At 42.9% G+C, this 273,042-nt stretch overlaps 4 protein-coding genes, 1 long non-coding RNA gene and 1 pseudogene across 11 annotated transcripts; 4 read left to right on the forward strand and 2 right to left on the reverse strand.

Moving 5' to 3' along the window:
• On the forward strand, positions 18,168–34,246 carry CCL28 (C-C motif chemokine ligand 28). The gene is made up of 3 exons (XM_005694738.3): positions 18,168–18,318; positions 30,241–30,367; positions 33,523–34,246. The coding sequence occupies exons 1-3, from the start codon at positions 18,249–18,251 to the stop codon at positions 33,713–33,715; spliced, it is 390 nt and encodes a 129-aa protein (XP_005694795.1). The 5' UTR covers positions 18,168–18,248; the 3' UTR covers positions 33,716–34,246.
• Positions 82,018–104,759, forward strand: HMGCS1 (3-hydroxy-3-methylglutaryl-CoA synthase 1). 2 transcript variants are annotated; one of them, XM_005694739.3, is made up of 11 exons: positions 82,018–82,160; positions 87,128–87,188; positions 95,406–95,863; positions 96,646–96,771; positions 97,280–97,444; positions 98,782–98,947; positions 99,758–99,928; positions 100,397–100,503; positions 101,598–101,723; positions 101,836–101,999; positions 102,966–104,759. In XM_005694739.3, the coding sequence occupies exons 3-11, from the start codon at positions 95,416–95,418 to the stop codon at positions 103,053–103,055; spliced, it is 1,563 nt and encodes a 520-aa protein (XP_005694796.1). In that variant the 5' UTR covers positions 82,018–82,160; positions 87,128–87,188; positions 95,406–95,415; the 3' UTR covers positions 103,056–104,759. The 2 variants fall into 2 exon arrangements, with proteins under 2 accessions (XP_005694796.1, XP_005694797.1); XM_005694740.3 differs by lacking the exon at positions 87,128–87,188 and having other exon boundaries at positions 102,966–103,485.
• Positions 113,670–190,061, reverse strand: NIM1K (NIM1 serine/threonine protein kinase). Its single transcript, XM_018065764.1, has 4 exons — positions 189,854–190,061; positions 139,148–140,156; positions 117,674–117,942; positions 113,670–114,534 (listed from the first exon to the last, which is right to left on the reverse strand). The coding sequence occupies exons 2-4, from the start codon at positions 139,437–139,439 to the stop codon at positions 113,785–113,787; spliced, it is 1,311 nt and encodes a 436-aa protein (XP_017921253.1). The 5' UTR covers positions 139,440–140,156; positions 189,854–190,061; the 3' UTR covers positions 113,670–113,784.
• LOC108638409 lies at positions 190,352–203,051 on the forward strand. The gene is made up of 3 exons (XR_001919799.1): positions 190,352–190,437; positions 194,924–194,999; positions 201,619–203,051. It is a non-coding gene; the product is annotated as an uncharacterized LOC108638409 (long non-coding RNA).
• On the reverse strand, positions 198,903–226,719 carry ZNF131 (zinc finger protein 131). 6 transcript variants are annotated; one of them, XM_018065715.1, is made up of 8 exons: positions 225,919–225,993; positions 225,299–225,437; positions 224,222–224,323; positions 217,097–217,241; positions 206,261–206,621; positions 205,936–206,158; positions 201,418–201,548; positions 198,903–200,763 (listed from the first exon to the last, which is right to left on the reverse strand). In XM_018065715.1, exons 2-8 carry the CDS (start codon positions 225,420–225,422, stop codon positions 200,077–200,079), a joined length of 1,773 nt encoding a protein of 590 aa, XP_017921204.1. In that variant the 5' UTR covers positions 225,423–225,437; positions 225,919–225,993; the 3' UTR covers positions 198,903–200,076. The 6 variants fall into 6 exon arrangements, with proteins under 6 accessions (XP_017921204.1, XP_017921197.1, XP_017921202.1 ...); XM_018065714.1 differs by lacking the exon at positions 225,919–225,993 and adding an exon at positions 225,659–225,895 and having other exon boundaries at positions 198,978–200,763; XM_018065708.1 differs by lacking the exon at positions 225,919–225,993 and adding an exon at positions 226,350–226,719 and having other exon boundaries at positions 205,936–206,621.
• LOC102187532 lies at positions 257,433–261,582 on the forward strand (annotated as a pseudogene).

Consider the following 273,042-nt stretch of genomic DNA (forward strand, 5'->3'; position numbering starts at 1 on the left):
ATTGTCCTCTAAGTGGTCTCTGAAAGCAGTTGGTTGTAACGTGTAGAGATAGAGCGACCAAGTTCCCATGCCACCGTTTTGTTCCTTCTCTTAGCAGAAGAGCTTGTGGCAGTACAGTTTATGCTGTATCGTCCTTGTACGTGTGTGTTTTCTCTGTTCTCTAGACATTCTCCTTTCTTCTAATGTTGCTCTCTGGCTGTATCACTGATCTGACCTCCCAGCCTACTGTTCTCTTGAGCCACTTCTGTTATACTGGCTACTCAGGAGAACTTCTACCAATAAACTGTTTTTTACTCATCCCAAGCCTACTTTCTTTTAGCAGTAGATTAAGAACCCCTGCCACCTCTTCTTAATATCTTCTGCTTCTGTTAGGTCTATACGATTTCAGTCCTTTATCGAGCCCATCTTTGCATGAAATGTTCCCTTGGTATCTCTAATTTTCTTGAAGCGATCTCTAGTCGTTCCCATTCTGTTGTTTGCCTCTATTTCTTTTCATTGATCACTGAGAAAGGCTTTCTTATCTCTTCTTGCTATTCTTTGGAACTCTGCATTCAGATGCTTATATCTTTCCTTTTCTCCTTTGCTTTTCTCTTCTCTTCTTTTCACAGCTATTTGTAAGGCCTCCCCAGACAGCCATTTTGCTTTTTTGCGTTTCTTTTCCATGGGGATGCTCTTGATCCCTGTCTCCTATACAGTGTTATGAACCTCCATCCATAGTTCATCAAGCACTCTATCTATCAGATCTAGTCCAAGAAATGTCAATAACCTCAGATATGCAGACGACAACACCCTTATGGCAGAAAGTGAAGAGGAACTAAAAAGCCTTTTGATGAAAGTGAAAGAGGAGAGTAAAAAAGTTGGCTTAAAGCTCAACGTTCAGAAAACTAAGATCATGGCATCCGGTCCCATCACTTCATGGCAAATAGATGGGGAAACAGTGGAAACAGTGTCAGACTTTATTTTTCTGGGCTCCAGAGTCACTGCAGATGATGATTGGAGCCATGAAATTAAAAGATGCTTACTCCTTGGAAGAAAAGTTATGACCAACCTAGAGAGCATATTGAAAAGCAGAGACATTACTTTGCCAACAAAGGTCCGTCTAGTCAAGGCTATGGTTTTTCCAGTGGTCATGTATGGATGTGACAGTTGGACTGTGAAGAAAGCTGAGCGCCAAAGAATTGATGCTTTTGAACTGTGGTGTTGGAGAAGACTCTTGAGAGTCCCTTGGACTGTAAGGAGATCCAACTAGTCCATTCTGGAGGAGATCAGTCCTGGGTTTTCTTTGGAAGGAATGATGCTAAAGCTGAAAGTCCAGTACTTTGGCCACCTCATGCGAAGGGTTGACTCATTGGAAAAGACTCTGATGCTGGGAGGGATTGGGGGCATGAGGAGAAGGGGATGACAGAGGATGAGATGACTGGATGGCATCAGCGACTTGATGGATATGAGTCTGAGTGAACTCTGGGAGTTGGTGATGGACAGGGAGGCCTGGCGTGCTGCAATTCATGGGGTCACAAAGAGTCAGACACGACTGAGCAATTGAACTGAACTGAAGAACCCCTGTAGTGTATAGGTTAAAACTCCCATTATCCTCACTTCCCTTCTTTAACTTACACCCCTCTTCTCCCAGGCAGCCTCTTCTTCCCAGTCAGGCACATACTTCTTGGTTCCTTTCTCTTTTGGCTGGTGGAACAGTTACTTAGTTTTTTTCCCAACTGAAGGGGAGAGGAATAGGGGCTGTTCTGGTACATGCTCACTACTGTCACAGCTAAACTTTTTATCCATCACAATTCTCAGTCTGCTTCATTTGATATCTCATTATATTATTTGCTCCAAATCCTCCTCACCCACTCAAACTACCTTTTTAAGACTCAGCTTCACCTTCTTTGATGATATGAACAACTGGATCACTTTTTATCTCCTTCTGTGCCACTGACTCTCATCACCACATCACATCAGCCATCTGCCAGGACAACAGGCTCTGTGCCTCTTTTTCAGGTGACACTGGGCATCTCTGAGATCTCCAACTTTGTTTCCTTTTTCTAGACTAGTTGTTCTCTAACATATAACAGGATCACCTATGAAACTTATTAAAATAGGGACTGCTTGAGACCCACCCCAGAATTTGCATTTCCAGAAAGTTCCCAGCAGCTCTTGCTGCTGTTCAGGAACCATCCTTTAAGAGCCACTACTCCAGACCCAGCCTGTTTCTTTAACTTCATTTTCCTCCCCTCCCTTCTCTTCAGTGATACCTTTAATTTTTTCTTAACTTTCCTTTATCAGCAGGTCCACTAGCCTGCTCCTGAAAGTGAAATGAAAGTCACTCAGTCGCGTCCGACTCTTTGTGACCCCATGAACTCTACAGTCCATGAATTCTCCAGACCAGAACACTCTGGGGTGGGTAGCTGCTGGGTACATTTAATTCTGTCCTGGCCCCTACCTGTGCAATGCTGTAAGTCACTATTTCAACACCCTGATACTCCAGACTTCCTTGTGTAGCATCCAGTTAGTCAACCCAGAATAATCCTTAGTCTGCTTTCCCCAGTTTTTTCTCCTTAAGATCACATGTCTTTAAAGTAGTTATGGAACCATGCTACTTGGCCTACTATAGTTCATGTCAGCTAACTTCACCTGGGTACTTAGAACTTTGCTCACTGCCAAACAATTTTTCTCCCAAAATGTACTGGACAAGCCAAGGCTCAGAATATCTGTCCATGTTAGATGCAACCACAAGTCAGGCTCAAAGCATTCCACTGATCTGAGAAACTCTTGTTAATAATCAATCTCCACAGTTATTTTTCACTTTGCATATATCTAAGGTATTGCCACATGTCTCCCTTGGCATTTTTTTTACTTCCCAGAAATCATGGTAATAACCAAAGGGTTTCTGAGACATTTTACCCTTTTGAGTGACCTTGCAAGGAGTTATTTAGCTTTGATACCCAGCAGCACCAATTGCTGCTTCAAGGTCTGGGTAGCATTCAAATCCCATCAGCCCCAAGGCTGAACAGGAAGGGAATGTCAGATAAGGCCTCTAACACTCCAGTCTTCTTTAGACATCTGTGTGAGCTCACCAAGAAAACACCCATCTGAATTTATACATCCTTACTCATTCAGTATTCATTTGACTTAATTTAAGCACTGTCCAGGTTCTCAGATCAGCAGTTTTGATACCATACTCATGAAGTGGAAGTCAGAGGATATTTCCATAAATATCTCGGTGATGTTAAAGTATAAAGTGTGGTATAAAGGTTATATAACAGACCACACATAGGGTTGATATAAAGCATTCATAAGAAACCCTGTCAGGACCACAATGCACGCTGCAGAGGCCCTGCTCTTGGAAAGCCCTGTGCAAATACCACAGTTCCCTCTTCCTGGACCTCCATGGCTGTTTGCCCAGTCGATAACAATAGTCTCTCAGTGTTAGGCCTGTCCCATGGCCAGCAAAGACTATGTTGTTTCTCTAGATTCTAAACTGATTGGCACAGGGCTGCTCTTGGTCGATCTGGCCTCACAAAGTGTTGCATAAGCTCCAGGCCAATTCTTCCGGGAAGGGCTCTGCCACATTTCTTTTTTTTTTAATGTATTTTAATTAATTAATTCAGCTATGCCATGTCTTTTTTTTAAAGTTGTGGCATGCAAACTCTCAGCTGTAGCATGCGGAATCTAGTTCTCTGACCAGGGATTGAACCCAGGCCCCTTCCATTGGGAGCTTGGAGTCTTAACCACTTACTGGATCCCCAGGTGAGTCATGGCTCTGCCATTTCTAGCATGCGAAACAGCAAACCACTCTGCAAACCGTATGTTCCTATCTGGACAGATCAACCCAAGTGAGACGGGATTAAATAACCCCCAAAGATCTCTGAAAGGGTAATAATATTACAGAAGAGTGAGAAGAGATGAGAAGCCTGCCTATCTGGCCTGCTTATGATATGTGTAGCCTCTATTACTTTTCTCTTGCTGCTATAACAAATTACCATTAACTCAGTGGCTTAAAACAGACAAATGTATTACTTTACAATTGTGTATGTCAGAAACCCCATATGGTCTCTCTGGGCTGCAATCCAGACATTGGCTTGGATGCCTTCACCTGGAGGCTCCAGGGGAGGAGCAGCTCACTTGCCTCTTTCAGCTTCTAGATGCCACCTGCACTCCTTGGCTCATGGCGCCACCCGTCTTCAAAGCCAGCAATAGCAGGTCAGGTTCCTTTTCACTTTGCTCCCCTCTGCTCCTCTGTCCATAGTCATGTCTCTCTCTGACCACAGCTGGGGAAGATTCTCTGATCTAAGGGCCCAAAGGATTAGATTGCATCCATCTAAATAAGCCAGGCTAAGCTCCTCATCAAGGTTCTTCATCACATTATGAAGTCTCTTTTGCTGTGTAAGGTAACACTCACAGGTTCCAGGGATTAGGACGTAGAGATCTTCGGGGCCATTATCCTGCTTGCCCTTTGAACCGAGCCCTGGTGTCTATGAACAAGTCATTCGTCCTTTTTAAAAATCAGCGACAGGCCAGGTGTTTTCCAAGGCCCCCTTTCTGCTCTTCTTTTTTATGAATTCCTGATCTCATTATTTATTATGTTTTGGCTGTGCTGGGTCTTTCTCTGGTTGCAGCGATTGGGGGCTACTCTCTAGTTGCAGTACGCAGGCTTCGCGTTGCAGTGGCTTCTCTTGTGGAGCACAGGTTCGAGGCACTAAGGCTTTAGTAGCTGTGGCTCCTGGGCTCTAGAGCACAGGCTTGAGAGTTGTGGCACATAAGCTTAGCTGCTCCGTGGCATTTGGGATCTTCCTGGACCACATTCATACCTGTGTTTCCTGCACTGGCAGATGGATTCTTTACTCTGAGCCACCAGGGAAACCCTGCTCTTACTTTCCAGACTCCTCATCTCCTGTCCTAGTCATGGGTATCCTCACTTTCTGGGGGAAATGACCTCCAACTTGCCTTGTCTGAGTTAAGTTTAACCTTGGGATAATAATGTCCTTTTTTCCCCCAGCTAGTAACACCTCTGATTGCTATTTCTCTTTATTTTTTCCATGTAGAACTACTGAATCTTCATACAAATGCTTTCTCTATTCTCCGTGAAAAAACTGTTTAATTCAGAAATGTCTTGGCCAGTTAAACATTCATCGTTCCTCTGGGTGAAAATGAACACTGTACCAGCCCTCACATAACACTGGTTTAGTCAGCCGTGGAACAAATGTTTAATGTGTTCCTGCTGTATTGCAGGCCTTGCATTAAAAACTAATCTAATGGTGAAAATGACACTATCTCTATATTAAAAGAACAGCAAGGCTAGTAGTGGGGCATGCAGGAGACAGGACATTTCAGAGCAGCATGGTAAGTGCTGCTGTAAGCAAGCTCAGGGCCTCTAATGTCCCACTAAGGAAGAAAGGGGAGTTCCCTGAAACTAAAAAAAAAAAAGCAGGAGGGCCCCAGTGAAGGTGAGAGTGAGGTGATGAGAGAAGGGTGGGAGATCCCCAAAGCCTGAGGAAACAGTGTTCACAAAAGCCTAGAGAGACTGCAAAAAAAAAAAACTAGAGAGACTGCAGATTGTAGATAATTTCAGCATTGCTGGAGCAGGGTGTTTGAGGTGGGAAGGTGGTGAGGGTTGATGGCAGTCAGCTGAAAACCTTGTTTACCTGTTAAGGAGCTGGAATTTATCCTGAGGGCAACGTGGAAGCATTGAAATGTTTAAGCCTGAAGTTGGCATAATCAGCTTTGCCTTTTTTTCTTGGAGACTCTTAACTGGGAGCTTGATCCAAGAGCACCTGTGTTTTAGCGGCAGTCACATAATCACGTGGGCTTTCCATGAAGAACTTCGGAGGTAGAGGCACAGCAGCAGGAAGAAGCCTGTGTACTCAGTGCCACTTGCCTCTGAATCTGGCTGCTCATAATCTAAGAATAAAGCACTAGAAATACTATGTAAGCAAAATGAGCCCTCCCTTAAGCAGAGCAGGGATGTGGTCCCTCTCCAGTTGACTGCAGCCCTTTGGATCAGGTCTGAGCTCTCTGCATGGACCACTGGATTCTCTGCAGTGCCTAGAATGAACCGTGCTCCAGTCACCTTTGGGCACTGGACTAGCAGCCTCTTCCTTCCCCACTTAAGTGTCAGAGTAGCTCTTACTCTTCCTTCAAGACTCACCTCCATTGTGTCCTGTAGGTGTGAGTAGCTGCCTGCATGTGTGTGCTCAGTCGTGTCCAACTCTGTGCCACTCCTTGGACTATAGCCCGCCAGGCTCCTCTGTCCATGGGATTCTCCAAGCAAGAATACTGGAGTGGGTTGCCATACCCTCCTCCAGGGGACCTTCCTGACCCAGGGATCAGAACCCACGTCATCTTGCATCATCCTGCATGGGCAGGCAAATTCTTTACCACTGTGTCACCTGGGAAGCCCTGTGTCCTGTCGGTAAACCATTTCAAATCCTCTCAATCCAGCCTCCAAGATCGAGCAAGGGCTCCACTTCAGTGAAGTGTTCTGCATTCTTCTGTTTTGTGGTTATCACACTATGCTCTCCTATCCGTATTCAGGTGCTTCAGCCCTCCCCCACCCACCACCACTACAAAAGCTAGAGGAGAAGCCTTGTAATTACACAGATCTGGGGACTTCCTGGTGGTACAGTGGTTAAGACTCTGCCTTGCACACTTAGCCAATACAGGGAGTGCAGGTTCAATCCCTGGTCGGGGAACTAAGATTCCACATGCCATAGGGTGCGGCTAAAAAGAACAAAAAACAAACTAGATCTGGATATGCACCATTTATAACCAATGCAGGATACTGAGCAAGGTGAACACTACCTTAGCATAGTGAAAGTGAAAAGAAAGTGAAGTCGCTCAGTCGTGTCCGACTCTGCGTCCCCATGGAGTGTAGCCTACAAGGCTTCTCTGCCCGTGGGATTCTCCAGGCAAGTATACAGGAGTGGGTTGCCATTTCCTCTTCCAGCGGATCTTCCTGACCCAAGGATCCAGCCCGGCTCTCCCACAATGCAGGTGGCCACTTTACCATCTGAGCCACCAGGGAAGCCCTTCTATAGCAGTCCCCAGATATCAATTAACAAGAAACCAGTTCAAAGATATGTCGGTGAAAGGGACAGGACTTCCTCATCTCACCAGAGGTGCACATGGGAATTAATGGTTCTGGACCTACCGTAACCCTGCACAGCTTCTCCCTCACACTTACCTTTTGCTGGGCAGCAGTAACTGGGCAGAGGAGGAAACGACACGCATGCAAACTTTGCAAGTCGCAAGGCACTGGTGAGAGAGTTGATTATTTCCATCCGGAGGCGCCATCACCTGGGTGGAGGACACTGAAATGGCAGAGCACTGAGGGGAGAAGGCTGCTGGGGTGGGTGGTTCCGAGATGGGAAACGATGCCCACCTGAGGACGCCCTCCCAAGGTCCAGGGAAAAGTCCTTGCTTGCCCCTGAAAAAGAATGGCTCAAAGGATATGTGTTCACTGTGCAGAAAAATATCAGGAAGTGTCAGAAAAATTTGACAGATGAGGTACTCAGGGTCCCCAAACTTTCTTACAGTTGATGTTCTTAATGTTGCAGTAATTTTTTAAACATAACCACTAGGCCAAAAGAAACACCAAACAGTTCCTATTATTTGGTTAGATCCAAATGACTTAATAGTAGTAGTTGTGTGATGTCTGAGAGTTATCCTTGTGTATCTCTTAATGATTCAGAATATCCCACACCATCCCATAGAGTTAGCTTCAGCATCTGGGTGGGCCTTGGCACACACTTTGGGGACTACATTACCAAGGCAACAGCAGCCTTCTTTTTGAGGACCAGGGTTCTCTGAAGCATCCATTCCAGACAGGACAAAGATTCATCAAAGGGGTTTTGATTTCCCCCACTTCAGAGTAACCAAGGGCTTTCCCTGAGGAACAGAATAGGATGGAGCCTATCCTGGGAATTAACATTGAAATTGCTGGTTTTCTTTCTCTCTCCCTCTACCAGCAAGGACTCCTTGAGGGCAAAGATATGGTCTGCATCTCCTACTCTTTCCCTAGAACTGTGACCAGTGTAACATGGGGACTCAGTACAGACACACCTGCCTTTCTCTCACTTTGCAGATGCGTATTGTGTATTTTTACAACTGGAAGGTTCATGGCAGCCCTGCATTGAGCAAGCCACTTGGTGACATTTTCCTACCAGCATTGCTCACTCTGTGTCTTCATGTCACATTTTGGTAATTCTTGCAATATTTCAAACTTTTTCATCATTATATGTTATGGTGGCCTGTGATCCGTGATCGTTATTGTTACTACAACTCCCTGAATGCTCAGATGATGGTTAGCATTTTTTAGCAACAAAGCATTTTAAAATTAATGTATGTACATTGTTTTTCTAGATATAATGCTATTGCACACTTAGCAAACTGTAGTATAGTTTAAACATAACCTTTATATGCACCAGGAAACCAAAGAATTCGCTTGACTCACTTTATTGTTGTATTTGCTCTATCGTAGAGTCTGGAACCAAATCCTCAGTATCTCCAAGGTACGCCTGTACATTTTTGTTGATTGAATGGTTATACCTGTTTCACCTTCCACTGTTTTCTTAGAAGATAAGCATTGACATGTCTTAGCTGTAACTCAAGGTTCTTTCCTGAAATGTCATCCAAAAAAAAAAAAAGGAAAATATAATTAAAAGTTTCAAAGCCAGCACCAAAGACCTGATGGGAGCTTAAAATTCCATCTGTTCTCCACCCTAAGCAAGACATAAGGGGAAAGGTGATCGAGGAGTCCAAACACAGGAAAAAGAAAGATGGACATTACTTTGATGTTTTTATTATTTAAAATTGTGGGGTCTTTTTTGATGCTTTTAAATAATTGCTAAATTACTGGGGTGATTTGGGTACTAGCTATGAGACAGAGGAATACATTAATCTCCCTTTGAGAGGCAGCTGACGGCAATATCTCAGGTTTTCATGCTCTTCCGGAACCTTCCTACTTTCCATTGAGAGGGACAGTCTGTTTCTCCTTCTTTCGTTCTGTGTAGAACTTCATGGCTGCCCCAACTAATGGAATGCAGTGAAAACAAACCTGCATACATTTCTAAGACAAGTTGTAAAAGGCTATACAGCTTCCATCTGGTTCAGTCTCTCACTCGTGGGATACTTGCCTTGGAAGCCAGCCCCAGGCTGTGGGAAAGACAAGACAGTCATGTGGAGAGGCCCATGCAGACAGCAACCGGGTCCCCAGCTGACAGCCAGCCTCAACTGCCACATAACGGGAGTGAGCCCTCCGGAGCACGCAGGCTCCCAGCCTCCAAATTTCTCCAGATTATGCTGAGTGGAGCAGATGTCAGTCATCCTCTTCCTCAAATGCAGATTCAGGAGCAAACAAAATGCTGGGATGGGCTTTTGTTTGTTTTGCAGCTCCATACTGCCTATAGGAATCTTAGTTCCCCAACCAGGAATCCGACCCGTGCCCCTTGCAGCTGGAAGCATGAATTCCACCAGGGAATTCCCCAAAACTGTGGTTGTTTAAGCCGCCAGTGTTGGCATATTTATTATGCAGCCTCAACCCAAAAATATTTTTTACCACTGTATTTGAAAAATGTAGGACTTCCCGGGTGGCTCAGTGGTAAAGAACCTGTCTACTAATGCAGTAGACTCAGGTTCGATCCCTGAGTTGAAAATGGCAGCTCACTCCAGTATTCTTGCCTGGAAAATCCCATGGACAGAAGAGCCTGGTGGGCTACAGTTGATGGGGTTGCAAAGAGTTGGACACGATTGAGTGACTAAATAACGACATTTGAAAAGTGTATACATGGTGTAGTAAGGAAAACAGAACTCTGAACATAGAATGCCTGGGTTCCAATGCTAGCTCCAATATTTACTACTCTCAACCTTGGGTAAATTACTTAACCTCATGCCTCTTTCCTTATCTGTAAAATGGAGGTAATAAGAGTCCCTGCTTCATAGGGATGACGCTAATTATTTAGGGGACTTAAGATGTGCAAAGTGTTTGGAACTGTGCCCACTATGAAATAAGCTCTAAATAAGGATTAGATTAGCAGCAGCCGCAGGACTAGAAAAGGTCAGTTTTCATTCCAATCCCAAAGAAAGGCAATGCCAAAGAATGTTCAAACTACTGCACAATTTCACTCATTTCACATGCTAGCAAGATAAGGCTCCAAATTTTTCAAGCTAAGCTTCACCAGTACATGAACTGAGAACTTCCAGATGTACAAGCTGGATTTAGAAAAGGCAAATTTGCAACACCTGTTCCATCATGGAAAAGGCAAGGGAATTCCAGAAAAACATCTATTTCTGCTTCATTGACTACGCTAAAGCCTTTGACTGTGTGGATCACAACAAACTATAGAAAATTCTTAAACAGATGGGAATACTAGACTACCTTACCTGCTTCCTGAGAAATCTGTATTCAGGTCAAGAAACAATCATTAGAACTGGACATGGAAGAACAGACTGGTTCAAAATTGGGAAAGAAATACGTCAAGTCTGTATATTGTCATCCTGCTTATTTAATGTATATGCAGAGTACATCATGCAAAATGCCAGACTGCATGAATCCCAAGCTCATATCGTGATTGTCAGGAGAAATATCAACAACCTCAGATATACAGATGATACCACTCTAATGGTAGAAAGTGAAGAGAAAATAAAGAGCCTCTTGATGAAAGTGAAAGAGGAGAGTGCAAAAGCTGCCTTAAAACTCAACATTCATAAAACTAAGATCATGCCATCCAGTCCCATCACTTCATGGCAAATAGATGGGCAAAAAAGTGGAAACACTGGCAGATTTTATTTTCTTGGGTTCCAAAATCACTGCAAGCAGTGACTTAAGCCATGAAATTAAAAGACAGTTGCTCCTTGGAAGGAAAGCTATGACAAACTTAGACAGCATAATAAAAAGCAGAGCTACCACTTTGCCAACAAAGATTCGTGTAGTCAAAGCTATGGTTTTTTTCCAGTAGTTATGTACGAATGTGAGAGTTGGACCATAAAGAAGGCTGAGCACCAAAAAATTGATGCTTCGATTTGTGGTGCTGGAGAAGACTCTTCAGAGTCCCTTGGACAGCAAAGAGATCCAACCAGTCCATCTTAAAGGAAGTCAACCCTGAATGTTCATTGAAAGGACTGATGCTGAAGCTGAAGCTCCAATCCTCTGGCCACCTGATGCAAAGAGCCAACTCATTGGAAAAGACCCTGATTCTGGGAAAGATTGAAGGCAAAAGGAGAAGAATGACAGAGGATGAGATGGTTGGATGGCATCACCGACTTGATGGACATGAGTTTGAGCAAGCTCTGGGAGATAGTGAAGGACTGGGAAGCCTGGAGTGCTGCAGTCCATGGGGTCGCAAAGAGACAGACATGACTTAGCAATTGAACAAGGATTAGATATTGCTGTGGTAGTGATAATGGTTTTATAGTTGGTAATCTTGGTGTGTTCAACAGAATTCTTAGACCCCAGTGACTCTGGCTTCCTGGAATCCTGTCATTTGCTTTTAGTCAACTATGGCAAAGACAAAGAAATTTTGCAGGTGTGCAGTCCCTAAAACCAACTTTAAGTGAATCAAAAGGGAGATTCTTCTAGATGGACCTCACCTAATGAGGTGAGCTCTTTAAAAGAGAATCTAGAGATCAGACCCTCTTGCTAGCCTTGAAGAAGCCAGCCACAAGGAGTGCAACAACCGTGAGGAAATGAGTTAACCACCACGTGAGTGTGGAAAGTGCAGCCTCAGGAGAAAGTGCAGCCCCTGCTGACATATTGATGGGAGTCAGAAGCCTAGCAGAAGATCCAGGTAGGAAATCATACATGACTCCCGACCCATGGAAACTGTGAGCCAATAAACAGATGTTGTCTTAAGCAAACTAAGTTTGTGCTAATGTTGCTCAGCAATTAAAATAAATAAATAAATATAACTATATATATATATATAGTTAAGGACCTCCCTGCCGGTCCAGTGTTTAAGACTCTATGTTTCAACTGCAAAGGGTATGGGTTTGACCCCTGGTTGGAAAGCTAAGATCCCACGTGCTGTGGCTCAGATGGTAAAGCGTCTGTCTACAATGCGGGAGACCTGGGTTCGATCTCTGGATCGGGAAGATCCCCTGGAGAAGGAAATGGCAATCCACTCCAGTACTATTGCCTGGAAAATCCCATGGACAGAGGAGCCAGGTAGGCTACAGTCCATGGGGTCGCTAAGAGTCGGACACAACTGAGCAACTTCACTTTAACTTTCACATGCTGTGCAGCACGGCCAAAAATAAGTAAGATTTATGACCCAGAGAGATGTCATGGGGAGGGAGGTGGGAGGGGGGTTCATGTTTGGGAACGCATGTACACCCGTGGTGGATTCATGTCAATGTATGGCAAAACCAATACAGTATTGTAAAGTAAAATAAAGTAAAAATTAAATTAAAAAATAAATAAATAAAATAAATATTTGCACTTAAAAAAATAAATAAATAATAAAATAAATTAAAAATAAAAAATAAAATAAAATAAATTAAAAAAACAAATATAATTAGTAAAAATTCAAACCATAAAAAAGTACATACAATGAAAAGTAGATTTTTCTACCATTGTAGACATTCACCTTCCTCGGAGGCAACCACTAGGAAGAACTTGGCCCTCCTCATTCCAGAAATTTTCTATGCATGTGAAAATGTCTGCATGCATCTGTATTTCATTCGTACACGTACAAGATATTATAGATGTAGATATATAATATTCTTGAAGCCTAGGCCAAGGCCAGTGAGTGAATGTGTTATCTCAGAAATCTGCATTCTTTAGAATCAGTATAAAACATCTTGCAGCTAAAATGGCTTTTAGGAGAGCCAGGCTAAGTCTTCTTAAGTGCTTAAGTGGCTTCATGATTTACACTCTGTAATTAAATGTGCAATAGGGTTGAGCATCAGTTTGCCAAAGCAAACAGAGAGGAAAGAGAAAGACTATTTTCCACGGCTTTGCAGTTCTTTTCCCTTTCACTTACAGATCCGGAGTCTTTTCTTACAATACATTATCTTTGCTGTTGCAGTAGTCCATTGTGTGGTGTGCCATAATTTATTTTTCTAATACCCTATTGATATGAGTGATAGGTGTGCAGGTTGTCTTTAATATTTTGCTATTAAAAATGCTAATGAGATTCTTATGTGTCCATCTTTGAGTACTTGTGGTCTGTATCGTCGAATAAACTCTGATAGTGAAAATCTTATGTCAAAGAATATCTTCATATTAAATTGATAAGTATTACCAAATTAATGTCCTAAGACTTTGCCCCAAATTACACTCCTAACCACTGGTGATAAATACGAGCTAACACACTTTGATCTTTGCCACTTTCATAGGTGAAAAAATGTATCTCACTTTACTTTCTTTTTGCTCAAGTAGTTTTGAATGTTGAATAATGCTGAGTAATGTTTATAAGCCTTACTTCTTTGAACTACCTGTTCATATGCATAGCCAAATTTTCCATTAAGTCACTGGCCTCTTCCTTATTGATACGCGAGATTTCTTTACATAATAGCCCTTTTTCTGTTGTCTTACAAATGTCACGCTCCCCACCCCTGCCACATGCACCTTTATGCCATTTGTCTTTTACAGAGTTTTATTTTTCTGTGAAAGAATTTCACTTTTTATACAGCAAAATTTTTCATTCTTCTTATTTTTGAGTCTTATTTTATGCTTAGGAAGTCATTTGCTGCTCCATTCTTTTAAAGTTCACATTTCCGTTGGATACCTTTATGTTTTAACTATTTACATTAAATACATAGTACATCTGGAATCTAAAGCTTCGGCTTTATCTTTGCCACATAGTTAACCAGTTGCTGTAAACATTTCATTGAATAATTCAGTTTTTCCTAAAGTAAAATGCTAACTTTGCTATGTATTAAATTCATACATTATATTTTCTGGATGTATACACTGGTGTTTGGTGTCTACTATGACTCTTTACAATCTCTTGTTTTCTTTATTTACTTCTGGCTGTGCTGGGTCTTCGTTGCTGCATGGACTTTTCTCTATGCAGAACAGAGAGCGGGGGCTGCTCTCTATTGTGGTGCAGGGGCTTCTCATCGTGGTGCCTTCTCCTGTGGAGCGCAGGCTCTAGGCAGGTGTGTTTCAGTAGCCGCGGCACATGGGCTCAGGAGTTTTGGCTCCCAGGCTCTAGAGCACAGGCTCAATAGTTGTGGTTCACGGGCTTGGTTGACCCACAGCATGTGGAATTGTCCTGGACCAGGGATGGAACCTGTGTCTTCTGCGTTGGCAGGTGGATTCTTTACCGCTGAGCCATAAGGGAAGCCCCTGCTATAACTCTTTTAATGATAGTCGATTTACATTATATTTCAACACCCAGAGAGACTAGTCATCACTCACAGTTCTTTTTCAGGTTTTCTGGAGGACATTCTGTTTTTATTAGAGTTACTATTCTGCTCTGATTCCCAATTTTTTGACTGATCTTAGGCAAGTGACTATATTTCTATATGTCAACATCATAAAAAACTGATGATATTGGACTGAATCTGGATTATTTATATATATGGAAACCATGAATGCTAAAAAAGAAAAGTTATAAGTTTCAGTCTGGAACAGAAGCTACAGTGTTAACCAGGAATAAGAATTCAGTGGGAGGGAAATTCCCTACTGACGCTCTCCGGTCATACTGTTTCCAATTAGTCCCTCATTCACATTCTCTGGTCTGTTTACTTTGGCATACCTGACGCCCAACCCCGGCACACTTAGAGCACAAGTCAGAAACTGCAGCACTGAAAGAGACCCAGCCTGGCACTCCTAAAAGCCATCTCAGCTGAAAGATGTTCTATCTGATTTCTAAAGAATACAGATTTCTGAAATATCACATGCTCACTCTCTCACTCAATCACCCATCCTTGACCCTTATCTCAAGTCTACAAATTCCCTGGTGGGTGAAATAAATAAATAAATAAATAAATATATGTATATTTGAACAGGCTTCCCTTGTGGCTCAGTCAGTAAAGAATCTGTCTGCAGTGTGGGAGACACATTCAATCCCTGGGTCAGGAAGGATGTAGGGAACAAAGTATAAGGAAGGTTATTTTAAGACTCTCAATCTTCCTTATACTTTGTTCCCTACAAAGATCCCCTGGAGAAGGGAAAGGTTACCCACTCCAGTATTCTTGCCTGGAGAATTCCATGGACAGAGGAACCTGGTAGGCTACAGTCCATGGGGTTGCAAAGAGCCAGATACCACTGAGTGACTAACACACACACACGCATATATAGATTTCTTTGTTTATTTCTGACTGTTTGCCCTCCTGCTGGGGGCTTTCTCCAGTTGCAGTGCACGGCCTCATGTTGCGGCGGCTTCTCATGTTGGGGACATGGCTCTAGGCATGCGGCCTTCTGTAGTTGTGGCACATGGGCTCGGTAGTTGTGTTGCATTAGGCTGAGTTGCCCTGAGGCACGTGGAAACTTCTTGGACCAGGGATTGATCCCATGTCCCTTTCATTGGCAGCTGGATTCCTAAACCACTGGACCACCAGAGAAGTCCTCAAATGTATTTTAATAACTAACCATCCTCCATGCTTTAAGGAAAACTCAATGCATAATTTTCCTTTTCTGTATGGTATAGAAAAACTATTCCTTCTGAGAAATGACCATTTGAAATATTATTACTAGTTGGACTATAGATATTCAGAAGAGGCCATCAGTACTAACAGTGGACTTCTGTGCCGCATTGGCAAGATTTTGCCCATGTAATGAAGCCTTATTCGAATAATCCAATTTCTTATTTGTTCAACACAAAGCCTCTAGTATTTGCTGCACACTGAGTGAGGCATGAGGGGTATAATGATGAATAGGATACAGGCCCGGTCCTCACTGAGTCCCAGTCTACTGGAGGACAGAGGCACACACATACAATAGTGTGAGATTCAGTTCAGTTCAGTCGCTCAGTCGTGTCTGACTCTTTGCAACCCCATGAATGGCAGCACACCAGGCCTCCCTCTCTATCACCAACTCCTGGAGTTCTCTCAAACTCATGTCCATTGAGTCGGTGATGCCATCCAGCCATCTCATCCTCTGTCATCCCCTTCTCCTCATGCCCCCATCCCTCCCAGCATCAGGGTCTTTTCCAATGAGTCAACTCTTCGCATGAGGTGGCCAAAGTACTGGAGTTTCAGCTTTAGCATCATTCCTTCCAAAGAACACCCAGGGCTGATCTTTAGAATGGACTGGTTGGATCTCCCTGCAGTCCAAGGGACTCTCAAGAGTCTTGTCCAACACCACAGTTCAAACGCATCAATTCTTCTGCATTCAGCTGTCTTTAGAGTCCAGCTCTTACATCCATACATGATCACTGGAAAAACCATAGCCTTGACTGGACAGACATTTGCTGGCAAAGTAATATCTCTGCTTTTCAATATGCTATCTAGGTTGGTCATAACTTTTCTTCCAAGGAGTAAGCGTCTTTTAATTTCACGGCTGCAATCACCATCTGCAGTGATTTTGGAGCCCCCAAAAATAAAGTCTGACACTGTTTCCCCTGTTTCCCCAACTATTTCAAGCCGGCAATATATATTTAAAATGTGCATACTCTTTGAGAAGTTCTGTTTCTAAGAATGTAAGAAAATTTTGAGATGAGTAAACAAAGAACATAGAACTGATGATCGCAGCATTTCCATAACAGGAATAAACACCAGAAAATGACCACAACCATAAGTTTGTTTCTTACATGTGTGTCTGAACCCGCTCTTGAAGCTCCTTCCCAGTGAGTTCTGGCCCATGTCTGCCTGGTAAATACCCTTTGACACAGAGACACAGGCACCTAATAATCACACCATATTCTCTCCAGACAGAAATGCCATCAGTTTTGCCCTCACTCCAGTCAAACTGATCTGCTGGTAGATGTCAGGTTTGCTTTATAACACCAGGCTCAATATATCCAAATACCATTTTGGCATATAATCAACACTAAGTTATTGACAACATATTTTATGTTTCTTTGTACCAAATCTTTGAAATCTAGTGGGTATTTTATAGGAGTTCCCTGGTGGCTCAGATTGTAAAGAATCTGCCTGGATTACCAAAGACCTGGTTCAATCCCTGGGTCTGGAAGATCCTCTGGAGAAGGGAATGGAAACCCGCTCCAGTAATCTTACCTGGAGAATCCCATGGACAGAGGAACCTGGTGGGCTATAGTCCATAGGGTCATGAAGAGTCAGACACAACTGAGCCACTAACACTTTGTGTGTGTATTTTACACTTGTAGCTGTGTGAATTTGGACTAGCGTATTTCAAATTCAGGGGGCCCAGGTTCGATCCCTAATCAGGGACCTAGATCTCATTTGCTACAACTAAGACCCAGCACAGCCAAATAAATAAATATTTTTAATTAAAAAAGGGTGCCTACTGCATGACACAGTACAGTCAGAGGAAGCATGACAGGACTTCAGAGATCATCCAGGGGATTTCTTACTTACACAAAGGTTAAGAACATTTGCTAAAGTTATCCAACCAGTTAGTAGACAAGGCGAGAGTAGAACCCAAAACTCTCAGTTTACCCTATCGTTTTATTCACAAAACTGATTGATGACAAAGCTGGACTAGAACCCGTCCCATACCGCCTCCTGGCTGCTCACACCTGTGCTGGGGCTCTTTTTTTTTTTTAACCAAGCATAGCCCCTCTACTTGTCATATTACCTTTCTCCTAAATAAGCTAACAGCCTCACTGGAAACACTTTGGCTGCCAACCAAGACCAAAGTGGAGTTGAATTTTCCCATCTTTCCACCAGATAATGCTTTTTATGACTTTCCACCTTTGTCCCTAGAAGCTCAGTTTCAACAAGCTACTTAAAAACCCTGATTCCTTTATGCAGCGGTTCTCAATAAAGGTGTCCTTCAGAATCACCTGTGAGCATTTCTTAAGACTCAAATTACTGGGCCTCTGCTCCAAAATTCTGATTTATAACTCTGTGCAGGAATTCATGTAGGCAGGTATTTTTTAATTGTCCCTGAATTCTAGCACACGCCTCCAAACTCACAAGAACCTCACCAGATGGCAGATCACCACTGACATCGCCTGACCCCTAGGTGGTTGCAAACAGCTCTGGTCCTGAGAAAGAGCCCAGTTTCAAGGAAAGAAACATGAGAAAGAGGTACCCTGGCACCTCCCAGGGCGGGGCTTTCTGGTTTGCTTTCCTCCACGCTCTTTCTCTGCACCCAAGGACACTTTTAGCCTCATTTCCTGATCTTACAGCCTCGCCTCCGCTGCTGTTGTGCTCTGGGACAGATGGGAATGCAGCAGACAGGACTCGCCCTCCTGGCTTTGGCTGCCTGTGTGGCTTTTCGCCCCTCAGAAGGTGAGTGGGGGGTCCGGCTATCTCAGCCTCCAATGGAAGGAGGGGGCTGCCTTCCAAGACGGAGCTGGAAGGAGTGAGGTACCGCCAGCAGTTAAGGGCAGGAATTTCCAGTTATCTACATGAGAATGGCATACATTTAAATCCCTCACCTCCAAGAGGCAATTCCAGAAAGGAACCTCATTTGAACAGGAATGTCAGTAATTATCCACCTGTGCAATTTGGAGCAGTGCTTCCTTTTTTGATGACACTATCTTAGAAAATCCCCCAATAGAGGCTGAAGGAGAGCCTATTAAAGGCTGCCTTCAGCTTTTGCCCCCTCACTCTGCCTACTAGACAGAATACAAGTGTGCACATTCCTGGAAGAAAGATAGGCTTGACCTCTGGTTTAGGGTTTGGCAAGTTGCAAGCTTTCAGACCAAAGTCAGCCCTGTGGATACTGAAAACCAAAACTTCAGTCTGATCTTACAAAAGGAACTCAGGATAAAGGAGACTGAACAATACAAATTATATCAGAGAGAACTCCTATTTTGAGTTGCTGGCATCTATATGAAGATTCTGGGCTTCACTGGTGGCTCAGAGGCTAAAGCGTCTGCCAGCAATGCGGGAGACCTGGGTTCGATCCCTGGGTTGGGAAGATCCCCTGGAGAAGGAAATGGCAACCCACTCCAGTACTCTTGCCTGGAGAATCCAATGGATGGAGGAGCCTGCTGGGCTACAGTCTTCAGGGTCGCAAAGAGTCAGACACGACTGAGTGACTTCACTCACTCACTCATATGAAGATTATAACTGCGTTTGGACTGGAGTTAATCTTTTCTACTATATTTAGGAACCCTAAATATAGGTATTTAACACTCGACTGATTTGACTCTTTTCCACTGTCTTCTTTTCTGAAACTTTACCCTGAACAGATTCTCTAAATTCGGAACAGAGGTAAAATGTAAATTTTGTTTGGTCTGCTTTTTGAAAACTCCAGGCAACATTTTAAATTGACAGGTTTCACATACACATAGCTGTGTGTACACACATACAAACTGGATTTTAGGGCTTCTCCTGAAAAATCAAGTCTGGCAACACTGGTTCCCTGGCAAGAATGAATAGAGCATACTAGCCCTTTGCCATTCACCTGAAACTATCACAACATTGCTTGTTAATCAGCTATACCCCAATACAATATAAAAAGCTAAAAAAAAACAACTGCTAAAGCAGACTAGCCTCTGTCCTTCTCCGGACAGAGAGAAGGACATCCTATTAACTGCTTGGCTATTAACATCCTATTAACTGCTTGGCTCCTGTAGGCATTTGCTTAGGGACTCCCAATATAGCACCTCAATGTGCAGAGCTTTACTAATGAGCACAGTTCTTCATCTATGTCCTTCCATTTTATCAAGGCAAAAAGTTTTTCATTTTATGTTCCTGTAAATTTTTCAGAAAATTTCACCATTGAGATTTTAGGACTCAGATCCATTGTTTCCCAAAAGTCTACCAGCTAAGGCTTAATTCCTAGTATTGGCAATATGTTTGTTTGGTTTTTTTTTTCACATGAAGCTTTGAAATAAAAGTATATATGTCTCCCCCATCAGCTTCTTGGCCTGTTTCTAGCCTTCTCTGTGGCGGAGGCAGCAGCAGCATTCCTCCAGGAGAGGAGGGAGGGACGGGCAGGTGGAGGAGGCAGGGTGATGAGGAAAGCCCTGCCAGACCCAAGGCCAAGGTCTGCTTGGGAATGAGTTCTGGCAAAGAGGGTGGGACAACAAACCACCGAGGTGTTTGAAAAGGAGCAGTTGATGATGATAAGAAAGAGCTGAGGAGATGTGACTGTAATGCTCTGAGTTAGTCTCAGGGCTTCTCCTAAGGTGATTTGTGTGTTAGTCACTCAGTTGTGTCCGACTCTTTGCTACCCCATGGACTGTACCCCACCAGGTTTCTCCATCCATGGGATTTTCCAGGCAAGAATACTGGAGTTGGTCGCCATTTCCTTCTCCAGGGGATCTTCCTGACTCAGGGATTGAACCTGAGTCTCCCACATTGCAGGCAGGCTCTTTACCATCTGAGCTACCAGGGAAGCCCACAGCAGTTTGGGTCACAGGAAAATTACATTGTCTGAGAAGCTCCAAGTTTCTGCCATTTAGAAATAAGTGATGCACCTTCCTTTTTTTGGTGGGACATGTATTAATATTAAGTTAACCTTAAAAGTGCATCCCAATATATATTGTTGTTCAGTTGCTAAGTTGTGTCTGACTCTGCAACCCCATGAACTGCAGCATGCCTGGTTTCCCTGTCCTTCACCATCTCCTGGAACTTGCTCAAACTCATGTCCATAGAGTGGATGATGCCATTCCACCATCTCATCCTCTGTCATCCCCTTCTCCTCCCACCTTCAGTCTTTCCCATCATCAGGGTCTTTTCCAATGAGTCAGTTCTTCGTATCACATGGCCAAAGTATTAGAGCTTCAGCTTCAGCATCAGTCCTTCTGGTGAATATTCAGGATTGATTTTCTGTAGGATTGACTGGTTAGATTTCCTTGCAGTCCAAAGGACTCTCAAAAGTCTTCTCCAACACCAAAGTTCAAAAGCATCAATTCTTCGGCACTCAGCCTTCTTTATGGTCCAACTCTCTCATCCATACATGACTACTAGAAAAATCGTAGCTTTGATTAGACGTACCTTTGTCAGCAAAAAGATCTCTGCTTTTTAATACACTGTCTAGTTTTTTCATAGCCTTTCTTCCAAGGAGCAAGCATCTTTTAATTTCATGACTGCAGTCACTGTCCAGTACTTTCTGTAGAAAGCTTCCATTCAAGGGTCTGTGTGTCTCAAGTGCCCTGTGGAGGTTGTAAGGAATGCAGGCTGGGAGGAAGGTCAGGATGGGAGGGAGGGAGGTGAACACTGTCTATGGCCATTGTCTCGGGCTCAGGGAAATAAGGAAGTGGCCTGTGCCAGTCTGAGACTTGAAAAATGTGTTTTGTTTTGTAAGACATTAAATGTTCCATTATCTTAATGGTGCCTACAGTGGCCATCTTGATGTGATGGCTTAGTAACTGGCATTCCCCAAATGTTCTGTATAAATCAGGAAGCAGTTGACTTACCCATAATTAAAAGCCTTGGATTCTACCCAAAGATAGGGCAATACTCCACCCCCAACGACATGGCTGCCAATTCCCAGAAATCAATTCTGACTCCATAAAAATGTCTATTATTCAGTGGCCAAAAGCCAGATTCTTTAAAGCCACAATCCAGGGTTTGTGGGTCTTTCTGTTTTTATTTTACATTAAAGACTAAACGTCCACTTTGTCCAGCAGATACAAGTTGGGGGATTTTGCTTCATTGAGTCCCAAATTGGCTTTCTTCAAGTTTCTTCTGATAATCAGCCTTCTCAGAGTAGGATGGCTCCTGATTAGAGATACATGCTAGGGACTTGCTGCTTGAATCCTGAAAGAAAGCTTTATCTTTTGTTTGTTTCAGTTATAGCAGACTCACTACAGATGGTTGCCAAGAATATACATCTGTGCTTGTAAACTGGGGCTCTCCATTTCACCAGGAGTGGTCCCCAAGAGGCCAGACATAACATGCCCAGTAACCTTTGGTTTCTCTTCAAGTTTGCCCTTTAGTGTGTTTTGTTCTGTTTTTAATTTAATTTAATTTTTAGTTGAAGGATAATTACTTTACAATGTTGTGATGATTTCTGCCATACATCAGCGTAAATCAGCCATAGGCATACATATGTCTCCTCCCTCTTAAACTTTCCTCATATTTGTTTTTTTTTAATGTTCTTTTCTATGTCTAGAGAAGCAGAGTGACTTCTTATAATACAGTAGCAACTGTCTCAAATTTCAGTCATATATGGACTCCTTTAAGGGAAAAATCCTCTTTATTCTTAATGATGACATTTAAATTATTTTACTACATCACTTGATGAATAAACATAAACCAGGCATAGACCCCATATATATATATTTGTTGTTGTTCAGTCACCAAGTCGTGTCCTGTTACACAAACATTATCTCAGGGCTCCAAGAAGTATCTGGGAGGACTTTATTTGGACACAGCAGTTTCATGCATCATGGCTTAGTGAGTCCTTCTTGCCTATGTGGTGTGCAGTGGACACCTTTGTTTGTAGGTATTCGAAGTATGATATGGCTCCATTAAAGCATGAAGTTCACTAGAAGAGGAAGTGTGTCCACAACCAACTATAATTGGAACATTTAACTGTTGTCATTCTGTTTTGTTTTTTTTTCACTGTAAAAAATTTTATACCTATTGCCATTTTTAAATTGTACTTGTAGACTTGAGATACTGACAGAAACCAAGTGAATCTTTCTTATCATTTTCAGCTTTATCCGGAGAATATTTCTCTAACAATGGCATGTACCTTTGCTCTATTTCCATTCTACTGTGTTCTCTAAAGTGTTATTTGTATTGGTGTTTTCCAAACTGCATTTCTAATAAGCCCCCAAGGGATACCATACCACAGCTCTGAGAACCACACTTTGAGTAGCCATACATCTAAGTAAGAGAGGAAGCTGGGTCACCTCTCTACAGTAACAGAATCCTTAAAGCTCAGAATCTAATTGTTATATCACGAATCTGCAGTGTTTTACTGTTGGTCTTAAAAAGTCTTGAGTAAGGAAATATTTAAAGCCTTCTCTTAGTGACCAAAATTGGATCACAGACATAAAGTCAAATCAGAGACAGGCATTTGTAGCAAACTAACCATTCAACTCTCTGACACTTAATACTGGAAACAACGATGACAACCCCAAATCAACAGGAACATTGGCAATAACACTATAATAAAAGATAATGCTTTTAATGAGATACTAATAACATCATCTTTAAAATATTAAATAGAATACAAGTGATTTATCATATTGAATTAACCCCTAATTACTTGAGTGTGGGAGGACGGTATGTTTTTGAAAAAGCACTGTGCAGTTTTAGGACACTTGGGACATAAGACCTTGACCAAAAAGGAAAAGCACTAACGCTAGGCACTGTGCTATGTTGTGCAGGCATAAAGATATGCTGAGGGAGTTCATAGTCAAAAGGCATAGTCATATAAACCCCAAATTGTATACATATATAAAATATATAAAGCCAGAAAAGCACATGGTACCATAAGACCTCAGATCCATGGGGGGAAAGGGCAAGACTGGGAGCAAGGAGGCAACTGGGATCCTCAGTAGTTCAAACTGATGAGGTCTGGAACTTGGGCAGTGATAACAGGGACGAAAAGCAGGGAGACAAATCTGAGAAATGTCCAGGGAGTAAAATTTACAGGTGTTTGTGACTGGCTGTGGATTGCAGGAAGAGGGAATGACACACACGTTTCTGGCTTGGGTAATGGTAAATGATGGTTAAGTGAGATGCGACCCGACGAGGAGAGGATTCGTTTGCATTTGAACCCAAGCGATGTTTTGTAAAAAGAGACTGTAGAAACAAACAAAAAACCCCAAACCTGACACAATCTCAACAACAGTTTAAGATTTTTTTTTTTTTAAACTACGTGCATCAGAAACGAGTAGATCAAGCAACCAAAAAAACTAACGGAGGTGGGAAAGATATGCCAACACATCTGCTTTCCCCTCCAGCTCCAGGAGGGGCTGCCCGGGACGCCGAAACGCGTCACCTGGAGCAGCGGGGCAGAGGCGGCGAAGTCCCGGCGGACGGCGCAGGTGCTTGAGGTTCCCGGGGTTGGCGGCGGAGGAGCAGGCTCGCGCTGCCGGGAGTCTGGGGGCCTGTGAGTAGCCTCGCCGGTCGCAGGAAGCCACGCTCCTCCAGGCTCAGTCCTTGTTACCCTTGGCCAGGGCTCCGCTCCCAGTGCTCTCCCTGTGCCCGGGCACCAAACGCGGGCTGAGATAGAAAGCCGCCCAGGAGGTTGCGCGCTTGCAGAGGCCGGAAAAGCGGCCAGACGTGGGCCAGACAAGCTGCGAGCACCACCCGCGGCCCAGGGCTGTCGCGCCGCACTCCTCCCCTTCCCTGAGCTGGGGCCTCCGCTCCAGCACCAAGTCTCCCCACCCGTGGCGCCCTCGCCTACAGATACGTGTGCTGGGACAGCCGTCAAGGCTGGGACACCGTTCTGCTTGTGTCTTTTCCCCATTTTTGTTTTAGTTTTTCCTCTGATTTTCCTTTTCTAGGGACATGAGTGGAACACTTGTCAACTAAAGAAAATGCACAACGTGAGAGTTACCAGTTAAGTTTTATGTGGGACAATATGAGGATTGTACCCTGGGAGACAGCACCTCAGATGGCTCTGAGAAACTGTTCCAAAGAGGTAGGGGGAAAGAGAGTATGTATGTGATTCTGGTAAAGGTGGACTGCTGCTGCTGCTAAGTCACTTCAGTCGTGTCCGACTCTGTGCGACCCCAGAGACGGCAGCCCACCAGGCTCCCCCGTCCCTGGGATTCTCCAGGCAAGAACACTGGAGTGGGTTGCCATTTCCTTCTCCAATGCATGAAAGTGAAAAGTGAAAGTGAAGTCGCCCAGTCGTGTCCGACTCTTCGCGACCCCATGGACTGCAGCCTACCAGGCTCCTCCATCCATGGGGTTTTCCAGGCAAGAGTACTGGAGTGGGGTGCCATTGCCTTCTCCTACATGCAATCAAGTACGTGGCTTTTGTAGAAAGTTTCTGCTGGGCTCCTGCAACTTCTGCTAGACATTAGAAACAATCGTCACCGTGAAGAATTTTAGTGCTTTACAAGATACGAGGATCTACAAGAATTGCACTCATAAAATCAGCTCCTGAGAATATTTATCTGAAGACCAGTCCTGCCAATTTCCTTGAGCAAAGTGCCTCATTACTGCTCTCCACCCCGAACTCCTTCAGGGGGTGTTGGAGGTCAGCAGCTGCAGCCCAACAGGATTTAATCCTTGTAGAGATAGATGGCAAGCAGCCATGGCAGGTGCCAATTTATGGTTGACACCCAATTATTTTATCCTGTTTGTGTTTTAAATAAATGCACTTATGTTAGACTTAGCTCTGTCCCACCCATGATAATAAATACCATTTCCATTATTTTCCAGAATTAATATTTTGTGATTCGCATTTAGCCTGAGTTGAATGTATTTTTCTTTTAGTTTCTAAGCAAATCGTATTTGTAAATTTACAAATAAATTATCTTTATTATTTAGATCAAAGTTTTTAAGCAGTTACTTTGCGCTGCTGCTGCTGCTGCTGCTAAGTCGCTTCAGTTGTATCCGACTCTGTGAGACCCCATAGACAGCAGCCCACCAGGCTCTGCCATCCCTGGGATTCTCCAGGCAAGAACACTGGAGTGGGTTGCCATTTCCTTCTCCAATGCATGAAAGTGAAAAGTGAAAGTGAGGTCGCTCAGTCGTGTCCAACTCTTCCCGATCCCATGGACTATAGCCTACCAGGCTTTTCCGTCCATGGGATTTTCCAGGCAAGAAAACTGGAATGGGATGCCATCGCCTTCTTTGCACAGGACCTGCCTTTTCAAAACAGTATATAATGGAAAGAGAACTCTTAACTACAGATAATGGTGTAATGTAGGGGAGAGGAAGAAACAACTTTCCTTGCATCCTTCTAGGTTCTTTACTAGGACTCCTATAACAAAAGACAGATTAATAAGAAAAAAGCATACAAGTTTACTTAATGGGTGCCTTCACAAGGAAATGAAGACTCAAAGAAGCAGTTTGAGTTATGGCTTTCACATAAAGTTGGACGAAGTGGTAATTTGTGAAAATGTGAGAAAACAAAGGAACTTGAACTAAGGCAGTTAAGCATGGGAAAGCGATGAAGAAGATAAGGGTTAGTTTAATAAAGTTTGTACAGATTCTCCTTGGCTGCAACTTCATGTCTCATGGAGACACCATCTCATTTCACCCAGAAGGTTGTAAAATGCTAAAAATTTCTTTCTTCCCCAGGTGCAGGGAGAGTACCTTTTACTTGGAAGTTTTGTATCTTGCTTTTAGGAAGGTCAGAGTGCCCTTTTTGCATCTGCTGTTTTTCTGACTTTAACTTAAAATAATCAACATGCCAGAATGGAATACTTTGGGGTCATGTGTTCTGAATTCTTTCAGGGACAAAATATTAAAAATTGTAGATGAAATGGACAATTTCCTAGAAAGCTATCAAAATTGAGGTTATAGAAAATCTAAATAAGCACGTAACTCTTAAGGAAACTGAGTCAGAGTTAAACATCTTTTCTTCAGATAGACACTAGGCCTAGCTGGTTTTAGAGGTTTTACCAAACAGTGAAAGAAGAGGCAATTCTTGTCTTACACAAACTTTTCCAAATAATAGAAAAATAGAGAAAGTTGACTGATACATTGTTGGTGATTAATGTAATGTTAACACTTAAAACATTCAAGGATGACTTCAGGGGATTAAAATATAGACTAATTTATGAGCATAGATGCAAAAATATAAAAATGCAAAAATAAAAATGTTTTTATAATTATATTAGTTATTGAAATCAGAGGACATTCCTGATGGTTCTTTTTTGGGGGCTGCGCTGGGTCTTCATTGCTATGTGCAGGCAATTCTGATGAGCCAGGGCTACTCTCTAGCTGTGCTGTGCTGGCCTTTTGTTGTGGAGCATGGCTCCAAGGCTCTGGAGTACTGATTCAGTAGTTGTGGCTCTTGGGCTTAGATACTCTATGGCACCATGGGATTTTCCCATAACCAGGGATCAAACCAAACCAGTGTCCCCTGCATTGCAAGGCAGATTCTTAATCACTGGACCACTAGGGAAGCACGGATTGTTCTTTAAAAATGGAAATACTCTGACAGGAAGATGCATGAGAAAACCTCTGGGGGCGTGATGTTATCTACAAGAATCTTACCTTAGCCCTAGTCCTAATCATCCCACAAGCTTCATTGCCTACCTTGTGTACTCTTCAAAGGATTCTTTCTTGGCCTATTGTATTTCCAGGTGCCTCACTAGGGCACCAGTCACATCTGTGAACACCAGATATGCTTGCTTGCCTCTTGTCTTTTGATAGTTAATCTGATAGGTTAAGTGATCTCCAGGTGAGCCCATCTTTTATATCTGAGAAATGTCATCCAGTTTATTAAGTACATATAGGTCCCGGGTGCTTTTCTGGGTTAAAACTGTGCTTTTATTTGATGTCAGCATTCAGATAACTCGAATTCTTTAAACACATAATTTCACTTATGATTCTTAATTCCCACATAGCTTTTGAAAGTCCATTTCAGATTTTATAGTTGCCTGGGTCATAGCGGGGCTGCCCTGGTGGCTCAGTGCTAAAGAATCTGCCTACAGTGTGGGAGGCCCAGGTTCAATCCCTGGGTTAGGAAGATTCCTTGGAGAAGGGAATGGCTACCCACTCCAGTATTCTTACCTGGAGAATCCCATGGATAGAGGAGCCTGGTGGGCTATATCCATGGGGTCACAAAGAGTCAGTGACAACTAATAGAGGATTCTGTGTAAAAGTAACTGTTCATTTTTCTACTCCCAGGGTCTAATATAGTGATTCAATATAAAAGAACTTGTAGACATAGCTATAGATAGTATTTCATTTATAAGAATTCACATAATAATTTTTATATAGTAAGATGGGTGAACGAATGGATAGTTACATGAATAAGCCCAAAACCTTATTTGGGGTATTAAAACAACTTTAGTTGGAGAATAGCAGCAAACTGTAGCTAAAGAAAGGAACTATTAGTTCCAGGAGATCAATACATTAATAAATGTGAGGAGAACCAGTGTTCTGTTCTTCCATTGCCCTTAAAAAAAATTTGAAATAGGGAATTCCTTGGCAGTCCAGTGGTTAGGATTCAGTGCTTTACTGTCATTGGCCTTGCTTCACAGTTCAGAGTGGCCAAGAAAAAATGGCATTTAATGTAGAGAGTTCACCAGTGGCCTAGTGGTTAGGATTCAGGGCCCCTGCCTTGGTCTGGGTTCAGTTCCTGGTGGGAGAACTGAGATCCTGCAAGCTGTAAGGCACAGCCAAAACAAAAACAAAAATGAACAAAGAAGGTGTACAATTCAGTGATTTTTAGTATATTCACAGAATTGTACAACTATTACTGCTATCCAATTTCAGCCTGTTTCATCACCCCTTAAAGAGACCTTGTATCTGTTAGTAGTCATTGCCCATCCTCTCCTACCCCCACCCCTGGCAAACACTAATCTGCTTTATGTCTTTATGGATTTGTCTATGGACATTTCATATACATGGGATCATACCATATATGGCTTTTTAAACCTGGTTTCTTTCACTAATAATCTCTTCTTGTCCCAGGATCAGAAACTTCTGTGGCTTAGAGCTGACACCACTGAGGGGTTTTAATCATTTCTTTTAATCCTAATTTAGGCTCTAACTTCTGTCTCTTACTATAAGACTGCCACCTGCAGCCACCGTTGACCATAATTTCTAACTTTTGAAGAAATGCATTACCCACTTGGAGGAATGCAGAGCATAGACTACTGTGTGCAGGTAGCATGGAGGAATTTGCAGATACACATTTTAGTAGGGGACTAGTTTCCTTTCATTATTTGTGTTGCCCTTTTCTCCTTTTATCTGGGTCACATAAGCTTCTCCTAACTTGACTTCCTGCCCTAATCACACTGTACTTATTCCTACTTGCTTATCACTGCAAGACAAATTTTTCTAAAACCCTTCTCTTTTCTCGATCTTTAATGGTCTCTATTTCAAAAAAGATAAACCTCCTTAGACTAACATTCAAGGTGTCAATGATGTGATGTCAGTCCATCTTTTGAATCATATCGCTCATCAATCAGCTTCCCAGCAGCTTAGTGCAGGCAAAGAGGTCTATTTTTCTGTATTCCCTTAGTATGCCCTATGCTTTCCTATCTCAGAACTCTTGACCATGCACTTCCTTTAGCCTGGACAAGCCTTCTCCATTTTTGCCATCCCTCCAAATCCTCAAAGATTCAGTTAAGTCCTTCCTGGGCAGTTAATTTCAAACCTGCTTCAGGGGCCCATGTGGTTGGTCCCCTCTGAGTTTTGGGGACACTCTATCAATCTTGCTTCTTTAATCAAGTCTGGTCACAGCTCCACTGCCCACATCTTCCCTTGCTGTATGTCTTTGCTTGTGCTTAGTTTTATCTCCCCAAAATACAGTGTGAGTTCTGGAAGGTAGAGACATGTCCTGCTCTGTGGTCTGCATACACAAAGCCCCCAGTAAATGATTGCCCCTCATTTAAGCAGGTTAACATTCTGTTTCACTGGAGTCTCCAAGATAAAGCCAGGCCAGTGTTCTATAGGTGGGGAAAAAGCGGAAACAGTGGCAGATTTTATTTTCTTTGGCTCCAAAATCACTGCAGATGGTTACTGCAGCCACAAAATTAAAAGATGCTTGCTCCTTAGAAGAGCTATGACAAACCTAGATAGCATATGAAAAAGTAGAGACACTACTTTGCTAACAAAGGTCCATATAGTCAAAACTATGGTTTTTCCTATGGTAAAACCATAGGAAAAGCTATGGTAGTGATGAACAGATGTGAGAGCTGGACCATAAAGAAGGCTGAGCACCGAAGAACTGATGCTTTCAAATTGTGGTGCTGGAGAAGAGTCTTGAGAGTTCCTTGGACCTCAAGGAGATCCAACCAATCAATCCTAAAGGAAATAAGTCCTGACTATTCATTGGAAGGACTGATGTTGAAGCTGAAACTCCACTACTTTGGCCACCTGATGCGAAGAACTGACTCATTGGAAAAGACCCTGATGCTGGGAAAGATTGAAGGCAGGAGGAGAAGGGGACGACAGAGGATGAGATGGTTGGATGGCATCACCGTCTCAATGGACGTGAGTTTGAGCAAACTCCGAGAGATGGTGAAGGACAGGGAAGGTTGGCATGCTGCAGTCCATGGTGGTCGCAAAGAGTTGGACCTGAGAGTTGGACCTGAGTTAGTGACTAAACAACATGTATTCTATAAACCACAGGATTCACATTTCTTTCTTTTCTTCTTTTAGCCATACTTCCCATTGCCTCCAGCTGCTGCACTGAGGTTTCACATCATGTTTCCAGAAGACTTCTGGAAAGAGTGACGACGTGTCGCATCCAGAGAGCTGACGGGGATTGTGACTTGGCTGCTGTCATGTGAGTGCTCTTTGGCAGGAGGGCTAAACTTGCAGAATGACCATTTCTCCACCAGTGAGCCACAGGCTGGGGAGACTCTGCCTGCTACCCAACATACAGATCGTTATTTGAACAAGAGAGGGGAGAGTGGTGTTAATGCACACTCTCTCAGTACCAGGATGTCCAGAGCCTCACGTTAGCCCTCCACACCCTGCACTGCAGCGACACAGCGAAGGTGAAATGCTTTCAGTCACCAGACAATGTGCATGCCTTTCCTCGGCCAAACGAGGGACGTTCTGAGTGGGGGGAAAGTTACAATGAAAGAAACAGATGAGAATCTGACACCTCTGTGCTGACAAGACAGCTGAAAGATATAGAGTGGTTACGACTTGGTCTCAAGTAAGATGAAATTGGACTGTGTCTTATTTTGTAATCATAAGTTACATGATTACATGATAGGTCATCTCTCTTGTGTTTCCTTACAGTCGACATATAAAGTTAAATGTTCTCTGTTTCCAAACTGTTTTACTACAGAACGTGTTTTTACTTATCCAAAATGTAGTCCCTTAACTATGTTGTTTTTTTAAACGTTTTCCAATTTTTGGTGCCCCAGTCTTTCTAATTTTAGTTTAGTGTGTTTAGTGGTATCTCATCTCAATTTTAACTTGCTCTTCTTGAACATTAGTTCCCTTAACTTTGAATATGTATAAAGACTTTAAGGTTTGAGATAAGTGTTTTAGATGCAGAAAACATTGCAAGCATTGAAATTGCAACTCTGAAATAATATGCATTATTAATCTCAATTAACTAATACAACTTAACTCACAGTGAACACACCAAATTTATTTCATTGTCCTTTTCTGCCTAGAAATAGGTCCTTTCTTTTCACACCTGTAACACAATCACTTGTAATATCTGATGTCTGAGACAGCAGTTTGCTTGTTTAAAATTTCTCTATAGTGACTTCATTAAAGAGTTTCTAACTCTTTCTACACATAAACAAAACAAAGCTGTATATCTTGGGAAGGGGGCTGAGTCTTCTTGAATCATATAGACATTATCTGTTAGGAAGAAAATTTAGGATTATTAAATAAAGTTGTTTGGGAGGCTTGAGTATTTTTTCAAAAATGGTTGTTGAAAGGCTGTTGGGCTTAGAGAAATGAGCAAAGAAATAAATTTTAGGGATCAATTATAGTTATAATCTATGGCAGGGCCTTCCTTCAAAATTCACTGGACCGTCACAGGCTACTCTTATGTGTAAAAAAAAAAAAAAAAAAATCGAGCGATCAGCCTAATGGTTTCTTAGCATCAAACTCTTCACCTAGAAATTCACAACTGAGTGGCTCAGTGCCCACCAGAATAGTATGGAGTTGGAGGAAGGCAGGGAGTGTGAAAAAGGCTACCTCCTTATCCTGATGGAGACACATGTGATGCAAGTGTAGGTTTAAGCAGTCTTTAAACTTAAGGGTTTTAAAACATCAGCACATCTCGGGTTAGGGCACTATGTTCTGGCAGCTGATTTTTCTGCTTCTATTATATTGAGGGTTTGAGGCCCCACTGAGCAGGCCTTTGAAATCCCACATGGCAGGTGTTGCTTGTGTTCCTGTGCTTTCCTCCTCCCTGGATCCTCTGTCTGCATTCCCCCATCTAGGTCTCTCCTGTAGCCCCAGAGCCAATGCCCCTGCCTGGGGCTCCTCACTCCCCAAGCAATGCTGGCTTTGAGTCCTCGTTCTCTCCCTTGCAGCCAATGGGCGTATCTGGCTGTCAGTGGGGGTCCTTCTCCCCTGAGCGTCTGCTCGGATTCTTGCTGACACCGCAGGGTAAGGAGAGAATTTATTGCTTTGGAAAGGGTAGGAACTTCAGCTCTTTCTTGTTGATTTGTGTGTTCTCCATATTGGTGCTATAGCCCAGTTTTCTTCTGTAATAGCTTAAGGCAAGCCAATGGGCCACAGGGAGAATTAGCTTTTCTTTTGAAGACCTCTCAATCTAATACACTTAGAGAATGTGTTATCCTCCTATTAAGACGCCTCACTTCTTTTAAGTTAATAATCCCACATGCTGGCTTTATTATGCTCAAGTGCATTCAAGCCTTTCCCAACTTTTCCTCCCATTTCAGAAGTCCCCACATTAGCTGATGCTTCCTCTTGGGTCATCTGAAGGAACGGCAGCCTCATCTCTATCCCCACCTGGCATTTATATTTATATATATATATTATATATCCCCACCTCCCGAAGAGAAGGGTGAGGGGTTCCCATTTATCCAGATACAGAAATATTGTATGTGTATAGCCAGCAGGATTTTCAACAATTAATAAGACCTGGATGGCATCTGATGGGGAATTAAAAGCCATGTCTTTTGTAATCAGAAATTATTCGAGTTACCAGAAATTGTGAATGGTGTTCTAGGATTCTGCTACGCCATTGTCAACATTTCATAATAGAAAAATGGACACGAGAACAAATTCTGAGACATGGTATAAATCTATATTACAGTAAGATTGTTTTGTTGAAACAAAACCAGATTGTCCTTATTTTTGAACAATTTTCACTTCATATCTACAAGTAATTACTGAATTCCTGCTGTGAACAAGGCCTTTTCAAGATACTTCCAGACTATTCTTCCTTCGAGGAGCATAACACCACAGAAAAAGAACAGAGTCTGAACCAACTACTTAGATAAAAGATGGAGAAAACTAAGTGCCAGAAGACAGGTAACCGGGGGCCACAGAGACTGAAAGGAAAAAAGAGGCGTTTAGCTGAGAGGATCTAGAAAAACCTCATGGAGGAGGATGTGTTTAAGGTGGGCAATGAGGAAGTCACTGGTTTTTTGGTTGGGTGCTTGCAGTCAGGACGGAGAATTGTTTTCCCGTGGTTTCTCTCCCTCCATCTCTCCCTTCTTCCGCTTTCCTCCTCTTCCTTCCCCCTCCTCCTACCTCTCCCCATCTACCTCCTCCTCCTCCATTTCCTTCTCCTGCTCCTTTAAATATTTTCTTTGGATGTCTGAGGAACCACAGGCAGTGCTGTAGTAAAGATTCATCCTTGTGGTCCTCAGCTTTAGGATTCAGTCTGTGTCCAGACATACACTGTCCCAAAGTGGGAACTGCCTACAAGGTCACTAAGTTTTTACTTATTTGTACCGTCTATCAGTGATTTTTTTTTTCTTCCCTTCTTGGCAGCCTTCATGTCAAGCGCAGAAGAGTCTGTGTCAGCCCACACAATCACATTATTAAGCAGTGGATGAAAGAACAAGCAGCCAAGAAAGAGGCTCAAGGCAACGTTTGCCATAAGAAGAGACACCACGCGAGGAGGAACAGTAAAGGGCCGCATCGGGAAAGACAGGAAGCGCATGGCCATAAAACGCCCTATTAGAGAAGGCACGATGAAGCTACACAGAGGAGTCCCGAGTGAACTTGGCCGTGGCTGGTTATAAAAATATCATGTGAATCTTCCTTATTGGGAGCCAACAGGGCAAAACAAAATATATTTTTCAAGGGGATAATCACACAGATGCAAACGTAGCCAATAATATACTCAACTGAAAAAATGAAGTGAAAAGAGAATACTTATCTTCACATAATATTTGAGGAGCAGCATACAGATCTAATTTCTCCAACTTTTTTTACTATGACGTTTTCCAGATCTGCAAAGAAGTTGAAAGAGTGGTACTGTGAACATCTGCATGCCTTTACCCAGATTAATCCTTGTTAATATTCTGCCATATTTGTTTTTTCTCTCTCTTCTCTCCTTGTACATGTATATATAAAACATTATATATACAAAGTTATAAGTTTTTTCTGAACCATTTTGAAAACAAGTACAAACATCTTGACACTTCACTCCTAAATATTTTTTAGTGTTTCAACTTGACATCCATCAAGAATAAAGACATTTTCTATAAAATCGTGCCATCAGCTTTATGCCTAAAAGGCAGCAGTTTAATCATCTATATGATATAATATATATGTTCATATTCCACAATCATATATATGTTTATATTCTAATATATGAATGTATATATGAAATATGAACATATATATTCGACCCAGGGATTGAACCCAGGTTTCCTGCATTGCAGACAGATTCTTTGCCATCTTGGGAAGATCCCCTGGAGGAGGCCATCACAATCCACTCCAGTATTCTTGCCTGGAGAATCCCATGGACAGAGAAGCCTGGCAGGTTACAGTCCATGGGGTCGCAAAGATTCTATTGAGTAACTAAATACTTTTCAGGATCACATTCAGATTTAGCATTTTTGGTAAGAATTCTTCCTATGTGAATTTGCATATTTCCTAGTGCACTATTTAGAGTTTGTGAACAGTGAAGTTCATTTTTTACGCAGAAGACTTTGGATTGACAAATTCAGATGCTAAAAAAAAAAGCCTGGTTTGTTATGGGAGCCACCTGCCTCCTACAGTCAATTGTTGGAGCAGACTAGTCAGGGGTCTAGAGATGGGTCCTGTGTGAGATGATTTCACAGTTTCCTAAACAAGGAGCCTACATCCTTTCATTCCTAACACACCTTTACCATGCCTTGTGGGTCCATCCCCAAGGCTCTGCTAATCTTTTGGCTTCCTTGCTCACAGAGGCTGTAGAATAGGAGATGGTTTTCATAAACAGCCACCAGATGGCAGGAGCAGAGCGTGCACTCAGCCAAGTGTCAGGCGTCTAGCTCTCCCAGTGGGCCACCCCCAGGTAATGGCATTGCCCGGAGGTGCTGAACCTGATGTAGGCTAAAACTATCACCAAACGACAGTCCGTCTAATATTCCTCATGAACACTAATTTAGCATCAGTGAGCTTTGTGTTGATATTTCTAATTTTTGAATGAGGAAACCAGAGGCTTATGGGGTAAAATGACTTCCCCAAAGGCACATGGTAAGTGGCAGGGATAAGCCTTAGCCCCAGGTCTCCAGGTCTCCCATCAGCCCCAGCAGTGGACCCTAGAAGGTATGCACCTACCTGGAGGTGGGCAGAGGAGGAGGAATGCAGGGAAAGATCTGTGCAGGAGCTCCAAAAGGGCCAGGGATGCCTGCGGACAGTTTTACCTCGCTCTAGAATGAAGACATGTTGCTCCTGGGCTTGGTGGCCCTGATCCTGGCAAAAACCATTTTCATAAATTAGAAAGTGCCTCAACCTGATTTTATTGAGTTAAGCACAGTGAAGGAAATTTTACTGAGTTAAGGCAGTGAAGGACATTGCACACTGTTCATGGCCTTGATTTTGCAAAATCCCCCTCACTAGTGTCTTCTTTTCAACTTAAAGACAGATTTTGTCCAAAAATACAGGCTTTTTCCCACTCAATTCCATCATGCTTTTTAATATGATAATATGATAAAATGGGTAATCCTGAGGAAAATGATTCCTAAATAGCTTAGTCTGTTCCACCGGCTTTAATAAAATACCACAGACTGAGGGACTTATAGTCAGCAAACATTTATTTCTCACAGTTCTGGAGGCGGGGAAGTCCAGGATGGTGGTGTGGCAGATACAGTGTCTCGGTGGGTGGGCTGTCTTCTGAGCTGAAGACTGCTGACTCCTGCCTCTCCGTGTCCTCACGTGGTAGAGAGGACTGGGAGCTCTCTGGACCCACTGTTACAGGGCAGGAATCCCAAAGACACCACCTACTAATATCATCCTCTTTGGGGATTAAGATTTCAACATACGAGGTGTTTTTTATGTAAGTCGCTCAGTCGTGTCCAACTCTTTGTCACCCCAGACTGTAGCCCGCCAGGCTCCTCTGTCCATGGGATTCTCCAGGCAGAAATACTGGAGTGGGTTCCCATTCCCTTCTCCACAGGATCTTCCCAACCCAGGGATCGAACCCAAGTCGGGAGACACAAACATTCAGACCATAGCACTAAATACTCTTTTTTGATCCCATAGTCCTATCATCCAAGCATCTTCAAGTTTCAGGTTCTAAAAACTTCAAAATTTTTACATTAAAATTTTAATGTAAATACAATATTAATTAATGTACTGTAAATTAAAAATTAAATGTAATGTAATTTACATTACATTAAATCTCAGTTCAGTTCAGTCACACAGTCATGTCTGACTCGCTGTGACCCCATGAACTGCAGCATGCCAGGCCTTCCTGTCCATCACCAACTCCTGGAGTTTACTCAAACTCATGTCCATTGAGTCGGTGATGCCATCCAACCATCTCATCCTCTGTCGTCCCCTTCTCCTCCTGCCCTCAATCTTTCCCAACTTCAGGTCTTTTCCAGTGAGTCAGTTCTTCACATCAGGTGGCCAAAGTAGTGGAGTTTCAGCTTCAGCATCAGTCCTTCCAATGAATACTCAGGACTGATTTCCTTTTGGATTGACTGGTTTGATCTCCTTGTAGTCCAAGGGACTCGCAAGAGTCTTCTCCAACACCATAGTTCAAAAGCATCAATTCTTTGGCACTCAGCTTTCTTTATAGTCCAACTCTCACATCCATACATGACCACTGGCAAAACCATAGCTTTGACTAAGATGGACCTTTGTTGGCAAAGTAACGTGTGTTTTTTAATATGCTGTCTAGGTTACATTAAATTAAAAAAAATAATAATAACTTGAGAGCAAATTAAAAGTCAATTAATTGATCTAATTAATCATAACAGGGAATAATACTATTAATAAATAATGAACAACATTAATGAAAAGCTAAAATGAAAACATTGGTGTCTAATCCTCTCAGTCAAACTTGAACTATTTTCAGTTTTGTTTCCCTTCCAGTCCAGGTCCAGAATTCTACATACTTTTTTGTAGCTATAAAGACAGTAAGTTTTATGCTATATTTTAAAATTTTTATTTTACTGCAGTGCAAATAAATGAAACTTTCTGTAATGGAAAACAGCTTCCTAAAGAAATTCCATTCGACAGAGTATCATATGTACTTATTAAAACACTACTGTGTCACCAATACTGCACTATGAGTAGATCACCTATGTTAACCCTCTAAGGTCTTTTTAGATTACATTTTTATTAAAGCAGTTCAAGCGTGTAGTAAAAAATTTAAAAAAGTGCAGCAGAATTTATCATGAACAATAACATCCTCTTTGTCCTCCCTCTTCCCAGACCTGCTTCTTTGATGCAACTTCTTTTAAACTGTTTTTTTTTAAATTTATATTTATTTATTTTCATTGGAGGCTATTTACTTTACAATATTGTATTGGTTTTGCCATACATCAACATGAATCTGCCGCGGGTATACATGTGTTCCCCATCCTGAACCCCCCTCCTTCCTCCCTCCCCATACCATCCCTCTGGGTCGTCCCAGTGCAACAGCCCCGAGCATCCTGTATCCTCCATCGAACCTGGACTGGCGATTCATTTCTTATATGATACTATCCATGTTTCAATGCCATTCTCCCAAATCATCCCACCCTCTCCCTCTCCCATAGAGTCCAAAAGACTGTTCTATATATCTGTGTCTCTTTTGCTCTGTGTCTCTTTTCGCATACAAGGTTATCGTTCAGTTCAGTTCAGTCGCTCAGTCGTGTCCGACTATTTGCGACCCCATGAGTCGCAGCACGCCAGGCCTCCCTGTCCATCACCAACTCCCGGAGTTCACTCAGACTCACGTCCATCGAGTCCATGATGCCATCCAGCCATCTCATCCTCTGTCATCCCCTTCTTCTCCTGCCCCCAATCCCTCCCAGCATCAGAATCTTTTCCAATGAGTCAACTCTTCACGAGGTGGCCAAAGTACTGGACTTTCAGCTTTAGCATCATTCCTTCCAAGGAAATCCCAGCGCTGATCTCCTTCAGAATGGACTAGCTGGATCTCCTTGCAGTCCAAGGGACTCTCAAGAGTCTTCTCCAACACCACAGTTCAAAAGCATCAATTCTTTAGCGCTCAGCCTTCTTCACAGTCCAACTCTCTCATCCATACATGACCACAGGAAAAACCATAGCCTTGACTAGATGGATCTTAGTCGGCAAAGTAATGTCTCTGCTCTTGAATATGCTATCTAGATTGGTCATAACTTTTCTTCCAAGGAGTAAGCGTCTTTTAATTTCATGGCTGCAGTCACCATCTGCAGTGATTTTTGAGCCCCCAAAATAAAGTCTGACACTGTTTGCACTGTTTCCCCATCTATTTCCCATGAAGTGATGGGACCAGATGCCATGATCTTCGTTTTCTGAATGTTGAGCTTTAAACCAACTTTTTCACTCTCCTCTTTCACTTTCATCAAGAGGCTTTTGAGTTCCTCTTCACTTTCTGCCATAAGGGTGGTGTCATCTGCATATCTGAGGTGTTTGATATTTCTCCTGGCAATCTTGATTCCAGCTTGTGTTTCTTCCAGTCCAGCGTTTCTCATGATGTACTCTGCATAGAAGTTAAATAAGCAGGGTGACAATATACAGTCTTGATGCAATCCTTTTCCTATTTGGAACCAGTCTGTTGTTCCATGTCCAGTTCTAACTGTGGCTTCCTGACCTGCATACAGATTTCTCAAGAGGCAGGTCAGGTGGTCTGGTACTCCCATCTCTCTCAGAATTTTCCACAGTTTATTGTGATCCACACAGTCAAAGGCTTTGACATAGTCAATAAAGCAGAAATAGATGTTTTTCTGGAACTCTCTTGCTTTTTCCATGATCTAGCAGATGTTGGCAATTTGATCTCTGGTTCCTCTGCCTTTTCTAAAACCAGCTTGAACATCTCGAAGTTCACAGTTGATGTATTGCTGAAGCCTGGCTTGGAGAATTTTGAGCATTACTTTACTAGAGTGTGAGATGAGTGCAATTGTCGGGTAGTTTGAGCATTCTTTGGCATTGCCTTTCATTGGGATTGGAATGAACACTGACCTTTTCCAGTCCTGTGGCCACTGCTGAGTTTTGCAAATTTGCTGGCATATTGAGTGCAGCACTTTCACAGCATCATCTTTCAGGATTTGAAACAGCTCAACTGGAATTCCATCACCTCCACTAGCTTTGTTAGTAGTGATGCTTTCTAAGGCCCACTTGACTTCACATTCCAGGATGTCTGGCTCTAGATGAATGATCACACCATCGTGATTATCCAGGACATGAAGATCTTTTTTGTACAGTTCTTCTGTGTATTCTTGCCACCTCTTCTTAATATCTTCTGCTTCTGTCCATACCATTTCTGTCCTTTATTGAGCCCATCTTTGCATGAAATGTTCCCTTGGTATCTCTAACTTTCTTGAAGAGATCTGTAGTCTTTCCCATTCTGTTGTTTTCCTCTATTTCTTTGCATTGATCGCGGGAGAAGGCTTTCTTATCTCTTCTTGCTATTCTTTGGAACTCTATGTTCAGATGCTTATATCTTTCCTTTTCTCCTTTGCTTTTCACTTCTCTTCTTTTCACAGCTATTTGTAAGGCCTCCCCAGACAGCCATTTTGCTTTTCTGCATTTCTTTTCCATGGGGATGGTCTTGATCCCTGTCTCCTGTACAATGTCACGAACCTCCATCCATAGTTCATCAGGCACTCTATCTATCAGATCTAGGCCCTTAAATCAATTTCTCATTTCCACTGTATTATCATAAGGGATTTGATTTAGGTCATACCTGAATGGTCTAGCAGTTTTCCCTACCTTCTTCAATTTAAGTCTGAATTTGGGAATAAGGAGTTCATCATCTGAGCCACAGTCAGCTCCCGGTCTTGTTTTTGTTGACTGTATAGAGCTTCTCCATCTTTGGCTGCAAAGAATATAATCAATCTGATTTCGGTGTTGACCATCTGCTGATGTCCATGTGTAGAGTCTTCTCTTGTGTTGTTGGAAGAGGGTGTTTGCTATGACCAGTGCATTTTCTTGGCAAAACTCTATTAGTCTTTGCCCTGCTTCATTCCGCATTCCAAGGACAAATGTGCCTGTTACTCCAGGTGTTTCTTGACTTCCTACTTTTGCATTCCAGTCCCCTATAATGAAAAGGACATCTTTTTTGGGTGTTAGTTCTACAAGGTCTTGTAGGTCTTCATAAAACCGTTCAACTTCAGCTTCTTCAGCATTACTGGTTGGGGCATAGACTTGGATTACTGTGATATTGAATGGTTTGCCTTGGAAAGGAACAGAGATCATTCTGTCTGTTTTGAGATTGCATCCAAGTACTGCATTTCGGACTCTTTTCTTGACCACGATGGCTACTCCATTTCTTCTGAGGGATTCCTGCCCACAGTAGTAGATATAATGGTCATCTGAGTTAAATTCACCCATTCCAGTCCATTTTAGTTCACTGATTCCTAGAATGTCGACGTTCACTCTTGCCATCTCTTGTTTGACCACTTCCAATTTGCCTTGATTCATGTACCTGACATTCCAGGTTCCTATGCAATATTGCTCTTTACAGCATTGGACTTTGTTTCTATCACCAGTCACATCCACAGCTGGGTATTGTTTTTGCTTTGACTCCATCCCTTCTTTCTTTCTGGAATTATTTTTCCACTGATCTCCAGTAGCATATTGGACACCTACTGACCTAGGGAGTTCTTCATTCAGTATCTTATCATTTTGCCTTTTCATACTGTTCATGGGGTTCTCAAGGCAAGAATACTGAAGTGGTTTGCCATTCCCTTCTCCAGTGCACCACATTCTGTCCGACCTCTCCACCATGACCCACCCGCCTTGGGTTGCCCCGCAGGCATGGCTTGGTTTCATTGAGTTAGACAAGGCTGTGGTCCTAGTGTGATTAGATTGACTAGTTTTCTGTGAGTATGGTTTCAGTGTGTCTGCCCTCTGATGCCCTCTTGCAACACCTACCATCTTAGTTGGGTTTCTCTTCCCTTGGTCATGGTGTATCTCTTCACGGCTGCTCCAGCAAAGCGCAGCTGCTTCTCCTTACCTTAAGGGTATCTCCTCACCGCCGCCCTTTCTGACCTTCAACGTGGGATAGCTCCTCTAGGCCCTCCTGCGCCAGCGCAGCCACTGCTCCTTGGAGGTGGGTTGATCTTCCCGGCTGCCGCCCCTGGCCTCAGACGCGGGGTCGTTATCGTTACCATCTTTCTAAATTCCATATATATATTCATTAGTATACTGTATTGGTGTTTTCTTTCTGGCTTACTTCACTCTGTATGATAGGCTCCAGTTTCATCCACCTCATTAGAACTGATTCAAATGTATTCTTTTTAATGGCTGAGTAATACTCCATTGTATATATGTACCACAGCTTTCTTATCCATTCGTCTGCTGATGGATATCTAGGTTACTTCCATGACCTGGCTATTACAAACAGTGCTGCGATGAACATTGGGGTACATGTGTCTCTTTCAATTCTGGTTTCCTCAGCGTGTATGCCCAGCAGTGGGATTGCTGGGTCATAAGGCAGTTCTATTTCTAGTTTTTTAAGGAATCTCCACACTGTACTCCATAGTGGCTGTACTAGTTTGCATTCCCACCAACAGTACTGGCACAAAGACAGAAATATAGATCAATGGAACAAAATAGAAAGCCCAGAGATAAATCCACGCACCTATGGACACCTTATCTTTGACAAAGGAAGCAAGAATATGCAATGGAGGAAAGACAATCTCTTTAACAAGTGGTGCTGGGAAAACTGGTTAACCACTTGTAAAAGAATGAAACTAGAACACTTTCTTACACCATACACAAAAATAAAGTCAAAATGGATTAAAGATCTAAGCCTAAGACCAGAAACTATAAAACTCCTAAAGGAGAACATAGGCAAAACACTCTCCGACATAAATCACAGCAGGATCCTCTATGACCCACCTCCCAGAATATTGGAAATAAAAACAAAAATAAACAAATGGGACCTAATTAAAATTAAAAGCTTCTGCACAACAAAGGAAATTATAAGCAAGGTGAAAAGACAGCCTTCAGAATGGGAGAAAATAATAGCAAATGAAGCAACTGGCAAACAGCTAATCTCAAAAATATACAAGCAACACCTGCAGCTCAATTCCAGAAAAATAAAGGACCCAATCAAAAAATGAGCCAAAGGACTAAATAGACATTTCTCCAAAGAAGACATACAGATGGCTAACAAGCACATGAAAAGATGCTCAACATCACTCATTATCAGAGAAATGCAAATCAAGACCACAATGAGGTACCATTTCATGCCAGTCAGAATGGCTGCAATCCAAAAGTCTACAAGCAATAAATGCTGGGGAGGGTGTGGAGAAAAGGGAACCCTCTTACACTGATGGTGAGACTGCAAACTAGTACAGCCACTATGGAGAACAGTGTGGAGATTTCTTTTAAACTTTTCAAGTTTTGTTCTTCTGGTGGTGTATGGGAGGAAAACCTTTTCTTCCACCTTCTTATTTTTCCTGACTGTGTCTGGAAATTCAACTGACAAACACAGATTAAAGGGAGAAAAGCCTATACCTTTATTTAATATATATTTTGTGTGACATGGGAACCTTCAAAAGGAAATAAAAAAACCCAAAAAAGCAAACCTGAGTAGTTTTATGCCGAGTTTGATGGCAAATGGGTAGTCATTCATTGGAATAAATGTGATAGATCAAAGAACATGAATGCAGTGTAGCCAACTTGGGGAAAGTTAGCAAAACCTGTTTGTTGAGAGTGAGTGAAGTCGCTTAGTCATGTCCGACTCTTTGTGACCACATGGACTGTAGCCTACCAGGCTCTTCTGTCCATGGGATTTTCCAGACAAGGGTACTGGAGTGAGTTGTCATTTCCTTCTCCAGGGGGTCTTCCCAACCCAGGGGTCAAACCCGGGTCTCCCGCATTGGAGGCAGACGCTTTCCGATCTGAGCCACCAGGAAGACCTGTTTGTTACGTCCCTTTACCTTCAGAGATAAGGCTGCTCATCTCTTGCCCATATAGGGAGGACTTTATGACCTGTTTCAGGGAGGAAAGATGGGGGAAGGTCAGAAAGATCATGTCTCTGCTATTTTCTTGAAGTCCTTCAGCTTAAAATATTTAATATTTAAGGTGCCATGTTTTGAGGTAGTGTGTTCTGAACCCCATCAGCGGTTACTTCCATAATTCCAAGTGAAAGCTTAAAATATTACTTATATATCAATTTTAGGCAGTTTCTATTGTTTCCTCATTGCATCCTATTTCCCTTTCTTTCTCCCTCCTCATCTTGATAGTTTTATCACTGTGATTTTTCCTTATCTTTATAGTTTAAATAGTATACCCACCTTCCTTCATTAGTCCATTAATTCTAGAATTTCAGTCTCCTCTTTACGTAAAATGTAAATACCCTATTCTTTTCTTTTTCTCCTATCCTTCCATCTTGTGCCACATCACCTATATTTTTATATTTAATGTTACTATAACTCTGTACTGAAATAATAATCATCTTTCATACTTTAAGGAAGAGTCTCTCAACCCTAGCACTACTGACATCTTTGGCTGCTAATTCTTTACTGTGTGACTCTCCCATACTTTATAGATGAATTATCAGTATCTCTGACCTCTGTAGTGGATACTACATGACATTCAAAGCTGTCTCCAGATATTGCCAAATATGTTCTAGGAGAGGAGAGTAAATTTACTCTCAACTCCAGTTGGGAATCACTAGCCTAGAATCTAAGATAGGTTCTAAAATTGAAAACTCTGTAGCTGGAAATTTTCTAAAATGACCCCCATAATTCCCTGCCCTGGTATACACACACCTTCCAAACAGTAATCTAGGTGTTACACTTTTTAAGGTAGCAAATCAGTTGATTGTAAGATAGGGAGATTATCTGGTGGGAATGACTTAATCACAGGAGTCCTGTAAGAATGAGTCTAGAGGTCACAGACAGGGTTGCTGCTAAGTCACTTCAGTCATGTCTGACTCTGTGTGACCCCATAGATGGCAGCCCACCAGGTTCCCCCATCCCTGGGACTCTCCAGGCAAGAACACTGGAGTGGGTTGCCATTTCCTTCTCTAAGAGACAGGGTAGTCAGTTTCAAAACATGAGAAGGATTCAATATGCCATGATTGGCTTTAAAGACAGGAGAAAGCCCAAGTCCCAAGGAATGTGGGTGGCCTGCAGTTACTAAAAGGGGGCCCCAGCTGACAGATAGCAAAGAAATAGAGACCTCAGTCCTATAACTACAGAAGCTTCTCTGGTGACTCAGATGGTAAAGAATCCTCCTGCAATGCAGGAGATCCAGGTTCAATGCCAGGGTCGAGAAGATCCCCTGGGGAAGAGAATGGCAACCCATCCTGGCCTGGGAAACCCCATGGAGAGGAGCCTTACTGAGCCCACGTGACAGTCCATGGGGTTACAAGAGTCGGACATGACTTGGTGACTGAACCATCACTACCACCACCCTCCAGGAGCCTCATTCAGCCAGGAGCAAGAATGAGCTTGCAGCAGATTCTCCCACAGAGCCTCCAGAGGGAATGCAATCCAGTCCGTATCTTGATTTCAGCCTTCTGCGACCCTAAGCAGAGAACCCAGTCACACCACCCGTCTGGACTTCAGGTTTACAGACTGTGAGCTACTAAATGGGTATGGCTTAAGTGGGCTTCCCTGGTAACTCAGCTGGTAAAGAATCCGCCTGCAATGCAGGAGACCCCAGTTCAATTCCTGGGTTGGAAGACCCCCTGGAGAAGGGATAGTATACCCCCTCCACTATTCTTGCTTGGAGAATCCCATAAACAGAGGAGCGTGGCAGGCTACAGTCTGTAGTGTTGCAAAGAGTCCGACACGACTGAGCTACTTTCACTTCACTTCTTTTAAGTGGTTAAGTTCATAGGACTTTCTTAATGCAACAATAAGAAGCTAGCACAATGAATGAGTGGCTCTTTTACCCTCCTGACTACGTAAGTATTGTTTGCTTGCCAGGTCAAGCTGTGTGCTAGAGTTTAATATCCTTCTCAGAAAATGAACCCTGCCTAATTCACTATTCAGGCAACTTGAGCCTGATAAAACACAACTACTTTCTACATTATTTGTGTACTTTAGATATTTGACTTCTTTCTCAGGTTCAGCCAGGCCTCCCTGTGAGCTCTGGATTTTTATAATATCCATGAACAAATAGAACTCTGACACATTTCATAATTTATATAACCGATCTGATGCTCTTTTGACAATTGTAGCAATTTTCTTCTTCTTCTTTTTTTTTATTTTTGTAAAATCAGGTTTTCCCTGTCGTAAATGCAAGAGAATTCCAAGTTCATCCTAGTCTCTCCCCAATACTATGACTATGCTCTATCTTTTAATTCACAACAGATAATTGGATCAATTGACATATTGTAGTCTCTCCATCTTGTTGCTATTCTACTACTGCAGAAACTACCAGAACAATAAACATCCCCTTCCTTCATTCAGGGCTCAGCACATAGTAGGCACTCAATAAATATATACTAAAAAAACATATGTAGGCAACTGACCTCTTGTTTGGCTAATTCAGTGAAAATAAGATGCCACGACAGTCCTGCATTCCTGTAATGACCAGCCTCTACTGAAGAGTGAGAGGGATACTAAGGGTTACATGCTGCAAGGTCGTAGCCTGGGAGATAACAATAACTAAACCCAGTGTGCTGGGCTCCATTGTTCTCAAGATTTTCTACAGAATTTGTAGAATTTTCAGAATTTGTATGTCTTTTACCCCTTCTCTATAGCTCTGACATCAGCCTGTCCATAAAATGAACTTTATCTCCATTTCTGTTTATCTTTCTCCCGGGTAATAATTATCTGTATCAGTGAATTACAGAACCTTCTCTGCAGAAAGAAGTAGGGCAGAAGAAACGGCTTCTGATTTTGCTGAACCCAGACCACACTGAAGGCAAACTGTACAATAACCAGGTTTAGGAGGAAGTGGGGAATTTGGGGATTATAAAAGGTGAAGAAAAGAGGTGACTTCCTATTTGAGGCTCAGCTTTCAGAGATACTCTGGCCTCACCAAAATGGCTAAAATTAAAATGAAGAAGATGCAAAATGTTGGGACTCATGTGTGCTCGTGGGGATGTAAATTAATAACATCACTTTGGAAAACTGTTGAAAGGTTGTTGTTGAATTATGATGCCGGGATTCTTGGCCCCAGAGGAGAAGAATTCAATCCGAGGCCAGAGACAAGGCTTGATCACTCAGAGCTTTTGTGTAATAAAGCTTTATTAAAGTATAAAGGAGATAGAGAAAGCTTCTGACATAGGCATCAGAAGGGGGCAGAAAAAGTACCCCCCTGCTAGTCTTCAGCTGGATGTTACATAGTCACCAGCAGTTTGTTAATGAAAGAAAGGAATGTCTTAAAACTCAGAATGGCACCAGGCCCCTCACCCATAAGATGCATTTTGTGATAATCTTGGCACCAAATGGTTCATCTTGGGCCAGAAGATGATTAACTTGAATCTTGAAGAAGGGCAGATCACCATACAAATAGTTTCATTTACATAGATTAGAGGAACAATATCTGAGTATAACATACTGGTTTGTCAAGTAGGTTCTGAGCCAAAAGGTAGAACCGACTTGAGACAGAGTTTGGGTAAATGTATAGTACTGACCCAGGTCAGTAGGTGCCCAATATGCTACTGGAGATGAGTGGAAAAATAACTCCAGAAAGAAAGAAGGGATGGAGACAAAGCAAAAACAATACCCAGCTGTGGATGTGACTGGTGATAGAAGCAAGATCCGATGATGTAAAGAGCAATATTGCATAGGAACCTGGAATGTCAGGTCCATGAATCAAGGCAAATTGGAAGTGGTCAAACAAGAGATGGCAAGAGTGAACGTCGACATTCTAGGAATCAGTGAACTAAAATGGACTGGAATGGGTGAATTTAACTCAGATGACCATTATATCTACTACTGTGGGCAGGAATCCCTCAGAAGAAATGGAGTAGCCATCGTGGTCAAGAAAAGAGTCCGAAATGCAGTACTTGGATGCAATCTCAAAACAGACGGAATGATCTCTGTTCCTTTCCAAGGCAAACCATTCAATATCACAGTAATCCAAGTCTATGCCCCAACCAGTAACGCTGAAGAAGCTGAAGTTGAACGGCTTTATGAAGACCTACAAGACCTTTTAGCACTAACACCCAAAAAAGATGTCCTTTTCATTATAGGGGACTGGAATGCAAAAGTAGGAAGTCAAGAAACTCCTGGAGTAACAGGCACATTTGGCCTTGGAATGCAGAATGAAGCAGGGCAAAGACTAACAGAGTTTTGCCAAGACAATGCACTGGTCATAGCAAACACCCTCTTCCAACAACACAAGAGAAGACTCTACACATGGACATCACCAGATGGTCAACACCGAAATCAGACTGATTATATTCTTTGCAGCCAAAGATGGAGAAGCTCTATACAGTCAACAAAAACAAGACCGGGAGCTGACTGTGGCTCAGATGATGAACTCCTTATTCCCAAATTCAGACTCAAATTGAAGAAAGTAGGGAAAACCACTAGACCATTCAGGTATGACCTAAATCAAATCCCTTATGATAATACAGTGGAAGTGAGAAATAGATTTAAGGGCCTAGATCTGATAGATGGAGTGCCTGATGAACTATGGATGGAGGTCATGACATTGTACAGGAGAAAGGGATCAAGACCATCCCCATGGAAAAGAAATGCAAAAAAAGTAAAATGGCTGTCTGGGGAGGCCTTACAAATAGCTGTGAAAAGAAGAGAAGTGAAAAGCAAAGGAGAAAAGTAAAGATATAAGCATCTGAATGCAGAGTTCCAAAGAATAGCAAGAAGAGATAAGAAAGACTTCAGCGATCAATGCAAAGAAATAGAGGAAAACAACAGAATGGGAAACACTAGAGATCTCTTCAAGAAAATTAGAGATACCAAAGAACATTTCATGCAAAGATGGACTCGATAAAGGACAGAAATGGTATGGACCTAACAGAAGCAGAAGATATTAAGAAGAGGTGGCAAGAATACACAGAAGAACTGTACAAAAAAGATCTTCATGACCCAGATAATCATGATGGTGTGATCGCTAATCTACAGCCAGACATCCTGGAATGCAAAGTCAAGTGGGCCTTAGAAAGCATCACTATGAACAAAGCTAGTGGAGGTGATGGAATTCCAGTTGAGCTGTTTCAAATCCTGAAGGATGATACTGTGAAAGTGCTGCACTCAGTATGCCAACAAATTTGGGAAACTCAGCAGTGGCCACAGGACTGGAAAAGGTTAGTTTTCATTCCAATCCCAATGAAAGGCAATGCCAAAGAATGCTCAAACTACCACGCAATTGCACTCATCTCACATGCTAGTAAAGAAATGCTCAAAATTCTCCAAGCCAGGCTTCAGCAATACATCAACTGTGAACTTCCTGATGTTCAAGCTGGTTTTACAAAAGGCAGAGGAACCAGAGATCAAATTGCCAACATCCGCTGGATCATGGAAAAAGCAAGAGAGTTCCAGAAAAACATCTATTTCTGCTTTATTGACTATGTCAAAGCCTTTGACTGTGTGGATCACAATAAACTGTGGATAATTCTGAAAGAGATGGGAAGACCAGACCACCTGACCTGCCTCTTGAGAAATCTGTATGCAGATCAGGAAGCAACAGTTAGAACTGGACATTGAACAACAGACTGGTTCCAAATAGGAAAAGGAGTACGTCAAGGCTGTATATTGTCACCCTGTTTATTTAACTTCTATGCAGAGTACATCATGAGAAACGCTGGACTGGAAGAAACACAAGCCGGAATCAAGATTGCCAGAAGAAATATCAAACACCTCAGATATGCAGATGACACTACCCTTATGGCAGAAAGTGAAGAGGAGCTAAAAAGCCTCTTGATGAAAGTGAAAGAGGAGAGTGAAAAAGTTGGCTTAAAGCTCAACATTCAGAAAACAAAGATCATGGCATCTGGTCCCATCACTTCATGGGAAATAGATGGGGAAACAGTGGAAACAGTGTCAAACATTTTTATGGGCTCCAAAATCACTGCAGATGGTGATTGCAGCCATGAAATTAAAAGACGCTTACTCCTTGGAAGAAAAGTTATAACCAACCTAGATAGTATATTCAAAAGCAGAGACATTACTTTGCCAACTAAGGTCCATCTAGTCAAGGCTATGGTTTTTCCTGTGGTCATGTATGGATGTGAGACTTGGACTGTGAAGAAGGCTGAGCGCCGAAGAATTGATGCTTTTGAACTGTGGTGTTGGAGAAGACTCTTGAGAGTCCCTTGGACTGCAAGGAGATCCAACTAGTCCATTCTGAAAATCAACCCTGGGATTTCCTTGGAAGGAATGATGCTAAAGCTGAAACTCCAGTACTTTGGCCACCTCATGCAAAGAGTTGACTCATTGGAAAAGACTCTGATGCTGGGAGGGATTAGGGGCAGGAGGAGAAAGGGACGACAGAGGATGAGATTGCTCGATGGCATCACTGACTTGATGGACACGACTGAGCGACTGAACTGAACTGAACTGATAGTACATTAGCATAGCTTAAGATAAACATTTCCATAGAAAAAAGCATTGGTTAACTTCAGGTGAAACCAGGTGTCACTATGGCAACACAGAATTTTAAGAGAAACCTCCTTTCAAATTTGTATAGAGCAGGAAAAATTACCGCTAGTTTGTTTCCTCCTGCCGCTTAAGAGAGATGAAAATGTCTGACACTTGCAGGCTATTTCCTCTGTTTGGAGACCCGTGGCCTTCCTGCCTGTTATCCTCTCACCGTCTAGCAATATCTACTAAAGCTAGATACCTACCCTATGACTCAGAAATTCTATGCTTAGGCAATATCCAGTTAAATAAATATGTTCACCAAAACACATACATAAGATTATTCGTAGCAACAAATGAGAACTAAGTGCTCCTCTGAAGTAGAATGGATAGATTTAAAATGTCAGTTCAGTTCAGTTCAGTTCAGTCGCTCAGTCGTGTCCGACTCTTTGCGACCCCATGAATCGCAGCACGCCAAGCCTCCCTGTTCATCACCAACTCCTGGAGTTCACTCAGATTCACATCCATCGAGTCAGTGATGCCATCCAGCCATCTCATCCTCTGTTGTCCCCTTCTCCTCCTGCCCTCAATCCCTCCCAGTATCAGAGTCTTTTCCAATGAGTCAACTCTTTGCATGAGGTGGCCAGAGTACTGGAGTTTCAGCTTTAGCATCATTCCTTCCAAAGAAATCCCAGTGCTGATCTTCAGAATGGACTAGTTGGATCTCCTTGCAGTCCAAGGGATTCTCAAGAGTCTTCTCCAACATCACAGTTCAAAAGCATCAATTCTTTGGCGCTTAGCCTTCTTCACAGTCCAACTCTCACATCCATACATGACCACAGGAAAAACCATAGCCTTGACTAGATGGACCTTAGTTGGCAAAGTAATGTCTCTGCTTTTGAATATGCTGTCTCGGTTGGTCATAACTTTTCTTCCAAGGAGTAAGCATCTTTTAATTTCATGGCTGCAATCACCATCTGCAGTGATTTTGGAGCCCCCCCCCAAAAAAAGCCTGACACTGTTTCTACTGTTTCCCCATCTATTTCCCATGAAGTGGTGGGACCAGATGCCATGATCTTCGTTTTCTGAACGTTGAGCTTTAAGCCAACTTTTTCACTCTCTTCTTTCACTTTCATCAAGAGGCTTTTTAGTTCCTCTTCACTTTCTGCCATAAGGGTGGTGTCATCTGCCTATCTGAGGTTATTGATATTTCTCCCAGCAATCTTGATTCCGTCTTGTGTTTCTTCCAGTCCAGTGTTTCTCATGATGTACTCTGCATAGAAGTTAAATAAGCAGGGTGACAATATACAGCCTTGACGTACTCCTTTTCCTATTTGGAGGCAGTATGTTGTTACATTCATTAATGGAGAGGATATGGAGAAAAAGGAACCCCCTACACTGTTGTTGAAAATGTAAATTGCTGCAGCCATTGTAGAAAACAGAATGGAGGTTCCTTAAAAAATTAAAAGAGAAGGAAATGTCAACACACTCCAGTATTCCTGCCTGGAAAATTCCATAGATAGAGGAGTCTGGCCAGCTACAGTCCATGGGTTTGCAAGATCTGGACGTGACTCAGTGATTAAACAACAATGGAGGTTCCTTTAAGAGTTAAAAATTACAATTAAAAATCCCAAGATTTACCGTATGATCTAGCCACAGGCTTCCGTGGTACCACAGTGGTAAAGAATCTGCCTGCCAATGGAGGAGATGCAGGAGATGCGGTTCAATCTCTGTGTTGGGAAGATCCCCTGGAGGAAGAACTAGAACCCCACTCCAGTGTTCTTCCCTGAAAGATTCCCTGGATAGAAGGACACACTCCCCAGACAGACGTAGGTCATCTCAGAACACCCTTGTCTAAGTCTGTTGAGAGAGTCTGAAGCACAAGACCAAGCTCAGCTATATCTCGATTACTGACCCACAGATGCTGTAAGATAATGGAGGTGTGTTGTGTCAAGCCATAAATTCTGAGGCAATTGGTTATGCAGCAGTAGATAATGAATATAAAAGAAATGATGTAGTCAGAGAAAATGGTAACAAATCCTAAAGTATTTTTTAAATGTTTATTTACTCTTTTACTTATTTTGTTGCATCCTGAGTCTTGGTTGCAGCATGCAGGATCTCTAGTTGCAGCACGCAGGATCTCTAGTTGCAGCTTTCGGATTCTCAGGTGCAGCATGTGGGATCTAATTCTCTGACCAGGGATCAAACCCAGGCCCCCTGCATTGGGAGCATGGGATCTTAGCCACTGGACCACCAGGGAAGTCTCATTCTTCTTTTTTGGTTTTTCTTTAATTTTTGGCCACACCCTGCTGCATGTGGCACCTTAGTTCCTCAACCAGGGATCAAACCAGGGCTGCCAGGGAAGTCCAGCAAATTCTCCAATTAAAGAACACACACTGAGGATTGGGAATCAGGTGAGGTAGCTTCTTTTAAACGCTATAGTAGAAAACATGGTCGACAGTGGGAGCTATTGCTATAAAAGGCTGAGAGAAATTGAGGAAAAGGGAATTGCTTAATTTCACACACAGGTGTTCGAAGCCTGGCAGAAACCTGAGTGACAGGATCTCTGAAGCCAAATGGAATGAAGATTAATGGAATGTTTAGATTTGAAAAATTGCTATTACCTTGAGATATCAGGAAGGACACTGGGGAATAAGAGGAATTGTTTCTTATTTAGTAATTTGAGAAGATCTCATTTCTGACTATATAAAAGCCAAATCCTCAAATCAAATATCTTTTATTGACATTGACATGGCATCATACATCTGAACATAAAAATACCAATAAATATTTGATTTTTTTTTATCAGACTCAGCCTAAATTCTGCTGATTTAGGATTCTGATCAAGAAGCCTTATCCATGGCAGTTTCCCAGGAAGTTCAAAGCCCAAACCAGAGGGTAAAATGTTTTATTAAAAAAATACACTTACAAGAAAGAAAGGTCTAATGGGAAGGAGGATAATAGTTAGTAAACACAATAATAATAGTAGTTAGTACAGGAATTCATTTGAGTGGTGTGAGAACAAGTTATTTGAAGAAAACTTCTAAACCACGAAATCACATGAGACCAGCTCACAGAATTTTGACTTCGTGCCTTTAAATAGTTGTTTTGTGGTTGTTTGTTGTTTGGTTTTGGCCACACTGCACGGCGTGTGGGATCTCAGCTTCTCCACCAGGGATTGAACCCACATCCCCTGTATTGTAAGCACAGTGTCTTAACTGCTAGATGACCAGGGAAGTCCCTGAATGGCTGTATTCAGTTCACAGGAGTGAGTGTGCCCATATTCTCCCCTCCTCCAACCCGAAATGATAAATATCTTCCATCCAAAATAGAACATTCCCCTTAGCTAAGAGTTACAGTAAACAGGCTGTTTAGGAATCATTGTTAGTTGGCATTCTGGTTCAGATGCTGAAACAAAAGTAGTCCAAACTAGACAGAAGTTTATTTCTCTCTCCTTGCGTAGCACTCCAGGTGTAAAACAAGCCTTCGTTCCGAGGTTGAAATGGTGGCTCCGTGGTGTCATTTGCCTTGTTTCTCAGTTGTCCTCTCGTCCACAGGTGAGCCTGTCCTATGGTTCACCACTATGAGTTGGGGCCACCCCCAGGCTGCAGTAATTTTGCTAGATCTGTCATAAGAAAGTAGTATAAACAGGATGACCTAAATAACAGGAATTTATTTTCTCACTGTTCTGGAGGTTAGAAGTCCGCAATCAAGGCGTCGGTATTCTTGGGTCTTTCTGAGGTCTACGGGGGCAGCGAGTGGCTCCGGCAACCTCCTTGGCTTGCAGATGGTCCTCTTCTCCCTATTTTTTCCCATCATCTTTTCTCTGCATGTACCTGTTTCTGTGCCCAAATTTCCCATTTATAAGGACACCAGTTATACTGCATGAGGGCCCACCCCAATGGCCTTAATTCATTACATCTACAACAACCCTATTTTTAAATAAGGTCACATTCTTGAGTACTGAGGAAGAGGGGCTAGGACTTGAATATAAGAATTTGGCAGTGGGGAGGACAATCAACCCAGAAGAGTGAGAATGAGTGAGGTGGGAGTGAGGGAGGAAATGCTCTTTTCATTTAAGGGCATGACCGGGAGGTTAAATACCATATTCCCTCGAATCCATTGCCGGGAGTTCACCACACAAACACCCAACTTCAAAAAAAAAAAAAAGGAAGGGATTCTCTGGTGGCTCAGTGGTAAAGAATCCAGCTGCCAATGCAAGAGACCTAAGTTTGATCCCTGAACTGGGAAGAAGCCCCATGCTATGGAGCAACAAAGCCTGTGCCCCACAACCACTGAGCCTGTGCTCTAGAACCTGGGACCACAACTCCTGAGCCCATGTGCCACAGCTACTGAGCCCCTGTGCCCTGTACAGCCTGTGCCCCACAAGAGAAGCCGCCACAATGAGAAGCCTGTGTACCGCAATTAGAGAGTAGCCCCTGCTCACCTCAACTAGAGAAAAGCCTGCGTTAGCAACAAAGACCCAGCACAACCAAAAATAAATAAATACAATTAGTTTTTTAAAAAGAAAAAGGACATACATTCCTCACTGGTGGTCATATGCCCCACTAAAACTATTATTAGGGGAAGAATGAAAAGATGGATGTTAGGTGACCAGGAGCTTTAGATACATCATAGTTCACAAGAATCTTAGGAAGCAGAGAGCTAACTTAGGCCTCCAAACTGCACTGATAATTAGTCTTTATTTTGAATACTACCTATCATACCAAAAATGTTATATTTAGTTCTCACAGTAACTCTGAAAATTTGATATCCCCCCCAACCATGTATTTCAAAAGAGGAAATCCAGGCTCAGAGAGATTAAGCAACTTGCCCAAAGCTGAACCTATTAAATGCTGAAGCTGGGTATCTAGCTGAGGAGTCTGTCTAGTGCTAAAGCCTGAGGTATTTCACCACACCCGCTGTATCCCAAACCCTGGCCAGCAGATCTCAGCATGCCAGCCTCACTGATAACCACTCAACTTCAGCTCATTTCAGCCTTGGTTCTGAATGGGGACTTGAAGATTTGTATGGAAGACATCAGAAATGCCTATTTCTAAAGTTTATGGGTTATCAAAGTGATGGGCAACCAAAATTTCATATAGAGAACACAATGGCATAAATATATTATATATATATATATATAAAACACCCTACACAATACAATAGCTAAAGAGCATACCCACAGGGTGCCGTGACCGTTCCAAGGTTGACCATAAAAGGCCAAAAAGTGGGCTGGGCCTAGTTCTCAGAAATCCCCACCCCATTCCCCAAAATAGCTTGAATACTCCTCCAACTCAGTAGCCTATAAAATTATCCAGCCCAGTTAAAACTGACAAGCCTGTACCTGGAGTTTCTTGCCTTCTGGGATCACCCACACCCTGTCTATGGAGTGTGTATCTCCCTGAATAAACCTTCTTTCTCTTTACTATGGCTCAATCTTGAGTCCTTTCCTGCACGAAATCAAGAACCCACGCTTGGCGGCCATCCCAGGGACTCACCTGAGGCATGGGAGTAAGCCTCCTGTTGTGCCCCACTTTCTTTCCCGCAACACCATCCTTTATTTCCTGACTCCTCACCTCTACCCACAAGGCATCACTTTGCTAAGTTGTTGCTCAAGTTAAAAAATAATCAAATATGATCTCTTAGATATGGAACCTAAAAAAATCTCCTAAAAAATTTGTAGAAACAGAACAAATTGCTGGTTGCCAGAGGCAGAAGAGGGGCAGTGGGCAAAATGGGTGAAGGTGATCAAAAGCTGCTGCTGCTGCTAAGTCGCTTCAGTCGTGTTCGACTCTGTGTGACCCCATAGACGGCAGCCTACTGGGCTCCCCCGTCCCTGGGATTCTCCAGGCAAAAACACTGGAGTGGGTTGCCATTTCCTTCTCCAATGCATGAAAGTGAAAAGTGAAAGGGAAGTCGCTCAGTCGTGTCCGACACTTAGCGACCCCATGGACTGCAGCCTACCAGGCTCCTCCATCTATGGGATTTTCCAGGCAAGAGTACTGAAGTGGGGTGTCATTGCCTTCTCCGTATCTACAAGCTTCTAATTATAAGATAAATAAGTCCTGAGGATGTACTATATAGCATGATGACTATAGTGAGCAATAGTTTATTGTCTATTTGAAATTTGCTGAGAAAGTATATCCTGAAAGTTCTCCTCACAAGAAAAAAGAGATTGTAACTATGTGTGATGATGCCTGTTAATCACTTGCAATATATATGTAGGTCAAACTGTCGTCTTTGTACACCTAAAACTAATATAACGTTTTTTGTTGATTATATCTTAGTTAAAAAAAAAAACCCACAATGCTTATTAAAAAATGAAGCCTATAAGTAAGAATTCTCTAGAGCTGAGCAAAGAAACTTTCATCTCTCTCCCTCTCCCCAAAGATGAAGACAGATAAAACAGTGCTGTTATGGTTTCAGTGATCTCAGCCCGTTTCTTTTTAGGCAGACAGAAAGTCACCTTGGGATGATGATATGCTAATCTCAGTGGTACTGCAGAGGGTTTCCTGAGTGGCTTTCATTTGCTGCATGAATGTAAGATCAGTGGGCGTAGGCAAAGGTCACAATAAGGGCTCTCTCTCCCCTTTATTGGGCTTCCCAGATGGCGCTAGTGGTAAAGAACCTGCCTGCCAATGCAGGAGACATAAAAGACACAACTTTGATTCCTGGGTGGGGAAGATCCCCTAGAGGAGGGTCACTGCAACCCACTCCAGTATTCTTGCCTGGAGAATCCCATGGACAGAGGAGTCTGATGGGTTACAGTACATGGGGTTGCACAGAATGGGACATGACTGAAGGGACTTAGCAGGCATGCACTTTCCTTTATGGCTTAGCAGCAGTTTCTTCCACTGATCTATGTAAAATTCTGCAGAATGAGTGTACAGTTTGCAGAAGGAGACCAGAGGAAACCTACACTCTAATAAATGCTAGAATGAGATCTAATGTCAAGGTAATTTCTCAAGGTCTGCTGGCAGACAAATCACCAGTTGCCACTAAGGGAACCTCATCTGAGCCACAAGATTCTTCTCAGCTGATGACTCAGGCTTGATACCGAGGGCTCCATGTTTGGGTGCAAAGTATATCCTTTTTACATCAGTGTGTAGTTGACAATCAAAGCTCTCAAGGCCTGGCCAGTTTGGCACACTATCTGAGCCCATGTGTGATCTAGGAGAGCTGCAACTGTGGAGCCAAGCATACAGCATCTCCCTACACTGGTCTGTGGTTTGGTTCAGTAAGGCTGTCATCCTCTGGACCGTAGTGTTGAGAAAGTCTCATGAGAATGGAAGCCAGGTCTAGTGTATTTCCAGTTATGTCCTTGGTGTCCGGTGCAGCGACTGGTATATAGCAGATGCTTGGTGAGTAGTTGAGCATAAAATATACTAATAAAGGACCCAGAATCCATTGACAACACCCTAGCAGCCACACCAACTGTAGATGCTAGTCTCTCTACCCAGTGTTTGGAAAGCAGGCGTGCCTTGTTTGAATTGAATTTTTAGACTATCCAAGTAGAAGAGATAGAGTGGCCTTGAGAAGGAATAAAGGTAAATTGATTTGCAATCAGTTGATTGGAAGCATAAAAGGAATATGACTGTATTTACATTCCAATCCAGTGGAGCAAGTTTTGCTGGCTGCACAAGATATTATTTTTAGATATCTAAATCTTGTAGATCACAGGTGACCAATTGCAAGGTTCTGATTCCCTAAAAGGACAGGTCTGAACAAGGTTTATTTCAACAGGGTGCAACCTATTATATTAAATAAGTGAGACAAGTAAGGAGCAGGACATAACCTTTAAAAGAATGACTTAGCCCAAGGGACACAACATCAACTCGTTAGAGTGAACTAAATCCAAGATGGTGGACAAGTCGACTTCCACCAGATCTTGAGCCTCATATATTCTCACTGTAACATCTCAACACACCATGACAGCTCTGAGGCCACCGTAAAAGGCCAAAAGTGGGTGGGGCCCAATTCCCAGAAATCCCCATCCCTTCTCCAAAGTGAAAAGTGAAAGTTTAAGTCACTCAGTGGTGTCCGACTCTTTGTGACTCCATGAACTGTAGCCCACCAGTCTCCTCTTCCATGGGATTATCCAGGAAAGAATACTAGAGTGGGTAGCCATTCCCTTCTCCAGGGGATCTTCCCGACCCAAGGACTGAACCTGGGTCTCCCGCATTGCAGGCAGATTCTTTACCATCTGAGCCACCTTAGCCAGAATAATCCTCTTGCCAGAATAATCATCCCACTTATAAGCCTATGAAATTACCTAGAGCTATAAAAACTGACAGCTCCCTACCCTAGGGTCTCTCACCTTCTGAGATGGTCCACACCCTATGGAGTGCGTATCTCCCTGAATAAGCCTTCTTTCCCTTTACTATGGCTCAGTCTTGAATTTTTTCCTGCATGAAGCCAAGAACCCACGCTTGGCGGCAGTCCCAGGGACTCACCTGAGACCTGAGACATAACCATCCTCTACAGCCACACTCTTTCCTGCAACATAAACACATCAATTTTGTTGTTATTGTTAGAAACAGGTCCATGATCCAAAATGGGCTCAAGTTACTTTCCAGGGGTTAAAGTGGAAACTTGACATTTCTAGTTCCCCAAACCAAATCTCAAAATTAGGCCAATTTCCCCACTTTCAGACTGAGAAATCAGAGAGATTGAAGGGAGAGCAGATATTATATGTTATTTGAAGCTAGTATACTCATGATGAGAGCTGTATAAATAATTCAAATTGATATTAGTTTTAATAATCATACATGAGTTTTGTGCTGTTAGTAATTGCTATTTAAAAAACATACAGAACTTGGAAACTATATATGAATCTGTTTTTCTATAAATCAAATATTCCCCCAAATTATGTCATTATTCAATTTATTTTTATAAATTGAACTGTACTTTAAAGGAAGTAGGACAGTTTTGTTGCGTTTTTTAAATTTATTTATTTGGCTGTGCCGTGTCTTTGTTGCAGCATGTGGGATCTTCTGTCTTTGTTGCGTCATGCAGGATATACTCATAGCAGCAAGCAAACTCTTAGTTGTAGTATGTGGGATCTAGTTTCCCGACCAGGGATCAAACCTGGGTCCCTTGCACTGGGAATGCCATGTCCTAACTACAGGACCACCAGGGAAGTCCCCAGGACAGTTTTTTACCTAAAGAAACTTCTACAAAAAAACTTGGATAAAATGAATATATTTTTTAAAAAAAGCTAATGCTGATATTTGTTTTTGCTTGTTTGTTTGTGTAGAATCTAACCCTTGGACTGCAAGGTGATCCAACCAGTCCATCCTAAAGGAGATCAGTCTTGGATGTTCATTGGAAGGACTGATGCTAAAGGGGAAACTCCAGTACTTTGGCCGCCTCATGCAAAGAGTTGACTGGAAAATACCCTGATGCTGGGAGGGATTGAGGGCAGGAGGAAAAGGGGACAACAGAGGATGAGATGGCTGGATGGCATCACCAACTCGATGGACGTGAGTCTGAGTGAACTCCAGGAGTTGGTGATGGACAGGGAGGCCTGGCGTGCTGTGATTCATGGGGTCACAAGGAGTCGGACGCGACTGAGCGACTGAACTCAGCTGATGTAGTAGAAAAAACACTGGGTTGTTTTGGTCAGACATACCTCAATAGTCACTGGAAGGACTGATGCTGAAGCTGAAGCTCCAATATGTTGGCCACCTGATGTGAAGAGATGACTCATTGGAAAAGACCCTGATGTTGGGGAAGGTTGAAAGTATGAGGAGAAGGGGGTGACAGTGGATGAGATAGTTGGATGGCATCCATGACTCAATGGACACGAGTTTGAGCAAAGTCCAGGAGATAGAGAAGGACAAGAAATTCTGGCTTGTTGCAGTTCACGGGGTTGCAAATAATCGGACATGACTTAGTGACTGAACAACAACATAGAAGGTTGGTTTGTTTATTTACAAATGGAGATAGTAAAACCAGCCTGTAAAGATTGCGGTTGTGGAGTCACAGAAGGTAATGTGATAACAGAAGAATAATCTATCTCTGAGAAGGATTGTGTGTTGTGAGAAATTCTAAGCCGTCATGGCTGCCTTAGAAGATGGAGAGACCCACCATCCATGAGAGTGAGCAGCCTCTAGAAGCTGGAAAGGCAAGAAAGGAAATGAATATTTCTCTGGATCCCCCAGAAGGAATGCGGACCTACAGACACCTGGAATTTTGCCTAGTGAGACTGACTCCAGACTTCGGTTTGATAATAAATTTCTGTTAACAGAAGTCATTTAAAAAATTGGTGTGAGGGTTTGATGTGAAGCACTGTGCTGGCTACATAAGAGGTACTCAGGAACTATTTGTTCGTTTCTTTTTTAAAATTAATGAATGAATGAATTTGGCTGCCTTTGGAATTAGTTGGGGCATTCGGGATCTTTCCGGGATCTTTTGTTGAGGGCCACACATTCCCCAATTGCGGCTCAAGGGCTTAGTTGACCTGAGGCATGGGAGATCTTATTTCCCTCAGCAGGGTGTCAAACCCATGTTCCCTGCATTGCAAGGCAGATTCTTAACCACTGAACCACCAGGGAAGCCCCTATTTGTTCTTGTTTGAGAAGATGGCATTCTGGCTTAGGTGAAAAAAATCTTTGAGGGTGAAGGCATTCTCTTCAACTTGACTTTCACTTTCTGACTCCCAGCACTTGAGCATTATAACCTGACCTCATGAAGAATTGTAACCTGTCATGAAGAATTGCGGAAAGACCTGTCATGTACAGGCTTCCCTGGTGGCTCAGAGGTAAACAATCCACCTGCCAAGCAGGAGACTTGGGTTCGATCCCTGGGTGGGGAAGATCCCCCAAAGGAGGGCATGGCAACCCACTCCAGTATTCTTGCCCGGAGAATCCCACGGACAGAGGAGCCTGGCACGCTACAGTCCGTAGGGTCGCAAAGAGTCAGATACGACTTAGCGACTAAACAACAGCAGTCTCATACTTTAGAAAAAATAACTAAGTGGTGATGTGGGAGCTGTTACTAATAGAACAGAGAACGTGCCCCTTAGGGCAGCAACCTCACGTGCGTCATTGTAGCTGAGGCAGCAACAAGGCGGCAGAAACAAGGTCAGAGCAGAAGCGCACAAGTTGCCTGTCCCTGAGCACGGGTGAGCAATACCTTTGGGCTCTGAGGGTCACACTGAAGATAGGTCAAATCTGACCATCTTGTTGGTGGGATTACAAAACATTCTAATTGGGCATCAGAATAACGTGTCCTGGTCTTTTAGTTACATGCATCATTTGTTTTACACCAAGGAAATAGCTTCTGTTTCATTTATTTGAATTGGACTGGGGAGAAATCCGAAAATGTCATAGCTTACTTCCCCCCACCCTGTGCTCCCCACCCCTGCCCCTTGGCCCTTTCTTTATCTGGATCTGAGACCTGAGTGGACGCAAGTTGGAGCACACAAGAGAAAAGGATAAAGTATAGTTGTCTCCTGGTATCCTCTTGCCTGGTAGTGGGACTGAGGGGTGTGGATTGGGTCCAAGACTCCTATGAGTACCAAAATTCATGGATTCTCAAGTCCTTTATATAAAATGCTATAGTATTTGCATATAACATACACACATCCTCCCATAGACATTAAATAATACATAGATTACTTATACTATGATGTAAATGCTATTAAATAGTTGCCAGTGTATGGCAAATTCAAGTTTTGTTCTTTAAACATTCTGGAATTATTTTTCCAAATATGTCTGATCCTCAAAATGTTGGTTGAATCCTCAGGTACAGAAACTATGGCGACAAAGGGCCAAATCTAGCTATAGCTCTTTGTGATAAGGACAAGATTTGGGGATATTCACAGTGTTCTCTTTGTTTTTGGTTTCCATCTGCTTCTGTTTGTCACCGAGACTACTTCCTCAAGGCCATAGATGGAGATCAGAGACAGTGACTTTTAGCCCCTTTCCTGTATCCACATAAGGTGTGGTGTGGACGAAATGGTGCCAGAACTGGAGTCCACTCAGATCATCCATGGAAAATTGAATTACTGGCCCCAATTCTTACTCTTCCCTGCAGACATGACCTTTACCTGGTGATGTTTTCTGAAAAAGATGGGAATACCAGACCATCTGACCTGCCTCTTGAGAGACCTGTATGCAGGTCAGGAAGCAACAGTTAGAACTGGACATGGAACAACAGACTGGTTCCAAATAGGAAAAGGAGTACGTCAAGGCTGTATATTGTCACCCTGCTTATTTAACTTCTATGCAGAGTACATCATGAGAAACGCTGGACTGGAAGAAACACAAGCCGGAATCAAGATTGCCGGGAGAGATATCAATAACCTCAGATATGCAGATGACACCACCCTTATGGCAGAAAGTGAAGAGGAACTCAAAAGCCTCTTGATGAAAGTGAAAGAGGAGAGTGAAAAAGTTGGCTTAAAGCTCAACATTCAGAAAACAAAGATCATGGCATCTGGTCCCATCACTTCATGGGAAATACATGGGGAAACAGTAGAAACAGTGTCAGACTTTATTTTTGGGGGCTCCAAAATCACTGCAGATGGTGACTGCAGCCATGAAATTAAAAGACGCTTACACTCCTTGGAAGAAAAGTTATGACCAACCTAGATAGTATATTCAAAAGCAGAGACATTACTTTGCCGACTAAGGTCCGTCTAGTCAAGGCTATGGTTTTTCCTGTGGTCATGTATGGATGAGAGAGTTGGACTGTGAAGAAGGCTGAGCACTAAAGAATTGATGCGTTTGAACTGTGGTGTTGGAGAAGACTCTTGAGAGTCCCTTGGATTGCAAGGAGATCCAACCAGTCCATTCTGAAGGAGATCAGCGCTGGGATTTCTTTGGAAGGAATGATGCTCAAGCTGAAGCTCTAGTACTTTGGCCACCTCATGCAAAGAGTTGACTCATTGGAAAAGACTCTGATGCTGGGAGGGATTGGGGGCAGGAGAAGAAGGGGATGACAGAGGATGAGATGGCTGGATGGCATCATGGACTCGATGGACGTGAGTCTGAGTGAACTCCGGGAGTTGGTGATGGACAGGGAGGCCTGGCGTGCTGCGATTCATGGGGTCGCAAAGAGTCGGACACGACTGAGCGACTGAACTGAACTGAACTGAATTGTTGCAGCTCATCTCACAAAAGCAGAGTGTGTTCCCTTCCCCTTGACCTTGGACTTGATTCCATGATTTATCTTGACAGGTTAGCAAATGTGGTACAATAGAAGCTCAAAAAGTGCTTTGAGGGTGGGCTAGCCCTCTGTCACTGAAGAAGAATCCTCCACTCTGGATAGGTTTTCCCTCGATTCTAGGTCCCAGGCTAAAAACACATAGAGAAGAGATATGAGCTGGCTAGACCCCGAGTTGAGCAGAGCTGTTCTGCTGAATCCAGCCTGAATCAGTTAATCCTTGACTAACACGCAGACACTTGTGCAAATAGATGATTGCTGTTTGAAATGATTTCTTATCAGTGCTAGTTGACTTATCAGTTCAGTTCAGTTCAGTCTCTCAGTCATGTCCAACTCTTTGCAAGCCCATGAATCGCAGCACGCCAGGCCTCCCTGTCCATCACCAACTCCCAGAGTCCACCCAAACCCATGTCCAAAATGACTTTTGTTGGCAAAGTAATGTCTCTGCTTTTTAATTTGTTGTCTAGGCTGATCATAATTTTCCTTCCAAGGAGTAAGCGTCTTTTAATTTCATGGCTGCAATCACCATCTGCAGTGATTTTGGAGCCCCCCAAAATAAAGTCTGACACTGTTTCCACTGTTTCCCCATGTATTTCCCATGAAGTGATGGGACCAGATGCCATGATCTTCGTTTTCTGAATGTTGAGCTTTAAGCCAACTTTTTCACTCTCCTCTTTCACTTTCATCAAGAGGCTCTGTAGTTCTTCTTCACTTTGCACCATCGTTATTGTTCAGTCCTTCAGTCATGTCCGACTCTTTGTGACCCCATGGACTGCAGCACACCAGGCTTCCCTGTCCTTCACCATCTCCTAGAGTTTGCTCAGATTCACGTTCGGTGATGCCATCCAACCTTCTCATCCTCTGTCACCACCTTCTCCTCCTGCCTTCAATCTTTCCCAGCAGCAGGATCTTTTCCAGTGAGTCAGCCCTTTACATCAAAATGGCCAAAAGATTGGAACGTCAGCTTCAGCATCAATCCCTCCAATGAATATTCAGGGTTTCCTTTAGGATTGACTGGTTTGATCTCATATTTCTGTGGAAAGTAGGTAGAGAGCAAGGGGTTCTCTTTTCATGGGGATTCACAGGAATATGTCACAGGGAAAATGCTGCTACATCAAGGAACAGAGCAGAAGAAAATTTGTGACGGGGCTAGAGTGACAAAGAGGCTATGAGAATAATGAGATTAATCTGGTTGATAAGAGAAAAATGAAACCAGAGGAGTATTATTAGGAAACCAAGCCTGGATCTGCTCACCAGCAGAACAGTAGAGTAGATCTCAGGTGGTCTTGGCATGTAGCGAGTTGAAACAGAGATTGAGGTTGGGTTGTGGTGGTTAGCACACTAGATCCTAGCCTCTATACCAGTGGTCAGTGACAAGGCCCTGGCTCTCCGGCTTTGCAGAAAAGAATTCCCACAAAGACTGAAAGGAGTGAAATAAATTAAGTGCTTATTAGGAGGGAAAAGAGTACGGTACATGTGGAAAGACACATGGATGGACTCAGAGAGAGAGTCTGTACTCTGGTCCAGTTTTAAACACTTACATGGGGCATTTCTTCTGGGTTTTCTCTGGTCAATCGTTCTTATTTGTCTGGTTCAGAGTCCATATTTGGTATATCACAGGATCCTTCCGTGTATGCCCGCACTTCTCTTAGCCAAGATGAATTCTACTCAAGAGGCCTAAAGGTGGTTATCTTTACTTAGCATCATTCCCCTTTTGACCTCCAAGGAGCTTTTCTGTACATGTGTAGTCACGGTGATCGCCTGACTTCAAGAATGAGAAATATGTTGAGATATTTCAAAAATGAGAAATATCTATTGGGGCTTTCAAATTGTGGTGTTGGAGAAAATTCTTGAGAGTCCCTTGGACTACAAGGAGATCAAGCCAGTCAATCCTAAAGGAAATCAACCCTGAAATATTCATTGAAAGGACTGTTGCTGAAGCTGAAGCTCCAATACTTTGGCCACCTGATGAGAAGAACCAACTCATTGGAAAAGACCCTGGTGCTGGAAAAGATTGAGGGCAGGAGGAGAATAAGTTAACAGAGGATGAGATGACTAGATGGCATCACTGACTCAATGGACATGAATTTGAGCAAACTCTGGGAGATAGTGGAGGACAGAGGAGGCCAGCACGCTATAGTCCATAGGGTTGCAAGGAGTCGGACGTGACTTAGTGATTGAACAACAACACAACAATCTTGTGTCTGGGCCAGACTCAGCCTCTTCCCTCGATCCTCCTGCTATTTTCATCTTTGCGTATCAGTCCACAGAGAATTAACTCCAATTCTGTTTGGAGAAGGGGCTTTTTGCCCTGGGGCTCATCTATCTCCTGCCTCAATTTCATGGTTGGAGAAGGCAATGGCAACCCACTCCAGCGTTCTTGCCTGGAGAAACCCAGGGACGGCGGAGCCTGGTGGGCTGCCGTCTATGGGGTCGCACAGAGTCGGACACGACTGAAGCGACTTAGCAGCAGCAGCAGCAGCAGCAACTTCATGGTGGAAAAACTTGACAAATATGAGCCAGGTGATCAAGGTCAACATTAACAGAGATAAGTCATAGAGAATTAATTCTCTGGTGGTCAGGTCTCTGTGCTTCCACTGTAGGGGGCACGGATTTAATTTCTGGTCACGGGACTAAGATCCCACATGACGCACCGAAATAAAAATAAAAAACGGTGGTGAGTCATGTTGATAGTAAGTAACCTTGATATGATCTGATGAGAATAGCACCTTGATTTCTGGGTCTTCTTCCAAAATATCCCATAACCCTAGTCTAACCTTGGGAAAAAACATCAGACAAATCCCAGTTGAGGAACATTCTACAAAATAATTGACCAGCATCCTCAAACCTATCAAAAACAGGGAAAGTCTGAGGAGTAAGAGAACTGAATGAAGATGGTCAAAAGGTACAAACTCCTAGCTTTAAGATAAATAAGTTCTGAGGATGAAATGCACAACATGGTGACTCCAGTTAGTGCTGCTGTTTTATATGTTAGAAATTTGCAAGGCGAGTAAATCCAAAAAATTCTCATGATGAGGAAAATAAACCACTTATCTTCTCTTTTGGTGTCTCTATGAGATGATGGATGTTAACTAACTTACTGTGATAATCATTTCATAATAAATATACATATGCATATGTAAGTCAAGTCATTATACTGTACACCTTAAACCATACAGTGCTGCATCTTAATTATATCTCAATAAAAGTGAAAGAAAAAAAATACTCAGGGGCTTCTCCAGTGGCTCAGTGGCAAAGAATCTGCCTGTCAGTGCAGGAGACATGGGTTTGATCCCTGATCTGGGAAGATCCCACATGCTGAGGAACAACTAAGCCCGTGAACCACAACCACTGAGCCCATGTTCTAGAGCCCAGGAGACACAACTACTGAGCCCACATGCCACAAGTGCTGAGGCCAGTGCACCCTAGAGCCTTGTGCTCTGCAGCAACGGAAGCCAGAGCATGAGAAATAGAGAGTATCCCCTGCTCGTCGAAACTAGAGAAAAGCCCAAGCATCAACAAAGACCCAACACAGACGTAAATAAATACAAGTTTTAAAAATTCTTGAAAGCAAAGTAACAACAACAAAACTATAACAGAGAAAGTCTGAGAAACTGTCACAGCCCAAACCGTCACAACCACTTAATATGATGTGGTATCCTGGTTAGGATCAAAAACAGAAAAGGATCATTAGGTAAAGGCTAAAGAATATAAATTAATTAATGATAATGTATTGATATTGGTTCATTAGTTGTGATAAATGTATCACAACTATGTAGGGTATTACTACTACTACTACTACTAAGTCGCTTCAGTCGTGTCTGACTCTGTGCGACCCCACAAACAGCAGCCCACCAGGCTCCCCCATCCCTGGGATTCTCCAGGCAAGAACACTGGAGTGGGTTGCCATTTCCTTCTCCAGTTTCCCTTTAAAACTGGAGGAAGTTACAGTTCAGTACACACAGGAAAAGTCGTATCTGACTCTTTGTATATTAACAACAGGGAAATCTGAATGCGGAGTACAGGGGAGCTTTTCTATATGACATCTGCAAATTTTCAATAAATGTAAAATTAATCTAAAAAATGTATTTTAAAAATTAGAAAAGTAGATATTCTTAACCAAATTCTCACTTTCTCCAAAAGGCGCTTTAGCTTTGGTTTCACTTATTCATATCTCTTCCCTCTCGTTCCTCGAGTCCTGGAAATTCTAGTTCGCCTGCCTGTTTTTGAAATGGTGCCCTCAATTTCTCTTCTTGCCCTGAATTTTTTCCCATGTTGCTTACTTTCATCCTAGCACATCTGACCAGGTTTCTAGCTCCCAGACTGGTGGGCGTGAGTGGCATGATGCCCCAGGCTGAACAAGACATGGCAGGTCAAGTCTGCCAACTTACTGTCACGTCAACAACTTAAACTTTATCACCTTAAATAGTTTATCTTTCTTCTCAGAGCAAAGACAATTTCTTTAAGGAGTTGTGAAAACAAGAAAGCATTCTAATTTTAGGCATTTAAAAAATCTTAGAAATTAAGAACATGGCAGGAACTCTAAATATCATCTGGCCCAAAACTCTCATTTTAAGGATAATGAGAATGAGGGCCAGAGAAAATAAGGTTAACAAGGGTAAGCACAAAGCTGTGTTTCCAGATTCAGATAGCATATGTGCAGCTCACGACACAAAACTCACAGAGAAATAATGACCCAGATCAACTATATTCATATCAGAATATAGTTATCAAGGATCTACTTTGGACAAAGAGGTAATACAAACATAAGCTAGAGCAGTAGGTATCCTCAAGGAGCTTCCAATATAGGGATGGGTGAGAAAGAACAGTCGCATAGGGGTAACTGTAATGTAAGCAAGACTATACATGTGAAGTAAGAGGTATAAGGTAGTAAGGAGGGAGGTATGACATCCAGTTAAGTATATCAAGAAAGGATTCATGGAGACGATATCATTTATGGTGGACTTTGAAGGATGGGTGAGATTCTGATGGGTGGACATGGTGTTGGGGGAGACATTCTAGGCAGAAGAAGGGTACAAGCCAAGTCAGAAATGTGGGATAGTACAGAACAGACTGCACTGGTGGTTTAAATGCTAAGTTTTGTCCAACTCCTGCAACACCATGGACTGTAGCCTGCCATGTTCCTCTGTCCATGGAATTTCCCAGGCAAGAATACTGGAGTGGGTTGCCATTTCCTTCTCCAGATCCTTTGATCTCAACCAGGGATCAAACCTGCGTCTCCTGCATTGCAGGCAGATTCTTTACTAACTTAGCTATGAGGGAAGCAAGAGCAAATCCACTGGTTTAGGGAGAAAATTCTGCAATCGGCCAGGATAATATCACAGAGGGCTTTGAATGCCTATGACTTTGGTATTTAATTCTGCAAGTGATGAAAGGGACAGTGAAATTCTCTCAGTTGTGTCTGACTCTTTGTGACCCCATGGACTATACAGTCCATGGAATTCTCCAGGCCAGAATACTGGAGTGGGTAGTCTTTTCCTTCTCCAGGGGATCTTTCTGACCCAAGAATCGAACCAGGGTCTCCTGCCATTGCAGGTGAATTCTTTACCAACTGAGCTATTAGGGAAGCCCTGTAAGTGATGAGGAGTGCCTGATTTGTGCTTCTGGTAGGGAAGAGGAGGCCCTTTATCTGGCTCGGGTTGGTGCTTTCACTGCAGAGTGGTAAGAAGGTCAGAGGCACACTAACCCCCAGTGTGGAAGCAGAGCATAAAATGGGCTGGGGGAGGGAATGCCCCTTGAATGAGGCAGGAACGACTGGGGAACCACAGTGTCTTATGAGAATATGGGGCTTAAGTAGAAGAACACAAGCATAGCCAGGGAAATGTGTGAGCCAGGAGAAATGGGACATGCATCAGAATAAGAATGGACAGAACTTTCAGCCAGTTGAAGAACCAGGGAGGCCAAGAGATTTTCTGAGCAGTGAGCTATGGAATAAGATGATGGGAAGACTGGGAGGTTCAGGAAACTATAAGAGGCTCATTTATTGTTGTTGTTTAGTCACTATGTCACGTGGCCTCATGGTCTGTAGCCCACCAGGCTCCTCTGGCCATTCTTTTAAAAATTTTTTGGCTACACCCCATGGCAAATAGGACCTAGTCCCCTGACCAGGGATTGAACTTGTGCCCTCTTTATTGAAAGATGGAGTCTTAACCACTAGACTGCTGGTGAAGTCCCTGGACTATTCATTTGCTCATGCTGGGCATCAAGGGGTTATAGAAGGAAACTAAATTGATATAACTGAAAATTCCAAAGTGAGCGCTAGAATAAGAAACAGCTTTTCAAGGGAAATACTAAAGCACTGGTTTCAGGATTCCAAAAGCATTCAAGCTGTAATAAGGGTGTGATGGCCAGTTTTATGTGTCAGCTTAGGCCACAGTCACCAGGTACTCAATCTAGCACTAATCTAGGTGTTGCTGAGAGGGTACTTTGTAGATGTAATTAAAATCCAAAGTCAATTGACTTTTAGGGTGATTATCTGGGTGGGTCTGATTCAATTAGCTTAAAGGCTTGAAGAGAACAGGTAGGGCTTCTTGAAGAACAGCTTCAGCTGCTGCCAGGAAGCTCCAGCTTGCCTGGGAACTCCCATAGGCCTGCCCTAAGAATTGGCCTCTACAACCACGTGAAGTCAATGCCTTGAAATTAGTCTCATAGTATACATCTCCTATTATTTCTCAATCTCTGGTTGAACCCTGACAAAGGATATTGATGAGTTGACAGAGGAGAAACGATACAGTAAAGACAGCGTCTTTGGAGGGAGGTATGCTTTCATTTCCTTTGCTCAAGTGAGGTGGGGCTTCAGTGGGACCACTGAGAGTGGTAAAGGAATCCTCTTGCCAATGTAGAAGACTCAGGTTCAATCCCTGGTTTGGGAAGCTCCTCTGGAGAAGGATATGGCAACCCACTCCAGTATTCTAGCCTGGGAAATCCTGTGGACAGAGGAGCCTGGTGGGCTGCAGTCCATGGGGCCTCAGAGAGTTGGATGCAATTGAGCACATACACACCCAAATGATAGACACTTCACACAAAATATGCAAGGAATATCACAATATTTTTCTGATATTGTTTGTAGTTAAGAAACCAGGTACCAGGGAGAATTACCCTGAATTTTTAAAGCAGTTAAGAGTGTCAGAAAATATAATTGACTTGATATCACCACAAAATACAATCAAATTAATATCAAGGTATGCCAGTTACATATTCGCTGCTTCTTGGCTCCAAATGCAACATTTTTTTTTCCTCTTTGAAAGCAGTTCTGGTACCTTTAGATACTTTTCCTTTGCCAACTGGTATGATGTTAAGATTTGTCAGCAGAGAGAATGCTAGAAAGACATTGGAGGAGGAAAAAGATGATTCTGTGTGTGGCTCTCAAGGACACAGTGCCTGGGGTGATGGGAAGTGTGTGGGGTGGGGTGCGTGGGGGGCTGAGGTGCATGGGGGGTGGTTGGGGGCGTGGGGAGTAGGGTGCATGGGAGGTAGTAAGGGTGGGGGTTGGGTGCATGGGGGATGGTGGAGGGTGTGGGAGGGTGAGGTGCATGGGGGTGGGGTGGGGTGCATGGGGATGGCCCCCAGAGGCCAGTTGCTATCCCCCTCCCCTATACTGGCTCCCCAGTCCTGAGCAGTTTTGTAGCCCAGTGCCTCTGGTGAGCCCTAACTACTTCCCCATCACTCCAGACAGTTAATTTCTAGCAAATTATTAAAGGAACTGGCAGCCCAGTGATTTCTCTGTCCTTCCATGAGCCACAGCCAAGCTCTCTCCAACAGAATGTGGGGATCCCCTTCTGTGCTCTCTCTCAGCCCTGAGGGGTGGTGGCTGCTCCTTCTCTCTGCTATTCCTGCATGCTTTCGAGTTTCCTTTCCTTCTGAACTAGTCCATCCCCTCAAATCAGGAAGGGAGGTCAGCCAGTCAGGAGTACAGCCAGGGTACATGTCAGTCAGGAAGTGATCATGAATCCACTTTTGGACTTCACCCTTGGAAAGTCTATGGCCCAGCCACTATCAGATCTCCTCTTCTTTGCAGCACTAGCTCCAGACTCAAGTCCCAGGTGGATGCATCTGACGGGTGCCTTTATCCCTAACTCTTAGGTGCTCTGGAAAAGTGATTAGCTGCTGTTCTCATCTGATTGTGGGGGGAAGACATCAAGAAACATTCATGGAGAATTCCCTAACTATAGGAAAGAAGTCCACACGCTAAGAGGTCAGGAGGAAAGAATGGCAAATGTGCACTGTCCTTTTTGGCATTAGCGCAGATAACCAACTATTTTTGGCATTGGAGCAATTAACCAAATGTTTGCATGGATTAGAGTGAAGTGAAGTGAAGTCGCTCAGTCGTGTCCGACTCTTTGCGACCCGTGGACTATAGCCCACTAAGCTCTTCCGTCCATGGGATTCTCCAGGCAAGAATACTGGAGTGGGTTGCCATTTCCTTCTCCAGGGGATCTTCCCGACCCAGGGATCGAACCCAGGTCTCCCACATTGCAGGCAGACGCTTTAACCTCTGCACCACCAGCTTAAACCCACAATTTAGTATTCTGTAGTAGTTTTATGATCACCAGAGAGATGAAACACAGAGCATGACTTTTCAAAAAAAAAATACAGTGAATATACATTACTGTGTGTAAAATAGATACCTAGCGGGAAGCTGCTGTGTAATACAGGGAGTTCAGCCTGGTACTCTGTGATGGCCTACTGGAGTGAAGAGGAGGGGGCGGTGGGAGGAAGGTTCAAGGAGGGGATATATGTGTACTTATGGCTGATTCAACAACACGTTGTAAAGCAATTATCCTCCAATTAAAAATAAAATTTAAAAAATACACAGTGAATTTTATTTTATATTTACTTATTTTTGGCCTCAAGCCTTGTGGGATCCTAGATCCCCAACAGGGATTGAACCCAGGGCCACAGCATTGAACGTGCCAAGTCCTAACAACTGGACTGCCAGAGAATGCCCCACAAAGTGTGACTTTTATAGAATTAAAGTCCATAAGGTAAAAAGTTAATATAGCAATAAATGTTTACCTTCATTCCAATTGCAAATCAAGAAAATATGTAAACCAAGAAATATTAACAGTTGTCATGTTTATTATACCATACATTTTTATTAGTTTTTAAACTGAACATATTCAGTATGTGGGGACAGTGCTTTAACATTCTCTTCTCAGTTCAGAAAGTGAGCCTCAAGCCAATATTCAAAAATGGCCACCAAGCTCTCATTTCCTCTTCCTTTCTGTCTTTTTCTGAAGTACTCAGATTTGGTAATCACGTTGATAACTGCTCTGGGCATATTGCTCCATAATTATCCCAATTATCCTAACAGTTGCTACAACTGGGGACTCATTTTCAAAGTAAGATTATAAGAGAATATAAACAGTATTTGAAAATAACTTCTGCAGAATAACATTTTATCTGCTAGGCTGGCAGCTGGGAGAGTTTAGAGCTCCACGCACTTTTCCCAAAGAAAGGAAACACATCCTTCCTGGACAGGACACACCCGCATGCCCCAAAGATACTTTCAAAAAAGTGATTTTTAAACATCTGTGAATTGGCATTTCATATTCTTGTTTACGGGCTTCCCTGGTGGCTCAGAGGGTAAAGCGTCTGCCTGCAATGCAGGAGACCCCGGTTTACAGTCTTCCTAGGTGGTGCTGGTGGTAAAGAACCCACCTGCCAATACAGGAGACATAAGAGACATGGGTTTGATCCCTGGGTTGGGAAGAGCCCCTGGAGGAAGGCGTGGCAACCCACTCCAGCATTCTTGCCTGGCGAATCCCATGGTCAGAGGAAGCTGGCAGGCTATAGTCCGTGGGGCCGCAGAGAGTTGAACGCAACTGAAGCGACTTAGCACACAGGTGCACGCATCCTTGATTACATGTAAGGCTTTATTTTCCTGGGCTTTTCTAGGCAGCCATATTTAAAACTGGCATTCTGACTATAATACACATCAGAATTTTGGTTGATGAGTTTACTTCTGTGCCTCTTACCAGAAGTTGGCATCTGAGCCCCCAGGGCCAAGTGCCAAGTCCTTGAGTATGTACCTTTCTAAAGGAAATGAAAACTGGACTTGTGTGGCCTCTCTGGAGAAGCTGCTCACCTTCCCTCTTTCCAATGTCTACCACCTCACTCTGTCCCTGGCTACAACTGTGCTTTTTTTGTGTGTGTGGCAGGGGGTGTGGTACACAGAGTAGTAGAAAGAGAGTGAGTTTTGGCACGGAAGACTTAGATTTAGATCCTAACTGTGTCCTTTACTGTGGGCAAACTACTTTAACTGTCTGCAGCTCAGTTCTTCACTTGTAAATCGGGAATAATATCTGCTTATAGGTTGGTAGGTAAGATAATGTACCTAAGTTGTCCGTTACAATGCCTAGAAAATAGTAGATGCTCAAGAAATGATGGCTAGTATTAAAATGTTTTCAAGTGATTGGCAAGTAACTCCTAGAATCACAGTGAGGGAGGAATATGCCATTGAACTCATTTTGTCTGCCCAGATTAGAGAAGAGGAAAAACCCACACACAGGATGATTTTATGCTACAGACTGTAATTTCCACATTTCCCCCTATTCTCAAGTTCCTCTGTTACTTTTAAGATAACTTTTTCTCTTGTGGTTAAATGTGTGGTTCCAAGTCTGGCTAATTCTTTTTAGTTCTTCAAAACTCATCTCAGTCAGACTTGCCTTTTGTCCATTCTCCAAACAGGCAGAGCTTATTTCTATCTCAGAACCTTTGTACTGGCTGTTGTTCTTGCAATATCCAGAGCTTCGTACGGCTGGCTTCTTCTCATCATTGATTTCCTGGATCAGCTGTCCCAGAAATGAATTTTTTCCCTAACTTCCTCAGGTATCACCATCCTCCTCCCAGCCGATCAGCTTCTATCTTATTATCCTGGTTTATTTTCGTACTAATATGCAATGTGGAAATATTCCATCCTATTATGGATTTATTTACATATATTTACCTGGTGCCTGTGCATGTTTGAGACAGTGATTTATAATTAGAAATATATTTTTGATCTTCATCCTGTTTCTGGTACAGAGTTCCTAAAACCCTTGGAATTTCCTATGTCATAAGAGTGATAGAAGTATCTTGCTATTCAATCACAAACCTCTTTCAACCCATACCTGAGTTTATATTAATAAAGTGAACTTTTAAAAAGCATCTAAGGCTGTGACTGGTTGCCAAGGGAACCAACCAGGTGATTAGAAGGCTGGAACTTTCAGAACTTACCCCCAACACCTCTGGGGAAGGAAGAGGGGCTGGGTGATGAATTCAGTTAATAGCAGTCAATGATTTAATCAACCATGCCTAAAAAATGAAGTCTCCAGAAAGCCCCCAAAGGATAAGATTTGGAGGACTTCTAGATTGGTGAACAAGAACATAGTCACTCCAAACTCCATGGAGACAGATGCTTCTGTATGTGGGACCCTCCTGGACCTCACCCTGTGCATCTCTTCACCTGGCTATTGGTGAGTATCCTTTACTAACCTTTCTAATAAGCTAGTAATCCAGTAAATAAAATGTTCTCCTGAGTTCTATGAGACACTCAAGCAAATTAACTGAACCTGAGGATGCAGAATGGGAATTTCTGATTCACAGCTGGCAAGTCAGAAACACAGCTAACTGCCTAAACATGTGATTGGAGTCTGAAGTGGTTTGGGGTGGGGGCCAGCCTTGTGGGACTGGACCCTTAACCTGTAGAACTGAGTTAAACTGTGGGGCACCCAGCTGGTGTTGAAGACTTGCTTAATGTGTAGAAAACCCAGGTCTGGTTTCAGAAGTGAAGCTGTGTTATAGCAGAGTGTTGAGAGTGGAGGAAACACACAAGACTGTTTTCTTTAGCACATACTCAGTGGCTCAGTTGTGTCTGATTCTTTCTCAGCCTCTTGGACTGTAGCCTGCTGGGCTCCTCTGTCCATTTCCTTCTCCAGGAGATCTTCCCGATCCAGGGATCAAAACGGAGTCTCCTGCGTCTCCCTCACTGGAAGGTGGATTCTTTACCACTGAGCCACCTGGGAAGCCCATGCATTTGCTTTAGCCCACTCCACTAGAAAATAAGCCCTCTGGGAACAAGGACTTGTTCTGTCTTGTTTCCAACTGCTAACCTTATAAGGGATGGACATCTCGAGCAAGGAAGGAGACTTTCAGAGAAAAATGTCAACTTCAAGGAAAGCATTCTTGAAAGATGGAGACCACAAAAATAATAAAAGACATCAATTGACTTCTTGGATCAAATTATCCTTGAAACAAAGCCAACCTCCTGGATTTTTTATGTGAACCAATTGATTAGGCTAGTTCCTGTTGGTTTCTATTCTTTGCAACCAGAACAGTGACTCATACACCAACAAATGGAATCTCCATATCAGATCAACCAGCCTCCAATTAGGGTTTAAATGGAATGAACTGTCATAAAGCTGCAAGCCTGGCTGGCAGAATCCTGTGGTTGCTGGGCCTCTGTGTAGCCCCAGGGACCCACATCCACATGTAGGAAGTGTGGGTGCCCGAGTGGAACAACTTCCAGCTGGAGACTCCCCCACATTGGCAGATACCGTTCCTGCCTATCTTCAGTCCTTTGCTCCATCCTCCTGATAAACAGAATCCAATTTTCAGGGGAGGCTAAAGCTAATTATGATCATTGTATTCCCCCATAATGCTTGATTCTTGTCAACAACCCCAAACCTGGATTTAACCTGGGGGTGGGGGGCCGAATGGATAAAAGAAGACCTGCCCTCCCTTTCTCCACCAAAACACTGGACTCCTCCCAGGGCTGCTGACTCTGACCTCCCTCTCTCTCCACCCTCAGCACCCCGCCATTTTTAGATTGTGAAGGCAAAGCAGGTGGTGGTTGATTTTAGAAAGGCTTTCTTTCACCAGTTTAGAAGCCACTTGTTACTCACTGGTAACCGCATTGCATACTTCAGGCTGTTTGTGGGCTGGATGCTATTAATATGTACCTTCCATACCCCACCATGAGGGAGAATGGGGGCAGTGTGTGGGCCAGGTAGGTGAGTCTGCCATGAGGTGCCGCATAAGAATATCTGCAGAGGAATAAGCCTTAGAAAGGTGACACATACCAGAGCAGAGATAGAAAAGGTTAGTTGAAAGAATTAAGGCAGTTAAGACTTGACTTTAACCTGATTGATTATACTGACTTGTTTAGAAAACTGAACTCTGGAAGGAGATGATCTGCCATGGACTTGTAAAAAGGGAAGCCATAGGTTTGAAGGCAGTGTCAGATTACGCACAGTCCACAGAAGAGAGTTTAGGAGTAACTTTCAAGTATTCTAGTCTCATCAACAAAACAGGTTTTTTAAAAAAAAATTATAAATTTATTTATTTTAATTGGAGGCAGCAAAGCAGGTCTTAAAGGGGCCTGGGTGAAGGCGATTGATGGTTTATGGCCTTGGCATATATCCCCTCCTACTGGGAACACCATTCTATTGAGAAATGGATACTTCATGTTATCTTAACCCAATAGCATGAAAGAGCTTTTTTTCTAACATCTTCCCAATTCCATGCTTTACCAATCAATTGTCTGAGGATGACTTGACTTCCTGTGTGTAATCTAGAGGGTAAGTCATGTAGACTTTGAAGGTTGTGGTCCCTTTTGTACTATAACTAATAGGCTGGCATTCTGATTTTATGCATTATCAACTTGGTTAATGTGGTGCACTCTTCAGAGGACTTACTTCTAGCAAGCTGATAAAAGAGGTCTGCTGAGCTCATGAACCAAACACCAAACCTGTACTATGGTAAGATTCCCCAAGGGTAATAAGTGCTGTGCTAGGAGAAGTTCCCTACCTTTCCTTATTTGATGTCTACCACTTCACTCTAACTTTGAGTACAATTATGTTTTTGTACATAGAATGGTGGAAGGAGTATGGGTTTTGCATCTAAGACCTGAGTTTTTTGTTGTTGTTGTTTTTTAGTATTTGTTTATTTGACTGTGTTGTGTCTTGGTTACAGCACTCAGGATCTTTCACTGTGGCGCACAGACTCTCTAGTTGAGGTGCACGTGCTTAGTTATTCTGATCTTAGCATGTGGGATCTTAGTTCCCAAGCTAAGGATTGAACCTGCATCCCCTGAATTGCAGGGCGCATTCTTAATGACTGGACCACCAGGGAAGTTGCTAGACCTAGGTTTTAATCCCAGCTTGTTATTTTGTAATAAACTTGCAGCAAGCAATCTAACCACTCAGTGCCTCAATTTCCAAATTTGTAATTTGGGGTTTATTCAGTGGGGTTAAATGAAGGGAAAGCAGAAGCTCAGTTCTCTTTACAGATGTTGGCAAGGGTGCTGCAGACTGCCCTCCAGATCACAGCGTGGGAAGGAAGTTCCATTGAACTCACTCCTTTTCTTCCCAATAACACAGAGAAAAAAACCCTGATCCATTAACACTCTTGTTACCTGAAAAGTCTAGCTCAAGGGAGATCTCACTGTTACCATAATTTCCACTTATTTTTATCATTCTTGATTAAAGCTGCAGCTCATGCATATATAGCCGATGGATCCCTTTTCCTGAAATGACTTTCCTCCCCACTCCTCTCCTTCCCACCCTCTGGTCTGCAACCTAGATAACCTCTTAGTTCTTCCAAACTCAGCATGGACACATCGGCCTTTTGTTTTCTATTTTGAGGCCAGTTCCTCCCTGTGCATCACTCTGCCCCCAGAGCTTCATATATTGGCTCCTTCTCATCCTCCAGGTGTCACTGTTTCAGAGAGATCTTTCCTAACCACTTTGAGTGCTTTCCCATCTGACAGCCAGTGTCTGTCTCAATACTCTGCATTATTTTCTTCATAGTATTATCATTACCTGATGATACTGCAACTTATTTTCTTACATAATGCTTAGTCTCTCCAAACTAAACTTGACTGGATTAGATATTGTGTCTGTCTTGTTTAGCACACGGAATCCCCTGAGCCTAGAACAGAATCTGGCACACAGTTGTGCTCAGTAAAGACTCCTGAATGTGATAAATGAATGAACATCACCTGCTCTGGAAAGCCTGCCTTAACAACCGGGGTTGACTAGATACTTCTCTGGACCTCCATTGTCATTTGGGCATGCTTTTTTTCTTTGGCCGTGCTGCACAGCATGCAGGATCTTAGTTCCCCAACCAGGGATCAAACCTACCTCTCCTGCAGACTGCCAGTGAAGTCCTTAGGCATGCTTCTTTATGTAGCACTTGAACTGTAGTATTATAATTATTAATTATGCTATTTAAAAAATATTTTTCAGGATCCTCAAATGGTAGTAACCCTTTCAGAGGTGAGAAGAGTAAGAAGTAAAACCCTGGAGGGGAGCAGTGTTGGAAACAGGAATGGCTTTTGGGGGTGGGAGTGCTAAATCAGTAGGGTTCTCAATCAAGTTCTCATGGGGGATAGTCACGGGGTTCTGGCGAGAGGAGAATCTCTGGCTGTAGCAGCAGAATTGCTGTTGTCAGTCTGTCAGACTGTCAGTCTGCAGTCAGGTAGGGACTGGGCCCTAAGCCTCCCTCAGCTTCTTAAGTCATGTAGAAGGATTATCTCTACAGGTGTCTCATGCCATGCAGAGGAAAGAAGACAGCTGAAAGTCTGGCTGGCACTGTTGAGGGGTTTTGCTGCAAAAGGGGCTGAATAAGTCTAGTAGTGGGCTGCTGAGTGCATACTACTGGGTAGGGTATAAATGAAAGTGAGCTCTGGGATTCTGCAGCACAAGACAGTACCAAGGCCAAGTCCTATTCATCAAAGGGAGGCCAATACAAGAAGCCACAGCTAGGACTGAGCCCTCTTCTGATTTTAGAACAACCTGGTGAGGCCTGGCAATTGCCACCTTGCCAAGCAAAAGGGCTTCAAGAGATAGAGCCCTGATAGGGAACTGACTTTTGAACTGACAAAATATTTAAGTGAAATAAAGCTGCTTAGAGCTGAAGAGACAGAGATACCTTTAACTGAAAAATCTAAGGATTGCTTCTATTCCATCCTCTCCTGCCCTTTATCTAGTGAGACAGTGGCTAGAAACTCAGCCCTTTATTTTTCTCTCCTTCACTCTTTAGACTATAAACAGTTTAATGACAGAATCTGTCTTTCAATTGTGTCTTTCTACTGTAGCTCATTGGGGGTCATAAATGGAGTTCATTTGTAGTTTTTCATTTTCTAGCAGCCATGCAAAAAACTAAGAATAAACAAGTGAAGTTAATCTAATAATAATTTTTATTTAACACAATATAACTAAAGTATCATTACAACAAGTAATCAATATAAAAATTATTAGTAAGAGAGTTCCTTTTTTGCACTAAGTTTTTAAAGCTTGGTGTTTATTTCACACTCATAGTACGGCTCAGCTCACTTTGGACTAGCACTCTTCAAGTGCTCACAAGCTATGTATCGGTAGCACTTGCCTTATTGGACAGCATAGGTCTAAGCACAACTCATGACACAGAGTAAAAAGTAAATGCTTGCTCAATAGATGAATTTATAATACTAAATGTTATCATTACATTGTTGACTAAAAGAAAAGTTCAGAACCTAAAATTTGAGCGTGGAAGAGTTTGAGTCGCTTCAGTCATGTCCAACTCTTTGGGACCCAGTGGACAGTAGCTCTCCAGGCTCCTCTGTCCATGGGATTCTCCAGACAAGAATACTGCAGTGGGTTGCCATGCCCTCCTCCAGGGGATCTTCCTGACTCAGGGATCAAACCCCCATCTCTTACGTCTCCTGGATTGGTAGGCAGGTTCTTTACCACTAGTGCTACCTGGGAACACCCTAAAAGTTGAGAGTTATATTTTATTTGGTAGGAATTTTTAGGACTTTAATCCTGGGAGGCAGCATCTTAAGACACCCTGAAAAAACTGTTCTGAGGCATCAATGGGGGAGCCAAGTTATACAGAAGTTTTGCAACAAAGACCATGTAGTTAGAACTTCCAAAGTTTACTGTTGAAGAAAAACAGATATCCCAAGTTAAGGAAGTTAGGGCTTTTCTGTGTATGGGAGGATGCAAGAGTCTGGACTCACTGAAATTATTCCTCTGATATTCAAGCTCAGCAATCTCAGTATTCTATATTTTTAAATTGTGAGTTTTCTCAGGGCTCACTGTGGGGAATGGCTGCAGTCACATGGCTACAGTTGGCAGGTATTCTTTCCTTCCGGAGTCCCCTCAGGGCTCACCAGCTCATGTATGGCAGCTGGCTACAATCAGTGATGACTGCGACATCCTTTGTTTACTGATATGGCAGGCAATATTTCATTTCTTGCTTCTTAAAGTTTGTTCCCTTCAAAGTAGGGCAGAACAATAAAGTATACTTTCCCTTTGATATATATCATCTACTGTGATTTACCGACACTACTTGGCATTAAATTTAGAAACAATATAATTAAATATATATTAATAAGCTTAAAAATGCACATTCAAGTATGACATGCTTATGTCAAATTGTAGCTCAAAAATCCTTACACTTGCAACCAAAATAAATGTATGTATATTTTGTTCTCAGTTGCATGGATAGCTAATGTATATGTAGCCTGGTATAATCTACCATTATATTTCACAGAATCACAGAGGCTTGTGTTTTAAAATTCAACTGACAAGTTCTATATTTTATTATTAACCTGTTTCATTGTCTGTTGCTTGACTTCCCAATAATCAACACCCACGCTCACTTTGCTTAATTGGAGACTAATTCAATCAAAAAGGCAGTCTGGGCTTTGTGGGAATTTCCTATTGTGCAAAACAATCTTCAAGACTATCTAGCTAATTATTTCCTATTGTGTACTCCTGGAGTTGGAAATATTTGCTCTACTGCTAAAAATGTTTTTCTAAGGACAAAGCTGTCTTCTTTCTTGTGTCTGTCCTTACTGTCTTTCAGTGAATTTTAGCACGTCCAAAATGTTTAAATCCCATCCTCAAATTGCTATTGGTCACAATCAAGTGGTGTCTCTATCACCTAGTTACTTTGTGAAGGTATCAGTGACATCGATTCTGGAACAGAACAAATATCATGAGCAACATTATGGAGTATAGCCATTATTGAGTGGTCCTCTCCCCCAAGTGACTGATGCCACCACTCCACAGTGGTTCCATTGCCACTTTCCTGCTGAGAATGTCTCTTACTAGGTCATTATCTATAGTGGATAAGAAATTTCACATAACAGTAGTTGTGTGATGTATAGAATCATCAGTGACCCCTTATCGATAGCATTCCTGTGTCATAATGAAACTGAAGGGGAGACACAAACAACTCAGAAACTCTCATGGCTTCCCACCAAAGTACTACAGTTTCTCTATCTGAGGAGATGAGGCAAAGTCTTACTTAAGGCCATAATTATCCTCCTTTGGATTCTCCCAGTGTTTCAGTGTTTTCTTCCAGCTTGAACTGCTCCTCTCTCTTTCCTGGGGGAACTAGATGGTGCTTATCCTGTGGGTTTGCTATACTGAGAATTATAAGACCCCTTCCTTCTTTCAACAACCTTTTATTCGGCAACTACCACACATCAAGCTCAGCAGATACAGTGGAGAATGGGCCAGGTGGAGCCACTTTCCTCAGAGTATATGATATGGGCTAGCAAAAATCCAAGAATTAGGACAAACTCCCTGCTTAGGCAAGGCCCCTTGCCCTCCTCACTGGTGTCTAATCCCAAACCAACATTATAGAGGTTACAATATTATTTACAAATCTAGTATTTAGAATAAGTTTACAAATTCTTGGTGATGTATTCTGCTTCAGCTTGTAATGCGGGCACGCCTGGCTGCTCTAGGAAACTAGAAAACGTTAAGATTGAATTTAAATCAAGTATTTTTAAATCTTACAGGTGAAGCCTAGCTCTGGTTGCTAGGCAACCTGACGGACTCTCCAGCAGGGACCAACTTGCCTCCCACACTAGACCATCTCTCCCCAGTGGTGGGACGCGGAGGCCTCATTGGTTCTCATCTCCTCTCGCTGAGCTTCAACTGGCCGGAGAACCTCTCACTCCGCTCCCGTTGGCTCTCGCCGTGTCTCGCCGCTCTGTCATTGGTAGGCCGGCTCTCGGGCCACCACACGTCACTCTCTCACCCCATTTTCTCGGCCCTCCGGCTTTGTCCCCGCCCCTTCCCCCGCCCTTCCAGCCACAAGGGAAACCCCTCAGCTAGTGTTTCCTCTAGTTTCCTTCGGATTGGTTGAAGCTGGGCTAGGGGGCGGGCACTCCGGCGCTCCTCTACCGGCCACGATTGGCTGCTGGGGCCACTGTCCCGCCTCTCACGGGCTCCCGGCCTCGCCGGAGTCCGGTGGGTCCGCGGCTATAAAGCTAGTGGCGGAGGGGAGGCGGCTCGCACTACCCCTCCGTTGGTCGTTCACTTTCTACGACCACCGCCCGGTCATATTTGGGTGAGTGTCCCGAGTGGAGGAGTTGACCCGGGCTGCCGAGGCCTCGCGGGCAGGATGAGGGCACGGCGGATTGGTGTCCTTGACTAGGCCCGAAGGAGCTCCTCCTCTGTCGGGTCAGGGCTAAGGTTTGGACCTGGACCTGGAGGATAGGGCGTTGGGAGCGGGGTCCGTGCGGGGCTTCCCCTGCCGGGGACCTGGGGCCGACCGCGGTGGGTCCTGGAGGACAGGGGCATTAATGTGGGCAGGCGAGTCGCAGAGGGGAGAAGGAGAGGGTATTGAGGGGTAGGCTTCTGATGACATAGTCAAGAGCTGGAGGTGCTAGGGGAGTGGCTGTGACCACCTTGAGGGGATGGTGGTGGGTACATGAGGGGGCCAAGAAAGGAGCTGGCCTGCTAGGGTGTTCCCGGAGCCTTGGCTTCAGGGTGGACGCCGAAGGATGCGGAGGATCACACTTGGAGCCTTGTAGGTTGGCAGGGGGTGTGTCTTCTTGCCTCTTAAAGAGAGTGACTGGGAGGAAGGGAGGTGGGCAGCGTTGCTCTTCTTCCCTAGCTCAGGTGCCAGAAAGCATCACAACCGTGGTTTAACCTGGCTGAGTACTTCACACTCTTGACTGCTTCAGTATGTGCTTGCTTCCAATATCACAGGTCTCTGCTCCCACCTTCCGGCCTCCATATTTTTTAAGCCCATATATATATATGTCTCTTCCGTGTTCTGAAAGTCCGTATCTCCCTCCTGTTAATATTAATAGCTTCAGAATCAGCCTGACTTGTTATGATGATGTAATGGGCAGGCACGCATAGGGCTTCGCACACCGTAGGCTTTGGGTTGAACCAAGGACTTTTCAAAACTCGATATATGGAGTCTTTGAAAAACGTGTGAATTGCCTTGACCAGTGGTAGAGAAGGGATTGCCCACCCTGGAGGAGAGTTTTTGGACAACAGGTAATGTGAGGCTGTCCCTGTTGGTTACAGTTGCCCGGCGGCCTTGGTTTAGGGCATCACAGGCTTCTTCGCTCACCTCTGCATCAACTCTTCCCTCAGACTGATGCTCTTGCCAACCTCCTGCACCTGAGATGTTCTAGCCGCTGCAGAGTAACATTTGCTCTATTTCAGGGATGAATTATGAAAAACCATGGCAAGATAAATGAGAAGATTAAGACACAAGGAAGGGCTAGTAAGATTTTTCCTTCTGAGGTGGAGTTTAGACTTCTTTGCACAGATTTCTGTTAGAAGGCTAACTGAAAGTCCTTACCCTGTATCTAGGCCAAATGGTTCTTTGCAGCTTGAGATATCCAAGCAGTTTGTGGTTTTTTATTTTTAAAATTTGAGTCATTTTTTTGTGTGGATGAGGAGGGCAGGGATAGCAGATCTTAAGGAAAAGGAGAAAGACTTTATTTTCTGTGTGTCTAAACTTTGCAGGTCTCTCTCCTAAGTTTGTAAATTTGCACATAAATCAGTTCCAGTGTAGTTCAGTTCAATTCTAGTTTAGTAAGTAGCCCCAGTTCTCAGAAGGTGTTTCAGATTGGGCGAGTTATACGAATATTATGTTTGGGGCCGTAGAAGTCCGAGTCATTTGTTGAACTAATCCTGGGCCTTTGTTTTTTCTTTTTCTTTTTTTAAAATATTTCTCCAGAGTGCTTTTACATCTTGTTTCTCTTAACTGAGGGATTGATTTTGAGATTTTTTTTTTTTCTGATTGACGTTTTCGATAGCTTTTCTCACGGGAAATGCAAAACCCTGATATTGGTGTAATATGTGTTTCCTGGGGACCCTAGCATTATTTAAAACAGCAATCCAGTAGAACTGAATGGGGGGAGATGCATTGGGGCTGTGGATGGAGGAGTTTAATGGACTATATATCAGAATCTCTATTTAGTTGCATTTGAAAAAGAAAACAGTCATAATTTGGTTGGGTTTATTAAAAAACCAAGCATCACAGGATGTGATATTTTGTTTCTCAAGACAGTGGTATAGATTAAAAACATATTACCCAATCTTATGGGAAGGCGATAGGAATCTAGTCATCCTAATACTTGGCTTGTGGTAGTGCCCGCTTGCTGCTTGTTAACTGAGTGTAGTGAGAGCAGTGGAGAAGCTAGTCTTTCAGAGCTTACAGGCTTCATCTTTGGAAGGCATGGACCTGGAGAGGTGTGCATTTGGGAATGACATAAGGCCAACAAGTGTTCTCTTCTGATTCCATATAAATTCCTTACATTTTTCAGGGAATAATTGAAACCTACCATTTGCTTTGAAGAGCAGCAGAAAAAAGCGTTGTTTTTTTTTTTTTTTTTTAAGCTTTTGGACACCATTTGGGGCTGCAGCTCATCTTAAAGGGATAGTGAAAAGAATTCACTAATGAGGGCTGCTGCTATAACTACTTGAATTTAAAAGATTTTTCCTCTATTATAACTCCAAATTCAGTCACTCAAAAAATGCAATTGTGTGCCCTTTACTCCAGCATCTCAAAGGGATTTTAAAAGAATCAAATTATAGCCCTTCTCCCAACAGGAATCTAAGTATTCCATATGCTTAAGAAGACTGCCAGAAACTAGCTTTCCACTGACAGTAGACTCTGAAGGCTTCAGTGTCATTGTGAATGCAGGGCCTGACTAGAAAGCTCGAGGAAACCTTCCTGGAAGAGGGAGGACCTTGAAATATGAGTAGAGTATCCGATAAGCAGACCAGTACCTCTGGGGGGAGGCAGGGTGTCTGTATTTTTTTGTTAGGGAACTAGACCAGAGTTGTACAGATGTGAGCAAGGCTTTCCTAATAGTAGTTTTGCTTGCTGGCCCTCCTAAGGAGAAAAGGTTGCCAGCTCATTCTCAGTTAAGAAGGATTCCTGGATTTCTTTCCTGTAATGATGAAAAGGATCAGCAGGTGTGTGTGTGTGTGGTTTATTGTGTACCAGAATATGTACTGGGGGAGCTTCTCTGACCACCGCTTTGACTCTGTGCTGGCAAGGGAGGCAGAGGAGGAATTCAGAACGCTCAATAAACCCCAGGAGAAAGTTGGTTGGCCCTAGGCAGTCTCATCATTCTTCAGGTGTGTTGTGTGTGTATTAGTTACTCAAGTCGTGTCCGACTTTTTGTGAACCCGTAGAATCCAGCCCTCCAGGATCCCTCTGTCTGTGGGATTCCCCAGGCAAGAATACTGGCGTGGATTGCCAGTTCCTTCTCCCATCTTCAGGTTTAATCTCTGCCAAACTCAAAATGCCAATGATTTATTAACTGCCTCCTAAGCCATACCTCTTGCCTCTGCCGCTTGCTCTGAAGAGACCTGTTAGAAATAAGCTGATAACCTGCTTGAGCCTTTGGCACTGCTGTTCTTGTCCAGGTAGAGAAGCCTCCTAGCAGCTGCAGAAGAGAATGGAAAGCTGCAGGCTTGGGGGGAGGTCCCTTTCGGATTGATTTTATTCCCCAGAGCGGCATTTGTGGCCTCCATTTCCTGTCGACTCCAGGCCTCTGTTTCCCCTGAGAACCTGAGTAGCTGGGCAGTCCTGTGCGGCTCTTTTATCTTCTGTGTCTCTCCTCGCTTTCTCTTGTGCACTGAGTTCACTCCCTCCCTTCTCCCTGCTGCTTGCTCTATGCCTTCCCACCTAAGCTCCCTCCCTGATGGAAATAATCAAAATTGAAAGAAGGAATATTGGCAGTTCAGGAGAAATTCCCTTGATTAAAATAGTGTCAAATGCATATACATACGTGGTTTCAAGAAGAAATATTAAGTTATTTAAATAGTGTCAACATTTTTCAGAGAAGAGGGATCATGCCCCCCCGACTAGTTTTCATGGAAAGTTTAATTTGCAGATTACAAAAGCATAATTTGAGGTAATCAAGAACACAAAATTAGTTCTTTTCTCATTGTATATATTATCCTGTCATCAGGTTTTTGGAATACAGTAGTCTTATCTTTTCCGATAAAACTCAGAATCTATTTAAGGTGGGGGGAGATTAATGAAGTAAAAGGAACTAAGTCTATAAGCTCTTAAATGATCTAATTATGTGAAAGCAGTAAAGCTTTACTGAATAGCATCTGAGAGTACTCTCCAGTTAATCAGGCAAGGGCAGATGCTGTATTTGCCAACAATTAAATAGAGCCCAAAGGTAATTGTGTTTGCATCCAACAGGAACTGTTCCAAATAACAACCCTTCAAAGTAAATGGACAGAGTAAAATGCTTCAAGGTCACCTTCCGTTTTGTTTCCACATAATTTAAGTGATGATAAAGCTTAATGATCCTTGGTCTTGATATCAAATATCTACCTTTTCAACCCAAGCTCTAAGAGGAAAATCACTTTCTAAAAGATTGGGGTAGGTGACAGTGACCATGTTGAAAACCAGGAGTATAAGATTAAATAAATGAAGGTAATTCACTCTTGGCAGAAAGATTTGTTTTTGTTTGAAAAATACTGAGAAGTAAGATAATAATCAGTGTGTTGGTGCTTTATATTTTTTACATATTTTATCATCTCAAGCATCCTTTACAATCAACCGGGAGGGCAGGTATTAGCTCCATTTTACACAGGAGGAAATTGAAGCTCAGAAAGGCACAGACTGTCATTAAAGTCACAAGCTCCTAAGTGCAGAGCAAGCTCTTGAATGTGTAAGTCTCTTTACTCCAGAGATTTGTTAGCCTAGTACAACTTATATTCCTCTCCCCCAATTCTTGAAAACCCTACTTTAGTAAAGATTACAACTCTCCCAGCATCATACTTGGTTTAAAGCCTGAATCAGTCATATGAACTACATGTATCAACGTATTACCAGACCTGAAACTACCACTGTAAGAGCTAATAAAATAAGGAGAAAAAAGTTTTATGATCTTTAAGTACCATTTTTTTTTTCCTTAAGCAAAGTCAAATTCTGTTCTACATAATGTAATCGGATCAGGAAATGTTGATTTTAACTTACTTAGAATTGGAGTCATTATTTGATATATGACTTTAAAAAAGGTTCTTATTTGAAATTCCTAGTGCCTGAAGGAGGAGACAGAGTGACAGACCTGGAGACTGCAGTTCTTTACCCCTCACACAGGTATGGCATCCTGTCATGCTGCTAAAGGAGAGTCTTCCTCTCTAATGGAAGGGGGAATTTTAATTTTTTATGCTAGGACAAATAACCATTGTGTGCACTCACATTCTTAAAACCCATTATAGAATTTTATTTTATCTTTTAAATATTGATTAATGCCATAAAGCTTCAGAAGACTAATTTTGTGTTTATTAGACTAATGTTTAAAATCTAGAAACTAATTTTCAAAATTAGTTGTTCATTCATAAGAGGCAAAAAATGTAGATAATAAAATGTAATCCTATAAATGGCTCAGTCAGAAACAGTCACAGGTATGCACGTGTACCAGTAGTGCGTGTTGAGTTACAGCCTCGAAAGATACCCATCTGGGCTACGGATGAATGTTTACAATTACGTGAGGCTGGACAGTAGTTATAGATGTGTTTGAGCCAATAATCGAATGATTTGCAGCTATTGCTTTCTTCTGTAACAATGGAACTCCTCTTATGATTCTGCTTTTTTATGCTTCGGCTTTATGATTTCTTATGGTTGTTACTAATTTTAGATTAGAAGGCTAGTAGGATTTCATTTATTCAACATCCAGCTTCTAGCCTATGCCAAGCGTTGGGCTGGAGACTAGGGACACGAAGATGAACAAGGTAACACGTCTTGCTTTCCAGAAGCTCCTTGTGCAGTGCAAGGAAGAGGCTTAGAATAGTTTTAAATAGCATCTTATCAAAGGTCAGATGTGCATTTTAGAAAGGTGATCCTAGGACAGGGGAAGGATGGAGGCAGAGAGCTCAGGAGGCTGGCATCATGGTCCTAGGAACTGATGCCAAAGTCCCTCCCTGATGAGCCCTGAGGAGCTAGGTCTGCCCTTATATCAGCATCCTTAGCTGATTTCCCTGCTTTTTTGCCCTTTTTTTTTTTCCTTTTTCTTTTCCCATCTGTCTGTCATTCACAAACTTAAAAGATTCCCAGAGGATCATATTGGTCCATCTTGTGTCCTCTTAGGTAGGAAGCATTCAGAAATTGTTCACAAGAAAGTGGGACCTGGAACTCCTCCTATCCACCAGAGGGGGTGAGCTTTCACTTTAGGACAGATTGAGTCTTCTGGTCTTTGTTGGAAGATAGCTGTGGAAGGTTCACAGAGTTCTGTGGAAAAGTGTATTTTTCTCCTCCTTTGTAAAGAAGAAATTTTAAATGAAAATTTACATCTTTTTATTGAAAATCTCAGATCTTTAATGCCTTTTTTTCTTTCTCTAGTTTATGTCTGGCCTATATCAGAGGACATTTGAGAGGACAACATAAGAGCACACACTGAATAGAATAAACTAAAGATTTTAGACCAGAAACTATACCAATCTTTTTGTTTTAAATGCCATGAAGCCAATTACTTTCTGAATTAATACTCCTCTTTTTCTACTTTTCTCACTTTCCCTCAATTTCAACCAAAAGGTAAATATTTTCAAATTAGATAGTGTTTTACCAAGGCTTCCCTTGTGGCTCGGCTGGTAAAGAATCAGCCTGCAATGTGGGAGACCTGGGTTTCATCCCTGGGTTGGGAAGATCCCCTGGAGAACGGAAAGGCTACCCACTGCAGTATTCTGGCCTGGAGAATTCCATGGACTGTATAGTCCATGGGGTCACAGAGTCAGACACAACTGAGAGACTTAGACTTCACTAACTTTTACCAAGGATGTAATGAAAATACTTTGTCTATCAAAAATCCTCAGAGAATGAGCAATGTTGACTGAAGTAGACAATATAAAAAATTTTCCACACCAAAGTCTAAGTCATGATTCACTTCATGATTCACTTTGATGGGTATGGATTAATTTAGTTTAGCTACATTTTTTCCCCCAAAGTGAAACAAGTCACTTGTTTAACTCTCAGTTCAGTTCAGTCGCTCAGTCGTGTCCGAATCTTTGCAACCACATGAATCGCAGCACGCCAGGCCTCCCTGTTCATCACCAACTCCTGGAGTTTACTCAAACTCATGTCCATCGAGTCGGTGATGCCATCCAGCCATCTCATCCTCCGTCATCTCCTTCTCCTGCCCCTAATCCCTCCCAGCATCAGGGTCTTTTCCAATGAGTCAACTCTTTGCATGAGGTGGCCAAAGTACTGGAGTTTCAGCTTCAGCATTAGTCCTTCCAATGAACACCCAGGACTGATCTCCTTCAGAATGGACTGGTTGGATCTCCTTGCAGTCCAAGGGACTCTCGAGTCTTCTCCAACACCACAGTTCAAAAGCATCAATTCTTCGGCACTCAGCTTTCTTCACAGTCCAACTCTCACATCCGTACATGACCACTGGAAAAACCATAGCCTTGACTAAACAGACCTTTGTTGGCAAAGTAATGTCTCTGCTTTTTAATATGCTGTCTAGGTTGGTCATAACTTTCCTTCCAAGGAGTAAGCGTCTTTTAATCTAATGGCTGCAGTCACCATCTGTAGTGATTTTGGAGCCCCAAAAAGTAGTCTGACACTGTTTCCACTGTTTCCCCATCTATTTCCCATGAAGTGATGGGACCAGATGCCATGATCTTCATTTTCTGAACGTTGAGCTTTAAGCCAACTTTTTCACTCTCCTCTTTCACTTTCATCAAGAGGCTTTTTAGCTCCTCTTCACTTTCTGCCATAAGGGTGGTGTCATCTGCATATCTGAGGTTAGTGATATTTCTCCCGGCAGTCTTGATTGCAGCTTGTGCTTCTTCCAGCCCAGTGTTTCTCATGATGTCCTCTGCGTAGAAGTTAAATAAGCAGGGTGACAATATACAGCCTTGACGTACTCCTTTTCCTATTTGGAACCAGTCTGTTCCATGTCCAGTCCTAACTGTTGCTTCCTGATCTGCATACAGATTTCTCAAGAGGCAGTTGAGGTAGTCTGGCCTTCCCGTCTCTTTCAGAATTATCCACAGTTTATTGTGATCCACACAGTCAAAGGCTTTGGCATAGTCAATAAAGCAGAAATAGATGTTTTTCTGGAACTCTCTTGCTTTTTCCATGATCCAGTGGATGTTGGCAATTTGATCTCTGGTTCCTCTGCTTTTTCTAAAACCAGCTTGAACATCTGGAAGTTCACGGTTCACGTATTACTGAAGCCTGGCTTGGAGAATTTTGAGCATTACTTTACTAGCGTGTGAGATGAGTGCAATTGTGCAATAGTTTGAGCATTCTTTGGCATTGCCTTTCTTTGGGATTGGAATGAAAACTGACCTTTTCCAGTCCTGTGGCCACTGCTGAGTTTTCCAAATTTGTTGGCATATTGAGTGCAGCACTTTCACAGCATCATCTTTCAGGATTTGAAATAGCTCAGCTGGAATTCCATCACTTCCACTAGCTTTGTTCATAGTGATAGGCCCACTTGACTTCACATTCCAGGATGTCTGGCTCTAGGTGAGTGATCACACCATTGTGATTATCTGGGTCGAGAAGATCTTTATTTGTACAGTTCTTCTGTGGCAACCCACTCCAGTATTCTTGCCTGGAGAATCGCATGGACAGAGAGGCTTGATGGGCTACAGTCCACGGGTCGCAAAGAGTCAGACATGACTGAACGACTTCACTTTCACTTTCTGTGTATTCTTGCCACCTCTTCTTAATATCTTCTGCTTGTGTTAGGTCCATACCATTTCTGTCCTTTATCGAGCCCATCTTTGCATGAAATGTTCCCTTGGTATCTCTAATTTTCATGAATAGATCTCTAGTCTTTCCCATTCTGTTGTTTTCCTCTATTTCTTTGCATTTATCGCTGAGGAAGGCTTTCTTATTTTTCCTTGCTATTCTTTGGAACTCTGCATTCAGATGCTTATATCTTTCCTTTTCTCCTTTGCTTTTCGCTTCTCTTCTTTTACACCTATTTGTAAGGCCGCCTCAAACAGCCATTTTGCTTTTTTGCATTTCTTTTCCATGGGGATGGTCTTGATCCCTGTCTCCTGTACAGGGTCACAAACCTCTGTCCATAGTTCATCAGGCACTCTATCAGATCTAGGCCCTTAAATCTATTTCTCATTTCTACTGTATTATCATAAGGGATTTGATTTAGGTCGTACCTGAATGGTCTAGTGGTTTTCCCCATTTTCTTCAATTTCAGTCTGAATTTGGCAATAAGGAGTTCATGATCTGAGCCACAGTCAGCTCCTGGTCTTGTTTTTGTGGACTGTATAGAGCTCCATCTTTGGCTGCAAAGAATATAATCTGTCTGATTTCAGTGTTGACCATCTGGTGATGTCCATGTATAGAGTCTTCTCTTGTGTTGTTGGAAGAGGGTGTTTGCTATGACCAGTGTGTTCACTTGGCAAAACTCTATTAGCCTTTGCCCTGCTTCATTCCGCATTCCAATGCCAAATTTGCCTGTTACCCAGGTGTTTCTTGACTTCCTACTTTTGCATTCCAGTCCCCTATAATGAAAAGGACATCTTTTTTGGGTGTTAGTTCTACAAGGTCTTGTAGGTCTTCATAGAACCGTTCAACTTCAGCTTCTTCAGCATTACTGGTTGGGGCATAGGCTTGGATTACTGTGATATTGAATGGTTTGCCTTGGAAACAAACAGAGATCATTCTCTAGTTTTTGAGATTGCCTCCAAGTACTGCCTTTTGGACCCTTCTGTTGACCGTGATGGCTACTCCATTTCTTCTAAGGGATTCCTGCCCACAGCAGTAGATATAATGGTCATCTGAGTTAAATTCACCCATTCCAGTCCATTTTAGTTTGCTGATTCCCAGAATGTCGACGTTCACTCTTGCCATCTCCTGTTTGACCACTTCCAATTTGCCTTGATTCATGTACCTGACATTCCAGGTTCCTATGCAATATTGCTCTTTACAGCATCAGACCTTGCTTCTATCACCAGTCACATCCGCAACTAGGTATTGTTTTTGTTTTGGCTCCATCCCTTCATTCTTTCTAGAGTTATTTCTCCACTGATCTCCAGTAGCATATTGGGCACCTACTGACCTGGGGAGTTCCTCTTTCAGTATCCTATCATTTTGCCTTTTCGTACCGTTCGTGGGGTTCTCAAGGCAAGAATATTGAAGTATTAGGCTTAATAATATATTATACCTTATTTAGTAAGTACCATATAATAACTAATCAGAGCTGATTTGATTATGATAAACATAGATTAATTCTGGAATTAGAGCTTTGTTTTATGGCGTAAACTGGTTCACATCTTCAGAAGATTGTATGTATTTTTCCACTTTATTTCCAACAGCACTTCAAGCTATTGGACCAGGCAGGGAAAATTATACTGTCCTCATCATGTTTAGAGCAGTTTGAAGAGATGAAAAGAATATGAAGGGTAACCTTGTGGGAAAGGCTGGAAAAGTGGTTAATCCTACTGCCTCTGTTTTGGTGATTTAAAAGGTAGCATATAGGAGGGGTTCTTTTTATAAGTATATGGACTACTTTTTTGTTTCTAATACTAGTTTTAGAGTTCTTTTCTGTGGACTATGCAGACTTATTTTATTATAAACTTAGAATATGCCTTGTGACACATTAGATAGTCCCTTTAGGTCTTCATTTAAACCTCAGTGTAGCCGAGTTTAGATTATCATAAAATCGATGGATTTGCCTATAAGAGGGAAGAGATGGGACAAAGTGGAGAGGTGCTTCTCTGCTGACTGTAGTGTATCTGCCAATGAGTGATTCTGTCAAGAAATACAATAGTGGAGGCTAGAAATCTGGGAGTTATCTACTCTAAATATTTCATCCTTTTCCTACCATCTAGTCAATCACAATTTCTGCCAATTTTTTGCTTCCAAAACTTTCTGAAGCTGCTCCTTTTCTCTTCATGTAGTAATTCCTCTGTTTCATTAGCTATATCTCATTGGGCTTCCATATCAACTTCCTAACTCAGATCCATTCTTCACATAGCACCAGTGACTGTGTAAAATGGGGACTCACACTTTTCTGGCTGTTGATTCCTCAGTAAGGAATCAACGTTGTATTGCAACCCAGAATACGTGTGAATAATTAAAACAAAAATTTCATGAAACATTCTTGGCATTTACCATGTGCCATGCAATCTGATATTTTGGTTTTTTTCTATTTTGTTTTAAAAAGGTGTTGTTTGATGCTCACTAAATTGGTTCCAGAATTGGAAAAAGACTGATCTGAACACTAATGTAACCATATTGTTTAAAACTCTTTTGATGGCTTCTTAGTGCCTTCATGGTGATGCTGAAGCTCTCTAATATCACATGCCAGAACCTTTATGACTCAACCCTTAGCTAGCTCTCCTGACCCACTACTTTCCTGATCTACTCATTGGGCTCACATTTCACTTCAGTAAATTAGTATAACTTTCCATGGTTCCTTGTGGTGTGCCTTTGTGTATGTTGTCTATCCTGTGAAAACTACGACTCTCTGCTTCTGCAGAGCTTTACTGATTCTTCCAGCTTGTTCCTAAGACTCGACCAAGAAGTTTTTCTTCTCGTTCCTTCCCCAGTTGGGTTAGATAGTTCTGACAGAATGAGACTGGACTGTCTCTGTCGTTTCACTTGTTTATTGTTATATTTGTAGCTTACTATCCCACAAGACAGTGAGTAGTAGAAAGGGCAAGGGTTACATCCTATTAAACTTACCCTGAATGTTTGGCATTTAACGTGTTGTCATTGTTTGGATGGATGAAAAAATATAAAAAATATTCTTATATTTAGAAGGAAGATTCAACTGGTTTCCCTTAAGGCCTTTAACTTAAGATTTTGTGACTATATTTCCAGGTGCTTATTTTTCAGGTTTTAATACACTCCTATCTTGATAACCTACAGGCTAAGGGTAGATCTCATGATTTAAGGACAGCTTCTCTGCTTGAGATATTTTCTCAAGATTTCAGTAATTAACAACTCACTATGGCAGTAGCCTGTGATTTCATTATCACCAATGCTCCGCCTGTGTTGGCAGACTGGCAGAAGAGAAATGACATAAATACGGGATCTGCCTTTTGTCAGTGGCAGCAGCAGCGAGAGTGTGGGGCTTTGGCTCTCACTCAGCAGCCAAGGTGCAGCCTCAGTAGGAGTGTGCGCTCATGGGGTCTGAATAGTAACCATCTTCCCCCTTTTGCTCCTGTAGCTGGGCCAACGGAGTGGTAACCATTGCCCTATATTAAAATCCTCCTCCTTGTTAGAAACATCTTGAGTAATTTCTCTTTTTCTGACTGAAATAACCTCTAAAGAAATTGAGGCTCTGGTAGGTCTGACTTGCCCATAGGTCATAGCAACACTCTTGAGTGGCTAGCACATTTTCTTTTCACTGTTGGTAAATAAACACTACTGAATGTTGGTGTGGCAACGGTGCAACTTTTAAAGGCCTTTTTTTTAAAAAAGGGATTATTTTAAGAGATGGTGTCTAAGATGCCATGCAAATAATATGTGGATTATGGTACCAGTTTTCAGATTTGGATCAGTTGTTTTCTTTTGCCTGATATAGAAGCTAAATGATAATCTTGTGATCTCATGATCATTTGTCACCTGTACACTAGCTGTGGAAAGTACAGAATATTAACTTTTGACCTGTTACGGGTCCGGGAACTTGTCTTTGCTTTAAATTGTAATCATCTGGGTTCTAGATGGTGGGGTGGGGGTGGGGGTTACTTTGGAAGGCTGATTTTAATAGCAGGGGCCTTGAATAGATTGCCATGGCAGACTTGGCAGTGTGGCCTTTCTACGTACTGGGACTGTTTAGATCAATAAAGAACGCAGTACTGTTTGACCTAATTAAAACTGTTAGTAGGTAACAGGTTTAGTTTAGTATCTTAGTTTAACTAAAACTGTTAGTATGTAAAGTCCCATAAAGTCAATAGGTGTGAATAATCCATATATGGAAATGAATGAATGATTTAAACTTTTTGAGGGGCCAGGAATAGATCAGATACTTGAGTTCTGATCTGTGGGCCATGTTACTAAATTCTCATTTTATCTTATAGTTCTCTATAACATAGATGAGTCTTACTTCAGTTTTCTTTACCTCTAATAATCATATTTTAAATCTAAAGATACCTAATTTTGAATAACCTGTAAGTCTTTCTAAAAGATGATAACTTTAAATAATAGTGGAGTCAATAACTCTGCTCATACTATCATTGCTACCTCCACATATTAAAATTGACTGTCCTAAGAATATACTAAATTTAGAAATTAATATCAATGTTGATTTCTCAAGTTTGAACTTGACAGTCTACAACCTATAATCTAAAACAATGTTTTTGTGTTTTTTTTCTATTTTTCTTTCTAAAGTTCTTTCACCATGCCTGGGTCACTTCCTTTGAATGCAGAAGCCTGCTGGCCCAAAGATGTGGGAATTGTTGCCCTTGAGATCTATTTTCCTTCTCAATATGTTGATCAGGCAGAGTTGGAAAAATACGATGGTGTAGACGCTGGAAAGTATACTATTGGCTTGGGCCAGGCCAAGATGGGCTTCTGCACAGATAGAGAAGATATCAACTCTCTGTGCATGACTGTGGTCCAGAATCTTATGGAGAGAAATAGCCTTTCTTATGACTGCATTGGGCGGCTAGAAGTTGGAACGGAGACAATCATCGACAAATCAAAGTCAGTGAAGACAAATTTGATGCAGCTCTTTGAGGAGTCTGGGAATACGGATATAGAAGGAATAGACACAACTAATGCCTGCTATGGAGGCACAGCCGCTGTCTTCAATGCTGTTAACTGGATCGAGTCCAGCTCTTGGGATGGTATGTTGCATATTTTTCGAAAGAAACTTCCCTTGAGGATGAATAGGCCCAAATACCATCTGCAGACTTTACCAGTTATGCTTGTTTGAGCGTGTTCAGAAAGATAGCTATGACTTTCAACTTACTTACTTTACAAATTAGTTCTCTTTTAGTTCAGTTCAGTTCAGTTCAGTTACTCAGTCGTGTCCGACTCTTTGCGACCCCATGAATCGCAGCACGCCAGGCCTCCCTGTCCATCACCAACTCCTGGAGTTCACTCAGACTCACGTCCATCAAGTCAGTGATGCCATCTAGCCATCTCATCCTCTGTCGTCCCCTTCTCCTGCCCCCAATCCCTCCCAGCATCAGGGTCTTTTCCAATGAGTCAACTCTTTGCATGAGGTGGCCAAAGTACTGGAGTTTCAGCTTCAGCATCAGTCCTTCCAATGAACACCCAGGACTGATCTCCTTTAGAATGGACTGGTTGGATCTTCTTGCAGTCCAAGGGACTCTCAAGAGTCTTCTCCAACACCACAGTTCAAAAGCATCAACTCTTTGGCGCTCAGCTTTCTTCACAGTCCAACTCTCACATCCATACATGACCACAGGAAAAACCATAGCCTTGACTAGACAGATCATGTAGGATAAAATTAGCTATCGAAATTTAGTCAGAATATATTTTTTTTCTTTACCAAAGATGGGAAAATATGATACATTCTGGGAAAATACAATACTTTCAATTTGTATGTATGATAGTTAGGGTGTCAATCACCTTCTTATATACTAACAGTAATATTTTTCAGGACGGTATGCCCTGGTAGTTGCAGGGGATATTGCTGTATATGCCACAGGAAATGCCAGACCTACAGGTGGAGTTGGAGCCGTTGCTATGCTAATTGGGCCTAATGCACCTTTAATTTTTGAACGAGGTGAGTGTTTCGGAAATATTTTTTTTATTTGCACAATATGCTGAGAAACTTAAAAATTAGAAGCTTGTACTTGGTGTTCATTAAATGCAGGCACTACCTGCTAAGAGCTTTATGTGTATTATCATATTTAGTCTTCATAGCAGTCCTGTGACATAAGTGGTGTCATCCCCATTTTACAGAGGAGTAAAATGGGTTTAAGTAGGATTGCTAACAACTGAGAGAAGTAACTTGCCCATAGTCATGTAGTAATTTGTTTTCAATTCAGAGCAATTGTGATCTTCCAGTTAGATGTATGAAACTTGCATAAAATGTTGTATATCAAGAGGCTTAGGCCTGTCCATGGCTATTGTTATGTTTCACTTTAATTACATACACACTTCTTGTGATTTCTATTCTGCAAGTGATGAGTTGACTAGATTTAAGAAAAGTTCTCAGATAATGCAATTTGCTTACTAACATACATCAGGAAGCAGAGTTACAAGGACCTCTTCCTTTTTTGTTCTAATAGGACTTCGTGGGACTCATATGCAACATGCCTATGACTTTTACAAGCCTGATATGCTTTCTGAATATCCTATAGTAGATGGAAAACTGTCCATACAGTGCTACCTCAGTGCATTAGACCACTGCTATTCTGTCTACCGCAAGAAGATCCATGCCCGGTGGCAGAAAGGTGGGTTTTATCAATTTTCCTTGGTTTTGCGATCTGTCGAGGGTGGTGTAATGTACTCACTGTCTTTAGTGTGAAACTGCTTCATGGGCATCCTTTATTAGTGTTTTCCTTTAACCACTGCTTCCTCACCCACCAGATAGCATAGGTTTCCCACAGTTTCTGGTAATGTGTAATTTAAGACAACAGGTAAACTTTGCAAATAAAGTTTATTTCTGTAAAAATACTTAGGATGACTTAACCCAGTAAGAAAATCAAAAGTAAGGTAAAAAAAGAAAGTAACTTGAATTTGGTACATATTCTGAGAGAGGTAGACAATTGCAAATAAATTTTAGTTTGCAACTGTGATCCGGAGAAAACTAATGAAAATAAATTACCAAAGTGACCCCCACCTCCCCGCATAGGCTTTTTGTACTTGACCTGTGAATTCTTGGACTTCCCTTGTGGCTCAGCTTGTAAAGAATCCGCCTGCAATGCAGGAGACCTGGGGTCAATCCCTGGGTTGGGAAGATCCCTTGGAGAAGGGAAAGGCTACCTACTCCAGTATTCTGGCCTGGAGAATTCTATGGACTGTATGTATAGTCCATGGGGGTCGCAAAGAGTTGGACACGACTGGGCGACTTTCACTTCACTTCTGTGAATTCATAATTGCTTTTAGTGTCATCATCAATCTCTATCTTTAACCCTGAGAAAGTGCTTGAGATACTGAGAAGGACAGTATTTGAATTAAAACCATGAAAGCACACAGTATTATGTAAAGTATGCTTTTTCCGTAGTCCAGCTTTACTATAGGGTTTTTGAAAGAGGGTTAAAAATAAGATTCAATAACTGATATTAGGAAACATAGTGGCCTTAGATAAGCATTCTTGAAGTATGTAACATATACTGTTTACACAGTGATTTTCTAACATTTATTAGACTCTGCAGTAAGAAATAGACTTTGCATTGTTATGTGCAGTTAAATGGAAACTAATGTCATCAAATTTTTTTGCCCATGCTGCAAGTTATACAGTTTACTCTTTTCTACTTTTTTTCATTCAGACAAAAAACAACCTCTTAATTTATTAAGATTAAAAAAAATACTGGCCTTGATCCATTAAATTGATTACACAGCCCACTAATGGATTGTGATAGTTTCATTTGAAAACCAGTAATAGTGTATATTGTTCAATTTCTGGATGTCTTTTTGACACAAATTTTAAACCATGGCGATATTTCATTTTATAGTATATTTTTTATTGCTGCTTAAAGATATAAAGACATCCCAGCCCTGTTCTAAAATCAGACTTCAAAAATTAGTGGCTTAAATGGATTATAATTTCTTTGGATTTCTCTTTCAGAGGGAAATGATAGAGATTTCACCTTGAATGATTTTGGTTTCATGATATTCCACTCACCCTATTGTAAACTGGTTCAGAAATCTCTAGCTCGGATGTTGCTGAATGACTTCCTTAATGACCAGAACAGAGATAAAAATAGTATCTACAGTGGCCTAGAAGCCTTTGGGTAAGAGGAATTATGATTTTTCTCCTTTCTTTGTGAGAGTATTTTTTTTATATTGGTTAAACCACTATTTATACAGACATGAAAATTTTAGAGTCAAAAGAAGTCATCTTGTCTAACCTATTTAATCAGTGAAGAAACCGAGTCCAAGAGAGGTGGTCGCTCACCTATATGAATTCTTTAGTCTTTCCTATTCAGATTTCCTTATTTCCTACTTTTAGATCTGTTCCTGTTGTCACCTTGATAATAGAGCCCTCAAGTGCCCGTATTTATACAGCAGCATCTTCACTCTTCTCCCTGCCTCTCTTCTGCCCACATCCATTCTGCCCTTGGCCACTCCTGATGTCTGCTCTCATACTCCTTCCGTTTTCCCCGCTTTTTGGGCCTCCTGGCATGCTATGCTTGTTAAACTCTTGCTGTTTCTCCTGTGTCCCTTCTCCATCTGATAAAATGTATTTTAACTGTTTATAACACTTGGCTCCTATAAATGTGCCTCTTCTAACTAAATAGACAATATTATGGACTTGAAATAGTAGTATATTCTGTTTCGTGATGACAGAGCTGTAGGGGGTTATTAACCCATTAGAATTATGTTGTCTTGATCATTAAAGAAAAAAAAACTTTTCAGAAAAAGGACCATATTTGTACAACTGTTAAATCTTACCTCACAATTAGCATACTGCTACTTGGTTTTTAATAACTAGAAATCAGCATCATATACTTCTGTTAGAATAGTAGTTAGGTCCAGTAAGTAATATAATAAAAATATAGTCTTTGGACACTATAAGATTATCTTTTTTCTAAAATTTTCAGGGATGTTAAATTAGAAGATACCTACTTTGACAGAGATGTGGAAAAGGCATTTATGAAAGCTAGTTCAGAACTCTTCAATCAGAAAACAAAGGCATCTTTGCTTGTGTCAAATCAAAATGGAAATATGTACACATCTTCAGTGTATGGCTCCCTGGCTTCTGTTCTTGCACAGTAAGTATGGATTTCCATTGCTTCAGTCCGCTTGTTTGGGGATGTTACATTTCTAAGACCAGATCTGGTATCAGGCATGTTGGTGGCAGGTCACAGAATGGTCTTTTCCTTGGAGGTTCTCTAGCCTCTTCTCTGTTGACTTGAAGGAGATATGCAATGAGGCTATAGTTATTTATCCCAGAGTACTAAATTTCACACTAGCTTTCCCTGTTGTTCTCATGGTCTATTCTTGACCTACAGTTGAACCATAAATCCCCAGTTGACAAAGTAGTTTATTTTAGGGCATAACTTTTCTCAATTCCATCATTCCTAGAGAGATGAGAACTCTTTGTTTTCAATCTGCTTACTGTAAACAGTAAAACTGTAGGTCAGATCCCTGGGCTCAGGATGAAGTCTCTTCCAGCTGTGGTTCTCTATCCACTGTAGTAGGCTGAGTTAAACTTTAAGAGCTTTTTTCCTCCTACACAGGTACTCACCTCAGCAGCTGGCAGGAAAGAGGATTGGCGTGTTTTCTTACGGTTCTGGTTTGGCTGCCACTCTGTACTCCCTCAAAGTTACACAAGATGCCACACCAGGTAAATGCTGAGTCTTTTAACAACAATGTATTGAGAACCTACTGTGGTAAGGCTGACTTAGCAGGCTTCTCAAGTGAACGCTTAAGTCTCTTCCATAGATCTTTATGACATTTTAATCTTTATTAGTTCTTTCAACACTCTGCCCAAAAATTCTGTTTTAACTGGGTAAATGGCAAGATTATGTCTGAGTCAGAATATCTTTCGTTCTTTCCAAGTCAGGAAAAAAACTGTATAATGAGCTTAAACATTTTTTTTTTAATGGTATAGTGTTTAACTTTTCCTCCTTTGGCAAGTAATTTTATTTTAATCTATTATCTCATTTAAAAAAATCTTTACTACTGGGCCGCGTGGGGTCTTAGTTGCAGTGCTTAGATGCTCTAGTTGTGGTGCGCAGGCTCAATAGTTATACCCGGGCTCTCAAGTGCCTGGGCTTTGTAGTTGCAGCATGCCGGCCTAGTTGCTCTGAGGCATGTGGCATCTTAGTTCTCCAACTAGGGATCAAACACTTCCTCTGCATCAAAAGGCAGTTTCTTAACCCCTGGACCACCCAGGAAGTCCCTTTTATGGCATTTTTAAAGCATAGGTAGAGAAAAGGAAGTGTCTTTGTTTAAGGCGGGCAGCTTTTGAGTCTTCACACTAATGATTGAGACTGATCATAGGAGTGAATAATACCAGGCCGTTTCTTGTGGTTGGTGGTTTATTAAGTTATCTAATGTGTATAAGGATGTGGTCTTAGCTGTATTTAAGGATACTTTTGTGCCCTCCCTGAGCAGGAAGGAGCAAAAATACAGAGAAAAACAGATGGAAGACTTGGCATTATTCTGAAACTGTTAGTTGACTCCAGACAAGTTATTTATAGTTTCACATCCCACCTATTTCCTCAGTTGTCTACTAGCCAAGGCTGAACAAATGTCTAGTCAAGGCTCATAGGAAGCTACGTCAAATAAATAACATCTTATCTTTTAACTAAACAATAGCCTGTAGTTCTGAAAGAAATGAAAAGTTGTTTTTTCCGTTTGGCAGCATTTTGTTCAGGCTTTGGGATATGTATACTATTTTTAGTGTTTTAATGTTGCAATTATTTCCTATTTTAGGGTCCGCTCTTGATAAAATAGTAGCAAGCATATGTGATCTTAAGTCAAGGCTTGACTCGAGAACTTGTGTGGCACCAGATATTTTTGCTGAAAACATGAAGCTCCGAGAGGATACTCATCACTTGGGTAAGAACATTAAATTGTTAATAAACACCCAGAAGCCTACTGGAGGGCTATTTTATTACCAGATGAGTTATATGTTATAACTCATTTTTCATATCCTCTGCCTTTCCTTTAGCCAACTACATTCCCCAGAGTTCCATAGATTCCCTCTTCGAAGGAACATGGTACCTAGTTCGAGTAGATGAAAAACATAGAAGAACCTACGCTCGGCGCCCCTCTCTAAACGACGACACTTTGGATGAGGGAGTAGGCCTTGTGCCCTCGAGCACTACAGCCGAGGTAAGTAAAGCTTCTGTGTTTGGTCTTGGGCTTTGACTGGATAAGAAAATCTCCATCCCCAGGTCTCCTGACTGAGGTGACCTCACTGAGATTTATGCACTTAAAGGAGTGTCAGTAAAGCAGGGTGATTCAGAACCAGGCCTCTGGGAGTGGGTTCCAGCTGTGCTGTTTTCCAGTTGTATGCGGTGCTTGGCAGTTGTTAGTATTTTTCAGTGCACAGTAAGTACTAGGCTGTTTTTAGCAACACCAAAGTTTAAAGCAAAACTAAGAAGGCTCACTTGTGGTTTGTATCTTGGTGAGAGGTGAAGCAGGGGCTGGGTGTTAAGCCCCTCACATCCCTTCTCTCAGGCTATTGTCTAATCTATCTCCAAGTGTCAAGAAGGAATAGTAATTGTTATGACTGGAATTCGTATTACATGCTAGTCACTTTTTAGGTTTTCTGCATAAACCCTTATAAAACCTCCCTTGAGGTAAATGCTACTGTGCCCATTTTAGAGATGAAGCTGAAAGAAGTTAAATGACTTGACCAAGATCAGAGCTAGGCTTCAAACTGAGGACTTTAAAAACTTGGAAGTTATTTATTTTATCCGTTCAGCACAAATGTGCTGAATGCGTAGTCTTGCTCTTTGAGGTAGCAAATCAAGCCACGAGTGTTTGAAATCAAAGGCAAGATAATAACATGGGAAATACTGGGTATGGTAGATAGATCTCCGTGGCCCTCCTCTCCCTTGCTACGGGATAATCATATGATACGTTCACCATAAGGTAAAGAATGGACATTTTTGTTCCCTCCATGAAAAGTTCTACAGAATATATATTTATATATGTATAAATATATATATATATATATATTTTTCTCTCCAGAGCTGCCCTTTTCCTATTAGAACTTAGGTTAGCAACATGATTTTTCCTGGGGGAAAAAACTCTAAGAGGCGACCACATTTTTCTTGTTTCTTTTGTTTTTAGCATATTCCAAGCCCTGCTAAGAAAGTGCCAAGGCTCCCTGCAACAGCAGCAGAACCTGAAGCAGCTGTCATCAGTAATGGGGAGCATTAAGATACTTCTGTGAGGTGGAGGACTTCAGGGGGGGGTTGGGGGAATGTATGGGAACGGTTGGGGGAACGGGACATCTGGGGTCAATTTTAAAAGATTACATGTTGCTTAAATTTTTACGTGACTGACATGGAGCCTGGAAAACTCGTGTCCTTGAGAAAGTCTCTTTGCTCAGTTTGCTAACATGCTTCCTGTTGTGGTCTAGCCGATGCTTACTGTACTCGAATGATGGATGTTAAGGGCTCTGTAAGGCTTCATACCTCTCTGGCCGTGTGTATGCATGAAGCTTAGTTTTTAAATGTAGCCTGAAATCGTGCACTTCTGGCAAGGAAAGCAGCGGTACTAGTCTCCGATTTTAATTTTTTTTAAACATGTAAGAATTTTATACTTTGAACAAACAAGATTACTGAAGGTTCCTGTGGTTTTTGAAAAACAGTTTTTAGTTTAGGGAATGTGTGGTTTTAATGTAATATGCACAAACCCGGTTTGAAAATGACAAGACAAACACTCTTTTTCTAGAGTTTGTGAATCCTCAAGAGAGAGAGAATTGGGAACGGTGTCACTGGTTCTGGAAACTGTTACTTTAAATCCAGGCTGGCAGTGATGAGTTACTGTCATGACCTCTGTGAACAGAGGGATGCCAGCACTGAGCAGACTGTGGTATAGAAAACATGGTACCTTTGGGGGCTATGGATCTGCTCCCTAGGTCTGCTCCTGACTCAGTTCAAAGTGTATTTTGCAGAAGAGCCTTGATATGTTATTGGAGCTGTGTATGAGAAAGCGTGTGGCTGTGATCCTTCCCTTGTACCTTATTTTGAGGAATAAATAAAACATTTTTCTGGCTGTCTTTCAAAAACTTAAAGCAAAAAGGAAGGATAGGGACAGGGCATTGTGAAGTTATTTCTGATGGTTCAGTATTATAAATTCAACTTAAAGACTGACAGCCTAAATTCATGTGGTAAGTATTCCTTTCCTTTTTTTGTTTTTGTATCTGTTCAGTGCAAATTAAAAGATACAACTCAAGTTTTTTACATAGTATGACCAGCCAAAAAGTATTCCACTTCTCAAGGTCTGGAAGTAGGGTATATAAGCGTTTTCTCAGACTTTCACCTTAAAAATAACAATAGTAAACTATCACTTGGAATGAATAAGAAGACTGGTTCGACAGTTTCTTAGATCTTTCTGGTGCTGAACTATGACATGAGCCTTATAGACTGTAAAATAGAGATAGTTGGAACTAATGTACAGAACTAAATTTTTTAAACTTTATCTGCTGTTGAATTCTGTGAAGTTTCAGTTATCTAAAATAAACTTACACAAAACTGAAATATAATGTTTCAGACTGCAAGGTAATATGTAATGTAGTGTTTGTAAAATACTCTTAATATTAACTAGTGGTGTTTTGATTTGTACAGTCATGATTTGTTGAAATCACTTCATTTTAACATACACTGATGTAGATTAATAATGTAAGTTCAGATTTAAAGATTGATGGGGCCATGGTGCATGTAATACTTTTTGCAAGTATTGGGAGTTCAGTATGTTTTGAAAAGAGTAATTTAACTTTTGGGGTGTCAGGAAACGGGTTTTCTCAAAGTCCATTGCCGGCAATGGGCAGGCCTAGTAATACTGGCACAGAGCATTAACTGTACACCTTATTAACAGTGAGGTGGGTAACTTCGAATAAAGTTTTAGAGAAATATTTTAGATACTTGGATATTTTTTTCCCCCTCCTGAACTAACAGTTTAGGCAAGAAGGCAGCTAATATGCTATTTTTAAATGTGGGCATCCATTTCATTTCAGTTCACTGATTCACTAACTCTTTCACCAAAATTTATAAACCTGATATAAGCAGGGCACTCTACTTACATCACTTAAGTCAGAAATAAAGATTTACAAGATCTATGATTTTGCCTTCAAGGAGCTATTTGTCTAGTTTGGAGGAACATATACTGATAGTTTATTATTCTTATACTTCAAACAAAGAAATTAACTCCCAAATTAACATGTATAAATTTTGCCATAAATAGTTGTGAAGAGAGTTACTGTGTTTTCCTAACAACAACCTAAGGTTAAGGGTTGGCAATTAAACATTAAAAGCAGATTTTATAGCCAATATAGAACTGCCTACTACCAATTAGAGCCTCCAGCCTGGGTGTCTCAGGTTGCTGGTGTTCTCCCAGATGTTTTATAGAGAGAATTTTTACATTGGCAATAATATTGGATGAGATAATCTCAATCGCTATCAATTTTTAGGATTATGTGAACCGAGAATTAAATCAGAATATTTTCTAGTACTGATCAGTTATTTTATCATGCTGTCATGTCTAGATTCAATACTTAGTAATGATTTTATTTTCTGGGCCAGTCTCCCAATTTCTCTGGGTGATTTAGAAGATAAGGCCTGTGTTCTCTAATCCTGCAGTTCTAGGAATTCCAGATCCTAATGCTGCAAAGTCTAAGATCCTAATTAATATGATGTTGAGAATTCTATCCTTTCCTTTCTCCTTTTTGGAGTTTTTGCAGTTAACTTCTTTTTTTTTTTTTCTTTCTGGATTTTCTTAATTTCATGAACAGTGATGAGTACGTTGAATATGAATGCTAGACAGAACTCAGACAGATGCAGACAGCTACTTCTGATCCTCCTGGGACTTGGTTGAAACCCTTCATCTCTTGTTTGCCGTTTGAAATGTCCTGACACACTAAAGTAGAGGTGGAGAGACCAAGGAATGTAACAGGATCTTTAAATAATTAAGAGCCATGTAATCTTCATATAAAAGCAAGCACTTCCTTTAAAATTTCTAGCAACCACTCTTAATTAGAAGTTCCTATTTTTTTCCTAGTTAGTGGGAGAAAGAAATAATTGACCTGTGATTTTTTAATTTTTTTCCCCCTCAAACTAGTACAAAGTTAATACTATGGTGCTGAAGATTATGAATACCAAGCCTCAGAAAGTTTATATTATCAGGGGTCTAGCTTATAACAAACAATGTGCTTTTCATTGTAAATGTTTAGAAGTGCAAAGCAAAGAATTCACCTTTTCTTTGTCTTATTTGATTACTGTGCAGGCATCTAGAGTAAAAAATAGTGAAAGTTTTGAACTAAAGCTTCCTTTTGCCTCCAGCTGTTTCTGCATGCTATTAAACTAGCACCTCCACTTCATCTTAGCAAAGCCTTGTTGACCTTTGGGGATCTCCGCTCAAGATCTGTTCCTCCCTGAAGGCTGCCTCGACTACCTGAGTAGTAAGCACTTCTCACCCTACATATCAGATTTCTTTATTCAAACTTGCCAAGTCCTGAGGCATCCGGCCACTGCCTACTCAGTACCACTAAGGCCTCCTGTGTTTTTATTGCCCCTGCCTTCTCTGCTCCTCAAATATGCCAAATTTATTCCACCCTGGGCATCCCCGATGGCTCAGATGGTAAAGAATCTAACTGCAATGCAGGAGACCCAGGTTCGATCCCTGGGTCAGGAAGATCCCCTGGAGAAGGGAAGGGCTACCCACTTCAGTATTCTTGCCTGGAGAATTCCATGGACAGAGGAGCCTGGCAGGTTCCAGTCCATGGGGTTGCAAAGAGTTGGACATGACTGAGCGAGTAACACTTTCACTTCACTTATTCCAGCCTTAGAGCCTTCAATCTGTGGGCCCCACTTCAGGCCTCCTTTGCCCTGCCTTCTACAGCAGTCACGCTTGTGACAGCTATGTCCATGTGGGCTCTGACTGGGATCTCAGAGAATATGATGGTACCTCTCTTGGAATTCCTGCTGCACACCCCTCATTTTGGTCTCATTGTGATACGAAGTCCACACAGAGGTCATTGGAACTCATAATTTCATGGCCCAGAAGTATAGAGAGGTTAAGTTCCCACAGGGCCACTCTTGACAACAGTGGGCCCTTACTTGTTGGTTGAGAAATGCTTCCTCCTTCCCCTTGCCTGGGCAGGGAAGCCTTCCAGACTGGTGGTTTCTCTGCTGAACTACCAGTTGCCTGATAGCTCTGTTGGTAAAGAATCCGCCTGCAATGCAGGAGACCCTGGTTCAATCCTGGGTCGGAAAGATCCCCTGGAGAAGGGATAGGCTACCTATTCCAGTATTCTTGTGCTTCCCTTGTGGCTCAGCTGGTAAAGAATCTGCCCGCGATGTGGGAGACCTGGCTTCAATTCCTGGGTTGAGAATATCCCCTGGAGAAGGGAATTCTGGCCTGGAGAATTCCGTGGACTGTATAGTCCATGGGGTCGCAAAGAGTCAGACATGACTGAGTGACTTTCACTTCACTTCAGCCAATTTGGCAATATATCCTTTTATTGGCTTGCCTCTTTTCTATTTCATTCCTGCATTGTAGGAACATTTCCCAAATGAATGACTTACATGGAAGCCTCTGTCTCAGGCTCTGTTCTTTTGGAGAAGCCAGGCTAATACAGTTGGTACCCAGAACAGCCCGACTCTCAAGATAGATGGTTGCAGCTGGTTTACTGACAGTCATGGCAAAAACCCCACTGCTGTTTGCAGTAGGCAGAATGGTTCCCATCCCCCAGCCAAAGATCTCTGCCTCTGGGAACCTATGAATATGTAACCTTACATGGCAAAACCAGAAGTGATCCAGGTTGAGGACCTTGTTATGGGGAGAAATCCTAGATTGTCCAGATAGGCCCAACATCATCACAGGGTCCCTTAAAAGCAGAGAACCTTTCTGCACTGTAGTCTGAATGAGATGTGACTATAAAAGGATGACCAAAGAGATAGCCCATTGCTAACTTTGAAGATGGGGAAAGGAGATCATGAGCCAAGGCATATGGGCTACCTCTAGGAGCAGGTAAAAGCAAGGCGGTGGGTGCTCCACTGATGAGGAACCAGGCCTGATGCCACCTGGATCTTAGCCCAAAGAGACACATGATGGACTTCCGTCTCACAGCACTGTCAATAGAACACGAATGTGCTGTTGGGAAGCAGGGTGCTGACAACCCTGGCTTGCAGAAGCAGCACGATTCCTGCTGAGCCTGTGGTCCATAGGTACAGATGGAAGGTGAAATACTGGATCCTGTGGCACCTGTGGCACCTGATGGGATGGGGCAATGATAAAGCCTCTGGATTTGGCTAGCTTTTGTTAACTGTTTTGGAAACTTGTCGGGGGTTGCGGTGGGCAATGACAGGTTTAAGTCAACTGTCAGCTCAAGGTTGAGGGCAGGAGGAAATGGGGGGCAGGGTGCAGGATGAGATGGTTGGATGGCATCATTGACTCCATGGACTTGAGTTTGAGCAAGCTCCAGGAGATAGTAAAGGACAGGAAAGACTGGCGTGCTGCAGTCCATGGGGTCACAAGGAGTCAGACATGACTGGGAGACTGAACAACGACAAACATCAGCTCAAGGTATACTGAAAGCCCACAGGCCTTTGAAGTGAGAGTTAAGGAGAGCTTCTCTCCTGCAGCAGAGAGAAAACTACATAAAACAGGCACCAGGTCTACTGTAAGGCAGGCTGAGCTGCAAAGGAAATGAAATACTCAGCCTTGACCATTCCTTATCAAAGTCGTAGCCTCAATAGCAAGAGTAGGACAAGGCAGGGCAAACAGTGTAGAAGAGCCTGCAAATGCTGAAGACCAGGATCCCGCAAGTGTGGGGCTGGAAGGAGCAGCTCGTACTTCCTTTCCTGAAGAGCCTGCCAAGACCGCTGGTGAGACCAACACCCGAGGATGCTTGACCTCCTCAGGATGTTCTTCCGACACCCTTATTCTCCAGACAAGGAACTGGTCCTGTCTCAACATAGTCTGAGCAGAGAAATACAACCTCTGTCAGGGAGAAAGCACCTAGACACTGAGGGAATTACAGAAGCTGGCTAATATGCTACTGTCAGGAACCAGAGGGGAATGTGTGCGAGTGGACTCTGAAGGGAGTGAGCTGGGGATGGAGGTTGAGGCAGGATGACAGAGTTTATCATGGGAGCCTGTCCCTGTGAGGTGAACGTCACCTGAAGCTGGTCCTGATATCACTGCTGGGATGGCTACTGAGGTTTGGATGTGAGTCTGGCATACCAGTGAGGTGGAGATGGTGGAACTGCTGTGCTATACAATTAAGGAAAGGCTCAGCAAGTTCCAAGAGGTGTGACTGTTAGAATGGATTCATTATGTGAATCCTAAGATCCCAGGACACTGCCTTCACACAGGCAACAAAGACTGCAGTGGGGAGGGGCACCCCAATTCCCACAAGCTCAGTGACGACCGACCCCTACAGGCAGGGATGAAAATAGGAAGTGCCGTCATGAAACAGGGCACGCATGGGATTCCGGAGTGGCAGAGGCCATGTAGCATTACTTGAATGTCAGAGGCGAGGTAGACATAGTAACTTGGGCCCTGAGGCTAGAGTGGGAGTTGGGGTGCTCGGTTTGCAGGGCTTTGGGACAGTGGCTAACAGATCAGAGTTCTGAGTGACCATTTGTAGAGTGTTACTTGACTTGTATAACCAAAAAGGAAAGAAAAGAGGCAAGCTGTGAGCAGTAGGCTGGTGTAGCCTGTCACAATAAGAAAATTATGTTTCCAGATCTGAGCTAATTTACAGATCTAGTGCACAGTGAGGGGGGCGCCAAGATTCCGTGAAGAAAGGCCCTGCTACAAGTGTATATGACATGTATAGGATGTTTAAGGCCTGTTGGATAAAAGGTGTGAACCGCACACCAGAGAACCCCAAGTACCATTACAGCCCTACGTGTAGACAGAGGGGATGGAGACCTGTGGAGACCAGGTGGTGGCTGGAGCTCTGGCCAAAGTCTGTCCCACACTGGGGGTCTCATCTTGGGGTCCTTTTCTTTGTCTCCAAGTACCTATTTGGCATAAACACATGACTTGTGGAGTAAGAAACATTTTGAGAGGAGGCACCACATGGAGACCTCTGAAAGTATGTCATCTCCCCAGCCATGTTAATAACTCGTAAGTAACCACATGAGGAAATGCATCCATCAGTGTCACCATGGGAGAATAATAAAGGACCCAAAGGTAATGGGTTCCATCATAACCTCGTTAACTTACTTTACTCATCAGACTCCTAAAGAGAGCAGATGGCTAATGAAGGATGACAGTGGACCGCTGTTAGTCTCAGTTTCCGCTGGATGTGAATTTTACACAAAGACTCTCGCATTGATATGCAGCTATTTGGGGGGAAATTATCATTCTCATTTTACATCAAAAGGGAGGATTAAAGCAGTTCACAGACATACAGAACAGACTTATGGACACCGGGGGCAGGGGTTGGAGAGAAGGAGAGGTTAGGACATGGAGACAGTAACATGGAAAGTTTACATTACCATATGTAAAATAGATAGCCAATGGGAATTTGCTGTATGACTCAGGAAACTCAACCAGCGCTCTGTAACAACCTAGAGGGGTGGGATGGGAGGAAGGTGGCAAGGAAGTTCAAGAGGAAGGGGACATGTGTATTCCTAAGGCTGATTTATGTTGATGTTTGGCAGAAACCAACACAATTCTGTAAAGCAATTAGCCTTCAATTAAATAAATTTAAAATTAAAAAGCAGTTCACACTTTTCTGGGATAGATATTCTCACGTATCCTGTCGCCCCGAGGCAATGTGAAATCTGCTCTACATCACAAGATAGTCTAAAAGGACCCTCATCTTGATGCTCTGCAGCACTTTATGCTGGTCCATGCAACAGCATTCTAGACGGATGTGGCATCAGAAAGTAGCGAGTCCTCCAGAGGCCGTACTAAGACTTGTGTGTGTCAGAGTGTGGGTGATGTTCTGTGAAAATGCAGGGGCCAGGCCACACTGATGAAGTGTGTAGAGGACCAGTGACTTGAGGCATGTCTCTGTATGTTGCACCTTGTACCCTTTATCACTGAGATAGAGTCACGGGGTTTAGTAGGCCTCTGGGTTTTGGAAACACACATATTGCACCTGATATATTCCTCCAGCCATTTATCAGGGCTGCTGGTTTCAAGTGGATGCCACAGAAAAAAGACCTACAGTAGTTTCAGGCTTCAGTGCAAACTGCATTGCTACTCTAAGTGGTGCTTAAGAACACGGTGTGTTGTTTGGCCACCCCTGCAGAAGGTTATAGCACAGCCCTGCAGGATCCGGGAGTGAGGCCACGCTTTCTGCAACAGAGAACTCCTCAGGCTCTCGGCATGTTTCTGGGACCTAGGAGAGACTGAGCACCTGATTATGGGTCACCAAGGGACCAAGCAGATCTCCTCGTGAGCTGAGCATTATCAGATCCACAGAGTCATACATTCAGGCAGACAAAGCAATGATTTATCCTCACAGAGCTGACATCTACACAGTATATAGGTTCACCTTTCCTGTCTTCAGTGAATCCTCCAAGACTGTCATGCGAGGTCCTAGAGAATACCTGATCCATTATCATGTATATTACATACCATTGCCTCAAATACCACATCTTTGGTAAAAGCAGTGGGGGCAATGGGCACATGACCATGGGATGAACTTTTCTTACTAAGTACCTCAGCAGCAGAAGCAGCCAGCACAGACAGAGCGATGGAGCAGGACATCCTGCAGGGCTGAGGTGCTGACCTCCAGGATTCAGTATACATGCTTTAACACTGGCTCATAAATATATGTTCCTTACTGTTAAAATATACAAGTCTGGGCACCATTGGATGGAAGTAGAATTGATTTTTCTTACCATGACAGTCTCTGATAGCCCAGTCGGTAAAGAATCCGCCTGCAATGCAGGAGACCCTGGTTAGATTCCTGGGTCAGGAAGATCCCCTGAAGAAGGGAAAGGCTACCCACTCCAGTATTATGCCCTGGAGAATTCTGTGGACTGTATAGTCCATGGGGTCGCAAAGAGTTGGAAATGACTGAGCGACTTTCACTCACTCACTCACTATGACAGTCAAGGACCCTCTTGAAGAATTTGTATTTCCATACTTTGGCTACCTGATGTGAAGAACTGACTCATTGGAGAAGACTGTGATGCTGGGAAAGATTAAAGGCAGGAGGAGAAGGGGAAGACAGAGGATGAGATGGTTGGATGGCCTCACTGACTCAATGGACATGAGTTTGAGCAACCTCTGGCAGTTGGTAATGGACAGGGAAGCCTAGCGTTCTGCAGTCCATGGGGTCACAAAGAGTTGGACACGATTGAGTGACTGACCTGAACTGACTGAGCAACTAACATTTTCACTTCTGACTCCAAAACTGGGGGCAGGGCCTCATAGTCTGTTTTAACACAGCTTCTGGGTGGTTCTGGTGACCTGGAACTTGAGAATCACCCCTGGGACTTATTTGACTAATCCTACTGCATTAAGTCCTTCCAGCTCTCACCCCATGAAGGAGACTGACAGCAATGGATCAGACTTACTGGAGGAAGAATGTGAGGAGGGCTGGGGGTGGGCTGTGTCCGACCACAGATTTCAGATCCTTTCAGCCACACTTCCTTCTCCAGCCACTAATGCAGCAACCACTAGGGCAAGCTGGGTGGCTTCACATGGCCCCTACTTGACCGCATCTTGTCCCAGGGCCAACTGTATGTACCTCTTACTTCCTGCCTTGGGGTTGCCCTGGCTCTAAGGCATGAGAAGTATGAGGAATCCCCATGGTCCTTACTCATCACCATCTGGAGGTGCAGGTGGCATCGTGGGGCCCAAGGAGCTGCTGGATAGACACTTTACCTTTGAGTACCCTGGGCAGACTCCTCAGATGTGTTTCATAAGGCTCCTCAGAGCATCCTACAGGACTGGGTGACAGTCACCTGGAGCACAGGCCATCCTGTAATGATCCTCCCTGCTTCTTGCCTCTACCCTCCTTCCTGCTCTCTAGGATCACTTCCCAAATCAATCACTCTACATGGAGCCTCTGTCCTAGGCTCTGTTCGGAAGGAACCCTGTCTCAAACCCTTCGTTGCTTGGAATGCTCACGGCTGGCTTTCCAAGAGTCACTCCTGCTCTCATTCAGATCTCAGATCGTCGGCTACTCAAACCAGACTTCCCCAACATACAAGGTGGCAAGCCTCTAATATCAGATTACTGTATTTGAATTATCTGCGTAGCATCTATTACTATCTGATATTTTAGAAAATGTTGTTGGTGGTGTTAGTACCTTTGTTCAGCACAAGACTATCCCACACAGGAGAGGAAGGACTTGGCCTATTTTTGATTTTGCAGGATCTTGAACAGTGCCTGGTATATGGTAATGTAACGCAATGTGTCTGCTCAGTCCTGTCTGACTCTTTGCGATCCCATGGATTGCAGCCCACCAGGCTCCTCTGTCCGTGGGGATCCTCTGGGCAATAATACTGGAGTGGGTTGCCCATTTCCTCCTCCAGGGGATCTTCCCAACCCAGGGATTGAGCCCATGTCTCTTGTGTGTCCTGCATTGACAGACAGCTTCTTTACCATGGAGCTAGCTGGGAAATTCATTCAGCAGTGGGATTCAAACCCACGCCTCTAGGGGATACTGCTATCTGAACACAGTACCCTGGATTGCTTGGCCATCCTATTTTGCAGCACCTTAAATTGTGCATAGCACATGGTTGGCACTGTGTAAATATTCCTCAATTAACTGAATGAAGGCTAGAGTTTGAGAACAAAACAAGATTGCAAACCAAGCTAGAATCTGAGCTAACAAACGTTTGGGAGGGGCAGGGGGAAATGCATATCTTAAATTTATTTAAAAATTATAAAAAGTCTCCACTCAAGTTGGTGAAAAAATTTTTAAAGCAGCAACAACGATCTTAGTTAATTACCAGCAATCTAATGCAATTTATAAAATTGAACAAAATTTGGATGTGTGTCTTATGCCTCTATAGACACGAGATCCTTTCTTTAGGTCCTTGTCTTTAGGGTCTGGTAGTATCATTATTGGAACAGTTTCCAAAGCCTTTTTCTTTTGGACTCTATGCAAAATAATTCGATAGACCCCTGTGATGGAGCTTCGGGCGTCTCTCCCTTGGTTATTGCGAATGTGCTCTTCCGTAATGCCCAAGTGTTCTAAAGTGCTTTTGACCTCATTTTCTTCTTCTTTGAGGCTGCTGGTCTCTGACAAATGTTTGGGATCTAGCTGGAAAGGCTCCAAAGGGGTGGGGTATGGCACCCCTTGCATCCACTCATTGTTCATGATGGAGTCGATTCCGTACCTCTCTGCGGGTACTGGCTGGAGGACTCCCCGTATGAGGCGGAGGCAGGGCTCTGACACGTGTGGAGGCACGCTGTAGGTGCCTTCCAGGATGCTCTTCTTCAGTTTGGCCACGGTCTCTGCCCGAAATGGCATGGTACCAGTCACCATGAAGTAGAGAAGCACCCCCAAGGCCCAGATGTCCACGTAAACGCCAACGTAGTGCTCATCTCGAAAAAGTTCAGGCGCCGCGTAGGGTGGAGACCCACAGAAAGTGTTCAGCATTTCACCTTTTTTACTGACTGTACTGAATCCAAAGTCACCCACCTTCACACAAGTATTATTGGTATAGAACACATTCTCTGCTTTCAGATCTCTGTGAATAATTTGGTTTTCATGCTGTGGAAAAAGACAAAGGAGGGAAAGTCATCATTCTCAAAGTAAAAACCAACATTAAAGACGCAGTAGTTGCTCTGAAACAGTGAGGTGATGTTGGCATAACAACACAAATTCAATGGAGATCAACTGAAGTCATGTCAGATCTCAGACCTTGCAAGCTGCCCTGGCATAACCTTTAGCCAAATGTAACACCTGTACCCTCCAAGCAGACCAAAGGTTCTGTTCTGTGGAGTCAAGGCTGGAGTCTGTCCCCCACGTGGCCCTAGGAATTAGTGCCAAAAGTAAGGCCCAGATGGGCTTCCCTCCTAGCTCAGTTGGTAAAGAATCTGCCTGCAATGCAGGAGACCTGGGTTCAATTCCTGGGTCAGGAAGATCCCCTGGAGAAGGAAATGGCAACCCACTTCAGTATTCTTGCCTGAAGAGTCCCATGGACAGATGAGTCTAGCAGGAGTCGGACAAGACTTAGTGACTAAAGAGAGAGAGAAAGAGAAAGACCTAGATCTTGTGAAACACAATGAAACAGTAATCCTTCACCTCTGAGACCATATGTGGGTTTTCCTGGCTGAGCAATCTCTCGACTAGGGCCAACCTCAAGAAGAAAAAGAGCCCTCCTCCAACCCCCTACCCCTGCTCCTTTGGATGGGCTCCTTTAACTTTATACAATTCAGTAGAAGGGAGCAATTTATAGTGGACAAGTTTCTGGCAGCAGATCCCATCCCACCCTTGCATTCTGGATCCAGACAACCTTGAAGACTCTTGACCAATTTAATGCCAAGGGCACTTGGGAAATGGTTTAGCATTTCCAGATGGACCTTCTGGGGTAAGAGTCCAAGCTTCGGAGCCTGACATTTTTATTAATTCTAGGTTCAGCTATGCCAGTTATGTATGTGAGTGTCAGCTTTCTTCTTTGTAAAACAGAACACTGAGGACCACCTCCTAAGGCTCTTGTATGGGCTTCCCTGGTAGCTCAAATCGTAGAGTCTGCCAGCAATGCAGGAGACCCAGGTTCGATCCCTGGGTCAGGAAGATCCCCTGGAGAAGGACATGGCAACCCACTCAGTATTCTTATCTGGAAAAACCCATGGACTGAGGAGCCTGGTGGGTTACACCCCATGGGCTGGCAAAGAGTCGTACAAGACTGAGCAACTAACACACACACACAAAGCTCTTGTGAGAACCGAACATGATGCTGTATCTGCAGTGTTCAGCATGGTCCTGGCATACAGCAAGCAAACCCAATAAAATCCAGATCTATGCCTGTCATCCTCTCTTTTTGGAGACCCGAGGGCTGGAGAAAGTCCTGGTATAGAGCCTCAGAGGGCTCAGTCTGCATTCTCGACTGCTGGATCCTCTCTGCTCTCCTGCCAGATCTCTTTCTGAGTAGAATGTGGAAGACCCTGACCACCGGCTCCACTGCTTGGTATATGCTGTTCAGTTGCTCAGTTATATCCGACTCTTCATGACTCCATGGACTGCAGCACTCCAGACCTCCCCGTCCTTCACTATCTCCCAGAATTTGTTCAAACTCATGTCCGTTGAGTCGGTGATGCCATCCAACCATTTCGTCCTCTGTCGTCCCCTTCTCCTGCCCTCAAACTTTCCAAGCTTCAGGGTCTTTTCCAATGAGTTGGCTGTTCGCATCAGGTAGCCAAAGTTTTGGAGCTTCAGCTTCAGCATTATGCGTGGTATAGGTCTGGCTTAGTTCTCGGCCTGGGGAAAGTCCACCCCAGCAGTCACTTAGGTGACAATCAGTGGTACCACGGCCACCACTATCAGGCTTAGGTTCTCCCTTCTTCACTTTTTTTTCTTCCCCCTCTCCCTCCCAAGTGTGATCTCGGGGTCCCTAGGGCACTGCTGCTGCTGCTGCTAAGTCGCTTCAGTCACGTCCAACTCTGTGCGACCCCAAAGATGAGGCTCCTCCAACCTGCTAATAATTTGGCCAGGAGCTCACTGATCCCAGTTCTTATCTCACGACACCCAAGCAGAAGAGCACACTAGATACAACTTCTCAGCTAACACAGATCCCAGACAAGTGTCTCTTCCTGCCAGTTACACTGAGAGCTGGGCAAAGAAGGTGGCCAAACCTTCTGCGCTAACAAAGTGGTACAAGTGGTGGTCAGGGCTGCAAGTCCGATTCCTCCTGTGTGCCCAGTAGTATGGTTGTTGATAGAGAGGACACAGGAGAATCAGGGGGAGAGTGCTTAAGGAGTCCAGATTTACCTAAAGAAATAATCAGAGAACTAAAATCAGAAAGACACAAGCAAGTGTTAGTGTGCTGAGCACAGAGGCAGGAGAACTAGAAGAGCCACCAAAGGCATGAAGATCAGCGTGGGCCGAGACCAGACTGAAGAAGGCTTCACAAAGAGATTCAAGCTGAGCTGGGTCCCGAAGTGTGGATGAGATCGGGAATGTGAGGCGTGATAAGAGGGGAGAGGGCATCCTTAGACACAGTAGGAAAGCAAAGCCAGGAAGCAGCGAGAAGCCAGTTCTCTGAGTACCAGAAGACGGGCTTGGAGGAATAGGTGTGGCCGGGGAATGGGTGTCGGTCATTTGGCTGCTCAGAGTGACTCCTGTCAACTTCCGCAGAAGCCACGAGGCTGCCATGTAACTGAGACCCCTGGGCGTCGCTTTGGAGGTCAGGAGCACAATCCCAGCCAGACCTCTGACTCTCAGAGAAGGGGCTGCTATCTGCCCTTATAAAGGACTGAAGCCCTCAGGGATGCTTAGATCAGGGGGCCCTGACCCCCAGTATTGGCCCATGGCCTGTTAGGAACCAGGCTGCACCGCAGGAAGTGAGTGGAGGGTAAGCAAGTGAAGCTTCACCTGTGTTTACAGCTGTTCCCCATCACTCGTGTTACTGCCTGAGCTCTGCCAAGGGCATTAGATACTCAAAAGAGTTCGAACCTTACTGTGATCGGTGCATGGGAGCGATCTAGGTTGCAAGCCCCTTATGAGAATCATCCTGAAACCACCCCCACCCACCCCGCCCCCTGGTCCATGGAAAACTTGTCTTTCACAAAACTGGTCCCTGGTGCCAAAAAGTTTGGAGACTGTGGGCTTAGACAAAGGTAAACTAAAGCCCCGTGCTTCCATCGTGGCGGGGAATGGGAGCCAGATCCTCCCTCCTCACCCCGCTCACCATGTGCTTCACGGCAGACACAATCTGGGAGAAGATGAGCTTGCTTTCTGGTTCTGAGAACTTCCCTTCTGTGCTGATCTTCCCAAAGAGCTCCCCTCCCCCTGCATACTCCATCACCAGGTGGAGCTTGGATAGAGTCTCCACGACCTCATAAAGGCGGATGATGTTGGGATGGTGCAGTTTTTCCATGCTGGAGATTTCACGGGATAGCAGCCTTTGGGTTTTCTGGTCTAACTTGGTCTTATCCAGGATCTTAATGGCCACTTTTTCTGGAAAAAAAGAAAAAAAGTCATGTGCCTGAATTCATAGCTGCTTAGAACTGGAAGGAACCTAGTCCCTTTATTTTTATTTTAATAGACACAGAGGTTAAGTGGCTGTTTCTAGCTCAGAGAGCTCCTAGCAATTTTTGAGTTCAACATCAGTGCTGGTCCCTGGGATCAGTATGACTCTACCATGTATAGGTTTTAATGCCAACTTCTGCCTCTGAAGGAGGTTTCAGTTTGGTGAGGTTTATCCAGTTTTCTGGATGAAGCACTTCTACATAGCCAACAGAGACTCTCTTGATCAGGTCCAAGCCACCCCTTCAGCCTCATTGTCCATCATTCCTGTCCATGGTCCCCACCTCCCCATGTACCCTTCAGTCTGTTACAGGATGCTTTGCAGTTCACTGAAAAGGTCTTTTACATTCACACCTGGGATCTCTTCTCTACCTGCATCTACCAGGACTATTTCTCTATCTGGCTCATCACTCCTTCCCTATCTTTACTCGGTTAATAACAGATGATTCTTCACGGCCAGCCTCAGAAACAACCTCTTCCAGGAAGACTTCTATGACACCTGTCCTTGGAAGATGACATCCAATTTCTGTGTATTCTCTGTACAATAATCTCAGCCCCCTGCCCTGAAAATGATGACTCCTTACTCGTTTCTTCCTCCTACCCCCATCCTTGCCTGGGCTGTGTTCTGATTTGACTTTGTCAGTGCCTGGCACACCATGTACCAGCATGGAAAACATCAGTGCTCAGTGTGGGTGAAGTGTTAGAGAGCCACGAGGAGATGGGCACTGCAAGGTACCACTGGTGGGAGGACTAGTTGGTAAGATGGTTCTGGATTGTAGTTTGGTTTTACATCTTGAGAGCCTTAAAAATGGTTGAACACTTGACCCAGATTTTTTCCATTTTGGCAGTTAATCTTAAATAATCTGATGCATATACAAGATTGCTTGTGTAAGAAAACTTCGGTGATACAGAGAACAGCTTAGGAGTCTAGCGAGAAATATAGTTAAAATAAAGTGTGGTTCACCTATCTCCACAATGGTACAGAGCTAGCAGAATGGTACGTGCAGTGATTAAAATAATGATGTTGATCTCTATTGATGGACATGGAAAGATATTCAATATAGAACATGTGAGGGGACTTCCCTGGTGGTTCAGTGGTTAAGAATCCGCCTGCCAACGCAGGGTACATGGGTAGGAGCCCTGGTCCTGGAAGATCCCACATGCTGCAGGACAACTAGACCCGTGAGCCAAACTACTGAACCCCGCACTCTGGAGCCTGTGCTCTGCAACAAGAGAAGCCAACAATGAGACGCCGGTGCAGTGCAGCTACAGAAAGCCTGCATGAAGCGACAAAGGCTCAGCGCAACCAATAAATAAACATTAGAAACAAAGAACATGAGGAAAAACACAAATATGCATTTGCATAGGGAAAAAAATCTGGCAAGATAATACACCAAATGGATAGAATGGTTATATTATTAATAGGGGGATCATGGATGGTTTTCCTTTTTTTAATTTTCCTACAATTAATTATATAATTAACATCAATGAATTATGTATTAAAAATGGTTAATGTTTGAAAATGAATGAATCTCTACTAAAAACTGACACTTCTTTTTTTTTTTTTTTTCGCTCAAACTGGACCAGACTTTGATAAGAATTTTCCAGGCAAGAAAACTTTGGAGAACACAGGATGGCAAGGCTCCTATTTGACCTACTTGGAAAACAACTGCTCTGAAGAACTTTGGCACAGTGTTTGTGCTCAGTCACTCAGTCATGTCTGACTGTTTGCGACCTCATGGACTGTAGCCCGCCAGGCTCCTCTGTCCATGGAATTCTCCAGGCAAGAATACTGGAGTGGGTTGCCATTTCCTTCTCCAGGGGCTCTTCCCAACCCAGAGATCGAACCCAGGTCTGCATTGCAGGCGGAGGCTGAGCCACTGCTGCTAAGTCACGTCAGTCGTGTCCAACTCTGTGCAACCCCATAGACGGCAGCCTCCCAGTCAACCCCGTCCCTGGGATTCTCCAGGCAAGAGCACTGGAGTGGGTTGCCATTTCCTTCTCCAATGCATGAAAGGGAAAAGTGAAAGTGAAGTCGTTCAGTCGCGTCTGACTCTTCGCCACCCTATGGACTACAGCCCACCAGGCTCCTCCGTCCATGGGAGTTTCCAGGCAAGAGTACTGGAGTGGGTTGCCAGTGCCTTCGCTGAGCCACTAGGAAAGCCCAAGAATACTGGAGTGGGTAGCTTACTCCTTCTCCGGGGGAATCTTCCCAACCCAGGAATCAAACCCGGGTCTCCTTTGCAGGAGGATTCTTTACCAGCTGAGCTACCAGCTGAGCTTCTATCTTACACATGTGAAAATAGAAGCAGCTAGTTTAAAGTAAGAGTGTCAGTGGTTTTGTTAAAGTAGGTCATAGGTCTCCCAGAAGACAGCGGCAGAATTTCCCCGTGGCTGATGCGCCCACATTGGCTCAGGGCGTCCGCAATATCTCAATATCGTGGGGGAGGCTCTACCGAGCGGAACCCTGGGGGCTCCCGCGCCCTCCCTCCGCAGGCCATGCTCCAGGCAGAGGGACTGACCGCCCAGGCCAGCCCCCAGAGTTGGGGGGGATGGTGGGGGTAGGGGTCCCCTCCCTCGTCGTGGCTTTCCTACTCTTCAGTCTTTGGGATTAAGAATCCGGGCAGCTGTTTACCTGAAACAGAAACTGGTTTTGCGTAGCCCGTTAGGCGAGCTGTTATTTTATTCATTTATTTTCTATAATTCTCACAGCACACAATCCACCCATAGTGTGCAATTCCATGGTTTTTTAGTACACTTGGAATTATAAAGCCATCCTCACAATGCAGGAGACCTGGGTCTGATCCCTGGGTCGGGCAGATCACCTGGAGAAGGGATAAGCTACCCACTCAGTATTCTTGGGCTACCCTAGAGGCTCAGAATCCGCCTGCAATTCAGGAGACCTGGGTTCGATCTCTGGGTTGGGAAGATCCCCTGGAGAAGGAAACAGCAACCCACTCCAGTATTCTTGCCTGGAGAATTCCATGGACAGAGGAGCCTGGTGGGCTACAGTCCATGAGATCGCAAACAGTCAGACATGATTGAGCGACTGAGCACAGCACTGTGCCAAAGTTGCTCCAAGCAGTTGTTTTCCAAGTAGGTCAAATAGGAGCCTTGCCGTCCTGTGTTCTCAAAGCTGTTGTTTTTAAGGGCTGCTGCTGCTGCTAAGTCGCTTCAGTCGTGTCCGACTCTGTGCGACCCCACAGACGGCAGCCCACCAGGCTCCGCCGTCCATGGATTTTCCAGGCAAGAGTACTGTAGTGGGGTGCCATTGCCTTTTCCGTTTTGCCGCCTCTCCGCCTGGTCCTCCCAGCGCCCGCCCAGCTTCAGTTCAGGTGCGGGCCCTTCTCTGCCGCCCCCTCCCGCCGGGGAGCGGCACTCTCGCTCCTCGCACTGCGTGCAGGTCAGGCGGCTATCCCAACCCGCCCTTTACCACCATCCTAGCTTTGGTTTTTCAATTGTATACCTGAATGGTTGTGAGCAGAGGCTGCCCTCCCAGTCGGGGTCAGAGTGAGGCAAGAGAGGAGCTGTGAGGGGAAGCCCTTCCTGAAATTCTACACCCTATGCCTGCTCACTCTAGTCCCAACCTGCTTCCTCCACTTTGTGTTAAATCAGATTCTAGCCATGCCTCCTCTAACACTAATGTATAATCACAGGAAACATTTTAAAATCCCTGGTGTTCTGGATTGCCACTAAGTGGTAGAAATCGCAGTTCCATGAAGAACTAGGTCTCTAAGTTCACCCCTTCAACAAATGTTCCAGCAGTACCTAGTGTGTTCCAGATGGTGAAGAAGACAGACACGTGAGACAGAGGGACTTTGAGAAAAACCTTATTACACTGTGGCGTGTGTTAGGAAGGGGTGCGGATGGGAGAACAGACAGCTCCCCATTAAGAAGTGATACGCCCTGTGACCAGGAGGTGAGGAAGGAGGCCCAATACCTGGCCATGGGAAGGGGACAGTGTGCCAGGTCTGGGCAAGATGTCCTGTTTGTGTTTGAAGATCCCACTTTGTTGGACATTGAGAACTGAAGTGGGTGGGGGTGGAGGGGAAGGAGTCACTAACCAGCCCGGAGCAGTAGGCTGGTGTCACATGACCCAGAGCCTTAGAAGTTATTACAAGAAATGTACCCTTGGAACCAGTACAATATTGTAAAGTAATTAGCCTCCAATTAAAATAAATAAATTTAAATTTAAAAAGAAAGAAAGAAAGAAATGTAGCCTTGGGTCTTCCCTGGTGGTCCAGTGGTTAAGAATCTGCCTTCCAAAGCAGGGGAAATTCGAGTCCTGGTTGGGGAACTAAGACGCCCATGTGCCTCAGGGCAACTAAGCCAGCCCGCCCCATGCCCTGTCAAGACTACTAGAGAGAAACCTGTGCACTTCAACAAAAGATCCCACATGCTGCAACTAAAACCTGATGCAGCCAAATAAAGAAATATTTTTTAAAAAGAAAGAAAGAAATATAGCTTTGGAGGAAGGAAATGAAGAAATAGGTTATATGTGAAAAAATGTTGCCTGATTTATCAGTAAACAAAGAATGTTGCAGCCATCAAGCCTTCACATTACAGCCACTGAAGGTGAGCCCTGAAGGAACTGGGGATGGAAATAGGATGCCAGCCATCAAGCAGTCAGCCCGGCAGTCACCCCCATCCGCAACCCCAGCCCCCTGCACCCAAGGAGACTCAGGAGGAGAAAGCACAGGATATTGGCTCCATTAGCTGAGGTGCATATCCCAGGAATGGTTTCAATGAGTCCAGACTCTTGCATCTTCCCAGACATAGAAAAGTGCTGAATTCCTTAACTTGGGATATCTGATTTTCTTTAACAGTAATCTTTTGGACTTCTGACTACCTGGTCTTTGTTGCAAGAACTCCTGTATATTCTGGTTCCTCTTATTCCTCTTCAGAGTAATCTCTCAGAGATATCCGAGAGACTGTGTTCCCCGCTTAAGTCCTCAGTTTTGCCTGCTGAATAAAAGATAATTCTCAACTTTTAGGCTGTGCTTTTCATTTTCAAATGACAAGGATAGATTAAGAGGTACAAACTTCCAGTTATAAAATAAAAGTCACAGGGATGTAATATATAGTTTAGGGAATATAGTCAATAATATAATAACTCTATATGGTGACAGATGACTTATGGTGATCATTTTGTATTATATAAAAATATTGGATCACTATGTTGTATACCTGAAAGTAATATAATTTTAGGGAAGCCCATTATAATATGGTAAGTTAATTACACTTCAAATTTTTTTCAAATTGCCTTTATTTTTAGAGAAGAATAAAACATTTTATTCTTAATATTTATTCTTAAAATGTGGAAAGACATTTTAAGGTTTTAAGGGATTGTCATAATCTGATTTTCATTTTATTCTTTAAAAAAAATTTTTTTGGCTGCACTGGGTCTTCCTTACAGTGAGTGGGATTTCTCTAGTTGCAGCTTGAAGGCTTCTCTTGTTGTGGAGCACAAGCTCTAGAATGTGCAGGCTCTCTAGTTGTGGTGTGAGGACTTAGCTGCTCCGAGGCATGTGGGATCTTAGTTCCCTGACCAGGAATCGAACCCATGTCCCCTGAACGGCAAGGTGGATTCTTAATCATTAGACCATCAGGGAAGTCCCTGATTTCCATTTTAGAATGCGTACTCAGGCTGAAGTGTGGGGAATGGATAGGAGCAGAGGATGCCTAAGAGCAGGGCAGTGTTTTTGGAGGTGATGATAGCAATGGCAGAGAGAGGACTCTCTGGGTAGTGGCAGAGAGGAGAAAGAAAGCAGCAGAGAAATTTGAAAGATAAACCTCCCCTTTCTCCAAATTTAGTGAAAAGACTGACACATTCTTTAAACCAGGACTTGCAAACTCAAATGTCTCTAGAGGCTAGGGTGGAAATAAGGTGGCAGGCTTACTGTAAGGCAACAGGGAGTAGTGGGGACTGTGGCATCCTGAGGAATACATGCCTCAGAGCAAAGAGGTAGCTGTTACTCAACTTCAGACAATTGTTCCTATTGGGAATGTAGACTCAGTGTTGTCAAATCTAATGTTTTTCAAGAGACATCGGAATTGTAATGCACTCATTCTAATCATTAAGTGTCAACAACTAATTCAAATTTTTCAAACCTAGAGTGGATCAACCAAAAATCTGTCTTTAGGACCAAGGAGATAAGGGGAAGGAAAAGATACTAGAACCTAGAGAGTGCTGTGTAGAGACAGCTGCCTTGAGAGGAGCTGCGACCATTCTTCCGGAGTACAGCTGGCCTGAATCAACCTCACAGTCAGGCTGGGGGGACAGAGCTCAGAACCTTGCTCTCCTTCCTTTGATCCCCTGCAAGATCTCCCTACAAACCAAACCCAGCTGGAACCTAGAGGACTATAGTCTGGGACAGAGTGGAAAATGAAGGGTGGAAAATGGACCTGGGGAAGCAGACGGGAGATGTCCAGCACAGCAAGCTTGGAGGGTGAGAGAGCAGGCTGCAGTAGAGTGGAACACAAGGGGATGCACCCCGAGTCATGGAGTCAGGGAAGACTTTCTAACACTTTCCCTGGAGTCTAAGTGTTAACTAGAGGAAAGTAGGGGAGAAGCAATAAGGAGATATATGTGTGGAGGTGGATATATATATAGGGGTATATAGGGATGTATAGGAGAAAAGACCTTGAGATAGGAAAGCCCCTGACACCTTAGGGGACTGGTCTATACACTTTTTTGATTAGCTTCCCTTACTAATAAAACATTTTTAAGCATATCTTTTTGCCTTTTCATACTGTTCATGGGGTTCTCAAGGCAAGAATACTGAAGTGGTTTGCCATTCCCTTCTCCAGTGGACCACGTGTTGTCAGAGGAGAAGGGGATGACAGAGGATGAGATGGTTGGATGGCATCACTGACTCAATGGACATGAGTTTGAGTAAACTCCAGGAGTTGGTGATGGACAGGGAGTCCTGGCATGCTGCAGTCCATGGGGTCACAAAGAATTGGACATGACTGAGTGACTGAACTGTAACTGAACTGTAACTATAAATATACACACTGTTAATATGTGTAATCATAGATATTAAAAACCATGCAATTACAAATATAAAAAAGGCTTTAATATTTTCCTCCTTCATCCCAGTTGGCACCCCCACTTAGGCACCTCCAGGAGGAACTGAAAGAAGAGAGTGGAGCTGGCACATGGGGAATGAAGGAAAAGATAAGCCAAGATGAAGCCAGAGAGTCAGTCAGGACCAAAGTCCCGGAGTCATATTCTGGACCTCAGATTAAGGACTTTGAGAAATCATGGGAAAGTTCCTTTTCTTTTTTTCTTTATTTTATTTTATATTAGAGTATAGTTGATCAGATGGTAAAGAATCTGGGGAGACCTAGGTTCGATCCCTGGGTTGGGACAATCCCCTGAGAAAGGGCATGGCAACCTACTCCAGTATTCTTGCCTGGAGAATCCCCATGGGCAGAGAAGCCTGGCGGGCTACAGTCCATGGGGTTGCAAAGATTCAGACACAACTGAGTGACTAAGCACAGCACAGCACATAGTTGATAAATAACAACAATGTTGTGTTAGTTCCAGCTGAACAGCAAAGTGATTTCAGTTATACATATACCATTCTTTTTCAAATTCTTTTCCCATTTAGGTTGTTACATAATATTGAGCAGAGTTCCCTGTGCTACACAGTAAGGCCTTGTTACCCATTTTAAATATAGCAGTGTCAATCCCAGACTCCCTAACTATCCCCTCTGCCCCCAACCCTTCCCTCTGGTAACCAAAAGAAACCACTAGAAAGTTTCAAGCAGAGAGCTATCTTACACAACCAGGCTTGCATTTTCTAAAAGATCACTTCTGGCTGCAGTGTGGATAAACACGGATGAGGGAGACAGATTACAACAGCTTAATCAACTAGAAAAGGGTGAGATATTTAGAAGGCGGAGTCAGTAGGACTGGGGGTTCAGCTAAGGTTTCGGGTTGAAGAAGAGGTCAAGGTTTCTGGGTTGAGGAACTGGGAGGATGATGCCATGTGTTGGAGAAGCATTTTTATTGTCGTTGGCATGGATTTGCGTGCTCCTTCAGCATCTCTGCTCTCTCTCTCATCCTGTTCACTCAGCTAAAACATACCTGGTTACACCGAGCCTCTCACCTACTCTCTGCCTGTACCCATCAGTGACCATGATGGCTTGTCTCACTTTGAATTCATGGTTTATAACCTCGGGTGCATCTTTAATGCTCCTGGCAAACACTTTATTTGTCTGGTCCAATAACACTCCTACACTCTTATTTATTTATTCATTTTTCACTCCTACACTTTTAGATGATACTTTCACAGCTCCTTTTCTCCCATCAGTTCTTTAATACTTTCTCTCCTTGCTCATAGCTGAATGACTTTGCTTTCTATTTTATTGAGTAAAGAAAGCAATAGAAGAGAATTTCCCCAAGTCTTCCAACCTACCTGAATCTGTGCTCATAAACTCTGTCTTCCTTTTTGTTCCTCTGGATAAATGGTCCCTGCTCCTAAGGCCTGGCTAAGATGCCTCTACATGTTGAATAGATTCCATCTATTCTCATCTACTCAAGAATAGGCAGCAAAAATTTCTTCCTTCTCTCCTGCATCATCAATTTTAACCTTTCTACTTAATCTTTTCCACCTGCATACATTCATGCTATTTACCCATCTAAGAAAAATGAGAAAATCTTCCCAACAAAAATACATACATGCTAGCAAAAGACTGTACTAAAATATTCATAGTAACATTATTCATAGTAGCCCCAAATTGGAAACTATCCTCATGTTCATCAACAGTAGATTGCATAAATTATAATATATTCGTACTGCTGTATAGCATAAGATGAGCTGCTGTATAGCATAAGAATGAAGCATCTAAACTACACAAAATAATACGAATGGTTTTCCCAAATTTTTTTTTTTTTTTTTTTGCCTATGCTGTGTGATTTGCACCATGGATCGCACTAGGGGCCCTGGCAGTGAGGGTGCTGGGTCCTAACCACTGGACCACCAGGGAAGCCCCGGTTTTCACAAATTTAATATTGAGCACATGAAACAAGACAAAAAAGAAGACATGCTGTGTGAGGTCACTTACATAGTTTTACAGGTAATCTGTGATGTTAAAAGTCAGGATAGTGGTTACACTTGTTGTGTAGTCGCTATATCGTGTCCTACTCTTTTGAGACCCCATGGACTGTAGCCCCCCAGGCTCCTCTGGCCATGGGATTTCCCAGGCAAGCATACTGGAGTAGGTTGCCATTTCCTTCCCCAGGGGATCTTCCCGACCCAGGGATCAAACCTAGGTCTCTTGCAGTGGCAGGTGGGATTCTTTACCACTGAGCCACCAGGAAAGCCCAGTTATATGTGTGGATGTAGTAAATAGAAGTGGGGATGGGGAGCCTCTGAAGTACTGGGGATGTTTTCTCTTGAACTTGGTGGTGGTTATATAGGTTGTTTTTAGTTGGAAAATTCACTTAACTGAATATTTCAGATTTTAAAACTTCACTTGTATATTTATGTACACTGAACACCTTTAAAAGTTTTTGAGAAGTCGCAGAAAAGCCTCTCTTGACCTCACTTCCCCCTTCAGCATTAGACCTCTTTTTCTCATTCTCTGTATAGAAAAGCTCCCTTAAAGATCTGGTCCTATGTCACTGCCTCCGGTCCTCCCACTATATATGTATTTTTAATTTATCTATTTATTTGGCTGAGTTGCCAAATGAATCTTAGTTGTGGCACTCGGGCGCACGTGCTTTTCTAGTTGTGGCATGCTGCCTTAGGTGCCCCTCAGCACGTGGGGTCTTAGTTCCCCAACCAGGGATCAAACTCGTGTCACTGTATTACTAGGCAGATTCTTAACCCCTGGACCACCAGGGAAGTCCCACCCCCATTATATCTTGAGCCTAAGAGATAATGCTACTAAAAATGCTCTTCTCAGGGCCACCGATGCCCTCCAAATTGCTAAAAACAATGGCCAGTTCTCAGGCTCATCCTTCCTCCTAGAACATCTTTGCACTGAGTTTCTGAGAAAACACGCACTCTTGGTTTTCCTCCTACCTCTTGCCACTTCTTCTAAGGTTCGTTTGCTATGTTCTTTTCATCTGCCCAGCCTCTAAATGTTGGACACCTGAAGGCTTAGTCCTTGGCCATCTCTACAATCATTTCCTTGGTGATCCCAGGTTCATATATACACCTGCCTACAAGACCTCTCCATGTGATTGTCTCAGTTTGGGTTCCGAAGCAGATCATGAGGTAGTGATTCAGTTGCGAACAGTTGATGAGGAATGGTACAGCTGTACCCAGCAAACAGTGGTAGAAGAATGAGAAAGTAAGAGAGGAAAGGAAACGCAACCAATTAAGGACGTGTTACTAAGCAAGTTACCCGTTAATTCTGAATGACTCTTAGCACAACTGACACCATCCTGGGCCCATACAATTCCTCCTGTCCTTCCACTGACCCTATCCAGGACTGCACCATGCAGTAAATCACTTTTCTGTTGTCAGGAGCTTTGTAGTTAATATTGTTGTTTATTCGCTAAGTTGTGTCTGACTCTTTGTGTCCCATGGACTGTATGTAGCCTACCAGCCTACTCTGTCTATGGGGTTTTCCAGGCAAGAATACTGGAGTGGGTTGCCATTTCCTTCTCTAGGGGATCTTCCCAACCCAGGGATCAAACCCGGGTATCCTGTATTGGCAGGTGGATTTTTCACTGCATAGATACTGTTGAAGGATTGTTAAGTCCAGGTGACCTCTATGCTCTATTAGTTCCCAAATAATGATGAAGACTTTTGATGACATATTCCTGGTACCCACAAGACTTGTTACCCTTTCAATCATCTTGATTTAGAAATACACTTCCTGTTTTAAGCACGTACATATACCCCCATGTCCTAGGTTAGCTCTAAAATTGTCCCAGTGGCAGGTTGGCAGTGCAGAGTACATCCTACAAACGCTTCCAGATCATCGTCTGTCCAATCCTGAGCCCACCTTATGAGTTACCCTTTAATAAACTGATCCATGAGGTTTATGGTGCTGACTGCTTCATTTTTCAGTGGGGATCTTTTTTTGTTCCCTCCATCCTCCAAAAATCCTGCTGCAAGTTATCATTTGAGTTTTACTAGCCGAAGAATTGATGCTTTTGAACTGTGGTGTGGCAGAAGTCTCTCGAGAGTCCCTTGGAGTGCAAGGAGATCCAACCAGTCCATTCTAAAGGAGATCAGTCCTGGGAGTTCTTTGGAAGGAATGATGCTAAAGCTGAAACTCCAGTACTTTGGCCACCTCATGTGAAGAGTTGAGTCATTGGAAAAGACTCCGATGCTGGGAGGGATTGGGGGCAGGAGGAGAAGGGGACGACAGAGGATGAGATGGCTGGATGGCATCACCCACTTGATGGACGTGAGTTTGAGTGAACTCTGGGAGTTGGTGATGGACAGGGAGGCCTGGCGTGCTGCGATTCATGGGGTTGCAAAGAGTCGGACATGACTGAACGACTGAACTGAACTGACTGACTGATGAGAAGTGTGAGAGAGCGGGGGTACACCAGTTACTGCCAGTAACTGGTTGTTGGATGCTCTTGACAGATGTTAATTCCCCTGTATTTGTGGCCTCCCATGCATGCAGGAAAAGCACCTCCAGCAGCTAGAGAAAGCCTAGAGGCAAAGAGATGAGAGACGAAGGCCCGGCTTGCATGCACTGAGATGGTAAGACCCAAAGAGGCACAAGTGAGGCACCAACAGCTTCTGCTGTGCTTGTGTAACAGACATGTCCAACGTGCACATTCAATACTGATCTCTTCCACCCCAAACCCGTTCCTCCTACAGTCTTCCCAGTTTTGGTAAATGGAAACTATTCTTGCAGTCAAAAACCTTGAGTACTTGACTCTTCTCTTTTACACTCCACTTTCAATCTGTCAGCAAATCCTATTATCTCTACTTCTAAATATAGCCAAAAGCCAGCCCCTTCTCAGCCTCTCACTGCCCCCTTCCTGGCCCAAGCCACCATTCTCTCTTGCCTGGATTATAATAGGCTCCCAGCTGATCTCTGCTTCTGACCCTTTGTAGCCTATTTTCAACAGAGCAGCCAGGGTGATCCTATTAAGCATAAGCCAGGTCGCATCATTTCTCTGCTCCCTTCAAGGGCTCTGGTTTCCCTTGTAGGAAAAAGCCAAAATCCTGACAATGCGGTATTGCACATTAGCCCTCCATAATCTGGTCCCTGCTGCTCTCCGCTGTGACCCCCCTTGGCCATTTCTAGAGTATTACAGGCACTCTCCCGCCTTGATGCTCTTCTGCGGGCTGTCCCCTCTGCCTGACCACGTTCCCCCATGGACCCCGTGGCCAGTTTCCTCATTCTCTTCAGTTCAGTGATCACCTCCTCAGGAAAGCTGTCCCTGGGCATCTTGTCTGAAACTGCAGTCCCCAGGGCTCCACCTCCTTCCCTCTGTTCTATCTTCCTTCTTGTCTCTTATCACTACATAACATAATGAATATTTTCCTGGCTTACGTTTGTCTGTCTCTCTCCACTGGAGCATAAGCTCCACAGGGCAGACTGTTGTCTATTTTGTTCACTGCTATATTTCCAGTCCCTAGAAAAGTGCCTGTTACATGGGAGGTGATCAACAAATATTTGTTGAATAAATGATCTCATTTAATGCTCACAAGAGCCCAGGATAAGTATCCCCATTGAAGTATAAACTCAATTTTGCCTTTTCATTTAGTATTGTGTCCCAAGCATCCTCCATGTTACTACAGACTCCCCATAATAGTGATTTTTTAATAGTTGTGTGACTTCCATCCAGTATATATGCTTTAATGTCCTTGAGCATGCCTGTATCATTGGATCATATAAATTATTTTTAGTCTTTTGCATTATAAATATAGAACATTCTTTTGTTATAGTAATTCTGGACTTTTTTTTAGAATGGATTCACCAAAGCCACTAACTATTCTTAAAGCAAGAAAACATAATTTTATCTATTTTTATGTATGTATGTATGTATTTATTTATTTATTTTGGCTGCACTGGATCTTCGTTGCTGCGCTCTGGCTTTCTCTAGTTGTGGGAGTGGGGGCTGGTCTTCGATTTGGTGTGTGAGCTTCTCATTGCAGTGGCTTCTCGTGTTGCAGCTCGAGAGTTCTAGAGTGCACGGGCTCAGTAGTTGTGGCGCTGGGGTCTAGTTGCTACAAGGCATATCGCCTGCATTGGCAGGCAGAGTCTTAACCACTGGACCACCAGACAAGTCCCTTTAATTTATTTTTTAATTGAAGCACAGTTGATTCACAATATTGTGTTAATTTTTGTTGTATAGCAGAATGACTTATACACATATTTTCAATATTCTTTTCCATTATGGTTTATCCTAGGATACTGAATGTGTCCCCTGTGCTGTATGGTAGCACCTTGTTTATCCACTCTATATGTAATCCCAAACTCCCAATCCATCCCTCCCCTCCCCCACCTCTTTGGTAACCGCAAGTAGATTCTCTATGTCTGTGAATCTGTTTCTGCTTCATAGATAGGCCCATTTGCATCATATTTTAGATTCCACATAAAAGTGATATCATACATTATTTGTCTTTCTTTCTTCTGACTTACTTCAGTTAGTACAATAATCTCTAGTTGCATCCAGCAAACATCATTTTAAATCGCTGTTTTAATGAATGTACCCAAGAGGAGAGATTGCCTTTAAAAACAAGTGGGGGGACTTCCTTGGTGGTCCAGTGGCTAAGATTCTGTGCCACCACTGCAGGGGGCCCGGGTTCAAGCCCTGGTTGGGGAGCTAGATCCCACATGCTGCAACTAAAGATTCCAAGTACAGCAACTAAGACGATGCAGCCAAATAAATAAAAATAAATATTTTAAAATACACTAAAAAAAATAAACACCAGTAGGCCTTATTGGTTAAGCTTTACTAGAGCCTGTGTGAGTCTTCCAGCTCTCTCTCTCTTCCAGTTCTCCTGGGAGATTACAGCATGAGGAACCCACCAGAGAGTACTGCCATGCATGGCTCCCTCCCACATCTCTTCTCACTACTACTGGATTTTCAGAGGACATCATTACACTGACTTAATTCACCAAGTATTGTTTGAATGTTTATTACTTATACTGCATGTGGGGGAAGTCTGAGGATCTATAAGACACAGTGTCTGACACCAAGGAGCCTGTGACCAGGACACACAAGACTTTCACTCTATCTGGATTTGTTAGGCTCCAAACCTTTATTATTCATTCATGCTTTCTCTTGGGCTCCAAGATGGTCATTTAGCTCCTCTACCTCATGACCTCTGTGTATGTCCAGTTCAGGGCTTCAAAATCTGCACTCTCAAATCCATTTCTTCTCCAGTAGTCACTATTCAGTATTGAGGCTGGAAACCTGGGAGACATTTTCATTTCTTCCCTGCCCTGTCCCCTCCTGCTTCTCCCCCATGCAGTCGACCACAGGTTTTCAATATTCTGAAATAGTCTTCAAATGTATCCTCTTCTCTCCGTCCTCACTGTCACTTCCTTAGCTGAGATGGACATTGTCATTTGGACCATTAGACTAATATTTGATTCTGACATCCCTGACTCTTGGCAGGCCTCACCTTCAGTTCACTTTCCTCACTAAAATAATCACTTTTGAGGCTTCCCAGGGGGCACAGTGGTAAGAGAATCCACCTGCCAATGCAGAAGATACAAGAGATGACATCCCTGACTCTTGGCAGGCCTCACCTTCAGTTCACTTTCCTCACTAAAATAATCACTTTTGAGGCTTCCCAGGGGGCACAGTGGTAAGAGAATCCACCTGCCAATGCAGAAGATACAAGAGATGCGGGTTCGATCCCTAGGTCAGGAAGAGCCCCTGGAGGAGAAAATGGCAACCCACTCCAGTATTCTTGCCTGGGGAATTCCATGGACAGAGGAGCCTGGTGGGCTACAGTCCATGAGGTTGCAAACAGTCAGACATGACTGAGCAACTAACACTTTCACTTTCCATTCATTTATTTGGCTGTGTTGGGTCTTAGTTGTGGCACCCACAATCTTTGATTTTTGTCAGTAAGCAGGATCTTTAGTTGCAGGGGGTGGGATCTAGTTCCCTGACCAAGGACTGAACCTGGGCCCCTGCAATGAGAGTGCAGAATCTTAGCCAAGGGACCACCGGGGAAGTCCCCTTCACTGAATTACTTTGAAATCTCCAAACACTCCTCACCCTGGCTTATACCTCCATTCACTTTACATCTCTCTCTGCCTGCCATCCCCCTTCCCCTTGTATCATTTCTCCGCAAACCTCAAGACATAACACAAACCTTTCCTGATCAACTGACTCTTTACTGATCTCAGGTTCGGTCGAGCACACCCTTTGTCCCTCACCCTGTGACAGCACTTATCAAATGTTTCCTGTCTGTCTCCATTCCTTACTGAGAGTTCCTGTCAAGCAAGAACTGTATCTTATTGACCGCTGCAAGGCACAAGAGAGTTAATTATGCTTTTTAAAAAAAAAAAAGAATGAATGAACCGATGAATAAATAAATAAAGAGAGAAGGAAAAAGGGTTCTAGTAACATGAGACTAGAGTGGCAGAGAAGACGACAGGGAAGAAGGGGTCAGGAAGGGCAGCATCAGGAAAGGGCCAGGCGTTGTGGCCGCTTTTGCTTTTGTTTGAGGCAACAGATGGGACATAAAATATTCAGAAGCTGAGTGTGTCATCTCTTTTGAGAAATTTCTCATCAGCTAAAATGGGACTCGTGGTGATTTCAGCCTGCTCTATCTGCTTGCAAGGCCCAAGGAATCTGAGCCATTAGCTATAAAAATAAACTCCAGCCAGCGGGGGGCCTGTATGGAGCCTTCTCCCGAGGGATCATGAGCAGCGGGCACCTTTTTATAAACTACTGTCCTGGGAGCTACCTCTGGCACTAAAACCTTCCATTTCCCTGGGAATCTGCTCCGTGATCTTATCCAGATTGTCCGTGTTTCCTAGAAAACCTGATGACAATTCTGGGCCAGCTGGCTTTGTATGGGAACCACATTTAAACAAATCGCTCCTCAGACGATGTCATCTGACACGGCTTGGTAACAGGACAGGGTATTTGGAATTCTCAGCAAGGTTAAACCACTCCCTGATAAATCTTCCCCCATTGTAGAGGTGAAGATTTTAGAGGAATGTCCCTCTGTCTTTCTAACCCAGTCCCCTCCAGGTAGACTAATGTCCTCCCTCTTGTCACAAGTCATTGTCCTTTAAAAAAACAAATATATAGAGAGATTTATTTATTTGGCTCTGCACCAGGTCTTAACTGCAGCATTGTTGTTCAGTTGTTCAGTCACTACTTGTTGCCACCTCACGGACTGCAGCAATCCAGGCTTCCCTGTCCTTCACTATCTCCTGGAGTTTGCTCAAACTCATGTCCATTGAATCGATGATGCCATTCAACCATCTCATCCTCTGTCACCCCCTTCTCCTCCTGCCCTCAATCTTGCAGAATCTTTAGCTGCATCATGTGAACTCTTAGTTTCAGCATTTAGAACCTTAATTTCCCAACCAGGGATCAAACCCAAGCCCCCTGCATTGGGAGTGGGGTGTTTCAGCCACTGGACCACCAGGGAAGTCCCACAGTATTCTGGTCTTCACTCCGTCATCTTCCCTAAGTTCTTGCTTCCTAATACGTGAACCCGGAGAAAGCAATGGCACCCCACTCCAGTACTCTTGCCTGGAGAATCCCATGGATGGAAGGGCCCAGTGGGCTGCAGTCCATGGGGTCGCTACAAGTCGGACATGACTGAGCGACTTCCCTTTCAATTTTCACTTTCACGCATTGGAGAAGGAAATGGCAACCCACTCCAGTGTTTTTGCCTGGAGAATCCCAGGGATGGGGGAGCCTGTTGGGCTGCCGTCTATGGGGTCACACAGAGTCGGACACAACTGAAGCGACTTAGCAGCAGCAGCAGAGGCAGCAATACATGAACTGCCTGGCTCTTTCTTCATCCTCACATCAATTGGCATCTGGGTCCCCCTTCTTCATGCTCTCGGATCCTTTTGTTCTCACCTTCCTATTCTTTCCTGGGCTCTCTTCCGGGAGAACCAGAGGAGAGATGAGCATGGGACCAGGATGAGGCCATCAGGGGACAAGTCCGTCAGTCAGGAGGTGAAGTCCAGGACTCGTTTTCCTGTCGCGTCAGTACAGCACGTGCAGGGACCTGCCATTACACTTTCCAGCTCTTGTTTATACGTTGAGCTTGTTGGACTGATTTTCCTCTGCCTGTGCTTTTAGCTGTCTTTCCCCCCTTTGCCCCCATGCCATTCCATAAGCAGAGGTGACACTGGGCCTTTGATAGCAAGGTTCCTCTGTGGGGGGTTATGAGTGAGGAGAGCATGGCAGTGAGGCCGCGGAGGCACCATCTACACAAGCAGGAAAAGCCTCGTTCTCTGAAACCCACGGGGCTAGACTTAAGTTACCTCTGTAACACAACAGGCATGCCTTTGGCATTTGAGATGACAGTCACTATGTAAATGCCGATTGTTGATCCTCTTTCTTCTGTCCTCCTCACATAACGGTGTCTACAGAATTAGATGCCCTGTGCCGTTGGCCAGTGGCAGGGCCCTGCTTAGCTGCCTACAGTCTCTGTGATGATGTGTCATCGTTTCGCTGTGCTCTCCACTCTCCCTTCTCAGAGATGCTTCTTTGGACCTTGGGCTTTTCTGACAGTGAGGTGGGCCATGTGACCCTGGGCCACTGACTTGACCCAGGCAGGCCCTTGACTCAGCGGCGGCCCATCACCGGCTGGCCAGTGAGCACTCATATTCTCTCTCTTTAAAATCTGAGCTGCAATAGGATGAGACTGGTCAGATGCAGATGGGCAATAAAGCTGAGAGATTACGTAGATATGGGCAGCAGTCATTGTTGGTGATGTGCTTTTGGGTAATTAAGCACAGAAGACCACTCTGCAGAAAGACGTATGAAGTAGAATGAGAAAACATGTGGCCCCGGGGAAAGGAGAGGTGGAAAGGGTAACCTCCATCACCCCAATGTGGGGCCACAAATTTCCCCTGCACACAAGTCACCCCATCACTGCACTGAAATCCCAAGGAAGCTTGGGTACAGCAAAAACGAAGCTGAGTTCTAACCCTGCCTCTGCCCATGACCTCAGGACAGCCACTCCTGAATCTCTGTTACTCCCACTTGTAAAACACAGGAGGATGAGATGAGGTCAGTGTTTCCCAAAGCGGAACCTTGAACACTCGTGGGTCATGCAGTGAGTTTAGTGCAAGGAAACAGCCTTAAATAGCACCAAACCACAGCATAAAAATGTTATTTTCATATCATTTAAGAGTTAAGAGTATCAGTTAAGAGTTCTCCCTTAACTCTCCTAAGTAAGATAAAGAGAAACACGGATGGGTTTCTGGCATGTTTTAAATTACTTTCAGTCACTTAAGTCTCCTTTAAAAAAATTTTTTTTAATGTAAGTTATTCTTATTAGTAATTTCTTATATTGGATACATGTTGAAATGACAATAGTTTGACATAGTTTGGACATTAAATAAAATACTGTTAAAATTTTTTTTAAAAATTGGCTGCCCTGGGTGACTTGTGGGATCTCAGTTCCCTCAGCAGGGATCGAACTCGTGCCCCCTGCAGTGGAAGCGTGGAGTCTTAACAACTGGACTGCTAGAGAATCCCCCCATTAAAATGTTTTGAAAGTTGTTAAGAGAATAGATTTTAAAGCTCTCACTATACATACACACACAATTGTAAGTATGTGAGGGGATGAATGTGTTAAATAACCTTATCCAGGTAATCAGTTTGCAGGATATACATATATAAAATCAGAACGTTGTAGTCTTAAACAATATTGTACATCAATTACATCTCAATAAAGCTGGAAAAATAAATACAACTTTTAAATTTGTTTGCCTTGTATTACTTTTACCACTATCTTCTATTCACAGGTTTTCAAGACATTAATATCAAATTTCCATCTGAAATAAGTTTAAGTAAAATACAGACGTGCACAGTGATAGCAACCATTTATTGAGTGGCTACTATGTGCCATGTAGTTTATGTTATTCCTAATTTTCCCTACAATTCTAAGAATAATTATCTCTGTTTTGCAGTTAAGGCAACTGAGGACCAAAAGAATGAGTATAATATGCACAAAGTCAAATACCTAGCAAGTGAATGAACAAGGATTTGAAGCCCATGCTCTGAAGCCCATGTTTTCAGATTTGCCTGTTTCTGAAGCCCACGTTCTTTCCACTCTCTCTTGCTTCCTCTCCACTAGAATCAAATATCTGAACCCACATTCAGCAAAGAGTTCCAAGTTGGCCACATCCAGTAGGCTTTGCTCAAACATCAGCCCCTCTGTCCTCTCCGCCACTTTGGGTACTCTCTCCTTTCTGAACTCCTCCCCTGGTTAGCGTTTATCCAATTTCTTGTCTCCCCTTCCTGATCAAGTCTTCCAACTGCTGTCTCAATCTCCAGCCCCTCAGCTCTCCCTATGTGTTTTATCTTTTGCTCCTCACTCTTGCTCTAGATCACTGAAAAATTTTTTGCCCTTCACTCTTCCTCTATACCATTGAAAAGCAACATCTGTCCTAATTTAGATTTAAATCCTATATGCTTCCCTGGTGGTCCAGACAGTAACGAATCTGCCTGAATGTGGGAGACCCAAGTTTGATCCCTGGGTAGATGGAAGATCAGATGCCCTGAAGAAGGAAATGGCAACCCCCTCCAGTATTCTTGCCTAGAGAATTCCATGGACAGAGAAGCCTGGACAGCTACAGTCCATGGGGTTGCAAAGAGTCAGACAAGACTGAGCAACACACACACACACACACACACACACACACACACACACACACACTCTAGATATGGAGAATTCCATGGACAGAGGAGCCCGGACAGCTACAGTCCATAGGGTTGCAAAGAGTCAGACATGACTGAGCAACTAACACACACACACACACACACACACACACACACACACACACACGATTTACTTTTATATAATCAGTGCTCCTGGCTGCATTCTGTCAGTGAGGAGCCCAAGGCTTACAGTGGTGCTGTCATGTAGCCAGGTAGGTAAGATGAGTAGCCGAGATGTGAGGGCATGAACCCAGACACTCGGGCTCAGAGCAAGACAGAAGGGGACGCTGCGGTGACGGGTGTGGGGGGGATTGTTGGGGGGAGGGTGTGTGTGCTGCTTTCTCTATAGGGATGCAACAGGGATGAGAGTGGAATGGGATTGGAGTTTAGAGAAGAAGAGAAAAGAAAATTCTAACATAAGAAAGAACACCCTTGAAGACGTGGTGGCCTGGGTCCAAGGAGAATAAATGTCAGTATGGGACTTGCAGGGAGAGAGCAGAGCCCATGGGCTTTAGAAAGTCGACAGATGATACTGAATTGCAGGTGTTCTTTTTCTGTCTAGTAACGCCATTATGTCGATCTCCAAGCTTAGCTAAATTCCAGGTAACTTGGAAAAGTGCCCACGTGGGCTCTCCTCACGGTTCCTGAGGCCCAGGCAGTGGGCACTGCTGGTCTAGAGTCCAGAGAGGCTAGCAGTCAAGCAAGCACGGGTCACTGGTAGAAAGCAAGGAGCTAACAACAGTGAGAATTGGTGCAGGGCAGACGAAGCAGAGAAGATCCTGAGATCAAGTCCCTTTTCCCCAAACCTCACAGAAGCAGCAGCCTCAGGTAAGGAGGAGAGACTGGACCCGCTATCCACTGACCATCCGGGAGGGTCCCTGTGCCATTGGTATTGACACACAAATATAGACAGAAGTTACAAATAAGAACTTGCAACGTGAGTGGCCTTGGAACCAAGCCACACTCCACTCGGCTTCTCCAAGGCATAACTGGAGAGAACACCCTCAGTGTTTGAGTTCACCTGCACGGTATAGCAGAAGTTTTTGGAGTCAAAATCACCTAAGATGAAACTGCTGAAGCCACACTGGACTTCTTTGGATCTTAGTTTCCTTATCTATAAAGTGAAAATAAAAACACTGAGCTCACACCATCACTGTGAAAATGAACTTCGATAACGATAGACAGCAGCTGCCCTAATGCTTGCCCTTAGCAGGGACTCAGTGATGTTGCCTCACCGGCTTCCCTGGCCCCAGACTCCTAACCTGCCCCCCAAACCAGGTCCCCACACCCTGGACATCACCCGCAGAGGTCAGTTCCTACCTTTGGTTAGGGAGTGAATCCCCAGCTTGACTTGGGAGAAGTTCCCACTTCCGATCTCCCCTCGGATGCGATAGAAGCCGATCCGCTTGCCCAGAGTGATCTCCCTCACCACCTTCTCATCCTGGGACATGTCCTGGGTCAGCTTCTCAAAGGGTGTCAGCTGGCGAGGCTCTCCCTCCTCGTCCTCCTTGGCGCACTCCGTCTGACAGCCACTCTCCTCACTCTCCCGCCGACCCCACCTGGCACAGTGGGGGTTCACCAGGCCACCTCCATTCACATACACAGCAGTCATCGTCCACAGTAGGTTCACCTCTCCATCTCAGCAGAGGCAGCGAGCAGGGGAGGATGGGGAGGAGCGGAAGGGGCCCAAGGGGGATGAGAGATGGGACTTAAAGGCTGTAAGGGCCCTGTGTCCTTGAGAGCTGGGCAAAGACTCCTGGATGCGCAGACCCCTTTCTAGGCTTCAGTCAGCTGAAGGCAGAGACCAACCCCAGCACTGCCTACCCAGCCAAGCCCAAAGCTGCCCACCTCACTCGAGACATCTCACACTCTCCTTCACAGTGAACTTCCCTGCTCTAACTGGACCATCAGGCATGCATCCAGGTACCCTAGCCTTAATCAGGCTCCAAGAACTTTCTGGCCGGCTGTGCTGATGCTCTGTGGTAGGTGGCTCTGTCCCGAAACAAAGGCTCCAGTTTGCTATTTCCTTTGATGGTCAGAAAATCTTCTGCCCTGGTGTGTAAAAGCCCCCAGGAGGCCCCCAGTTCCCCACTGCTGGTGCTTATCTCTGATCCTCTTCATTTTGCACTTTTGCTGTCAAGTCGCAGGTCCCCGGAGACCTGACAATCCAGACCCCAGGAAAGAAGAAACTTGCAAATCAGCCTTCCGGTCACACGGGCAGCTAGAGGAGGATTAAATCCCTGCAATGCCACCTTAGCCGGCCTTAATTTAGACGAGCTTGCCTGTAAGCCGTGAGCAGTCTCAAAAATTTGGTAGGTACTGATTCATCCTAAGAACAGAGAATAAGAAGATACATTAGCCCATGTTAACACACTGGACAGCATTGATAATGAATGCAGAACTGCTGGGGAAGCAACAATCGAAAAACATCTACACATTTGGTTCTGACTCATATCATAGTAAAAGCTTGATCACACACGATTTAGTCAGAAGAAAATGTACATGCACACAAACACACCTGTCAGCATTTCAGAAAATCCCTCATAGGCTGTAATATTTCTAGCAAAATGACATCTCTATTTTTGTTTCTAGCATAACAATTTTTCTTTTTATTGATGTTTAGGGAAATAAGCAAGTTGACTTGGCTTGCTTTAAAGCGAGACTTTTAAAACTATACGATAGTCATGATGATAAAGGTTTCCTATTAATATTAGTTTTCAAAAGTTCTTACATTGATTCAAACAACAGTGTATTTCCTGATGCGAAGAGTCAACTCACTAGAAAAGACCCTGATGCTGGGAAAGTTTAAGGGCAGGAGGAGAAGCAGGCAACAGAGGATGCGATAGTTGGATAGCATCACCAACTCAATGGACATGAGTTTGAGGAAACTCCAGGAGACAGTGAAGGACAGGGAAGGCTGGCATGCTGCAGTCCATGAGGTCGCAAAGAGTCAGACATGACTTAGCAACTGAATAACAACAACAAAGGTTTCCTTTATCCTGTTTGCTCTCACAGGACTTCTCCTATAGGGGCTGCTCCTGCTCTTTCTTCCTGTAGTATTCTTTCTGCATGCATGTTCATGCTTAGTCGCTCAATTGTGTCTCTTTGCAATCCCACGGACTGTGGCCCACCAGGCTCCTCTGTCCACGGAATTCTCTAGGCAAGAATACTGGAGTAAGTTGCCATTTCCTGCTCCAGGGGATCTTCCTGGCTCAGGGATGGGGCCTGAGTCTCTTGTGCCTCCTGCATTGGCAGGCAGGTTCTTTACCACTGGACCATCCTGGAAGACAGGTATTCTATCAGTTCAGTTCAGTTCAGTCGCTCAGTCATGTCCGACTCTTTGCAATCCCATGAATTGCAGCATGCCAGGCCTCCCTGTCCATCACCAACTCCCGGAGTTCACTCAGACTCATGTCCATCGAGTCCGTGATGCCATCCAGCCATCTCATGCTGGGTTGTCCCCTTCTCCTCCTGCCCCCAATCCTTCCAGGCATCAGAGTCTTTTCCGATGAGTCAACTCTTCACATGAGGTGGCCAAAGTACTGGACTTTCAGCTTTAGCATCATTCCTTCCAAAGAACACCCAGGACTGATCTCCTTTAGAATGGACTGGTTGGATCTCCTTGCAGTCCAAGGGACTCTCAAGAGTCTTCGGCCGCACCACAGTTCAAAAGCATCAATTCTTTGGCGCTCAGCTTTCTTCACCGTCCAACTTTCACATCTATACATGACCATTGGAAAAACCATAGTCTTGACTAGATGGACCTTTGTTGGCAAAGTAATGCCTCTGCTTTTGAATATGCTATCTAGGTTGGTCATAACTTTCCTTCCAAGGGGTAAGCATCTTTTAATTTCATGGCTGTAGTCACCATCTGCAGTGATTTTGGAGCCCCCCAAAATAAAGTCTGACACTGTTTCCACTGTTTCCCCTATCTATTTCCCACGAAGTGATGGGACCAGATGCCATGATCTTAGTTTTCTGAATGTAGTCTATAACGCAGGTCAATTTTTCTCCAAGGCTTATTTTCTAGGTATTTCTATCAGCTGTGAGTCTCCAGGCCCAGCAGCTTATTTTGAAGGTTCAGAAACAGGGTAATGTCACTGGAGGGCAATTGTTTATGGCATCCTCGATGATAAGCAATATTGCCCAGCTTGGGTATCTTCATGCTTTCCTTTATGTAGCCTCCAGCAAGAAACAATTGCTTCCTCTCTGGATCCCCACAGCACTTTGTACAGTTTCCAACAGGTCTCCTTTCCCTGAAGGTCGGAATGGGGTTTAATTCCCCTGTGTATCCTGCTTATCTTCTGTCCTGTGTATCTTCTGTCTCTCTCAGCATGGAGCATGATGTCCTATATAAAGAAAGTGTTCACTAAACGTGTGTTGAATTTGATTTTTGGACTTAAGCCTTCTGAACAAAAACCTGAGCAAAAGCATGAGAAACTGCCTTGGAAACGGGAATTCCCAATTCTGTTTGATGATAATCTAATTATTACAATTAGGTACAGAATGGTTTACATTGCTATTGTGTTTAAGTATGGGGTTGCTGAATAAACAGAAACAAGGACAGGAAAGAGGAGGTTGCTGCCAGCACTGTGCCTGTTCCTACATGGGGGAGGAGAGGCTGGACAAAGGATAAAGAGGCCAGGTATCAATAACCACACACATCTCTAGGCTAGAGTCTGGTTGCGTGTATGCTGAGTCACTTCAGTCATGTCTGACTCTTTGTGACCCCCTGAACCGTAGTCCGCCCAACTCATCTGTCCCTGGGATTCTCCAGGCAAGAATACTGGAGTGGGGTGCCATGCCCTCCTCCAGCAGATCTTTCCACTCAGGGATTGAACCCGAATCTCTTATGTGTTCTGCATCGGCAGGAGGGTTCTTTACCACTATCGCCACCTGGGAAGCCCCAAGAGTCTGATTCAGTTCAGTTCAGTCGCTCAGTCGTGTCTGACTCTTTGCGACCCCATGAACTGCAGCATGTCAGGCCTCCCTGTCCATCACCAACTCCCAGAGTTCACTCAGACTCACGTCCATCGAGTTCGTGATGCCATCCAGCCATCTCATCCTGGGTCGTCCCCTTCTCCTCCTGCCCCCAATCTCTCCCAGCATCAGAGTCTTTTCCAACGAGTCAACTCTTCTCATGAGGTGGCCAAAGTACTGGAGCTTCAGCTTTAGCATCATTCCTTCCAAGGAAATCCCAGGGTTGATCTCCTTCAGAATGGATTGGTTGGATCTCCTTGCAGTCCAAGGGACTCTCAAGAGTCTTCTCCAACACCACAGTTCAAAACCATCAATGCTTCGGCGCTCAGCCTTCTTCACAGTACAACTCTCTCATCCATACATGACCACAGGAAAAACCATAGCCTTGACTAGACGGACCTTAGTCGGCAAAGTAATGTCTCTGCTTTTGAATATGCTATCTAGGTTGGTCATAACTTTTCTTCCAAGGAGTAAGCGTCTTTTAATTTCATGGCTGCAGTCACCATCTGCAGTGATTTTGGAGCCCAGAAAAATAAAGTCTGACACAGTTTCCACTGTTTTCCCATCTATTTCCCATGAAGTGATGGGACCGGATGCCATGATCCTTGTTTTCTGAATGTTGAGCTTTAAGCCAACTTTTTCACTCTCCTCTTTCACTTTCATCAAGAGGCTTTTTAGCTCCTCTTCACTTTCTGCCATAAGGGTGGTGTCATCTGCATATCTGCATTTCTCCCGGCAATCTTGATTCCAGCTTGTGCTTCTTCCAGCCCAGCGTTTCTCATGATGTACTCTGCATAGAAGTTAAATAAGCAGGGTGACAATATACAGCCTTGATGTACTCCTTTTCCTATTTGGAACCAGTCTGTTGTTCCATGCCAAGTTCGAACTGTTGCTTCCTGACCTGCATACAGATTTCTCAAGAGGCAGGTCAGGTGGTCTGGTATTCCCATCTCTTTCAGAAGTTTCCACAGTTTATTGTGATCCACACAGTCAAAGGCTTTGGCATAGCCAATCAAGCAGAAATAGATGTTTTTCTGGAACTCTCTTGCTTTTTCCATGATCCAGCAGATGTTGGCAATTTGATCTCTGGTTCCTTTGCCTTTTCTAAAACCAGCTTGAACATCAGGGTGTTCATGGTTCACATATTGCTGAAGCCGGGCTTGGAGAATTTTGAGCATTTCTTTACTAGCATGTGAGATGAGTGCAATCGTGCAGTAGTATGAGCATTCTTTGGCATTGCCTTTCTTTGGGATTGGAATGAAAACTGACCTTTTCCAGTCCTGTGGCCACTGCTGAGTTTCCCAAATTTGTTGGCATAATGAGTGTAGCACTTTCACAGCATCATCTTTCAGGATTTGAAACAGCTCAACTGGAATGCCATCACCTCCACTAGCTTTGTTCATAGTGATGCTTTCTAAGGCCCACTTGACTTCACTTTCCAAGATGTCTGGCTCTAGATTAGTGATCACGTCATCATGATTATCTGGGTCATGAAGATCTTTTTTGTATAGTTCTTCTGTGTATTCTTGCTACCTCTTCTTAGTATCTTCTGCTTCTGTTAGGTCCATACCATTTCTGTCCTTTATCGAGCCCATCTTTGCATGAAATGTTCTTTGGTATCTCTAATTTTCTTGAAGAGATCTGTAGTCTTTCCCATTCTGTTGTTTTCCTCTATTTCTTTGCATTGATGGCTGAAGAAGGCTTTCTTATCTCTTCTTAAAAAGCTGGAAATAGAACTTCCATACGACCCAGCAATCCCAGTGCTGGGCATACACACCAAGGAAACCAGAATTGAAAGAGACACGTGTACCCCAATGTTCATCACAGCACTGTTTATAATAGCTAGGACATGGAAGCAACCTAGATGTCCAGCAGCAGACGAATGGATAAGAAAGCTGTGGTACATATACACAATGGAATATTGCTTAGCTATTAAAAAGAATACATTTGAATCAGTTCTAATGAGGTGGATGAAACTGGAGCCTATTATATAGAGCAAAGTAAGTCAGAAAGAAAAACACCAATATAGTATATGAACGCATATATATGGAATTTAGAAAGATGGTAATGATGACCCTATATGCAAGACAGCAAAAGAGACACAGAAGTAAAAAACAGACTTTTGGACTCTGTGGGAGAAGGCGAGGGTAGGATGATTTGAGAGAACAGCATTGAAACATGTATATTATCATATGTGAAATAGATTGCCAGTCCAGGTTCGATACACGAGACAGGGTGCTCAGGGCTGGTACACTGGGATGACCCTGAGAGATGGGATGGGGAGGGAGGTGGGAGGGAGGGTCAGGACAGGGAACACATGTACACCCATGGCTGATTCATGTGAAAGTATGGCAAAAACCACCACAATATTATAAAGTAATTAGCCTGCAATTAAAAATTTTTTTAAAAAAAGAGAAAAAAATAAAATTAAAAATCTTCCTCCTCCTTGCCCCGTTCAGAGGATCAAGTCTCCCCAAGCACCCAGGCCTCGCACCTCCTGGGATTGCTCTCCGACTCCCTGGGGCACTCCTTGGCCAGGGCTTCTCTGCTTTCCTGGTTCCCCAACTCTCTCGATTTGGGATCTATATCTTGAGCTTCATTTTGGCCTGGGATTTACGATGGAGTTTTAGACTTGCTACCCTGACTGACTTCAGGTGCCCCCAGGAATTTCTCCCTTCTGCCCTCCTAATTCAGCGTAGAGGGAGGAGGGAATCTGACAAAAATGCCAAGTGTAGTCAGGCTCTATTTTGGATTACATCCCCTATATCCACACAGTGGGCTTGAATCAACTGTCTTGTCTTAAAGTCCAGAGACTTTATCTGTTTAGATCAGATAATAAAGTTGTTACAGTTTTGCAAATGGTACTGCGAGATTGTATTGAGTATGAATCTCAACTTGTTGGGAGAGCTAGCAAGCCAACTAGAAAAAACTGAACCCCTATCTTGCACCTACTCTCAAATAAATTCCAAAATAGATCACCAAATAAATGCAAAATACATGAAACCATAAAATACTAGAAAAAAATCAGAAACTTTTTAAAGATCTCAGAGAAGACCATAAAATAAAATAATGTCTGACTAAATAAAATTATAACTTTCTGTTAACACAACATTGTAAATCAACTATACTTCAATAAAATAATTTTTAAAAACTATAACTTTCCATTTGCTAAAAGTGTATCGTAAACAAACAAAACAAATTGAATGATAAATGGTAGAGAAAATTTTCCAATGCATATGAAAGACAAAGAGTTAATATTCTAAATAAGAAACTATTTTTTACAAATTAATAAGAAAGAAAACAATATTCCAAAAGAAAGTGACAGAGAGCCTGAGCAGACATTTCACAGAAAATACAAATGGCTTTATAACAAAGAGATGCCCAATCTCACAACCAAAGAAATAGACATAAAAACTATGCTGAAATTATGCGGGTTTTTTTTTGCCATGCTGCATGGCACGCAGGATCTTAGTTCCCAGACAGAGATTGAACCCATGTCCCCTGCAGTGGAAGGGCAGGGTCTTAACCACTGGATCACCAAGGAAGTCCCTGAAATTAGATTTTGTACAAATTATATTTAGAAACTACTAAAAAGATTATAATGCACTGGTTAGAGAGTGAAACAGGAGCTTGCATTCATTGCTACTGAGGATATAAACTGGTACAATTCCTTGGAGGACAATTTGGCTATAGCTATTAAAGTACAAGGGTATGTAATCTTTGCCTCAGCTATTTTACTTCTAGAATTTATCCTATACACACATTCACAAAGACATACATATTTTGAATATAAAGGAACATATTCACTGCTGCATTGTTTTATAGTAATTATATACAGTATAGTAAATAGTAAAGACATTGTGTAAATGCCCATCTGAAAGGATCAGTTGAATAAGATACAATACATACATATACAAAAATAATGGATTACTGTGCTTTTGTAAAAAAAAGAATGAGCTATGATATCCAAGAAATATTGTTAAGAGGTCAGCAGAGTATGAAAGTGAAAGCGAAGTCGCTCAGTCGTGTCCGACTCTTTGCGACCCTGTGGACTGTAGCCTACCAGGCTCCTCCGTCCATGGGATTCTCCAGGCAAAAGTACTGGAGTGGGTTGCCATTTCCTTCTCCAGGGGATCTTCCCGACCCAGGGATTGAACCCAGGTCTCCCACATCGCGGGCAGACGCTTTAACCTCTCATAATGTGATATCAGAAGTATAAGGGGACTTGAGTGGATAAGACTCCTTGCTCCCAAGGCAGGGGGCCCAGGTTTGATCCCTGGTCAGGGAACTAGACCCTCCGTGCTACAATTAAAGATCCCACCTGCAGCAACAAAGACCCAGAGCAGCAAATAAATAAAAAAATATTTTTTAAAAAAATGAGAAACAGGAGGGTATACCTGAGAAACTAGCAATAGCTGTTGCGCCTGGGGAGGGAAGTTGTTGGACTGGGAACTAGAATGAGAAAAAGGTGTGTGCTTTTCACTACTCTGTTATGTGGTTGACTTATTTTTTTCATGTGCATGTATTTACCTTTACAAAAGAAAATTAGGACTTCCCTCGTGGTCCAGTGGTTAAGAATCCGCCTGCCAACACAGGAGACACGGGTTTAATTCCTGGTCCAGGAAGATTCCGCATGCCGTGGGCACGTAAGCTCTTGTGCCACAACTACTAATCTGTGCTCCAGAGGCTGGGAAGCGCAACTACTGAAGTCTGCTGCCCGAGAGCCCCTGGCAACAAGAGAAGCCACTGCAATGAGAAGCCCATGCGCTGCAACTAGAGAAATCCTCCTCGAAGCAAAGACCCAGTGCAGCCAAAGAGAAATAATTTAAAAAAAAAAGAAAAATATGTAATGTGTTGCCATCTTATACAATTGGTATACAAAAATTTTGCTTTATTTTTGGTTATATAGGGAAACTGCCATCCGTGCATGCATGCTAAGTCACTTCAGTTGTGTCTGACTCTTTGTGACCCTATGGGCTGTAGCCTGCCAGGGTCCTCTGTCCATGGGATTCTCCAGGCAAGAATACTGGAATGGGTTGCCATGCCCTCCTCCAGGGGATCTTCCTGACCCAGGGATAAAACCTACCTCTCTTATGTCTCCTGCACTGGCACACTTGATTCTCTAATACTAATGGATTGCTTTTAAAAATCAAAAGAAAATAAGGAGCTTCCTGTTAAATGAGGAGTAGCTCTCATAGTCAACAAAAGAGTCTGAATTACAGTATTTGGGTGCAATCTCAAAAACGACAGAATGATCTCTGTTCATTTCCAAGGCAAACCATTCAATATCACAGTAATCCAAGTCTATGCCCCACTAATGCCAAAGAATCTGAACACTTCTACGATGACCTTCAAGACCTTCTAGAACTAACACCGAAAAAAAAGATGTCCTTTTCATTGTAGGGGACTGGAATGCAAAAGTAGGAAGTCAAGAGATACTTAGAATAACAGGCAAGTTTGGCCTTGGAGTACAAAATGAAGCAAGACAAAGGCTAACAGTTTTGCCAAGAGAATGCACTGGTCATAGCAAACACCTTCTTCCAACAATACAAGAGGTGACAACTCTACACATGGACATCACCAGATGGCCAATACCAAAATCAGATTGATTATATTCTTTGCAGCCAAAGATGGAGAAACTCTACACAGTCAGCAGAAACAAGACCAGGAGCTGACTGCAGCTCAGATCATGAACTCCTTATTGCCATTTTCAGACTTAAATTTAAGAAAGTAGGGAAAACCACTAGACCATTCAGGTATGACCTAAATAAAATCCCTTATGATTACATAGGGGAAGTGACAAATAGATTCAAGGGATTCGATCTGATAGACAGAGTGCCTGAAGAATGGAGGCTCATGACATTGTACAGGAGGCAGTGATCAAGACCATCCCCAAGAAAAAGAAATGCAAAATGGTTGTCTGAGGAGTCCTTACAAATAGCTATGAAAAGAAGAGAAGCTAAAGGCAAAGGAGAAAAGGAAAGATATACCCATCTGAAAGCAGAGTTCCAAAGAATAGCAAGGAGAGAGAAGAAAGCCTTCCTCAGTGATCAATGCAAAGAAATACAGGAAAATAATCGAATGGGAAAGACTAGAGATCTCTTCAAGAAAATTAGAGATACCAAGGGAACATTTCATGCAAGATGGGCACAATAAAGGGCAGAAACGGTTTGGATCTACAGAAGCAGAAGAGATTAAGAAAAGAGAGCAAGAATACACAGAAGAACTACACAAAAAAGGTCTGAATGACCCAGATAACCATGATGGTGTGATCACTCACTTAGAGCCAGACGTCCTGGACTGGGAAGTCAAGTGGGCCTTAGGAAGCATCACTACAAACAAAGCTAGTGGAGGTGATGAATCCAGTTGAGCTACTTTAAATCCTAAAAAATGATGCTGTGAAAGTGCTGCACTCAATATGCCAGCAAATATGGAAAACTCCAGGCCACAGGACTGGAAAAGGTCAGTTTTCATTCCAACCCCAAAGAAAGGCAATGCCAAAGAATGCTCAAACTGCCACACAATTGTACTCATCTCACACGCTAGCAAAGTAATGCTCAAAATTCTCCAAGTGAGGCTTCAACAGTACATGAACTGAGAAATCCCAGATGTTCAAACTGGATTTAGAAAAGGCAGAGGAACCAGAGATCAAATTGTCAACATCTGCTAGATCATAGAAAAAGCAAGAGAATTCCAAGAAAACATCTACTTCTGCTTCATTGACTACACTAAAGCCTTTGACTGTGTGGATCAGAATAAACTGTGGAAAATTCTTAAAGAGATGAGAATACCAGACCACCTGACCTGCCTCCTGAGAAATCTGTATGCAGATCAGGAAGCAACAGTTAGAACTGGACATGGAACAACAGACTGGTTCCTAATCGAGAAAGGACTACATCAAGGCTGTTTATTATCACCCTGCTTATTTAACTCATATGCAGAGTATATCATGCAAAATGCTGGGCTAGATGAAGCACAACCTGCAATCAAGATTGCTGGGAGAAATATCAATAACCTCAGATATGCAGATGACACTACCCTTATGGCAGAAAGTGAAGAAGAACTAAAGAGCCTCTTGATGAAAGTGAAAGAGGAGAGTGAAAAAGCTGGCTTGAAACTCAACATTCAAAAAACAAAGATCATGGCATCTGGTCCCATCACTTCATGGCAAATAGATGGGGAAACAATGGAAACAGTGACAGACTTTATTTTCTTAGGCTCCAAAAATCACTGCAGATGGTGATTGCAGCCATGAAATTAAAAGACTGTTGCTCCTTGGAAGAAAAGCTATGTCCAACCTAGACAGCATATTAAAAAGCAGAGACATTACTTTGCCGACAAAGGTCCATCTAGTCAAAGCTAGGGTTTTTCCAGTAGTCATGCATGGATGCGAGTTTTCCTGTGAAGAAAGTTGAGCCCTGAAGAATTGATGCTTTTGAATTGTGGTGTTGGAGAAGACTCTTGAGAGTCCCTTGGACTGCAAGGAGATCAAACCTGTCAATCCTAAAGGAAATCAGTCCTGAATGTTTATTGGAAGGACTGATGCTGAAGCTCCAATACTTTGGCCACCTGATTTGAAGAACTGACTCATTGGAAAAGACCCTGATGCTGGGAAAGATTGAAGGCAGGAGGAGAGGGGGACGACAGAGAATGAGATGGTTGGATGGCAACACCAACTCGATGGACATGAGTTTGAGCAAGCTCCAGGAACTGATGATGGACAAGGAAAGTGTGGCGTGCTGCAGTCCATGGGTTTGCAAAGAATAGGACACGACTGAGCGACTAAATTTGAACTTGTCCAGTCAAATCCAGAATTTTACACTTTCATTTATCTTTGTGTGTGTGTTAGTTGCTCAGCCGTGTCTGACTCTTTGTGACCTCATGAACTGTAACCCACCAGGCTCCTCTCTCCATGGAATTCTCTAGGCAAGAATACTGAAATGGGTTGCATTCCATTCTCCAGGGGATCTTCCTGACCCAGGGATCAAACCTGGGCTTCCTGTATTGTAGGCAGATTTTTTTTACCATCTGAGCTACCAGGGAAGTCCTTCATGGATCTCTAGTTCCTTACAAAACTCCACAATAGGAATAGAAAGGGGAAAAGCCATAAACCCATAAAGATAAACAGTGTAAGAGAAGTAATAGCAGATGCAAGGTGTCCACATGTTTTGGGGAGACGGAAAGCAAATTGAAGAGTGGTTAATGACTGCAAAGAAGGTAGAGAAAACTGCAACCTAAAATTCTACATCAGTTCAGTTCAGTCACTCAGTCGTGTCTGACTCTTTGCGATCCCATGGACTGCAGCACTCCAAGCCTCCCTGTCCATCACTAACACCCAGAGCTTACTCACACTCATGTCCATTGAGTCGGTGATGCCATCCAACCATCTCATCGTGTTGTCCCCCTCTCCTCCTGCCTTCAATTTTTCCCAGCATCAGGGTCTTTTCAAATGAATCAGTTCTTCACATCAGGTGGCCAAAAAATTGGAGTTTCAGCTTCAGCATCAGTCCTTCCAATGAATATTCAGGACTAGATTTCTTTCAGAGAAGGCAATGGCACCCCACTCCAGTACTCTTGCCTGGAAAATCCCATAGATGGAGGAGCCTGGGAAGTTGGAGTCCATGGGGTGGCTAAGAGTCAGACATGACTGAGCGACTCCACTTTCACTTTTCACTTTCATGCACTGGAGAAGGAAATGGCAGCCCACTCCAGTGTTCTTGCCTGGAGAATCCCAGGGATGGCGGAGCCCGGTGGGCTGCCGTCTATGGGGTCGCATAGAGTCGGACACGACTGAAGTGACTTAGCAGATTTCTTTACAATGAACTGGTTGGAATTCCGCACCAGGACACATCAATGAGATGCACCTTCCTGAACACTCGAGAGACTTCAAACTGTAAGAGACCAACTACCTCAGGGTCTGGAGGACTGAAAAAGACCAAAACCATGGGGGCTGTTGGAGTGCAGAGCAGTGGGAGCCCAACCCTCTCTCTTCTCAGAGTGGTGCTGCTCTCTCTGCTCAGGCACACAAGGCACAGGACGGTCCCTTAGCTCAGACTCGGATGTGGAATCTCCTGTTCCCTTCTTCTCTCTGCAGCCCTATGCGCTGAGTTTCTGGAATAAAGGGAAACAGGTACAAAAGCTGCCAGGCAGGGGATTTCTCTTTTGGTTAAAGAGAAAAGACCTCCTGAAACCCATACTTGGAAGTTCTCCAACCCACCTGACCGCCAACCGTGCAGTCCTCAGGGGCCAGTTTCACTTGCAGGCAAGGAACTTCCAATCAGATCTGAGTGCCTTCTGCTCAGAATGAAGGTCCAGTCAACAGGCACCAGACACCTGAGGAAAGACTCCCAAATGAAAGAAAGAAAGCAAAGCCAACCCAAATAGGAGTGACCGAAAGGAACTTGAAGAAAACAGAAAGCAACACAGGACAAAAGACAAAATACTGCATCCATAAAACCAGAACAAAGTGCTAAAACCAAACCAAACAGAAACCCTCAGAGAACAAGAAAGAGAGCTCTGGGAAACTGAAATTAAGGAATTCAATTGAAGAGCTGTTTAAAGAGACCGAAAAGCAGAGGGCCATCCATTCACGAAGTCCAACATCTAATTATCAGAATTCCCAGACTCACACTATTGTGCTCCCAATAAAGACACATGGCTTCTATTGTACTTGAATTGCTTACAAATCTCAGAAATTTCAAAATTAGTGATGAATGGGGAAAAACTCCAGATTCTCACAAATTCCAACAGAGTATAAAAATAGAAGAAAAATCTAACTAGAAAGATACATCCTATTTGGTGATGAATATTCATTTTTATTTTGCAGGATTTTTTTTTTCCTGAAGACTTCTCTTAGATATCTGGAAGCAGAAATCCTGATTAGAGGCTGTGAGATTACTATAAATAGTTTATATTTGAACTGCTTTCTAGTAGTGTCCTAAAATATCAAGCTATATCACGCTGAAAATAAGCAAATAATGGAAATTATGACATACATAATTGCAGACAAAATACTCCCTTTTCTTAGATGCTAGCTTGGTTTGTTGTCTTACTCTCTGCCCTTTTGATTTTGACCAGTTTTTATGGACATTAATGAGAGCTTAGAAACCCAACCACCCCAAAACTACAAGAGTCGTGTCACTGTAGATCAAAGCCTCTGGAGGAGGCAGAATGGTTTTTAATTATTAGCTTGCTGTGGCTGCATAGCAATGTATTAAATAAGATTAAAGAAAATGGAACTTACTCGATCATTTATTTTCTTGACTTGAAACCCACTGTGAAAATATCAAAGAAAACCATTTCGTCTTTGTTCTCTTTGTCTGAGTTTAAATTATAAAACTTCTGGGCAAGGCTCACAGACAACCTCTTCCTTGGTTGGCAAGGCCAGGCATGGGTTTGCTTAGAAAAAAAAGCTGGGTTTTCTCTCCCGGTGGCTATAGGATGGGAGGACAGCCAAAACTCCTGTAATCCTCCTCAGATGCAGGGGACACTCGGGGGAGATCATTAGCAAACACTCCATTTGAAAATCTATTTTAACATTTAAAAATTATTTGCACCTTATTAGCTTTTGGCCCCAGCTTTGTATTCCCCAACACACCCGTCAAGATCCCCATGGGAGGTGGCGAGCAGGGATGTCGGCAGTTGGGAAACTGTAAAGCGAATGGAAAATGAATGTATTGACTCTGCCCTAGAGATGAACAGCAACATGGCTCCTTGACACATTCACAGGCTACTCTCCCAGCCTCCAGGCTGGGTCTCCCCATTGCCCTTACGCTCGTGACCATGGCCGTCCACCTGGGCTGATGGGCTTACATCAGTTGACTTTTTCCACACTAAGCTCTGCCACTGTTGAAGTGCTCTTGACCATCACGGTCACAGATTCCAATGCCCAGGAGGGCTCTGCAGGTGTTCAGTGGGGCATAGTGCAGCCCCCAACACCAGCATGATAAGGCAGCCAGGCCCAGCAACAACATGGGCAGCCACGCTGGAAGGTAAGCTTGCTTTTCCTAAGCCTTTTAATCCTTTACAGGCAATTGAAAATCAACAAATTTTTAGTCAACTCTCCCAATCTTTAAATGGTGGTTCAAATATTTTAAAAACACTGTGTGGCCATGTGAAACAGAATCCTCCAGCCAGATTTGATTGTCAGGTTGCTAATTTACCAGTTCTGCTCTAGGTTTTATAGAAACATCATCAGAGAAAAAGGCAAGGGCAGTCAATAGGTCCACAGTCAAATACACCTGGGAATGGTGCATGTTCACCCTTCTTAGATTTCTGCATTAGTACCTCACTATCTTGCGGTATTTAAAACACATACACAAATAAAATCTGTTTTTTGTTTGTTCGTTTAATTCAGTGTTCTCCGAGTTTATTTGACCGTGGAATTCATTCTTACAGAATACCTTTATCTCATTGACATTTTCTTACAACTCTGATTTCAGAGTTAGACAAAGTTATGAAATCCTCAATTAACTGTCAGTAAGACAGCTGTAAGAATCTGGGTCCCAAGAGGAAGATTATGAAAACAATTCACTATAAAATGAAACAGAAAATAGATTAGCCTAGTTTAATCCACAAATGTAGCTAACTGGGTGGGAGAGGCCCACCTCTGTGAGGTGTAGGATGACACAGTTTCTTAGTGATTAATTAAGTATCTTTTAACCTTGGGAATATACCATTTTTGTATCTGTATAAAAAAAAATTTTTGTATCTGTATTTAAACCTATTTTGTTTCTGTACATTTTGTATAAATACAAATCCATTTTGTATCTATACAAAAAAATACATCATTTTTGTACCTGTATTAAATTTTTATATAATGCAGTTTTTAAAATTGTTAAAATCTACTAGATCAAAAAATATACTATTTATAGTATTTTACAACAGGCAACAGTGCAGTGGACGACTGAGTGAGTGAATGGATGAATGACCTGACAACCCTGTGAGGGGAGGTACTGTCACTTCCTTTCCACCAATTAAAACAATAAACAAAACCAAGTCAACCTGAAATTAAGAAAGTTGTCCTTGATGTCTTGACAGTTTACTCAAAGAGAGTGAAGGCTGCACATTTAAGTTACCCTTGCTGCTGCTGCTAAGTCTCGTCAGTCATGTCTGACTTTGTGCAACCCCATAGACGGCAGCCCACCAGGCTCCCCCGTCCCTGGGATTCTCCAGGCAAGAATACTGGAGTGGGTTGTTACCCTCACAACATGTGAAACCAGGAATTTTAAACACACGAGCAAGAGAATGGGGACATGTTCCAGTAGCGACATGGCAGAAACTCAAGCTCTTCCCCATAAAGATATACACCTCAGTTATAATTCACTTCCAAAACACAGGTCTTCCCAGCTTTTCTGAGAGAGCATGCCTGCCTCCAAACAAATAAGGAAAGGCATTAAGATACAGAATGAAATCATCAGTTGAATCACAAGCAGGTGGCCCTGAGCAGAAAAACAAAATGTATTCTACATCTCCTCAGAAATAACTAATTTAGGAAATGTGGTACAGGAACATTCATGCCTATTTGCAGCTCATGGCTTATTTTTAGGGGATTAAAAATATTTGCAAGTCAAAGCAGAAACTGCTCTTTTCCTGCCTTATAACTTTCTTCAACTCTAATGTAATGTGTTCACTAAGAAGCAGGAATAAACTTCGAGGGATGGCCATAGGGGATGTTAGAGAAAACCTTTTTTTCTATTTGAGCAGAACTCCAGAAAGTCTAACATGGCAGGAGGGGCTGGAAGGCTACAGTCATACAGGAGAACAAAGCTTTTACTTTCATCATTATAAAAATTTCAGGTGGATTTGAAATCTTTATTAAGATCCTCACATCTCTCATAAATGATCCCATTTACACAGTATAAGCAACACATCGGAGCATTCTTAAATATTTACCCAGCAGTGGAGGTAAGCGAGCAAAGGGTGTTGGTGGCGGGGGACAAGAGAGAAGTTACTAAATATAAAAAACTGAACAAATCTCAGCATGCAGTAGTGATTTGCACTAATAGAATAGAGAATTTTTAAAAATCTTCATAGATATGGAAACTTAATGTGTACTAGAGATGACATTTCAAACCACTGGCAAAAGATCATTCAGTTTATGATGCTTGTAGGGACAGAACCGAGAGGCAACTTGTGTAGACATTAGCTCTCCTACCACCTAAATTCTCCAACGAATTCCCCCATTCTTTGATATAGATTATTCATATTTTCTTAAATGAATGTAAAGGGCCATGCAAACACACCTCTTCCAGTAATATTACTAACCCAAAACCCGACTATACACAAATTCAGGAGTCACTATTCGGTGCTGGGACAAACTACATGTATATGTACATTTGGGTATTCATAGAAAAAAGGTCTGGAAGAAAAATTTTGAACTAGTGGATGACAACTGGGAAGGGGCAGGAAAGTGGGCGGTAGAGAATCGGGGGTAGTGAAAAGGAGTGTAGTGCAGGAAGCCTGTTATCCCCCTTCTGCCTGTTCTTTCTTTCTTCTCTTACAGTGGCTTTCAGCCTTGACTGCATCAAAATCACCTCAGAGCTTTTTAAAAATGCAGAAGCCCAGGCCCTGTCCCAAAGATTCTGATTTAATTGGTCTTGGAGGAAGGCATGCTTTTCTATCTGTTTTTCAGTTTCCCAAGTGATTGTGTTGTGCAGCCAGACTTGAAGACTACTATTATACCACATTGAAGGTTTATCTGGGGATTTCTCTGGTAGTCCAGTGGTTAGGGTTCTGTGCTTCCAGTGCAGGGGGCATGGGCTCCATCCCTGATGAGGGGACAAAATATTTCTATTTTATTATTTATGCTGCATCTCGTGGCCAAAAAGATTTTTTTTTTAAAAATCTGGACACATTACTATTTAACTATCAGTCTGACCGAATGTTATACAACTTTTACAATGTTTACAGAATGAACTTGTTTCATTTCTTCATGTATTTCTGTATTGTTTCAATCTTTTATAAAATATATAATTACTTCCAAAATTAGAAGTTTATATATATCTAGATAGATAGAAAATATGTGGGTCATTGATAGAAATAGCAACTGCAGAGACTTCAGATTTTGGTTTTCTGGTATCTCAAAAGATTTCAAATCATGTATACAAAGTACACAAATATTTATTGAGGACTGGTCATATGAAAGAAAATAAGGTGATATGAAAAAGTATGTCATTGGTTTTAAAAGTACCATATTTACTTAATTTACGAGGAACAAACCAACTTTGTCAAAAGAATTTCATCCATAATTTTCAGGTAACACTCTTAATCTAAATTTCATTGAATTTATGTTTACATTTAATTTAGTAAACTTCATTTTGCTTTATAGCTGTTTATAAGCTACAAGGAAAACATATAAATGGAGTTTCATATTCACACTTTTTTGGTGTCTTTAAAGTCAAATTTTTACTTATAGTTATCTAAATAATTTAAGTCCAAGGAGTTGTGAGAATTTTATTCCTTTAAAAATAATTTTTACATGACACAAGTTTGAGAAACTTGGCTTTTGACAGTGATTCTCCCAAATCAAAAGACCAGATGGGGTTGTGGAATTAGCACTGACTCAGGTCAGAATCAGAGAAGGCAATGGCAACCCACTCCAGTACTCTTGCCTGGAAAATCCCATGGACAGAGGAGCCTGGTAGGCCACAGTCCATGGGGTCATGAAGAGTCGGACACGACTGAGTGACTTCACTTTCACTTTGCACTTTCATGCACTGGAGAAGGAAATGGCAACCCACTCCAGTGTTCTTGCCTGGAGAATCCCAGGGATGGCGGAGCCTGGTGGGCTGCCATCTATGGGGTCGCACAGAGTCAGACACGACTGAAGCGACTTAGCAGTAGCAGCAGGTCAGAATGAGGTTCAGGTTTCTACTGCCACTAAAGTCTGTGGGGCCTTAAGCAAGTCCCTTCCCCTCTCTGAGCTTTAGCATCTTTACTGGCAAGTGAGAGTATTGGACTCCATGACAGCGATAGATCATTCCAGCCCTGACCTGATATTGTTGATTTTAACAATGGAGGATGAATTTCAAAGTATTTATGGGAAAAAAGGGCCCTCCTGAAGTCCAAGTGTCACATCGCCCCCTTCTGGACCTTTGTAGTTTTCACATGAGTGAGATTATTGCACGGACATGCTGAAATAGGAGAGTTCCTTTTCTGCTCATAAACAATTTAGAAAGCCAGATTTAAAGGTTCCTTATAGAAGCGTTAGAAGACAACCCAGGAAAGAAGAAAGGGCAAAGGCCACCAAAGGAGTAGGTGTTGACATGGGAGTGGGGTGGAATCAAGAGAGTCTGACTCACGATTTTGTCATTATTCCTCCCATAGAACACCTACTACTGGCTATCGTTTCTCAGGTGTCTACTATGTGCTGTCGGAGAAGGCAATGGCACCCCACTCCGGTCCTCTTGCCTGGAAAATCCCATGAACAGAGGAGCCTGGTGGGCTGCAGTCCATGGGGTTGCACAGAGTCAGACACGACTGAGCAACTTCACTTTCACTTTTCACTTTCATGCATTGGAGAAGGAAATGGCAACCCACTCCGGTGTTTTTGCCTGGAGAATCCCAGGGACGGGGGATCCTGGTGGGCTGCCGTCCACGGGGTCACACAGAGTCGGACATGACTGAAGCGACTTAGCAGCAGCAGTAACTATGTGCTGTGCTCAGTCATGTCTAACTCTTTGCAACCCTACGGATTGTAGCCAGCCAGGCTCCTGTCCATAGGATTCTCCAGGCAGGAATACTGGAGTGGGTTGCCATGCCCTCCTCCAGGGGATCTTTCCATTCTGGGGATCGAACCCATGTCTCTTATGTCTCCTCCATTGGCAGGAAGGTTCTTTACCACTAGTGCCACCTAGGAAGCCCTCACCCCGATATTATTCACACCCAAATCATGTCATTATTATCAGAGTCCAAGACACCGTCAGATTTTTTAAATTATTCAATTAACATTTATTTCTTTTTGGCTGCACGGGGTCTTCATTGTTGCTCACAGGCTTTCTCCAGTTGAGGACAGCAAGGGCTACTCTAGTTATGGTCTGCAGGCTCTAGGTGAGTAGGCTTTGGTGGTTGCGCCACATGGGCTCAGTACTTGCAGCTCGCAGGTTCTGGAGTGCTAGCTTAACAGTTGTGACCAAGTGGGCTTTGTTGCCCCTCGGCATGTGGAATCTTCCCAGACCATGGTTTGAACCCATGTCCCCCACATTGGCAGGTGGATTATTAACCACTGGATCACCAGGGAAGTCTCACCATCAGATTTTTTTTGGATTATAGTTAGTCTCTTTAGGTGGTCTCAAAGCTTCTGTTTTATTTGGTGCCCCCCTGCCCCCGGCCAGGTAAATCAGAAGCTCTGAAACCAGCTCAGACATGGTCTCTTTCAAACAGAGCATCCAGGAGAATCCTTCTGAAAGATGTCAGATCATGTCACTTCTCTATTCAGAACCCTTGGATGCCTTCTCTTCTCATTTGGAGTAAAAGCTGAGACCCTTAAAATTACCTTCAAGGCTCTTCCCAGTACAGTCTGGTTCCCCTTTGATGTCATCTCTTCCAATCTCCACTTCACCCACCCCAGCCACACTGGTTTCCTCTCTCTTCCTTGAGGGTACCAGACCCAGTCCCCCACAGCCTCCTTCAGGATTGCTTTAGGTGTTACCTCATTCAGGATGCCTGTGCATCCACCCACTTAAACCAGGTGGAGTTCTCTTTGTACTTCCAACATCTGTAGCTAGCATGGTGAATTTCTCCATCTCTTTGTACAATTATTACTTCTATTTTGCCTGTCTCTCTCATAAATCAGATTGTAAGCTCCTTCAGGGAGGTGATCATACTCTCTTATTTGGACTATTTCTATAAGAGCTACAGTAATTGGGACAGTGTGGAAGGATAGACCAAAAGATCAAAAAGAGTCCAGGAACTGACCCACACATATGGTCCATTATTGATTTTCCACCAGGGCACCAAGCCAATTCAGTGGGGAAACAAAAGTCTTTTTTTAACAAATGGATATATTGGATGTCTGTGTAAATAAAAGTTGAACCTTAACCTTATCTTACACCATACATAAAAATTAATCTGAGATAGATCATTGACTTAAACATAAAACCTAGCACCATAAAGCTTCTAGAAGTATACATAGAAGAATATCTCCAGGACCTGGAAAATTCTTAAAGAGATGGGAATGCCAGACCACCCTATCTGCCTCCTTAGAAATCTGTATGCAGGTCAAGAAAAACAGTTAGAACCAGACATGGAACAATGGACTGATTCTTAACTGAGAAAGGAGTACATCAAGGCTGTATATTGTCACCCTGCTTATTTAACTTTTATGCAGAGTACATCATGAGTAATGCTGGGCTGGATGAAGCATAAGCTGGAATCAAGATTGCCAGGAGAAATATCAATAACCTCAGATATGCAGATGACACCACCCTTATGACAGAAAGTGAAGAACTAAAGTCTTGATGAAGGTGAAAGAAGAGAGTGAAAAAACTGGCCTTTTCACTCAACCTTAAAAACTCAACATTCAAAAAACTAAAATCATGGCATCCATCATCCTTGTCATCCATGTCATCCTTCATGATAAGTAGATGGGGAAATAATGGAAACAGTGACAGACTTTACTTTCTTGGGCTTCAAACTCACTGCAGATGGTGACTGCAGCCATGAAATTAAAAGGCACTTGCTCCTTGGAAGAAAAGCTATGTCCCACCTAGACAGCATATTAAAAAGCAGAGACATTACTTTGCTGACAAAGGTCCATCTAGTCAAAGCTAGGGTTTTTCCAGTAGTCATGTATGGATTTGAGAGTCGGACCATAAAGAAAGTTGAGTGCCAAAGAATTGATGCTTTTGAACTGTGGTGTTCGAGAAGACTCTTGAGAGTCCCTTGAACTACAAGGAGATCAAACCAGTCAATCCTAAAGGAAATCAGTCCTGAATATCCATGGAGAGATGGGTGCTAAAGTTGAAGCTCCAATACTTTGGTCACCTGATGAGAAGAACTGACTCACTGGAAAAGACCTTGATACTAGGAAAGAGTGAAGGCAGGAGGAGAAGGGACGACAGAGGATGAGATGGTTGGATGGCATCACTGACTTGATGGACACGAGTTTGAGCAGACTCCAGGGGTTGGTGATGGACAGGAAAGTGTGGCATGCTGCAGTCCATGGGGTCGCAAAGAGTCGGATATGACTGAGTGACTGAACTGAAATGAGCTAAACTGAAGTAGGACAAGATTTTTGGATGGGATAGAAAAAGCATAAACCTTAAAAGGGAAAAAAATTTAAGTTTAACTTCACTGGCATTTGACATTTCTGGATATCAAAAGATACTATGAAGAAAACCAATAGGGGTTTCCCTCGAGGTACAGTAGTTGAGAATCCACCTGCCAGTAATAGAGGGTACAGTTTTGACCCCTGATCCGAGAAGATCCCACATGTCATGGGGCAACTAAGCCTGTGTCTCACAACTAATCCATGTGCCCCAAGGACTGAGGCCCATGTACCCTAGAGCCCGTGCTCCGCAACAAGAGAAGCCACTGAAATGAGAAGCCTGCACATGGCAACTAGACAGTAGCCTCCACTGGCTGCAACTAGAGAAAACCCTCAAGCAGAAACAAAGACCTGCTTACCCATAAGTAAATAAATAAGTTTTTTAAAATGGCTTAGGTCTTTAGAAGAAAACACACTTTTAAAAAGCATTAAAAAAAAAAAAAAGGGAGAGAAAACCAACAGACAAATCAGAGCTAGATTATATATCCAAGACTTTAAACAGTATCTGGCACACAGTAAGAGCTCAATTAAATATTTGTTCAGCTAATGTACAAAATACCCGACTCTTTTCCACCAAAATACATGGATATTCTAGCAGTACAGGGCTTCCCTGGTGGCTCAGACGATACAGAATCTGCCAGAAGTGCAGGAGACCCAGTTTCAATCCTTGGGTTGGGAAGATTCTCTGGAGAAGAGAATGGCAACCCACTCCAACATTCTTCCCTGGAGAATCCCACTGACAGAGGAGCCTGGTAGGCTATAGTCCATGTGGTCCCAAAGAGTCGGACATGACTCAGCGACTAACACTTTCATTTTCACAGACAGCTGAAGTGTCAATATCCTGTGACTATTGAGTGGGCAGTGCTAGTTAGAGGGGATATCTACCATACTGGAGGAAGGAAAGCGATCATGATTCACTAGTAGAAATGCAATGGGTTGAGAGTAAATTCAGGAAAATGTGAGCAGGTCACCAAGACCTGTAGAAAATCAGACAAAATGAGGCTTGAGTAACAGTAGAACACTCACTTCAGGGAATTAGCTAAAAACACAGGAAGAATTTCACCAAGTGGAGCAGAAAGCATATGCCTCACGCTTAGTTGCCTCGGTAATGCTAGTAATTTTATAATGAGAAACACAGATGCTGCAACTAGCCAATAAAGGCAAAGCTACAAGTGATCTGGAGTTTCCCAGGTGGCTTGGTGATAAAGAATCCACTTGCCAATGCAGGAAGATGCAGGAGGTGTTGGTTCAATCCCTGGGCCAGAAATATCCCCTGGAAGAGGAAATGGCAACCCACTCCAGTATTCTTGCTTGGTAAATCCCATGCACAGAGGAACCTGGCGGGCTATAGCCCATAGAGTCTCAAAGAGCTGGACATGACTGAGCGACTGAGCACACATGCACACGAGATCTACCTTAGATATTAAGAGGATTAGATCTGAGATCTTGAGAGTTCTATCACAGGCAAAAAGTGGAGTCAGGAAGGGAAAGTTTCCAGTTAGGTAAAAAAGGGCAAAATTGATCCTGCACACTTGAGATTCTTCTGTGGATGGCGTAGACCCAGGCTGACTGTACATTCTGGTTTGCTTAAGATGTCCAAGTGTTTCCCAATGCGATTAATTATCAGCTCTTTGTTCGCTAAAGTGTCCTTGTTTGGATGATATATATTGTGATTATTTTACTTATATGTGTTATTTCTATCTCTGTTTGAATACTCAGTGAGGATAGATAATCATGTAACTCAGGGGTCCCCAATACCTGAGCCACAGACTGGTACCGGTCCATGGCCTGTTAGGAACCAGGCCACACATCAGGAGGGGAGTGGCAGGTGAGCGAGTGAAGCTTCATCTGTGGCTCGCATTCGCTCGAACCATCCCTCACCCCCCAACCCCACCCATGGGAAAATTGTCTTCCACAGTCACAGTCCCTGGTACCAAAACGCTGGAGACTTCTGATGTAGTTGCGTATTCACTGTGCTACTTCTATCTATTAGCATCCATTCTGGAAGGAGAGGTCCCTTCCAGGCCAAGTTAAGGGAGAGTGCTCACTGTCCTGACGACCAGTGTGAGACTACTGACAAGTGTATAACCTGATGTTTAGATTGCTTCCCTGCTCCTTGCTGTAATCAGGTGAACTGAGCAGTAGAAGTCTTCAGTGTAATCAACATAGTTCTATTCTACTCCTAAAACCACTAGTTATATGCTAATCAACACTTTCTTTTAAAGACATGTAAACTGAGGCAGAGAATGATCTGGTTAAATGACTTGTCTGGGATCATTTAGGGTAAAAATCTAGATGAGATTCCCATTTATAATAAATGTATTTTCAGCTCACCATCTCCACCATCATTCATTCATTTAACAAACACTTATTAAACACCTGTTATGTGTCAAAAATCCCCTTTCCACATGATGCGTTTACTAAGGATCCAATGACCTGGATACTCACTGAGCATGCATGGCTTAAAATAGGCAATCTGCAGCTCAGATAAGCACACTGGGTACCAATGTTTGGGGTTTGAAGTATGTTCTGTGTTTCTACAGAGAAAATTGAGTGGAAGGGACCCTGCTGTTCTACAGTAAGACAAATCTTGATTGTACAAGTGAATGGTACTTTAGAGATCCAAGCAATACAAGTGGGTTATGGAACACTGATGGGGAGTGTTAGAGTAGGGGGAGGGGAGGGTTCTTGCACTCAGTAATGGAAATAAATACCCAACCTTTCTACTGTATCTTTCTAAAGACTTTTTTTAAGCCTTAAAAAAAGAAACTTTCATGGTGCTGCTGTCTTCCAAGATAAAACCAGCTAGGAACAGTCATTAATTAGTGTTGCGAATGGCTCATACATTTACATTAAGAACATCACCTGTGGAGCCTTTGATTCCTGAGTTCATTGATCTGACATAGCTTTGAAATCCCTGGCAGGAACTCATTAAAAGCAACCTAATTTGAAAGAAAAACAACTGCTTTCTAGCCCTCTGAATTATCTATCCAAGGGGCTCCTCTCTGTTCTGGTAATCTTCAGAGTAGAGCTGGTTTTTCAAAGGGAGAAAACAGCTCTTTGTCATAGCAATTGCTTAACAAAACGAAATAAGCGAATGTTAAGAAGAGAGTTGCTTCATAACGACTCAAGCTGTAAAATGATGAATCCATGTTTACATGATTGACTGCTACTAAGAAGATGCCTGGCTTTACTGGTGGATAAACAATAAATAATCTGCCTGCAATGTGGGAGACCTGGGTTTGATCTCTGAGTTGAGAAGATCCCCTGGAGAAGGGCATGGCCACCCACTGCAGTATTCTTTCCTGAAGAATCCCATGGACAGAGGAGCCTGGTGGGCTACAGTCCATGGGGTCACAAAGAATTGGACACGACTGAGCAACTAACACACACCCACAAGAAGATAGGTAGCTAGGTAGTATGAAAACAGGAAGTCTAAAATTGTGTTGAAATTTACTGATAATCTCAACTAACTATTCTAGTCTTTGTTTAATATCAGTTATTATATCAGTAATAATAGCTAGCTCTTACATATTACATATTACGTGGTAGGCACTATTCTAAGAGCTTTATGTGTATTAACCATTTAATCCTTCCATGCATCTCAATTTTATAGAAAAGGGAGGTCAGGTGACTCTATCCATCCAGGATTCAAGCCTAGGCAGGGAAGCTCTAGTCTCAGGACTCATTTTAACCACTACAGTGGACTATATAGTTATTTCCAAAATGTTCTTATAATATAGTATTTTTTATGTCTAGGATTTAATATTTGGCATAGGGAAAACTGACACTTTGTTCTATGCATCTGTAACCTGGTACAAAGCAAGCTTTCAACAAAATGTTGTGGGTGAATGAGTGAATACCAGATGTAGATCACAGGTTTTCTCTCGGTTGCTTCCATCTATCACCAATAGCTTTCTTCTTCCCCTTCTCACTGCCCACCCCTCACTCTACCAACCTGGTTAATGATAAATGTATTTTGTCTTCCCTCTGCTCAGACCTAACCAACAGGCTTGCATGTCTCGTCCTTCAATAATTGGACACCCTGCTTAGGATACACTAAGGGAGCAGGTGGTCCAGTGGAGATGTGGAACACAAGGCGAGACCAGCTCGGAAGAAGCACCAGTTTAGACCCACAGGCACTGAAACAGAGGCTGCATCCATTTGGGGAACACAAGGACTTACAAGACTGATGTCCTCTTGCCTCATTCTCCAAGATGTGCACCAGCCACAGGATGCTTCTCTCATTCATTCAACATTTATTGAGCATCTGCTATGTGCCCACACTGCTAAGCCTCAGTTACATATGAAACTGAATGAGAAAGACATTCTCTTCTTCCTTCTCAGGATAATTATTACTTTCCCCCCAATAAGCACAACTCACACAACCTAGCTCCCTTTAATGTCTTTGTTATTCATCGCTATATCTTATTTGGACACTCTTTCTCTAGGAGTTCATTTTTTATCTGTATGGAGATCATTATTCATTCATTTATATATTTAATGAGCCTCTACTATGTGACAAACACTGTTCCAGGTGCAGGGGATATGATAGTGAAACAAAGTAGAGAGCATTTCTTCATTGGAGGGATTTGTAATAACCCCCAACTCTATTTACACTTGTTTTCCTTTCTTTTCTCAGCTTCTCTGAAAGACATTACATTATATAAACTAATAATTATAACAATATGTTGTTTTATTCTTAACATAGATACCATAATTATAACAGTAATAGTACAGCAAAGGGGAAGTGGGAATGGAGCTATAAAGGAATAAAGTTTTTTGGTTTCACTAAAATTGAGTTCATATAAATTTAAACTAGGTTCTGGGAGTTCCCCAGCGGCCTATTGGTTAGGATTCAGTGCTTTCACTGCCATGGCCTGGGTTCAATCCCTGGTAGGGGAACTGAGATCCTACAAGCCTCACTGTGCAGTCGTAAATAAATAAACAAACAAACTAGGCTCTGATAAGTTAAAATGTGTATCTTAAGCCCTAAAGCAATGACTTGGAAAATAAGTAGAAATATATAGTCAAAAAACAATTAAAGGGTTATCCACATGCAGAAGAATAACGTTAGGCCCCTACCTCACACCATAAACCAAAGTTAGCTCAACATACATCAAAGATCCAAATGTAAGAGCTAAAACGATAAAGCTCTTAAAAGAAAACATAGGCATGAATCTTCACAATCTTGGAGTAGGCAACAATTTCTTAGATGTGACACCAAAAAAATGAAAAACAAAGAAAAGTCAGATAGACTGGATATATCAATTAAAAACTTTTATGCTTCTAAGGACACCACTGAGAAAGTGAAAAGACAACCTACAGGATAAGAAAGACTTTTTTGCAAGTCACTTTTTTAATAAGGGACTTGTATCTAGAAATAAAATAAATATAAAATAACTCAAAAATAAAAGGTAACTCAAAAAATAACTGAATAAAAAGTAATATAACCCAATTAAAAATCGATCTAAATAGACATTTCTCCAAAGAAGATGTACAGGAAGCCAGGAAGCACATATAAAGATGCTCAACATCCTGAACCATCAGGGAATGCAAAACCAGAATAATATACCATTTCACACCCACGAGGATGGTAGAATAAAAAAAAAGGAGGTGATAACAAGTATTAGAGAAGATGTGGAGGAACTGGAAACTTCATACACTGCTGGTGGGAATGTAAAATGGCACAGCACCTTAAAATGACAATCTGTCAGTTTTTGAAATAGTTGAATATAGTTATCTCATAACCCAGCACTTCCACTCCTAGGTATATATACCTCAGAGAAATGAAAACATGTTCACACCAAACCTCATACACAAATTTCACATATAATAACTCCTAAAAGCTAAAAAAGTAGAAACCACCCAAACATCCATCATCTGATGAAGAAACAAATAAAATGTGGTATATCCATACAACTGAATATTAGTCATCAATAAAAAGAAATGAGGTACTGATATAAGCTTTGACAAGGACAAATCTTGAAATCATTCTTCTGGGTGAAAGAAACAAAAGACTAAATATTGGATGATTCCATTTACATGAAATGATGAGACAATAGGCAAATCTATAGAATCAAAGTAGATTAATGATTGGTTAGGGTTTGTGGGGAATGTGGCTAAGCAGAGCAGCCTTTCTTTTTACAGTAATGAAAATACTCTAAGGTTGATTGTGGTGATGGTGATGACGTAAATATAGATATCTCTGTGAATATACTAAAAGTCATTGAATCGTATACTTCAAATGAGTGAATTGTATACTATTTGAATTACATCTTGACAAAGCTGTTAAAGTACATTTGAAACAATTAAGGGAATTAAAATCTTATATTACAAAGTTTTAATTTAATGCAAACTACCCAGCTAGCTGCCTTCAAATCTTTTCCCTACCTTGACCATATATTTGTATTAAATACAATGTTCTGATTCCAAACCATTCATGATCTCTTTTTGCCACTCACATCTTGCCCACTTCTTCCATTCCAGCTCGCAGTCTTAATAGCTATCTCCCCTTTCACACTTTTATCTAGGTCTTACCTACGGTCCTTTACCCACACCGTCCAAAATGGTTGGAACAAAGAATTACTCGATCCTGGAATATATTTATATTCCATTTCTTTAGAAACGTAAGACCCCCTCAGTGCTCCTCCCCTCCCAACCCTTCACTTTAGGGCTTAGGAGACAAGGGCCCAGAGAGGTTACATGACATATCCCTGGTTCCCAAAATATTGGGTTGGCCAACAAGTTCATAGAGGTTTTTCCATAACACCTTGCAGAAAACCCCAAACAAACTTGTTGGCTAACTCGATACTTTTTCTTTGGCTCACCTCTTCCAAAAAGCCTTCATTCATTAAGTGAACACTTCCTTATCTTTCCACCCAACCTGTGACACCATTCATTATTGCACTACTGAATGGTATTAAATGCATTGATCTTAAGACATCATTCACATTTAAAGTCAAATTTTGCAGCCCAGAGAGAACATAGCAGCCCTTTTATCTCCATGGCCACTATATCTGACGTCTCAGCTGCTGTAGCTTTTCCTTCTTCAGTTGTCATGAACAATTCAAATTTCACAGGAAGCTGGCTTCAGAGCAGCCAGGAGCAAACTCAGGGACAAACTCCTTACCCGGTTTCCATAAAGGACATTCCCTCAACTCACTTCACAGAAAACCATTCCTGAGATCTTCAGTAAAGAGCAATTTAGTCCATATAAAATACAGCATCTCCACATTCTTAAATGCCCTCGGGAAAGAACATGGTAACAAAGGGTATTTACATGTCCTTATAGGTTGATACCCATAGGTATACCAGGAGCAAAGATTAAGTTGCTTTTTAAAAATCAAATAAATATTTATCTTGATGAGAAACAGAAAACCCTCTAAAGTGTTAGTCACTCAGCTGTGCCCTACTCTTTGCAACCCCATGGATTGTAGCCCACCAGGCTTCTTTGTCCATGGGGATTCTCTAGGCAAGAATACTAGAGTGGGTTGCCATGCCCTTCTCCAGGGGATCTTCCTGACCCAGGGATCAAACCCCAGCCTCTGGTCTTGCAGGCTCTCTAGAAAGGCAAGAAATTCATCAATCATGTAGGTACAAGCAGTCATTCTGGATGTTATATGAAGAGAAAATACATTAAAACCAAACCGGCCTTCCATGTGAAGGGAGTAATGTCGTAAATAATAAGGCAACCCCATTAAAGAACATGGATCAAGAAGTCAAAGGCCACGTAGGCTGCTTGGCTTAGAAAAGCAAAATTCACTGCTCTCTAAAAGGAGAGGAAGAGCCTTATCATATCTGGCTGTGCCTTCGCTGCTCTAGGAACTGCCGGGCACCGGTGTCTGCACAGAGGACCATGGTGACTGAGGAGGAGAAGGACAAATGTAATTAGAGATGCTGCCTTTCCCAGAGCAGGACCCATCTGGGGCTGATTGAAGGAGTGATTACTCAGTGTTGGGAGGCAGTTTAAGTGGTACCCACCAGGGAGCAGGAGGCTTTCAGAGCCAGTTCTGAGTATTACATACCGTTCCACGGTGCTTCAGCTAATTGACCGGGTATTTCTGGCTGAAAAAAAAGTTCCCCAAGGAGGTGAGTGAAAGTATATAACAAAGATCTCTCATCTCACAGGGCAGCCCATGAGTAGAGCGTTAGCTCTAGAGACCCAGGTATTATTCAAATGTATAAAACTGTGAAAAGATCACAGACTGAACATGGAAAGATTCTGCATTATGCATCAGGAAGTTTTCTGCTGTGATTCTCAGCCCACACTCCCCCTCCTCCCTGGCCTGTACAACCTTCTAGTTGGAGTTTTATAAATTATTTATCATTGTAAAGATAAGGGGTGTACTGGGGAAGAGCCGTGAGCCCCAGGAAATGGGTACATCTTTGGGAGCTTCATGGTAAGAGTCACTATTCATTTCCTTACATGTGCAATCTATTCACACATAGATTGCACATATAAGGAAAGATATCTACAAAGTCCAAGAAAAGCTCTGGATGTGCAGTACCCAACTGTTGCCAGGGAGGAGGGCAATGAAATAAGGGTAGATATGGAAAATAAAGAAGCTCTTCCACATTTCATCCTGCTTACTTCTGTGGTTGTTTCTATTTGGACTATTTATGATTGATTGTGATAGTGATTTTCTTAAGGACTGAAACTATACATTCATCTCCACTGATGTCTGGGGAATGTGGCCTCTCTCTGGTGACTGTGTATATAAAAGTAACTCATCTCTGATACAGTAAATTGGCCCACCCACCTGGCATGGTTGAAATGGTGACATAATTACCAACTGACTGTAGAATACACCCCCCAGGCAGAACAGGGTGCTCCAATATTGGCGATGGAAAACAATACCTGGCTCTACGGGGCCAGCGTCTGGACACCGGACCTGGAGAGGGAGTTAAGGCTCTCATGGAGAATACATGCTGGTGTCCACTTGTTTTTCTTTGTTTCTCTAGAAGTAACAGCTTAGGGGATCCCCAAGAAAACAGAGCAATGAACAGTAAGGCCCAGGATCATGGGGGGAATTCTCTTCCCAACTGAGTTCTTGATATTTCAGAATATTCAAGAACAATCCCAGAGATATATTTAGCTGCTGTCTTGGACTTTGTTCCCAGACAAATTGGGGATTCGTTATGCGTGACTATGTCTCCATCAGACTACATCTTCTTTCGTCACTGGGCCACAGTCCCAGAGTGAACAAGGAAACAGGGTTACCTTTGCTCGGAGGAGTCACCTACAAGGAGAGGACAAGAGATGGAAGAAAGAAATGGGGGTCCCTGCTGCACCCTCCTGTCTGAGCCAAGGTTGAGTCAGGAGCCTCATGACAGAGCTGTGCTGAGACACAGCTGTGTTATGTCAAAGGCTAAATCTCACCCTGAGGATTTTAAAGTTTGTGAAGAATTTACTGGGGCCCCTCAGAAGAGGGCATTTCAAAATACCCATGGGAGTCTGGACTAAGCGCGAAGGATGGAGGAGCTCTGCAGAGGGAACAGATGCTGGAGCCATGCCTGCTGGGAGGGTCCTCTGCCAAATGTCAGGAGTGATGAGTGGGAGATATCTATGGTCACCACTCTGCCAACCAAGTCAGACATCTCGGCGCCGGGCTTCCCTGGTGGCTCAGTGGTAAAGATCCAGAACCCACCTGCCAGTGCAGGAGGCGCAGGTTCCCTCCCTGATTCGGGAAGATCCCACTTGCCATGGACCAACTAAGCCCGTGTGCCACAACTGCTGAACCTGTGCTCTGGATTTGAGGAGCGGCAACTACTGAGCCCAGTGCTGCAAATACTGAAGACCACGCACCTAGAGCCCGTGCTCCACAACAAGAGAAGTCACTGCAAGAAGCAGCCTGTGCACAGAAATTAGAGAAAAGCCTGTGCAGCAGCAAAGACCCAGCACAGCCAAAAATATTAACTAATAAATAAAATTACATATGTGAGTGTGTGTGTGTGTATAAAAGAAATCTCCGAGCCATCCCTGGCTTCTCTCTTCCCTGAACCCAGTCACACAGTCCTGTTCATCCTCCCACTTTAAACCACCCCAATCCTTTTACCTATCATCCTGACCACCACTTCTACAGGGCAGGTCTGGATCTAACAATTCATAGAGATGCACATGCTTTAGGGCATCAGCAGACCAGGGCACTGAAGACGCAATAGAAGTCTTAAGATATTTTTATATTTGATATAATTTTTTCAAGGCATCTAAACAATCATCATAAAATCCGAACTTGGGTTTTCTTATTTTACGGTTGAAAGTGAGAGCGTTAGTCACTCAGTCGTGTCCAACTCTTTGTGACCCCATGGACTGTAGCCCGCCAGGCCCCTCTTTCCATGGGATTCTCCAAGATAGAATATTGGAATGGGTTGCCATGCCCTTCTCCAGGGGATCTTCCTGATTCAGGGATTGAACTTGGGTCTCCTGCACTGCAAGCAGACTCTTTACTGCTGAGTCTCTGCTTAAATTTTGAATTGCATGTAGGAGATGATGAGGGTGATAGCCTTTACAGGTCTTAATCCCCCTACTAGCTACCTGGCTGAAACAGTCTTCTAGCAGGCTTTTCTACTTCCAGTCTTGCCCAGTTCAACTTTATTCTGCAACAAACCACCTGCAGGATCTTTCTAAAATGCAAATATTACTTTCCCATTTAAATTCCTTTATTAAAATGACTATAGGACAAAATTCAATCTCCATTGCACGGTACAGAGAACTCTGCAAGGTCTGGGTCTTGATTTTATTTCCAGCCTCATTTCTCATCTCCTAGGCTCCCTCTCATTTGTCCCCCTCCATATACCCTGATGGGGTTCAGGGCAAGCTACCCCAAAATATGGCACCCTAGTATTTTCAGCAGGAGGGTCACTCTAGCTTTCTTCCCTGAAACATGTGAGACAACCCTCAGGTGAGATAGCTCTCCCTATATCTGGAGGAAAGGAGCAGCCTTATCTCTGAAGACAAAGGGATTTAAAGAAGAATCCTAACAAACAGGTCTTGCTAAGTTGACTACACTCTACTCCTCAGCCTATCACATTCCTCCATGACTGTCCACTTGTCATCAAATCCAGCATAAAACATTTAGATCTGTTTCTTCGGGTCTTCATTTCCTTATCAAGGCTCCCATGTCACATAAAATATATAGTAAATAAATGTGTATCTTTTTTCCTGTTAATCTGTCTTTATCATTTAATTTCCAGATCCAGCTAAACTCTTCCTCCCCTGTGTGTGTTAGAGTCATGTCTGACTCTTTATGACCCCATGGACCGTAGCCTGCCAGGCTCCTCCATCCATGGGATTTTCCAGACAAGAATACTAGAGTGGGTTCCCATTTCGTCCTCCAGGGGATCTTCCCAACTCAGGGATCGAACCTTGGTCTCCTGCATTGCAGGCAGATTCTTTACCATCTGAGCCCCCAGGGAAGCCCGAAGCCTGGGACATACCAAAATACCCAAGATACCGTAAACCTCCCAGGCTGCTTCGTGCTCCTCTGCCTTTGCACATGACGTGCCCTCTACATGGACTGTTTCCATGACCCACTCACCATCAAACCTGCAAAACACTATCCTTCCTTGAAGTCTTCCTTGAGTTTCTTTTTAAAAATAATTTACTTATTTTGGCTGCATGGGTCTTAGTTGCAGCATGTGAACTCTTAGTTACAATGTGTGGGATCTAGTTCCCTGACCAGGGAGTGAACCCAGGCCCCCTGTATTGGGAGCATGGAGTCTTAATCACTGTACCCCCAGGGAAGCCCATCCTTGAGTCCCTTATGTCCACAGTGCTCTCAGAGTATTTCATGCATTCCTCTGTGTATATCTGTGGTGTCACTGTGCACACATCTCTGGCCACCTTTAGACTATGAAGGAGCTGAGAGCAGAGATGGTCTATCTCATCTCTATCTCTAAAGAGTGCCTGGCACGTCATAGGTACTCAGTGCATGTTTGTGGAGTAAACATGAGTAAATGAATTAAAACAGGTTTCTTCTGTTGATAAGCAGAAAATTATTTTAAATTCTCATTTTACAAGAGATTAATTTCACTGCTTTTCTTATTTCAGTCACCTAATAGTTGAAATTCTACACATTCAAATCTAGATTACATTCCATTTTCTTCCCATTCTTTTCCTTCTCTTCTTCTTCTGATACTCCAAGCAAGAGCTTAGCTCCTTCTCTGGTTTTCCCCATGAACATTCTCAACATCTTCAAATCCCGTCTGATGTTTGAGTTACTTGGGTACACATTTGTCCTCCCAACCAGAATCTGGGTTTCTATGGAGTAGGTCCTCATTCTTATTAATTTCAAGATTCTGGGCACCCAGTACCCAGGAGGAGTCCATAAATGCTAGTTGAATTGACTCGAATCATACAGATACGAGTGGTAGTGTGGATCCTAGAAGATACAAAAATAGATATTTATCTCATAGACATCCTTCTCTGGCTAAAAAACAAAAACCTCACCACAAAAAACTGTTGTATCATGAAGAAAAATATGGTAAAAATTCAAAAAGACAACCAAACAAAAAAAACAAAACTCTCTCAAGGCTGTCTCCTAAAACAAGAGCAGGTTTGTTACAAGTGCCCCTAACCCGAGCACCTCTGGCTGGAAAATTTCTGAAACTTTGTGGGTTTGACGAGATGCCCCATTGCTTCTGTACAGCATTCTAAGGTTCCCAGTGAAGTACACCTCGAATGTGGGTAGACATTCCTAAGAAGGCTATTTGAGTTGGAAGCATCCAATGTTTACAGACCAAGGCTTGCTCCTGCCCACAGACAATACAAACAACCTGATTATGGCTTCCCTTTGGAAGGCTACTGAGGTTAAAAAGTATCACAGAACAAGAAGGCTCCATCTCCCTTCATTTTTATTTTAGGAGTGTGACATGTTAGTAGCCTCCAGCAGATTTTGTTGTCTTTTAAAGCATGAGGACTAATCCCTGCTCTATTTCCAAGACCTTCTCTGCATTCCTCAGTTCCTCCGAAATGGTTCTGCAAACACACACACCCATGCACTTGCTTCTGCCCTTCTCCCTACTCCTTGCCTTCTCTGTGTTTACTCTTCCCTGGGGAAGCCAACACCAACACTAATTAGCAGTGAATTAAATCCCACCGCTGGGACACTAGAGGGTCAGTGTTTTCCCAGCATTCCAAAGCAGTCCTCCTCCCTCGCCCTAAGCCCGAAGACTCACAGTTAACTATGCAGCCCGGAAGGGAGTTCTGAGATCTGGATCTCTCATGCACTGTATTCCTACATCCTTACCTTTCCTATCGGAAAACATCCTTTCATGCCCAGGAAGCCTGACAAGCCCAGCTGCCCTGACTGGAGCACACGTGCTCCTTGTCTCACTCAGTCTTCAGGACCCTGCTGAAATACCACCTTCTCGGTGTTAGACCAGACAGAACTAGCTGTTCTGCCCTCTGAAATTCATTTATTTTTTAAAAAATATTTATTTAGTATTATTACATGTTTTCCTTCTCAAGAGAATCTTCCCCACCCAGGGATCAAACCCAGGTCTACCATATTGCAGGCGGCCTCCTGCACTGCAGACAGATTCTTTACCAACTGAACCACCAGGGAGGCCCAAATAATTATTCTAATATTTACTTATTTGGCTGTGTTGGTTCTTTTTTAAAATTAATTAACTGATTTTAATTGGAGGCTAACTACTTTACAATATTGTGGTGGTTTCTGCCATACATCGACATGAATTAGCCATAGGTGTACATGAGTCCCCCCATGTGTTGGTTCTTAGTTACTCAAGAGCAAGTGCTGGCTCAGTAGCTGTGGCATGTGGGCTTAGGTGTCCATTAGCACATGGGATCTTAGTTCCCCAACCAGTGATTGAACCTGGGTCCCCTGCCTTGGAAGGTGGATTCTTAACCACTGGACCACCAAGGAAGTCCCTGAAATTCATTCTTGATATTTTCAGATCTCATCCTGATATTCTATCTTGATATCTCATATCTGATCCCTTATCAGCTCATATTCTAATTATGTTTGGCCTTTCTAGACTGACCTCTGCTGCTTCTTTACCTTGTATCCTCAATATTCCCCAGCATCCAGTCCTAGGATGTGGTAGGCACCAAATAAATATTTGCTTTCAAAATAAAGACTTAAAACATAATATATAAAAGGTGATGTATTTAATACAAACCTATAAACCAATGGCAACCCACTCCAGTACTCTTGCCTGGAAAATCCCATGGACAGAAAAGCCTGGTAGGCTGCAGTCCATGGGGTCGCACAGAGTCAGACACGACTGAGCGACTTCACTTTCACTTTTCACTTTCTTGCATTGGAGAAGGAAATGGCAGCCCACTCCAGTGTTCTTGCCTGGAGAATCCCAAGGACGGGGGAGCCTGGTGGGCTGCCATCTATTGGGTCACACAGAGTCTGACACGACTGAAGTGACTTAACAGCAGCAGCAGCACAGTCTTACTAGCACTTTATTCAACACAACAGAGAAGGTATACGAAAAGCTACTTTTATTAAGCATTTACTATATACCAACACTGTGTTGCTTATATTATTAGTCATTATGACTAACACTGTAAGACAGATACTAAAATTCTCATTGCATTGATGAAATAATTAAGGTTTACAGAGGTTGAGTGGAACTTTCCGGGTGGCTCAGTGGTAAAGAATCCACCTGCTGATGCAGGAGACACAGGAGAAGCAGGTTCGATCCCTGGGTCAGGAAGATCCCCTGGAAGAGGAAATAGCAATCCACTACAGTATTCTTGCCTGGAAAATTCTACTGACAGAGGAGCCTGGCAGTCTGCAGTCTAGTCCAAGGGGTCGAAAAGAGTTGACATGACTGAGCAACTGGGCACACACACACACAGATTGCGCAATTTGTCCAAACTCAGAGAGCAAGTGAGTGTCAGGGCCAGCCTGCACCCCAGGCCCTCCTGATTCCATTGGCTGCCTCCACGCAGGGTCACTACAGAGGAACAGGCCCCTGCCCTGAGGTCCAAGCTTGGGTCTGGGCCAGAGACAGCAGCAAAGGCAGGCAAGAGAATCGGAAAGGAAGAGTCTTTCTTTTTATTGGAGGGTGATTGCTTTACAATGTTGTGGTGGTCTCTGCCGTATATCAGTGCAAATCAGTCATAATTATATATACGTATCTCCTCCCTCTTGAGCTTCCCTCCCTAAGGAAGAGTCTTCAAAGTGCTTCCCTTTTTAATAAACCATTGACCCTGATGAATATCAGTGACAGTACAAACACAAATGAAAGTATCCTTTGTTCCCAATGACATAAGGATCTAAACTGACTTGATGAAACTCTAGGTAGCCCTATGCTATTGGATGACAACCTACCCAGAAAAAAAGCAAATAATAATTCATGATGATTGTTATTATTGCTGAACAAGTCCAAGTGCCTCAAAGAAAGCTATAAATAAATAAGAATGCACAGCAATATTTGCTGTATATGTATACACCAGAGAAGAAACAAGCTATACTTTAAGTTAGATCTCAGCTCAGGCCATCTTGGAATAGAATATCTGTTGTAAGTTTAGCAGACTGAACAAAAAAGCAAAACTACAAGCCAGTTTCACTCCCTAAGGTAAATATCAAAACTGTAAAACACAGAGTACTAAGACAAATTTGGCAGTGTATTTATAAAAATGTGATTGACTAAAACTTCCCCCAAGAATGTGAGCATGGCTTAATTATAGAAGATGTGTATATTTAACACATGAATCAGTTAAAGGAGAAAAAAAAAATCTCAGCAGGTGCAGAAAAAGCATTCTATAAAAATGTACACTCATTATCAATAATATTGTTAGCAAACTAGGTACAGAGGGGAACTTGCTCAACCAAGTTAAGGCTATCTACCCAAACCCTATAGCAAACATTTTTTAAATGAAGAAATATTAGAAGCATTCCCTACAATACCAGAAAGAAGACAAAACTGCCTGCTGACACTGCTTCTATTGAATATTTATTGAAGCATCTAGCCAATGAAAGAAGACAAGAACTAAATACTGAAAATAAACAAAACTGTTCTGATTTGCAAAGGGTTTTCTTTTCAGACCTTCTCTCTTGCTGTTCTTTTTTAAAATGTGTATTTATTTTTAACTGGAGGATAACTGCTTTACAATAGCGTTTCTGACATACATCAGCTTGAATCAGCCATAAGTATACATATGTCTCCTCCCTCTTGAACCTCCCTCCCACTTCTCACCACATCCCACCCTTCTAGGTTGTCACAGAGTATTAGTTTGAGTTCCCCACATATGACAGCAAATTTCCACTGGCTATCTACTTCACATACGGTAATGTAATTGTTTCCATGCTTCTCTCTCAACTTGCCCCACCCTCTCCTTCCCCCACTGTGTCCACAACCCTGTTCTCTATACAAAGATTTTAAACACTGAAAATCCTAGAGACTCTATTCATAAACTATTAAAACTAATAAGTAAGTTTAACAGCGTTGCAAGAGACAATATTGGTGCAAATTCAATAACATTTGAATTCACCAATAATAATCTTGTAATAACAAGGAAGTATAATAAAACATGTTCCATTCATATGAGTAGCAGTAAAATTCATGAGATACCTAAGAATCAATCTAACAAAGGAGGTTAGAGAGACATAAATTAAGAAAACTATGGAAATTTATTGGAGAATATTAAAAAATACCTAACAAATGGGGAAAATACCACATTAATAAGGGAATACTATCAAAAACATGTAAACTCACCCCCAAATGAATCTATAAATTTAGCAAAGTTCAGTTTTTTGGTTTTCTGTATGAGTATGCTTAAAATGGTATATTGAATCGTATTCGGTAACACATACATACAAAAACACTTGTTTCATTTTCACGCTGTAGATTGGTACACTTGCTCTCATCTCCAGATTTCAGGTGAGCAAACATCTTTTGTACCTTCTAAAGGAGGTATCTGTGAAACTGTTACATATGAGTCATTCAGAATAGCCACAGAAGTGCAGACTTTTATGCAACTTTCCAAAAAGGCAATGAGTTGTCCTGGGCATGAAACGGGGAGGAATCTTTCTCAGTATTTCCATCACTTTGCTCAGACAGGAAGAACTCAGCAGATGATACTATTTTCTGATAAGTGAAAAGCTGAGGAAACAAAAATCTTACCTGAGGAAGATTTCATAAAAATAAATGAGTGTTCATGAATGGGGAAGAGAGGTTGGCAGAGAAGGTAGAGATGATAACTTTCAGGGGAAAAAAATTCCTAAAAATAATTCCAAACCACATTAAGAGTGGTCAGGGATGGGAGCATGGAATGGGTCAGGAATAGGCGTCCTTGGTACCTTGAAGATATCAGTCCAGCATAACCATTTCAATAGGCAACTTAACAGTCAAAATCTATGACATGGTTACTTCTTAAAGTAGCAGTGTGATATTGGGATACTAATATATTCATCTACTTGGTAACATAATATTTCCCAAGGGAAAACCTAAACAAAAACTAGTTGGGATGTTTGAACATGCAAATTATCTCAATTCTGAGTCTTTCCTTTCAACATTCAAAGTGATAGTCAAGTATGGTTGCAAAACATAAGGGACGCCTTTTAGAAAGGAAGTCATACAAACATGGGAGTGGAGGGGTGGAGCTGAAGAATAGCCAGCCACAGACTGTCAAAACGATAAGACCAGTGAATTGCAGTTAGAACATTATGTGAGATCTTGGCGTGTTATTTACCTATAGCTGTAGTCTATCCCCTCTTATTAATAACTACTGTTTAATGAGAATCTATAATAAATAACAAGTGCTCAATAAGTAGGCAGACATAGAATTTGTCATTCAAATCAAGACACTTTTGAGAGTTGAAGGGGGTGATAGTAATAACCACTCTGGGAAAAGAGGTGCAAATCAGGGCTTTCCGTGACCAACTGGGACATACTGTTGCCCTGTCAGTCAGTGATGAGGGCTTCCCCGCTGGCTTAGCAGTCATGAGTCCACCTACCAATGCAGGAGATGCAAGAGATGTGGGTTCGATCCCTGGGCTGGGAAAATCCCGTGGAGTTGTTGTTTTTCAGTTACTAAGTTGTGTCTGACTCTGTGCCCCCATGGACTGCAGCACGCCAGGTTCCCTGTCCTTCACCATCTCTGGGAGTTTGCTCAAATTCGTGTCCCTTGAGTCGGTGACACCATCCAACCATCTGTTGTTGTCTAGTCTCTAAGTTGTGTCCAACTCTTTTGTAGCCCCATGGACCGTAGCCCACCACGTTTTTTCATCTATGGGAATCTCCAGGCAAGAATACTGGAGTGGGTTGCCATTCCCTTCTCCAGGGATCTTCCCCACCCAGGGATCAAACCCACATCTCCTGCACTGCAGGCCCATTCTTTACCACTGAGCCACCTGGGAAGCCCACAATTAGGTTTAGATGAGATCATAAGGGTGGGGCCCTCATGATGGGTATAGTGTCCTAATAAGAAGAGATGAGAGAGTGTTGCCTTTTTCTCTCCCTCCCTCCCATGTGATGGCAAGAAGCCAAGAAGGGCACTTTCAGCAGAACCCAGCCAGCCTGCCACCTTGATCTCAGACTTCCAGGCTCTAGAACCGTGAGAAAATTCATTTCTGGCACTTAAGCCCCCAAGTCTATGGCATTTTGTTATGACAGCCTGAATAGACACATACGTCCATCTAGAACTGCTCTTCAGCAAGAAAAATAAACTTATTTTAGCTGAAATAATAGCTTAGCCTCACCTACCTTAAACATGTTCTAATCACTTACATTAACTTGTGTGCATACCTGCTCAGCTGTTTAAGTCGTGTCCAACTCTGCAACCCTAAAGACTGTAGCCTGCGCGGCTCCATTATCCATGGGATTCTCCAGGCAAGAATATTGGAGTGGGTTGCTACGCCCTCCTCGGGGGGATCTTCCCAACCCAGGGATCAAACTGGCGTCTCTTAATCTCCTGCATTGGCAGGCAGCTTCCTTACTACTAGCACCACCAGGGAACCTACAGTCAGCAAGATCACTTAATATGAAGCCTATTTTATAATAAAGTATTGAATATCCTATGCAACTGATTGACCACTGTACCAAAAGTGAAAAACAGAAGGTGGACTGTGCAGAGAATGGCTGTAAGGATTTCAGTGGTTTGCCGCTGTGACTGTGTGCCTGAGTGGGAGCTACAGCTTGCTGCCCCTGCCTGGCATCATGAGAGAGTATCGCTGGCCTGTGAAAAGATTAAAATTCAAAACTGGAGGTCTGGTTTCTACTGAACATCTGTCACTTTCACACCATCGTAAAGTCGAAAAATCCTAAGTCAGAAGCAGTCTGTATATACTTTCTTCCATCCTTATAGCAGCCCTGAAAGGTGCCTGCAGTTTTCCCCATTTTTCAGGAACTTCAAAAGAACTTGATAACTTTTCTAAAGTCATACCGGCAATAAGCTTCAGAGTCCAGGCTTTTCTGACCTCAGAGCCTGTGCTTCAGCTGTGCAAACCACAGGTGCTCCGGCTTCCCCTGGTCTTGTGAGCAGGAGCTGTGTGTGTCACAGGGTGACCTCGCAGAACAGATGCTGCAGGAAAGGATGAGGTTGAACAAGAGATCATTCTCCCCCACTTCCTTGCTCTCTCACTCATTCTCAGTCCTGTCTGACTCTTTTCGATCCCATGGACTGCAGCCCACCAGGCTCCTCTGTCCATGGGGATTTCCCAGGCAAGAATACTGGAGTGGGGTGCTGTTTCCTTCCCATCCCAGGGATCCAACCCATGTCTCCTGCACTGGCAGGCGGGTTCTTCACCACTAGCACCACCTGGGAAGCCCTTTTCTTGCTCTCACCTAAGCAATGTGAGGTTGCTATACTCTTCCTCCACTGGGGAATATTCCCCCAATAACAATCCTGGTATTGAACTGAAGTGTCCAGGTCAGCAGACTGTTTTTAAGGGCCTGCCTACTTTAAACCAGTGGTACGAGGTCCCTCCCCAAGAGTCACATGGACGTGATTAAATCATCAACTAAGGGGCAAGGTGAATACATAAACAGGTAACTAAATACAACATTCAAAGCACTGGGCTAGGCATTTGTACAGGAAGGATGGGACTCAGAGAGCACAGGCAGTATGGGCCATGTTCAGGGAAAACCTGAAGGAGATTTGGCCTGAAAGAATCTGCCCCTGTGATTCAGCAAGTGCTAAAATAAGGAAATGTAGGTCAGGGAAGTAGAAAGTGAATATGTTTTATTGTTTGTAAATGTGCTTGGACTTGAGGCAGTGTAAAGGGTGGGAAAATCTGTACCTCAATGTCTGCTACAAGGACCAGTGCTGTTTCATTGTGTCCAAGACCTATTTGTCTGAACTAGAAGTTCAGAGAAATTTACAAGGTTTTTAAATTTTTTCCATAATTAAATATGATCAAAGTATATCTAACTACCCAAGAATGGGAGTAATAGTCTGTATTTGAATTTTAGTCTCTGTTCTGATGGGCAACTTTCAACCAAACAACTTAGCATTGAACAAAAAGTCACCCGTTTTCCACCCTCACTGAACATTACAGCAATGAGACAAACAGCTTTACGCCAAGAGTCTACTGACTTTGCACTGAGATGTGCTAACCTTTAAAACTCGTTGCCTCCCGTTTCCTACAGATATTAACCATGTCACTCGTTTGGTGGTTTTGGTAAATCTTTTTTTACTTTTCTTGGCAAAGAGTAGTCACCAAAGCACACAGACTGGTTCTGACATGGATATGATGTACTATACAGGGAGAGTGACTCTTAAGGAAGCTTCCCTCGTCACCTTCTGTATCACCTTCTACATCTCTCCATCCCAGCCCACAATCCTCTGAAGAACCTCTCTGCCGCCTCCTGGGAAGACAGTAACTCTCTAGTACATGTGACATGACTGAAACAAAGCCACTAACATCCGTTTGTCTCAGGGTTACATGGAGTGCTCTCAAGAGGCATGGATCTTCACTGGGCTGCTCAAGGCTCAGTTCCCAAATTCTGGAGACATGGCTAGATTGGCTGTTTCTGGCCACACAGGTCCTGTGTGAGTACAGCAGGCTGGTGACTATCATGTCCTGGGGAGAGGCCAAATCACATCAGCTCTCCCAGGAGATCAAAGCAGCTCCAGCCTTCAGGATGTGTCTGCACACAGAAGCCTTTTCATTGGCTTCCCAGCCTCATGGAATTGCTGAGGTTCCAAGGAAAATTCAAAATATCGGATCCACATTCCATGTGGTCTCTGCTGTGTGGGTGGGGAGACTCACACGTCCAGGGGTGATGGCCCCACTGAGTGCCACCCACCACTGCCATCTGGTTCTCCCCCAGCCCTCCCCCTCCTCCCCCATAATCTTTTCATACGAGTACCCCCATCACTCTGTTCTAATGCACACTTTTCAGGTGCCATCTCCAGAATACTTTCATTGTGTAGAGAAAGAGAAGACCTGTCTTCATTGTAACAGAGTCTTCTCAAATTCATGATAGGAGGACCCCTCTCTACACCTGTTCTAAACCCAAAGGGGTCCAGAAGAAAGAATTGGCTTCCCAGTAAGGCGGTTCTTATGAAGAACCTAATTTGTAAGGCTCTGTGTTAGGATGAATACAGGAAACCAATATGTCAATATCACCCAGAAGAATACCGAATAATCAATGATATGGGAAAAAAGCTCAAACTATAAAGACAAGTGGAAAAATAAACAATAAAATTGTACATACAACATTCCTTTTTTTTTTTTTTTTGGCTTTAACTACCAAAAAGCAACCCTCTGAAATGTTAAACAGTTATCTCTCTAGTTGGAATTATTGATGGTAGTAGAGGCAGAATAATAGATTATTTATTTTAACATTTATTTCTGTATTTTTGACAATAATACTAGCGACATTGATATTTACTGTATGCCAGGCATCATTCTAAGAACTTCACATGAATCAACTCATTTAATTCTCACAACTATGTGAGAAGGTCTGTGCATTACTATAGGCCCCCAAAACTGAGGCACAAGGTGGTCAAATAATGTGCCCAAGGTCACACAGTAAGTCACAGAGACAGGATTCAAACCCAGTAGGCTGGTTCCAGAATTAGACTTAACCACTATTACTTGCTGCTTCTGCAATATGTACTGCTTTTGAATACATATTTTATACTGTCTTGTAGTGAGGAATTATGATTCTTTAAAGCTAAAGAAAATAATATTAAGAAATGAAGGGCCTCCCTGGTGGCTCAGCAGTAAAGGATCCACCTTCCAATGCAGGAGACATGGGTTCAATCCCTGGTCTGGGACGATCCCACACGCTGTGGAGCAACTAAGCCTGACTGCCACAACTATCAAGCCTGTGCGCTAGAGCGGGGCAGCTGCAACTATTGAGCCCACGGGCCGCAACTACTAAAGCCCACACACCTGGAGCCCAGGCTCAAGAAGACAAGCCACCACAGTGAGAAGCCCCCGCACAGCAACTAGACAGCTGCAACTAGAGAAACTAGGGGAATGAGTCCCCACTTGCCGCAACTAGAGAAAGCCCACGCAGCAACAGAGACTCAGCACAGCCAAAAGTAATTATTATTTTTTTAAAAGATTAAGAAATGAAAAGAAAAAGAAATACAAGACAAAGTACCCAGGGAGAGAGAGGAAACAGGGTGAAAGAATAAGAGTCTAGTAATGAGTCAGGAGAAATGACTCCACGCTAAACATCTCTGGGTTGGTTTCCTCCACTGTAAAATGTGAAGGCGTGCAAGTCTACATTCTAGAGAGATACCTACTCTGCAAATTACCAATAATTGACATGAAAGGTTTGAAAGCTGTACCAGCATTTTAGACTTGGCCTTCACATCCTGTAACAAATTTGGTGTCTTTGTGCTCAGATTAACATCGTTAAACCAATATGTACATAAAGCAAATGCCCCAAAAGCACCAAAATTATTAGTAAAGTTAAGAATATGATTCCACGTGATTGACACTAGAGATCAGTTTCTGAAAGACAAAAAGTGATGAGAACAGAGAAGCTGGTCTGGCAGCATGCATGATTCCAAAGGACAGCAACCACTTTATTCAAAGCTAAAAATCCTGAGTGGATACAATCAACAATAGTCAACACATGACAAGGAAAAGAAACCAAAAAATGGAGTAATTTCCAAGTATGTCTACATCATCACTTCCCCAAAAGTGCAGAACGTGTTTCCTGGCTCCACCAGGTAGATGAACATAACCCAGAGAAAGTGACTCTGTACTCAATGAAATTTCATTTAAAAAATGAGAGAACCCCACAAGGTTCCAGACAGAAAAAATAGATCTCATGCCAAGAATCTAGTACCATAACGGCATTGAACTTTCAGAAACACTGGAAGCTGGAAAAGAATAAATGAATGCCTTTGGAAATTTGCATGAATGAATTATCAGCTGAGAATCCTATACGCAGGCAAACCATCAAGTGTGAGAGTGAAACAGACTTTTCTAGATGTGCAAAGCCCCCTAAATTTACTTCCTATACTCCCCTTTAAGAAGTTATTTATAGCAAAACAGATGTTTTATAAAATGAAAAGCATAAACCAAGAAAGAAGAAAAGAGACCAGGGACTCAACACAGAAGTAGGGTGAAGAGAAATCTCGGAAGGCCCCTATATGTCCCGGCCATCAGAAACCCGGTTCAGACTGGAGAACTGGGGGGTCCATTCAGAGGGCTGGGGTGGGGCCCAGAAGGAAGAGGATTGGCAGATGCATTTCACTGTATGAAAAAAACCAAGGAGAGGCATTTTAAAGAGCCACTAGAATAAATGGTGATAGATTCAAAAAAGCAAACAAAACTATTTTCCCCAAAAATGTTGTACAGGAAAAGAAATACATCCACAGTCCACAATTCAGCTCCAGCGAAAAATAATTACACAATCATTGTCATGCAGATGCAATGTTGTTGTAAATAACATTGTGATGTCACTTGTGAGAAGCACTAATAGAGCAGACCTTTGCACGGAGACGTGTGCAAGTTCTTTCCTGCTGCACCCTCCCTTCTCACCATCCTAGCACAAGATATTAGGCCCCAACTCTTCCTTCCCACTCTGCTGCAGAAAATCCATTTTACTCAAATAATGGCTACCAATTTGAAAGAGCAATTCCTCCATTTTCTATCCTTGACCAACTATTTCCTTTTCTTTTTTTTCTAAACTTTTTTATTTTATATTGGAGTACAGCCAGTTAACAGTGATAGTTTTAGGTGAAGAGCAAAGGTACTCAGCCATACACATACTTCTATTCATTCTCCCCTAAACTCACCTCCCATCCAGGCTGCCACATAACACTGAGTAGAGTTCCCTGCACTATACAGTAGGGCCTTGTTGGTTATCCATTTTAAATATAGCAGTGTGTACATGTCGATCCCAAACTCCCTAACTATTTCTGAAATTAACTGAACTTTGGTTGCTCTGGCTGGAGTCCTAGGAAACATCCAGTACTCCTTCCCTCTCTGGAGCATTCCCCTGCCTGGCGTTTGCAAATAAAAGATTATACTAAGGGTGCTCTGGCTGATTTTTTTCCCACAAACTGTGTTGCAAAAATGGAGGAAGGGGAAGTTGGAGGGGAGGAGTTAGAGAGCTATATCCTCCCCTGTAATAAAAGAAAGTGTACAGATTCTGTGTAAAATTGATAACTCAAGGACCAGCCACATAAGAGAATTATTTCCAACTAGGGAAGGATGTGGAGAAGGCAATGGCACCCCACTCCAGTACTCTTGCCTGGAAAATCCCACGGACGGAGTAGCCTGGTAGGCTGCAGTCCATGGGGTCACGAAAATTCGGACACGACTAAGCAACTTCACTTTCAGTTTTCACTTTCATTCATTGGAGAAGGAAATGGCAACCCACTCCACTGTTCTTGCCTGGAGGATCCCAGGGACAGGGGAACCTTGGGGGGCAGTCATCTGTGGGGTCGCACAGAGTTGGACATGACTGAAGCGACTTAGCAGTAGCAGCAGGGAAGGATGGGATCAAACAGCTAAGAAAGAGCAGAGCAATCGTAACCCAAGAGAGGGACTGTTTTTTGTTAGAATCTTTTAACATGCTCTAATCCATAAAATTATAGATGAATGCACTCAGCTGATAACAACTTGAGCAGTTTTTAAAAGTGAAGCTTGCAACTTAAAGTTATGAATGACCCAACTAAATGACCCAGCCAATGCAGCGAAGAAAGCTTTCTTGGTGGCTGAAGGGCTGAGAAGAAGCAGGTCTAGCCAGAAGATGGGAAGGCCATACCACAGGAAGTGAATTTTGGTCCACTCTCAGTCCTCCCAGAGAGCCTCTAAATTGGAGAATTTGGCTAAATAGGACAGCCAGAGCTTTCTTGAAAAGTATCAGGTTCTCTATTCTCCGTGAAAGGCGAAGAATAGAGTTTGTTTTAGCTTCTTGTTCCCCAACTTGTGTTTTTTTGTTTTTCTGTATAGCTCCCATTACACTATGTTTTTTTTTTCTTTTTACTCCCTTCCCTTTAATCTGTGAGTTTACTTCTCATTTAGGAGTCTTCCCCCCACCCATTTTCTTTTTCTCTTAATCCCAAATTCTTCCTGCCTCTGTATCTTGTCTCTCTTCTCACCTAGATTTTCTCTGAGCCCTACCTGACAGTCATATTCCTAGACATGCCACGTGGTTTTAGTTTTCATGTCTTAATTTTCCAAGTAGTTACCTGAAAGGACTTGAGTCTTTTGAACACAACTTGCCTATCCATAAAACTGGTTACTGTTCCTCAGGATGCTATATGACAATGGTTGAGCTATCTTTGAAGTTCTTGAGGAAAAGTAATTTAAGAACTATGATCTGCTTAATTCAAGTTGTAGACACTGTCATCATAAGAACTTTGACTATTTTCTTCTTTTCCTGAAATTTGTAGCTTCAATTCTAGAGAACTTTTTCTAGAATGACCATGGAAAGCGAAAACACAGAATGAGATTCATTTTATAAACTAATTTTAGTTGTCATTTCAACAATTGAAAGAAAATCAGCAAATGAATTAAGAGTCTTATAGAACGGACTTTTGGACTCTGAGGGAGAGGGAGAGGGTGGGATGATTTGGGAGAATGGCACTGAATCATGTATACTATCATATAAGAAATGAATCACCATTCTATGTTCGATACAGGATACAGGATGCTTGGGGCTGATGCACGGGGATGATCTGGAGAGATGATATGGCGTGGGGGGTGGGAGGGGGGTTCAGGATTGGGAACTCATGTACACCCGTGGCGGATTCATGTCAATGTATGGCAAAACCAATACAGTAATGTAAAGTAAAATAAAGTAAAAAAATAAAGTAAACAATAAAGTCATTGCACCAAAATAAAATAAAATAAAATGAATAAATTCTAGAGGAAAAAAAAAGTATTCAGTTCTTAGAGTAATACTATAATGAGATTCACAGAATGCAGTTGGATTTTCACATTATATTTTAATTTTTAAGTTTCTTAAAATGGAGCTAGATATTTGGCTGAAAACATTAAACATTAACCTATTAAAACAAGTTTTTTTAATTAAAAATTTTTTAATATTTATTTGGCTGCATGAGCTCTTAGTTGGGACATGTGGGATCTAGTTCCCTGACCAGGGATCAAACCCCAGATCCCTACTTTACAGAGTCTTAACCACTGGACCACCAGGGAAGCTCCACATTCTTTTTTAAAAAAACTGTAGTCTAAGGACTGGCTTTCAAATTTTCCAATCATATGCTATCAATATGTAAATTTAATTTATAGGTTTCAAAGCTTAGGACTTGTGAATGTGTAAAGAATTAGGGTCCTTTAAAGACATCAACATGTACTAATAAAAGTATTTGAATGGAAACATTACTCTGCCCAAATTAAACCTTTTTAACTGAAAATCTAAGGCCAAACCAACAGCATAAAGGGCTCTATGGCCTATCTGTAGTTATTACTGGGAAATTTAGGTTTCACACAAAACTGCCTTTATTCTAAATGCAGTTGTTATTAGAAAAGAGCACACACCTCAAACTAAATATCAATCCACGTTTTCCCCTAGCATAGAAGGAGACCTCTCTGAAGGTTTTTCCAGGCTTACCACTTAACAGTGGTCAAGCCAAAAATAAACCTATGAGGACTTTACTAGGCAAATTCAACAGCATACAAAACACCAGTCCGTGGAGACTTGGACTTTTTCCCTATTAGCCTCTTTCTGGGCTTTCCTCTCACATTCCTCCACCTCCTAATTAGAAAGCTAATTAGGAGTCCAAATTTAATGCTAAATGGGGAGAGAGATCTGGTCACAGGCCAGGATTCCTTTCACATCAAACACTGTTCTCGGTCTCCCTTCCTTAGGGCCGCTGAACTGTGGGAAGAGAGCTGGGCCAGCAGGACCAATTGGCTGAGGGCAGTGTTTACTCACAGTTGTCTGCGAGGGAAGATCTGTTTCACAAACTGCAAACTCTGCAAAGGTAAAATTAAACAACAACAACATGCCTCGGGCCTTCAGTACCCTAAAGAAACAAGTATCTTCTAGGCTCAATTATTATTACCATGGTAACATGAGGGGGCTTGGGGAGGTCTCCTCAAGAACGGTTCCCGGCTCCATCCAGGCAGCCTCTCAACACTGCCCGGCGACTTCTCCAGTTACCATGGCAACCAAAATTAGAAGTGCTTTTGCAACACTAACAGAAACCATCTTTTGAAGCTCTTCTGTGAATCACATTGAATACTGATGATGCAAGCTTGAGTGATACATATTTTACAAACATTAAAAAAATCATATTGCCATAAACAAATACTCGTTTTGGAGTCCCCTTTGCACTCTTTGGACTTAACCTTGGAATCGATCCTTCGGTCTGGTTTTGTTTGTTTCCCTTCTGGATTCCCGAGGCTTCCAGCGCAAAGGCGATTTGTTTAACTCCCAAACTTGTCTGAATTGCACGGGTGAGAGCTTAAAATGTGGTTCCTTCTCTCTGGGTTTGAAACGGGGTGAGGAAGGGGATGGGGGAGGGTGGGTCTAACAGAGAGCCCTCTTGTCTAATAGAGTCGAGAGGACGAAAACCGGGAGGGAGTGGGGAGAAGAGCCGGGAAGGGACGGAGGAGGAGGGGGAGAGACGAGAAGGAAAAAGTGCAGATGGCGAATCTCCGCTGCCCTTACTGGGGCTAAGAGCACCTTTATTGGGTGCCTTGACCTCTCCATCTGCTCAGATCCTGGGTCAGGCACACAGAGCTGATTGGAAACGGCATTTAAAAAACCCTGTTGCGATCCTTTCCAAGTCGTGTCGCCGAATCCTCAGGCTCCTAATATTCCTGAAGGGACCTCAGGGAAGAAGGGACAGGCTCTTCTTTGCTTGTACAGTCTTTCCAAAAGAGCATCTTTCTTTAGGGCGTGCCGTGGCGTGGGATGGGATGGAGGGTCCACTCCTCTGGACCACCGCCGTTCGCTGTCAGTGCCCTTCACTGCCCACTGCCCGCCGGGGTCACGCAGGTCCCCGGCACTCGATTCAAACTCTGTGGCTCCGGGCTCGCGCCCGGGGGCGCTGGTGGCGCGCAGCTGGGGTGCGCGGGGTGAGGCTGGGGGTGCGCGCACAGACCTGGGTGTCCGCACCCTGGGCTCACGCCCCCAGGCACCCGCAGGCTGCTCGCGCCGGCGCACCCCGGCCTCCGCCTCCAACGCTCTCGCCTCCCAGGCGCGATGGGCCTCGGAGGGGGTGCCCCCAGAGAGCGCTAATCCTCTCCTGACCCCAATTCGCCTACCCTCGCCGGGAGTTGGGTCTCTCTTTGCCCTGGGGTTCCGGGGAGGAGAGGCGTCCCTGCTCAGCACCCAAGTCGGCAGCCTGGCGGAAGAAGGGGCGGCCGGGTGGGGTGCCGGCTGCGAGCCCCGCGGCCCTCGCTTACCTTGGTGGCGAGCTCCGCTCGCGGGCTCGGCTGCGCGGCGCCCGGCCGGGCTCTCTGGGTGGTGGGCGCGGGCGGTGCGTGGGTGTCAGAGCGCAGTGAACGCGCCAAAGGCTCGGGAGCTGTCAGGGGCGGCAGTGGCAGACCCCGCCCACCGGCCCTGCCCGGGCTCCGCAGAAGGGACTCAGGCGCCCCGCAGCGTTTCCCGAAGGACCAATCCCGAGCGGGGGGCTGGCCCGGGGGAGGGGGGAAGGGGCGGCCGGAGGGGCACCAGGACAAGGTCCTGGACCTCGTAGGCCGGTTTCTATGGCAGCCGGAAGGGAGGGGCTGAAAGGAGGTGGGGGCGGGGGGGTGCGCGGGGCGGGGACACCCATCGTACACACTGGAGCAGGGGGGGTTGGCCCTGCCGCAGAGAGGAGCGCTCCTGGAGCAAGGATGGCAAGAGGCGACACGGCTCCCATCAACTCCCGCTGCGTGCCGAGTCGCTCCAGCCTCTTGATAAAAAGGGGTTCGGTGTCCTTGGGAGACCCAGTAATCTTCCTAACGGAACGGGGTTTTCTAGCAAACCACCGTGACAGCTCCTTCAGGTGAGTCTAGGAGCGTTCAGGCTTTGCAGAAATAAGTGCTAACGCCACCCTCAGCCCGGATTCCTCGAATACATTAGGCCTTGTTCCCTGGGTGCCCCTTGGGCAGTGGATCCCCAGTGTCCTGTGTACTCCCCGGCTCATGGTGGGTGCCAAATGTTCTTCCAGTTTACAAGCAAGGAAAGAACACGATTCACCGAATACTAAAGAATAAAGATGATTTATTGAAGCTCACGTCCTTCATTTTACAGAGGAAGAATTGAAGTCGGAGAAGTCAGTTAAGAAGGGCCACGGGGCTGGTTAATGGCAAGCCCTGACTGGGGGCCCTAAGTCACAGCTCTATGAACAATCTTTCCACCTCCTCATGTGGCTGAATCCTCCATAATTGCTAGGGTGTATTTACAAAAGCGAAAGAGCTAAGGGGAAAAATAAACTGAGTTTAAAGCCCTTTTATGGTAGAAATTAGGGAATCCAAAGATTCCTTATTTTGCTACTTGCCAGTAACTGTTATAAACACTTTCACAGAATGACTGGTTAAATCCTCACATTAACCTTTTCAGTTAGGTGCTCTGATTACCACCCCTGTTTTGACAGAAGAGGGAACTGAGGCCCAGAAATTTACTTGGCTTGCTCAAGGTCACACAGCTGTCCAGTACTGATGCTGGGACTCAGACCTGAGGGTCTGGCTCAAGTCTGGTGCTCTTCCTCAGTAGCCTGTGCTGCCTCTTTGTGTGATGATTAAAGGGGCCAGAACAGGAAGGGCAAGAAATAAAACCTTGGACAGCTCCACAGACTGACCACTGGGATTGGCAGGAAAACCAAGAGAACCTGGAAAAAGTGCTTTCTTGTTTTATAGGAGTGGTTATAAAGGTTCTCTGTGAGAAAAGTGTGTCTTTAAAGGGAGGCCTTCTTCTCAAAGACAAAAGGACTTTTTTAAAAAAAAAAAAAGGAGTAATCTTAAAATAGTACATTCCATCAGTCTTTCTAAAACAATGAAATACAGGATAAATCATTGCATATTTTAAATACAAAAGACTCCTTGAATTCTACAACATGACAATCCACAGAACAAGAATTCGTAAAGAAACAGCCCAGAAACTTCCCAGGTGATGCATACTCTGACATAGGTCATCCCATGGTGCCCCTGTAGAGCAACGCTAGGCAAAGCCAATCCTGGATTCTAAAGAATTAAGAGGTTACTGAAAACTTTAGGCTACCGTAGAAAAGGAAAACTTAAAACTCAGCTTCAGAAACCACTTCTAAAGTCCAGTAGCCAGACTTTTTTCCAGGAGTCACCCGAAATCCTCTTGCAGACACTGCTAGGGCCTGCTCCGTTTCAAAATATAAACCTTTCCTTCATGCCTTCCTTTCCCTTGGGGGTCCTGGGATACTCAGCCATACAGGACTGACCTCACAGTGAATTTCCTTCACTTGAAAAAAATGTTTTTCTCCTAGACAGGGTCATTCAACAATAGGCTAATTACAATGTAACAGTATATAGAAAAGTTAACATTTTTGTTTTGAATAGTATGGGGAAATACTTTCAACATGTTAAGTGAAAGCAAAAGTTACAAAACAGAGTGATACAAATTTGTGATATGTATAACTGGAAGGAAATATATCAGACATTAGAAATACTTTTTCATTATCTTGTGGAACCTCAGGTAATCTAAACAATGTTAATATTTTCCAGTGTTGTTTGCATTTTCTACAATGGAAATATATGTCAGAAAAAAATTTTAATGTCAGAAAAATATTATTTTCCAAAAGAATTGATGAAACTGTAAAAACTATAAAGACAGTATAGTTTCACGTTATTGGAGAGCTCATTAAAATTTAGTGTATTAAACCCTACTCCCTTTTGTTAGCAGTAGCCAAGTACATTCTTAGAAACAACTAACTATTAATAGAAGAACTGACTCTAAAGCAGGAGGTCCTGTTCTATACTTTAAGAAGTACCGACAGTGGCTAAAAGTTTAGCGTTTTGACTCATAAAGCTACACCCTGCCTCTTAGCTCTGTTCTTTACTAATTACATGACACTCTGGTTTCATGTACCTTCATCTGTTCTCTCATCTGTAATCGGGGAGTTGTGAAAATTAATGAGACAGTTTCTGGTAAACAATGAGCTAGGTTTTCTTAACCTGGAGTTCCATGGGCTTGGATGATTGGCAGGAGGCTCCCCCATCAACAATGTATTTGTCTACTCCTTTCTTCACAGTCTCTAAGTAGTTGGGGCCCAAATGTCAGAACCCCCTAGATAAATGCTTAATAAATGGTAGCATTATTATTTCAAGTTCTGACATATCTTCCCACCTTTAGTGCTGTTCTAGGGAATATAGGCACATTCTACTCTAATTTTAAGTCACCTGATACAGAACTTCCCTATTGAATGTGAACCTGGGCTATTTGTGAGGTTTTCCTACCTCTGCTTTTCTTCTTCCTCTTCCACTAGCCATTGGCTAGTGGAACGGAGGGATATTTGGAGGGATATGGGAGGGATATTTGACAAATGTCAGGGAGAGGACACAGAGCAAAAGTTTTTAAGACTGTATTGCTGCAGAGTTGAATCTATAACTCAAAAGGCATATCCTGTTCCAGGAAATTTTATTTATGCTGTTTAGATTCTAAATGCTACCTCAATCTGAGACTTCATGTCTTTGAGACAATTCAGAAACATTCTCAGACAATATCTCTTTGACTATGATCCCTGTTCCATGTTTATCTTTCAGAAATTCCAGTTGAACATTATGTGTCAGACCTTCTCATTTTATCTCGTCTTTCTTGTGTTTTCCAGATTTTTATCTTCTATTTACGTTCTTTCACATTCTGGTTAGTTTCTTCAGATCTATCTATTTCACAGATTCTCTCTTGTACTCCAGTTAATCAGCTGTTTAATCGGCACACTAACCTCACAAGACTTGACAATGCAAGTATAATTAGAACACCAAATTGAATCACAACAATTAGGATTTATTAAAATCTTTTTCCTTAATTTTATAGGCACTTTTAAAGAACCAGCAGGAAAGAAACATTTATTTGAAGCTTACCCATGTATTCTGTTTCCCTTATTTCTATTAATTTCAAGCAATATTAAACCAAAAGAACTAAGACTAGTATGGTAATTGTTTTTAAAAGTTTTCTCTCGTGTGTATGTGTATGGAGAGATATTCATGTAATATTAGCAGTAATTATTTCATTAATGAGCTTTGAACTGTGGTGTCGGAGAAGACTCTTGAGAGTCCCTTGGACTACAAGATCAAACCAGTCAATCCTAAAGGAAATAAATCCTGAATATTCATTGGAAGGGCTAATGCTGAAGCTGCAATACTTTGGCCACCTGATGCAAAGAGCTGACTCATTAGAAAAGACCCTGATACTGGGAAAGATTGAAAGCAGGAGGTGAAGGGGACAACAGAGGACGAGATGGTTGGATGTCATCACCAACTCAATGGACATGAGTTTGAGTAAGCTCCAGGATATGGTGAAGGACAGGGAAGCCTGGCATGCTGCAGTCCATGGGGTCGAAAAGAGTCGGACACAACTGAGTGAGTGAACAACAAATGAGTCTTGCAGTGGCTTTTAACTTTCTTATTTTTCTAAAATGCATGAATCTTTTTGTTGAGCAAGTATAATTTAACAACAAAAACAACAAAGCAGAAAAAAAGGTTGTACATTTCAGTGACTGGGTGAAGTGCCGCTACTTCCCCTACCAAGTCAGCTTAAATTCTGTTGATATTCTGGGTACTTTAATTCACTTTAGACATTCCTGCCTCATCATTTAGTCATTAGTGTTCAATACTTAGCTTTCTTCCTAAAGGTAAAGTACAATGAATAGAGGGGGTAAAAAAGAGAAAATAACCCAAATTGTAATCTTGAGACATTTTCATTATAAAAGTAATTTTCATTATTTAATTTGAGTTATTACCTGAGATTCCCACTATAATATTAATAGCAACTGTACTCCAAATTTTCTTGAATATGTAGCCAAGTATAGCAATGTGCTGTGCGGTGGTTAGTCACCCAGTCATGTCCGACTCTTTGGAACCCACCCCATGGACTGCAGCCCTCCAGGCTCCTCTGTCCACTGGGATTCTCCAGGCAAGAATATTGGAGTGGGTGTTGCCATGCCCTTCTCAAGGGGATCTTCCCAATCCAGGAATCGAACTCAGGTCTCCTGCATTGCAGGGGGTTCTTTACAGTCTGAGCCACCGGGGAAGCCCAAGTATAGCAATAAGTGTGATATTTTCTTAATAACCAGCACTTGGGTGTGATCTACAGTTGAACAATGAACAGATGAAGGCTCTGGGCCCATTTATTCTTTGCCGAAATTATCTCATGAAAAGTTTTAAGAATCAAATGGTTTCTTTTGTTTGATTTTTATCTTCAGTTTTTAATAAGCACCATTTCAACTGGACTAGCGTTCTGAATCTGTTATTCCCTCCATAATGTTTCATAGCTGTATCTAACAGATAACTATTATTTCACAGGATAGTTACTGCTCTAATACACCTCTAATAAAGTGGTCTACCAGGCGACAGAGTCAATGATCAGCTCTTCTCTTAGGTGAGTTCATACACAGACATTTGCTCCTCAGCAGATATAAGCCATCGTTTTGTCTCTAAAGTGTATTTGAGTTACCCAGTGGAAGCAAAAGTATTCAATTATTCTGATTTTCCAGTTTTTATTATTCTCTAACAGATCATGTCTTTGTGGCATTTTCATTTCAGAAAGATAAAAGCAATTCATTACTGAGAATAAGTAGAATGTTCTTGATTAATATGAAAAAACAAGACCATTGTCTTAGTCCAGTGACTTACATGAATAGTCAACATGGACAATAAATAACAAGATATTTGGAAAGTAGCACCTGACTACCTCTAAAAAAGAGAGAGACCCTCAAAATGTTCACACCACTGGCTAGTCATCTGTGCTTCCCTTAAGTACTCTAGGTCAGCCATTCTCCAGGTGTGGCTCCAGGACTATCAGTACATTACCTGGGAATGTCAGGAATGCAAATTCTCAGGTCCTAATACTAACCCAGACCAATTGAATTGTGTTTTAACAAAATGCTGTTGCATGCTCTTGTTGAACCATTGCCTAGACGGTGTGGTCTCTAGGCAAGGAGCTATCAGAAGGCAATTTGCTGTGAATCTCTTGCTATCTTTTCTGATCTACTGTTCCCCGCCACCCCAAACTCATCAAGGGCTGAGGTAAATTCCAGAAGGAAAATGGCTGTTTTGCTTATGCTCTGTGTAAGCCAACGCTGTCAGCCACAAAGATCTCATACAGAGGTGACTGGAGTCTGTGAAGTCAAGCTCTCTGGTTTCACTTTCCACCAGCTATTTCTCATCTCCTTGTCTTAGTTTCCTCTATTTGTAAAATGACAGCTAATAATGTAATTACTTCAGGAGGTCATTCAGATGATTAAACAAAGTGCTTGGCATAAATGTAATTCATAAATGATGCTATCTTGTTACAAGGTTCCTCTCCTAGGCTGTACTTTGGTACAAGTATCAGGTGGGCATCACTTCAGTTGTATAATTACATCATATTTAGTGTCATATTAGGTGGGAAAGTTAAGAAAACAATTATGAATTCACACGCTGCCTTCCTACATCACGTCAATAAAATGAAGGAAGTAACGTTTATAGAACATGGAGTAGTTAACATTCAGCTTAGGTTTCCCTCTCCTGATGTAACAAAAACTCAGTGTTAAATTCAAACCTGCTATCTCCAACAAAATCAGGCTGAACTTTGAAGGTCATTTACTTGTAATTTTACATGACGATTATAAACCTGTCTCTGTGTGAACACTGTCATGACCATCTGATCGTTTAACACAGTAACGAATGCTGAAGATGTGCATTAAAACCCACTTGATTTGCCAGTGGACATTTTATCACATTCAGGCCACAGTCAGTGCTGTTCGCTTACTCAAAGTATAAAGTGGGTAATTAGCCTAGAAGATTCTCATAGACTTTTTAAATCTTGAAATATTACTTCAAAATTTAACGTAGTAGGATCAGAAGCTTTCTACTTTCAATATTAGGAAGAGAATTGCAGCCTATTTTTAACGGTAGGACTGTAAGATCCTTGTTTTTGTACATGTTCAAAAGATTTCTAGGTTTTAAATTTATTGACATTGGGGTGCAATTAGTTTCCCTTTGAATCCCAGATGATACATGTGGTATAATAAAAAAAAGAAGTATCTGGTTCCTGGCAATGAGCTCTTAAAACACTTGCAATTTCCTGAGTGATATCTTTTGTTATTCCTAACAAGCCTCTACCTGAGTTTATATAATGCAGTGACTCTTAGCTCCAGTCACTAGTCATCAACCATATGGATTAGAGGGCTAGAACTATCAGCCGACCCCCAAGGGAAGTAAGTAAACAAGGTTAAGGGAGCATCTGGGTAAACACATCCACGTGCTGGGAGGGTAGAGCACCAGGCTGGGACAGGGATGTGCTGTGCACCCCCACCTCACCCCTTTGCCCTATGGATCTCTCAGTCTCTTCCTGGTTTGTATCCTTTATAATAAACTACACTCCATAGTGCTTTCCTGAGTTCCAGATCATTCCACTGAATTATTTAACCTGGGAGGGAGTGGGAACACCTAATTTGTAGTTAACCAGGCAGAAGTTTGGGTACCCTGGGGACTCTTATTTTTGGCTGGTGTCTGAAGTGGGGGCAGTATCACGGACGTTCAGTTGCTAAGTTGTGACGCTATGGACTGTAGCACGCCAGGACCCTCGGTCCTCCACTATCTCCTGAAGTCTCAAATTCATATTCATTGAGCTGGTAGTGTTATCTAGCCATCTCATTCTCTGCTATCCCCTTCTGCTTTAGCCTTCAATCTTTCCCAGCATCAGGGTCTTTCCCAATAAGTCAGCTTTTCTCATCAGGTGGCCAAAGTATTGGAGCTTCAGCTTCAGCAACAGTCACTCCAATAAATATTCAGGGTTGATTTCCTTTAGGATTGACTAGTTTGATCTCCCTTCTCACTTTCTGGAATCTATGTTAATTCCAGGTACTGTCAGAATTGAAGGTCAGCCAGTTGCTGTTTAGGAATCAAGAACTGCTGTTGAACAGTGCAGGGTAGATAGGAGAGGCTCTCCTATCATTTTCCAGTGCTCTTGGGATTCCTGTGGGTGACCAACATCTGGTAGTACTACCCATCTGTCACACTGCAGACCTAGCTCAATACTCCAGGAGTAAAGCGAGAACAAAATATCCAGTTCAGTACTTTAATATACATTATCATTCCCTGGTGGCTCAATGGTAAAGAATTCACCTGCCAATGCAGGAGACTTGGGTTCAATCCCTGGGTCAGGAAGACTCCCCTGAAGAAGGAAATGCCAACCCACTCCAGTATTCTTGCCTGGGAAATCCCACGGACAAGGAAGCCTGGTGGACAAAGAAGTCCGTGAGGTTGCAAGAATCGTGCAAAAAGAACATGACTTAGTGACTAAATAATAACATGCAAAATGCTTTAGGAACTGCAAGGTTTACTACCAGCGGGTACCTTTCCTTGTCTTCTGTGATAATCTAATTCACTGGCATTTGGAGCACACATAGCCTTCAAATCTTTTGGGAAAAGTAAATGAACTATATCTGTCCCTCAAACCTGCTTTGAAAGGCCTTTCCAAATCTGAAAACTTAAATGATAATTTTAATGCTTTGCTGTGCCTTTGTCCCTGATCTCTACACTGCAGACAGGGCTCTTGAAAAATTGTTTAAAAATAAACCTTGTTTCATACCTTGGCTTAAGGGCACAGCATGAGTTATTTTCAGCATTCAAAATTCACTAGATACTAACTAGTAATTTATATGCTTGAGAACACTGTCAGAATTTAAACATTTTTAAAACTAAAACTCAGGAACATGGACATCTTAAGGCAAACTGAAAATTTCAGTTAATTCTATCATCAGTATTTTCCAAAGAAAAAAAAATGTCTATATATATAAAACATAATTATGCCTTGTAGCATTATGCTTTGTAGCATATACCGAACTATCAAAGAGAACAGACTTGGAAATGTTCATACACTTTGATTTAAAATAAAGACAGTCTCCTAATTTCTCTTATCTCTAAATCCATGACTTTTCCAGTTACGGAAAGCCATTCTCTTCAATATACTTCATAAATGTTATAACTATTTAACATCAGGGTTACCAAAATGTGTTACGTGGAACTGACCTTTTAAATTTAACACACTAGTAAGTGGAGAAAGGATTTTTAAAATAGGCTCTACTAAAATTCCACTGGTTACTGTGTCCCACACCATGTAAAACAGCAAATATCAACCTCTCCTTACTTTCTTTTGAATTGATTTTTGAGGATTGGAGATATATACTGAGAACGTTATATCTCAACTCATGTATCAGTCATATTTGTACAGATGAGAAGACACCTCTGATCGCAAACCAAATTAAACACTGGTTAAATTGAAAAAACAAGAGTCAAACACATAATTTTAAAGTTTACTTTAAAAATGTAAATATCTCCCAATATTTAACAGGTAAAGAAAATAGCATATTGGTTTATTTTCTGTTTTTGTTATATTTTATTTACCAAGTAATACTGATTAAAAATATTTACACACCTACTTTAAAGTCCACAGTTTAGCACTCTTATTTGTATGGCTTTAAAAGTTATAGCACAAGATCTTTACATTAAGGACTGGGGGAAAAGATTCATTCAAAACAAAGCCTGATATATTATATACATGTTTTTCTCTGTACTTTATTTTAAATACATTAATTTTTAAATGATGCTCATCTTGTTTTCATCTGGTGGTAAAATATTAGTGCAACTTTTCATCAAAATAAAGTTTACCACAGATATAAATGAATTTTCCCAATTGAAAATGGCCCTTCAGCTGCCATTAAATGAAATTTCTCAACCTAAGTGAAAAAGAATTGGTAGCTGTCATTATAAGAAAAAATATATAAAGTACTACAGCATCACCTACACTGCTTACAACACAAATTTTAAAAGAACTAGAGATGCTTTATAGTTTAGTTGGTTTTGAAAAGGCACATGGGTGTGTGTGTGTTTTTAAACATTCTAGCAATTTGCCACCACCACTGTTTCTGTTGCAGAGATGACGTCTATGACCATCAATCAGGGCAGACAAGAATGTTGTTCGAACTAAAGGAAGCCAGAAGCCAAAATTTAACTGCACAGTAACAATGCACTTTTCTTCATGCAGTCTTGTTTCCTATATATTCAAATTTTCTAACATGCATCAGAATACATCAACTTGTATTCTAATGATTTTACGTTTGATTTTACAACATGGGGGGGTGGGGAACTTGAGGAAGGACATGACCAGGGAAAGAGAGTAAGAACTCTTACCACAATGAAAATATACATTCGTACCCAACTATATAATAAGAATATAATCCATTTAAGTTTTCCAGAAATATACTTCTCAAAGCTTCCCATTCACTTATGGGAAAGATCCCTCCTCTGTGGCAAGTGGGGGGAAAATCAGTCTGTTTCCATAGAAACAGTTCAGCACAACAGGAAAGAGTTTCACTTTGGTCCACATGTCTGTTAGCATAAGGACAGTCACAGTGCCCATCATCAGTTCAAAAACCCAACACATAAATTTAAAAATATATGCATTTGTTATTTCATTCTAAAACTGGCACAGGTGTTCTGTTCTCATTTCCTGCCTTTTCAGCTTGGGAATCCACTGTTGATTTGGTCTCTAAATCCTCAGCATCTTCGTGTTCTTCTATAGCAGCCTCGGCAGCATCTGCTTGGGTAGGCTGTCTCTCCTCTTGGTTCATGATTTCAGGGGTCACTTGATCCAAGTCTGCTTCTAGAAGCTCAGTTTGTACTTCCACTGGCATCTGATTTACCCGTTCAACATGCAGCTCCTCTACATGGACTTCAGTACCTTCTTCAGTCTGAATTCGCCCCACTTCTAGATAACTTACCTGGACCTGCTCTGGAAGCTCACTCATGTGTGACTCATGCACTTGGCTGTCTTGGAGCAGATCTGGATGGACCTGTTCCACAGTTACTTGTGCTGAATCCACCTGAACCTGGAGCAGTGGTAACACATGCACCTTCCCAACTTGTTCTATAATAGTCATTGACGTCACAGGTTCAGTTTGCACACGTGTTTCTACTGAAAGAACTTCTTCAGTTACCAGGCGCTCTGAAATATTATGAGTATCACTGAGATGCCTCCTTAATTCATTTCCTTGCATAAACCACAAGTCACACAGAGTACAATGGTTGGGTTTATCTCCAGTGTGTATCACCAGGTGATCTTTGAACTGGTCCCAGCTGTTAAACACACTATTACAGACCTGAAACAACCAATTAGTTAAGTGTTAACACTTACATTCAAACTGAAAGAAATATGGGATGCATTTAATCTGTGTAAGGAAAAAGTTGCAGATTTTTCTGAATATGTTATAAATAAACATCTGTAATATAGTCTAAGGGATTTCATAAATCTTTTGTTTATTTGACCTTTTAGCTGTTGTAGTTAACAACTTAAATCCTTTTTGGGAAACATTTTAATATTTCCTTCATTGTTTAAATGTCATAAATTCTAGGAATATAAACGTAACACTATTATACTTTCTTATATAATATCAACATTAAGAATAATCTCACCATTTGGAATAAAAACACTAACCAAAGAGGAAGAGCCCATTATAGCTGGTCTGCCTCTTTCACCCCATTCCAGAATTCCAATGACAGCTCTATGGTTAAGAATAACCACAGTTTCACAGTACTTCTTACTTAGGACATAATGTTAATAACATTGGTATCATCTAGGATTGGATAAAAACAACAGTTTCCCTTATAAAAGCAAGACAATTATGTTCTTTACTCTTATCTCTTTCTGAACTGTCAGCGCCATACTTTTGGTCTAGGCTTGTTACTTGTCACTTCTAACAATTTCCAACACAGACTTCTTTGCTCAGGACAGGGTACACCACATCCACACATACCTGACATTCATAAAGCTTCTTTCTCCCCTTTTTTGCTCCCACTCCAGTCTGGCATGCAGTCAAGTGACATTTGAGGGTACTATTTCTAGCAAATCGTTCATGACAATTTGGACATTCAAAGGGTTTTTCACCTGTTAGAATACAAAAAAATATTGACAAGTCAAGAAAAACAGAAAATGCAAACCATCTTTTTCTTTTTAGGTAATTCTGATAGGACTGTCTTGAATGGAGGAGCAGAATTTATAACTTGGATGTTTCCACCACATCTAAAAGACTATTCTAAGAGGCGGAAATACAAGTTTTTAATGATTCTTATAACTGTGCTCTGGCAAAGAAATAAAAATTTGGATCTGAATGTTGTTCCATGCCTTTGCATTTCTTAAAACACTGTCTATTTTCCCTTAGATAAAAATCAAAGTCAAATTCCTTTTCGGGGACATGCAGCCCTCTCCATTCCACAGCAATTTTTGAGCACTTATTGTATTGCCAAGCCATGTGCTAGGTAATGAAGATAAATTGTCTTTTATTTTTAAAAGTTTCGTATCATAGGCCAGGGTATTTCAGGAAGGTGAAATACATGGACATAAACAAATGCAATATACCACAGAAAGCCTGTTACAGAGAAGAGGGCAATGAGAAATGGGCTGTAGTAGCACAGAGGAGTGATGGATTCTGCCTAAAATGGACTAAGAGAAGTTCAGCAAAAAAAGTTTATTCCAGGAGGAGGCACAGAGGTGTAAAACAGTATGGCGGGTGAGGAGTAAGACGGGAGGTATCATACTGACTCCCAGATCGCTGGTTTAGAACACCAACCAGAATAAAGAACAGAGATGTTTAAGGAGGTGTGGAGTAGGGTATGCTGGGGAAGATTATAAATTCAGTTTTGAGTCTGGTGAGTTTGAGGTACTCAGAGCAAAGTGGCAAAATCTGGTAGACAGAAGAACACTAAGGAAAATTAAGGCAGAAGTTTCAGGAAGATGAGGTAGTAACGACAGGTAGGGTAACAATAGGGGTTTGGGGTATGCTAGCAAGAACACTGAGTGGTATGGGGCAATCAGGAGCCACACTACAGTGGGGTAAGGGAGAGTGAGTGAGGCAAGTCAATGAAAACAGTCAGTACAGAAATTCTTTCAAGAAGGCTTGGAAGTAAAGAGAAGTGGCTCAATGAGGACAGGTCAATAAGAGGTTCCTTCAGCCAGAAAAGAATCATTACTTATTTGCTAAGGGAGAAGGAACCAGTGGAGAAGGAGAGAGCAGTAGGAATGACAGGTGAAACATGGTTTTGGAGGAGAAATTGAGATGTGGGATTTAGGACTGGCCTTGAAAAACAGGGAAATATCTTTCTCTGTAATAAGAGAAGGAGACAATGAAGGAACCACACAGATTTCTCCACAGCTAAGCTGGGATGTGGACAGGGGCTCAAGCACTGCACTGAAGGTCTAGAATGGCAATTAAGAAAGGAAAGATATAAACCAGAAACCAAAAGGCCTAACTTACTGATAAGAATTTTTGCCAGAAGTGCTCAGCAGGGAGCAAAAGTAAATGACTACAATAATTCCAGGATGTAGGGTTCAAAAGCCAAGGAAATGTGCTTAGAGTACAAGAAAAAGTGACTCAGGAATTATACGATGAGGATAAGATGAAGTCAGAAACAGGGCAACAAATGAGGTTTAAAGGATACAGAAGGACAAGGCGGCTAAATGACGTTAAATGAGGTAGAGTCCCACAGCCAAAGGAAGGAAAGCAGGAGAGAAGTCAAGAGAAAGGATGATGCCTGGAGCAAACAAGACTACGATTTCAGAGGTGGAGCCTCAGTGATGACCAGGTCCCAGATGTGACCCTCATACTCACGTGGACCTGACAGTCAAGGAATAACTCTGAGCTGTGTTTTTTCCCTGAAAAAACAACTATAGCTTATTTTTTATATAATTTTCATAAGATGAAAAAATTAATGAGAGAAAAGACCTAATCACCTAGAATTACTGTTGGTATACAAACTCTTTTACAACTCTGCAAATGGTGGACTATTGCTAACGAGAATGGTTTTAATAGTGTATAATTTTTCACTATAAAATGAAGCCTATAAAAATTGTTAACTTCTTTAAAGGGCAATTTGATAATATTTGCCAAGATTTACAATGCACATATCCTTTGACTTGGCAACTCTGTCAAAAATTGAGTTACTTAAACATGTATACAAAAATTATGTACAGGTATGTTTACTGCAGCACAGTTTGTAATGAATGGCAAAAGACTAGCAACAACCTAAAATTGTATCATCATGAGTGATGAAGTAAATTAGGGCATGCCTGTAACTGAAATCCCATGTAGTCACAGTGGAAAAAAAAAGTACATTTATGAATGTTTCACATATATAAAAAATTTCAAAATAAATGGTGTAACACTATACTGTATGCTCCTGTTTGTCTTTCTTAGTCTAGAAACAGTAACAGATTAATTATACTTTAGATGTGTAAAAAGTACAATCTTCAAAGTGCTTTCGATTTCTCTTATTTGTCACAACCCTGTAAGGTAGGTGTCATTATTCTTATTTACACAGACAAGGAGAGAGATCCAAGGATAAAGAGACAAGTCAAGTTCATCAGGCTGACAAATGTCAGAAATGGAGCCTGGGAATTCCCTGGCAGTCCAGTGCTTAGGACTCCGCGCTTTCACTGTGGGACCCGAGATTCAATCCCTGGTCAGGGAACTAAGATCCCACAAGCTGTACAGTCAGGCCAAAACAAACAAACAAAAAAAACCTGGAGCCTGAATCTAACTCTGGTTTCCAAACCCACATTTTTTCCTAGAATTCCATATTACCTCCTTGGAAAACTAGGCAACAATCATTTGAAAATATGGTTACAGGTCATCTTTAGGTTCTTTCACCCTGGGTGTCCCACAGGTACAGCTGTACGTATATCTGCTCTCTCCCCTCATCCCCCAATCTTACCCTTCTCTATTTTTCTAACTTAATAAACTTTTGATCACTAAGCCACCCAAATCAGAAAGCTGGGATTCACCTTCTCTTTTACCCCTTACTTGCTCAGTCATGTCCGACTCTTTGTGATCCCATGAACTGCAGCCCACCAGGTTCCTCTGTCCAAGGGATTCTCCAGGCAAGAATACTGGAGCAGATTGCCATTCCCTTCTCCAGGGGATCTTCCCGACCCAGGGATTAAACCCAGTCTCCTGCATTGGCAGGCAGATTCTTTACTGTCTGAGCCACCAAGGAAGCCCCTCTTTTACCTCCACGTCTCACCAATCACCAAACCCTGTTGACTCTGCTTACTTCACGTTACGCCTTCAAGCCTTTACTATATTACTGCCTTTATTCAACCCCTCATCCTTGTTTAGATTACTCAAACAACTTCCTAACTAGACTCAGTAGGCTTCACCCACTCCAATGCTGCCAGTTCTCTGTCTCTAAAGCATAGATTTAATCAGAAATCTCCCTGGGTTAAATTTCTTAAAAGTGATCCAGTCTTCCAAGATAAAATCTAACTCATTTAGAGCATTTACCTAAGATAACTACATGATCTTAGCCTCATCTCCCATCACTTTCTCTCTCCTGTCCTTGAACCACTGGCAGATGATCCATGATGCCAAAGTGCATATCATTCAGTCAGCCCCAAAACTCTTCAGCTGCATCTCCTGGTGTTCCTCTAATTGGACCCAATTCTCCAGCCATAATAACCTGCTAACAAGTACTCCATATGAGTGACTTTTCTCTCCTCATGTCTGTACACTTAGCTTCTTTTGCCTAGAGGGCTGGTATCCTGGCTAACTCCTTTTCCTTGAGAATCATCACAGGATAAACCCTCTAGGAAGCAATCCTTGTCTTCCACCATAAACAGCATAAGCACACATTCCCATAAGACTCTGTGCTTACCTCTATCAGCACTTAGCTGACTGTGCCTGCTTGTCTCTCTTCACAAAACTTTGAACTCCTTGAAGGTAGGTACGCTAAATCTCCATGACCTAAAGTACAGAAACCTTACCCTTTTCATCTCCCTGGCTGTCCACCAGTCCTGACATGTTTGCCTTGGAGAGATGAGGGAGATGGGCAAACACTGCCTACCTATCCGCCAGGTCAAAACAGATAAGCAAATGTTCGCAAAGGTATAAACATGGTTGGGATTGTTTGTAAATGTATTCATCTATGTAATGTGTTAACATAAGGCAGATAAAGTAAAAAACAGTTAACAGTGAAGTTTCATATAACTAAAATTTCATAATTAATAATCTTTAATAATGATTACAAACAGTGTTTATGTATATCTTTTAAAAATACAAAAATTGGCAAGGTGTAAGAATGACAATTAACTTCAAAGTTAATACTGATTTTGCTTTGATAGCATCAATATCAACAAACTAGTATTATAAAAACACTGTGCTCAGCCTACACATTAGCAAACACACAAAATGGTTTCTATACGCTAAAAAAGAATTTAGACACTCAGCCTGAAATGAGTGTGGAAAAAAATAAACTTCTAATATAAAATATTTGTTCCTTACCTGTATGTTTTCGAAGATGCTCTTTAAAATGTCCAAAGTGGTCAAACTGCTTCTCACAGTACTGACATATGTGTATTTTTTTCCCAGTTCTCTGCTTCTTACTGACTCCACCTTCTTCAAGGTGGTAACAACTGAGGTGCTGTTTCCATGCGCTCTCCCGAAGATACCTTTTATTGCATATTTCACATTTGAAACTCTCAGTGGAGTGTGATTTCATGTGTTCCTTAAAATGGTAAAACAATTTAAATGAACGGTTACATTTCTCACAATGGAACAAGTCCTTCACATGTGACAGCTGAAGTTCCACAATTTCAATACCTTCTACCTGTTTGCTTGTGGGGTCAGATGCACAGCCGTCTTCATCTTTAATCTGTCCTTTTCTATCGCCTTGGCGGTACTTGCTGGTAATATCTGCCAACAATGCCAGAGCAGAATCATCAGAGGAACCTGTGCTCTGAATGTACTTTATGGACTGCTTGGCAGAAGCCACTTCCTCCAATGTTTCGATGCCTTCATCCTCCACTTCGATTGTGCCTTCGGCAATCTCCACCTCAATTTCAACAGGTTCAGATTCTGCAGATGGCAACGACTCAGTGATAACATTTGAAGTTTCTGCAATCTTTCTTTTTTTTGCTTCACTTTTCCCTGTGGTATTTTCCTCTAGTGGAGCTGAGTTTTCTTTGTTTCTGAAATACATAACACGGGTTTAAAAATTCTCTAAGACCAATCAATCCAACTAGGCTTTTGGAAGAAATTGATAAGCTGATAATAAAACTTGTATAGAAAGGCAGAAAACAAGATTCCTAGACTTATACTAGCTGATATCAAGACTTATTATAAAGCTACAAAATTTAGACAATCTGACTGGCAAAAGGATAGACACGGAGATTAACAGAACAAAATAAAGTTCAGAAATAGACTACATGTGTATAGTCTATTGATTTTTGAAAAAAGGTTCCAAGATAATTTAATGGCGAGAACATATGACAGTAGTGTTGGAACAATTGCTATCTATATAGGAAAAATAAACCTTGTCCCTTACTCACGTAACATACACAAAAAAATTAAAAATGGATCATAGACTTAAATGTAAGAACTATACACTTCTATAAGAAAACTGGATAAAAGTCTTTGCAACACTGAAAGAGTTCTTAAGTAACACGCAGAAAGCAAAAACTCTGAGTAAAAATTGGTAAGATGGTTTTCATCAAAATTAAAAACTTTGTCCTTTGAAATACATAGTTAACAGGAAGGCAAGCCACAAACCAGAAGAAAAATATTTGCAAACATATTTGTCAAAGGTTTTATATAGAGAATATAAAAAGAATTCTTACAATTCAATAAACTCAATCTCTTCAGACAACTGTTGGGAGATAATTCCCCATGAGTCCCTCGTGTTTCTGCATATCTTGTGAAGACAGCTTTGGTTCTGGACTATTTTTCAAAGGTGTTTGCAGAAAGGCCAACAGCCTGGGAATACAGAGTGGCTCCTCTGGAGAAGACAGTTTTACTTACTGTCCATACAATAATGTCCCTGCTATGGGACAAAGGTCAGGCAGGTTTGTCTGCAGCCCATTCTAAAAAGACTTTGGTTTCCCAAGCTGGGGCTTCTTCATCTGTAATGAAAACCAACCACATGCAGGCCACTTTATGTCACCTCTGGGACTTGAGGAAGAGAAAAGTGGCACAAATAGAGTGATAAAGTCCTTTTTTCTGACCTACGAATCCTGTTATCTTCTATCAGCATCCATGAAATCGTGGCAGGATAATTTGCTGGCTTGCAAGTAGGGTAACATCTCTGATCCCTCACAGATCTTGCCAGATATTGGCAACCAAGAACAGGATGCTGAAAAAGACAAGACTTTCTGGAATAGGAAGGATGAGACCTCACAGAGCAAATGGAATTTGAGGAAGTCTACTGGAGCTGGCATCAAACATGTTTACCAAATTGTATGGTCAACTGGGCAATAAATGGTTCTCTACTTACTTGCCTACTGCTCTGAGTTGAACTGTGCACCCTCAAAAGATATGATGAAGTCCTGACCCAATAACTATGAACGAGACCTTATTTAGAATGTCTTCGCAGATGTAATCAAGTTGAGGTCATCAGAGCAGGCCCTACACTATGTCCTCCTAAGAAGGACATTGGACCCAAAGAAGAGAAAGCCATATGAAAACACTGAGGGAAGATGGCAATGTGAAGATGGAGGCAGAAACTGGAGTTATGCTGCCACAAACCAAGGAACACCTGGGGCTACCAGCCTACGAGAAAGGAGAAAGTCAAGTCACGGAAGGAAGGATTCTCCTCTAGAGGCTTCCAAGGGAATGTGGCCCTACCAACAGCTCGATTTAGGACTTCTAGCCTCCAGAACTGTGTTAAGACATGCAGTGTGTGGTACTTTGTTATGGTAGCCCCAGGAAATGAAAACACCTATGAATAAGGAAAGGTATACTCTTTTGAAAAAGCCATCACTGCAGAAGTCAAGTCTCAGTCAGTTCAGAGGCATAAACCACATGGCCCCAAGTGGAAAGCAATGTGGATGGGGCTGTTGAATCAAGAGAGCGCCCAAACAGACACTGATGGGGTCTGCAATAACCTTTCTGCCTGGCACAGGGCTTTGAGGGGAATGAAAACACTGGAGGTTTGTCTGGCTGAGCCACTCGCAGCTCAGGTGCTGCTGGAAACCAAAATGTATCTGGCTCACTGGCACAGTCACTTTCTCTCTCCACAGCACTTCCCCTTCTACCTTTTCCCTTTGCCCCTAACTTGACTTAACCTGCTTGGAGAAGGAGAATTACAGTTGAAGCCAAAGTTTCCCTGCTCTCAAAGGCAAATAGTGAAGACACTATACACATCCAAGCATGCTGAGGAAAACTCAAGGATGGTAAAGACACAAATTGCCACAGCTCTGTTATAGTCCACAGATGTCCAACTCACCATCTCATCTCTCATCCTCAGAGAGGAGGTGCTTGCATTCAAATGCTGGGGTTTGGGCAAGGTCACAGAAGGAAAGGGAGGCTGTCCTTTGGGTGGAGCTGATGTTACAGAAAAACTCAAATAAACATTGTGGCCAACACAATATATACTGTCATTGTTTTGACATCTGAATGCACAGCAGGATTGGTATGGCATGGGCATTAACTACTTTCCTGTAAGTACCAGTGACGGACCATCTCAATCGAGAAAAGCCACATGTAGAGAAGAGACAATGGAAGAAACTCCCCTAACATTAGCCACCAGTAGCTGGGTCAGGATTTAGCACAAGCGTCTCTATCTCTTGATGTATATATTGCTGATATCCTATTGACTGGCAAGCCCGAAGTCTCAGTCTGAAAAGTCCTGACTATAGTGTCATGACACTTCTACCAGCAGAGACTGCTGCTAAGTGATTAAGTGAAACTCGCTCAGTTGTGTCCAACTCTTTGTGACCCCAAGGACTGCAGACCACCAGGCTCCTCTGTCCATAGGATTCTCCATTCAAGAATACTGGAGTAGGTTGCCACTTCCTTCTCCAGGGGATCCTCCCAACCCAGGGATTGAACCTGGGTCTCCTGCATTGCAGGCAGACTCTTTACCATCTGACCCACCAGGGAAGTCCAGAGACTGCTGATAAATCCCAACAAAATTCAGAGGACTGCTCACCAAGTAAAATTTCTTGGGACTAGATAGGCAGATTGACAACATTCAATTCCCTCCAGCAGTTAAAAACAACAGCAGCTTCTCCACCTCCTCCCACCTCCCTCCAAACATGAGGCCCAGTATCTCACTGGATTTTTAGGTACTAAGGAAAGGATGTGCCTCACCTGGGTACTCTATCAGTACTTTTTTCTGTACATCAGTCAATCTGCAAAGCAGCACCTTTTAAGTGGGCTCCAACCAACAGGCTGCACTTGAAGTTTCCATCTAACTGTGGCACATTCCCTACCTTCAGGGACCCCCCTAGTCTAATGACCTCTCTGAGCTCTAAGTCTCTGAGACTGACACTTTTTGCAGATTATAGCTTCTGCTAATGGCAGGCTGTCTCCCCAGAGTCAGTCCTTGGATTTTGGACTTGCCAATTCCTTGACATGGCTATGAGGTGCACTCACTTTGACAAGAAAGGGTTAGGTACTATTTGATTCTTGTTAAAAGTGATGCCTGATCCATGGAAGCTTTGAGGCTCTCCAGCCTGATATTGCTATTTGGGAGTGTTAACTAAAACTTAATAACTATCAAGGTAAAAGGTGCCCAAACAAGTCTCACTGGTCACAAAGAAATAGTTACATTCAAGAAAGCAGTTGAACTCTTGGCTTTACATGAAAAAGTGGTAGCACCCCTGCTGCCCAAAGAAAGCCACTAGATCAATGGGGTTTTTCATTCACTGGTAGCCTAGCTAAGCTGAAGGCTGATGGTATTCACTGGGTGGCCAGATGCTCAGTACCAACTCTGCAAAACCAAAAGTTGTTGCTTAACTCAGAAGGCAGAACTCAAGGCTGTATTCGTCACTCTGGATGACACTCTCCACAATGAACCTTGAGATATTTTTACTGACTCCTGGACTATTGCAAATGGCCAAGCTGTCTGGGAGACCTGGAAATCTTGGCAGATTAAAGACACCCACCTTGAGGGTCAAAACTATGGAGACAAAGAGCTGTTGATCCAACCATCTGAGTAAGTAGTTTAGATACTCATGGTAAAGGCCTGTTTTCTAATGATACCAACTGGAATCAAGTTGCCTATCAACCTACACTGCCCAGACTTCCATCTCCGTCGCCTAAGTCCCACGTTATTCTGAACATGGGGACACACCCACCATCAGAGACTGAGTAGAAAGTCAAGGGCCTTATGCTTCTGAGGGAGACGTTACTCCAGCATGTCAGACTTGTGACACTGGCCAGCAGTTGGCCTGTCTTATGGTGAATGAGGCCAAATCATACAGGGCATTGTCTCCAGCTGTTCCTGGCAGACTGACTACACTAGACCTTTTGACCCATCTCAGGGCTATATGCCTTTCAACTACTGACACTTTTTCAGGGTATGCTGTTGCTGTTCAGGTCTGAGCAGCTGGTTCTGGCCACACCATAGGGCTCTTGAAACTAAGCTGTGTCATATGTTTAGCTTTCTGGACCACGTGCAGTCTGATACTGATGCACCAAATGCTACTCAATCGGCTGTTAGTCAAGGTATTGTTAAACCTTTCAAGTTTTCTACCATCCAGATACTGGTGTTGTAGAGAAATGCAGCAACTTTCTCAAACACTGACTCAAAAGACTTTCTGACTCCACTTCCCTCACTTCTGCCTCGCCCAAAAATCCAGTAAGGCAGTTTAGTCATCAAATCCCACTATCCCCAGAACCATCTGTTTTTGGCTGCCTCCTGGGTAAACGATCAAGGCAAATGGAGTGGTAAGTTACATAAACCTCAGTGGAAATGCAGGGTCTGCTGTGACCATTCTTAGACATGATCTTCTTCCTTCTGCCTAATGGCAACCTGGGGCCAGCCTGGTCAAAAGTGGGCCTAGCAGATTTAAACTTAGTTCCAGCTCAGCTATCTGGATTCTCTTATGGAATGGACATCATCTTGGATCCTAAGCACAATGACTACTTGGTTGAATATACTGCTTGCCAAGTGTTCTTAGATTGGTCCTCATGACCAAGGTAGAAGACATAATAGCTATCTTAAGTTTTATAAAATGTCCTTGTCCCTGACCATTCCAGATGAAAAGTCTGGGTAAGAGAAGGAGAGAACTGGAAATGGGGTTAAGTTACAGCTACTAGAATGGCACACACTGGTTTTGTGGGGGTAGAGGGAGAACCACCACCCTGGAACCTGGAGAGAAAACCTTGTAGACTCCAGGAGGTACAGGGGAGGAAGGGACATTCGAGATCTCTGTCCTTCAGGACTGCTCTGAGTCTTCCTCAGGTGGGAAAAGGCTCTGGTTCAGGTTTCCTCAAGTGCTGCAACTTGCAACTCCTCAATCTGTCATCTCACACCGAGGATTCTGACAACTCAATCACCACCTCAACTTTATCAGGAAGGACTTTGCAAAGAGCAGGGGATGGCCAAGACTTATATGTCCCATGCAAAAACACCAGATGTTTGCCCACTGCCAATACCAAAGCTGAGGCTCAGTTCATGAGGCACCTGACTGCCACTCAGCTGGCATTCAGGTGCTCATGATAAACAGAACGGATTAAACTGGCTGCCCTTAGACATTCTCTCCAAAAACAAAGCCTAGACACAATCATTGAAGCTGAGCTGGGAAAAGGAAAGGCCATGCTGGTGACAACATCAACCTGTGAGCAAACTGAAGAAGGTCATCCCACTTTGGGGGCACAAAAAAAATCATAAACACCACTTTATTCCAAAAGCATGTATGTGTTCCAAGGACTGTACTTCTTGTATGAAGTCAGGTACTAACTTCCTTCCCTCCCTATAAATGTCTTGCAACTCTCAGTGGGAAGAAGACACCATCCAATGTTTAGGGAAACACCACTGGCATTTCAATTTAGTTCTCAGATGACCATATATCTCTCCAAAATGAGGAGGCTACTCAAATAAAAAGGTGGTACAAAATTTGTGCCTGACTCAACACAATGTGATCAATGATACCACTTGGGCTCTGGAAGGTATTCATTTTGGCCTCAAATCACTAGCCAAGGTTATTACGGAGGCTATACTTGCCCCAGATGTCCTCCCTGTGGACCAATAATGAGACTGTGCAATTGCTAAAACATCTTGCTATACTCAGATTAATGCTTACAGCTAAGTGGAAAAGCCAATACAGAAACTAAAGGAGAAAGCCACCTGGCTTTCTAGGGATTTACTCAGTTGGCTTAGTGCAGGACCTTAGAGGAGTGGGTGCACAGTTAAGCTTAGCACTACAGGGTGGCCATATCCTGCTACTTGGAGTTCTGCTGAAACAGCTGTCTTAATTAAATCCAGTGTGAGAAAATCTGAATGGATTTGGTCCAAGTCCCCTATTGGTCAGATTAATCCAAGTGGCTATGCAGCAGCATACTCATGAGAAAATTCACCAGAAGCTGAGTGCAGAAAAACCAAATTGTGGAAGAAAATTCTCCATGGAGCCCTCAGATTTCTGCATATCTTATACACAAACATAAGGCCAGTCTTGTTCTGTCTTCCAAGTTGTCTATATAGCAAATTACCTTACAAAATAGAACCTTTCTACCTCCAGAATGGAGGACAATTATTTATTGTCCAGAATAATAAAGATAATGGCCCCTCTGGGGAAAAACCTGGGCAGGTTTGCTTGCAACTCGTTATAAAAGATCTGGGTTTCCTAAAGCCCAAAGTTTCTCAACTGTGATGTAAATCACTGAGAGCACAGTACACACCAAGGTGACTGCATTATTCCACAAGTGACTCGGGGTATGGAGGCAAGAAAAATTGATATGAACATGAACTTCAGGCTGTTCTGTATGCTGTAAGAAATAAAGTCCTTTCTGACTCATGAGTTTCATGTCTTCTGCCAGCATCCATACTTATAGATGGCATGCCAACTTATTAGCTTGCAAATAGGGTAAAATCACACACCTGTCACAGTTCTTGACAATATCCCAACTTTAAAAATGGGCAAAAGATATCCCAAAGAAGATAAACAGATGGCAAAAGAGCACATGAAAAAAGGCTCAACATCATTAGTCATTAGGGAAACGCAAATTAAAACCACTATATACTTACCAACTTGGCTAAAATAAAAGTCTGATCGTTATCAAGTATTAGGAAGGCTGTGGAGCAGTTGGAACTCTTATACACTACAAGCTGGAATGTAAAATGGCTCATCACTTTGGAAAACAGTTTGGCAGTTTCTTAAAAAAAACTAAACTAAACACATCCACCATACAACCCAGCTATTCCACTTCTAGGTATTTACTGAGAGAAATGAAACCATATATACAAAGACCTACAAATATTCATAGCCATTTCATTTGTAACAGCCAAAAAATGAAAATAAAATCTAAATGTCTATCAACAGATGGTGTATGTTAGTCGCTTAGTCACGGCTGACTCTTTGCAACCCCATGGACTGTAGCTGGCCAGGCTCCTATGTACATGGAATTCTCCAGGCGAGAACACTGGTTGGAGGTTGCCACTCCCTTCTCCAGGGATCTTCCCAACCCAGGGATCAAACCCAGGTCTCCTGCACTGCAGGAAGATTCTTTACCATGTGAGCTACCAGGAAAACCCAGATGGTATATTCATACAATGGAGTAACAGTCAGCAATAAAAAGGAATGCACGACAACATGGACAAACCTCTAAAGCAAGTGAAAAAAGTCAAGCATGAAAGACTACACAATAGAGGAAGCCATTTCTACCACATTCTAAATAAGATAAAGCCACAGTGATAAAAATCAAGATCACTGGTTGCCTGGGGCTGGGGATCAGGGCTGATTGCAAAGTCATAAGAAAACATAGGGAGATGGGAATGTTTGTGGTGGTGTACAATTAACAAACTTCAAACTTTACATTAAAATAACTGACCTGTATTATGTGAATTATATTTCAAACAGCTGAGAAAGAAAACATCTATAAGGCAACTGCTGTTTCCTAACAAGTAACAGGAACCTTCTCATACAGTTTTAAATAAAAACAATGATGCAATTTCAGCAAAATAAGATCTGAGAATCTTCTCCAGTGCCATTCAAAAAGTTTACCATTTATTTCAAAAATACATGCATACTGCAAATGCTAGAAGAGCATTTATTCACCTTCTCTATCTGCAATAAGATATACAATAAGCAATAGTTATACAATAAACTTCTCAACATAGAGTTGCCTTCACCGGTTGACTTAACACAACTAAATTATGCAATTTTATTCCTAAATTGTATAATATTGACATACACATAACCTATTAAAAACAGCCAATATGTAATACTGCTATCTTCCTGAAGAACTCTTCAGACTATACTGCATGTATAACTGGTTCATCAACAATTCAACATGCCAACATATTTATCTTGGCAAGCGCTGATGGCTATAATTACTGTAAGGACCTCAGTCTTATAATAAATCTTCTAAAAGGTTCTGAATGGCTGTACCCAGCTGTTCTTACCCTTTAACTAGACACATAAACTAAGTTAAATGCCTCCCAAATCCAACCTTGTCCATTGTCAGAGAATATGTTCTGATGTTCTGCTACTCAGGACTTTCCCTATAGTGAGATGCTACTCACTACCCCAAGCAGCAAAGGGACCACACAGAACTTGTTTTCAGAGAGCTTTCAAACAGGATTTAACCAAAAATCTGATGCTGCCAAACCTACCTCCACTTTAACACAGTATGATCTAATCAGGTACATACCTACAACACACCTTTATTTTTGCATCCAGATCTCAGCTCTCTCTGCAGAAGAATGCTGGCCTGGTTTTAATCATTCATAAATGTTTACTGCACACAAACCATGTGCCAGATGCTAGTCACCAGAGAATATATACACACCAAGCTCCTATCAGAAAGTCTAATCTTGAACTCTGTCACCAAACTAATTAAAAGCTTATTAGGAAAAAAAGTATTTTTGGATAACTACAGTTCAATTATTTCTAAATTATTCTAAATTATATCTAACTGAACCACATCAGGGAGTCAGACTAAATCATTTTGTCCCATGTGAAACTGATTTTTACCAAACTTCACCTTCATGTTTTACCAATGACCTATATCGAGGGTCCTAGGAAACAGAGCCAGGAGCTACCACCAATACTACATGCCAGACTCCAGGCTAAGCACTTTACATTCATTCATTCAACCCTCACAAATAATCCTATGTAGAAAGGTCCTTTATTATCCCCACTCGACAGATAAGGAAACTGCACAGCTGACAGGAGGTGGAGTAATTTCATTAAGGCCACACAGTGGCAGAGCTGGCATATTTTCGAGGCAGCCTGTCTCCAGAGCTCTTGTTCTTACTCACTCATTACAGTGCCACTATTCATTATGTAAGATGTTGAAGTATTTATTCATGATACCACTTAATGTCTTCCTAATAATTTCCTAAGAGAAATTGTGTGTTTTAATACCAAGAATGGCTCCTAAGCAATTGATTTGTTCTCATCCTATAACCATAAATAATGTAACTGAGATTCAGTCATGTCCAACTCTGAGACCCCATGGACTATCAAGTCCATGGAATTCTTCAGGCCAAAATACTGGAAGTGAGTAGCCATTCCCTTCTCCAGGGGAATCTTCCCAACTCAGGGATTGAACCCAGGTCTCCCACATTGCAGGCAGATTCTTTACCAGCTGAGCCACCAGGGAAGCCCTCTTTTATACTAGATGCTTCAGAACTCAGAGCTACACTTAGCCTATCTGGCAAGTACAGACTCAAATGGCATGTATTTTTGCCACCGTATTTCTAATGTCACTGATTATCACCTCACCTGGCCTATTTCTTGTATCTTCACCAACTTTCTCACTTATTTTTAAACAATACCATGTTAATCTTTGTAAGCCAAGCATTTTATAGACTAAGTCTTGATACAAATAATTAACAACTTGACTCCACAGAACAGTGTATAGGAACCCAGAGAACTTAAAAATTGCCTAGCCCTCCTTATTTTATTGGGGCTTTCCAGGTGGTGCAGTGGTAAAGAATCTGCCTGCCAATGCAGGAGATGCAAGAGACATGGGTTCAATTCCTGGGTCAGGAAGATCCCTTGGTGGAGGAAATGGCAACCCACTCCATATTCTTGCCTGAAAAATTCCATGGACAAAGAAGTCTGGTGAGCTAAGGTCCATGGGGTCACAAGGAGTCGAACACGACTGAGCATGAGCATGCCTTATTTAATTAGAAATAAAAGATGCTGCCTTTGTTAATATTAGGACAGTTTTTACTGTAAGGACAAGAAATCAACTGTGAGGGAAAGAACAATCAGTAACCAGTAAAACTAAGTGTGCTAAATCGCTTTAGTCATATAAGACTCTTTGCAACCCTATGGACTGTAGCCTGCCAGGCTTCTCTGTTCATAGTATTCCTCAGGCAAGAATACTGGAGTGGGTTGCATTTCCTTTTCCAAGAACTATACAGATCCTTAAATATATTCCTGATTTCAAATTATCAGTTGTTTATGACATGACACATATGATAAATTCTTGACTAAGTCAGGGTGAACATGACTGAAAGTAACTATCTGCGCCTCATTAAGGAAATAATTACCTGACTTCAAGGGCTTTGATAGCTTCTAGCATCTGTAGAAATTCTGCTGCTTTCCATACATCATTGGCTTCTTCTTCTCCTTGTATCATTAACTTTGCTGTATATGTGAACTCAATCAAATGACGAAAGGCCATTTTACTAACACCTGTAAAAAGGATGTGCATTAACATGTATTCACATTGATTCAAATCTTACAGCACTTAGTAATGGGAATAAAAAGAAGCCCAGTGTTTGAAAACTGATTAGCATTTGTCATTTTAGAAGACGACTTCTGGGTAGAATTCTTATTTACAGCACAATATTGTAGCCAACTTCAACACTAACTAACTAGCAAACTACTTTAAGATCTTTCCCAAAGATTTCCTAAGACTCTTACAGAAGAGTAAATCTATCACTTAAATACACAAATGGGCTAACTGTTACATCAGAAGTTCCCCTCTTGCCAGGGAGCTCTGTGTCAACTCAGCTCCAAAATCATCAATAGCTTTCCACAGCTTAGCAAATAAAGTTCAGTACCATTCGGCCTTTATTTCAAGGTCCTTTACATTATTTTTCTACTTACCACTACTTTTCCCTTCCAAATTTTAAAATGCATCAAACAGACATTATATATTGATTCTCAAACAAACCCTTCACTTTCTAAGCACTTCCTTGCCTTTAACACCCTCCTTTCCTGAATGCTTAATCACTTTATTTCTGGACAAATTCTATGACCCTTGAGGGCCCAATTTTAATGCCACGTCTTTAATGAACCTTCTTTAATACTTCCCTCAGGCTGAACTCTGAACCTAGTCTGAGAGTTAAAATTCATAGACAACTGTTGACTGCAAGTTACTTGAGAATTTCTAAATTCACCTCACAGTATCTAACACAAAGCTTCCTAAAATGAAAGCACACAAATTTGGCATAAATAAAGGCTAAAGCCGTTTTTAGAATTAAGCTTCCATAATTCCAAGCTTTCTTTACAAGCTCTGTGTTTAGATTTTGGCCCCAAATGATACTGTACTCCCCTGAGCTCTTCAATGCTGCGTAATATTGTTTCAGTCTGCTAATGCAAGGTATGAAAAGCTGCTGACAGGAACAAAAAGAAACCTCTTTACAGGCTTTTTTATGCTAAGAAATGCCTTAAGACCAAACTGCACACAATATGCACAATTACAAAACAAGAATGTCCTCCAGCAGTCCAATGGTTAAGACTCCCAAGATTTCACTGCCAAGGGCATGTGTTGTTAGATCTCTGGTCTAGGAACTACGATCCCAAAAGCCACTTGGTGCAGCCAAAAAAATATAAACATATTTTTATGTCCTTTCAATGCAATTTATACACCTGAATGTAGCCTTCCAGATAACAGTAAGAAAGCTGGTGGAATATCTACCATCCTCTATCTGTGTAAGGAAAAATATCACTCAGGAAGTCAGAACTTTCAAGTTTTAGTCTAGGCTCTCCATGACTTGTGCAATGTGGGACAAGTCAGAACCTCTGAGAGAAAACTCATCTTCAAATTGCCTGACAACAATATGAATACTGAAAAGCACTATAGAATACAATGTAACTTCACCAAGTTACATACATGCTACCAAATAAGCAACTAAAAATAACTGGATTCACTGAAGGTTAATTTTACTTGGGTCTCCTAGTTTGTCTTTTTTTTTTTTTTAATATTTAATTGTGGCACACAATATCTTCAATCTTCATTATGAACGCAAGCTCTTAATTGCAGTATGTGGGATCTAGTTCCTGAGCCAGAGGTTGAACCTGGGCTCCCTGCATTGGGAGCACAGAATGCTAGGGACTAGACCACCCAGGAAGCCCCTCTCCTGGCTGTCTTTTGACCATGTTATTCAAGAACAGCCTGAAGAACAGACAACTCGATTTTGCTTCCTTTTTTTTAAAGATGTTTTGACCAAATACTTAAAAGTGAATCAAAAATTTTTCCTATAAACGTGTATATGTTTCCTGAAGTAGAATGAAATTTTGGTTTTTAGTTAAATACACACACTATATACATATATATACTATATATATCAGGCAGGCCTCTAAATACTTCACAAATTATCAACTGACTTAATCTTTATAACAACCCTATGAAGTACTATTATAATCTCCATTTTAAAGAAACTGAGGCACAGAAAAGCTAAGTAACTCGCCAAAGTCACACAGCTATTAAGTGATAAAACTAGAATCAAATCCAGATGGTCTGGCTCCGAAATCCATGAGAAAGATTGAACAGGATGATGCTAAGGAATATTCCTGCTTGGAAGAATCTGAATATCCATGGTCTCACTCACTACAGGACTGCAATCTCTTACTCATACTTACAAAGTCCCCCACATCTCTTAAAATCAAGTTTCCAATAAATGTGGCAGCAAAATTTGATCTGAACTAACATGAGGCTATTTATAATCTTTATCCAACTTACAATAAATTTTAATAAGCTATGTTGCTTATTAATAATACATTGGATTATTATTATTTGGTTATAGGATACTACCCCAGGCCCCACTGGGAGTACTGCGGCATACACATAGTGGATTACCTTGGGAAATTCTAAAAGTTAGTAATTTCAAGAAACATTGGACCTTCAAGGATTTGTGGATTTAGCTCCCAATCTTGGTTAATCAGAGTCACCTGTGACTTAAGCATGGGTTCCTCATCTCCAGAATCAACTGGGGTAGTGAACTGTTTTTTATAAGCACCAAGGTGCTTCTTACATGGCCAGTTCAACACTGGTCCTAGGAATAAACCACGGACCTGACTAATTAGTTAACAGGAGCCAAACTTACAACACCGGACACCTGCCCAGGTAAGTGAAGGGTTGGTAGGTAATGCACAGCCCTGCAAAAATATTTTATACTCTATCAGGACTAATAGGCTAACTTTCAAATTTCAGCCCATTTTTTCAATTCCTTACTCCTTTCATAATAAAAGTGTGCAAGAGAAGACAATTTTTTTAAACAAGGTATCTCAGGAAAATGTTAATACAAACACCTTAACCTGGGTCATTTTTCCGAGGGGTGGAGGGCATTCTGGAATTTCTTTAGTCTTATAGAATTCCCCAACCAGTGAAAAACTCCTACTCAAATAGGATGAATGAACATGTCCTTGAGCGTTTCATTGTTGATATTAGGAGCTAAAATTTTGGACAGAGTTGCTGTTTGAGAGAAACTAGGTGCTTATGGATCTGTGGTTTCAGGGGAAGTAAAGAATGGATTTGGAAAATTGGAAGCTCGGTTTAGGAGAAGGCTGTTGTGTTCCAAACAAGGAAATCAATGACTGTTGAAGATGTAATATTGTATGAATCTAAGTCACAAAGCTTAGCTGGGATGCTTCTCAGTTGAAACAACAATTTTAAGTCAAAGGTGAACCTGTAGTCCTAATCAAAGATAACCCACTTCACCAAAGACAGAAAAAGCAGAGAAAGAGCTGGCTCAACTTGCATCTATGACAGTTCATACTCATAGAACATATTACAATTTAAATTCCCTTTTACAATTTAAATTCCCTTTATATAGGCTGGGCTTCCCTGGTGGTACAGAGGTTAAAGCGTCTGCCTGCAATGTGGGAGACCTGGGTTCGATCCCTGGTTCGGGAAGATCCCCTGGAGAAGGAAATGGCAACCCACTCCAGTATTCTTGCCTGGAGAATCCCATGGATGGAGGAGCTTGGTGGGCTACAGTCCACGGGTCACAAAGAGTAGGACACGACTGAGCTATTTCACTTCACTTCACTTTATATTAGGCTTGCTTTTACAAAACCCTAAGGCAGTGGTTCTCGACACTAGCTGCATACTGGACTTATCCTAGGGCAGTGCTGCCCTAACTCTGCTGTTCAAAGGAGTCATCTGAGGATTCTGTTCTGATTCAGTAGAACTAGGGTAGAGCCTGAGAGTTTACAGCTCTCACACGATGCCATGTATCCTCAGACCACACCCTGAATGACAAGGACCTAGAGAACTTTGAAAGACAGATGCTTGGACTTCAGCCCTCAAAGAGTGAACTGATCTGGAGAAAAACCCTGGCTATTAGTACCTGCAAAAGCTCCTCTGGTGCTTCTAATGTGCTGCTAAATATAAGAACTATCACTATTTTACAGATAGGAGTTCCAGTTTTAGCTACGATGAAGAAAGCATACTCCATCCTGTCTTGTCCATTGATACAACTAAAGACCCTGGACAGAACATCTAACACAAATATAAAAGGACTTTGAAGAAAAAATAGAAGCAAAGAGCCTGGGGAGAGAAAAAGAACTCAAAGAAGAGCAGTGAATTTCCTGTTTTATATTTTTCCTCCTCCATAGCACAGCCTGAGGACAGTAAAACTCCCATAACTGGGTAGTAGGTGCTGACAGAAAAAGTTCCAAGAGAACTAGAGAACCAGGAAAGGAGATGGAGCATGTGTGGAGGTGGGGAGAATAACCGGTTTTTATTCCTCTCTCAGCTATTCCCCAGTTAGAATGCTGCATAACTGTGGCTAGCTGCCACCAAGCAGGCACCTAAACTCTATGACAAAGTTCCTCTGGCTGAGAACTAGGAAAGAGACAATCATCTGAAGAGACGGAGAATTCTTGTTATTTTCCTCTCTCACCATTTTACCCAGGAAATGGATCCTATCAAAGAAAATGTAGGAGACCACAGAGAGGCTAAATTCCCAGTTTTCCAGCCAGAGGACCAGGAAAGGGAGCTCTGGGGAGATAAAGTATAGAGAAAATCAGGAGGGGGAGCTGGTGAAAAGTCCTTTAAGCCTGTGTATGCAGTCTTGAGCATACTGCCTAGCTACAATAATGGGAGGTAGCACAGCAAAGGCTCTGAGAATTAGACTGTGTGTGGACTACCACCCAGGTGGGCACACCTGGGGCCTAAACAGAACAAAGGTGTTAAGAACTAAATTGGAATTGGATTCGCAGCCCATACAAGGCAGTTTGAACCTAATCAGGTTGACTGCCAAAACAAAACAAATCACAATCAAATCAGTAACAGTAACAAAAACCAAAGCATTTTCCAGAGATTCTAACAGATTGCAGAGTGTTAAAATATAATATTCAAAATGCCCATGACATCATCCAAATTTACTTGACATATTTGCAAATTAAAAGAGAAAAAAAGGAAGATGTTCAGTGTTACACAACTAACAAACAGTAAAACTAAGACTACAACCCAGGTTTTCTAAGTGCATGCCCAGGGCTTTCTCTACAGCCAGGTGACCTAGCCAGATAGTAGTAAAGCAATTTCAAAGTTAAAGGCTTAAGAAGACACTGAGCCAAACTGATTCTTTAAACCTGGATCTGACAAATAAAAACAAAGAATGTTTTTACATGTCTCCTTCTTACTTTCTATAGTTTAAATACTGAAGATTGTGTGTCCTGTACTATAATGGATCCTGACCCAAAGATCAAACCCAGGTCTCTGGCGTTGCAGGCAGACTCTTTACCATCTGAACCATCAGAGAAGTACCTATAATGGACATAGCACATCAGAAATATAAGAAATAATTCCAAAGTGATTACTCTTGAGAAAAGACCCTACTTCTTCGGTAGGTCAGTATTCCACGCTCCACCAGCAACACATATTCTAGCCCTGGCCACTTACTTTTTGACTTAGGATTCTGCCCAGAAGTTGTCTCCTCTGTGAAATTCTTCCTCTCTCTAAGCTACTAAACCACTCATCCTTCTTCTTCCCTTCTTACACCATTCTGCAATAAAATTCCCTGCAACATTTTTTTTTTTTGCACTCTTCTACCTGTTACCAACCCATGATTAAATTTGGAAACTCTCTTAAGGGTTGTCTTTTTAATCAATTTCTCATTTCCTGGATCTGGCATGCTATTAACAGGTATTAAATTTGATAAATAGCCCCAATTTAGTCAACTTTGGCAATGCACCAAACACTATGCCAGGCACTCTGCACATGTTAATTCAATTAATCATTAGTACAAGCTTACTAACAATCACACTTCTCAGATGAAGCAGCAAATATGCAACTGAGGTAAAGTAACCTTTCTTGGGTCTCGTACCTCAGGGGAATATCTGGATGTAACTTTGCCTTGTAATAGAAAGAAATACATATAGGATCCTGGAGTCTCACTGTAGTATGTTTTGAGGATTTCTGTTATGCCTGTGCTCTCTCCATCACAGATATCAAAAGATAATCTATCTATGGATATCAGAACTCTAGATAAGCTGGCATTATCAAAGTAAGAGGATCTTTTAACTCTTAAAGTCTTCTTTACTCCCCTAAGCACCAAATTTTTCCAAGGGAATACTGTTTCTAGGCAACCCATTCATAACAGAGAATATATCCATAGTGAAAGGGATACAAAACCAAAATTCAAGAACCCCATATTTATGTAAGAAAGCTGATTTATTTCCTACAATTTTGGATTGGAGGTAGAGAGCTAAGTATCATAGTAGCAGAAAACAAAAGCATGGGAACAGCACAAACTGAATCCCTTGCTAGGTAGGCAACCTTAGGTAAGTAACGTTTTAGAGCCTGTTCCCTGATACGTAAATTGGAAATAAAACAACTTACTTCAAAGGATAGCTGTGAAACTCAGAAAATGCACACAAACAACACAGCATAATACCTAGCACTTGGTGGACTATTATTACAAAAAAAACAACAAGAATAAAAATTTCTATTTTAGGACATTATGTAGTGGATGACCCCTTCCATTCTAGACCTTCTACAACCACTTGAACTTCTTTTAAATGTCACTTTAGTTCATCTTTCCTAGCCTTTTCCATATTATAGCAGCTCACTTCACACTGTGCATGTCACGCTAATACAGAGGCCTGCAGCATCTTGATCAGTCTAAAACATAAGGCCACTAATAAGATGGAAATTCACTTTTAACACATTTTCAAAAGACTGTGACCACTGGTTTTAGCAATGAAAAGGGCTCGTTTAAGAGACCAATAAATACCATTTAACCTAAGTTTATCCTGGAAGATCATTTTACCAAGCACGTTACTAAAAGTAAGAATTCTCAGGTGTCAAAAGGACAATTTATCCAGTCACCTAACAGGAACCATTCGTACCTATTTCTCACGGTATTTTACTAAATTACTGTCTAAAAAACTTCATCAAATTATAATGTTTGCTAAATAATGTATTTAAAACAAGCATTTACCTTCTATCTCCACCAAAGGTTCCTGAGTAAACTCCTGAAAGAATTTATAGAAGAACTTGCTGCAAGCAGCCAAAACAGCCTTGTGGGCCTTAAAATGGTGTCCTAGAGGAAAAAAAACGCAATCATCATGTTCACAAAAATCAAGCATAATAAAACAAGTTTAAAAATTAAATTAAAATATTTCTTAATATAATTTTAAAAACTATATTCTGGGCAGCTATCTTGACAAATCTGAATCTCGATTAGACATGAAGCCAGATCTTTACTTCAGAGGTCTTACTGGTTAAGTCAGTTTTATAAAGGACATCTTACAACATTTTAGGAGGTACCACTTTAAGTCAAAAGCATATCCTATTCAGTTGAAACTTCTAAATAGAAACTTAACTCAAAAGGTTATATATCATCGGAAAAGAGAAGAAAAAAGCCACAGAATAAGCACTAAGCTGGGTGTGTTTGCTATGAAAACCGCTTTAGGATGCCTAATATTAGGAAACTCAACTTACAGCAGACCTATAACAAAGATTAGCTTGCCTTAAGAAGTCAGTTTTCACTAAATAGAGAAGACACCTAAGCTGTATTTGTCTCCACTGTAATGACAACTCTCAAGACTGGTAAATACCCCATTCTATTTTGGGGGTTATCAAAGCGGGTACCAGTGCTGCAAAGGAGTCTCTCACATTCTACCTCCAAGACCATTTGGGAAACTAGAAAGAATCGACACTTCGCAAATGACTCCCGTGAGTGACTGCTCAAAGCAGCTTAGCAGCAGAAATCTACTAACCAAACATTCAGAGACATCCTCCCTAACCCACGCCCTCATCCTGCCCTGAAGTGTGCAATGAGAACACTTGAAAAGGCTGCAAGAAGTTAAAATGCCATGATTACGTGGAAAGCGTGACCAGCCTTCTGCAGCATGGTCTCTGTTAAGAGATACTGTTAAGTGTCCCCGGGTCCGAGAGCGCACCCTCCACAGACTTTCGATAGGTAGTCTACAGAAGGTGGGTAAAAAAGGCATGTGGGGGAAGGGAAGAGATCTGAAGGCACAAACTTAGCTCCTCAGCCCACCACCCTGCTTACCGTCGACAATCAGGGTGATGTCAGTAAACCGGTCCTGCTCTCGCTGTTCATTCAATCGGTCCAGGATCATTTTATGATGTTCAGGGAACTCCTGAAGGCATTCCATCGTCTCTTCGGCCTCCATGGCCGTCCGGTTGCTCTACAAAAGAGGAGCATGATAATGTACACCCATGAGCTCGGGCTGAGGAACAAAACCCCTAAAGCATAAAATAACAACAAAAAAAACAAAACCCCAGCAACGTGAAAGAAGGGGGGAGGGGGAGGCAAGAGGAGAGGAAGGCGAGGGAAGAAAGAAAGGCGAGCCGGGCGGCCGCCGCGCGTTGGGGGCCGGAGCCGCGGCCGCGGGACTCCGAGCCTGACCTAATTGGAGTCGGGAGACGCGAGCTGGAGCGGGGTGGGCACAGCGCCGGAGGCTCCGAGCGCCGGGGCGCGCAAGTCCGGCAGGGGAGGAGACCCTACAGCCGCCGCGGCCCGCCAACGGCCCGCCAAGCCCCTCGGCCCGTCCCTGGCTCCCGCCTTCCCGGGACCCGGTCCGGCCCGCGGCCCACAACGACTCCCGGGTCGCCTCTCCCTCCCCCTCCCTCCCTCTTCTCCCCCTCCCCGACCGGGCCGGCACTCACTCAGGGAAGGAGGAGCGGCCCGGGCCTGCGCGTCACTTACGTCGACGTGCTGCGTCACGGCGTCAGACTCCGGCTGACGCGGACGCCTAAGCGCAGACTAGAGAGCGGGAGGGCCACGCCCCCGCCCGCCCTCCTCTAATGGCAGGGCGGAGCTAACCGAGAGGATTTGGCGCTCGCGAAGCCTAGGCCGCTCGCGAAGGGAGGAGGGAGTGCAGCTGAGGCGGGGTTAGGCCGGTTTACAGCCTGGCTTTGTCGAGGGTGGGGCTCCACCTTCTACCCACCCGCGCCACACTCCAGGTGTGAACACTTCCGAGCCGGACCTCAGAATAAACTCGCAACCGGTTCCGGGTGTGTTTTATACCGCTGCCCACCCCCCCACCACGCCCCGCCCCGTCCCCTTTCCTCCCAAGGCCTAAGTCTGGCCGGCTTACCTAGCTCACGATCCTCCCTCTCTCCTCTCAGTCCTGAAAGCCGTTCCTTCTCTGCTCTCCCCTCTCGGGGCGAAACTCGCCCCGCACTTTTCCCTACCGCTGAACAGCGCCTCTCCAGCCATTTCCTCGCCAGTGTGCGGGCGCTCCCTCTGCTTGGGTCCGGCCGGCGCACGTGCGCTCCCTCCGACACCCGGTCGGCCGCGGCGCGGGCAGCGGCGGCCACGGGCGCGAGCACGTTCCGGCCGCCTAGGATCTTCCTCCCGGGTGCCCGCCCTCTCTGTGTACGGCGGGCAGCGTATGTTTGGTAGAATTAGGTCCTGTGGCTGCTCGGGTTATTACACGTGGTGCTGTTAACTGCAGCTCACCACTCCCCAGGTCCCGCGCTTAAAGAGGCCAGTGACCCATAGTCAGCCCCACGTGACTGGATCATTCATTCGTTCCTGGGGGGGTGGGGGGTGGGGGTGGGGGGTGGGGGTGGGGGTGGGGGGTGGGCGGGGAAAGACTTTTTTGAGAATGAGACAGTCAAAATTTACTCATTCTTTTCTCTCAAAAGAGAGGTTAGGATTAAGCATTAGGGAAGGGTTTAAATAGCTGTCTGCAGGGGTAAATGTCGCTCAGTCGTGTCCCACTCTTCGGAATTCTCCAGGCCAGAAAAGTGAGTAGCCCTTCCCTTCTCCAGAGGATCTTCCTGATCCAGGATTCGAACCGGGGTCTGCTATACTGCAGAGGGATTCTTTATCAGCTGACCTACCGGGGATCTGGGCTTCCCTGATGGCTCAGACGGTAAAGGACCCTCCTGCCAATGCAGGAAACACAAATTAGATCTCGGGGTTGGGAAGATCCCCTGGAAGAGGAAATGACAACCCACTCCAGTATTCTTGCCTGGAGAATCCCATGGACAGAAGAGTCTGGCGGGCTACAGTCCATGGGGTCACAAAGAGTCAGATGCGGCTGAGAGACTAACACTTTCAAGGGTAAATGTAATGATTATTTCGGCAGACATTTATTAAGAGCTGACGTTGTCTTAGGCACTGTTTAGTGTTGGTTGCTCAGTCATGTCCAACTCTTTGTGACCCCACGGGCTGTAGCCCACCAGGTTCCTCTGCTCCATGGAATTCTCTCCAGGCAAGAATACTGGAGTGGGTTGCCATTTCCTTTTACAGGGGATCTTCCCGACCCAGGGAATGAACCGGGGTTTAGAGCCACCAGAGAGGCCTAGGCACTATTTAAGGGACTAGGAACTCCAGTGGTGAACAAGGCATATGTGGTTTCTGCCTTCCTGATCTTAGTATGATAGAGTAAATAGACATTACTGAACAATGAATTTCCTGGGTGCTGACTGCTGAGTGTTATGAGACAGAACAAGATAATCTGGAGGTCAAGGAAAACTAGTGACATATGTGAAGTCTGAGTGTTCTTAGTAAATAACATGCTGAGGTATGGGAGAGACTAAAGCTCTCCGGAACTGAAGGAATGTTGCTGGGCAGACCCACAAGGGCCTTGTAAACAGTGTAAAGGCATAGAGTTTCTCACGATGGCGAAGGGAAGTCTTGAAGATTGAGCAGGATAGTGACATCGTAAATTTTACTTTGTAAAGAGAATTCTATGGAGAAAGATTAAATGGGATGAAATAGAAGTAGAAATTAGTTGGGAGATTGTTAGTAATCTAGCTGAGCACCGAAGAATTGATGCTTTTGAACTGTGGTGTCGCGGAAGACTCTTGAGAGTCCCTTGGACTGCAAGGAGATCCAACCAGTCCATTCTGAAGGAGATCAGCCCTGGGATTTCTTTGGAAGGAACGATGCTAAAGCTGAAAGTCCAGTACTTTGGCCACCTCTTGTGAAGAGTTGACTCACTGGGAAAGACTCTGATGCTGGGAGGGATTGGGGGCAGGAGGAGAAGGGGATGACAGAGGATGAGATGGCTGGATGGCATCACCGACTTGATGAACCTGAGTTTGAGTGAACTCCGGGAGTTGGTGATGGACAGGGAGGCCTGGCGGGCTGCGATTCATGGGGTTGCAAAGAGTCGGACACGACTGAGCGACTGAACTGAACTGAACTGAATGTTAGTAATCTAGATGAAACCATGGTGGCAAATGAGATTAGAAAATTGACAGAGGGAATTGCCTGATGGTCCAGTGGTTAGAGGCTTGCCCTAGTGATAACCTGCCTGCCAGTGCTGGAGACATAAGAGATCTGGGTTTGATCCCTGGGTCGGGAAGATACCCTGGAAGGGGAAATGGCAACCGACTCCAGTATTCTTGCCTGGAGGATTTCGTAGACAGAGGAGCCTGATGGGCTACCATCCATGGGGTTGCAGAGTTGATTGCAACTGAGTGACTTCCACTAACTCAATGCATTGATTAGGACTCCACTCTTCACTGAAGGGGCTGTAGGTCTGATCCCTGGTGGGGCAATTGAGCTTCTACAAGCCACCTGGTGAGGCCAAAAAAAAAAAGGACAATGAAGGCATTTTACATTTGGATCTGTATAGAGCTGGGAGGAGAGAGCTAACCTTAGAGATCTGGAAAATTTTAGCATATAATGGCTGTTGAAGCCATGGGAAATGATGAGATTGTTTTAGGAGAATCTGTGGGAATGATGGACTAGTGAGTGGATTGTAGATTAACTTGAACTCCTGGTGTTTAAATATTATTATCATCATTATTATTTACAGAGTTTTTAAGATGAAGAAATTGCACCTAGAAATAGGCATTTTAGAAATTCCAATCTATATGGCTGCTTTCCTATAAAACAACAACTGCTAAGTCACATCAGTCGTGTCCGACTCTGTGTGACCCCATAGACTGCGGCCCACCAGGCTCCTGTCCCTGGGGTTCTCCAGGCAAGCATACTGGAGTGGGTTGCCATTTCCTTCTGCAGTGCATGAAAGTGAAAAGTGAAAGTGAAGTTGCTCAGTCCTGTCCAACTCTTCGCGACCCCATGGACTGCAGCCTACCAGGCTCCTCCATCCATGGGATTTCCCAGGCAAGGGTACTGGAGTGGGTTGCCATTGCTGTCTCTGAAAACAACAACTAGTGCCAGGAGCCAGCACGGGAGATGCCACCCATGACAAGGTCATGCAGAGAGGCCTGATGGGCAAGGCAAGTCAGGTCTCAAGGGGTCCTCTGTCTGAGCATCTACCCCAAAACCAAAATCTGTGTGTTTACTGTCTGCTATACTATACTCTTCTAACATTACCACCTTTTCTCTGGAAAGAGTTAATTCAGAGCTCCAGTTAACAGTCTCCTGCATATAGAAAGAATGTCTCGACTTAAACCCCCTTTGATGGCTTTCTAACCTATTTGACCAGTCTGCTTGACAACTTGTGGATTGCTTACAGCCCCCAGCTGTGAGAGGCATGAAGCGCAAAACATCTTAAAGATATAGAGCTTTTTAGAGTTAAGAATTAGTTTGGTGAAGCGTTTGTTGAGTTAATGTTTGCTGCCAGGCCTCCATATCCTTTATCTTTTAGGCACCTGGGAGGATATTAATCAATGTAATTGGGATGCAGAAATAGGAATATGGTAGTTTTGATGTTAGCAACACTAGACTTTTGAGTTAATGAATTTTCTCTTTGTTATAAATCACTGTACTTCTTTCATTGTTATAAATTATTGTATCCTTGCTATGTAAGAATGTAACTTTATTTAGTGCTTTCTGAGAGTGGCAACAGACTTTGGGAAGAACAACATAAATAAGTCTTCTGGTTGACAAACCCTTATCAAAAAAGGGCCATAAAATGTTAATTGGCCTTCTGGCCAAAAGATGATGTAAATCACCTAAGACTTGTGTATACAACTAGGTATGCAGAAAGAAAGCCTGGTCTCGATAAGAGTCAGGGCTGCTGACGCTGCATAATTTTATATTATCCATTGATCCCTATGTACAAAAAAAGGTATAAAAAGCCTTTACAACAATAGAGGATGGGCAAGTCACTGGACTGGTATCCCCCGTGTCTTTACTCTATTTTCTGACTGAATTCCCATCTGGAGTGGGGAGGCTCACCATGTCTACTTACTTGCCCCAGCTTCTAAGATCCATGAGAGAGGGAGCCCAAGGCAGGGCACTCTCTGCTATTCAAACGGACGCCGGTGGCCTAATGTAGATGGTGCAAACTTCTTGTCCTGAAGTTTTATTGGCTTTCCCCATAAACCAAGTTATTCAGCCTCTTTTCTCCACTAAATTTTCCTACTACACTATTTCTTCCTAATCTCTCTTTATATTTCTAATTAAATAAATACATTTTCCTCGCCTACGCCATCTCCCCTTTGAATTCCCTGGATCCACCCGGGGCAAGACCCCGGCAAACTAGATTAAGCCAAACAGACATCGCCATTTCTCCATGGAATTTGGACTACCCAGTTCAACACAGCCCCCATCACTTTTTAGAGTCTTAGACCCAGTGAATGTCATTCCTTTTTATCTGCCTTTTTCTTAAAGCATTTCAATTTGGACTTTTGGCCTACAGGGTCAGAATGGACATGGGTGAAGGACTTTATACCTAAGAAGTATCAATGTTTATAGGCTTGGCAGTAAAGAAAAAACCTGAAAAGACAGTATGGCAGCTGGAGAAAGAAAAAGCAGAGGAGTATGACATCAAGTTGAACGGTTCTATGAAGACCTACAAGACCTTTTAGAACTAACACCCAAAAAAGATGTCCTTTTCATTATAGGGAACTGGAATGCAAAAGTAGGAAGTCAAGAAACACCTGAGTAACAGGCAAATTTGGCCTTGGAATACGGAATAAAGCAGGGCAAAGACTAATAGAGTTTTACCAAGAAAATGCACTGGTCATAGCAAACACCCTCTTCCAACAACACAAGAGAAGACTCTACACATGGACATCACCAGATAGTCAACACCGAAATCAGACTGATTATATTCTTTGCAGCCAAAGATGGAGAAGCTCTATACAGTCAACAAAAACAAGACCAGGAGCTGACTGTGGCTCAGATCATGAACTCCTTATTACCAAATTCAGACTCAAATTGAAGAAAGTAGGGAAAACCACTAGACCATTCAGGTATGACCTAAATCAAATCCCTTATGATTATACAGTGGAAGTGAGAAATAGATTTAAGGGCCTAGATCTGATAGATAGAGTACCTGATGAACTATGGAATGAGGTTCGTGACATTGTACAGGAGACAGAGATCAAGACCATCCCCATGGAAAAGAAATGCAAAAAAGCAAAATGGCTGTCCGGGGAGGCCTTACAAATAGCTGTGGAAAGATGAGAAGTGAAAAGCAAAGGAGAAAAGTAAAGATATAAGCATCTGAATGCAGAGTTTCAAAGAATAGCAAGAAGAGATAAGAATGCCTTCTTCAGCCATCAATGCAAAGAAATAGAGGAAAACAACAGAATAGGAAAGACTAGAGATCTCTTCAAGAAAATTAGAGATACCAAGGGAATATTTCATGCAAAGATGGGCTCGATAAAGGACAGAAATGGTATGGACCTAACAGAAGCAGAAGATACTAAGAAGAGGTGGCAAGAATACACAGAATAACTGTACAGAAAAGATCTTCACGACTCGGATAATCACCATGGTGTGATCACTCATCTAGAGCCAGACATCCTGGAATGTGAAGTCAAGTGGGCCTTAGAAAGCATCAGTACGAACAAAGCTAGTGGAGGTGATGGAATTCTAGTGGAGCTATTTCAAATCCTGAAAGATGATGCTGTGAAAGTGCTGCACTCAATATGCCAGCAAATTTGGAAAACTCAGCAGTGGCTGCAGGACTGGAAAAGGTCAGTTTTCATTCCAATCCCAAAGAAAGGCAATGCCAAAGAATGCTCAAACTACTGCACAATTGCACTCATCTCACATGCTAGTAAAGTAATGCTCTAAATTCTCCAAGCCAGGCTTCAGCAATACGTGAACTGTGAACTTCCAGATGTTCAAGCTGGTTTTAGAAAAGGCAGAGGAACCAGAGATCAAATTGCCAACATTCACTGGATCATGGAAAAAGCAAGAGAGTTCCAGAAAAACATCTACTTCTGCTTTATTGACTATGCCAAAGCCTTTGACTGTGTGGATCACAATAAACTGTGGAAAATTCTGAAAGAGATGGGAATACCAGACCACCTGATCTGCCTCTTGAGAAACCTATAATGCAGGTCAGGAAGCAACAGTTAGAACTGGACATGGAACAACAGACTGGTTCCAAATAGGAAAAAGAGTATGTCAAGGCTGTATATTGTCACCCTGCTTATTTAACTTATATGCAGAGTACATCATGAGAAACTCTGGACTGGAAGAAACAAGCTGGAATCAAGATTGCCGGGAGAAATATCAATAACCTCAGATATGCAGATGACACCACCCTTATGGCAGAAAGTGAAGAGGAACTCAAAAGCCTCTTGATGAAAGTGAAAGAGGAGAGTGAAAAAGTTGGCCTAAAGCTCAACATTCAGAAAACGAAGACCATGGCATCCGGTCCCATCACTTCATGGGAAATAGATGGGGAAACAGTGGAAACAGTGTCAGACTTTATTTTTGGAGGCTCCAAAATCACTGCAGATGGTGACTGCAGCCATGAAATTAAAAGACGCTTACTCCTCAGAAGAAAAGTTATGACCAACCTAGATAGCATATTCAAAAGCAGAGACATTACTTTGCCCACTAAGGTCCATCTAGCCAAGGCTATGGTTTTTCCAGTGGTCATGTATGGATGTGAGAGTTGGACTGTGAAGAAGGCTGAGGGCCGAAGAATTGATGCTTTTACACTGTGGTGTTGGAGAAGACTCTTGAGAGTCCCTTGGACTGCAAGGAGATCCAACCAGTCCATTCTGAAGGAGATTAATCCTGGGATTTCTTTGGAAGGAATGATGCTAAAGCTGAAAGTCCAGTACTTTGGCCACCTCATGCGAAGAGTTGGCTCATTGGAAAAGACTTTGATGCTGGGAGGGATTGGGGGCAGGAGGAGAAGGGGATGACAGAGGATGAGATGGCTTGATGGCATCACTGACTTGATGGACGTGAGTTTGAGTGAACTCTGGGAGTTGGTGATGGACAGGGAGGCCTGGCGTGTTGCGATTCATGGGGTTGCAAACAGTCGGACACGACTGAGCGACTGAACTGAACTGAACTGATGACATCAAGGAGGTCAATGTTTCAAAGAGATGGTATGATCAGCATTGCTAAATGCTGCAACGTGCTTAAGCTGAGTAAAGATTAGGAATGTTCCATGGTGGGTAGGGGAGTATAGGAATAACTAAGTAGGTTAAGGAATAGTTTGGAAAATGAATTGGCAATGATCAAACTATCATTAAAAAATGAGAGAGGAAAGAAAGGACTACTTGCAGAAGGTGATATGTCAAGCCAGTTTTAGTTTTTGTGTTTTGCTATGAGAGAATCTTAACGTAAATGCTGATAGAGAAGAATCTAGCTGAGAGGAAGATGACAAAATATATGAAAAACCCTCCTGAGATGCAGGAGCCCCAGGAAACGTGAGTTCAATTCCTGGGTTGGGAAGATTCCGCTGGAGGAGGGCATGGTAATCCATTCAGTATTCTTGCCTGGAGAATCTCATGGACAGAGGAGCCTGGTGGGCTACAATCCCTGGAATCTCAGAGTCTGCCGTGAGTGAAGCGGCTTAGCACACAGGCACCTTAATTAAAAAATAACTTTGTTGTTTTAAAAAAACTGATCATCATTGACATCTCAGGTTTATCACAAACCTTAAGCTTATTATTATTTTTTAATTATCTGAAATGCAATAAAATGAGGTATGCCTGTCCTAGGAGGTGTGATCATTGGAAGCAATCTTAGAAGCTTCCTACTACAGAACAGAATGGAAAGATTTGAAATGGATCTAGGGCATAATATCACAGTAGCATCAGTGGGATCTGGTAGAAGTTCGTGACCTTGAATTTATATGATAGCAGTTTCTCAGACATTGAGATTTCCTCCAGAAGCGTTTAGTAATCAGGCACCTACAAGGATAATAAGATTGAAGACCAAAGAATGAAGTTAGTGTTAAAACACAGTTCTCTGTGGTACAGGTTTTGTGTCAGTTAATAATTATCAGGTGTTCTCTGGAGTGAAAACGGATTGTTCAAACTTAAGGAGAGTTGACAAACTCAGAGTAGTTCTGGCTACCATATCCCTGTGTCTGTTTTAAGGCAACATTGGAAAGGAGATAGTCTTGTGGTTAAGACTTTGGTTTGAAGATAGCCTGGGCTGAAGTCTTAGTTCAACTTAATAGTGGGGTGAAAGTAGCTCAGTCATGTCCGACTCTTTGCAACCCCACAGTCTATACAGTCCATGGAATTCTCCAGGCCAGAATACTGAAGTGGGTAGCCTTTCCCTTCTCCAGGGAATCTTCCCAACCAGGGATCAAACCAGAGTGACTTTGGGCAAATTGTTTACCTTCATCAGTATTCCATTTCCTCACCTTTAAAACAGTGTTGTTGTGAAAAGCAAATGAGAAAATACACGGGAAACACTTCTATTAATATTAATACCTGTATACAGCGAGCTTTCATGACATGATCTTCATTATTATGCCCCAGGATAAAGTTTATATTCTATTTGCTAGCTGCTAAAATTTTTTAAAAACTACTTATGTGTCAAAAAATGAAATCTTTGGAAATTCCCTGATGATCCTGTGATTAGGTCTTGGCACTTTCATTGCTTGGCCCTGGGGTTCAATATCTGATCCGGGAACTAAGATCCCACAAGTTGCATCGTGCAGCCAAAAACAGAGAAATTGTTTTATGGTTACCGAAATGAACTCAAACTCTGGGATATCCCCAGTGAGCCCACAGATACAGCAAGCTGAAATAGGGATCCTGTCAAGTCCAGATTTTCCAGAGGGGCCTTTAATACTTTACATATGCTATAGATAACTAGAGTTATTTCCTCCTTTTCTTCCTTCAGGCAATGTGTTGGAACCAGTATGATAGTATGTACTTGAGAACAGTTACTTAGTTGCTTCTCAGCTTGTAGATGATGGCCTTGATTCTTGCAATAGTTAAACTCTAATGTTGGCTTGGAAACTTTAAACTAGGAGCATACTCAGTCATTCCTGTGGAGCTGAGAAAGAAGACAGGACAGCCTCAGGTGGCAAAAATCCCAGAAGATAGCAGGCTAAGCAGGGGATGACACATCAGGTCTAGAAATTTCTTTTCAGCATTATTGTCCCAAGTGGCTGCTAAATCTTGAGTGTTTAATTCTGGCCCGGTCTTGGAATAGCAACAATATGAAATGTATTAGCATGCAGATGTGGAAGTGGTTACTATTCTCCTGGAAGTTGGAGAAACTCCTGAATGTTTATATTGTCAAAGGGTCTTTTAGGATCCAAGGGTTGCTGCTCTCATTTTTAAATTTTTCTTGCAAACAAGGAACTTACTGAACCCTCCCTGGTCTCACTGTGGATCTTCCTCTTTTCCTTAACTTCTTAATGTTGGAGTACCCCTGTGTATTACTTAGCCATTTTAATATATTTGGAATTAATTCTATTATGATAACATTTGTTTTCTATTTGCCTTACTCTTCTATGTTACTGCTGTCTCATTTCTTACCTTATTTTGGATTAATGTTTTTCTCAATGATTCCAGCCTCTATGATGACTTCCAAACAGGACTGGAAGTAGGATGAGGTGAAGCAGGTGATTGCCTAAGTTGCCAAATTTAAGAGGGGATCAAAACTCAGAAATCAAGATAAATAATATTGTTACACATTGTTTTTAGAAAGCATAATGAATGAAAGACTTCCACTGCCAGAGAGTAGATGTACCTTTCACTATTTGTCTCACTAAGCACAACAACAACAACAAAAAACCCTATACCTTATGTAAAAAACAAACATAAGAAGACTCTGAAAGAAAAACAGAAGAAAGAAGGCTGAGTTGGGATCTCAGAATCTGAGAAACAACAAACTGGTAAATTTCTAGAATTTTCTTTTGGCCTATATATCCCAGATTTGTAGGCAAAGAACCCAGCAAATCAGAGGTGCCTGTGAGCCTAAGGGAAAAAAAGCCTGCTCAACAAAACCCTGCTGTCTCTAGTTGAAGCACCAAGAAAGGGGCAGCTTCACAAGATTCTTAGGAAAAAGTCTTCATAAAGTTTTCATAAAACTTATAGGAAAAAAAAAAAAACTGCTCTATTGAAGCCAAAACATCACAGGAAGGAATATGGTCCCATCCCTACCCACAGCAGCAAAGCTGAGTGAGGAGCCTAAACATCTGCCATCTCAGGGCCATAATGAGGAACCCCAGTTCCTCTTCTCTGATGCGGTGGTGTCAGAGAAGGCCAAACAGGAGCCCAGATTTTTATTCACACCCAGTAGTAACAAAGTCCCCCTAGCTCTTTCCCTGGGGTGATGTCACAGGAGGGCTAGTGGAGCATCAAGACTCTCACCATTATTCAGCAGTAAGAGGCCACCTCCATGGTCTTGTCAGCAAAGACCATGTAGGGAGCCAGAACATCTGTCCCTGCCCAGCAGTGACAAGGATCAATCTCCTCCTTGGGTGCCAGTGGAGGCCAAGTGAGGAACCTGGACTTCTACCTCCATTGAGCAGTAATAAGGTGCTCTTTTCCTTTGCAGGAGCTGTGTCATTAAACAAACAAACAAACAGTTGAAACAGAGGATTTAAATAAAATGCAGAGTCTTATAACTTGTAAAATATCCGAGTTTCCATTTTAAAAGTTATTCATCCTAAGGAAAAAAAAATCACTTATTCTACTAAGCAAGAACCAATAGATTTCAAACTATTTTCAATCAATAGGTGCCAACAAAAAGAAGACAGAGATGTAAGAATGAGTAGACCATTTTATCCATGCTGAAAATGTTTCAAGAAGCAATTATGAACATGGGTGAAATAAATGAAGAAAATTACAAAGCCTCAGCAAAGTAATAGAAGATATAAAGAAGAACCAAATGGAAATTTGAGAACTAAAAATTCAATAACTGAAATAAAAAGCTCTATGGATGGGTTCAGCAGAACTAAGAGTACAGAGAAAAGAATCAGTGAACTGAAAGATGGAAGAATCAAAAAATACCCCAATTTGAAGAACAGAGAGAAGACGGAAAGTTAAAAAGAAGAAAGAAAGAGAGAACAGAGCTTCAGGAATCTATGGGGACTATAGCAAAAGAGTCAACATTCATGTCAGCAGAGACCCAAAAGGAAAGAAGAAAGAGTGAGGCTAAAAAAATATCAATACTTGAATAACTAAATGGCTGAAAACTTCTCAAACTGGATAAGAGGTGTAAACATACGGATTCAAGATGATGAGCAAACTCCAACCAGGTAAGTCAAAGGAAATCAAAATCAAGATACATCATAATTAAACTTATGAAGCCTAAAGACAGATTCTTAAATGCAGCCAGAAAAGAAGTAAAAACTTATGAGAGAAAAACAATTCAGATGACCGTAGATTTCTCATCAGGAATCAGAATGTCAGAGGGATGTGGCATAATATTTTTCATATTCCTTCTGTTCTATTTGGTGGCTCCTTTTGAGTTTCCAAATACGTGTATATTAGACTTCCTATTGGCATTTGCGATGTTTTTTTTCTTTTTTTAACCTCTTCTGTATTTGCCATCTCTTGCCTTTTCTGCTTGCTTTCACATGGACATTTTCTTCTGATCTTGTAGCTCACTGATTCTCTGCTCAGGTGTGTCTAATCTTTTAATTTATTGAGTTCCTGATTTGGTTGTTATTTATGTTTAGTTATTTTTACCTTTTGTTACCATTTCAAATTCTCTCCATTTCTCAATCCTGTCTTTAATTTTCTTGTACACATTAAGAGTGGTTATTTTACAGTCTATATCTCATTGTCTGGAGATTCTGTTTCTTTGTTGCTTTTCTTGTTTTTTTTTTATCATGTTGTTTTATTTCCTTATTTCTTAATTATTTTTTCTGGAATACTGATATTATGTGTGAACATTTTAATAAATAATTTGAGGCATACAATGACTTTATCTTCCTCCATGAAGTGATTTACTTTTGCATTTGGCAGGCAGCTAGGGACATTGGTAACCGGGATAAGCTTTTCCAGTGTTAGAGACAGAGGTGATTCAAACTTCGACTTCTTGCCCTTTGAGGAATAATCTACTTCCTGTTCTCTTTTTTCTAGGGTATAGGTTCTTCTGGTGGCTCAGATGGTAAGGAATCTGGTTGTAATGTGGGAGACCCAGGTTCCATCCCTGGGTCAGTAAGATCTCCTGGAAAAGGGACTGGCTGCCCACTCCAGTATTCTTGCCTGGAGAATTCCATGGACAGAGAAGCCTGGTGGGCTACAGTTTGATTATGTATCTTTGGTAAACTTTGGGGCTTATGTGGTGGTTTAGATGGTAAAGAATCGGCCTGTAACACAGGAGACCTGGGTTCGATCCCTGAGTTGGGAAGATTCCCTGGAGGAGGGCATAACAACCCACTGGTATTCTTGCCTAGAGAATCCCATGGACAGAGGAGCCAGGTGGGCTACAGTCCATGGGGTCACAAGGAATCAGAAACGGCTGACTATGCACAACATAGGTTCTTGCTGCTGCTGCTAAGTTGCTTCAGTCGTGTCCAACTCTGCGACCCCATAGACGGCAGCCCACTAGGCTCCCCCATCCCTGGGATTCTCTAGGCAAGAATACTGGAGTGGGTTGCCATTTCCTTCTCCAATGCATGAAAGTGAAAAGTCAAAGTGAAGTTGCTCAGTCGTGTCCGACTCTTCAAGACCCCATGGACTGCAGCCTACCAGGCTCCTCCATCCATGGGATTTTCCAGACAAGAGTAATGGAGTGGGGTGCCATTGTTTTCTCCACATAGGTTCTTAACTCACATCAAATCCTCTTCTTTGTTAGTATGCAGATTTGTTCTCACTGCTCGTTTCTGGAATGTTATCACCAACCACGTATACGTTATCACCAATGACTTCTTTAAATATTCCATAACTGTCTATGCTGGTAATCTTTTGTCCTTCCTTGAGCCAGACAGAGTTAAATGGGAAGTAATGCCTATGTCCAGGCTACCCTGATGGTGATTGTGATAAATGAGAGCTTTTCTTAGGTCTAAGTGAAAACCTCGGAGTTAGAGTAAGGGCACATGGGTTTACTGTGAGACTCCCTCAGTCGCCACCATGTGGTACTTCCTTTTGTAAGCTTCAGAGCTCAGAGCTTTATTTTATTGATAAAGACAGCACTTTCTTATATGTTCACTGATTTCTTCTGAATCTTTTAAACTCCTATTTTGTTTTTTTCCCTCTGAGGATCAGGCAAACAGGAGTCCAGCAGTTGATGTCAGTCAAAAAATATACATATACACATATATAACATTATAGTGGGTATAAAGAAAGACATTGAGGATTGTGTTGTGTGACCAGTCTATTTATAACCTATAGTAGGGAGGAGACCTGGTATGGTCATTCAGCTCAGTTCAGTTCAGTCGCTCAGTCGTGTCCGACTCTTTGCGACCCCATGAATTGCAGCATACCAGGCCTCCCTGTCCATCACCAACTCCCAGAGTTCACTCAGACTCACGTCCACCAAGCTGGTGATAGCCATCTCATCCTCTGTAGTCCTCTTTTCCTCCTGCCCCCAATCCCTCCCAGCATCAGAGTCTTTTCCAATGAGTCAACTCTTCACATGAGGTGGCTAAAGTATTGGAGTTTCAGCTTTAGCATCATTCCTTCCAAAGAAATCCCAGGGCTGATCTCCTTCAGAATGGATTGGTTGGATATCCTTGCAGTCCAAGGGACTCTCAAGAGTCTTCTCCAATACCACAGTTCAAAAGCATCAATTCTTCAGTGCTCAGCCTTCTTCACAGTCCAACTCTCACATCCATACATGACGACAGGAAAAACCATAGCCTTGACTAGACAGACCTTAGTCGGCAAAGTAATGTCTCTGCTTTTGAATATACTATCTAGGTTGGTCATAACTTTTCTTCCAAGGAGTAAGCATCTTTTAATTTCATGGCTGCAGTCACCATCTGCAGTGATTTTGGAGCCCCCCAAAATAAAATCTGACACTGTTTCCACTGTTTCCCCATCTATTTCCCATGAAGTGATGGGACCGGATGCCATGGTCTTCGTTTTCTGAATGTTGAGCTTTAGGCCAACTTTTTCACTCTCCTCTTTCACTTTCATCAAGAGGCTTTTGAGTTCCTCTTCACTTTCTGCCATAAGGGTGGTGTCATCTGCTTATCTGAGGTTGTTGATATTTCTCCCGGCAATCTTGATTCCAGCTTGTGTTTCCTCCAGTCCAGCGTTTCTCATGATGTACTCTGCATAGAAGTTAAATAAGCAGGGTGACAATATACAGCCTTGATGTACTCCTTTTCCTATTTGGAACCAGTCTGTTGTTCCATGTCCAGTTCTAACTGCTGCTTCCTGACCTGCATACAGATTTCTCAAGAGGCAGATCAGGTGGTCTGGTATTCCCATCTCTTTCAGAATTTTCCACAGTTTATTGTGATCCACACAGTCAAAGGCTTTGGCATAGTCAAGAAAGCTTCAGGTTCACCTAACACTGAAATAGCCTGTTAATGTGTCTCTGTCTCCTCTTAGGTTGGAAGTTTTTTGAGGATTGAGACTATGTCTTCTCTGTGGGCTCTCAGGTATCAACAGGGCACAGCCTCTCTCATTTTTGGAGGTTTCTGGCATATTAGAGCATCAAGAAATCCTGAAACAGGTTTCCAAAAATGGTAGCCTTTTTAAAAGTGTTGATTTAACAAATTTCTGATTTTTGCAAATTAAAGTATAATATAATATAGTTATGCATCCCCCTCCCCCCAATGACAGGATTTTTAGAAAGAAGATAATTGATAGTGCCAAACAGGGATAAAAAGTTAAAGTTGTAGAATCACCGTCTTGCATTTCTGTCACTGTATCTCTGTCTCTGAGGCCTTTCAAGTATATGAAGTCTAAATTCAGATGGACCTCCTGCTTCCTCTGACTCCAACTCTTGCATTGGCCTCAGTTGTATTCATCTTCGTACCAGGAGCCTATCACTCTTTGTGAACCTATGGACTCTAGCCTACCAGGATCCTCTGTCTGTGGGATTCTCCAAAGTGGGTTGCCATGCCCTCCTCCAGGGAATCTTTCCAACCCAGGGACGGAACCTGCATCTCCTGTGGCTCCTGAATTGCAGGTGGATTCTTTGCCATTGAGCCACTGGGGTCGCCATTTCATATATAGTAGTGTGTGTATGTCAACCCCACTCCCCTACTTTGTTGCTCCATACTCACTCCCTGGTAACCGTAAGCTGGTTTTCTATATCTGCAACTCTATTTCTGTTTTGTAGATAAGTTCATTTGTACCCTTTTTTAAGAGTCCACATATAAGCAATATAATGTTATCTTTCTCTTTCTTTGTCTGACTTACTTCACTTAGTATGACAACTTCTGGGTCCATCCATGTTGCTGCAAATATCATTATTTTGTTCTTTTTTTATGACTGAGTAATGTGTATGGAAACGTAAAAGACCATGAACAGGCAAACTAATCTTGAGAAAGAAAAATGGATCTGGAGGAATCAGGCTCCCTGACTGCAGACTAAACTACAAAGTTACAGTAATCAAAACAGCATGGTACTGGCGTGCATGCACACGCACGTGCGTGCACCCACACACACACACACACACACACAGAAGTATAGATCAATGGAACAGGATGGAGACCAGAGATAAACCCATGCACCTAATTATGGTCACCTGATCTATGACCACCTGACCTGCCTCAAGGATGTATATTGTCACCCTGCTTATTTAACTTATATGCAGAGTACATCATGAGAAACGCTGGACTGGAGGAAACACAAGCTGGAATCAAGATTGCCGGGAGAAATATCAATAACCTCAGATAAGCAGATGACACCACCCTTATGGCAGAAAGTGAAGAGGAACTCAAAAGCCTCTTGATGAAAGTGAAAGAAGAGAGTGAAAAAGTTGGCTTAAAGCTCAACATTCAGAAAACGAAGATCATGGCATCCGGTCCCATCACTTCATGGGAAATAGATGGGGAAACAGTGGAAACAGTGTCAGATTTTATTTTTTGGGGCTCCAAAATCACTGCAGATGGTGACTGCAGCCATGAAATTAAAAGATGCTTACTCCTTGGAAGAAAAGTTATGACCAACCTAGATAGCATATTCAAAAGCAGAGATATTATTTTGCCAACTAAGGTCTGTCTAGTCTAGGCTATGGTTTTTCCTGTGGTCATGTATGGATGTGAGAGTTGGACTGTGAAGAAGGCTGAGGGCCGAAGAATTGATGCTTTTGAACTGTGGTGTTAGAGAAGACTCTTGAGAGTCCCTTGAACTGCAAGGAGATCCAACCAGTCCATTCTGAAGGAGATCAGCTCTGGGATTTCTTTGGAAGGAATGATACTAAAGTTGAAACTCCAATACTTTGGCCACCTCATGCGAAGAGTTGACTCATTGGAAAAGACCCTGATGCTGGGAGGGATTGGGGGCAGGAGGAGAAGGGGACGACAGAGGATGAGATGGCTGGATGATATCACTGACTCGATGGACATGAGTCTGAGTGAACTCCGGGAGTCGGTGATGGACAGGGAGGCCTGGCGTGCTGCGATTCATGGGGTTGCAAAGAGTCGGACACGACTGAGCAACTGAACTGAACTGAATCTATGACAAAGAAGGCAAGAATATACAATGGAGAAAAGATAGTCTGTTCAATAAGTAGCACTGGGAAAATAGGACAGCTGCATAAATGAATACAGTTAGAACACTCCGTAACACCACATACAAAAATAAACTCAAAATGGATTACAGACCTAAATGTAAGGCTGGATACTATGAAACTCTTGGAGGAAAACATAGGTAAAACTGTCTTTGACATAAATCACAGCAAAACCTTTTTCAATCCACCTCTTAGAGTAATGAAAAAAATACAGAAGCAAATTAAACTTTAAAGAGTTTGCACAGCAAAGGAAACCATAAACAAAACAAAAAGAGAACCCTCATAATGGGAGAAAATATTTGCAAAAGAAGCAAACAACAAAGGATTAATCTCCAAAAAATATACAGCTTAAGCAGCTCCAAAAAAAACCACAAAAAACCACCCAATCAAAAAATAGGCCCAAGATCTAAATAGACATTTCTCCAAAGAAGACATATAAATAGCAAACAAGCACATGAAAAGATGCTCAACATTACTAATCATTAGAGAAATGCAAATCAAATCTACAGTGAAGGGGATTGACCACACTGGATTCGTGTGGTCCAGTGGATAACAGTTTGCCTTCCAATGCAGGGGGTATGGGTTCAATCCCTGGTTGGGGAGCTAATATCCTCATGCTTCAAGGTAAATATATATATATATATATATATATATATATATATATATATATATATAATATTATAACAAGTTCAATAAGGAGTTTAAAAAACTACAATGATTTATTACCTCACATTGGTCAGAATAGCCATCATCTAAAAATCTATAAACAATAAATGGTGGGAAATGTGTGGAGAAAAGAGTACCCTCCTATACTGTTGATGGGAATGTAAATTCCCTATGGAGGAGTGTAGATTCCCTATGAAGCCACTATAAAGAACAGTGTGGAAGTTCCTTAAAAAGAAAACAGACACATAATGGAATATTACTCAGCTACTAAATAGAATGGATTTGAATCAGTTCTAAAGAGGTGGAAGAAACTGGAGCCTATTATACAGAGTGAAGTAAGTGAGAAAGAAAAACACCAATAGAGTATATTAACACATATATATGGAATTTAGAAAGATGGTAACGATGACCCTATATGCAAGACAGCAAAAGAGACACAGATATAAAGAACAGACTTTTGGGAGAAGCATTTTTACAGTCTTTTTTTTTTTTTCTGCTGCATGAGATTATTTTATTAAAAAAGTTCGAAGGAAGCTAGTGCGGAGCTCTGTTTATCCACCCCCAGGCCTGGACCCATGCACACATCCTCCCACAAGCCCTCACATCTGGGTCAGTTCAGAGTCCAGGTGTGGCTCCATCAAAAAGAGCAAGGCCCAGGCCAAGAGCTGGGGAGGGAGCCTGGCAGCCTGGACCTGGGCACACAGGGAGGGGCAAGGTGGCTTGTATGCATCCTGGAAGGCAGAACCATCAGGATGCCTCTCTGGGGGGCCCCAGACACAGCTGGACTCCAGGGCTCCCTTGGTGGTTCTTGTCCTTGGAGAATGCTGCCAGGTCTTGGGGGGTAACCCAAGCTTTGAACTTCAGGCTAGGTTCCTGGGCACTGCTTACATGGGCCTGGTGTATACTGGGGGCATGGCCAAGGCATGACAGGCTTGGGGTGCAGCTCAGGAGTGGGGCGTTGGGTACACTGCTGGGGTGTGGGGACCCGGGGGGCAGGGAGCCGTGGGCTGAGCAGATGATTGGCAGGGGCTGGGAGCTGCCTTTCTGTACTGGGTCTGGAGCAGCCAAGGGCAGAGGAGGTAGAAGGCTGATGCTGGCACTGTTCTCCTTTGACAGCAGGTGGCTGGGTAAGGCAGGGGTTCCTGAGGAACTGGGTGAGGAAGGAGGGGAGGAGATCAGACTCAGCAACAGGTCCTGCAGAGCCAGGTGTGAAGGGGATCGCTCAGGGCCCAGTGCCCTCTGACTTGGGCCCAGAGAGCTCAGGATTTGCTGGTCATTTTCAGGGATGTGCAGCCATAGGCTGGAGACAGTGTACACAGCTTCTCCCTGTGGCTCTGCAGCGAGAGGCAGCCCAGGGGATGATGGTAGAACAGGTCTGTAGGAGAAGGCAAGGGTGGAATGATTTGAGAGAATAGCATTGAAACATGTATATTAGCATATGTGAAATAGATCACTAGTCCAAGTTTGATGCATGAAACAGGGCACTCAAAGCCGGTGCACTGGGACAACCCTGAGGGAAGGGATGGGGAGGGAGGTGGGAAGAGGTTCAGGATGGGGGACATGTGTACTCCCATGGCTGATTCATGTCAATGTATGGCAAAAACCACTACAATATTGTAAAGTAATTAGCCTCCAATTAAAACAAATAAATTAATGTTTAAAAAAAAGAAAAATAGAGCTACCACACAATCCAGCAATTCCAGTTCTGGGCATATATCTAGAGAAAATCATAATTCAAAAAGATACATGCATTTAATGTGCATGTGAATGGCCTAGAGAACCTATTTTTGTGTCTAAAGTTTACAATAAATGTATTTAACAGCAGGAAAAAAAAAAGATACATGCACCCCAATGTTCATTGCAGCACTATTTACAATAGCCAGGACATGGAAATAACCTAAATGCCCATCAGAGAAGAATGATTAAAGAAGATGTGGCACGTATATACAGTGGAATGTTAGCCATAAAAAAGAATTAAATTTGTTTTTAAATTGTCTTTAAACTGACTCATTTTGACTTCTGAAAGTTCAGGTACCAAAATATGAATTTCACATTCCACTGCTAGGACTCCCAAAATTCCATTTTACACATAATTTTGCAATAATGCAATAATTTTTCTAGACTTTCAGTGCACAATTTTCCCTTGTACTTTCCTATCATGATTTAAAAATCTTAGCTGGAAAAAATCTAAGCTAAATTTAAAGAATGTATGAGCATGTGGAGGGAAAGCGAGGAAGTAAATAAAATCTATACCTCAATTTTGACCCCATAAGCCAATTTGATTAGGGATATACCCAAGGGATAACTCAATCAAGGGAACTCCAGAGACATCTTAAGTGAATGTCAGAGTAGATGGAAACTCTAGATTGTCCTAGAAATATCCCACCCATCCCAGGGTCCCCCAGACTGGAGAGTCCAAGGCCAAGTCTCTGGGACAGTGCAAATTCGCTGAAACTCAGCTTTTATCTTCCTCTTATTCTACACACTCTAGCTAGGTGATCTCATTCTTCATCTTGCTTAATATAAAATCCAGACCCAAATCTCCAGCTCAGACATTAATGTTCAGCTCTAGGCTGGTGGCTCTGTTGGGATGCCCATGGGGTACCTCAAAACCATATTTTTTGCATATGAAATTTACTCCTTTTACTGAATTTTATTCTTGTGTATTGATCTCTACATCTGCCTGTTAGTAGAACAAGTCATAAATCTGAGAAGCATCCCTTTTTCTTTTCTCACCCACTTTTCTCTCTCTTTCATACACACATACATCTAATCAATGTATTACCAAGCTCTGTTTATATTAAGCCCCTAACAACTCAGATCATTGATTAACAAAACTCCTGGAAAGCCATTTGGCAACTTTTATGAAGAGGCATTGACAGTTCCATATCCTCTTACAAACTGTATACTGTTATGTAAGTCAAGGGTACAGTAAAATCCCACATTTAAAAACTATGTATATGTGTGAATGTAGGCATCCCCTTCATGGATCACAGCCTCATCATGGGGAAGTGGCTTTCAGTCCCAAAGAAGGGCAATGCCAAAGAATGTTCAAGCTATTGTACAATTGCGTTCATTTCACATGCTAGTAAGGAAATGCTTAAAATCCTTCATACTAGGCTTCAGTAGTATGCGAATGGAGAACTTCCAGATGTACAAGCTGGGTTTAGAAAAGACAGAGGATCAGAGATCAAACATTTGCTGGATCACAAAGAAAGCAAGGGAATTACAGAAAAACATGTACCTCTGCTTCATTAACTATGCTAAAGCCTTTGACTGTGGATCACAACAAACTGTGGAAATAACAGACTACCTTACCTGTCTCTTGCAAAACCTGTATGTGGGGCAAAAAGCAGCAGTTCCTTGCATGGGATTACTGACGGGTTCAAAACTGGGAAAGGAGTCCGACAAGGCTGTATATTGTCACCCTGTTTATTTAATTTATATGCAGAGTGAAAGTGAAAGTGTTTGTCCCTTAGTCGTGTCCAACTCTTTGCAATCCCATGGACTATAGCCCACCAGGCTCCTCTGTCATGATTTTTCAGGCAAGAATGCTAGAGTGGGTAGCCATTCTCTTCTCCAGTGGATGTTCCCAACCCAGGGATTGAACTCAGATCTGCATTGCAGGCAGATTCTTTAACATCTGAACCACCAGGAAAGCTGGGAAATGCTGGGCTGAATGACTCAGAAGTTGAAATCAAGAATGCAGGGAGAAATATCAACAACCTCAGATATGCAGATGATGCCACTCTAATGGCAGAAAGTGAAGAGGGGCTAAAGAGCCTCTTTATGAGGGTGAAAGAGGAGAGTGAAAAAACTGGCTTGAAATTCAACATTCAAACAACTAAGATCATGGCATCTGATCCTATCATTTCATGCAAATAGAAGGGAGAAAAGTGGAAGCAGTGACAGATTTTATTTTCTTGGGCTCCAAAATCACTGCAGAGGGTGACTGCAGTCATGAAATTAAAAGATGCTTGCTCCTTGGAAGGAAAGTTATGACAAAACTAGACAGCGTATTAAAAAGCAGAGACATCACTTTGCCAACATATGTCCCTATAGTCAAAATTATTATTTTTCCAGTAGTCATTTACAGATATGACAGTAGGACCATTGAGAAGGCTGAGTGCTGTAGAATTGATGCTTTTAAATTGTGGTGCTGGAGAAGACTCTTGAGAGTCACTTGGAAAGCAAGGAGATCAAATGGGTCAATCCTACAGGAAATCAACTCTGGATATTCATTGGAAGGACTGATGCTGAAGTGGAAACTCCAATACTTTGGCCACCTGATGCTAAGGGCTGACTCAATGGAAAGGACCTGGATGCTGGGAAAGACATGATGCAAAAGGAAAAGGGAGTGACAGAGGATGAGATTGTTAGATAGCATCACCAACTCAAAGGACATGAATCTGAGCAAACTCTGGGAGACAGTGGAGGACAGAGAAACCTGGTGTGCTGCAGTTCATGGGGTCACAAAGAGTCGGACATGACTCAGCGACTGAACAACAATAGGCAAAGCAAACAAAATGAACTAAAAATACATCAAAATGTTAAAAACTCTCTATCTTTTGTTGGTAGAGCAATAGACACTTTTTCTTTTCTTCCTTACAAGGTTTAGTATTTTCTAATGTTTTACACCAAGCATGTGCTATTATCAAATGTAAATTCCATGAAGACAGATGCATTTTTTGTTCCCTTATGTATTTGAACAGTGTTTTGCATATAGTAGATGTGTAATAAATAGTTTTAATTAACTAATTTATTTAGTTTTGGCTATGCTAGGTCCTCGTTGCTGTGCATGGCCTTTCTCTAGTTGAGACAAGCAGGGGCTACTCTTCATTGCAGTGTTTAGGCTTCTCATTGTGGTGGCTTTTGTTGTTGCAGAGGCAGGTCCTACCCATGTGGGCTCAATAGTTGAGACACATGGGCTTAGCTGTTCTGAGACATGTGGAATCTTCCTGGACCAAGGATTAAGCCCTTGGTCCCCTGCAATGGAAGGCTGATTTTTAACCACTGGACCACCAGGAAGCCCTTAATAAATATTTTTAAATTAATCTTTATAATGTAAAAAATAAAATGAATAATAAATATATTAAAATTCCATTTATTGTTCTTTCTGGATTGTATATAATATTCGTCCCTTCCTTTAGACCACCTGTGGCTAAAATGGTCAGCAGTGGTCATACCTGCAAAGTCATACCTGGCTCTTGATTTTCTTTTTCTGCTCAGCTTTACAAAAACTTGCCTTCTATTCTTTCCTTTCACCTCTCCCAGCAGACATTGATAGGAAGACTGGTACAGAGGAGTTTCCAGAAACTGGCATCACAATCATGGTGGAATAAGATGTTTCTTGTTTTTGTCTTCCTCATCAATAACATTAGTTTGGCATCTGTTTACAAACAAAGGTGTCTTTGTGGGAGTTGTGGGACACAGCACCATATGTCAAGGGGCTCAGGAGAAGTCTTTCTCACTGTGCATCAGGCAATATGCATTTAAACCTTGATTCTGGCTAAGGACCCTGCAGTGATCTGTGATCTAGCTCCAGCTTCTCTTGGTTGAGGCCCAGGAGCCCCTGGAAAGTGCTGTCTTAGAAAATCACCAATGAATGACAAGAGCCTTTTGTGGAAGGCCAAATTTCCAGAGAAGTTCTAGCATGTTACTGGATGGGGAAAATATGTGTGTGTGTGTGTGTGTGTGTGTGTGTGTGTACACTTACATGAGTTTAGATGTTTCAAAGGGGATAAGAATACAGCTTGACTTTACTTGCATCTCCCATCCCCCAAAGTAGCACAGTAAGGCCAAGAGAGGTCTTCTTGGTCTATGCTCTTTTTTGAGGGAATGAGAGCCTGTGAGTGAACACTGCTTCCCCAGCTTTTGAGATACTGACAGAAACGCCCTCTCCCACTGTGGCAGAAGGCCCTTTGGCAGATGGCAAGTGAGCATGCGTGGAACTCCTGCCCAACTCAGCATGCCAGCGTTTGTCCAAACTTGAGCTTGAGTGCACCTTTGGGAAAACCAAAGAGGGTCAGTCAGCCCTAGGCCAGGTTCATTGCAGAATCCAGTTCAGTTCAGTTTGGACACTCAGTCGTATCCAACTCTTTGTGACACCATGGACTGCAGCACGCCAGGCTTTCCTATCCATCACTAACTCCAGAAGCTTGCTCAAACTAATGTCCATTGAGTCAGTGATGCCATCCAACCATCTCATCCTCTGTCATCCCCTTCTCCTCCCTCCTTCAATCTTTCCCAGCATCAGGGTCTTTTCCAATGAGTCAGTTCTTCGCATCAGGTGGCCAAAATATTGGAGTTTCAGCTTCAGCATCAGTCCTTTCAATGAATATTCAGGACTGATCTCCTTTAGGATAGACTGATTGGATCTCCTTGCAGTCCAAGGGACTCTCAAGTGCCGGGAGCCAGCACGAGAGATCCCACCCATGACAAGGTCATGTGGAGAGGCCTGATGGGCAAGGTGAGTCAGGCTTCAGGGGTTCCCCCTGGGTTTTCCTGAACATCTACCCCCCAAAACCAGAGTCTGCCTGCCTTATTGTACTGTGCTTTCCACTCTTCTGCCTCTAAAAGGAATTAACTCGGGGCTCCAGTTAACAGTCTCCTGCATATAAAAAGAATATCTTGGCTTAAACCCCTTTGATGGCTTTCTAACTTATCTGACTGGTCTGCCTGGCTTTACAGTTTGTGGATTGTTTACAGCCCCCAACTGTGAGAGGCACAAAGCTTAAAACATCTTAAAGATATAGAGCCTTTTGAAGCTAAGAATTAATTTGGTGCAGAGTTTGTGGAGTTAATGTTTGCCGCCAGGCCTCCATATCCTTTATCTTTTAGGCACCTGGGAGGATATTAATCAATGTAATCGGGATGCAGAAATAGGAATATAGTAGTTTTGATGTTAGCAATACTAGACTTTTGAGTTAATTAATTTTCTCTTTGTTATAAATCACTGTACTCCACTTTCTTGTTATAAAATGTTGTATCCTTGCTATGTAAGAATGTAACTTTATTTAGTGCTTTCTGAGAGTGGCACCACACTTTGGGAAGAACAACACTATTACCCTTATCAGAAAAGGTCTGTAAAATGTTAATTGGCCTTCTGGCCAGAAGATGATGTAAATCACCTAAGACTTGTGTATACAACTAGGTATGCAGAGAGAAAGCCTGGTCTCGATAAGAGTCAGGGCTGATGACACTGCATAATTTTGTATTATCCATTGATCTCTATGTACAACCAAAAAGTATAAAAAGCTTTTCAAACAATAAAGGATGGGCCAGTTTCTCAGATCAGCTTCTCGAACTGGTTTCTTGGAAATCTGATTCCCCCCGTGTCTAATCTCTCTCTTTCTCCCTCTCTCTCCCTCTCCTTTTCAAGCTGAATTCCCATCTGGAGCAGGGAGGCTCACCACGTCTACTTACTTGCCCTGGCTTCTAAGATCCGTGAGAGAGGGAGCCTAAGGTGGGGCACCCTCCGCTATTCAAACGGGCACCGGTGCCCCAAAGTAGATGGTGCAAATCTCTTGTCCTGAGGTTTTATTAGCCTTCCCCGTAAACCAAGTTATTCAGCCTCTTTTCTCCACTAAATTTCCCACTACACTATTCTTTCCTAATCTCTCTTTATATTCCTAATTAAATAGTCCTTTTCCAGACTCCGACTCTGTCCCTGCTTCGAATTCCCTGAATCCACCGGGGCTGGACCCCGGCACTCAAGAGTCTTCTCCAACACCAAAGCTCAAAAGCATCAATTCTTCGGCACTCAGCTTTCTTCACAGTCCAACTCTCACATCCGTACATGACCACTGGAAAAACCATAGCTTTGACTAGACAGATGTTTGCCGGCAAAGTAATGTCTCTGCTTTTTAATATGCTGTCTAGGTTTGTCATAGCTTTTCTTCCAAGGAGCAAGCGTCTTTTAATTTCATGGCTGCAGTCACCCTCCACAGTGATTTTGGAGCCCCCCCCAGATAAAGTCTGTCACTGTTTCCATTGTTTCCCCATCTACTTCCCATGAAGTGATGGGACCAGATACCATGATCTTAGTTTTCTGAATGTTGAGCTTTAAGCCAACTTTTTCACTCTCCTCTTTCACTTTCATCAAGAGGCCCTTTAGTTCTTCTTCGCTTTCTGCCATAAGGGTGGTGTCATCTGCATATCTGAGGTTATTGATATTTCTCCCAGCAATCTTGATTCCAACCTGTGCTTCATCCAGCCTGGCATTTTGCATGATGTGCTCTGCATACAAGTTAAATATGCAGGGTGACAATATACAGCCTTGACGTACTCCTTTCCCAATTTGGAACCAGTCCATTGTTCCACATCTGGTTCTAACTGTTGATTCTTGACCTGCATACAGGTTTCTTAGGAGGCAGTTCAGGTGGTCTGGTATTCCCATCTCTAAAGAATCCAGAGAAGGCATATAAACTGAAAAATTCAACCACAAGAGAGAACAAGAAGAGTGGAGTAGGTGTGTCCATAACCTGGCTGAGAGAGCCTCCGAATCTCTAGGGGGGCTGACAGAGACATTTATCTTCACAAAGTAAAGCCTGGTGGAGGTGATTGCTGTTTCAAATGAGAAGCCAATGATGTAACTTCAAATAACATGGAAAATCTATGAGGAGCATGAAAACCTGAGAGAACACAACACACTGGGGAAGGTTAGTATATAGTCAAATTCAGAATACTCTACCACTGTAATTTGGTGGTGTCTTAACCACTTAACTCTAGAATAAAGTGTAAAGGATAAGAGTGTTAAAAAATAACTATAGCTACAATAATGTGCATGAATACGCAGTATAAAAAGAGGTAAATTGTTAACAACATTAAAGGGGTGGTAAACGGGGAGTTTATGTATGCAATCAGTTATGTGGCTATAATCATAAAAGACTGTTCTGTCTATAAAATATTTTATGTTAAGCCTCTTGGTAGCCACAAAGCAAAAACCTACCGTAGATTCACCAAAGATAAAGAGAAGCAAATCAAAGCATACAACTACAGAAAAAGTCACCAATCCACAAAGGAAGGTAACAAGAGAGGAAGAAAGGAATGAGGGAACTTCAAAACAGCCATAAAACAATGAATAAGATTGCATTAATAAGTTCTTATCTATTAATAATCCTCTATTTGTAAATAGATTAAATTCTCCAGTCAAAAGTCATAGTGGCTGGATGGAAAAAATAAGAACCAACTCTATGCTGCCTATAACAGGCTCACTTCGGATTAAATAACACATATAAGCTCAAAATGAAGAATGGAGAAATATATTTGATACAAATGGAAACCAAAAGAGAGCAAGGTGAGCTATACTTGTATCAGGTGAAAAAGACCATTTGAGCCAAAAGTAATGACTAGAGACAAAAATGGTTATGTAACCATGAAAGTGTCAATTCGTGAAGTAAATAGAACAATCAACACATACCTACCTAAACATATTATTCAAATACTAAGATCTGAAGGGAGAAACGGACAGCAATTCAGTAATAGTAGAAGACTTCAATACCCCACTTTCAACAATGGAGGGATCCTCCAGAGAGAAAATCAGCAAAGAAACATTAACTTGAACTACTGCAGCCATGAAATTAAAAAGACGCTTACTCCTTGGAAGAAAAGTTATGACCAACCTAGATAGCATATTCAAAAGCAGAGACATTACTTTGCCAACTAAGGTCTATCTAGTCAGGGCTATGGTTTTTCCTGTGGTCATGTATGGATGTGAGAGTTGGATTGTGAAGAAGGCTGAGAGCCTAAGAATTAATGCTTTTGAACTGTGGTGTTGGAGAAGACTCTTGAGAGTCCCTTTAGAATGGATTGGTTGGATCTCCTTGCAGTCCAAGGGACTCTCAAGAGTCTTCTCCAACATAGCCTTACTTTGCCGACTAAGGTCCGTCTAGTCAAGGCTTTGGGCTTAGTTTGTTCTTCTTTTTCTAGCTCCTTAAGTTGTAAAGTTAAACTGCTTATTTGAGATCTTTCTTTTTTCTTAATGAAGGCATTTATCATTATAAACTTTCCTCTTTGAACTGCTTCTGCTGTATCCCATATGTTTTGGTATGTTGTTTTTTCATTTTGGTTTGTTTTAAGATATTTTTACTTCTCTTTTGATTTCTTCTTTGATCATTAGTTCTTCTGTAGTATGTTGCTTAATTTCCACATATTTATTATTTTTCCAGTTGGCATACTGGTATTCATTTCTAGTTGTATACTACTGTGATAATGTAGTATTTGGTATAATGTCAATCTTCTTAAATTTGTTAACCCTTGTTCTATGACCCAGGATAGGTGCTGTCCTGCAGAATGTCCCAGGTAGAAGAATATGTTGGTTGGAGTCCTCTGTATATGTCTGTGAGCCTCATTTAGGGTAAAGTATCAGTTCAGTTCAGTTCAGTTGCTCAGTCGTGTCCGACTCTTTGCAACCCCATGAATCGCAGCACACCAGGCCTCCTGTCCATCACCAACTCCCGGAGTTCACTCGGACTCACGTCCATCGAGTCAGTGATGCCATCCAGCCGTCTCATCCTCTGTCGTCCCTTTCTCCTCCTGCCCCCAATCCCTCCCAGCATCAGAGTCTTTTCCAATGAGTCAACACTTTGCACGAGGTGGCCAAAGTACTGGAGTTTCAGCTTTAGTATCATTCCTTCCAAAGAAATCCCGGGGGTGATCTCCTTCAGAATGGACTGGTAGGATCTCCTCGCAGTCCAAGGGACTCTCAAGACTCTTCTCCAACACCACAGTTCAAAAGCATCAATTCTTCGAGCTCAGCCTTCTCACCGTCCAACTCTCACATCCATACATGACCACAGGAAAAACCATAGAAGAATTGGAAAGTTCCTAGAAACATACAACCTACCAAGAATGAATCATGAAAAAATAGAAAATCTGAACAGACTGATAATGAGTAAGATTAAACCAGTAATCCAAGACCTGCCTAAAAAGAAAAACCAAGGACCAAATGGTTTTGCTGGTGAATTGTACCAATCATTTAAAGAATGATTAACACAAATCCTACATAACTCTTCCGTCCAAAAAAATGAAAAGAAGGGAACACTCACAGAATCATTTTACGAAGTCAGTTTTACCTGATACCAAAGCCAGATAAGGACACTGTTAAAAAAAGAAAACTACAGGCCAATGTCTCTGAGAAATTCAAGTGCAAAAATTCTCAACAAAATTCTAACAAACTGAATTCAGCAGTACATGAAAAGGATCCTACACCATGATCAAACAGGCTTTATCCCTGGGATATAATCATGTTTCAAGATACACAACTCAAAACATGTGACACACCACATTAATAGAAGATAAGATAAAAATTATTAAATAATTTAACGGGTTCATATAATAATTTGACAAAGCCCAAATCTTTTTATGACAAAAACTCTCAGCTAATTTAGTATAGAAGGAAATGCATATAATCTAAGTTGCTTCAGTCATGTCCGACTCTGCATACATGTGAACTATAGCCCACCAAGCTCCTCTGTCCATGGGATTCTCCAGGCAAGAATACTGGAGTGGATTGCTGTGCCCTCCTCCAGGGGATCTTCTCAACTCAATGATTGAACTCTTATATCTCCTGCATTGGTAGGTGAATTCTTTGCCACTAGCACCATCTGGGAAGCCCACAGAAAGAAAATACATCAACATAATAAAGGTCATATATGACAAGCCATCGGAGAAGGCAATGGCAACCCACTCCAATCCTCTTGCCGGGAAAATCCCATGGACGGAGGAGCCTGGTAGGCAGCAGTCCATGGGGTTGCTAGGAGTCGGACACTACTGAGCAACTTCCCTTTCACTTTTCACTTCCATGCATTGGAGAAGGCAATGGCACCCACTCCAGTACTCTTGCCTGGCAAATCCCATGGATGGAGGAGCCCGGTAGGCCGCAGTCCATGGGGTCGCTAGGAGTCGGACACGACTGAGCAACTTCACTTTCACTTTTCACTTCCATGCATTGGAGAAGGAAATGGCAACCCACTCCAGTGTTCTTGCCTGGAGAATCCCAGGGACGGGGGAGCCTGGTGGACTGCAGTCTATCAGGTCGCACAGAGTCGGACACAACTGAAGTGACTTAGCAGCAGCAGTAGCAGCAGCAGCATGACAAGCCATGCTAATATCATACTCAGTGTTGAAAGGTTGAAAGCTTTCTCTGTAAGATTAAGAACAAAACAAGATGCCAGCTTTCACCACTCTTAGAAATATAGTGCTGGGAGTTCTAGCCACAGAAATCAGGCAAAACAAAGAAACAAAAAAAAAAAACAGCAATAAATATCCAAACAGGAAAGTTACAAGCAAACTTTCTTTGTCTGCAGATGTTATGATCTTATACATACAATCCTAAAGTCACCACCAAAAAAATTGTTAGAACTAATCTACAAATTCAGTAAAGTTGCAGGATTAAAAAATCAACATACTGAAATCAGTCGTGTTTTTATACACTAACAACAAATGACCTGAAATAGAAATAAAGGAAATAATCCCAGTAACCATAGCATCAAAAACAATAAAATATTTAGGAATAAATTTAACTATGATTGTGAAAGATCTGTATATAGAAAATGATAAAATACTGATAAAAGAAATCAAAGAAGACACAAATAAATGGAAGAATAGCCAGTGTTCATGGATCAGAAGAATTAATATAGTTAAAATGTTCATTGTATACAAAGCCTTCTATATATTAAGTGCAATCCCTAACAAAACCTCATTGACCTTTTTCACAGAAGTAGAAAAAAGTCCTAAAAATCCTAAAATTTGTATGGAATCATAAAAGACCCAAATAGCAAAGCAATCCTGAAAGAGAAGAACAAAGCTGGTGGCATCACATTGTAGTACAAAGATTCAGTAATCAGAGCAATATGGTATTGGCATAAAAGAAGACCAGTGGAACAGAATTGATAGCCCAGAAATAAACTCAAACGTGCACAGTCAGCTAATATGTGCCAAGAGATCCAAAAATACTTAGTGGGGAAAGGATGGTCTCTTCAGTAAATGATGTTAGGAAAAATAAATAACCACATTCAGAAAAGTGAACCTGGATCCTTATCTTACTTACACCACTCTCAAAACGTCCCTTGATTCCTGGTCCAGGAGGATCCCCTATGCTGTGGGACAACTAAGGCCACGCGCCACAACTACGGAGCTCACGAGCTGCAACTCCTGAGGCCCGCGTGCCTAAAGCCTGTGCTCTGCCGCAAGAGAAGCGGCTGAAGTAAGAATGGAGCAGTAAACGGTAGAAATGAACAGCAGCCCTCGCTCACTGATGCTAGAAAAAGCCCATGTGCAGCAATGAAGACCCAGCACAGCCAAAAACAAAGAAATTGTTTCAAAAAGACTTAAACAGAACACCTGAAACCTTAAAACTTGTCGAGGAGTAACAGGGGAAATCTCCTTAACACTGGTCTTGCTAATGATGATTTGGCATGACACACAAAAAAACAAGCAACAAAAGCAAAAGTTAGTAAGTGGAGTTATATAAAAAATAACGCTTCTGTATCGCAAAGGAATCAGTCACCCAAATGGAAAGGTAACCTATAGAATGTGAGAAAATAGTTGCAAATCATATATCCTATAAAAGGACTCATATCGAAATACATAAAGAACTCATAACATAATAGCAACAAAATCTAATTAAGAAATAGTCAGAGGAACTGAAAAATTTTCTTTCCTAAAGAAGACATACAAACGACCAACAGGTACAAGAAAAGATACCGACATCACTAATCACAAGGGAACTCTAAACCCAACCACAATGGGATAGAGCTTTACCCCTGTTGGAATGGCTGTCACCAAAAAGACAAGAGGTGACAAGCATTTGTGAAGAGGTGGCTGTGCACTGCTGATGGGAAGGTAACTTGTTGCAGTTACTAGGGAAAGTAGTATTTACTGGAGGTTCCTCAAAAAGCTAAAAATGGAATGACTGCATGATCCACGCATCCCCTTTCTGGGTGTGTATATCCAAAGGAAACAAAATCAGGATCCTGATGAGATATCTGCACTCCCATGTTCATTGCAGCATTATTCATAATAGACAAGACATGGAAACAACCCTGTGTCAGTCAACAGATGACTGGACAAAGAAGACGTGGTGCATGCATGCCTGGGCTAAGCTGCTTCAGTCACGGCCAACTCTTCGTGACGCTATGGACCGTATCCTGCCAGGCTCCCCTGTCCATGGGATTCTCTAGGCGAGAATACTGGAGGGGGTTGCATGCCCTCCTCCAGGGGATCTTCCCAACCCAGGGATCAAACCCGTGAGTTTTACATCTCTTACACTGGCAGGCAGATTCCTTACCATTAACTCCACATATATATACTCAGTGGAATACTACTCAGGTGTGAGAAAGAAAGAAATCCTGCCATTTGCAGCAACATGGGCAGACCTTCAAGGCATAATGCTAAGTGAAATGTCAGAGAAAGACAAATACTATATGGCCTCACTTACATGAGGGATCTAGAAAAGCTGAACTCATAGAAACAGAGAGTAGAATGATAGTTGCCAGGGCTGGGATGTGGGGGAGAAGAAGAGAGGTCAAAGGGCACACTGTGAACTTAAGAGGTGCCAGGAGAGTAGATCTTAAATGCTCTCATCAGGAAAAGAAATGGTAATTATGCGATGTGACGAGGTATTAACTAATGTTCCCATTGCAATTGTTTCACAGTATATAAGTATATTCAATTAATACATTGTATACCTTAACTTACAAAATATATGTTCACTATATATCAATAAAGGTTGGGAGGGGAACAAAATGTTTTCACTTTCACTTTTTGGTGGCTGAATTTAGTTAATTGGTTAATCCTCTCAGGATTGAGCCTGTAGCTTTAGGCCATTGCAAGTTCTAGGTTTGCCCCTGAACTACAGCATTTGGGTTTGTGTGAGGGATAAATCACACTATTGACGCCTCAACCACCGTAGAGCCTGGCTTGCTGCTGCCCCCTAGTGGTGAGTGGGTGGCAAAGGCCCCACTGCTTTCCTTCCGGAAGGAGGGAGCCCCAAACATCCAACCTGGAGGTTAACAAAGGCTGAAATTGGCTAGACTACTGAAATCTGTCACACCCCGTCTCCTCCCCCTAACCCTCGCCAAATAATTGAGTCAGGCAAGAGGAAGGGTCAGGCCCGGCCCTGGGAGGGTGGGCTGAGATGGGATCCCTCACCTGAGGTGCTGGATCTGAGCCCTTTCCTAGTCAGTACCATCTCCCTACTTGTATGGATGTGAAATGAACACAACATAGAAGGTGGACAGAGTGGATCTTCTGGCAGGAACCCAAGTCTAAACTGTGTGGGAAATTTGTGGGAAAACAAAAATTGTTTTTGTTTTACTCGACTTTTGCAAATGAATTTTGTTGGCTGTCGGTTTTAGAGGCGGTGACTCTAGTGGACAAAAGTGTGCCTCGTAGTTTGGTTCGACTCTACAGTCTACAGTCTATTTTTTGACCCCCAAAATCCTTTTTTTTTGGTTTCCTTTCCTCTCTCTTTTTCTTTCTTCCAACTTACTTTTCTTCTCTGCATTCTCCTGCTCTGATAGTTCTGAGCCTCTGCACCATCGTCATATTTTCTAAGCCTAAAACCAAGACCCTTGTAGCATTTGAGGGATATGGCATAAATGTTGTTTAGTCACTAAGTAAAGTCCGCAATCCTATGGACTGTAGCCAGCCTGCCTCTTGTCTGGATTTCCAGACAAGCATACTGGATTGGGTTGCCATTTCCTCCTCCAGGGGATCTTCCCCATCCAGGGATTGAACCTGAGTTTCTTGCATTGGCAGGTAGAAGAGGGAAGAGGGAAGGGTTGACTTGAGACTTGGGGGGAAAATTCCATAATCTGAAGCTGCTAGAATTTTCTGAGAGTCAAACACTACTTTTTTATTTTCTTCCTCTTGCACTATCTTGTGTTCCCCTTCTTCCCTTTTCTTCTCCTTCTTCCCTTTTCAGGGAGCGTGAGTAAATGAGGAAAGGAGATTAATCATGAAGTCTTTGTTTCTCTGATGATTTTCCTTCTTGGTTTAGCTAAGGAACTACACTTTGGTCTTTAGTTTCAGGGTCCTTGCAACTGTCCATGTTCACTCCACCGCTAGGCTCAGCCCCTCATCACATCACATTCTGGATGCCCCAATCTCTGGGCTACTTCAGTGCCTACCAGGGGTTGAGAAGCTCCTTGCTCCTGCCCCAGGATCCCTGTGTTTAAAATATTAAGGCAAACGAAAGACATTTAAATATCTTTATTAGAATGGTTTATTTAATTTGTGGTGGAAAGATGTGTGAGAAAGGAAAGATGTAAAATTTCAAGATAAGGTGTTGAGAGACAATTTTCATCTTTTATCCTTATGATCTCATCTAAAAACCCTGAAAAAAATAAATAAAAACCCTGATATAGGGACTTCCTTGGTGATCCAGTGGTTAATAATTCGCCTTGCAACGCAGTGAACATGGATTCCATCCCTGGTTTGGGGCAACTACTCAGGCCACACATACAACAAAGATCCTGTGTCTGGGAGACCTCAGGAAAGCAAACAAATAAGCATTAAAAAAAAAAACTAATAAATATAAAACAAACATTCTCAAAATATCCTGAAAACAAAAAGAAAAATTTGAATATTTACACAGTAAGGAAATCTAGATTTATTCCACTATGATTGTTAAACAGATTGCAATAAGTAAATATAATGTTGACTGATGCTGCTGTTGTATTTCTTTTTATGGTTTTTAGGAACAGAAATTGGATACCGCAATCGTGTAAACGTAAAGTAATTTATTAGGGGATAACACATAACTTGTGGGGTCTCCCACCAGGGCACCACACAGCGGCTGCGAGGGCCTCAGTGTGCAGCTGGGTGCTGCGGAGCCAGGGTGCAATCTGTGCCTGGAGACCCAGAGTCCCTGCTGCCTGCAGGTGGAGTACCTGGTCCTGCGCCTGAGCCGAGCATCTGTCTACTACAACCTGGAAAACATGCATTTCCACTTAGCTTTCAAAGCTTCCATCTGAACCTTTGGTAGCCTCATTCATCGGGAAATATGCAACTATTCAGTACTGTGTGAGAACCTCTGTATTGAAAGCTCAAGAGAAAATAGTTGGCTGTTGGGTTTTTAAATTAATTAATTTTTCCATTTTATTTATTTTTAATTGGAGTACAATTGCTTTATGGTGTTGTGTTAGTTTCTACTGTACAACAGCATGAACCAGCTATATGTATGCCTACCTCCCCTCCCTCTTGAGCCTCCTTCCTATTCTCCCACCCCACTCTGTTAGTTTTTCACCTCTGGTCCAATTTCACTGAGTGCCAAGACTGAAGGAAAGGGATACCGCAATGGAGAATCTATTCCAATTTACACAGAAGTAGAAAATTGTTGCTCTCGTCTGACTGATCCCAAAGTGGCTGTTTTCCAGATGCAGACATACCTGGTCAACAGGAAAACAAAGACTGTGAGGCTGGAGGTGGCCAACATGACTGGGAACCACATCGCCTACAGCAGCACCAACAGCTGGAAAGGGAAGATCCTTAGGATTCCGCCAGTGATGCCAACCATCCTGAACTGCTGCAGCATAAAGGGGACTACTCTTTAGCTGTGTCTGTTCACATTCCTGGTGCTAAAACAAGCTGATGCTTGAGCTGTTGTTAGTGATCAGCATGATTCCATTAGTAATGGTTTTGGCAGCAGGAACTTCAGAATATCCAGGTGGTTCATATGAGCTGGTTGACACTGACTCTGCCAGATCAGCTAGAAGCACCACCAAACTATGAAGACGTGGCATGGGAGGAAGAATTCTCTAGACACACTTCTTACCTTCAACCCCCTGTGAGGGGAAGTCATGCCGTCCTTTGTTTGCCTTCCCTCAGGAATCAGATTTTGGACTCCGCCTCTTTATTCAGAGGTAAATTCACATCCTAGAGATGTAGAAGAGACCCAGCCTGCTTCCTTCATTCTCTGAACATATTCAGAAATCACTGTGTTAATCATCAAATTAGAACGTTGGTTCTTTACCCCTGCCCTTTTGAGGAAGAGGGAGGGAAGATGAGCTTAAGGATATAAATATATATCAACACTGAAGATGACAGAAGTTAAAGAATTTGTTACTTACCAGTGGGGCAGCAGGATTGTTGCACAAGTTTGTGATGTGGTCTTGTGTCCCTTTTGAATGAGAGGGCAAAGATGTGAAAAGTCACAGAATGTAATGGAAGTCCTGATGTGATAAAGTGGAGGGGTGCCTGTGTTGACCCAAGAGAAAGTGCCTACATATAGTGGAAACACTATGTGAGCATATCTTTAAGAAGGTTTCTCAAAGTGGAAAAGCTGTGTCTTATTCTTTAAAGTGGTATGAATGCATTAGGAGGAGATAATTTTGGAGAATATAGCAGCACAGGGGTGTAAATGAACAGAAAAGAAGCCCACTCTAAATACAAAGTGAGGCCCTCTGGTGTCAGGGTCTTTACATTACACAGGACAACTGGAAAAACCATAGCTTTGACTAAACGGACTTTGTCAACAAAGTAATGTCTCTGCTTTTTAATATGCTGTCTAGGTTTGTCATAGCTTTTCTTCCAAGGAGCAAGCGTCTTTTAATTTCATGGCTGCAGTCACCATCTGCAGTGCTTTTGGAGCCCCCCAAAATAAAGTCTGTCACTGTTTCCATTGTTTCCCCGTCTATTTGCCATGAAGTGATGGGACCATATGCCATGATCTTAGTTTTTTGAATGTTGAGTTTTAAGCCAGCTTTTTCACTCTCCTCTTTCACCTCCATCAAGAGGCTCTTTAGCTTCTTTTTGCTTTCTGCCATTAGGATGGTGTCATCTGCATATCTGAGGTTATTGATATTTCTCCCAGGCAAGCTTGATTCCACCTTGAGATTCATCCAGCCTGGCATTTTGCATGATGTACTCTGCATACAAGTTAAATATGCAGGGTGACAACATATAGCCTTGACATGCTCCTTTCCCAATTTTAAAACATGTTGTTCCATGTCTGGTTCTGTTTCTTCTTGACCTGCATACAGGTTTCTCAGGAGATGGGTAAGGTGGTCTAGTATTCCCAACTCTAAGAATTTTCAAGAGTGTGTTATGATCCAAAGTCAAAGGCTTTCATGGTTAATGAAGCAGAAGTAGATGCTTTAAACTGATAACCTTACATGAATTGATGATATGCGTACACAAAACTATGTCACATATTACAAGTCTGATGCAAACCCATATGTAAAAAATAAAATAGTTCTTTAGTAGGAAGAATTGCAGTAGAAGTAGGGAGAGCAGAGAGAAAGAGGAGCCCGGAATAAGAGAATGAACATAATTACATAAGAAAGGATAAGAGTTCTGCAAATAACAAAAAAGAATGAAAGAAAAAAGTCTTGAAAACGTGGCATTAACTCAGGGCATTTGTGAATTAGGTATGAAAACCATAGTATATATGAAGTCTTCTTTTGTTTCAGATCATCTACTGTAGAAAAAAATAGGAATATTACAATTCTAAGTAGGCATGGGACTCTACTTTTCCCCACCCCTACATGATCACTCCGTTCCTCTTTTCCCTTCCTGATGTAAAAGCAAGAGGACCTGGAATCTCAGCCCAGCTCCAGCATGAACCAGCTGTGGGTTTTGCAGGGAGGGAACTTGACTGAGCCTGTCTCTAACACCAGGCCATCCTCTCTCATCTGCTCAAAGAAGAGAACCTGAAGTGTGATTTGACCAGTTGTGCCTCCCAAGCAAAGAGGCTTCTTCCAGTGAATGGAAACTGCCCGCGACCCTCATCTTCTCCCTTCCTCTCCTTTAACCCAATCACCAAAAACCACTCAGAACTTCCATGCCCCTCCCAGAAAGATGTAGTAACCTCGTCAGCCCCCAGGGACCCCCGAGGTAATTTGCAAGGCAAATGAGTGTGGATCGCACCTATCAACACCCGGGTTTCCCAAAACCAGGTCAGGCAGGCACTATAAAAGGCACGCTGCACACCCAGCCCAGTCATTCGCTCCTGTGCTTAGACCCACTGAGCTCTCGGCCTGGTGAGGAGGCTGAAGCCATGGAAGCGCAGTGCTGGAGGAGGGCACGTCCCGAGCCCGCCTTGCCTCCGGGCCTGAACCGAGAACAGGCCTGGGCCTGGGCTCTGGATAACTTCCCCGCGCTGAGCCGCCCCTCCTGCCTCAGCCCCGAGTTCTGCGGGGACGCGCACTACTGCGCCTGTGGGCTGCTGCCGCGCCACGCTTGCCCCGGACCCGCCGACGGTCTCCGCGTCGACATCGGCCAGAAACGCTGGCGAGAGCCGCAAGGCCACGAGCCGGCTGCTAGTCCGGGATGGGGCGACAGTCCCGTCAAGAAGAGGCCCAAGCCGCACAGCGGCGGGCCCAGCAGGGTCTGAACAGCCAGCCGATGCCAGCCGATGCGGAGGCTGCCAGACCCGCGGCCAGATCGCCTCCAGGAGGCCAGGAGGCCCTCCACCCCACCCCACCCCACCCCGCACACCTTGAGGTTGCGGGAAAGTGAGACTTGAAACCCGCTGGAACCTGGCAAGGAAAGGAATAGCAGCCTCCTGTCTGGCCCACAGCACCCTTTCAGTCACCACCCTGGACTGGAGCCTGGGTCACCCCAGCGGAGGCCCAATCTGCCGGGGGGACTTCTCCCCTCGGCTCCGCCTCTCTCGGGAACGAGCCTGGAGGTATCTGTGGGGCAGAACATTCCTTTTTTTTTTCTTCCGTTCTTGGATAATTGACGGGCTTTTCAATTAGAAATCTCTAAAGCCATAAAAAGGAACGTATTTGAGTCTAGTCTAATGAGGTGGATGAATCTAGAGCTTATTATTCAGAGTGAAGTCAGTCTGAATGAGAAAGAGAAATCTCCTATACTAACGCGCATATATATGGAATCTAGAAAGACGGTGCTGATGAATTTATTTGCAGGGCAGCAATGGAGAAACAGACAGAGAGAACAGATTTATTGACAGGGCAGGGGGAGAGAGGAGAGAGTGAGCTGTATGGGAAAAGTAAGAGGGAAACTTACATTAGCATATGTAAAGTAGACAGCCAATGGGAATGTGCTGCAAACTCCCTGAACTCAAACTGGGGCTCTGTAAGAATCTAGAGGGGTGGGATGGCGAGAGAGATGGGAGGGAGGTTCAGAACAAGGGGGGACATATATATACCAATGGCTGATTCATGTTGATAGTCGGCAGAAAACAACAAAATTCTGTAAAACATTACCATTCAATTAAAAAATAAATTAGGAAAAAGGAAATCTCCAGGAATCTATGCTATCAAGGAACTTTCCTGTTGATGTACTTAGAGTGGTCATACTTCTTACATTAATTCCAATTTGCACAATAATTAAAACATGCTTCCCTATTCTCTGCTTGTGAATAGATTTAGTTGGGTGGAGTCAGGACTTGAAGTGGTATTGGAATGGGGGAGTCTTTGGCTGAAAGAACTGAGACCCAGGTCAGGGATCTAAAAGATTAAGGAAACACAAAATCAACCCATTATATATAACCTTGAGTACCTTGGTGGCCTATATTAATCTCTTTCCTTTGTTCAAATATTGGTAAAGTAGCACTCCCCAACATAGCTTTTGGGAAAATTTTGAAAGGATCTTTAGAAAGCCAGTATGATAATACGCATTAAACATTTCGACAGGAATACTCTTGAGCCAGAGTACTAATTCCATAAGCAGAAATTGTAGTTAAAAACAGACATGTATGCCAATACAAGATAAAAAATGTAAATGATAGTCATATCTGCACAATTCCAAACGGTCCTGCTCTTAGAGATGAAATGGACGGCATGGTTTTTAAACCATATTAATTTTTGGCTGCTATTCCTTCATCGCTTCAGTGGCAGCGTGCGGGCTTCTCATTGCAGTGGCTCTTGTTGCAGAGCATGAGCGCTAGGGCTTCTGAGCTTCAGTAGTTGCAGCATGTGGGCTCAAGAGCACAGACTCAATGGTTGTGGCACCAGGGCTTAGCTGTTCCCACAGCATGCAGGATCTTCCCAGATTAGAGTTTGAATCCATGTCTCCTGCCTTGGCAGGCAGATTCTTTACTGCTGAACCACCAGGGAAGACCCTGCAAGACATGATTTTTAAAAGACACCCAGAGGCTGAATCTTAGACAGGTAGTGACTATAGCAACTAAGCTTGAAGGGCCTGCTTCTAAGCAAGTTGGAAGGGAAAGCACTGAGGCACAGCTACCCATAAGGCTGAGAGAGGCAGAGTTCCAGAGCCTTTCCTATGAAACATTCTGCTGCAGTTCCTTCCTCAAGTGCCTACTTCGGTCTTTCATGGCTTTTCTGGGTCTCACGCAGCCACCTGATCTACAGTATTCAGCTTCCTGGGGGCTGAAGTTAGAGATGATGGGGAACCATCATTCCACACAATTCTCATCCTAGTTCAAGTGGAGCATTCCCCCAGTTTCTCAGCTCTGGGGGTGGTTCAGATCCAAGTTCCTGTCCCCTGTGGGACAGGGAGTAACCCAGGCTACCCCTCTGGCTTCCAGACAACAAAACGCTTGAGAGTAGACACACGAAGTTCCAAACCTTTGATCTCCTAGATGCTGAATCAATATATCTGGGCCAAGAGGTTGGACTCAGAAAGACTTTTGTGGAGAACAGGCAATTACCACGTGACAGTAACATGCAGAGCTGTGTAGTTTTCCAATGGAAATTACAGATCCCATCATGTGCTAATCAGCACTTCATGCCCAATATGACTTCAATTCTGTAACCCTACATTTTCTTACTTATAAAATGTAATTTATAATAGCACTTCAATAAATGGGATAAGAAAAATGACACAGCACAGTGCTTATCATAAGTTCTTAGTGACTGTTACCTGTAGTAGCTTGAAAGGTAACGTGAATAGGCATTAGAATCCTTCTATTTCTTGTTGAACTATCTCTAAACATTTTAATATCAAATATTTAATGTAAATATTTTAAAGTGAAATGGGACAGTACCTTATAAATTGAAAATATAACTTATACCCTATCCCTTCCCAACTGATGAGTAACTATATTGATAGATTTTGAAGGATGTTTTTATGTTTTACAAATGTAAACATACTAATGCAAATTAATGAAACAAATATTATTTCCCTCCAAAGAACCACATTATATGCATGGATTAATAACTTGACTTGTCAGTCATTACTACTTTAGACACCTTTCTTTCTTTATTCAAAGGTGCCTGTGTGCATGCTGAATTTCTTCAGTTGTGTCTGACTCTTTGTGACCCAATGGACTATAGACTGCCAGGCTCCTTGGTCCATGGACTTTTCCAGACAAGAATACTGGATTGGGTTCCCATTTCCTCCTCCAGGGTTGCTTCCTACACCAGAGATCTAACTGGAGTCTCTGTGGCTCCTGAATTGGTGGGTGGATTCTCTACCACTGGGCCACCTGGGAAGCCCCATCACACAGGCTACTTGCTGCTAACCTCTGTGGGGGAAGTAGCTGTCATTTGTATTCAAACAACTTTCTGGGAAGTTTCCACACCACCAGAGCCTAATAGCATCATGCTGAGCCTTCAAAGAGGACAGTGTTGTTGTCCTTCCCTTAAGCCTGGACCAGCAGAGCTTTCTGCCTTGAATATCCTTATTAGATGTCCCCAAGTCAGTTGCTTCCCAGGTGACTCAGTGGTAAAGAATCTATCTGGGACACAGGGAGACTTGGGTTCAATCTCTGGGTTGAGAAGATCTCATTAAGAAGGAAGTGGCAACCCACTGCAGTATCCTTGCCTGGGTAAAACCTGTGGACAGAGAAACCTGGTGGGTTACATATAGTCCATGGGGTTTCAAAAAGTCAGACTAGACGCAGTAACAACAAGAACTAAGTCAGCTGCTCTAATGAACCCCTTTAACTTAGCACTCTTGGCTGCCTTGACCAGAGCTTCCAACGTCCTGACTCTTGTGTTGTCCATTATTTTCCATCCTCTTTATTTCCTTATTTCTCGTTTTTGGTTCTGATTCTCTTCCCTTTTGTTCCTCTATCTTCTTTCTCACTTTTATTTCTACTTCCCCTGCCCCCCCCCCCAGCCTAGCTCCTGCACAACATGGGCTTTAGTGGGGATCATCTTAGAGTTTACTTTCCTGGCAGAGAATCAACTACCAAAGGGAAGAAGATTCAGCTGTGTCCTCATGGTCTCTTGTCTATGCTCTTCCCTTAAAATTCAGCTCTGCCAAAGCAGGAGCAGGTTCTACAAGTCAGTGTGCAGTACCCATCACAGCACCTTGCTCACGGCAGGTTGTGGAAACACCCTTGTTTAAAACGCTTTGAATTAAACTTACTTTGTTAAGTTGAAGATAAAAGACTGATCAAGGACATCTAGGCTTGGATGCACTGATATGCTTGCCAAGATAATGTCTGAAACATCTGAGAAAGGATATAAGGAGATGCAATGTCACTATAAATCTGACACTAGAAAGGAAAAGCAAACCACTACGATTAAACACAGAAAAAGACAACATTTTGAGTTTGCTATTGATTGATGTTTTGTTTAATAGCCATGATTATACTACTAAGAATGACAATGAAAATAACAATAACTGTAATGGCCAACGTGTTATTTGCCTGAGACTATCGAATTACCTGACCTTTGTTAATGAATTTACTCCAAAAAGTTGCCTTTAAAATGTTAAACTTCAGCTACCATCCAGGTCAGAATATGAAGACAAGAGAGGTTAGACAACTAGCTGAGTATCTTCTACCAAAGAGTCTGCATCTAAATCTGTAGATCTGACCCTGACACTTCTACTTGTTGGCTGAAAGTCTGAAGCAATTTTGTCTTAGAATTGAAGACCAAAAGGGAAGTCTGACCAGCAGTGTGGTTTCATGCAAAGATGGCCACATTTTGGTCATCTCCGTAAAATCTAATGATACTCTGTTTCTAGGCAAAAAGCCCTGAGAATCAATGGACATAGAAACCTGAAAATAACAGGCATTTAGGATACTTTTCATAAGAGTAGCCTCCCAAATAGCTTTTCTTGACAGAGCCCCTGTACCTCTATTTCCTTTAAACAAACAACAAAAGTTTTAATCCTCTCAGATCAACAAAATCAACTCAAAGTCTAATAACTCCACCCAAGAAGTTTGAATTTACCCTTCATCTTCTCAGATCCCACCTGCTGAAGCAATTTGCAACCACCCACCCTAATAGCCTCTGGTAGGACACCTAAGAACCCAGAACACTATAAATTCGCAAGCAAGGGGTCCCAGAAGACTTCTCTTGTCACCCGCTGAAGCGATGGAGCACTTTCCCCGCTGTGTGCGCCAGGCCTGGGATTCCGCGGAGGAGCCCCAGGAACCAGAGGTGCGGCAGCTCCTGCGCTCAGTGAACCCTAAGGAATGGCAGCTCCCTTGCTATCCTACGCTGGGCGAACTGTCTCCCGACGAGGAGGACTTCAATCGGGAAGAACCTTCGGCTCCCTGCCGCCTTCTGCGCCTATATTGCCCCAAACACCGACCCCGAGAACAGAGCCCCTGCAGGCGACACGGCGAGTCTCGGGATCCAGACATCACACCCGCTCCCGGCCAGGAGTCCCGACGCCCTCAGGACAGGAGGACGCCGCGCGCCCAGAAAGTTTCCCTGATCCGATTTTGCCACAGGAGGAACCCAGTGTCTGAAACCCGAGACCTCTGACGCCGGACACCCTTCCGGAGCATCGCCCTCTTGCTGATCTGGAGAGACACCAACAGCCTCTCCACGCGCTGGACTGAAAGACCCTAGGTTGTCTCTCCGGCCGCCTTTGTCCCTAGGACCCCTCCTCTCCGCTGAGACCCTTCATTGGAGGATTCCCTGCCACAGATGCTGTTACAAGAAAACCTCTCCGTTGAGCAATCGTGGAAGAATTCTTCATAGGCATTTGGAATCTCTCTGTTATTTCATAAGTTGAATCTTTATTACTTACTTGATGGTTAAGTAAATCTCTTAACCAAATTCCAACGTCTTTCTCTCTGCTGCTTTGGCTTTAGGGGGAGGACCAGGCGCGCGGGCGGGGTGGCCGGTTCAGTTCTCCCGCGGGACCCTCGGTCCCCTGATTTGCTGAACTGGGGTGGGGGGTCGTGGGTTATCTTGGGCACACCAGGCGGCCAGGGGGCCGATACAGCTGTTGTCAAACTGGGTCAAACATGCCAGGATCCAGGAGATCACACACAGCGCAGCCGGCAGCCCTGACAACTCCGCTTCGCCCTGGAAACGCTCCTGCTCTCTCGACCCGCTCTTTCCCTTCCTGTCCATCTGCGGGGCGTCCGGTCATCTGCACGCAGCTTCCCCGCGCCCAGCGCAGGTCGCCGCTCCAAATGCATCCAGAAGCCTGGACCGCAGCAGCACAGAGCTCCTGTCTCCCTCGGACACTTTCCTGGGTGCGTCCCTTCTTCCTCTGGACCGCTCCAACCCAATTTCCAGCTCGCACGTCCGAGCTGAAGTGGAGCCAGGGTGCTGGGGCCGCGGACAAGCGAAAACTCGAGACTGGCTTCGTGAGGAGGGATTTCTGCGGCCAGATTCTGGAGCGGTTGGCTCCCTTTACATCCTAACTTCAACCCGGCGACTTGCCAAGGCTCCTGACTTCTCATTACCAATCGCAGCAGAACTCCTGTTTCCACCAAACCCGGGGTTGAAATGGGGGAGCTGAGAGAAGAATGCAGGCCACGTTTAAGACCTTGTTTGGTTGCTAAATCATGTCCGACTATGCTACTGTGGCCGCCAGGCTCCCCTGTCCATGGAATTCTCCAGCCAAGAATATTGTAGTGGCTTGCCATTCTCTTCTCCAGGGAATCTTTCTCACCCAGAAATCAAACTTGCACCTCCCTCATTGGCAGGCAGGTTCTTTACTAGTGAACCAACATGGAAGCCCATGTAACAGTGTAAGAAACACTAACACAGTCATTCTGAGATTTTCTCAACTGCTGTGATTCTTCTGAGGGCAAATCTGTCACTGGGATTAAACTAGAAGGAGTCTGAAAGTGGGGGCTCCCTCCCCAGGGAGCTATTTCCTAGGGTTCTTTCAACTCGCCTTTCTAGTTTCTGGTATCACACTCTAAGCCACCCTTTTCCTCTTTCCTTGCCAGGATTCCGTGCATCTCCTGTGCCCGGTGCATGCGGTGGCTCAACCAGTGTGTAACCTGACCGGTACCCAGGAATTACAGAAGTATTCTTTTCACCCCTACTGGAACACAGGGTGATATTTTATTTTTTCAGATTCAATTAAAAAATTTCCAGCGAGGCTGGAGCCTGGAACATACAGCACATAACCAGAGGACGTGAGGACAGGGCTGTGTGTGGTGTTTACTGCTGTGCCTGTATTAATGTACTTTTATGTTCTACGTTGTCCTTTATTTCTTCAAAAGTGTATGCGAGAAATGAAATCAATAAGAACTGGAAATAAAGGAATTACTTTTACATTTCATCTTCATTTTTCAGTAGTAATTTCAAATTCTTAGATAAATAAATGAAATAGCCCTTGAATTCATGGAAAGACAGGGTTCTTTATAAGCCCACTTATGGAGAAGCACTGGCAGGCTTTGGAACATACAGTTCTAGAGTTCTTTTGGAAATTTGAAAATCCAAAATTTTATGCAACCTAACCTTTAATCCAATCACCAAAAACCACTCAGAACTTCCACGCCCCTCCCAGAAAGATGTAGTGATTTCCTCAGTCCCCAGGGACCCCGAGGTAATTTGCAAGGCAAATGAGTGTGGATCCCACCTATCAACACCCGGGTTTCCCAAAACCAGGTCAGGCCGGCACTATAAAACGCACACTCCGCACCCAGCCCAGTCATTCGCGCCTGTGCTTAGACCCACTGAGCTCTCGGCCTGGTGAGGAGGCTGAAGCCATGGAAGCGCAGTGCTGGAGGAGGGCACGTCCCGAGCCCGCCTTGCCTCCGGGCCTGAACCGAGAGCAGGCCTGGGCCTGGGCTCTGGATAACTTCCCCGCGCTGAGCCGCCCCTCCTGCCTCAGCCCCGAGTTCTGCGGGGACGCGCACTACTGCGCCTGTGGGCTGCCGCGCCACGCTTGCCCCGGACCCGCCGACGGTCTCCGCGTCGACATCGGCCAGAAACGCTGGCGAGAGCCGCAAGGCCACGAGCCGGCTGCTAGTCCGGGATGGGGCGACAGTCCCGTCAAGAAGAGGCCCAAGCCGCACAGCGACGGGCCCGGCAGGGTCTGAACAGCCAGCCGATGCCAGCAGCTGCGGAGGCTGCCAGACCCGCGGCCAGATCGCTGCCAGGAGGCCAGGAGGCCCTCCACCCCACCCCACCCCACACACCCTGAGGTTGTGGAAAAGTGAGACTTGAAACCCGGTGGAACCCGGCAAGGAAAGGAATAGCAGCCTCCTGTCTGGCCCATGGCACCCGTTCCTCCGCTGCCCTGGACTAAGTCACTCCAGCGGAGGCCTCATTCTGCAGGGTTAGACTTCTCCCCTGGGCCCCGCTTCGCTCAGCTCTCTTAAGGAACTTAACCTTGTAGCTGCACTCAGAATCGTTGTCTTTCTTATGTATTCCAGTTGTGCACAATGATTACAGCCCGTTGCCCTATTCTCTGCCTGTGGAATTGATTTGGGTGTGTGGAGTCAGGACTGGAAGTGGTATGTGTGAGGGCCAAAGCTGTACCTGAAGAGGGAGCTAGGACCCAGGTCAGGGCTCCTTAACATCAATGAACTGAAAAGTGAAACAGTGGCATAACTTTGAAACCAAGCTGCTGCTGCTACTAAGTCGCTTCAGTCGTGTACGACTCTGTGCGACCCCATAGATGGCAGCCCACCAGGCTCCCCGTCCCTGATATTCCCCAGGCAAGAAGAGGCCTATATTAAACTTTTTCCTTTTATCCACTGTTGGTAACATAAAAACTCCACAACACAGCTTTTGGGAATTGATTTGAAGGATCTTTGGACAGGCAATATTGTATGGAAAGCACATTAAACATTTCAATGTGAACACTATTTTGACGCAGAATTTCACTTCTTACAAGCAAAGAATTATACTTTTTTAAAAATAGTGCTTTCCAGTAAAAGGCTGGGAAATAAATATGATACATCTCCAGGAGCCCCTCTCCCATTTTAACAACTATTTCCCACTTCCCTATTCATATGTCTGCAGGAGTAGCCAAGTTAATGCTTATAAGTTGTTGGGGTTTTTGTTTGGTGTTGCTGTTGTTGTTTTGGCCATGCTGGGTCTTTGCTGCACCAGGCTTTCTTCTAGTTGTGGGCGCATGGGGCTACTCTTCACTGCGGTGTCCGGGCTTTTCATTGCATTGGCTTCTCTTGCTGAGGAGCAGGGGCTCTAGGCGCTTGGGCTTCAGTAGTTACCCACAGGCTCAGCAGCTGTAGCTTGTGGGCTCCAGAATGCTGTCTCAGTAGTTGTGGCTCAGGGCCTTAGTTGCCTCCACAGCATGAGGAACCTTCCTGGATCAGGGATTGAACCTAT

The sequence above is a fragment of the Capra hircus genome, chromosome 20 (genome assembly GCF_001704415.2).
Source record: "Capra hircus breed San Clemente chromosome 20, ASM170441v1, whole genome shotgun sequence".
NCBI classification, from domain to species: domain Eukaryota; kingdom Metazoa; phylum Chordata; class Mammalia; order Artiodactyla; family Bovidae; genus Capra; species Capra hircus.

Excerpts from the sequence above, each read along its gene's own strand:
- ZNF131 (XM_018065708.1), bottom strand. The coding sequence starts at position 225,422 with ATGGAGGCCGAAGAGACGATGGAATGCCTTCAGGAGTTCCCTGAACAT. Across the intron at positions 224,324-225,298 it reads CATCACCCTGATTGTCGACG|GACACCATTTTAAGGCCCAC; the intron begins GTAAGCAGGGTG and ends TTTTTCCTCTAG. Across the intron at positions 217,242-224,221 it reads ACCTTTGGTGGAGATAGAAG|GTGTTAGTAAAATGGCCTTT; the intron begins GTAAATGCTTGT and ends TCCTTTTTACAG.
- HMGCS1 (XM_005694739.3), top strand. The coding sequence starts at position 95,416 with ATGCCTGGGTCACTTCCTTTGAATGCAGAAGCCTGCTGGCCCAAAGAT. Across the intron at positions 96,772-97,279 it reads ACCTTTAATTTTTGAACGAG|GACTTCGTGGGACTCATATG; the intron begins GTGAGTGTTTCG and ends TTGTTCTAATAG. Across the intron at positions 100,504-101,597 it reads TACACAAGATGCCACACCAG|GGTCCGCTCTTGATAAAATA; the intron begins GTAAATGCTGAG and ends TTCCTATTTTAG.
- NIM1K (XM_018065764.1), bottom strand. The coding sequence starts at position 139,439 with ATGACTGCTGTGTATGTGAATGGAGGTGGCCTGGTGAACCCCCACTGT. Across the intron at positions 117,943-139,147 it reads GATTCACTCCCTAACCAAAG|AAAAAGTGGCCATTAAGATC; the intron begins GTAGGAACTGAC and ends CTTTTTTTCCAG. Across the intron at positions 114,535-117,673 it reads TGTCTGCCGTGAAGCACATG|CATGAAAACCAAATTATTCA; the intron begins GTGAGCGGGGTG and ends CTTTTTCCACAG.
- CCL28 (XM_005694738.3), top strand. The coding sequence starts at position 18,249 with ATGGGAATGCAGCAGACAGGACTCGCCCTCCTGGCTTTGGCTGCCTGT. Across the intron at positions 18,319-30,240 it reads GGCTTTTCGCCCCTCAGAAG|CCATACTTCCCATTGCCTCC; the intron begins GTGAGTGGGGGG and ends TTCTTCTTTTAG. Across the intron at positions 30,368-33,522 it reads TGTGACTTGGCTGCTGTCAT|CCTTCATGTCAAGCGCAGAA; the intron begins GTGAGTGCTCTT and ends CCTTCTTGGCAG.